The sequence below is a fragment of the Orcinus orca genome, chromosome 9, assembly GCF_937001465.1.
Source record: "Orcinus orca chromosome 9, mOrcOrc1.1, whole genome shotgun sequence".
Classification (NCBI taxonomy): Eukaryota; Metazoa; Chordata; class Mammalia; order Artiodactyla; family Delphinidae; genus Orcinus; species Orcinus orca.
Window position 1 is genome coordinate 27,067,876 of NC_064567.1, and position 288,358 is coordinate 27,356,233.

Genomic DNA, 288,358 nt, shown 5'->3' on the forward strand with positions numbered 1-288,358 from the left:
GCAGATTATAATACACAACTAACGTGACTATAAACTAATGACTCAGATATTCTTGGAATCACAGATTCTCAGCTTTTTAAGGGACTTTGAAACACATCAATCCCCCATCACTTCTATAAATGGTCATCTAGTGTTTGCTTGAACACTTTCAGTGAAAATTGTACATTACCAAAAATTCACTCCACTGTAGGATGGCTCAAATCATTAGAAAATTCTTTTTTCTATTGTGTCAAAACTGATCTCTTGAAAAATCACTACACATATATTTTAGTTTTCTCATTGGAACAACCCAGAATAAATATGGTCTCATGTGAGTTTCTTCTTCCAAATCTTGGGTGGCCCATGAATGACTCTGAAAATAGCTCTGGAAGAGGAGACATTAAAGTGTTCTTCTCTGTGCCAGCATCACTGAAAAGAATTATGGCCTCTCAAGACACTACCTTAAGAACAATGGTCATTCAGATATTCTATATATATGTTACAAATCACTCTGATTACGATAATAATCACAGCTCCTGGATGAGTTTAGTTCACTGGATCCCTCTTTACGTTTTCTCCAGAAACTTTAAATGCATTGGATAAAATTCTGCTGAGTAATTAAACATCACTGCCTAACCCTGGCCAGACCTAACTATGATGAATAATTCAGATTTCTTTGCAACCTTGTCTACACTGAGGGAAAAAATTCCCATTCATATGTGCTCCTAGCATCAGCATTTTCTGTTTTGGGATTTTTACCTGATCACACTGTGTTTTTGAGTAGAATTGCTTTTTACAGTCCACAATACTATAAGCCATCTGAAGATTTGCATTTTCTCTTTAAAAAAATCTCTATCTTGGAGAGAATTCTTTTCATGCTTCTTGATTGTCAATCTGATACACACGATTTCCCAGGACATCAGCAATTCCCTTTTTGGTGAAAACAGTTTTTTTTTTTTTTCTTTCAACCTTTTTTTCCCTTTAGTTTCCTCTCAAAAATGCTATTATTTGTTTCTTTACTCAACACCCATTTACCAAATACCTGCTGTGTGGCTAGGTACTGTGCTGGAAGCTAGGATTCTAAACAGATAAATAGAAATTGATCTAGTCCCTGCCCTCAGGAGCTCATACTCCCGGGAGAGAGGCAGACAGCTGACAGTAACACAGTGCAGTGACAGCTTCGCCAAGGTGCTAGCAAGACAAGAGCCGTGGAATAAATACAGATGGAGAAGCAAGGCCGCCCACGTGGGTGCAGTCAGAGAAGGCACAGGAGCCCTAAAGAGATTTCCTGGCAGAGAGAGCAGCCTCCGGAGCAAACACAAAGGAGTATGAAAACAAAAACGTAACAAAAACAGGGCATTCTTTGGTATAGAGGTGGGGAGGAGGTAGAGCTAGGCAGAAACTCACCTCCCCTGCAACTCTTTTTTTTTTTTTTGTAGCCACCACCGTCATGTCTGGCACCTGGTAGATGCATATCGATGTTGAATATTTTTTGTTTGAAGGGCCAGGTCAACGAGTTTGGGACTTTATTATCATCTAAAGTTAAGTGGAAAAATTCTCTAACATTATCCCATAGCCAGAATTTGCCTTCTTAAATACAGGCAACGGTTCATCAGCAAGTGTCTTCGTGTTAACGAAGACTCAACAACAGCAAAACTCATCAGCATCTCCAAAAATCAGCACGGCTAGACCTGCCAGCACACCTGGTATTTCAATAAATAATATTTTTAGGCAGCGATCAGAGACCTCCTAACTCCAATTGTAAGTAATAACTACTGCAGCCTAATGCTCGGCAGGGCGGGAGACCCTCTCCCTAAAGGTGAGTTTCTTGGCTTGTACTTTTGGCTCTTAATGTTCAGAAATGCTGAAAGTTCCTATCAATACGTTTTCTTTAATAATCCCCACATTTCAGGAAGAATTTGGTAATTTCAGGAACTGTTCGTATTTCAAAACGTTTTGGGCAAACTAGTATATATAGGATGGATAAACAACAAGGTCCTAGTTGCACAGGGAGCTATATTCAATGTCCTATAACAAAGCCTAATGGAAAAGAAAAAAAACTGTATAAGCGTTTCTTATCTATAACCACAAAGCAGAGTTAAATGAATGTACTGCAGGAGCACATTTATAAAACTTTCATTTCCCCTGGTCCTCGGCTTTGTTCTGCCGTAGGCACTTGTCACTCACAGATTTAATATATGTAGTTTCAATGATTTGAAAGTATCCCAAAGGGCCAAGATTTATAATGACATGTAATTTTACTGAGCTAAAATCTGTGTCCTCAAGTTCAAGAATGATTTATGAAACTACCAAGATAAATTTCATCTGGGGGTGTCACCGGCACCAAAAACTCAACTTGCTCCAAATATGATTTCTCTCTTTCCACCTTCGCCCCGCCCACCCCGAAGGCTTTCACATTTCTGAAAACGGTATCCTCATCCATCCAGTTGTGGAGCCTGTGTGTCACCTTCTCTCACCAACATTGTCATATTCGGTCCCAAGCTCTTGAATCCTACTTCGTGTGTGACCACTCCCCTGGTCCCAACTTGAGTCTAAGCTCCTGTCCTCATTTTCTCTGATGACTGAAAGTTTTCCCTTTGCCACAATATAGCCAGAGTAATTTTTTGAAAACACAAATCTCAACAGGTCATTCTCGGCCTAAGACCCTCGCATGGCTTCCATTGTCCTTCAGAGAGAATCTTTCACGGTGCCCTCTGGCCGCTCCAGGATCAGGCCCTGCTCACCTCTCCAGCCTCAACTTGGGTTGCTTTCTCCAACCCTCACCCTCAGCCAAGCTGGGCTTCTGAACTCCAGGCTGGCTCCTTCTCCAAGCCACTGCGCATGCCCTCCCCTCTCCTGCAAGGCCGACGCGTCTTCCTCCTTGCTCTTAAGTAACACTCCCGAGAGGAGGCCTCTCCTGATGCCCGAGGCCAGCTTAGTTCTCCCAACTGCCACAAAACTCTATTCCAGGGGCTTCCCTGGTGGCGCAGTGGTTGAGAATCTGCCTGCTAATGCAGGGGACACGGGTTCGAGCCCTGTTCTGGGAAGATCCCACATGCCGCGGAGCGTCTAGGCCCGTGAGCCACAACTACTGAGCCTGCGCGTCTGGAGCCTGTGCTCCGCAACATGAGAGGCCGCGACAGTGAGAGGCCCGCACACCGCGATGAAGAGTGGCCCCCGCTCACCGCAACTAGAGAAAGCCCTCGCACAGAAACGAAGACCCAACACAGCAAAAATTAATTAATTAATTAATAAACTCCTACCCCCAACATCTAAAAAAAACAAAAAACAAAAAAGTTAGCCATTCTTATAAAAACAAAACAAAAAAAAACTCCTTTCCATGCAGCATCCCACTTGGGATTGCTTCATATGAAATCGTCTTCACAGGAAAGGCGTTTTCTCCCAAGGAAGGAACCATGTCTGCGCATTCACCGTCCCCAAGGCCTAGCATAGTTCTCAGGTGTTCAGGAAGTACGTTTAAAAAAACACAAAGCCCAGAGGGTTTGCAGTGTAGGCAGGGGTAGATCCGGGTCTTATAGAGCCTGGAGATTTTACAGTGTGGGAGGCCTCTTTAAGAATAATAATAAAAACATTTAAATACAAGATTAATTATGAGGCTGTATATAACACACTGATAGAATCACGACAAACTACTAGATCTTAGGTGATTCGAGCTTTCTTCTTCTGAAGCAGCTCATGAAGTGCTTATGGAGAAATGCTACCTAATTATAACCTGGCTTCTTGGCTGTCCCACCCTGCTCCCAACACTCCACTACTCCTGGGACCACCAACAGCCACAAGGGCCCAGAAGCTCCTGCTTCATGATCAGTCTGCCTCTGAGTGTGGCCCCCAGACTGACAAATTAGCCCAACTGGTCACTATGTGTTCATATCTCAGGAAGCCATTTTTGTTCATTTCATGGATGCCTTTCTTATTTAAATTGTCCTCAACTGGCTGATGAGGAAGCACAAAAATCTATGCCACAGGCTCACTTGCAAGATGGGAAACTGGAAATTCTCTTATTTTCACAAATGTCAACTGTCTATCCACTGTTAACAGTCATTCCTAACTTTTTCTTTCTTTCTTTCTTTCTTTAAGGCTTAGCTCGTCTCTCTCATTGTACAGGTGCCAGGTTGCTTCCTGAACCAAATCTAACCTGTTTCTCACTTAGGCAGAAGCATTTGGGTTTTCAACATTTCCTGCAGATGGTTGGTCCTAAAGCTGCTGTACCCATGCAATGACCCCTAAGGAAGTTAAGCTTCCGACTTCACTCAGTCTGCTGGGAGCTTCTCAGATTAGCTGGAGACAGGCTCCCGGGGGAATGTCAGGCAAAGGTCAGCCTCAGCACAGACAACAACAAGGCAGGCCACGGGGATCAGATGAGAGCTGGCAACACCCTTATCAAGTCTTCTCTCTCTCGGGCTTGGCCGCCAAGCCAGTCTCCCAGCAATGCCAGCCTGTGGTCATGAGCGTGAGTCAAATTTAAAATTATTAGAGCTATTTATAACAATAATATCTTGCAACTGTATAGTTTACAAAATTCAATGTGCCAGGTAGTCTAACATAGCAATCTGATCTCCTTTTAAAAAATTGTGTGTAGCTGACACTGACTGCGTGCGAGGCAACACTCGATGAAAGAGACACTATACCTTTCATTTTACAAAGGGTGAAAATGGGTTCTGAAGTTCTGAGAGGTTAAAAATTCCCTTTAAGCATACCCAGCTAGGAAGTGATAATTAGTGTTATGTTCTGTAAGTCCAAGCTGCTTCTCATACTGAGATTTGCTAGTTTGTCATTTCCAAATGTACCATAATAGAAGACAGATGGGATGAAAGACAGAAATTTGTTAACAACACAGATAATGCTTTCCCTCGCGTGGAGTAGGTTCAAGTATCTTTTGCTGAACTAATTCAAACATGTGAAAATGAGCCCCATGCAAGTAAATGGAAAGGTAAACTGATAATGTTAAAATTGTAAAGACAAAAAAATGGTTTGCAGAAAAATACAATAGTGAGGAAAGAAAAGCTGAATTTCCTCAATCAGGTTTTCCAGCTTATAACACAGGTCATAAAAATGGAATTCCACTTATGGAACCGGGAGCAGATTTGATATATATTATATGATGTCCTAATAAAGGGAATTTTACTTGGGGCGTGCTGGAAGTTCTGAGGCTTTCATTCATTTCATCAACTAGTTTAGTTGTAACCCTGGGTGTTGATATGACAGTTTTAGAAGGTTTGCTCACTGTGTGTTAGGAAGAATGATGGGGAGGGTCGGCACCCAAGACCACCCAAGACTTGGATCTGTGCGCCGGGAGGGCTCCCTCCTCTAAGCATGACATTTTCCCATTTAAGCATGACAATATTCAGATTTCTGCCATAAAACCAAGGTTCTTGAGGCTTGCAACTCTGGCACTGGCATGGCCACAATGTAACAATAATAATGAGAGCTTGAGTTTCACATGCACTTACTCTGTGTTGGATTTGGTGTTTTTACACTTATCATGTCTCGTTCAAAATCAAGCAGCCAATAATTAGTGGAGCCTGGTTCAAACTGAGGCCAGAAAGGTCTGTTTGACTACAAAGTATATGTTCTTACCTCCTACATTATATACGACTGTAGTAATACGCCACACTATAATGCATGCATGTCTGTATGTACACTAGATGTGGATATGTCATATATATATATGTGCATACATGTGTGTCTGAAAGTATGGATATATGCATGTGGTGTTTGATTTTGTCTCGTAAATAACTACCACTCCAGTCCTGAAGGGCAGTGGTAACTGAAAGGGCAGAACGGCTGAGATCCCACTGTGAAAAGGGGCTAGGAAGGTAAATTCAGTGTCAAAGTCCAGGAATATGGGGACTCGGTGTGCCCAGTGTTGGGACAGTCAGTGCTTGAGAGCTGGTGTCTGGTTACTGAGCTTTTTCATTGGCAAATTTATCCAGAAAATCAAAGGCACTGTCTTTTCGCACAGACTCACAGTTCCTCACTGACCTTTCCTTCCACAGTTCCCCTGTGTTCTTGAGATCCACAGCCTTTTGAAAGTTTACCTTCTCTGATTTCCCCTGGAATGCCGTCCCTCCCCCCATTTCTGCTTGTTTTCCTTTCCACTGAACGCCCAGGGAATCAGAGCTAGTTTTCATGAGTGTTACAAAGGACCCATCCCACGATAACATGATTCTTGTCAAGGTATGCCCTCAATGGGACAGGAAAGCTTCATTTTTAGCTGTCCAACCTGTATGTTTTTGTGTGTTTTGTAAACAATAATAATAGTAATGGTAATAATAAAAGGTGGGGAAGTGATATTACAACCAGCACGAAAATGTCAGAGGTCGGCAGAGCAGCCTGCGTTTGTTTGTGTTTGAGAGCCAGTGAGATTGGTGCACGCGGCAAGCACGGTGCTGCCCTTGAATGCTGTGTCCTCATCTGCTTTTAATGGTCTTATCAGCAGAGCAAAACTAATAAATCATGTGCTGCCAGCACAAGAACCAAGTGCTTTCCTCTGAGCCAGATGATTCCACTGTTTAGCTGGGCGACCTCAGCGAGGTTGTAACCATGGTACCACCTGTCAGTGAGAGGCATGCTCTTCTTATTGTGTTTTTGTTTTTTTTAAGTGATGTATTCAGATGTAGTTCACATATCATGAAATTCACTCAACTTTAAGTGTAAAGTTCAATGATTATTTTCAGTACATTTACCAAGTTGTGCAACCATCGCCACCATAGAATTTTAGAACATTTCCAGTGCCCCCAAAGATCCCTGTGCCCACTTGCAGTCACCCTTTGTTCCTACCCCCCGAGCACCAGGCAACCGCTCATCTGTTTTCTGTCTCTATGTGCTTGCCTTGGCTGGACATTTTATATAAATGGAATCTCGAAATAGTGTTCTTTTGTGTCTGGCTTCTTTCATTCAACCTAATGCTTTTGAGATTTGCCCATGTTGTAGCATGTTGCTGAATAGTAATCCATTGTGTAGATTGGCCATACTGTGTTTAGCCATTCACAGTTGATGGGCGTTTGCGTTGTTTCCACTTTTTGACTATTCTGAACAATGCTCTCCTAATCTGTACTAAAAATGATGGGGTGGAAAAGACTTGGGATTTGGAGTCAGGAGTCCCAGACTGCATCCTAGCTCTGGCATTTACTACCTTGGTTAACTGTAAAGAATGACTTCCTTATCTGTAGAGTAGAGTTCATGAACTCCTTTCCTGTCCTCTCCTACAGCAATTGTAAGACTCAAGTGGGATGATGTATGTGAAATGCTTTGTGAGCTGTAAAACACAGGACATATGAAAGGCATTGTTATTGAAGTACTCTTGCTAGAACGTATTAAAATGAACTAGATTTCTCTCGAAATTCTTTCCACATTCATAGAACAAATGATCTGTAGGAAATAACTACCCTTTTCCTTCTATAGACTTGGGGTTCTCACCATCTTTCCCTTACCAAACCCTGTCATTTAGAAAGGTTTTAAAATTATTCTACCTCTCTTAAATTTACTTGTATTTTAAACTCTATTTTTGATTGTCAAATAAAAGTCTTTTTTTCCTGTTGAAGAGAGGATCTTCAGATTTCCTAGAATCACTATAGGAAGTTGGACTCTGTACAGTTGCAGTTCAAATTTAATCAGGTCAACCTCCAACCTGTAGATTCAATTTTGCCTCTTGGGTACCTCAAGTGATTGTGGTCAGGCCCCCAATAAGGGAGTTGGGGACCGAGTTGAGTCCAGTCGAGGGGCTTCCAATGAGTTAAAGTCTAAGCAAATGTTTCCAACCTCCAGTCAAAGGTGATTAAAATTGTCACTTCATTGAAACAATATTAAACCAATTGGTGTAACTAGATCGTGAGGGCTATTCAAACATTCAGGAACATAGACTGTTGACTACTAAATGTCACGTCTAGTTATTTGACTTCCACAAAGCATGAAAAAGAGTTTCTCTGAGAAGCCAGTTCAGACTTTGCTTCAAACAGAAAGAACCGGATACTGGTATCTCACACCCACTCAATCCCCAAGTAAGTATCACATCTATCACCCTCCACACTTTCTAGCTTATCCAACACTATGGGCTGCTTCCAAGAAGTTTTATCTTAAATCTCATTGGGACATCCTGGGATGAAAGACTTCCAAGGCAAGAGAAATGGCTGTCCGTCATTTACTAGAATCTGAAAGCACAGAACATGAGCACCCATCCAGTGCCTCTGGTGGAATTCCTTGGTCAATACGACATTAGAACTCAGGCGTTCCCAGTGCCCAGATTCAGATTACTAGACTGTCTCCTTCCAAAAACAGCAAATCCCCAGACATTTTTAGCATTCCCTGAGATTACACAACACAGGCCATTGAGGTCAAATAAGTCTGTTCCTTCTACACATCTTCTCCCCCGAGAAGCCCTTTCTTCCCTTTTAACGATTGATGATTGGGGCTTTACTAAGCAACAGCAGATGTGGGGTTTTATGCGCTAGGGGCAATTCTCTGCTGTTTTCATTCTGTGCATTTTCTCAAGGTATTTACAGATGATAGTGAGATGCCATCTATATCTCTAACGTTATTATTTTTTCATATTTTCCCATTTAAGCATGACAATCTTCAGACTTGTGCTATAAGACCAAGGTTCTTGAGGCTTGCAACTCTGGCACTGGCATGGCCACTATGTAACAATAATAAGGAGAGCTTGAGTTTCACATGCACTTACTCTGTGTTGGATTTGGTGTTTTTACACTTATCATGTCTCGTTCAAAATCAAGCAGCCAATAATTAGTGGAGCCTGGTTCAAACTAAGGCCAGAAAGGTCTGTTTGACTACAAAGTATATGTCCTTACCTACTACATTATATACGACTGTAGTAATATGCCACACTATAATGCATGCATGTATGTATGTATACTAGATGCGGATATGTCATATATATATGTGCATACATGTGTGTCTGAAAGTATGGATATATGCATGTGGTGTTTGATTTTGTCTCATAAATAACTTGAAGCAGATTAGAGGTTTTTTTGCATTCTAAATAATTTCTGATTGGAAGGTGCCTATATACATAAGAGTAATATGACTTGAACCTAAAATTTCGGTAGGAACATCTAATAAAAGGTCAAGGTTTAAGTGTGTTCTCTACGTCATAAAAGACTCCACCTTTCTTGGGTAGTTTCCATGCTGTCTCACCCCTGTGTACTGACTTTTCAAAAACCTGCATCAAAGGGAGTGTTACCTATGAATATTTGCTGTACCACATTTACACAACTGTTTTCACATCTTCTGCATTGCCATCTTGTGCATGGAAACATGTCCTGTGATTATCTAAAATGATTAAACCATATTCTTCAGGGGGCACTTGTTTTCAATGTGCTTATGAAATTATTGTGAGTCAGAAATGGAAATACTATTTAAAGATCGCCTACTGAAAAACTAAACAAAACACACGTAACTGAGAAGCCATATCTGCTTCTTTCCAACCAGAGACCCTGTATGATACAAACAAAATCCACAGTCACCAAAACAGCCATGATCATCTTGGCAGCCTGGGAAGATGTCATCAAAACTCTATCATGTTGATTAAACATGATAGTGGTTAAACAGGCACCACTGTAGAATGTTTGGCTTCTCCTGAGGCTCACTGGGGGGGAGCAGCTGTTGCCCTCTCCCAGATAAAGTGACATATTCTAGGAGAAACAGAGTCCTAATTAGCTGTAAATTACTTCTCTTACCATCCAGCCCACCCCAAAACAAAAACACTGCTAGAAAATTTCAAAATGTGACAAGAAAAAGACCCAATCCATTTTGGATATAGTGATTGCCTCAGTTTCATAGGATATGTTTTTCTCCTGCTTCACAAACACCAAAAGAGCCACTTTCAACCCATAGCCTGTGCAGTGAATTCATATCCTTACCTTCAAGTGTTTCTTGAATATATTTACATAAAACACATTAAAGCCAATGTCAAACTTTTGCATACTGGAGTTTATTTAATATCTGAAGTATCCTGAACGTATTTATACAATAATACGTTAAATATCAAAGTTTTAGTTTATTTAATATCTGAAGTATCATATAGCACACTTACATCCTTATTTTAAAAATTTATTTAGAGCAATATTTATAGGTAACAATGTATTTTAGCCACAAGTAGGAGAGCAACAGAGGAATCATGAAATCCCATACACAAAACATTATAGTTCTATTTAAATACATTAGAGCTTAATCTATAGGAAAATATATTCTTTAGGGAATAAAAGCTGTTAAAACTATAGCTCTAATTATTCAGTTTTTTTTCATACCTATAACTAGAGCTAAATACAATTTGAAAAGTTCATAAACCAGTGAGGTATTATTATTGAAAGAATACAATAACCCTTAAGATAAAAATAAGAAAAATCTAAGAAGAATGAGTCTAAGTAATTACATTATAAAGCTATATAACCAATTCAGAGACTCAAAACTATCATTTTACCATGAGGTCACTGATTACTTTTGTCTGGCTCTCATATGACATTCGCTCCTTCAGTATATTCAACAAGTAATTTTTGCACTTTCTCTATGCTCTTAGGGAATGTGTTTGGCCCTAAGAAAACACTGCAAAACAAATCTGCCCTCATAGAGCTTACAGTCTAGTAGGGCAGACAGATGGGGAACATAGGCTCCTGTAATAAAGCATGAGAAGGGCAGTTCTGGGGCCTCCCATCCTAGAGGAAAGAACATTTAAACTGAGACCTGTAGGATAAAGGATGGAGTGGGGAAGAAGGAGATGGAAAAAGGATTCCAGGCAGAAGAAGTAGAACATGCAAAAACCCTGAGGTACAAGAGAGTATGGTTTCTTCTATAACAGTGGTTCCCAAATAAAAGGCCTCAGAGACTTGTCGGGACAGAATGAAATTTTCACTCAATGGGAAAATGAAGACCAAACTGTAAGTCTTTTCAAAGCTAAAGTCCTTCAATTAGTTTTTTTTAGATTTTTTAAACATTTTATTTATGTATGTATTTATTTATTGGCTGTGCTGTACGGCATACAGAGTTCTTAGTTCCCCAACCAGGGAATGAACCCGTGACCCCTGCAGTGGAAGCTCAGAGTCCTAACCACTGGATTGCCAGGGAATTCCCCTAAAGTCATTCAATTTTAATAACTGAGTTTAAGGCAGCCCCATTTTCTGGCATTAAAATGGCCCCTCTCTTATGAAATGACAGGGATAAATAGATGACCCTATTTTTAAAATTACTAAAAACTACTAACATATGAAATCGAAAAATCTGGGAATCACTGTTCAAAGAATAAACTTCTAAAAGGTGTTTAACATGGTTAAAGAGGACGGTAAGGGAGATATCAGGAGATAAGGCTAAGGCAGGCAGTTAGATCATGAAGGGCCATGGAAGAATTTTGGACTTTACCTAAGAGCAATGGGAATGATTTTAAGCAGGGGAGTGAAACTTGCTTACATTTGTAAAAGATTACTCTGGGATGTTATGTGTAGAATGTGTGTTAGATGAGGCAAGATAGCAGGGAAAAGGACCAGCTGGGTAGCACTACAGTGTCCCAGGAAGAAAGGAGATAATAGCTGGTATTTGGGCTGAATTAGTGAGACTGAGTAGAAGATGACTTCATGAAATAAACTTACCAGGACTTGGTGATTTGTTCTATTGGGTAAAGAAAATGAGATGGTCAAGGTTGATGTCCAGGCTTTTGACTTGGGAAACTGAATTGATAATTGGGTTAACTATTGAGCTAGAGATGGTAAGAAAAGGAGCCTTTTTGTGGAGGAAGACAGTGAGTTCATTTGGGGACATGCTGCATTTGAGGTATCTTTGTATTCAGAGGTCCCTTAGGCCAATTGTCTACACAGGTCTCAAGCACGTGAGAGAAAGCTGAACTTCGGATATTAATTTTACATTCGACAGCATGTAGATAGTAAACGAAACCATGGACATGGATGAAATTTCCCAGAGAACTTAGCATAAAAAAAGGGGACTTAAGACGTATTACTAAAGAGTTGGCAGGAGATAAGCAATGCAGAAAGAAGCCAGAGACAAGGAGGCCAGAGAGGTGGGAAGAGAGCCAAGAGAGCAAAGTATCCGGAGAACTGTTTCCTGGAGGGAGCAGGCAATCAGTCAGTTGCTGCAGGAATCACTTGAAAGGACTGAAGGATGCTCATTGAAAGTAGCAACAAGCAAGTTGTTAAAGACCTTGGGAAGGGCCGTGGAAGGAGCAGAAGCCAGATTACAGTGAGTGAATCTGCGGACAGGAAAGAGCTCTTTTACGCCGTGTGGTGATAAAAGAAAGGAGAGAATGGGGCAGCAACTGGCTGGAGATGTGGGTTTGAGAAAGTGGTTCTTTGTTTTATAAACATAGGAGAGACTTGCTCATGGATATTGTAGGGGTCACTTGATAAGGAGAGTTTGAAGACTTACTGCAAGTGAAGGCAATCAATAGAAATTCAAATGCAAAATATTGACTAGCTTTAAAAAATCACAATGTAAAAGGTCCTTAGAGATGTAAAATATGGTGCTCCCAAAAGAACCCAGGATCCAGTTATAAAATTGTCAATGGATTTAAATACACATAAGGATATAAAATGGTTCCAAGAAATTCTCTGAAGGAATCTCATTTAAACACATTTTTTAAATCACATTTAAAAATATTATTTTAAATTATGGCAATTTTAGCTCTTGTCCATAGAGATCATACTCTTTAAATAATATATATCTTTGAATAGTTGGTGGCAGAGAGAGCTTCTCCATTAAGGCTGGCTGGCAGAGTCGCTGGAGTCCCATAAGTCTTCGAATTCTTAACCTACATAAATGCTTTAAGGAGCAGGGATTCTCTAAAGTGAATGGGAAAAACAAGCAAAAAATAAAAACAATATTAATGGATTAACCTGTAAGATACAGACTGTTTTAGAATAACATTAATAGTGTCATTCTAAAAAACAGGCATGCACACGTTAGCAACTGGTGACTTTAAGTAAAATTCAAATTGCAATTAAGTCTTCCAGACCATTCCTCTAGAATGTAAGCTCCATGAAGCAGACGTTTAGTCTGTCTCTGTGTCAGAAAGAGAGTCTGGCTCCTACAGGGTGTTCAACTACAATATGTTAAATGAATGAATGGACTTGATTAAACAAAGCAAAGGCTCACATCTCCTTCTATTTATTTTTTAGAATTGAGTATTTGAAAGATATATTTCTTTACTTCCGCTCTCTCCTACCAATCTTTCTGATGAATAGTTATCTGTGAAACATCTGACACAAATGTTTCCATATATCCATTATTCAATCTTAGGTTTGTTTCAGTGTCTGATACCTAAACATTTTATATTTTCCAAAAAATCTACTAATGTTATTCAAATAGCTGATGTTAACCTTTATTTTCAACTCTTACTTTATCTCTTAGTACCTTTATCTGTAGTATAATTACAGTACCGATATATTATCCCAGCAACATGAGCTAGTGAAAAGGCAGCATTGCACATGGACTTAGTTGTGGGCTCTGGACTCAGTCGGCTTGGATTAAAATCCTGGCTCTGCCACTTCGTATTTGTGTGATCTTGGACAAGTTATTTAACCTCTGTGGTCTCAGTATTCTCACCTGGGAAATGTGGATAACCCTACCTTACAGGGTTTTTTGAAGATCGAACAAATTAATTCATGTAAAGTATTAGAAAAGTGCTTGGTACGTTGTAATCATTCAATAATGTGAACGATCACTCAATTCAGTAATCAAAGAGATCACATTTCTGTTCTATTTGAGATTATAAACATTCAAATTATCTTTAAAAAATTAGAACAGTGTTTTTGAAAAACCACTGAGGCAAAGTTATTGTTACCAAAATAGGCAGAATAAACCCATCATTTTTAAAAAATTACCATTTTATTTTTTTCCCTTACAAAGCCTCTGCCCTACGTATACCTGGAGGAATCCTGACATCCAGTGGTTAACCATACTCATAGCAATCAACTGACTTAAGCTCTAGTTGCAATGATGTGTGACTGAAACAATAAAAAAACTTCCTGGTCTTATTCTTACTTGGATTGCTTTTCTGAAGTCATAAGAATTGGTCATTCTTTTGCAATACAAACACATGGACAATGAATTACCAATTAGAAGCAGAATCTGTTCTATGACAGGAAGCACAGTAGTATTGGAGAAAAAGCCTTTGTTTTGACGTGAGACAGATCTAAGAGTTCAAATCCTTGCTTTATTATTTTCTGTCTATAACTTTGGGAAATGAATTTATCTAAGCCTTAGGGTTTTTTCCTTTACAATCTCCAAAATATTTTAACTCGTCTATTGTAAAATAAAATATAGATAAAGCCACTGCACAAACATACAGTTTCTTAAGTTATTATAAATCATTATCGGGTGAACATCTGTAATCATTTCCCAGGTCATGAACAGAAGAACTTCCCCAGCCATAACAGAATTCTCTCCACAATCCATCCCAAACTTCATTCCTTCCTCCCCTATAAGGAACTACTGTTCTGATTTTCATAGTAATCACTTCCTTTAGAGCTTCATCATCTCAGTGTGCTATCCCTACCCTATAGTATTGACAATATTTTTTTGAATTTGATGTGTTCTTTAAGGCTTTTTTAATCTGCAGGGTCTTCTCTCTATCCCCTTCTTCCTTTCAATTAATCTTTGAATATCCAAAATGCCGTATTTCCCACAGCCTGAATTTTGAGACTGCATTTTCATGGTGCACTTCTGTGTCCTACTGCCTTCTCTATTTCTTGCAGATTATTAGCTGGATCCAGAGGCTTGATCAGACTCAGGTTTGATCTCTTTGGCAAAACTATAGCTGGTGCCGTGTTCTTGCACCAAGAACCACATTACGGGGTATTAGCAGCTTACTGAGGGCTGCAAGATGGTGATATCTAATTATATCATTTCTTTTTAATTTATTATTTGGAATACTTTTATAAAAGGATACGTTTGCTCATGTATTCTTTGGTTACTGGTGGCACAAATCATACAGATAAGGTGGAATAAATGCTTGCATCTTTTCCTTCATTAATTTTCAAGATGATGAATTGATTTTCTTATCCTTTGGAGCTGACCGATTTTTTAAATATTATATTTAAATATTTTAATTGGTTTCAATTCATTGAAATAATTATCCTTTTAAAGCTTAAATTGTCCCATATTTGGCCAGTGGGAGCCTCAAGCTGGCTCCTGAATTCTTTGGACATGAGTCTGTGAGAGTTTATCTGGCATGACCAGATATACCTGACTCATCTTGCATATTTCCTTCCCCAAACCTGAAATCATCCACTTCTCCAAGAAACTCTGGTTTCTTTTTCCAGGAAATGCTATTTCAAAGCCACAGTCTGGGTGTTAGGGATATGCACTGCTACTGGGCTTGTCGTTATTTCTAAGACTCTTCTGTAGACAGACACACACACACGCATTCAAGGTAAAATAGTTTATGGGTTCATACTAGTAGTACCAATTCAAATTCAGAGCTACAGAATTTTTCTTTAAGCTCTTCCGTATTACATCTGTATTCCCTTTCTTCCACACTGGCAATGCTGGTTCTCAAGGATACAAAGAATAATAGAATTAGAATATCCTAGATACTGACTACATCTCTCATTCTCAGCATAACAATATCATGCTACCAACCAATATAATTTCTGAGCTCTGTTAAAAATGTCTTTGTGTGTGCTCTTTCCATTTTTCTCCCATTAAAAACAGTTGTGTCATATCTACATTATCTGACAGTATAACCATTATATATCTTCTCCCTTTTAACTGGCGCTTAGTCTTGGTTTTCTGTTTAATGCTCATTACTGGTCCTATGTCATTATCTCTTTAGTTATTTTGGTTTGTCTGAAGCTTATTTTTTAGGAGATTTTTGAGAACGTCATCAGAAGAGTAATATTGTTTAAGATAATCTGAATTTTCCCTTATAAGTCATTTGTTCTTTTTACCTACATGACCAAAGAGTAGAGTAATTTGTAATGTTCAGCTTCAAATTTTTTTTATTACAGAAAGTTTTTCACAGTACACATTTTTGTATTTGTTCTGTTCCTTTGATTTGGTTTTCTTTTTCTTTAGCTGTCTTCAAAACTGTCCCTGTCTTTCAAAGGCTTTTATATATCCCTTTATTTCCACTTTATTTTTCAAATTTTCTTTAATTTCATCTTCTATTTGTCCTAAGTCATTATCTATTGCATTATTAGTTCTTGCTTTCATTCCAGTTCAGTCTTTATATTCGAAATTAATTTTTTGTTTTTCTTTCTAATTCCTTCCTCAGTACTGTTACCTCATTTCTGAATTTTTCTAATACTGACTTGTGTTGTTCCTTCATGTCTTGTGTCATTTTCCTTATGCTTTTTAGCTTGTTTTGAAACAGAGGGTTTCAATTTTAATCTGTTCTGAGGGCATGTTTTTCTGGTGCTTTTGTTGTCTGTGGGGATGTTATTCTGTTCCTCTTTCTATTTTTTCTTATAATAATTTTTTTTTTTTTTTTGCTGTATGCAGGCCTCTCACAGTTGTGGCCTCTCCCATTGTGGAGCACAGGCTCCGGACGTGCAGGCTCAGCGGCCATGGCTCACGGGCCCAGCCGCTCCGCGGCATGTGGCATCCTCCCGGATCGGGGCACGAACCCATGTCCCCTGCATCGGCAGGCAGACTCTCAACCACTGCGCCACCAGGGAAGCCCTAGCCTTAGTTTTTTATTTATAAAAATTAGCAATGATAATACTTAACTCTACAAGTTGTGGGGATTCATGACATACTTTACATATACATTTCAGATACTTCATGTAAACTTACCATAATAAAAATAACATAAAATGTTAATAATTTAGTTTTTAAAATAGCTAAATTTATAAGTGTTTTTAATGCTGTAGGCTTTATGCTAAACACCTCACGTGCATCATCTCTTTAAATCCCCACAACAACCTTATGAGGTGAATACTATGCTAGCCCCATTTTGCAGTGGGAAAACCTTCTCATAAAAAGGATAAGTAACTTGCTCAAAGTTACACAACTAGTATGACTATCTTGGTCTTTTTACAGGAAATAAAAAATTCCCCTCCCCTCAATGAAACAAAAATGATGCAATAAATTATTGCTGTTTCCATGAAAATATCAGCCCTGAATGACATATGCACTATATGACCCAGCCATCCTAACCTAGGCAAGGCCAGAGTTCCATCCCATTCTAGGTCTATCTGACCCCAGAGGTCGATTTCTAAGCTCACGATACTATATGATTCATCAGATTCTCTAAGGTTCCTGTTTCAGTTGCCACAAAGTCTCTTGTACCGTCCAACTCATTCCAGTGGAAGCGCCATGTGAGGAAAATCCAAGCTTCCCTCCAAATCTGCTTTCAGTTGAACTATCACTCTTTCTAGCCCATCAAAGTCTCCATCCTTCCTCCAATTTACGTCTCTTGCTACCATAGTCAAAATGGTCCAAATTCAGATTATATACTTTAATGTATGAGACTCTGATGGAAACAAAGTGCTTAGATGAAAACCACTATATTGCCCGTTTCTTTTTATAGAACTTTATACCTAACAAATATGGTATGTGAATCAGCTCAATGTTTCAGTTTCATCTTCTTGCCTATAAAATATAATCTACTAATTTGCATAAAATTTGGCTGATCCTAAAGGCTAGGCTGTCACGGTTTTTCACATTTAAACTTGATTTAGGTGTATTAAGAGTGCCAGAATATTTAAATGTAATGCCAAGTTCTATGATGCTTCTTCAAGCTCTATAAAATGATGTCCATGTAGGTTTTGAAAGTTCATTTTTCCAAACCCATATTTTGAAAGAGAAAACCTTTCCAGCTTATGATTTTTTTTCTAGTTTCTATTTGAATTTGGAGTAATTTTAGATGTACTTTAATTGAAACTTTTGCAATATGATTCACTTTTATGATTATAAGTAAACTTTAACCTAGAGAATACAAAATGGCCTGCTTGTCGTACATACTTTTGATGGTAGGAATTTGTCAATCAAGACCCAGAAGAGAGCATATCAAAAAGGATAATTCCAATTCATTCCATTCATTCATTTACTCAATATTTATTGAGTATTTACTGCTTATTAGGCATTATGCTAAGCCTTGAGAATACAAAAATAAACAAAACAGATCCCTGCCCACATGGAGATTACAGTCTACATACTTTATGATATATAGCAGTTAACTTTTAAAAAGTGAGTTCTAGTCAGAATATAATATAGTAATAGGATTACTCATTATACAATTAAAGAGTTGGAAATTATCAAGGAAAGCAAAAAATTAGTATCTTCTATCAGAGGAAGTATTAAGGATGATTTGAAAAAACAGATAATTCTGAAAACAAAGTAGCTATGAAAAAGTATCAAAAATGACATTAAGAAATATCCCCCATATGTATAACTGATTCACTTTGTTATAAAGCAGAAACTAACACACCATCGTAAAGCAATTATACCCCAATAAAGAGGTTAAAAAAAAAAAGAAATATCCCCTATATACATTCTCCATAAAAAATTTTGTAGGAAAAACTTTTGCTTTTACCTAGTATTTGACGGATTTCTGGCCATTCTCTCTGTACTTCTAGTGCAGATTTCAGTTTAGCACACAGAGGGATATAATCCATGTAATCCATTAACACACGAATAACTCTGCCTACCAAGTGTTTCATCCAAGGAACTGTAATAAACTCACAGAACTGAGAGAAGTGATGAAATTTAACTTAGTAGTACTTTTAATACACTATATACAAAAACACTTAATTTTGTTCTGAAAAATTATTATCTGTCATTTTACAGGAAGTGAAAGTTCCCTCCTTGTAATGAACAAAAAAAGAAAAATAAACGGTTTCCTTGTTTCTGTGAAACTAGGAGCCCTGAAGCACGCGTGGCTCTGATGTGATTGTATTCAGCACGATGTGGAAGAATCATGCTTCTTTCCATGCTTCTAGCCCCAACATTCCACCAAATAAGCATAAATTATTGATATATTTTCCCACATTCTTCAACATTCGGTTTCGAATTCAAGAAGAATACACTTTGTTTTTGGCCTAGTTTTATGCTTATTTCCCCATATCATTGCAAACAAAAACTCAAGAACAAGAAAAATATAAAAGTTGGAGTTGACTTTTCTTTTCTTCTAACATCCCTGATGAGCAAACGTTAGGATGATGACCCAATATGAAGAAGAGAAGGATGTAACTCACCGGGTTATCTTTTACGACACAAGACGTCCATCCCGGCAGTATCTCTTCCTCTATCTCTGACCATACAAACGAATTTCCAAAGATGTCCCCGTGCATGCAGTCAAAGCACATCTCCACTTGATAGCCGTTATTCAGCAACAGCCTGAGCATTACCTCGTCATTTAGGGCATACTGAATGGCACTGGGGAAATGAGTGTCATTCACATGCATGAAATAACAATTGACATTAGCTCCATGGGCGAGAAGCAGCCTGACAATTTCATGATTATTGGCCCTCACCGCCACAAGAAGACAGTTGAGGGGATCTAAGTTTGGGTCTGCACCTGCAGCCAGGAGGACTTCTGTGCAGTGGATATCATTATTGCAAACGGCAAAATAGAGAGCAGTCTTCCGTTCATCATCGTAGCTCTTGGAAATGTGGTCAGCAAGCAGGGTATTGACATCAAAGCCATTTTCAATAAGCAGTTCTAGGCACTGTGCATTTTGTCCATCTGCTGCTGAGTGAATTGGCGTTAGCCCGCTTTTCTGAATTGCATGTTTGGATGTTACTGGAATAAGATATTTCAGTGCACTAAAAGAAATCAAATATCCACACGGCATGAAGAAAATCAAGAAATTAAATAAACCAGCTTCCTCACTAGACAAGTGAATGCAATTCACTTAGTTTCCTGTATTTTCTCTAGATAACCTTACACAAAAACATTTAATATTTGTCCATTGACTTACTACTTTTCAGTTTAGTGTAATTTAGTTTAGTTTTGATTTAGCTTCCCAGGCTAAATATTCCTGGGGAAAATACTGGATCTTATATATTTGGTCCTAGAATTGTAATTATTCAGGAACCCTCCCCATCTTTCAGTTCTTCTCTGAACAGCATAATATCTATAATCAACCAATGCTATGTAACGAAAAAATATAATAGGAAAGTAAGTCCATTTGATGCCATAGAAGAATGCTTCACACTCTTGACCATTATAACATGGAGTCACAGGAAGTTAGAGATGGAAGTAACCCTGAGCATCACTGAGTTCAACCCCTTTAATACCAGCAGAGCCATATGAAGTCTTGAGAAGTGAAATGACTTGTCCAAGGTCACATAGATGTAGGGCAATGACTACAATTTAGGCCTCTTGAATTCTCGTTTGTTACTCCCCTTTCACTGCTTCCTGAGCAATGTATGCTTGAATATTGGCCATGTACATCCTGTCTGCTTACTTGAAATTGAATTATTGGCAACAAGAAGAGTCTTTGTTGTTCCATCAACCTTACATCTGTTCAACCGAGACAACTAACCACAGCTTATGTTTCAAAGAACCTGTGACAAATAGCTGTGAATTTCACACTTGACTGATGAACTAGAGAGGTATGAGAGCCACAGGCAAGGATAAGTTGATCTCTTGTGCCTAATTCAGAGCGACCATATGTGAATTTATGAACTTTGACAACGTGTCACTTAGTGTCAATTACGTGTCATTGGCTACTTAACCAATGTCACCACTGAAATTGTGATAAAGCCTAATGATTTCAAAATTTTTGAACTTATGAAATATACTTAATTACCTAAAACCATCCTTTCATGGTGGGTAGTTTAATATAATGATTATAGATTTCTATTGATATGTTGGTTGTGGCACATTTTTGTGATTTAAAAGTATATCTGGCCTTTTTATTTTGGGGAATAAAGAAACCTAAATTTATAATGAAACTTTTCTATTCAAGAATAAATTTGACATTATATTATAATATCTGTTGGTGTTGATAAAGATTAGAGTAACACAAATTTTAACCCTTGGCCAAGGGCAAAATTTTTAGAAACCTGTAGCCATCTGTTAAACGTATTAAAAAAACCAAAAAGGCACATTTGGGCGGCTTGTGCAGAATTCTCACTTATAACTTACCTTCTTCTAAAAGAAAATATCTTTTCATTTTTAAAAGTAGTATAAATTCAATGTGGAAATTTTTTAAAGTAAAAGAATACAAAAAGAATGGGAAAAATCAAACAAATATATAGATACACAAAACTTGTGAACATTTTGCCTTTTTCTTTTTGGATTTTGGGAGGTGTATAGATAGATTTGGGATTATACCATATATACAAGCTTGTGTTTTTCCACTTGAAATGATCATGCTATGATTTATTACTCACAGATAATGTCCCTCGTAGGCAGCTCGGTGTATAGGAAGATGCCCTGCTTTGTTAGGTATGTTTCCACTTCCTCCATATTCCAGCAGGAGGGAGATGCAGTCAGGATTGCCCCCTCCTGCTGCCTCAAACAACACTGATGCCCCATCATCCGCCAAAGCAAACACATCCCCTCCTGGCAGTATAAAACATGCGGCATAGTGATAGCTGGACAGACTGTCAAGATAATCTTAAAAATAGCCTGTGGTTTTCCTTTCTGGTTAGGACTTAAAAGTATAGAATTAAGAACACCTGTGTTCTCAGTCTTTTCAATAAACAATCGTGCAGCGTGTTTCATTCTATTAGAAAATCTTTCTGTCATAAGAACATCTGAGAACTCAAGTCAATTTCCACGATAAACAAAGTCTCCCCCAAAAAGGTACAGTTAGACTTTTAAAGGCAGCAGTTAACACTCGATTTAAAAAAATATTTATCAACTGTCTTCTGTGTGCAAACACCATGTGTGACCCAGCAGAAGATGGGTGAGAGAGAAGAAGGTGAGAACTGGTGAGAGAGAGGGTTGCTGTAGCACACGGCAACTGACCATATTTGAAACAGAAGGTGATGGGGGAATCAGAGATACATCTAAGCTCTCAGTCTTGGCTGAGAGAAATTATTAAAAGTGTGAAAGAAGAGGAATTCAATTTAGGAGAAGATGAGTGTGAGACCTTGGTGAGCCATCTATGTGAAAACTGGGAGCAGTCAGGGCCAGGCACTCAGATTTGTAAGTCCCTGTGCATAGGGTTCAAGTGAGTTGCGCAATAAGGGTCTATTGAGGGGGCTATCGACGGATGGGACAAAAGCTTGATGCCTAGATACATTCAGGAGAGGAAGAGGAGCCAGTGAGAAGTGGAGAAAAGGAGATCCAAGAGGCAGGAGAAAAGTCAGCAACATGCAATTCCTTTTCTACGTACCTTTGTGGATCAGGTGTTCCAACACATCACAGTGACCATACTCGGCCGCAACACCTAACGGGGTGACTCCAAATCCGTCTCTTAGGTGGACATTGCCTCTGTGGTTTAGTAGTAGAGCTATTATATCTTTGTGGCCTTGTTTGGCTGCTTCGTGCATTGCTGACCATTGCTTGACACAGGGCTGGTCAAGGCTGGTGTGGTGTTTAAGCAGGGCAGACACCATGTCATAGGAGCCCATTTTCACAGCTTGAAGATGATTTTAGAAAGAATAGTCAATGGTGGGCATATAACATGAATACCTTACATGGCATTAAACTAATGACCGGGTTTAATATCAAAAGAGATATTAGTGATTTCTTTTCTTGTATTTTTCACACCCCTTCTATTTCTCATACCAAATTCCTATTGTGAAGTGTTAGCGTGCAAGATGATACTGCCTTTTCTTTAAGACAGACCTGAGGATGGGTAAGAGTTTCATGGAAAACAGGATGCCTATCACTAAGGAAGCTGTGTGTACTCTTTCGAAACTTCTGTTGCTTCATCAACAAAACGAAAATAACATCAACTTTTGTATAAGTTAAATAATGTATGTATGTAAAATGCTTAGTATATACTAGGAGCTCAATAAATGATAACCATTATTATTACTATAATTTCATCACTTCTAGGATCATGGAGCCACATGTGTAAATAATGTTTATCAAATTTTTCTCCCTCTAGAATGAGTTTTTTCCCCCACCAAATCCAGCAGTAAATATTAAATAAACTTCTCTTTCTCATACTCTTATGAGAGGTTAGCAATAGGAATGTTTAGAATCCAGATAGGTCAGTTGTTCTTTTTTATAGGTGAAGTAAGTGACAGCTAATGTACTACGTTTTCCAACGTTCACTAAATCGGATGTCTCTCTCCCTCTCTGTTTTTTTCTAATAGCTGAAATTACACTGTTAAAAGTTTTTCCCCCCTTCGGATTGTTAATGGATTGTCCCAGTTTAGATATAAATACTTCTCAAAGAGGTAATGCATTTTCCTCTTATCAGTCAAGTAAAATCTTAGTAAGAAACAGAGCAGGACGAGTGCCACTCTCTAACACTCATTCATTCGTTCATTCATCCTTTCATGCAGTTAATACGCACTGGCTATATGAAAGGCACTGAGTTAGGCACTGTGGACAACAGGAAAAAGACAGACGTAGTTTTCCCTCGTGGAATTTACAGCCTGGGGAAGAAACCTACACTGTCTTCTGTTTGAAGAGAGACTCAGAGTCTGAGCCTTTGCTGGGAAAGGCAGGAGGACATGTAGGGCCACATAGAACATCCCGGGCAGCTAGGAGGCAGAATCCAGAAAGGCTCTGAGGCCAAGGCAAGGGAAAGGGCTCCAAAAGGCATAAAAGGAAGATGAAGACAAACTTGGCCTATTTCATGTGGAGGCAGGCAAGCCATCAGGCAGTGAGATTTCAGTTTTTCTTCTGCTTAATGTCTGAAGCAGAGTCTGCTGACAAATGCCTTTCTCTGAATCACCCACCTGCCACTGGCAGCTCTAATTACAGTGAATTACCTCATCCTGGCTGGTGCTCTTGCAAACATCAATAAGTTAAACAAACTAAGAGATAATGTGTCCTCATTTATCTTCTTGCTCCTATTCCATTTTTTCTACTTAGAAAAAATGTATTAAAATAATGAACCTCTTCCCTCATGATCTGTTTTCCTTTTGTCTGACTCAGGGAACATGTTGATTAGAGATATTAGTCTTTTGTCAAGAAAATAACAGCATATATAAGCCATATTCAACTTAAAATAATTAAAACTTTGCTTGCAGTTTGGAACTAAGTTTTGGAACTAAGAATACATTTTATTTCTCATAGAAATAATAATCAAAATCATGGGGAACCCCTCCCAAGCTAACCCATGAAGACATTCTTAACAAATAATTGGCTAAAATAATGAACACTAACAAGGTACAGAACTTGTGTAATGTAGCTAAGCAAAATACAAATTAAATAATATATGAAGTAAAAAATATATTTCACATATATGTATCTTTATATGCTTAGAGGAAACAAGCCTCAGTTGAAGAGTTAGGGAATTAGAGAATTTTGCATTGGTTACAGGCAGTATTGAACACTTTATACTCTGCTGGCACTTTTCTTTTTTAAAAAAAATTTCGGGGCTTCCCTGGTGGCGCAGTGGTTGAGAGTCCGCCTGCTGATGCAGGGGACACGGGTTCGTGCCCCGGTCCGGGAAGATCCCACATGCCGCGGAGTGGCTGGGCCTGTGAGCCATGGCCGCTGAGCCTGCGCATCCGGAGCCTGTGCTCCGCAGCGGGAGAGGCCACGACAGTGAGAGGCCCGCGTACCGCAAAAAAAAAAAAAAAAAAAAAAAAAAATTCTGTCATTTTCTTTCTGGATATATGTGTTTTGCTCATATAATTTACTTAATCTCGGCAGTGAGTTATCTTCTGACTCATATGACATACCAGTAGAGAAGAGATTTTTTTTTGCAGTATCTTGACAAGGATTTGAAGATTGAAAGAGGAGATGAAGTAGAGAGGATATGTATTGATCTGTGAGAAAGAAAATGTCTGAAGTAAAATTAACTGAATTGTAAATGGCATAATGTTCTCGGAAAATGGAGGGCAGTGGAACTGAGATGTTGTGCCAGACAGTTCCCTCGGCTTCCTCTGTACCCTGGGACCCACCGGCCAGGATAATCTTGCGGCTATCCCACTGGAGAAAGGCTACACCAGGTTCAGAGGGATGGGTAGAGAGGGGGTCCGGGGGCAAAAAACATTTAATAACTGTCAGATCATCACAAATGAGATATCTACACTCAGCAAGTAACTGTATAACATGACTGTAATACATCTAAGTACCATAAGTAAGGGCCAGGTGGCTGATGGGGGAAAAAGGGCCCTGAAGGGACCAAAAGTGATTTTTTTTTTCCATCTAAGGAGTATTCCATAAATAAAGACAAAGATAATGGTGACAGGTTAAGACAAATAAAAATGGCATTGCGCATCAAAATTTTTTTTTTAAAAGAGCACTTTTTTCTCTTATCTCTCCTTTATATGTTAATGGGCTGTGAGTAGCCAAAAGTAGCCCCAAAATTCAAAAAAAAACTGAGAAAATGCCATGGATGATCCATTTTCCTATGAACTTAAAAAGACTTGACATAGATCCCACAACGAATGTCCTGAAGAAGGTAACCCAAGGAGAGTCCCTATTCTCCAGAAATGTGGATGATAGGGACGTAAGTGAACACCTCCATAATATTTCCTTCATGAGACTTTGGTTTTACCTTTGATGTTACCAGTTGGTTTTTAAAAATATTATTTCCAAATGTTAATTCTATTTTGACTCTGATAACTCAACGATCAAGTCCCTTTCCCATACTTTAGTTATTGCTAGAGTAGAGAGATCAACAATGGAGACTTTGAAATGCATATAAATACTTAATGCTCTGTTGTGGGCATTAAGCAGTAAAGAAAAATTTAAATGAAGCCCAAAGAAAACAAATGAGTGATAATCATGACTTAGTTGTCCCTTAAGAACATGAGTGGATTGAGAATAGGAAGTAGAGAATAATTGTATATTTGCAAAGTGAGATAGTATACAAACTCTGGAAAAGGGTATCTTTTTTGCAGAAATCAAAGACTATAGAAACACCAACAAATACATGCAAATACTCCATGGTATATGCCTTTACAAAAATAATAGATCACACTGATAGTGGTGAAACAACCAGAGGTGATATTCCATTTAGTATCTGTCCTTGCTCAGGAAAACAGTTCCGTTCATTTATGAAAAGCACCATGTTACTGTGACATAAAGGCTGGTAACATGTATGCAGAGAAAAATCATCTCTTCCTCAGTACTTGTGTTTCCCCTTCTCCTCGAGCAAGAGAAGCTCCCAAGTTTTAGCTGTTCACAGTCTATCCAGGTAGAGACTAAATATCCCGGCTTCCCTGGCACCTAAGTGTGGCTATGTGACAAAATCTGAACAACATGGTATGAACAGAAGTGCTGTGTACAATGTCTAGGTCATCTTAGAGGCCAACATGCTTTCCCAAGGCTGCCTCTTTCCTCCCCCCTGCTGGCTGGAAAAGGTAACATCTGAAAGTCTTGTGTAAAGGAGGCATATCCACCCTGCCAGCCCTAGGCCACTCACTTCTGAAATGTTGTGTGAGAGAGGAACGAACTTCTTTGTTTTGAAGTCATTGCTGTTAGTTTGTGTTGTGTGTCTGTGTTTGTTTGTTTTGTTATGGAAGCTTTACCTCTACCCTAACTGTAATAATAAGTTTGTCCAACTTAAGCTGAATTGGGGAAGGCTGAAAGCTCTGACACAGGGCAAGAGTAAGTAAGGAATCAGATCAGAATGCGCCCACGCTGTGGTGACACTGTTCATGTAACAATTTTGTCCGGGGGCGAAGGCTTGCCTAGGAGATTTTCCCTCCCCTGTCTGCCGACGATCCCCTTTACATCCCCCCGAATCACAACTCAAGAGCAACTTTCTCTTTGGAAGCTTCACAGATTCACTGCTTTCTTATTTCCCCAATTTACGTTGAATATACACCTTTGTTATAGCATGTATTAATACTATTAATAATTAATTAATACACTAATACTCTATTTCAATCATATGTAGGCTCTCCTGCTAGACTGTTTGAGAGGAAGACGATCATAACATTCATCTTTCTATCCATGCTGTCCAGCACCTGCTGGCTTACTGGGACTTCTCAGTAAACGTTGGTTGCACTGATGTTGTTGAGTTAATGTTGTCAAATGTAAATACTTTACTGATGTTCAACTTGTCTAAGTTTTCTGTTACTGATATTCGGGTTGTTACTGATATTCAGGTTGTTTTAAAAATTTTAGTGATTTTCAGGGCTTCCCTGGTGGCAGTGGTTGAGAGTCTGCCTGCCGATGCAGGGGACACGGGTTCGTGCCCCGGTCCAGGAAGATCCCACATGCCGCGGAGTGGCTGGGCCCGTGAGCCATGGCCGCTGAGCCTGCGTGTCCAGAGCCTGTGCTCCGCAACGGGAGAGGCCACAACAGTGAGAGGCCCGCGTACCGCAAAAAAATAAATAAATAAAAATTTTAGTGATTTTTAGTGTGGACAGGAGCTGTGGTATTGTTTTCTCGCTGTGCCCACAGCTCGTGATGCTGTATTTGCTTCCTCTGTGACTGCTGGTGCACAATCTCAAGGCTTCTCCCTCTCTTCCTGCCACGCCTACACTATTTCATAACGTCTCTCTTCTCCTGAGCATCTACCATGTGGCAAGAGTTTTACATATTTATATTTTTCTCTAATTTTTTATAACAATTCTGCATGGTGGTGTTGTATTTCCATTTTATACTGGAGGAAACTGCGGTCCATGACTAAAATCTCACAGCTAGAATTAACATTCACATAACAATACTGTATTGTATATTGGAAAGTTGCTAAGAGAGTAGATCTTAAAAGTTCTTGGGGTTTCCCTGGTGGCACAGTGGTTAAGAATTCACCTGTCAACGCTGGGGACACGGGTTCGAGCCCTGCTCCTGGAAGATCCCACATGTCACGGAGCAACTAAGCCAGTGCACCACAACTACTGAGCCTGTGCTCTAGAGCTTGCAAGCCACAACTTCTGAGCCCGAGCACCACATCTACTGAAGCCCACGCGCCTAGAGCCTGTGCTCCACAGCAAGAGAAGCCACCGCAATGAGAAGCCGGCGTACCGCAACGAAGAGCAGCCCCCGCTCGCTGCAACTAGAGAAAGCCCGTGAGCAGCAACGAAGACCCAACGCAGCCAAAAATAAAATAAATAAAATAAATAAATTAAAAAAGAAAAAGTTCTCAACGCAAGAAAAAACAATGTGTAACTATGTGAAGTGAAGTATGTTAACTAAGCTTTTTGTAGTAATCATTTCGTGATATAGACATATATCAAATCATGTTGTATACCTTAAACTAATACCATGTTATATGTCAATTATATCTCAATAAAATGGGGGGCAAAATAAATCCAAGGATCTCAGGTGCCAAAGCCGAAACTCTTACTCCACATCTATGTCCCTAAGAGAAGGAAACTCTTACTCCACACCTATGTCCCTAAGAGAAGGAAAGGTTATCTTTAGTCATTTGTAGTTAATCTCATCTCTCTCTACTTCTACAAACAGACCTGCTAATTCTTATCTGTCAGCAAGCAGCAGGATACACAAGCCTGAGAAGAAGCTGATAGATAAATCGACACCTTCAGGCTTACAAGCATTCCTTTGTCGTGTCACAGTGGCAACCCCCTAGTGGTGCCCAGGGCTGCACCTGTGTGCTCAGAATCTGCTGGATCTCCTGCCTTTCAGTTCTTCTTCCTTGTCCTGCTGTGGACCTGACGCCTGTCTTTGGAATTCCCTTTCTGCTTCTTTATTCAGGCTACAGATCACACATGCAGCCTTCCTTATAGCTGGACCCCAGTTAGAGAATATTCCTTTAGAATTGGCACTCCTGGCCTCATAAAACTCCTCATTCGGATCCCTCCTGATTAATTGTTGCTGAAAGAGCTTTCACATTTGACCTCTTTGTGGGATAGAAAAACAAAATCATAGGACAGGTGAGATGGGGGTTAGGGGAAGACCTCAGGGAATGGAAGGAGATGAGGTCACACAACTTTAGCCAATCAATACACAGTGGTTTCCAATAAATACTTATTAAATATTATTGATCTCAAATTATAAAAGTTCTAGAAAGAAAGGTCATTTACCAAGCAGAAGGGGTGTCTCTCCTTTGTCATTTTTGGTGTTTGGCCACACTCCTTTCTCTAGTAAAGTTCTTACATTTTCCACCAGACCAGCTTTGGCTGCCAAAGTCAAGGGTGTTTCTCCATCAGAGGTCTTGAACTCCCAGAGCGTCTTACAGGATGCTGAGATATGAAAGCATTGTGTAAAGTTAAAAATCTTTACTTAAAGGATATCATATAGATCAGAATGATGCAATATTATCTACAGTAGATTGAACAAAGTCAACTGATGAAAAAGGGGAGACTAAAAGGAGATATGATTAAAGTCTAGCAAATGACAGTGAGTAGAAGTAGATGAGCGTGGTCTTGCTAATCAAGTTGACATCTAGCAAACCAACATCTATGTCTCAAGGTGCCTTTTTTAAAAAATGATAAAGGGTTGTGAATTCTCATTTCTGAATAAATTGTAAAACAAATCCCCAATCCTTTGTATTATTATTTAAACTGCATCTGAAATTGCTTTTTATCAAATGAAGTCTGTGAATGTGGGAATGAGAAGTATTTGAATAAATGTATCCAGTCAAAATATGTCAGAAAAGAAATACCATGCTTAACATCATCTATTTCTGTCTGTCTGACTATCTGTCTACCTGTCTAATTATCTGTTTTTAACATTTTTTTAGCTGGCTGGCTAGCTGGCTAGCTAATTATCCAGTAGCTATCATTATCTCCTACAGCAGAATCAGGGAGCAACATTGAAAGTTGAAAAGTAGAACACTTTCAAATTGTTTTATAAGATGCTGAGATGTGAAAAATGCTATGTTAGAACATCAGAATTATTATTAATATTTAACCCTAGGTAGGCTTACCGCAATAATTATTAATGTTTGCATTATGAAAAAATTAACGTAATATAAGGATAGATATTGTAAGTACTACTTGTTGTACTAAATAATACTCTTTTGGATACCACTAACTCAAGAGACAATTCAAGATGAAAATTTAAAACTGACTTCTAAAAGCAAAAAGCTTTATTTTAAATAAATTAATTCATGCTGCAGACAAACTTTTAAGTGATAATCACCAAACATCTTCCCACCAACCTGTGCCATACTTTTAGGAGGATGCAAAGGGTGAGCCCTGAACCCCACAAAATGTACTGATCTTTGTACTCAGTTTAAAGCATGAGTACTGCCTTTTCCAAACTGCAAATCATCTTTTATTCTAATTTTTCTTTTCACTTGTTATGTTCATTGGGATTACTCCATAACATCTACATTATGGCTTCAGTCTGGTCAAGGGGATTTTATGTTCTCTTACCATCCAGGACAACCTCAAGTATTTGTCGAATGGGTTGAACAACAGCTTCATGCAATGGAAACCATCCTTTTTCATCAGCCTCCTCCAATGCATATTTATATTTCACATACTCCTGGAGCTCAAGAATGTGACCTAAAATAAACACATGGGCTGATAACAAATCTCTTGGCCAAGTAGAATCTACTGTAGGTGATACACCCACTTACCTTGCTTTATGGCTTCCACCAGCTTTCTCTTTTGATCACTTAGTGGTACAAATCTACAGAGAAAGAAAAACAAGCCATATTTGTATTCATGGTATACTTCAAGGAACCAAAACATTTATTTAGTTTTTGCACATACTTTTAATAATCAAGATCTAAAAGAAATGCACACAACTGATTTTATCTACTTTAAAAACATAAATGTCTAAAAGTCAGATACAGAGTGTATTTATGATACATTGGACCTAAGAACACTAGTGACGATGGAGAAACAGAAGATTACAATATCGTCTCTGAAATTAGTTGTAGGCAATGAAAAAAGGGGTAAACAACTGGAGTCAGAGTCAGAAGAGCTGGGTTCAGGTTTTGTGGTTTTGTGATCCTGGGGAGGCCAGTAACCTCTCTGGATGGTGGTTCCTACATTGGTAGAATGAGGGGATTAAATAGGAACATCTCTAAGGCTTCTCCCAACTTTAAAAACACTATGCTCAATAAAGGTTTGTTGCTTTGAACTTAATAATTGCTAATGAATGATTGCTTACGTGGGAGTGTATGCTCTACGCTGCATGTTAGAGTCTTTAAGCAACTGATCCACAAGTGAAATATAGGCTGAGCATTTACCGAACAAACTCCCAATCACTGGCCCAGCAGGTCATTGTCAGCCCTCAAGGAAGTTCTCTGGTGTGTGTGTTTATTCAGAGGCAACAAGGTATTTCATAAGAACTTGATTTAATTCTATTAAAGCAGAAGCATCCACTGGTATTCTAGGACTGTGAATGCCTTCCTGGGAACTCTGAAGTTTTAAAATCTGTTGCAGATGAGGGAAAAATTAACGAGACCAGAAATTTAAATGTAATATGTCCATTTTTTAAAAGCTCAAAAGCAATAATTTTATAGCACTGAACCTTTTCAAAAGCACTTCAGAATTTCAGAATACAGGATTCTAAATACTATAATAGAATGTAAAGGTAAACTAAAGTTTGTTTTTGTCAGAAGTATAATGTATGCTATTCAAGACAAAAATTTACTTTGGCAGTTTTAGACTCTATAACTCTTGCCAACACAAAGCACCAATTTTATGTGAAATTTGTTAACTGCTGTCACTTGAATAGTAGATAATTAAATAGGCTCTGGTTTATATATGACTTTGTCATATATAATGAAATCGTTCAACTCTTTTCCCACTCGTTAAACTTACAGGCTAGGTGAGTTAGCATTATTCTTCGTATTTTAAAGGTGCAACATTTCTTATAAAGGGTGCCTGAGTCAGTAGCAGAACAGATTCTGTATACTTAGCTATACGTTAGTCGTATAAACAGTGCTTGCAAATTGGTTCGCGTTATTTATTGTCCTGTTTGATTCCGTAGGAATTTAGGAAATAGGCAATCATATACAACCAAATTCAACTGGGAATTTCCCATCTAGGTAATCTCCATATTCCACAGGAGATGGGGATGTGTAGAAGATCAAATAGCTAAACCTGTGCACAGGGGCTCCTGTACGGTATTTAATTCCTCGCCAGAAAAGAAAGGGAAGCATTTTCCTGGAGGAGGGCTCCGGAAATGTCGTTCATTTCATTTTACAACAAAATGAAGGCCATGAAAAAGTCTGGGTGAGGATAGTCAATTTGAATGTTACCTTTCAGGATATAACACAGTCTTGCTGGCTTCAATGGATTCTTGAATACTGAGCTGAACATCATAACTTGTAAGATGATCTTCATCGGGGTCATCATTAGCATCCATGACGGAATATAATTTTGAAAGAGGCAAATTCTTATTATCAGCAAATGCCACAGAACCGCATATAGAGTTTACCTGAAAGACGCAAAATGAAAATGCATTCACTTTTCCTCATTTAACAAACACAATGCAGTGAATACTTTAATCCATATTGTATATATAACACCCATTCTAACTTTTGAAACCTTAATTACCTGCCCTTTGGGTGTCTACATTTTCTAATTTTTGACTTTCTTTTGAGTAATGACTATAGTTGGGCTTACAAGAATTACTTTTTCCACACTTCTGACTTATCCTAATTTGGCCCATGTTTTTTCTCAAGACACTGTTCTACACAGCACATTAGAAGTTCAAAACTCTGAGAAGACAGACAGGGTTAGGAATAAAGAACAGTGAGCCTTTCACATTCTTTACTTTTTCTTTATTCTCTGTCTGTTGTGTGTGGTTTTTTTGTTTGCTTTTTTTGTGGTACGCGGGCCTCTCACCGCTGTGGCCTCTCCCGTTGCGGAGCACAGGCTCCAGACGCACAGGCTCAGCGGCCATGGCTCACGGGCCCAGCCGCTCTGCGGCATGTGGGATCCTCCCGGCCTGGGGCACGAACCCGTGTCCCCTGCATCGGCAGGTGGACTCCCAACCACTGCGCCACCAGGGAAGCCATGTGTGTGTGGGGTTTTTTTTTTTTTTGCTGATTTAGTCCTTTCTTCACACCCATGGTTTGAGTTGGCTGCCTTGAATTGCAGTTATTTCTGTATTTGGGTTCAACTCCTTCTACCAAAATCTACGTTCTTTAAGGTGAAGGGCTCTACCTCACTTATCTCTGCATCGCCTGCAACTCTAAAAGGTGCCTGGCATGGGGAAGCTTCCCAATGAACATATGTTGAATTACAGTTGGAGAGAACAGGATGTCACAAATGTAGTAACTTAGCCCTGCCGTCAGGAAATTTGATAGAGCAAGTGGAGAAGACAGGAAGGAAACTTCAAATAGAAGGAACTGAGAACTTTTAAGCACTGTTCTTCTTGAGAAAAGACTGTCTAGTCTCACAATGAAGTGAACAGCTTTCAGAAGTCCAGAACTTTAAAATAAAACAAGAGAGCGCTTCCCTGGTGGCGCAGTGGTTGAGAGTCCGCCTGCCGATGCAGGGGACATGGGTTCGTGCCCCGGTCTGGGAAGATCCCACATGCCGCGGAGCGGCTGGGCTCGTGAGCCATGGCCGCTGAGCCTGCGCGTCCGGAGCCTGTGCTCCGCGACGGGAGAGGCCACAACAGTAAGAGGCCCGCGTACCGCAAAAAATAATAATAATAAAAATAAAATAAAACAGGAGAGCGTTAACCTGCCAAAAACAGCCTTAGGCACTTGGAGGACTTCTTTACTGACCAGTTTAGATGGGTTTGATAGACCACATGGCTCTCTGGGTGCTCCAGGATATCCACCTTTATGGACTTGTGCTACATGCATTCCTGGCCATGGAAAGATCCTTTCTCACACCTTGACAGAAGGGCATCCTTAATGCAGTTAGGGAGGCTGGAACTGCTAATATAAGGACGGGTGTGGTAAGGACCAGCTTTATTAAGTGAGGCTTAATTGTGGGAACTGTTAAACAATAAGCAGGGTTAAAATGGACTCCTGCTTTTGAAGAAAAGAGTCGAAAACAGAGAGGCTTCTGGACTGACTTACGTCATTTATTGATGGCTAGTTCAGTTCTCCCTAATCCACTTGTTTCAACCAAACCAGAGCCACCATGAACGGTTGTGCAGGATGTGCGCTACCCAAGTGTTCCTGGTTGACGAAATCCAGCCAAATCTCCCCTACTCGAGTTGTGCACGCTGAGAGGGTGCTTCCCTGAGGAAGCAGCATCTTTTCTTCATCTGCACCAAAGTGCTTATAGCTTGTGGGATTCCTGAACTCAGCTGAAAATTTTTTAACACCAGAAAGTTAAACAAAAAGAGGCCGGATTATTTAGTGTTTTGGATAATAAATGAGGAGAGATAGACATGACACCTTTTACCATCCAGTCTTCCAATCTTTTCCCAAAGTGGAAGGGCCTCAGGATTTGGTTACTCTCCTTCAGAAAGAAAGCCATGGTATCTCAGCAATCTCAAAGGTCTGACACGTACCCGAGGGACCTTATTCACCAAACAGACTCAAGTGGTATTTAAAAAAATCTATTGTTTCTCTGTTCATTGTCTACCTTCTCCGAGAATGTGACCCAATAAGAGCAGAGAATTAGTCTGCTTTCAGAGCCAAGAGAAGTACCATCTTAAGGTATGTGGACTATAAATGGGTGTTGAATGAGCTAATAAGTGAACCTAACATAATCTAAGTTCTGCTTTATTCTTAGAGTTGACCATTTTCCTCAAGTATGGAATCTTCTAACTAAATGAATCTGATTGCCCACCCTCTGTCTGGCTTCATTTTTCTCCCATCTGTGCTTTTACATCTGATTCCCCTTCATTCACAAGGCCCTCCCAGCTGTTCCAACTCATGGTCCCCATGGCCTCAAGCCCGGCTCCAGCCATTCCTCCTTTGGAAGGAAGCCCTTGCTGAAATTCTTCAGCTCCTCTCTGGACCTCTTCATCCATGAATATCTCCTCTTATATAGTATTTTTCCAACATCTGGAGTTACACTCATTTTGTATTAGCTTTGCAAGTTCTTCACATTTTCATGTTTTGTATTCTCACTTGGACTATTAGGTTTCTGAGGGAAAAAAAACACAACACCTTACTTTCTTTGTCCTTTATGTCTCTTCTCTCTAATTCCACCTCCTAATCAACTATAGGAAAGTGCCATTCTCAGTGGCCACTGGGAAAAAGTTGTTGACTCATTACTGGCAGACAAGTCCTGAGTCCCTTCTGGCAGCATGATTAGACGATGAAGTTAGCAGTGTGGCATCACCCGTCGCCTGTCTCACTAATGTCACTGTGGAGATGAGGAGATTGCATGGCTCTGGGATTAGTAATGGGATCCAGAGACTTTCGCCTATTTAAATCACCAGCTTAACTCTAAACCTGTTTGAAATTTGGGCTTCCAGTACGTGAGACACCACAGACTCCTTAGAGAACTGAGTTGCTCTGTGGAAAGTTTTTTTTTTTTTTTAATGTCCTTTTAACTACCATCCAGAAGGATGTTATCTAAGACTCTTAACTATTTTGTATCCCTAACAACAGCAGGATCTAAATGGTGAGGAAAGTCTTGCTACTACATGGAACATCTCCCATCTAAAATAAACTGTCTCCAACATTTTCCTGAAAGCTTGGGATGAACTGAAGACCTGTGCGCAGGTACTCTAAGGTGTCAGACAGACAATCAAGGGAGCATCATTGGAACAGAACCAGAGACATCAAGATGCAATGAGAAGAGCAAAAGGAGATATATCTGTCTACTGCCAGCCTTTATTTAAAATTATTTAAATAAAGCACCAACCAGGAGTCTGAGGAAAGGCCAAATAATATTTTGACATCTTTTAAGACCTATTCACAAAAACCCCACTTCTCAGTCTAGATAATTAATTGATCTTTTCTAGATAATCATTTGTCAGTCTTTTTCTGGATAAGCCCATTAGTGAGATTTATTTATTCTCCATAAGTAGCTGATTTACAAAATAATTGGGACTATCATTGGAAAGTTAGCCTTTCAGTTCAGGCACTGGTTAACCTTGTTTAGAGTCAGGAACACGTTTGATGAAAGCAATGGATTCTCTCTCTGGAGGGATGCATGCCCACTCAAAATTCTGCATAAAATTTTAGGGAATTCATGGATCCTCTGAAGCCCTTTCATGTACCCCAGGAAAAGAACCACTAAATAAAGGATTTCCAAATGCTAAATGTATTATTCAAATATCAAGAATTTTTAGCTTACTGTCAGATGGGCTGAGTAAAATCCTAGAGTAAGATGGTGGGGAAAGGATTTGGTTATCCTGTAAGTTTTAGAATAACTTTGGTAATAATAAAAATGGTGATTATGATAATAGCCGTAAGTTATTGAGTGCTTGCTTTGTTTCAAGCACCACGCAAAGCACTTTGCGTACACTGCCTTGCTTTAAATCCTCCAATTCTACTTTGTAGGTATTAGAGATTTATTGTACATAAGTGGAAACTTAGGCTTCAAGAGGTTGAGAGACCCACCCAATGTCACAGAACTGCTAAGTAGGGTCTGGATAGAGTACGGTAACTTCATTTTTAATGTCTTTCCAAAGCTGCAGGAAAACAACCCACAGTCTGTTGTACTTAAAAGAAAACATTCTGATCTTGCTCTTAACAGTCAGCTCTTGATGACAATAACTTCCAAAAATAAAAAATGGCTTCCAGGGACACATCAATCTTTATCGTCAGCTCTGTGCAATGGAGATTTGTGTTGCTTACGGTGGTCTGAGGTATCGTAAACTTGCTTTTATTCTATACTTTTTGTCCTGGAATCTAAACATTACTGCCTAAAAAATTGGATCAACATTCCAGTTTGTGCCTGACTGAAGTGGCCAAGGGGTTGGGACGATGTTGCAGGTATGATGCAGGGGTGAACATGGGTATATGATGCCTCTCGGCGCTGAATTCTCTAAACTCCCCTCAATCCACAATCCGGCTGCCACAATACTGTTGATGAGTTTGTGAGGCCCCTCAGACCTTCCCTTGAAACCTGTGAGCTCCTAAAGCGTGGGACCAAGGTCCTTCTTCCCCCTGGACCGGGCCCAGCATAACTTTGTTCCCCGTGAATTGCTTGGTTGGCTTGCTTCCAATTACATCCAAGTCTGCTTACATCACTCACTCACATGCTCTGTCTTAGGCATAAAAAATTGAAACCGTCTCTGTGGGTTCTAAACAGGGCTGGTCTTAAGAGTTCCCGGAGTGGACAGATGCTTCCATGTTGCAAGGAAGGACTTTATGTTCATAAATATCACCCTACCTCAGCACCTGTCACATCGGTGTAATTCTGTTACATCAGTGAGAGAGTCTGTCCCTTGGGGCTTATTGTTCCATCTTCCAGTGTCCCTTTTAAAATGCCAGTAACACCATACTGGCCCCCCATGGAGGACCAGGATCTCTTGGAATATTTGCTGAGGGTGACATGGGGTGGGGAAGACGGTAAAGGGTCTAAGACTGAATCTAGTGGAAGGTGACAGGAGGGGATAAGAAAAGGGCAATACAGTAAAATTTGGTGTTCTTTATACAGGGCCAGCCCCAAAATAAACACTCTGAGGTTCTGAAAGAGGTGCAGGTTCTGCTGTGTGGAACTGGGGACGCTGATATTCTGAGGAAATTTTCTTTTACGTTGAAAGTGCAATGGTTCTGGAGCAAGGAACTTATCTATTAGAGGTCCCAGAGGGAATCATAAGGATTTGTCCCATGAGAGGAGTAGCTTTAGTTAAAAGGCATTTTTACATTTTGGTTTTATTAGAAAAAGACAGTTTTCATACACAAAACAATATTCATTCTCATTTTTCTTCATTTTGACCTTCATCTATGTAATACTGAAGACATATGGAAATCAAAATAAATAAAATGTTATTACAGCTTTGTTTTTTATTTGGTGGCTCCACACTTTTGCTTTTTCAGAATCCTGTAGCACAAAGTGACAAATCAGATAAATGGCTTTATTAGGCTGATTACAGCAACAGAGTCAACTAGTCCCCAAGATATTTCAGAGGGACGTGAAACTGTCAGAATTGGGTTCCAACGCACAGACAAAGGTAACTTCTATTTGCAAGTAATAAGTTACAGCAATTCCCTCTTCGTGGTATTTGCCTTTTCTATTAGAGAGAAATCCTATGAATGACAAGGAGAACTAGACCAGTTGAAATAGCATCTTCCTTAACGGCACAACTAGTTCTGATAAACCACACACACACACACACACACACACACACACACACACACAGTGTTAGTCCAGAAAATGAATGCTACTTTTATGTTGCCTCAAAAAGTTACAACTCAACATTTTAGAAAGGATATAAAAAGGCGAAGTGGACATATTGTTCTCTAGACACTAAGTATGATATCTGGTATGTAATAAGAATTCACTAAGTATTTGCTGAATAAATAAATAATTGAACGATCAAATATATTCTACTCTTAAAATTAGCAAAAGAATAGATTAACCTTGTATTTTTCCTCCACGTCATAGGTATGTTTTTGCCAAGTTCACATCCAATTTTGGGGCTGCACTAACTGAGGCTTAATTTCTAAGTAAAAACATTAGTGATAAAACCTGTCATACTAGTTTTGCTTATCTCTAGTTTCATATTACAAAATTAGACATTTTTACTCCCTCCTATTGATTTCCAAGGCAATTTCAACTGTGACAGAGTTGGCTGAAGATGTATGCTAGTTTTTGAAAATGACACTCACATAGAATAGGAAGGAGCTTTAGGTTCACAATTATGTGGATTTCTAGAGGAATATAAACAAGAGAATGGAAAAGAATAGAGCAGACATGGCCCGTGAAAAGGCAAATTATTCGCAGACATGCCCTTATCACAAGCTAGTATGATGACATGATTCTTTTAAAGACTTATCCTTTTGTCTGTAATTCTAAATGTAGGAATCTATCATATAGGAATTCAGAGATGTGGAAAAAGATTTGTATGTGAAAATGTTCACCTCTGCCATATGTAAACTGCCAAAACATTAGAAACACTATCAAATGTCCAACAAGAGGGAATTTGTAGAAGATATTATTGTGCACCCAAGCTATGGAAAACTATATAGTTATTAAAATTCATATCCTTGAAGAATAATGCCATAGATAAGTGTCATATACGAGAATGAGGTTCATTTAATCAGATATGACCAGACACTTTGAGGGAACTAAGGTTGATTTTATAGAGCCAAAGTTTACAAAGTCTTCCAGAAAACTGGCCTGGTATCTGGTTCACAGACTGAGCCTTACAGGTGGTGAGATAGGTCACTTCCTGGCAGACCAGACCTTGGTGACATTGAGAAGAGAGGAAAGTACCCACATTTATAGTAAAGCAGGTGAACCCTGGTGGAGAGAGTGTCTTGGCTTGGGGAGGAGCAGAAATATGAAAGACTGATCTGTTTACCTGATCCAAGCAAAGGCTTCCTTACCTAAGCTATTGTGTCTGTCTGCATGAGACCAAACTTATTTTCCACTAATTAGTGAGTGGCAGCTCCTGAGGAAGATGAAGCCCGTTATAGATTATAAAATAGCTGCCTTTTATTTACACAGTTGAATTGTAGGGTGAGTAAAAAAGTTCTGACTACATTAATTAGCTACAATAACAATAAAAATTAAATATCTCTAGACCTTAATAAAAAGTATTGTTCATATACATATGTTTATGTGTATTTGTACATATATACAAATACAAATACATATATAGATATACATATATTCTCCCTCTAAAAATATTTGTTCCTGAAATATTTGTTTCATCTGAACAGGGCAGAAGTTCCTGTTCGGCGCTTGTCAAATCTTTTTCCATTAAAAACTCAATAATGAGTCATTGCATTTCTTCATACATTATTCTGAAATTATATACAGGCCAGTGATTTTTTTTCTGCTGGAGACAGTAGTTGAATTTGCCCTCCCAGCTTAGCTGCCTTATTAGCTGTGTCTGACGTGTTGCAAGTAGTCAACAAACATTACCTGTTATTTTTCTGTGACTGAACCCCTCTGGAACGGGGAAGTAGAAGTCTAGGGGTTGTCTGGTGGTTTCAGCTGTCCTCGCTCTTGAACAGGTATGCTGACACACTCCTTATTACCTTCTCCTTCCTTTTCTCTAGAATCACCCGATTTCAGAGCTGAAGAGCATTAGGTAGCCCCACTTGTAAATTCCATTTCCAAGATGCCCAACAAGTAATTATCCAGCCTCAGCTTGAACAGCAAAGTGACAGGAAGTTTACTATATCCCGCACAGCCCTTCATCTTTGGCCAACTTTAACAATTAGGAAATACATTTAAGTTGAATCCATCTCCTCGAATAAGTATTCTATAATCCTAGTTATAGTTCTCAGGACCATGTTGAGAAAATGTGCTCCTCTGCCACATGAGAGCCCTTTAAACATCTTTCACGGGCTTCCCTGGTGGCGCAGTGGTTGAGAGTCCGCCTACCGATGCAGTGGACACGGGTTCGTGCCCCGGTCCGGGAAGATCCCACATGCCGCAGAGCGGCTGGGCCCGTGAGCCATGGCCGCTGGGCCTGCGTGTCCGGAGCCTGTGCTCCGCAACGGGAGAGGCCACAACAGTGAGAGGCCCGCGTACTGCAAAAAAAAAAAAAAAAAACATCTCTCAGGAAGGCTGTCAGGTCTCCACTGAGGCTTCTCCGCCCAGACCTGGACAACTGTTCTTCCTATGATGTGGGTTCACCTTCCTCCACCATGTTGATTGCTTTCTTGTAAACACACTTGTTTATCCATCTCTTTCTTTTTTTTTTTTTTTTTTTTTTTTTGTGGTATGCGGGCCTCTCACTGTCGTGGCCTCTCCCGTTGCAGAGCACAGGCTCCGGACGCGCAGGCTCAGCGGCCATGGCTCACGGGCCCAGCCGCTCCGCGGCATGCGGGATCCTCCCGGATCGGGGCACGAACCCGTGTCCCCTGCATCGGCAGGCGGACTCCCAACCACTGCGCCACCAGGGAAGCCCCTATCCATCTCTTTCTAAAAGTGGCTCTGGACCATGGGCTCTGATGGCAGTACGACAGCTGTAGTCAGACCAACACAACAGTAAGCAGGTGTGACCACCTCCCTTTTGCTAGAAACTGAAGATCTGTTAATTTAGCCCAAGTTCAGACAAATTTGGGGCTATTATATTTACAGACTTGATTTGGACCTCTGTTCCCCTAAATTCTACAAGTCATATTTCCCCCCCACATTATTGCTGTACAATTCTGTGTAGGACTCTTTATTTAATCCTATTGTGTTTCTTTCTTTCTTTTAGATTTGAATTTTATTTCAGTCTGCTAAGAGATAATGCATTTTCTATCCCTCCAAATATTGTTCTATTTGCATGTCTTCTATATGTCTACCTGCTCCATTAATAATGCAAATGTTGAAGAGAAATTGGCGCAGGAAAGAGGCCTTCAGGTTGACATTGATCTATTATTTAGCAACCTTCGAGAAAAGCTGTTTATCCAGTTACAAATCCTCCCAAAGACACCACGATCTACTATTAATGTCTCCTTTATGATAACAAGACCGTCATCAAGAGATACTGTCAAATATCTTGTTGAAATACAGATGCATAGTATCTACTACATTCCTCTTCTCTACTAAGTCAAAAAGACAAAGGAGGAGAGTTGACTCACCAGTTCTCAGTAATTATTATTATTTTTCCTGAGGATTTTCAGACCATCCTATTCGTTCATTCAAAAATATGTATTCAGTGTCTGCTATATTCCAGGCACATTGCGAGACACAAGGCAATAGGATCCATGCACCAAAGAGTTTACTGTCTTTAAATAATGCATTCTAGACTTTTCCCAAGAAACAACACCAATAACTCCCCTCCCTTCAAAGGTTTAGCAGAGAGTCAAGCACACAGCAGGTCCTCAATAAATATTTGTCTTATTGAATTTAATACTTATTATAAGCAATATCTATTAAGTGCCTACCTGTGACATGCATTAAGCTAAGTATGTTAAATATTTTATGTCATGCAATTTCTATGACACACTTCCCCCCCATTTTACAGATGAGGAAACTGAGGAACACAATGGTTAGGTTATTTGTCCAAGCCTGTACATCTAGTGAGTGGAAGAGATGTAGATACAAACCCAGTCATTTGACATTAGAGGTCACACAGCTTGACCCCTGTACTGTAACTCATGACTCAGCTACTCTGATGGAATTAATACAAAAGTGTCTCATTTTATAATCCAAATATTCATAAGCCTCAGAAAAAATTTTTTAAAAGAGTTTAAGCAAATAACTAGCAAACCTATCAAACAACTCTAGTGGAAATATAAATATTTTAGGTAGATTTTCATTTCAAAACAAGGTATTCCCATAAAAATAACAAAGTATAGAATTATGATATTTTATGACAATAATATAACATTCTCAGCACAAAGCAGTGTTAGGATTTCCTCGTCCACATTACTGCTATTTCATAGAAATCATTTCATTTTAGACGTAGAATGTTCCTTAGAAGTTATCTATTCATGTAAGAGCCAGATGGGTGATGGTCTCAAATAAATTCTAAGGACTTTCCAACCTCAAGACTATGATTTAATTTCCAGAAGCTAATTTCCAATTCTACTGAGATCGTTTTTTTTCCATCTGACTTCAAAGAATTTAAAGGAATTCTTTCAATCTGAATAATAAGCATCCATCTTCTGTTATAAGTGATTTAAAAACACCTTGATAAAAATTTAATTATTCACAAAAATCATTTAATTTTTTTCTCAGAAACCAGGGCTAGCTAAGACATTCCACAGTGTCTATGCTGACATTTTCTATGAGCATATTCATTCTTGATCTCTTTTTCTCATGATACTATTTTTTACTAAGCTTAATAACTATGCAATTGAGTTAATATTCTGTAAATGAATGAAACAACCCTGGCTTTATTCTGTAATTAAAAAGGCCCTAGACAGGAGATCAATGGTAAAGAAAGTAATGAGAAGCTATCACAATACGTGTTTCCATCTCTTCAAAATATTCCCAATACTAGACTACTGAAGCTACTTGGTGAGGAACAGGTAAAATATTTCATAATCTCTCACCTTTTGGAATTATCATCTTGTCATTCTTATCCAGGACCTTGCCTTCCTAAATCAGAGGAAGTGTCTTGGAGCCAATGTGTTCCTCTGTGTATCTAAAATTAAGTACCCAGTTGGTGGCTAAATTAAGATCTGACCTTGTACAACTGAAATATGAACGATTCCTGGCACATAGTAAAGTGAGATTTCTCTGGACCCTCATCACAAGAAACACATGGCCACAGAGGTATAATAAGATTATCTGGGTCCTGATTGGTTCAAAGAGCTCTCATGAAAACAAATGATCTGCCAACCCAGCTGCTATGAGGGTCCTTGCTGAAGGAACAAAGCAAAACCACTTAAGTAGAATTTAAAAATATTTTAAAATCAGTTGTTCAAGAGACAAATCTGTGAGTCTCTGCATCTGCAGATCCAAATCCACTTTTAGTCAGTTTTAACACACACTCTTTCTCATTCTTCGTCTTTTAGACTCATGTGAAATCTCATTAAATATGATCTTCTTGTTGTAGGAATTTACTGTTTTTCATTTGATTTGCATTTCATACCCGCCAGTCTGATACACAGATGGGGATATGACATTCAGTGATATCTAATCTGATCAAGACTTTTTAGCTCAAGTTATAAAACATAGAGTCTAAAGTGAGCAGCAGAGATAAAGCAAGCAGAAAATTAGTATTTTAATTGGGAAGGGTTGTTTGTTTTCTTTTAAAAAATAAAGTTTAGTGTCTTACTGATTTTCTAATGAAAATAATCTGCCTTAAGTTTGTTTTGACATGGGTATCCCTGGATTAACTCGGCCACTGTCAGCATTCACAAAGCCATCTGGCTTCCATCCCCACCGCTCCCTTAAAATAACTCTTCTCAAGGGTCTCACTGACCTCCTAGTGTCTAAGGTTGATGGACACTTTTCATTTCTTATTTTTCAGGCCCTCTGTTGGATTTGCTGCCATTGATCCTTCCCTTTTTTCCTGGAACTCTCTACTCCCTAGCCTTCGTGTGTGCTTTTATTTTTGTTTTTTTTATTTTTCTTCTTATCTCTCTGATTCATTCTCTGTACTTAGTGTTAATGAATAAACACATGGATTGTAGTGAATTTACCAGTTTTATTTCAAAATGTGGAAACCATAAATGTGAATTCAGAGGTTCTACCTCCTCTTTGTGATAAAAGAGGCTGTATTTCTGTCATCCTTGGAGCAAACCCCAAGAAATATTTTGTATTTATACCACCATTAACTGTGTCTTGAAATAGTTAAGGTTGAAGGCTAGAACATTGTGCACATTTTATAATTATTAATCTGATTTGGAAGTTTTCAATAAAGACTTCTTATAAAAAGCAAGCAACATTGTGAAACTAATTTTTATAGCTTTGTAACTTATAATGTTAAAAATTCGTATGAAGGTTTAGAGTATAATTCAATTTATGAAAAAAAACCTATACCTGACATTTAAAAATGTAGTTTGGTACATTTCAGGGACATTTCTGCTCTTATGTGAATAAAGTTATGCCTGTTTTATCCATTTATATAACAGTTATTATAGATCTACTTATATTGTACAATATTTAAAATAATAGAAAGAACAAAAAAGAGAAACGTGTGGTAAATAAATGAAAATATGCTACTGATGACATAGACCTATGAAAAAGTCTTGCCTCACCACTTACTCTCTCTGTCACCTTAGATTTGCTATTTAAAATTTCTGAGACTCAGTTTATTCATCTGTAATATGGGAGTAATAATATAATAACCACAATAAAAATAATAATACAATAACCATGGCACTCACCATTTTAATGAGATCTATTCCTCAAGTAGCTAATCATCTATACACACACAGTAAAGCAGGCTTTGAGTAATTCAAACATTTAAGAGAATGACCTATTCGTAATGCTAATAATCACTTCCACATTTGCCTGTTTTGGAAATTGGCTTTTTCTGCTGGTTTTCTCAAATGGAAACAAAGTGAATTGGATTTTTGAACAGTGTACCCATGGTTCATAGGTGAGGGTGAGTTTCAGTGAGGATGTGATCAAGCAGTGAACGACTACTGAATACTACCGCTGTTCTGAGGAAGGTACCTCTAACGTTACCGACACCCAAATAGGTGTCCCTTCTATATATATATATAGCAAGAAATGCATGTCCTGTGTCAAGTTGATAATTTTAGCAACTGATACGAGGAAACTTAGGTTGAAATGGTTGCAGCAAAGTGTTAAAGAGACTGTCCCTGGAACCACCCACTTTTATTTTGGGAACAGGAGACTTGGGCAGCGCTGTACGTGAACTTCCAGGGAGCCATGCGGCTTCCCAGTCTTCACATTTAAGGCACCCACTGCCACCACACTTCTCACCTGCCCACAGGTACTCTGTGTTCCTGAAAACAGGTATGGGGCTTGCAGGCCTTTGACTGAGAATTTAAAATACAGCTCTTGTTACCATGAGCCCTACTATCCCATCCACCCCACAAAGCCATTTGGCACCCCGTATTCCCTTCTGATACAGCCCATTCTCCATAAAAGCCTTATCAGACTGCAGCTTTATCTTGCCTCTTGGGCAAAACAGTGTCATTCACACATGTTGGAGAACCCTACTTTGTTCTGCCCTATTATTTTGTAGTTTAGAGAGCAGTACTGTGTATGTCTCACTTGGCTTCATTTTTATACTTTGGTATATTTCAGATTTTCTCCTCCTCCTTCCTTCCTTTCTGCACTTGTTCATTATTTTGGTCTTGGGGGCTGTTGTTTTTTTTTAAAATGCATATTTTATTTCAGCTGTGTATAAAACAGAGTAGAAAATGGTGAGAAAAGCAATCGTTTATTTTAGTATGCTTACCAGTACTTTGATAATTGGTCGTTTGTTCTTGTTGTGCTTTCTACTGTTTTGTTTTGTTTGTTTTTTTCAGACTGGAACACAACTGAAACTGTGAGTCAAATGTATTAGCACCGCCTTCTATCAGGAGCGCTGACGTCACAGGCCCCTGGGAGAAACTGCATTGCTGACATCACTCCGTCATTTTGCTTCCACACAGCAGCACAAAGGCAAGTGATGCGAGGGTAGTTTTTAGTAAGGTAGTGCTGTAGAAGCACACTAAACCAATAATGGGCAAAAAGTGGGGAGTATTCTGTACTGGCCCCCAGTTACATTTCCCACCTCATCACCAGTGTCTGGTAAAGACCTTGCCACATAGAAGGCACGCGTCAAATATGTGCTAAATGGTTTGCCGAACACTGGTGACTTGTTCATGTAGGTGAGCAGTTATATCCTGTCTAACTTAGCTAAAGGTTGATTCAATTAAAACTGACGCAAAGTGAATTTTAAGAAAGCAGGTCGACCTTTCTTTTTTTCTTTTTTTAGAACAAAGCTCTTAATTTTCAATACTGTGAGAGACATTTCAAGGGCATCAAGAGAAAGAACCCTGAATTAAAAGAAAGCAGGGAATCTGTATTTTAGTCTCAGATTTGTCCATGTCTTTGTGAATTAAGGCAAACCGTTGAAATGCCTGGGCCTTAGTTCCCCCCTGTGTAATAATACTGCTCTCATTACTTCATATCATTATGAGAATAAAATAAGAGCATAATACCAGAAGTTCTTTGAAAAAATAGTAATCACTCTACAGACACAGGGCTTACTAACAGTATCATACTCCTGGGACATAAAATGGACATTAAAGCAACTATCTCATTCAGTTGTCTATTCTATACATGCAGACATTTTAGTATATGCAGAATGTGGTGCTAGACCGCTCAAGGCATGCAGGCCAAGATGGGGTGGGACAGTGGGACACACTATTCTAGTCCTGAAGAAGTTTACCATTTGTGCAGAGAGAATAAGTAGAAAAGAAGCCCAAATTTGGTAAGAGAGATAAGACATAAGTAGGCCATGGAGGAGAGGGTCAGAGAATAAAAGACACACACGTACACACATTTGAGTTTTAAAGAGAGAGAGATCGGTTTTACATTAATGGATACTCAAAGTATTTTGAGTCTTTTTCTTCTAATCTTTCCTATTTCTAACCTCTTACATATCCTAAATTGATAGTGCTAAGGCAAGGGGACTCTCACTAATCTTAGTATCTTGTTTTATATAAACTAAACATCATTATAATCAACACTGTATAATAGAGCTTTATATTGACAACCAAAGTAAAATTTGAATTACTGAAAATCCAGTATTCTCTTCTGTTCTTTCTGAAAAGAATTGATCTTTTCATGAGCACCTGTCGTTACGTTTTGATTTTTTGAAGTTGCTCATGCATGACATTCCATCAATTAGTAGTTAATTATGAAAAAGAGCATTTTGACCTTACCTGTTTCAGAAAAATTTTATGAATTTGATGAGGAAAACTTACCATGCTAAAATTTTAAAATTTCAGTGTAAATTCATTACCATTAAGAGATCCTGGTATTGCCCCCCACTTGCATTCAGATCTTTATTTTTTACATTTCAAAATTGATTCACCATTTTGTTCAAACAATTCCAGTATAAAAGTTAAGCTTAGTGATTCTGTCAGGAAACCAGAAAAATGTAATTATTTCTGCTAGACTTAGATTTACCTCTAGTAAATAGTGTCAGTCCTGGGACAAAACACTCTGATTTTTCCAAAATGGAATTTCTACTATCATACATTATATGCAGCTTAGTTGTAGCTTGATTTGAGGATTTCATATGCAATTACCGTACAAATAAGACAATTTTTCACATTTCCTATGATTCAAAAATATTAAATAGTTCAAAGTATTAATTCAAAAATATTGAATTCGAATACTATAATTCAAAAATACTAAAATCAAGTTGAGTTTTGAGGTTTTGTTAAAGTGTTTTGATGCAGCTTAGAAAGTCTGGCTACAATCCTGAAGGTCTGGACCACCCAGTGTCAGTGTAAATGAGTACTTTCAAGGGGGCTTTCTTTTCTGGGCACTCGGGATACAGTAATGAGCACAACATTTCACCATCTAACATGCAGGTATTTTGCTCTGTTTGAAGGTAAAATTAACAGAATTTGTCTTAGATTTGATGTTGGGTTTGTGAGAGGGGAGACCAGGATCGAGTCTAAGCAACTGGAAGGATAGAGTTGCCATAAACTGAGATCGAAAAGGTCCCAGAAGGAGCAGGTTTAGAGGGGAGGAATGGGACCTCAGCTTGGATCACGTACAGCTTGAAATACTGTTAAAGTCCAAGAGGAAAGGTTAACGAGGCAGGTGAACGTGAGTCCACATTTGTGGGGGGAGTCTGAGCTGGAAAAACAAATTAGTGATACATGAAGCCATGAGGCTAGATGAGCTCACCAAATGAATACCCAAAGACATAAAAATAAAGGCATTCAAGGGATGAGCCCTGTGGCTAACCAAAGCCACAAGACAGAATGCAAGTTAAGGAAAGAAAAACATTTGCAGCAGGAGAGAGCAATCAACTGTATCAAATTCTGCTGCTAGGTTAAGTAAGATGAAGACTAAGAACTGACCACGGGACTTAGCAACCTTTCGGTTTGTCTTCTGCTCCAGAATCATCTCACTAACTGTCCAGGCTTCATTTCAGAGATTTCCCATCTTTCTCCCCCTCTGCCCTGCTTCTCAGTATGAAGAAGAAAGACACAGTGTTCTTACGTTTAGGGGCTCATAAGACGCACATACAATGCCTCTAAATTTAGGAACGTTACTTCCTTTTCCTACTCCTTTTCGCTCTGAAAAAAATCTCTCTCAGCTCATTTTTATCTCATTTTATGAAAAAGGGCCATTAATATAAAAATCAGTTCTTTTGGGCTTCCCTGGTGGCGCAGTGGTTAAGAGTCCGCCTGCCGATGCAGGGGACACGGGTTCGTGTCCCGGTCCAGGAAGATCCCACATGCCGCGGAGCGGCTGGGCCCCGTGAGCCATGGCCTCTGAGCCTGTGCGTCCGGAGCCTCTGCTCCACAACGGGAGATACCATGACAGTGAGAGGCCCGCGTACCGCAAAAAACAAAAACAAACAAACAAAAAAATATATTTTAAAAGTAATTTCTATGTGCAAGGTACTATGCTTGGCATATATATAACTGAATCATTTTGCTGTAATCAGAAATTGCTGACATGTATAACAAATCAGCATAAATTCAGATGAGATTTGATCATCACCTGTAGGAAAAAAAAAACAAACGGCTAAGGGATTAATTCAGCCAAACAATAAATGACGGGTAACTATGATGTATGGACATCATTAACAGTGATGGAGGTCAGGGCAGGATGCCCCAAAATATGCCACTTTGGCATATTAATTATTTTGAATTAAAGCTAGGTAAGAAACGGCTGGCCTGAGAAGGACACTCTGACCCTTGTTTGCTCCCCTGAAAGGAGGAAATAAATCTCTCATGTGAAAGGCACCTTCTCTGTACCAGAAGGCAAAGAGACATCCTTATCTCCAGAGATATGAAGTGCAGGGCCAAGAAGGGTGTATAAACAAAACTTGTACTTGTTTACCAATTTGCTACCTCAAGCCCAAACTTCTTTGTCTTGTCAATTCTTCACAAATGTATTGTTTCTTTGTCTAAAAGGTATAAAAGCTGCCTGCTCTGGTCACTTCTTTGAGTCTCATATTTCTATGAAGTCCTGTACATGCAAAATTAATTGTTTTCCCCTGTTAATCTGCCTTGTGTCAATTTAATTACTAGACCAGCCAAAATAATCAAGAGGGGTAGGGGAAAAATTTCCCATCCTCGACAGCAGAGAATATTGAAAAAATATATTTGCTGTAGAACTAATAATAAAAGAAATGTAAGAATTAAGGTTACAGAACAGAGTGTTGATGTTATATGCTGTGACAACACAGATATGAGATAATTAACATAAATTTGGGACAAAAAGGAAAGAAGGTAGTGGCATTGATTGCTTCATCTGGTGTAGCTGGGAGTGAAATGACTAAAAATAAATCCGGGGCTTCCCTGGTGACGTAGTGGTTGAGAGTCTGCCTGCCGATGCAGCGGGCATGGGTTCGTGCCCCGGTCCGGGAAGATCCTACATGCCGTGGAGCGGCTGGGCCCTGAGCCATGGCCGCTGAGCCTGCGCGTCCGGAGCCTGTGCTCCACAACGGGAGAGGCCACAACAGTGAGAGGCCCGCGTACCGCAAAAAAAAAAAAAAAAAAAAAAAAAATATATATATATATATATATGCTTGCCTCTCAGTTTCCTCAAGAGTCTCACCACCTGGGACTTCCCTGGTGGTCCAGCGGCTGACTCCGAGCTCCCAAGTAAAGATTCCGAATGAAGATTGGCATTGAAGACCCCGTGTGCCGCAACTAAGACCCGATGCAGCCAAATAAATAAATACATAAACATATAAATAAATATTTTAAAAAAAGAGTCTCACCACCATGTCCCCTACAACCATCACGGCTATACCGTGCTTCTAGGATATTATTTGAATTCCATTTAGCTTCCCTTTTCCACCTTGTTGATTGGCCTTAAGCTGGGTATGCAGGTTCCACTTCTTACGGCTGGATTTTTAATACCTGTGCTCACCTTTCTTCAGCCTGTTCCTTTTCCCTACTGCCTTCCTTCCTCCAGGCGCTGACAGTGCCATACTGACTCCCCACCTCCTTCCTTCTTTTACTGCCCCTGAAGTCAACCTCATACATCCTCCAACTATTAAAAATGCATGCAATAACATTTGAATGTCATAGAAGGCCACACAGTCAAGGCCGCCTTATCCTGCTATTTACTGTTGTTAGTAATGACTTTTGAAATGACAGGTTAATTCTTTTGGGTCCTAGCCATTCCTGGACTGGATTTTTTTTTCCTGCTGTCTACATGTATCTGAGACTTTTTAGACCAAAGTCCTTTATGCTGTACTGCTTATTAGGTTTCTTAGCAAATGAATTTGCCAGAGCATCTAAAAGAAATAAGTTCTTCATCCCATCAATGGTATAAGGTTACCAAGATTGCCATTAACATCTGTCTCTTTATCACCACCTCCTGGCGAACTTACTACATGGCTTATGAAGTCAACTTAACTGGCTTTCTATGGGGAACAAAGGTAATTTTGGATACTTTATATCTCTATATTACAGGATTCAGTTGTAATAGAGAAAGGCCAAGTTGCCTGAATGTATAATCTCCCTGAGACTATTTTTTACTACAGTATATATATGTTATATAATATTATATATGGGAAATAAAGGAGCTCTTGGGAATTAAAGCTATGTTGACCATGAAATTTAGATAAAAGTTTCCAAAAAGTTTTAAAGCATATGGATTCATATTCAGGACCCTAAAAGAATATTAAAAGGAGGTTTCAAATTTATAAACTAAAAGATATTTTTAAAACTCCACTGTGATACCTTTATAATAATTTCTATCGTTTTAATGAGAAGTTTTGGAGGCCGCTGACGATTTTCTTTCTCTTTTGTCATCACTCTGGGTTTCACGTCCATTTCTCCTTGTGCCAGTCCCTAGTGTGAGCAACTCTTTAAATTTATTCTTTCCTTACTCTCTGAGAGTCTTGCTCAATGCTTCCAGTAAAACATGACTTTTTTCCCAGTTTGCTTTCCTCTGTGGGACTCTTCAGAGTAAGTGGGCTTTGATGCATTTGAGGGTAGAAGGGAAAAGCAACTAGAACAACCTAACGGTATTTGGCTTTATAATTATTTTTTAAAAGGGTCCCCTCCAGTCAGTTTTTTCTTTTTGGTCCTGAAATGACCCAAGCACCTTAGGCTCCCATGCGTCTTAATATAGGGAGCCCTATCTTTGAGGAGGTAGGAAGTGGAATATCCATTGGGTGCTGGTAGCTGCTTTAGCCAAAGATCTTTGCTTCACTTTGTGTGAGGGTGTTAAATATTGGGTCTGATGAGTTCCAATATTCCTTTTTGAAACCCTCAACTTTTGGTTTTGCTATTTTATTTCTCTAGTCTATAATTTGGCTAATATTTATCTGTTTAAACTTTTGAAACTCATTCTTTTCCTTAAAAAAAAAATTCTTTGGTATGAATTTTTACCTGCCTTATTGCTAAAGCCAAAAACCTAGGAGCTCTTCTTTCATTTGTCCTTTCCTTCCCCTCTCATATCCAATCTAGCTGTAGCTTTTGTTGGTTTCATTTTCAAATTAAACAATGAATCTGCCCTCTTCCACTGCCAATCGTATTACAAGATTGTTCAAACCATTATCATTCTTGCCCAGATTACTGCATAGTCTCCTAACCATTTCTTTGTTCTATTCCTTCCCTGCTGCAATCCATTCTCCCAATATTAATTGGAGTTGTCTTTTAAAAGTGTAAATTAGACAGTAAAATACCATGTTTAAACCATTCCCATTGCACGATCTTTTCAACCTGGTCCTTGCCACTCTACTGTTCACCCTTCTACCCTAGTCACACTCCAGGCACGGCACTCTCCCTCCTCACACTTTTGCCCTTACTACTCCCTCTGCCTGGACACTCTTTTTTTTTGCAGGCCTCTCACTGTTGTGGCTTCTCCCCGTTGCGGACGTGCAGGCTCAGCGGCCATGGCTCACGGGCCTAGCCGCTCCGCGGCATGTGGGATCTTCACGGACCAGGGCACGAACCCGCGTCCCCTGCATCGGCAGGCGGACTCTCAACCACTGCACCACCAGGGAAGCCCTGCCTGGACACTCTTTAACTCACATTTTATGACTGGATCCTTTCCTTCATGCCTCAGAATAAATGTCACCTTCTCAGAAAGGTTTTCTTGCGCTAGGTATCCATGTGTCCTAACACAGTTAATTCATTCCCTTTTGAAAATAATCTCATTTGGTAATTTAATTTATTAATTGATTTATGTTTTTACTGCGTGTCCAGCCACTAGAACAAAGCTCCCTGATGACTGAGACCTGTCAGTCTGGTTCACTGACAGAACCCTAGGACCCATTGCAGCTTCTGATACAAAGTAAGCAATCAATATACATTTGTTTAATGAAAGATTATTTAGTTTTTCTGCTGCTTATCCAGTTTTTAAAAATAGTCATATGCTTCCTCTCATATTTCTGAAGTCCCTTCTCTACTTTAGCTGTTGTCTCCCCCTCCTCCCATTTTATCTTGGTTATTTTATTTCACTTAATTTGTCCTTTTACTTTGGAAGAGACTAGTTAAAAATACAATATTGACATTTATTATATCTTTTCATCATTTTCAACTTTTTTCTTATACCTAATTTTATCTTCCTATTTCTAAATTCTGTTAAAATATTTATTTTTTAAATAATTATTGTTTTATTACCATTTTATTAGTATTTTCTTATGTTAATAAATATTTATTTTAGTCTCACAAAATAGTTTTTATTTCCTCAAACAACTTCCTGCCTTTCATCACTTTTTTTCCTTCTTGCTTTTATTAATTAATTTATTCATTTATTTTTGGCTGCGTTGGGTCTTCGTTGCTGCGCGCCGGCTTTCTCTAGTTGTGGCGAGTGGGGGCTACTCTTTGTTGCGGTGCGCGGGCTTCTCCTTGCAGTGGCTTCTCTTGTTGTGGAGCACGAGCTCTAGGGACGCGGGCTTCAGTAGTTGTGGTGCTAGGGTCCAGTTGTGGCTCGCAGGCTCTAGAGTGCAGGCTCAGTAATTGTGGCGCACGGGCTTAGTTGCTCCGCGGCACGTGGAATCTTCCCGGATCAGGGCTCGAACCCGTGCCTCCTGCATTGGCAGGCGGCTTCTTAACCACTGTGCCATCAGGGAAGTCCCTCTTTCTTGCTTTTAAATAAGAAGTGGAAGCATTTCGTCATAGAAATGGGGCTAGATATGTCCCCACAGACATCTTTATTATTTCATCGTCCCATAGGTTCTCTCTATTTTTCAATAGCCTATGTTTAATCTCAATTGTTAAACTTAATTCAAATCTGGGTGGGAGTGTTGGTTAGCTCCATTTTTACACATTAGACAAGTCAAACACCTGGAAGCCAATAGCCACTCAGATAAAACTGGGTAATGGCTTTTATCTGACTTACAGCCCAATTTAGAATGAAGTTCTAAAAACTACCATATTGGAAACACCCAGTTATCTGGTACGAACACTTTTTAGAAGTATCCATAGTGTAGATAAAGAAGAATCCAGGAAAAAAATCCAAATCGTTTTGAACACGCCTGATATGAATGGAGGCGTAAGAGATGGATAATATCCAAACTATTAGCATTTTAATATGTCAGGTCTGTTCTAAGAACTAACTTCAGAAAAATGAATTTTTTTGGTTAACAAGTTGGGAGAGGAAAGAACACTCCCTGAGTCGAGATTATTTTCACTTCTGCCCCCTGACATGAAAACTAAGGGGAAAGTGACCAAGGCAGTACTCATCCCCTCTAGATTTTCAGGAATGAGCTCCTCCTGCCCTGAAAACTGAGATGTTTTCTTCCTTTTCGCATCCCTCTCTCAGGTAAAATCTTCCTGAGAAGATATTCTAGGCAAATACTCTAACTGTTTAACTTTGGGTAAGATCTGGCCCTTCACAAAAGAGTCTGTGTCATTAAGAAGCAGTGTAGGAGGTCCTAACCCTTCCAGTTAATTAATTTTGGAGAAACAAGAACTCCCTTGTTGGGTAGGCTGGAAGTCCTGCAGAGAAAATTGTGTTACAGATTTTAACTCTAAGTTACCTGGCCTGCTAACTTTATTTGCAGAAGAACTTTTGAACATCTGTCTCCTTCCTGACAAGGATTCCAACATTTATCTGGGAACTCTTACCTCAGAATATAGTGCATTTGGTGCCCTTGCTACTCACATTAAGACATTCCCAAATCCCCTTCTGATATCACAGATGCCAGGGTTGATTTCCCCTTGTAGCTAATTCTACTGCCACCAGCCATAGGACACCACTATCATGCCCCTTCCATACATAGTCCCGCACCTCTGCAAAGGGGTTAGCTCAGAAAACTTATCACAATTTCCCACCACATAGAACTGGCTATCTATGCAGTACCTTAGCCAGGATCAGCTAGGTCTGTTTAGCAGTGGTGTCTTCAGCAAATGTCGTACGGCAGAAGCCTGAACCCAAAGTTACAACCAATGAAAACACATGCATCTTTTATAATACCATGATTCTACATTCTAGAACACATCCCACAACGGCAAAAATTCTAAGAATCTGGAGAGACAGGGAACAAAGACTGTGACCTCATAAACTTCCATTCATCTAAGTTCCAGTGACTATTTCAGCATTGTCTGGTTTGAAAAAGAGGGGCATTTCTTCCTAGTCCTAATGTGGTTTTCTGAATCTAATCTAGTGTGTCCAAATATATATGTCACCTTTGTAGAAGTAAATGGGTACATCAGATGATTTGTTCCAAATCAATAGTTACTTTATGTATGTGTTTACATCCATGAACATGTGTATCTTTAAAATGCCATTGACACATGCATATTCATTACTATATATTTACTCTGTCCTGAATTGTAATAGTGGATGATTTAAATACTAGAAGTTGGAAATTATGATGCAAGTTACGGTAAAGCCTAATTCTTGGGTAATCTGAACTGGAAAGATTATATCCCCATAGCTCATGTTTCTAGGGGCAGCTATTCTAAGAGAAGAGAGGAGCATATGATCAAGCTAATCTATTACTCAGTGTCAGTTTGTGCCCAAGGGGACAAAATTCATATCCACCCATGGCTTTCAGTCATAGGTTTTGCACATCTTCAACTAACTACTGTAAAATTATTCCCAAAGTGATTATACCAATTCACTCCCATCAGCAGTGTATGAGTATTCCTGTTGCTTCACATCCTTGCTAACACTTGGTATTGTAAGTCCTTAATTTTTGTCCATAAGATGGCAGTAAAATTATAATTAATTTGCATTTCCTTGTTTAACAGGGAGGTTGAGTCCTTTTCATGTCTGTTGACTCATCCTGTTTCCATTACTGTCAATTGTCTAGTCATTTTTTTGTTTATTTTTCTACTGTATTCACTAAAAATATATTAGTTGGGTGCCTATTATGTACCAGGTACTATTTCAGGCACATGCGATATGGTAGAAAATAATTTCCATTCACATATGGCTTATATTCTAGAAAGGATGATACCCAAAAACAATATAAGTAAGATAATTAGATAGCATATTAGAAGTTCTAAGGGCTATGAAGAAAACTGAAGCAGAGAAGAGGGTAAGGAGTGTCTTCGTGGCAATCCGCAATTTTAAATCTCATGGCCAGGGCGGGCCACACTGGGAAGGTAAAACTGTGCAAAGATTTGAAAGGGGTGAGAGAGTGAGTCATGCACCCATCTGGTGGTGGTGGAAGGGCTTTCCAAAGAAAGGGTTAGAAGAGCAGCTACCTGAGTATAGAGAAGGGGGCTAGAAGGTTAGGTCTGAGAGGTGAGGGGCAGAGGGGACAGTCATGTGAGACATTGTAGGCGATGCAAGAACTGTGGTTTTTACACCTTGAGTGAAAAATCATGGAAGAATTTTGAACGAAGTATTTTCTAAAAGGATTATTCTAGCTACTGGGTTGAGAATGATAACAGCAAAATAAAAAATAACAAAATCACTTGTGTGATTCTGTGTTCCATGCAGAGTCAGGTACTTTACATATATTAACTCATTTAATATATTCCAGAGAGGTAGGCAAGAATGGAAGCAGGAAGACCTGTTCTGGTTATTAGTTCTTTTTTTTTTAAATTAATTTTTATTGGAGTATAGTTGCTTTACAATGTTGTGTTAGTTTCTGCTGTTCAGCAAAGTGAATCAGTATACATATACATATATCCCTTCATTTTTAGATTTCCTTCCCATTTAGGTCACCACAGAGCACTGAATGGAGCTCTCTGTGCTATACATTAGGTTCTCATTAGTTACCTATTTTATACACAGTAGTGTATATATGTCAAGCCCAATCTCCCAATTCATAGCTCTTTTCTTACTGATTTATGTTAAGTTCCTTACATGTTCTAGGCACCACTTATCTTTTGGTGATTGTATGTGGTTGCAAATATCTTCTCCCATTCTGTGGGTTGTTTTAACATTTAAGTTATATATATTCTCAATTTGTTGTGCTCTTCTCCCATTGACTTTTTAAGCAAATGCCCTTTTTAACTCCAGTCATCCCACAATTTTCAGTTATTTCTTCTTCCCTGCTACCATTGCACTTGGCACAAACCTCTTTTGGAACACTTAACAAATTATTAATGCATGTCTTCGTCATTGTTCTGTAAATCTCGCGATGTGAGATGCTGTTTTACAAACTATGTCCCAGCAACTAACACATAACGGGTGTTCAGTACATGTTTGTAGAGGTAAGTGAAAAAAAGGGGTATGGTCCGGTATCACTTCACCTGGGAAAATGAGAAAATGGATGTTGTACTTCAGTGAGTAAAATGAAAGAGAAAAGGCTTGCGATGGGAAGTGTCCTCTGGCTCTGCTTTGCCTCATAAGACTGAGGATACTGAACTAACCTTTGCACCTAAGAGATCACTTAGACGATAGCTCCACGACCACCCTCATTTTACTGCACACTACGCTGTAGAAGAGAGGAATTCACCAAAGGTTAAGACGAATGCAGGTTCCTAGAGCGACTATGACCTCAATCTCCTGGTGTGTTTTTGTAGCTTGGAGGGTTTCCCCCAACCTTTGGGTAGGCAGGCAGCGTGAGAGGGACAAGAACTGAGACATAAGACACCTAACATAACCTTTGCCCCACCCTCCTGGTTTAGAGGCTTTGTGCACTCATTGCGCATGCGTCACTTTTTCTTTTAGGAATGGGCGGTGCAGAGCCTTTGCGCCGGTAAAGAGCCTTAGGGGGCGGGGCCAAGCTGTTTCCAAGGTGACGGAATGGCGGCCTCTGTGGTGGATTGAGCGGGTCTGGGCGAGTTCCCAGAGGGCTGCGCGTCCTGGTTGCTCGGCGCTGTCATGGCGGGCTTGCTGAAGAAGGTGAGGCGGGTGGAGGTCACTGACGGAATTTAGACTGTGGGGATGGAGTCAGCCCGCGGGTGGTGGCCGGAACTGTCACGGGCTTGGCGGTGCTTCTGGGGGACTCATTTTGCTCTGCCCTTAGGGGTGACCAGTTTAGCGGCTCCGATCGGAGAGGGAGAAGAAAACTCCGAACCAGCGGCTTTGAGAGACCGGTAGCTGGTTTTAGGCCAGTTTTAGCCAGGACAGTAGTGGTTTTGCTTGTCTTAGCGTGGGTACGCGGGGAATTGTAGTAAACAGCACGAATCGTGTTTTGTTTTTTGAACAGACCACTGGCCTTGTGGGATTGGCTGTATGTGAGAGTCCACACGAGGTATGTACCTCTTTTCTTCCTTCCTGAGTTTCCAAGGAAGCTTAGAGCCCTGCGACCTTGTTTCTTCAATGGTTAACGGGATACGGATATTGCAAGCCCCAAATTACAACTCAGCGTGAGCTCTGGAGTCAACGGCGGTATTTAGTACTTGGTTTATCTGGTACCACGTTTTTGTTTGGTTGTTTTGCCATGATCTCTTTCTCAAACCATTTGCTTGTTGAGTTTTTCCGTGGCATTCTAGTGGCTCACTGGTACTTTTGCGAGTGTCTTCCCAGATCTGTATCGCCATTTCCCACCTTTTCCCCCGCCTCACCTTTTCTTAGGTGCCTTAGATTCTGTACAATTTCGATTACCAAAGATAGCGGCCTAGCAGTTGCCGCCTTTTGTCATCAGTTTTCCCTTCTAGTAGGTCTTTCCCGTCAGTATTCAGACATTCTTCCATCAAAAAAAAAAAAAAAAAAAAAAAGACCTCCCTGGATCGTTCTCCTCCCTCCTATAATCACGCCATTTCTCTCCTTCCTTCCCTTTTACAGGTAACTCAAAAGTTACCTGTACTTAACGGTCTCCTATTTCTCTTATCCATTTTGAAGGCAGTCCAGTCAGGCTTGGCCAGAGCTGTTCTTTTCAAGGTCACCATGCTGCTAAATCCGATGGTTTCTCATCTTTATTAACCCAATAGCAGCATTTGACTTATTTGGCACTGTCCATCAAACACTTTACTGTGCTTCAAGACACCTCAATCTCCTGGTGTGTTTTTTTTCCCCTACTTCTTTTGGCCTTCTCCTTTTCTGCTTATTCCTCATATCCCTACTTCTAAATGGTGGAGTTCTAAGACTTTGTTCTTGGGTCTTTTCTCTATTTGTATTTGCTCTCTGTTGGTGTCTGGACCCATTCCGATGGTTTTAAATACCACCTACACACTGATAACTCTTGGGTTTCCGTGGCAAGCACACTGACCTCTCCCTTTATGGAAGTCTTGTATATTTCATTACTTAGTGGACATCTCCACTTGGATGTCAGGCAGGCAACCTAAACTTAACATGCCCCAAATTGGGTTCCTGATCTTCTCCCTAAAACCTGCTCTTCTCTCAGGTTTGCTCATCTCAGTGAACAGCAGTTCCATTTTTCTATTCACTCAGTCAAAAACCTTAAAATCATCTTTCATTCTTTTCTTTCTCTCACATCCCACATTGGGTACTTCAGTAAATCCTCTGGGTTCTACCTTCAAATTATATCCTTTTTTTTTTTTTTTTTTTTTTTTTTTTTGCGGTACGCGGGCCTCTCACTGTTGTGGCCTCTCCCCTTGTGGAGCACAGGCTCCGGACGCGCAGGCTCAGCGGCCATGGCTCACGGGCCCAGCCGCTCCGTGGCACACGGGATCCTCCCGGACCGGGGCACGAACCTGTGTCCCCTGCATCGGCAGGCGGACCCCCAACCACTGCACCACCAGGGAAGCCCTATATCCAAATTTTGATTACTTCTCACCACCTCCTCTACTACCGTATTCTCAGCCGCCATCATCATGGCTGTGGATAATTGCATTTGCTTCCTAACTGCCTCTCCCTGCTTTTCACTGCCTCAGTTTGATCTTTTTTCAACAAAAGTCAGCCTGCTAAAATGTGAGTCAAGTCATGTGACTCCTTTCCTCAGAATTCACCACTGCTTTTCCATTTCACTCTAAATACAAAAGTGCTTACAGTGGTTCTCCAGATCACTATTCAACGGACTGTATTCTACTGATTTATCTTGTATGTTGTCTCTCTCTACTGGACTGTAGGTTATCATCAAGACAGGAATTTTTTATTCTTTTGTTCACTGCTAGAACTATGCTAGCACATGGTATGTGCTCAGTAACTAATGTTTGTTGAGTTAATATCTTGTACTCGTTATGAGTTCATAATGCCTTTAGACTCATTGTCTAAAACTGAACTCATGGTTTTCCCTTTCTAAATCTGTTTCTTCCACTGTGGAGTATTTTTCTTGATGGTATCAAAGTCTTTCTACTCTGCAGGCTGGGAATTGGACATCATAGTTGATACTTCTCTTACACTCTTTTATCTTCATGTTCACTCCAGCGATGAATTTTGTTGATCCTTTTCTATAACAACTCTCCATTATGACCTCTCTTTTTTTGTCCTACTATTATTACCACAGTTTAGTCCGTTGTTCTTGTGTAGAGAATTGCAACAACCTTGTTACTGGCCTTCTTCTCTGTTGCTCCTTTATCCTATTCTTTTAACTTACTACTGCCAGATTAATTTTTCTGAAGCACACATCTAATCACAATTTCCCTAAATCTTTTAATTGCCCACATAATAAAGCCCAAATGCTTTAACTTGCCATGCAGAACCATATACAGTCTGATTTGCTTTTTCTCCAACCTTATCTCCAAAGCATTTTCTCTGTGTCCTATATTCTAGCCATGTGCTGTCCAATAAAAATATAATGCAAGTCATAAATATAAACCATGCTTGTAGTACAAAATTTTCTAGGAGTCACTTTTTTTTAATAAGGAAAAAGTTAATATATTTTATTTTACCTAACATATCCAAAATATTACCATTTCAATATATAATCAATATAAAAAATTAATGATATTTTATAGTCTTTTTTTCATACTAAATGTTCAAAATCCAGTGTGTAGTTACACTTAACAGCACATCTTAGTTCAGATTTGTCACATTTCAAGTGCTCAATGGCCAAATTTGGCTAGTGGCTACTATATTAGACAACACAGTTCAAGGGAAATAGAACTATATAATAATTACTTTACATTACCTGTATTTTCTGCCATTCAGTCCTCTGTATGTATTCTATGTGTAAGATTGCCTTTTCTAACATCTTCAAATGTCTAAGTCCTACCATCCCTCTAGGTCTATCCCAGATGCTGCCTTTTCTATGAAACCTTCTCTGACATCTGCTGATGTGACTCTTCTTTCCCCAATAGAATAATAATGCTAACATTTATTGAAACTTATGTGCGCCAGGTACTGTTCTAAGTTATACAAAATCCTATGAAGCTGATATTATTAACATCCCCATTTTAGAATCCATGTCTCTTACCAGGCCTTTCTATTGTCATGCCCTTTGCTAAAATTGAGAAGAAATGAGGCTAAACCACCCTCACTCACACTCACACACACACACACACACACACACACAATTTAGATTATATGTTATCTAACGAGCTCTACATTAGTATAGTAAAATACCCTCTATTACAGAACATCATATTCAAATATAGAAGTAATGTCTAAATATGCAGAGTACTTTTTAAGAAAAATGATTCTTAGAGGCCCTTAAGGTTGGTTTTGTTTATTCATATATATGGTGAACATATATGAATGAAATTAGGTATTAGCATCTCCGGTTTCATACAATTAAACTAAAACAAATTTCAAAGAAATAATGAAAAATTCTCATCACATATGTATATTTATGATTATACTTAATATTTATGAACTGTGAATTAGGGTCTACTATAACAACTTTTTATCGTATGACTTTACTGCTGGCTGCTGTATTGACCTTTAAGTTCAGTGTGTTTTAATATGTGCTGCTTTAATATGTGCAGTGACTCAGTTTTCTTGCTGCTTTTTTCTGTTGAGCCTGTGGTGAAATCTTCACGTCGTACCAACTTGATCATAGTCACTAAGCATAAGCACTGAAGTATCATCACTACATTCCGTTAAATTTGATCATACTGATAATATACTGCTTATATATTTTTCTATTTCTATAGAAATCCAAATAAAAAATTTTTTAAAAATCAGAATTTGCGGTGCTTAGGACCTCAATTTGAGACATACTGATTTAGTAAGTGATTTAATTTACCAAAAAGATTGTTAGCAATAAGTTAGAATGCAGTTTTATTTTTGTTATCATACCTTTAACTTCTGTACAACTTTTGTCATACATACAAATATGAAAAGTTTCCATCTTTATATTCACATTTCTCCTAAGCTGTAAAGGGATCGATAGGCATAGACATGAAGAAGTTGCAGCAAGGAATAGTTAAATGCTTTTTTAAAAAATAGTTGTGAATTTTTTTTTTTTAATAATCGGTGAGACTTTTTAAATCTTTGGTGACATTTTAAACTGGAAATTTGTATTTTTTGTCTTTTCAGAGGCTAAAAATATTGTATACAAAGATTCTTGATGTTCTTGGACAAATCCCTAAAAATGCAGCATATAGAAAGTATACAGAACAGATTACAAATGAGAGGCTGAGTATGGTTAAAGCGGTAAGTAGCTAACTTGATTTTGTTTTCTTGGATGTATGGTATCCAATGCAACATTTAACAATAAAAAATTCAGTTGATTACTTTTTGCATATTCTGCAGACTCTCCTTTCTATTCTCCTTCCCTCCATGGGTTTCTTCCATCCTTTCTCCCTTTCATTCATCAAACTCCTGTTTATTGAGTACTTTTTATATGACAGTCACTATAAATACAGGAGTGAAAGAATAAGATCAAGTCCCTTCCTTAAGTTAACATTATAGCTTTCATTTATCTCTCTTACCTGTCTAATCCTTTATTGATCTTTTACTTCTTATCTATAGATATATCAATCTTTATTTCATTTTTCTAGTTTTAGAATAGAGAAGAATGAAAACAAAACCGAAAAAAATATGTATATTGTGTTTAACAACTGTTAGGAATAACTGTTTTAAAAAGTGCTTTGTTATAAAAAGAAGAGGACCAAGTTAGTCTCTTAACTACCAAAAATTATATTGAGCTTTTTTATGGACAGAAAGTTTGTGTCCTCCCAAATTCATATGTTGAAGCCCTAACCCTGCAGTGTGGAGTAATTAAGGTTAATGAGATCATAAGAGTGGTACACTGATCCAGTAGGATTAGTGTCCTTCTAAGAAGAGATACCAGAGAGTTCGCATTTTCTGCGATGTAAGGACACAGCAATAAGGTCGCTGTGTGCAAGCCAGGAAGAGAGCTCCCACCAGAAACGGACTCTGTCGTACCTTGACCTTGGACTTCCAGTATCCAGAATTGTGAGAAAATAAATTTTTCATCTTTGAGCCATCCAGTCTATGTATGGTATTTTGTTATGGCAGCCCAGGAAGACTAATACAAACATTTTACAGCTTCTGAATCAAAGGCCCTAGACAGGCACACAATAGACTGCTGCTCCTTCTTTTATACCAAACTATATTGCACTGTTGTTAAATTTCCACACTAGCAGTTATTTCATGGACTTTTGTAATTATCCAAAATAGTGTTCATAAACTCCAAAAGTTTAGGACCACTTATACATGTAATAAGTGGCCCTAATATAGTTTTCTTATTATTAGATCACCAAACTCTGTAGTCCAGAGAGAATTCTTACATTTTCTGCAGGTATATGGCAAAACAGTGCAATTCGATTTGGAGCTTTTATTCTTATCTTGGCAGTTCTGGAAGTAATTCACAGATTACAGGTCTCTAAAGGGGAAATTAACATTTCTTTTGAATTCATCTTTCTTTAAGGAAAATGGGCTTATGCATTTTTTCCCATCTCATAGTAAGAAATTTCTTTTTCTTTTCATGAGGTCAGTCTCTTCAACTGTCTTTTATTCTCTGCTTTCCTTCTCCATAACCGTGTTCCCCTTTAATCATTTCTTCTCTGTTTTTCTTTTAGCCTTCCATTTTATTATCATCTTTCAGTTAGCCTCAAAATGTATTTAGCTTTTTCCTACCTTAAAAGAAAAAGGAAACTTATCCTTATATTTTCCTTTACTTTTGCCAATGTCACCCAAAGAAGAGTTCACTGTCATTGCTTTCACTTAATAGTTCTAAAATTCTTTTCTCTGACCTAGGCTGTTCAGTTGCCTTATAACTAAATTGGTCTGTGTTTAGTTCTATCATATTTCATTATATGCCCCACACTGCCAATAGAGTTTTTTTTTCAATATGTAAATCTGATCATGAGATCTTCCTGCTTAAAACCTTACTGTGGTTTCCTGTTCAGTGTTTCTCAAAGGCTGAATTTAAGGATTTATGCTGGGCTGATTGTGTGAAACTCATCTAGCTACCTTTATCTGCATGATTTTGACGTATGGCCAGGTTTGGGAGCCACTGGCTTATAGGATGAAGTCTTTAGCATGGTATGGAAGCCCCCCCAAGATCTGGCTCTAAGTTATCTTCTCAGTCTTATCTTGTCATTTCTTGTTTTGTACACTATACTTCAGTAATACCAGACTTCTGACAGTTATGTGAGTTCCATGCAATTTTATTTTTGGTTTCTTTGTATTTTCTCTTCCCTCTTCCTGGAATACCCTTACCTTGTATGCCAGGCAGTTCTTACTCAGTCCTCAAGATCCATCACTTCCTCTGTGAAGCCTTTTATGTCTTCTGTACTAGTCCATAAACTACTTGTCAATTGCATTCATCTTTTTATCCCAAGAATCTAGCTTAGTGCCTGACACTTAATAAGGTCCTTAGAAATATTTGTTTATCCAAAAGGCTGTATACAAATAATTTTTAAAAACACCAAGCGCTATGTAATAGCTGTATTGCTGAATGCTGTTTGATAAAATTAACACAGATTTTTAATCCCGCCCATAGAGCCATGGAATCTTCAGGGAATATTGTAATGATTATAAAGGGTCTAAGTCTAAAATGGAAATAAAAGTAAATATTTTTTTCAGATTATACTAGGGAGATAGTAATAGCATAGTGGTGAAAAGCATTGGTTTGTGGTCTTTCCAAAATTTTCATCTCAGCTCTAATACTTACTTTGTGAGTTGGCATACTGCCCATTTTCTCTGTCTCAATTCCCTCATCTATAACTTGGATATAATAATACCTGCCTTGAACACTTGTTGTTAGGACTGAATGGGTTATATATGTACAGTGCTTAACACAGGTGCAAGCATATAGTGAGCATTCAGTACATGGTACCTTATTAAGCTTGGTGGCATTATGCCATTAGTAAATAAAACTCACATTATTGACCCAACTTAAGTAAGACAAATTTTGAGTTGTTTTCCCAACACAGGCTTTTCCTGAGTTGAAAATAATGTTGAATATTCCTTGCCTTCTCTGCATTCTCCCTCCTGGGTATCGTGACAGTGACCAGCTTCCCTGTTTTGTTATTAATTTTTGGCTTCATAGCTCAGTCATTTTGAGTTAAACAGTCTTTCTCAAACATGTTCATCTGCTTTGTTTCCCTCTCTTTTCTAACTACTTTGTATTTATTCAAGAAACACTTAATGCATGTCTATCATATGCTACGTATGGTTCTGGGCATGGAAGCTAGTGCCTACATGGCAATGAACAAAACATAAATATCCCTGCCTTGGAGATTATACATTAATGATGGGAGCCAAAGAAATAAATAGGAAAAATAAGTGAATAAAGAAGTACATTCCAGGGCTTCCCTGTGGCGCAGTGGTTGAGAGTCCGCCTGCTGATGCAGGGGACACAGGTTCATGCCCCAGTCCGGGAAGATCCCACATGCTGCGGAGCGGCTGGGCCCGTGAGCTGTGGCCGCTGAGCCTGCGCGTCCGGAGCCTGTGCTCCGCAACGGGAGAGGCCACAACTGTGAGAGGCCCACGTACCGCAAAAAAAAAAAAAAAAGTACATTCCATAGTGTGTTAGAACATAGTAAGTGCAGTGAAGGAAATTAAAGAAGGAAGAAGGAAGAATGGTGTGTATGAGGGTGATGAGGGGTGTTACAATAGGTATTAGTTTTCTATGATTGCTGTAACAAATTACAACAACCTTGGTGAGTTAAAATAATAGAAATTTATTGTCTTATATTTCTGGAAGCTAAAATTAGTATCAGGGGCCAAAATCAAGGTGTCGGCAGGCCTGTACTCCCTTTGGAGGCTTTAGGATAGAATTCATTCCTTGCCTTTTCCAGCTGTGGTGGCTTTTGTTATTCCTTGGCTTGTGGCTGAGTCACTCCAGTCTTAACTTTTTCTTCTTCCATGTGTAATTTCCCTCTGCCTCTCTCTTATAAGGACACCTATAATTGTATTTAGGGCTCACTCAGATAATCTAGGATAATCTTCCCATTCCAAGATCCTTAATCACATCTGCGAAATATTTGCCATATAAAGTAACATTCATAGATTCCAGGGATTAGTTCATGTACAGTTTGTGAGGCATTATTCCAGCCTACCACAGTATAAATTATCAGAATGGTTCTCACTAAGAAGATGTATGAGCAAAGACTTGGTTGGAAGTGGAGGAGCAAGCCATAGAGATATCTTGGGTCAGCCAGCAGATGCCCTGAGACAGATGCCAATTCCTGTAGAAAGTAACTTTTTTTTTCTCCCTCTTTTCACTCCATTTATAGGCCAAGAAGCTACCCTATTTACACCTTATTTACATATGCATGTGTATATATAGATCATGGTTTCTGGCTCTCAAAAAGCTTGGTCTACTAGAAAATAAATATATGTCTTTGAATGTTCTAGTTACTATATTAACATTTTTTTTTTTTTTGGAGTCAAAGTGGGGAAGCACAGTGGCTATTTTATTTTTAATTATTTTTTTTAACTTCTTATTTTATATTGGAGTATAACCAATTAACAATGTTGTGATAGTTTCAGGTAACCTTTTATTGAAGAATAATGTACATAAATGTGCAGACATTATAAGCATAGAACTTGATGTATTTTCACAAAGTAATCACACATGTCAACACTAAATCAAAAAAGAGGACATTTCCAGAATGCCAAAACCCTTTCTTGTTCTTCTCAAGGTTACTACCCTCCTGAAGATAACTATTCTTCTGACCTCTAACACCACAGATTCATTTTGCCTGGTTTTGAACTTTTTATAAGTGGAATCATCAATATGTATTTGTCTGGTTTCTTTTGCTTAATAATACGTTCGAGAGAATCATCTATGTTGTTGCATATAGTTGTAATTTGTTCATTCTCATTGCTCTATAATATTCTATTATATTCAAATACTACAGTTATTCATTTATTCTCTTATATATGGTCATTTGGATTGTTTCTGGTTTGGGGATGTAATTTATGCTGCTGTGAACATTGTTGAACATGTCATTTGGTTAATGTATTATGCATTTCTGTTTGGCATATACCTAGGAGTAGAGTTCTGGGTCATAGGGTAGCATTTATTTTTAATGCTAATGCTTAAGAGGAAATATAGGAAGTACTAAGAAAATAAAGTATTATTTTAAAATCCATATTTTAGAAAAACTGAATTAAACATCATATTCTTACCCTTGATAAGCACATCAATAAACGTTTAACACTTTTAATATTAAGACAGAAAAGCAATAAAATAGTAGAGAGATGAAATGGCTCTTAACCAGATATTTGGTAAAAATTAGCAAGGGTACAATGAAAGAAAAATGAATTATATTTGTCATATTAAGTGCTTTTTGTGCTTCTTTAACTATTTTTTTCTTTTTTTCCCTTAAATTATAGGAACCAAATGTTAAAAAATTAGAAGAGCAACTTCAGGGAGGCCAAATAGAAGAGGTGATTCTTCAGGTAAAGAAAAGTTGAATATTCAGATGTTTAGCTTCAAATGTTCAAAGGCACAATGTTATAGAGGTACAAAACTCACATTCCAGAAAGAAAGGAAAACTAAACTTTTTAATTTATATCAATTCATCCAATAGAAGACTAACCACATAAGAAAATGCATACTCTGACATGTATGTCAGTTAAATATTTATCATTGATTATAATTTGAATTTATGAGGCTTTTGTTGGAAGTTTAGAATTTAATTAGCATGTTCTTGTTAGCCTTCCCTTAGTTCAAATTAGTAACACAGTATTATTGCTATTTGAATAATTATCTTTTTAGATACATATATTTTTACATTTTAAAGGGTTACTATATTTTTAATATGGAAAAATACAGATCTTTTGAGTCATAAAATTAAAATGTAGTTTTGACTCTTGAAGGTTAAATTCTTAAAATATGTTTTTGTATTTCGTGTTTTGTAATTTATATTAAGGTTTTTACTCTGTCATTTGTTTTTAGTGTTTTTCTTATATATTTCTTTGAGGTTTTTTTCAAATAAAAGATATTAACCTTAAATTTTTGCTATATTTTTTTTTTTTCTTTTTTTAGTCTGTTCTTTGCCTTTTGACTTTAACTATTCTCTCCCATATGTAGAGGTTTTAAAATTTTTTACTTGGTCAAATCACTCTCCCTCTGCCCACTCCCCTTTTAATCTCCCCTCCTTCCCAATATTATATATAGGTTTAGAATGTCTTCCCCTTATAAGGGTCTGATAAATGTTTAATTCTGTTTCATGTAATTTTTACGTTTTTCATATTTAAAAAAAAGTAAACATTTTTTTCTTACATTTTCTTGCTTGATTTTATCAAAATCTCTTACCAATAGACATAATATATAAATTTGAAAGAATTGTTAGATGGCTCTGTTAAAAGAAGAATGGAGTATTCAGACAGCTTTCTATAAATGTAGACTGTTTCAGTCATTCAGAGGCCTATTTTCTTGGCCTTCCTATTCATTTGCCAGGTTGGATATGGTACTAGATAAAGTGTTATGGGAATTTAATGCAAACTTATTATTATTGTCTTCCTTCTGTTCCTCTTTCTTTACCTGATTTCACTTTGATCATAACTTTAGTTTAGCTATTACATTAATTTATCATGCAGTTATAGTCTTAGGGTACATTAAGTACTTTTACATTATCTGTGCAGTTCTCAAATTTTCATGTGCTATGCTAAGGTTAAATTTTAATAATGCTTTATTTAACCCAGTAGATCTAAAATAATATCATTGAAACATATCATCAATGTAAAAAATTAAGACATTTTACTTTTTTTTATACTAAGTCTTTAAAATCTGGTGTGTATTTTATACTCTCAGCACATCTGAATTTGAACTAGCTACATGTCAAGTGCTCACTCAGTAGTCACAGGCAGATAGTGGCTACCGTACTGGACAGCCCATTTCTAGAGGGACATATGAGAGGAATGAGGAAAGGGTAGTGTGTCGGAAGCCAGAGAAGAGGGAGGGAGTGGTTACAGGCACCACATGCCAGCTGAGTCCAGCTCCCTGAAGTAGGGCTGACTTAAGTGGTGTTCAGGGGTAGGAACCCTCCTCAGCATGCAGTGACTTTTTGGGGGCATAGAGAAGGCATGAATGTTCAAGAGACAAAAGTCAAAGGGCATTCAGAGAGAGAGTCATCCTTAGGGATTGTTTTAATCAGTATTTTCTCATTTCAGCATTAGGAAATACCTCTACCCCCAGATTTCTGTTTATCTACTCTTTTTAACTCATTGTTTATATACATTTAGACTGTTGCTGCTAAACATAGATTGGCTGTTTCGCACCACTGGCATAAATGAGGCATTGCCTTTTTTTTTTCCTTAGTTGTGGCTCGCGGGCTCCTTAGTTGTGGCTTGCCGGCTCCTTAGATGTGGCATGCAAACTCTTAGTTGCAGCATGCATGCGGGATCTAGTTCCTGGACCAGGGATCGAACCCAGGCCCCCTGCATTAGCAGCTCAGAGTCTTAACCACTACACTACCAGGGAAGTCCCGAGGCATTGCCTTTTAACTGGAGAATTATAGCCTCTGATAGAAACTAAGCATTCATTCTGTGTTTGAATTCTTTCTCTGATGTCCTGACAAGTGTTCAACAGTGTTCTTCTTCTAAGTTGGCCAGAGTTGTCATAGGTCTTTTTGCTGTGGAAAAAATGTGAAATAAGAAGATAGCTAAACAGGGAGATCAGCTCAGTGCTTTGTGTCCACCTAGAGGGGTGGGATAGGGAGGGTGGAAGGGAGATGCAAGAGGGAGGAGATATGGAGATGTATGTATATGTATAGCTGATTTACTTTGTCATACAGCAGAAACTAACACACCATTGTAAAGCAATTATACTCCAATAAAGATGTTTAAAAAAAAAGATAGCTAAAATATATTTGTTAAATGTGTTGTAAATTGTGTTTGAGAGGAAAAATTAAATGTAACATAATCTGATTAAGGAAATTGATTTGATTGATCAATAAAAATACAACTATTGTATTCTCTTACACTTCACAGATCACAATTTTACAGATTGTGTGTCTAAAGGATTATGGATCATGAAATCAGTTTAGGTGGATTGTGACTAGTATTTTTTTTTTTTACATTCAATAGAAAATAGAGTGTATGACAGCTAGTAAAGGTGATGATATTTTTAGTTTTGTTTTAGTTGTATGTGTATCTTGTGGATCCCTTAGTTAAAAAAAAAAATGTTTTTAAGCAGTGGGCCATGGTAAAATAAAGTTTGAAAGCCATTAACATAGATTAAGAGACATACTTCTTCAGAGAATTTGTAGTCTAAATGGTGAAACAGACAATTAAGATCAAAAACTCACCAACTAAACTTTTGAACACTATAAAAGCAAATTTTAATCAAATAGAAGAAATCAAAAGCCATCCTTTCTTACTCATGATGATTGTGTAGCTGTGAGAATTAAGGTAATTTAATTAATGATGTTCAACATGTGATGGTGGAACAGCTTATTATGTATTAATATGAAAGAAGTAGCTCTACTAGTTTGTATTTCAGTTATTAGCTGTGATAAATATCTATTAGACAATATAATCAAACGATCTTTTAAAAATTTCTTATTAACAGGCTGAAAATGAACTAAGTCTGGCAAGAAAAATGGTGCAATGGAGACCATGGGAGCCTTTAGTGGAAGAGCCTCTTGCCAACCAGTGGAAATGGCCAATATAAACATCATTAAATGACTTGTGTGTTTATGGGAAACTGATGTAATTAAATATTCTGTTCTATTAAAAATATTTCCATATTATTGACATCTTATAGTCAAGAAAACTGATACAGAACATATATAGGAAACTTGATAAAGTCATTGATTATGTAATAGGGACTTGTGAATCGGTTTTTGATTTGTAGAGCATTCATTCAAATTATTTCAAAAATATTTTTTAAAACAGAAATGTTGTGGGAAGATTTGAAAGTTAATTGGAAAAATTCCTATAGATCTCCAATGCAGGGGCCATATTCAAAAGGTGAAGTATTTTTAGTAGTATCTTCAACACATCATTTAACTTTTTTTATTCTGAAAAAACATAAAAGGTACCTAATTATTATTATTGTTTAAACAAATTTATAGGTCACTGTTTGAAGTGAAGTAGTAAGAAAAATACCTATCAAATTAGAATTCATTGTACACTTGAGAAAATTGATTTGGTATTTGAAAGAAAAATTTTTCTTTATAGTGGTAGTTGGAAAAACTTTTCCTTTTGTCTCATTTTTAAGGAAGTTAGCTTTCTGGCCCTTTGCCTTTAGTTTTCTTGATCAACTGAAGTACAGTAGGATAGAGATAGAATTTCTGTAAAAGAAGAGACACTAAGAGTTCTTAATCTGACTTACAGATAGGCTTATATTCAAAACATCTTAGTTGTATGGTTATAACTTCAAAGTGGAATCATTACGTAGTTTTTACTAATTTCCAATATGAGTGCAGCTGGGTATCAGACAAGATAAATGCTGTTCAAAGAAAGAAGTAGTTTGGTAAGTTTAAGGTTAAACAAAAATAAAATTACTTTTCATATGTCCTCACCTTTTCTACCTAGCCTCCTATCATTTCTAAGTATTTAAATTTGGTAGTTCTTACCTTCAAAGATAAGAACAAAGTACTTTTGTTTCTTGTGTGTGTATGTGTGCATGTATATATGTGTTTTGCTATCTCTTGTGGCCAAACAGAACCTTTTAGAATTTTTGGAATGAGGGAAAAAAATGTATTTTTCTTTTTTCACAATATTTCTCCCCTTATATAGATGCAAATTGAATGCTAAAGGAATATTTAAAGTGGATTGAGTTAATTTTTAGCAGTCAGACTGCAAGAGGACGCTTCTATGTGGGAAGTGGGAAAAGTGTTTGGGGGCGAGTCCAGGGGCTCTCATTCCCAAGCTCTAGCCACTACCGTGAACTCAATGACTAAGTCGAGGCACGTGGTCAGTTTCTCAAAAGAACCTATTTATTTCCTTCTCTGTAAAAGAAGTAGAATTTATGATTTATATCTTCCTTTTCAGTTCTAACCATTTGCTTTAATATATAATTTTACTGAGGTCAAAATATATGATCTTAAAGCATGTTTGCATAGGTGCTTTCAAGCTATTTTTCTGGCCAACAATTTTTTCAGGTCCTTTGGGTACATGAAAACAGAAAGGTGACTTGATACATACTTCCAGCTCCATTTCTCCCATGATCCTTGGCATCTTATATATTTCACCAGCAGAGCTCCTGTGGCTGTTAATAAAAGGGGACCTTATACGATGTTTACATCAGAAATTAGAATGCTAGTTGTATAATAGCAGTAGTAGTCATAGTAATAATAATAATGACTAATGTTTGTTAATAGAAAAGGCAATTTTCTAAGTACTTGACTAATGTTACTCATTAGATCTGCATTACAACTCTTAAGAGTCAGATGCTGCAAATTTTTCCAGAAAAAGAAACCAGAATTCAGTTGCAAGTAGTGCTCCCCTGCAATTAGGCAACATGGGAACCCTGGAGAAACTGAGGCAAAGAGACAGTGTAATAACATACCCAAGGTTACATAGTAAGATGTGGAGCTAACTTTTGAACCTAGACAGTCTTGCTCCAGAACTCATGCTCCTAAACATTATATTTTTTTATGAATATTCTTGGGATGCTGTCCCTCCTGCCTGTACTGGTTGGACTGCACCAAAAGAATGTAGATCTAAAAAAAAAAGAATGTAGATCTGCTTTCTTAACTTTTTCTGTCAAAGTACCTGTAAAAAACTAAAGTAATAAACTGGATTTCATTTTGTACAGAAATCTTCATATGGATCATAGGCAGATAATGTTAATGGGATAGGTATCTTAAAGACATCACTGTGTGGTCCACTCTTTTACACTTCCTAGCTGCCATTCCAACTGCCCCTATAATCTTACACCTGATTGTTTTTATGGCTGCAGATGTTTTCCAGGTGCTTTTTATAAACTTCCAGATTAACCTTTCCTGATCTGTTGCAGCTGATTCTTCTATTTAAAGATCTTCAGTTGTTGTTGAGTGGCTTCTAGACTAATTTGAGTAGTTTTCCGAGTGGCCCATTTCAGTCTCCCTGGGCTCCTCATAGGTCTCATTCAAGTAAATCACCCTAATCCAGGCACCTCAAGAAAAAGAAGCTAATCAGTTTGAGCTTTGCAGACAAAGAAGAAAGTAGCAGCAAAGTGATGCCCCCTTTTTCCAGTCTGTGGACTGAGTGCAGAATATTCAAATTTCTGGCATTCTTTCCTTTGGGATGAAAATGGCTTATATCTAGGATAAGCATATAATTTTTCATTCATTGTGTAATGATTGTGAGAGTGAAAGGAAGTGTGATAAGAGTAATAGGTATAAGCCATGGCTATCCTGGGCACACAGGATATGGCTCAGCCTTGAGGGTTGCCATCCTTTCTGATCAGGAGAAGCTGGGAAGTTGCCTTTCTGAATAGAAAGGATATCATGCCAGCAGTGGCAGCCATCATGTGCTGCCAGACCTCAGGTGTCATTTTGCCTCTTCCCCATTATTCCACTCCCTGACTCCTTTCCCTCAGAATTAAGGATGGAAGTAAGGAAGCTTATCTCTGTTTTAATTTCCTTTTCTAATCCTAAAGTATAGTTAGAGAAGTGAAGCTAATTGAGCTTTTTTGTGGTTACAAGGCAAAGCAGATTTATTTTTGAGCACAGCCATGAAGATTAGGATACTAGATAAAAAGGAAAGCAATCTTCTGTCAAATCTATCAAATGGAGAAGATCAGGCAGCTTACATTATTCTTGTGATGCTGGTGGGTGCAGGGGTGAGCAACCTGTCAGCCTCCATTTCTGAGCTGGACGGGCCCCAGAGGCCCTGAGGCCAGCTCTCTTAAGTGCAAGGGTCCCTGAGGGCTGCCTCGTCCACATTTGCAAAGTGGAGTGCAGGGCAACTTCTCCCCAGGTCAACCCAGCTGGTCAACCTAGCCGGTTTGCCTGCCTCTCACTTGGGTCCAGGTGAGAGCTTCCTCAAATCCACATGACTCTTGTCACCAGATTCTTAAGTAGCTGAATTTAGGACCTACTACAATGGGAAGACTTGCTGTGTTGCCTTCAGAAGTTAAGTCTCTTTACCTGATGCTTCATCAGGCTTTTCAAATGGGCCTTCCCACTGGGCCAGCTCTTCTAATTCCTTCTAACAGCCAAGACAGTATTCCAGAGTCTGTGTTCTACTGTTTACCCAGGAACTCTCCCATGAAATTGAAGATCACTTTCATTTTTCTCAAAAAGCCAAGATCTTCAGGTCTTGCAGGACCTTGCCTACCGTGTTCTCCAACTGAAGAGAGGACTGACTAGAGCTTGAACCCTTGCCACGTCCCCAGTTATCTATATCAGGCTTCTTAATCGCTGGAGGGCAGTTTGCTACCCTCACATTTTTTCTTCAAAGGGAGAAAATCAACAGTGCTCCATCGAAGAAAATTCCCACATATAGGTTAATATCAGCCTTTTCTTTTTACTCCCACTCTCAAGGGCTATATAGACAAATGGAAGTTAAAGAAACTGCCTATGCAAGTGTGTTCTGGGGTCTAGGGTAAAGCAACGAATCACCAAACATACCATGAGTAGTATTTTGCATCTTAGTTCAGAATTTCCTTTGAAACTCAGTACTTGGTGGGATGGCAGTCTATACTACAATTACAATGGAGAAAAAAGTAAATGAGAAGATAGGAGTTTGGTTTAGAGGAGAATGAAGAGGTTTATTTTCAATAGAATTCACAAGAAATTGTAGGGGAGCAAAACTTGCCACCCCAATATGTCTGTGGTATGCAGATTATTTTGAGCTGAAAACAATCAAGGCCTAAAAGACTCAGGAAGAAATTTTGAAGGAAGCTATCACCATACATAACTATAGTATGAACTAGGTGTATAGACAGGGAGGAACCTAGCAAAGTCTGTTAAAACTTCCGTGTTCCATTGTCTCTGCATGGCCCAGCAAACATTTATTTACCAAACATTCGCTCTTCTATATCCTTGTGAAATGCCTTCCTCCCCTCTGAAGTCCCAAACCACTACTCACAACATCCTCTTGTCTTTAGCTAAAGATGGTATTTAATGTAAGGGTTTCAGCCATTTTGGTGAGTTACTCAGTCTTCCTGGGTCTCTCCCATGTTATGTGTTATTAAAATTTGTGTGATTTTCTCTTGTTAATCTGTCTCATGTCAACCTAATTCTTTGACCAGGCAGAAGACTCTGGAAGGGTAGAGGAAAATTTCTTCTTCCCCAACAAAATCAAAGTGGGAATGTGATACAGAAATTGAATTATTTATGGGGACTGAAGAAATTTATTCGAATGTTTTCATTTAGAGGTAATTAGCCAAAACTCTCCTTAGTGAAGGAAAATATGAGAAAAATAGTGAATTAGAATAGGCTACCCCTAAATCCCAGTGTCTTAATACAACAAAAGTTTGTTTCTTATTCATATTACATGTCTAATGAGGGTCGACAGTGCTCAAAAGAGTCACACAATGGATCTGGGCTGAGAATGATGACATTTCAACACGTGGTTTCATAAACAGAGGCAGGGGAAAGGGAACATGGCAAATCATATATAGAAACAAGAAATAGAAAACCAAAGTTAAAAAAAATTTTTTTTGGAATGTACTATAGAACTCAAATTTAACTTGCCACACATTGCTAACATAGAGTTTTCAAAGTGGTCTTTCGTTTTATATTAGTTGCTTATTTTTTGTTGTGTGCGTACATGATATGAATGGTCAATTCGCTTCTTTCTATACATGACTAAATGAAAAGCATTGCAGAGATTCTTTTTTGAGATTTCTCATAATCTTCAAATATGTTGGTTTCTTTTTCAGGTGAACATTTTAGGCATTTCTAAAGGTAAACATTACTATTTTATGATAATATTTCACTTAACTCTCTTTTTCTGTGACTGGAGGGTTGGTTCTTTTTCTTAGGGTAAAATATTGTCCACAGTTCCATATCTAAATTATAAACTCCAAAAATGTTTGAAAACGGGAAGTGTTCTAATAATTCATTTGGAAGCAAACCCTGACCTGAATTGAGAAAAGACTGTTTATGGTCTTTATCCCACTTTAATGTGATTATGAATATATTTTGTTACAGAAGTATTAATGTATTTGCTTCTGGAGTACTTCCCCAGACCCACTGAAGGTGTTACAGAATATACAGTATTTGTCCATATTACCTTTCAAAAATCTGAAAAAAACCTGAATTTCAAACACATCTGTCCCTTAAGTTTTCAGAAAAGGGACTATGGATCTGTATTTCCAGTCTCTTAACAAGCTCATAAAGGTATTATGATCCAAATTCAGTTCTTACAGATAATTTCTAAAGAATAATTTTCAGGTCCTTGGTCTAAATTATTCTAATATTTTTTTCTGATTCATTCATTTGCATTTTAGCATGAAGTAACAATGGGAAATACTTTGAAATGCTTGATTTCATAAAGCCACTAGATGGCGTCTTTGTAAAAATAAAAATACTTTAAAAGAAATGTATAAATAAAAGCTGAGATAAATAAAGGTGGATTCTTATTTCATGAGAAATAAAGGTAAGTCATTTTGGGCAATAAATCCTGAGAAAAATGCAAAGGTTTATGGTGAAAAGTAAAATGGTATTTTAAATTACTTTTCCACCTTTAGAATTGAGGGTCTTTTTCTGATTGGTTATTTTCAGCTTGCATTTACGTTTATTTTATATAACCAAACAACCGTATATCTGTGTGTGTGTGTATATACATATATGTATGTATGTGATTTTGATGTGCTTTCCAACTTGTATAGACTACCTGGGAAGCCTACCAATTAAGTTAGGCTTATATTGTAAAACTGAGTTGTATAAAATCGCCTCCACAGCAAACTATAAATAAAATATGAACATATAGCGGGTATCAAGTCACATTTAAGATGGTGAAGTACTTAAGTTATCTACCACCAGGTTTTCATGCCTCCATCTCCTGCCTCTATGACTATATCTAGCTTTTCATACTGTCCCTAACAGGGAGGGCAGTGAATGATAGATTTTAAACAGGAAACCCAGAAAGGTGAGTGTTTAAAACCAATTAAATTCTCATTACTAGTAAAATTTAAGATACATTATGATTTTGAAGATGGGAGTAAGGGATCACTGGGAAGAATTTGTCTGCATATCTCCAGCAACATCTGGTTTATTCATGAGAGACTAACACTAGTGGTTATCAAAATGACCTTTGCTCTTCATGAATATGTGGATTCATGAAATGATTTAAATGCATATGCTTTGGGACTTTTCTGGTGGTCCAGTGGTTTAGACTCCAACCTCCCAATGAAGACGGCCCAGGTTCCCTCCCCGGTCGGGGAACTAAATCTGGCATGCCGCAACTAAAAAAAGATCCCGCGTGCTGCAACTAAAGATCCTGCTGAAACTAAGACCGGGTGCAGACAAAAACAAAAACAAAAACAAAAACATTTTAATCTAAAACCATTAGCAAAGCCAATTTCATCTGAGAATATAACACATATTTTATATTGTTCTAGTAAGAAATATCTATTTTAAAATGAGATAAAGACGGAAAAAAATTACATTGGCCATTAGGAAGTTATTGGGGAGAGGAGAATGCAATTTCAACAGAATGGCATAAAGGAATGAAGACATTGAACATTATGAAGGAAGAATGGACCTGTACTATATATAACACAAATTTTAATTTTATTAATTAATCTTACATCCTTTTTAACTATCAAACGGTTTTAGGTCAAAGGCAGCATAGAATAGTGGTTTAAAATGGAGGTTCTGGAGTCACACTGCTTGCGTTTATTTCTGGTTCCCCCACCAAACCTCTCTGAGCCTTAGTTTCCTCATTAGTAAGAGGAAGCTGATCACAGTTCTTCCTTTAAAAAGTCATTGTAAAATTTAAATTAGAAGTATATGTAAGTGCTTAGTAACAAATAATAATAAATGTTAGCTATTATGAAGCCACATGAAGTTTGTTACTACATATACAATAGGAACACAATTGATCCTTTCCCGCAATAATACGTGCTTCTTTAAAAACCTTCTCAATTTAAAGAATTTATAGTCATGGGGGAAAAAAAGCGTTTATAATTCAGTGATTAACAATAACTTTGCTTCTCCTGACTTAAAAGCGGAATTATTTAATAGCTCCTATCTCCCTTTTCTGTTTGGCTGCAAGGGAGCTAAGAGCCAAGTTCCAAATTTAAGAAAAACAAGTAGGCACCTGTTGTACACCTGTGTTCTCCTTTGCTTAAGTCCTCACTCTCACTTCATATTTACATTTTCTCTAACCCTGATTTTTTTATATCCATAGCGCGAATCGCTGTCAGTATTTGGTTCGGAGAACTGTGCCATTTCACAAGTGTGAAAGACAGCTTAGAGAGTGGTTACCATCAGAACCACTTTCGGACCTAGGTAGCGAGTAGGTAACAAATCCGCTCTCTCCTTCACCCCGCCCCAACCTCTGCTTCATTCCTTCTCTCTGCCCCTCCCCTGGCCCCGCCCCCTCCCCTGGCCCCGCCCCCTCCCCTGGCTCCGTCACTCGACCCTTTTTTTCTAAGCGCGGGCACCGCCTCTTCTCGCGGGAGTGGTGCCGGGGAGGTTGCTAGGATACAACCGGAAACAGAATTCGGCGTGTGGAGTTGGCTTTCTAGGAGCCCGGGAAACCGCTTCTACCCGACTAACTGCGTTTCTTAGGTAGGAGGACAGGTTCTGGCTGACCTAGACTGGCCCGACCCCTAGGCCGACCTTGAGCGGGTGACTAAGGCGCTGGACTCCGAGGGCTCTGTGCGGGGCGTTGATGCAACCTGGGCTCTGGGGACTGTATGGCCACTCGGGAATGTTTCACCTTTGCCTAAAAAACTGTGCAATGGGCTTCCCTGGTGGTGCAGTGGTTGAGAGTCCGCCTGCCGATGCAGGGGACACGGGTTCGTGCCCCGGTCCGGGAAGATCCCACATGCCGCGGAGCGGCTGGGCCCGTGAGCCATGGCCGCTGAGCCTGCGCGTCCGGAGCCTGTGCTCCGCAACGGGAGAGGCCACAACAGTGAGAGGTCCGCGTACCGCAAAAAAAACCAAAACCCAAAAACTGCGCAAAGCATCCCATCTTTCTTGGCTCCTTTTCTGGCTCTTATCTCTAATTTGGGATTCGGAAGTAGCGGCATCAAGCTAGGAGGTGTACCTCACCTCCCACCTCGAGTGTTTATCACGGTTAATAATATAGAAGCAAGACGTGTGTGCAACCCAGTCTGGCATTAGAAAATGTTTAGCCATACATGGTGACCATTTTTCATCTTTAGTAAGTAGAGCGCTTTCAGACATTCCTCTTTCACTCCTCTCCACCCACGGTCTTTGTTGTGCCCTCTTAAGAAACTTAAAAGCTCAACAAGTCTATTTGGTAGAAGGGAAAACTGTATCTCTGCCTTACTACTTACACTAATATTCTGGATATACCAACGAAATTATGCATTGTAGGTGAACGGGGGACGTTTTTGTATGCAATCATAGTAGAGTGTTTTTTTTTTCTTTTTAAACAACTTTTTAAAGATTATAACATTTACCCTTGAATACATAATACGTAATTAAAAGTTCAAACAGTAAAAAGAATGAACAGTGAAAATCTGTCTTGCACCCATGTTCCCCAACTCCCTGTCCTCCAGTTCACCTTCCAGAGGTATTCTACACATATACAAAAGTAGTCGTATCTGTAACATTGTACATACTGGTATGTGCTTTTGGTGGAGGAGAGGTCATTGAAAGGACATGACCTCCGGTTTACCCACTACCCAGGGGGGCAATCGGAGGCTCTTTCCCCCTCCCCTGTCCTTGGAATGTACCTTCTGCCCATCGTTCCTGGACTAGGAGATGTGCTATTGAGACCATCGGAACTGTATACCTGACTGAACCCAGTTAAGATCTCATAAACTCAGGATTTTGGCGGGTAGATGTTGAGACTTACTGTCTTTAGGCTGCCCAAGACAACCCTCCTTTGTAAGTGTCCTTGCTTATTAAACCTGCCACCTGCAATCTGGAGCGGTCTGCCTCTTTCTTCGATTGTCCTTGCCCTCTGTGTACCAGGTTCAATTTCTGTTTTACCCAGGGAATTCTGGAGGTTGTGAACCAAGAGCTTTGCTTTTTCACTTAATTGAGCAATACAGTATGTAGCCTTTAGAATTGGCTTCTTCATTTATCATAATTTATTTGAGATTCACACGTGTGTATCAATAGTTTATTCCTTTTTATTTATGCGTGGTATTCCATTTTATGAATGCATCATAGTATGTGTATCCATTCCTCAGCTAAGGAACGTTTGTGTTGTTTCCTGTTTTTGGTGATTAAAAATAAAGCCTTTATTAACTTTTGTGTGAAGATTTTGAGTGAATGTAGTTTTTCATTCCACATGGGTAAAGGATACAGATTGCTGGGTCATATGATAAATGTGTTTAATTTTACAAGAAACCTGACAAACAGTTATCTCAAATGCTATATCAGTTTTCATTTTTGCCTCAAGGTATAAGAAAGAGCTCCACTTGTATTCATACTCACTGGCTATTGTTGGGCTAAAATTTTTTAAAAACTATTCTAATAGATGTGTAGTGAAATCTCATTGTGATTTGAAGTTTCATTTCTCTAATGACTAATGATATTGTGCATTTTTCATGTGCTTGTACTCAGGGCCAGGGTTAGAGTGAGGCAACTAGGTCTAAAATTTTAGGAGGCATTTATTCTCAGGTGCAAGTGCGTGTATAAGGTAGCGCAGGTGCCACGCTTGCCTCAATCTTGTCCTGGCTCTGCTTATTTGCTTTCTTGTGTGTATTCTTTGGTGATGGATCTGTTTAAATCTTTTCCTCATTTTTTTCACTGTTTGTTTTCTTATTATTGAGTTTTGCAAGTTCTCTGTATATTCTGTGTACAAGTCCTTTATCAGATTAAGAGTTTTGCAAAAAACTACATCCCAGTGTATGGTTTGCCTTTTGATTCTTCTAGTTGTCTTTTTTGAAGAGCAGAAGTTTTTGATTTTGTTGCTGTTGCTGTTTTAGAAGATGCTGTCTTGGCCATTTTGGGGGGAGGCTGACCCACCAGATAGAAACAAAAGCATTATCTCAGATTCTCCAAAAAGGGTAGATAATTATGTTGCTAGGAGTTAAGGCTTCTTTATGGTGCTCTCTTTCTAATCAGGCCACTAAACTTTGTTATAGGAGAAAATAACCAAAAGGAAGATTTTTGTGTGTGGGTGAGAGCCTAAAGAAGTTTCTCGAACTTCTTAAAAGTTGAAGTTTTGTTCAGTTTTGTCTCATTTTTTTTCTCTTTATTGTTCTGGAATTTTAAAACTTTATTTCAGTTCTTTTATTGGTTGTTCTTGAAGTTTAACTATGCATATTTAATTTAACAATGTCTAGAGTTAAGAATATCATAGCTCTCAATTTTGTAAACAGTATAAGGAATTGATAATAGTTTATTGTCATCTTTCCCTTCCCAGTTACATATTCTTATTGTCTCATATTTTAATTTTCTGCTATTATTTTGTGTTGACAATATTTATTTGGGTTTACCCATATGTTTATGATTTATTTGTTAGCCTTTCCTTCTTGCACTTCAGACTTACATTGGGCCTATTTTATTCCTCTTCAATTGTATCCTTTAGAAGTTCCTTTAGAGCAGATATCTTGGTGATAACTTGTCTGTAAATGTTTCTGTTTTTCTTCTTGAAAGATAGTTTTGCTGGGTGTACAATTCTGGGTTGATAGCTTTAATTAGTCTATTATTTTAATTAGTCATGTGCTAATTTAATTAGTCATGTGCTAACCTTCCTTTAATTAGTCTATTATTGCCTTGGCTTCTATTTTTCTGATGAGAAATTGCAGTGATTTAACTTTTCTTTCCTTTGCATTAATGCCAGCAAATATGATTCAAAACAGTGGATGATATGTCCTTGATCACTGTTTGCTTTTCGGATTTTCTGTTATTCTGTAATTTAATTACAATATAAATGGCTATGAATTATTTCTATTTATCCTGTTAAGTATATTTTTATATTGTGCTTCCTGGACCTGTAGATTCATATTTTTAATCGGTTTTGAAAATTTTTCAGCCATTACCTTTTATGATATTTTCTCCCTTCCATCTTTGTTTTCTTCTAGGACTCCAATTTGGCACATGCCAGATCAGGGGCTGGCAGACTTTTTCTGAAAAGGGCTTCACAGGCTATGTGCAGTCTCTGTTGCACACTCTTTGTTGTTTTTTAATATATTTTTTAAAAATTTTCTTTTATTTATTTATGGCTGTGTTGGGTCTTTGTTGCTGCGCACATGTAGGATCTTCCCGGACCAGGGCTCAAACCCATGTCCCCTTGAGTTGGCAGGGAGATTCTTTTCTCCATGGCTCTTAATCTCTCATATTTTTCATATCCTTATCTCTTTGCAACAGTCTATATACAATCTTTTGATTTATCTTCCAGTTCACTAGTTTTCTCTTCAGCTTTAATGCTGTATTCATTGAATTCAACAAGTATACATTTTTATTCAGGATATTGTTATTATTAATTATTTTTAATTTGTCATCTGGTAGCCAGAGAACTTCACTAAGGTTAATTTTTTTCTCCATAAGGATCTATGCTTAAGTGAAAGTTCCAAACACAGCTTTTCCATCGCACTACTATTTCAAGTTTTAATCTTCCCTGTGCTTTTGCCTCGGAAATCAGCCTCAGGGTCACTTCCCCTATCCCCTTTCCCTGGCTGCCAACCTCTATAGGTAGGCTCCTGGCTATACTGGCTTCTCACTGCTGTGATCCAGCTCCTGCCTCTGATGCCTGGCTCTGGGCTGCTCTGGCCCACCCTGGCCCAAGTTCCTGTATGCTGTCGTACTGTTTCCCAACCTAAAACTCTTGGTTGCTGTAGCTTAGGCCCTAGTTAGCTCCAAGATCAACCCACATTTGTTTGTTGATATGTTTGTTTTGGGGGACAGAGGTCACTGGACACCTCTGCTACAGTTTGTGAGAGCAAAGCTACTACAGTGTGTACTTTCCAGCATATAGTTGCTGTGGAGATGTCAGGTTCCTTGGAGCTTCTATTCAGTTGCAATGTCAGAAGCATAAATAGACTTTTTTAGAAAAAAGGCTATTGAAAAAAATTTTTCTTTCACAAGGCATTGTTCATTGAATAAGAGATGACAATATATTTTAGAATTTTTAAAATATATTCTTCATAGAATATTTCTCTCAAATTTATTGTGTTTTGAGGTTCTTTTTTTGGTACACATTTTTACTTTCTGTGGTGTTTTTATTAAAAATTCACCAATGTTTTTTGCCTAATGCCATTACTAAGATAATATTAAAAAAATAATGAGCCACATTATAGTATACTATGAACATTGCTGTATGCCAGCAATGAATTTGATATTTGGTGTAGAAGTTTTAAGTGTAGTAAATATATATATATATGTATTATTTATTTATTTATTTTTAATTCAGGACAATGTCTGACCAGGAGGAAGGATCTGATGCTCAGAATGTTGATTCATCAAAAGAAAGAGAGGATGCTTTTGGGACTACCAATATTCCAGTTCCCTCAGAAGAGGTTCCAGAGTCAGATCAAACTGAAGACTGTGAATCTGAACTAGAACCATCTAGTGGGGGCCGTGAAAAACGTGTTGAGGAGCCGAGTGACCAGAGCGTTTTAAACCTGGAACTAAATGATGTCAAGCAACTCATGGAAGACGTTACGGCAGATGAACAAGTTTCATATTCTCCAGGAGACGGTGGAGAGTCTCTAGCTAAATCTGATAATGCAGTGCAGTCAGCTGAACAATATTCAAAAGATTCTCTGGCATTTCTGGAAAAAATAAAGGCTGTAGAGGAATCTCTGAAAACATCAATGAAAGATTCGTCAGCAACAGGTATTACCTAGGGATGATAGGGTATTTTTTCCGCCTCATTTTGAAGAATGGTTGTTTTTTCTTGTTTGCTTTTGCTTGAAGATTTATTTTATATTTGATATTACTTTCCCACTCTCTTATCCACCAAACCTCTGTGGCTATGCCACTTGAATCTCTTAATTATGTGTGAAGCCTCTCCTTTATTCTGCAGTATCTACTTCCCTAAATAAAGGAGCATCAATAAATTTTAAAGTGTTGTCTCTCTGTTTTTCCAAAATAAAATAGGTTCTTAAAATGTTTAGGGAGAAATTTTTGAGTATAATTGTAATTCTTTTGCATGCCATTTTGGAATTAATTGTACATAGCTAGCAAGTAGGGGGATGGGAACTTGACACCATATTTTTCTAGTTTCATATACAGTACTCATTCTATATATCTCGTTGCTTTTACATATTTCCATATTTCCGCTTAGTGTTAACTTTATATTAAGCTTCAGAAAAATCATTGTTGTCTTTCATTATGGGTTAATTTTAAAGACATAATGTTGATCCCATGGCATGTGGAAGTTATTACTACATTCTTGATAACAAAGCAGAAGGGGAGCAGCAAGAAGGTGGTTACATGGAGAATTCTACCTGGGTGGTTAACTGACTGCTCCTTCCTCCCTTGTCCATAACTTTTGAGAGAGTTTCCATCCATAGAGTGGAGAACATGGGTCATCATTTAACAGTAACAGCAGCTTAGTCTGGCTGGTACAATGTAGCTTTTGAATCTAGTGGAGTAGTTAGCTCTTGCAAGTAAGAATAAAAAGGAGGAGGAAAAGTAATCAAGCCCATTTATGCCTAATTGAAGTTGTTATCCCTCAATTACATTATTCATTGTGAATTTGGGCTCCATTTTTTGATAATTCTGTGATTATAGCTTTTACCAAATATATGATGATTTAAAAAAAAAGTGGTCTTGGTCCTGTACTTCCTGAGGCTCACAGATTCCTGAACAAACTTTCCCTTCCCAAAGCTTAGGAAGTCACTGCTATGGAAAATTTAAAATACATTAATCATAGAATGTTGAATCCAGTAAACAATTAAAATAGCCTTCTGATAATGTAGCATCTGTGAGAGTGTTCTCTTACTAAGAGAGAACTGTGCAAATAATATTTAACAAGCTTAAAGAACCTTAGCATCAATAATGCCTTGTTACATTTCATGCTGGGACTAGTGATGAATGTCTCATAGAGCTTTATGAAAACTGTCATGTCAGGCATCTAGAAATATATGAAACTTTTTGGTCTACATGTGTACTCTCCACTCCATCTTACTTATATTATATCTTCTCCATTAAAATTTAAAGTCTGTAGATATAAAAGTAAAAAGTTTACCCCATCATAATTAGTTTTTAAGTATTATATACCCTCCCTATAATTTCTGAACAGATAATCATTTTATAATAACAGTTTTTCTCTATTTTTAACATGTGTCTTGATTTTTATTTTATAGAGTTGGGAGTGAGCTACATAATGTCCATTTTTGTGAAAAGTAGATTTGTGCATAGTTATTCCAGATATTTGTAAAAAACAATGATTTTCTGTTTTGCATTTTGCCAGCTATAGATATAAATCAATTATGGGAAGAAGAAGACTTAGATAATCTTTTGTCATCGCAAGGTCAAGGAAAATTTTCTTTGAAAATTTCCCTATTGGTTTTTCTTAACTTCATGAGTACACACTGATTTCCTGATGCATGGTATAAATATCTAATCAAAGCATGTATGTTTCTAAGTTCAGGTCTCAGGGTCTCCCTTTGTAATACTACACAAAAACACTTGATGTTCTGAGATGTTTCCTATGTTTATATCTGAATTATATATACCAGATATTGGGAATCTTTAAAAATTTTAAATGATTTTAAAAGAATCTTTAAAAGCACTTTAGTTTCATTTCCTCCTTCTCACGGTATTCTGGGCAAGGAGGTAATCTCGAACGTGCACTGATCCTCATATAAGGCAATGCAAGAGAGATCTGAACTTTGAGCTGGAGTTGGGGGAGCAGGCATTGACCATTGATGCTAATTCTTGAGATTATGCATTGATTTTCAAAGCAAAATGCTGCAACTGAATGTTTGTCACTTCTCCTCTTAGAAAATGAACAGTAGCTCTTATTACGGAGGTGTGGTGGGAGAACATGGCAGAGACAACCTGCATTCTATGTGATTACAAATTGTCCCATATTTCTCTGCCTGTGGATTCTATGATGCTGACCCTTGCTTTTAACTGTGATTCTTTTTTTCTCTTATTTTTTCTACAGTAAAAGTTGTACTTCTTCCTGTGGGCCAGGAAATTATAATGCCCTTTAAAGTTGACACTGTTCTAAAATGCCTCAAGGATCATTTTTCATCTCTATTAGATGTCCCATCTTATGTCCTGCAGATAAGATGTGCAGGTAAGCTTGGAGGCTAATAAAACTTATCAAGACTTCTCTTTGATTTGTTAAACTAAATATCTTCATGTTTACTGTTTGAACATTATACTGTGGTTATATATTCATTCATTCAACACATTATTATTGAGGACATACTTTGTTCCAAATACTTTGCTAAGAGCCAAAGATATAAAGAAACATGAAACAAAATCCCTGTTTTCAAGTTGTTTACAGACTAGGAAGGAAGAAGATGTATGCTGTGGTTACCACACAGTGTGTAAATGTTTTGATGGAGATATGTTCAAAAAACTGTGAGAATAGCGAGGAAGGAAACTGGGAGATTCTAGAAAGCTTCATCTGATAAAAGTGATAATACTTTTGCTAAGTCCCAAAGAGGTGAGAAAACCTGGGACTTTTGGGAAGTAGTAAGGAATTTAGAGGGAATAGAAGTAAATTATATATGGGAAGTAGGAGGAAATGAGGTTAAAAAGATAGATGATGAATGAGCATGTATATATAGAAAAAGAAGAGGACTGAAAATGGTTTATCAGTCTTCTGTACATTAAGATCAGTTCACATTCTGATGATGTTCAACTTTATTTATAAATTGTGGGCAATATTGAGTAGCCCACCTTATATTAGCCTTGTGTCATGAGAGGCTGAGGTCTTAGTAACTGTGATAGAATTAAGCAGACTAGAATAGCTCAGGAAATGTTTCTGTAGAATATGCCTGCACAGATCATAATATTTTATTTTAAAAAGTTTGATATTAACTTATAAAGATGCCGCAAGTTTCTAGGGCAATAAGAACATTTTTTTGGTGGGAAAATCCGAAGTGCTAAAAAGGAATAAGCCATACCTATGAAGTTCTTCCTCCTTGCCAAATCAGAGAAAAACAATCAGTTCTGTTTCAAAATTATTTTTAGAAAACTATTGTAATGAATGTGCTCCAATAGTAAGATGTTCATGTATTCAAACAACAGGTTACTAAAGCTTGATTGAGGAAACAAAGCTAAAATTTAAATAGTTATTTTAACAATAATGATACTGATGATGATAATGATCATGTTGATGATGATGGCTAATTCAATGAGCACTTACTATGTGCTAGTCCTTCTACAGAATATTCTGCCTACATTATCACATTATCATTCAATCTACACAAAAATCCTTTGAGGTAGGTATTACTATTAATTTTTTTTGAGAGATGGAAACTAAAGCTTGAGGAACTTCTGCAAATTCCCAAAGCTTATGAGTGGCAGAGTCTGAACTTAAATATAGGTATGACTCCAAAAAGGGAATTTGGAACTGCTTGGCATTAACTATAAGGTGAAGTTCAAAACTGGAGAAGAGAGAGCACTTTGAGACTGAGCACCTGGCCAGTGGTACCTAAGAATCTATTTCTTTGCACTTCATGACTTTTCTTCTTTATGTGTAAATACCATGCATCACCACTGGCTTATGTCAGCAGCAATAAAAAAAAGAGCTTGATTCTGTGTCAACCACTCTCTAAGACAGGTACTTTCTTCTAGTACTAGAACTGGAGTCCAAGTTTGGTGGGACTAAGCCTACAATAGAAACAATTAGAGGGCTGAAGAGGGCTCTGTGTTAGTTGGAAGAGGAATCTCTGTTAGTTTCCTATGACTGTTGTAACAATTAACAAATTTAGTGGCTTATTTTGCTTATGGTTCTGGAGGCCAAAAATCCTAAATCAATTTCACTTGGATAACATCAAGGTGTCAGCAGGGCTGTTCTCGGGAGGCTCTGGGGAGAGTCTGCTTCCTTGCCTTTTCCAGCTTCTAGAGTTGCATTTCTTGCATTCTTGGGCTTCCTCATCTTCAAAGTCGGCAGCATAGCATCTTTAAATCTCTCTCTGCTTCTGCCATATCATTTTCTCTGTAGTCAAATCTCCCTCCTCCTTCCCCTTAAAAGGCACTTATGATTACATTTAAGGCTTATGTGAATAATCCAGGATAATCTACCCATCTCAAAATCCTTAACTTAATAAAATCTGCAGTCACTTTTTCCATATAAGGTAGCATCCATAGACTCTAGGAATGTACATGGATATATTTTAGGGCCATTATTCAACCTATTGCAAAATCCATATAACGTTAATTTTTTTTTTTTTTTTTGCGGTACGCGGGCCTCTCACTGCTGTGGCCTCTCCCGCTGCGGAGCACAGGCTCCGGACGCGCAGGCTCAGCGGCCACGGCCACGGCCCAACTTATACCCCTGGACCGGGGCACGAACCCGCGTCCGCCACATCGGCAGGTGGACTCCCAACCACTGCGCCACCAGGGAAGCCCAAAACTCAAAGATTTTTGAATGTGCTTTCTTGAACATAGCTAAAATAGACTAGTGGTATCTGACATATTTCTAAGAATGAGTAAAACAAACCTTTGCTATGTTAAATTCCTAATTGTAATTTAGAAAGAACATACATTGGAAAACTGTTATAGTTTCTATCATTATACAAAGCAGCAGCCAGTAACATTGTACGTATTTATGTATGCCTTAAAATACAGAAAGAAATTTATAGTCAGTTTATGAAATAAACCAGTGGGGTTGGGGGTATAAGTTGAAGCAATAAAACATAAAAGTAAGGTGATGATGTACACTTTTTTCAGCAAAAAACTGAGTCTTAGCTCTACCTTGGCATGAATTAATTTATATGAATTTCTGATTATAGAAACAGAAAGGAAGGGATTCTTTAGAACTCTGAGTGTATACATTAGGAGTGTGTATTAAAATAATCAGGCTTTCCCTGATATGGATATGTCCTATGCTTATGTATAAAACATTGTGATTTTTTTAGAGAATCGATGTTTAGAATATGATTTTGCTTATATTATAGAATGTGTTTTTTATTTTTAAATGTTTATAATTGCATGGTTATTGTATATTTGTATTTCTGATTAGTTGAGAGTTGTATTTTTACTTTACTTATAATGCTGAATTCTTGCTCAGGAGTACCACCTTAATTTTTTCCATTGTGGAGTTTTTGATACTAATAATACAGCAAGAGGTGGACATCATCAATACGCTATTTGGTAATTAAACAATATGTGTTCATATAAGCACCATTGATGTTTCCCATCCCTTAAAATGAGTACATATAATCATTTCTTTGCCATAACACTTTTTATAATTTTATCTCATTTTTAGGAATGATTATTAAAGACCATGAGACGCTACTACAACATGGAGTTAAGCCCCAGGATATTGTCCAAGTTGAAATCTTTTCTTTACATCCATTTCTATATCCAATCAAAAGACTAGATAGATCAAGTGATGCCTCTCAAATCATAACTGTCAGAGTACAAACTGGTTAGTTATTTGATATCTTTTAGATAAAGTATTTTTTTAGAGTCCCTTTGTAGTTGAACTTTCATTTAATCTTGGTTTTATCTCCTCAGGCATTGATCAGTACCAGGAAGTAGGTGTTGAGATTATAAAATCTGATTTTCACAAACCATTTCTTGGTGGATTCAGACATAAAGTAACAGGAATGGAATATCACAATGCTGGAACACAAACTGTACCTAAAAAGATTCCTGAAAAACTGAATGCATTTTGTAGGGATACACAGGTAATATTTTTATTTTTCCATGTAGGATTTTGAAGCTACAGAATCAAAAAATGTTTTATTGTGTAGCTCTCTAAAATTAAAATCTTCTAGGGAATTATATGGTAATTAAAATAATAAAAGATATTAACTTAAATGTGTAGGAAAATATGTTCTTTACTCACTTTATGTGTATATAGTGGATATTTATTTAAATTTTTTAAATGTTTTTATTTTAGACAGTTTTTCAGAGAAGAAAGCTCCAGCAAACTACAAATACAACATCCACACAGATGACTAAAATTGGTGTGTATGTATCAAATATGACTGATAAACTGGTAGCACCAGGAAAATATTTTTCAGCAGCAGAATACCATGCTAAAAGATTAAAGGCGGTAAGATAACTTTTATTATAGGCGAATACTAAATGACTTTTTACTGTGTAACCAGAGTTGTGCAACCATTACCACAGTCAATTTTAGAACATTCTCATCATCCCAGAAATAAATCCTACATCCAATAGCAGCCAGCCCCTATTTCCCTCCACTCCTTTCTGCTTTAGGCAACCACTAATCTACTTTTTGCCTCTATTGATTTGCTTATTCTGGGCATTTCATATACATGTAATCATACAATGTGGAGTCTTTTGTGACTGGTTTCTTTTACTTAGCATAATGTTTTCAAGGCTTATCCATGTTGCAACATGTATCAATATATTGCAATCTATATTGCAAAATAATATTCCATTGTATGTACCCAATTGTATATACCTACTGTAGGTAGGTCAATATATATACCACAATTTGTTTGCCCATTTATCAGTTGATAGACATTTGATTTGTTTCTACTTGTTGGCTATTAGGAATAAGGCTGCTATAAACATTCATGTACAAGTTTTTATGTGGATATGTATTTTCATTTCTCTTGGTATCTGCCTAGGAATGTAATTGCTAGATCATATGGTAATTTATTTATTTATTTACTTATTTATTTTTGGCTGAGTTGGGTCTTTGTTGCTGCGCGTGGGCTTTCTCTAGTTGTGGCGAGCAGGGACTACTCTTTGTTGCAGTGCATGGGCTTCTCATCGCGGTGGCTTCTCTTGTTGCGGAGCACGGACTCTAGGCACGCGGGCTTCAGTAGTTGTGGCTCGTGGGCTCCAGAGCGCAGGCTCAGCAGTTGTGGCGCACAGGCCCAATTGCTCCGTGGCATGTGGGATCTTCCCGGACCAGGGCTTGAACCCTTGCCCCTGCATTGGCAGGCGGATTCTTAACCACTGTGCCACCAGGGGAGCCCTCATATGGTAATTCTGTTTAACCTTTTTGAGGAACTGTCAGACTGTTTTCCAAAGCAGCTGCACCATTTTATGTCCCACCAGAAGTGTGTGAGGATTCCAATTTCTCCATATCCTTATCAGCACTTTTGGATTATTGCCATCCTAGTGAGTGTGAAGTGGTATCTCATTGTGGTTTTGATTTGCATACCCTGATGGCTAATTATACTGAATATTTTTCATGTGCTTATTAACAATTTATATATATTCTTAGGAGAAATGTACATTCAGATACTTTGTCCAATTTTAATGAGGTCGTCTTTTTTATTATTGCTTTATTGTTTAAAAAATTTTTTTAGTTGTTTGCTAAGTGGTTGCTCCAAGTGTAATTTAGGGATTAGAATATACATCTCAATTTATAGCAACATACTTTGTATTAATACTAACTGAAATTTAATAAAGTATTGAAACCTTGCTCCAATAGAACTCCAAGTTTATCCCTTCTTCTTTGTGCTATTATCATACAAACATGTACATTCTGTTTATGTTCTAAGCCCTGTAATTCCTTTTATAATTATTGTTTTTGTGCAATTGACTTTTAAATAAGAGTAGAAAAGAGGAAAATATATTTATATAGTCTTTTATATTTTACCTACATAATTACTTTTTCTGGTGCTATTTATTTCTTCATTTGAGTTAAAATTAACATCTAATATCATTTTCTTTCAGTTTGGAGAATTCCCTTTAGTACTTGTGTATGCTTGTATACTTGATGGTGTCCTAAAGATCTCTGAGTCTCTGTTCCTTTACCTTTTTTCCCCCTCTTCTTCAGAGTGGATAGTTTCTAATGATCTATCATCAAATTCCTTATTCTTTCTTTTGCCAGTTAAGATCTGCTGTTGAGCCTGTTTTTTGTGTTTTCATTTCAATTATTTTACTATTAAACTCCTAAATTTCCACTTGGTTCTTTTTTTAAAAATTTCTGTCTCTTTGTTGATATTCTGTCACCATACATTTTAAACAAAAATTTATTCAATATCTAACCCTAAACATAGTCAATATAGTATTTTCCTTCTTTTTTTCCAAATGACATTAATCATAAAAAAAATTTGCAAAAAATTCCTCACCCAGATTTTTCTTTTTCTTTCCATTGGGAGATAATTATACATGGAACTTTAAAGAAGTTTCTTGTACACCTAACATTATATCACAATCATTTCTCTACCTTTTAGTATTTATTATAAACAATTTAACGGCATTATTTTATTCCACAATGTTAACACTATAATTTAATTACTTTCTTTTTTAGGACATTTAGACATGTTTTCATCAAAATCTTAATGCTATATAAATTGTAGTGTGCATTTAAAAAATACTTAGAGAAGATGTTAGAAGTTGAATTACTAGGGGAAAAAATGATGACTTTTTAAAAGTTTTAGATATTACCAAGTGTTTTTCAGAAATCTTGTACCAAATGATGTATGCATAAACCATTTGTAAGAGCCCATTCCATGCTGACTTCACCAGTAGTACATATTATTTGAAAAAATTGTTGTCTCCTTATAGATGTTAAATATATTTTTATATTTTCTCTCCACCTATCACTCATACTTAGTTTATGATGTCTTTCATTATAGTCAAACTTATTAATATTCCCTTTTATGGTTTTTGCATTTTATGTATTGTTATAAAAGGCTGTTTCATCCCACAGTCATAAGTATAACTTTCTTTTATAGTTGGTGTGTGTGTACAACTTTATCTGGATTTTTAAAAATGATATGAAGAAGAGTTAAATTTTATTTTTTCCAAATGTAATGCCAACTGCTCAGTACCATGAATATTCAAGTTTATTCTCTCCACAGTAATGTATACTAAATTTTCATATATATATGCATCTGTTTCTGACTTCTGCATTCTTTCATTAATGTATACGTTTTTTTCTATGTCAGTAATGTATTGCTTTAATTACTACTGATTTGTAATATATTTTGAGGCCTGGTCCATTAGGTTCTACCTCATTGTTCTTCCTTTTCAAGACTGTCTTGACTATTAACGCAAGTTTTTCTTCCATATGAATTTTAGAGTAAGTTTGCAATTTTCATGAAAAATTGCAGGTCTTGCTCAGAAGTACATTGATCAGTTGGGGAAGAGTGGACACCTTTACCCTGTTAAACATTTGGGATATCAGTTAAACATGACATACAAAGCATATGCATTTTATCTCTGCTACTTCCTAGCATCATTTTGCTTGAATAAAAAGAATTGAAAGCAGTGATTTTGTTTTTTGCGTGACAAGAAACCTGGAGCTAGACTGCTGCTCTAGCCCAATCAGCTTAGGACGTTGAGAGAGGAGCCTGTAGTCTCGGTCTGTTGACTCATTGCACTGAAGGAGACTGCTCAGCAGGGGAACCACGAGGCTAACTTTGTAGTTGACTTTATCAGTGCCTGCAATTATTCCAGCCTGAAAATGTTTACGTTTTCAGTCCAAACTAATTTACACAAAAGGAAAAGGGGGAGTTGTTATAGACTTTTGGGGAGGAGTGAAGTTTTGGTGAAATTTAAGTGTTACAGTATTTTGATTGTCTCTGTCCAACAAGGTTGCGTGTAGATGGGTCAGCATCAAGTCTGGACTGAGACATGGACCAAAGAGTCCTGTTCCTTTGGTAACAAAGTTAGGAGAGAGATGTGGATGTGTTTCTTCTCTGAAGTTCAGCACGTTCGTTGTAAATCAAGGCTGCTTCTCTCTGTCAAAATAACACAGATCCTTCAGGCAAGAGTGGGATGTTTCATTCTTAGTGATCTAATTTCAGACAGCAAAGTTTATGATAGATTATGATTTTAGAGAACAAAGTTTCTCAGAGAGAAAGAAAATAGTAGTCACTCAAAGAAGGGGTTGTTATGACATTTTACTAATGTCATAACAACCTGCATAGTGTCCTTGGGAAAAATACTGCTTCCTATTAATTTTGTAGCTGACTTTATTCGTGCCTGGTATTCAAGCCTGATGGATTCTTATTTTCTCAGTCCAAATGAATTTTTAATTTCTTACTGTACGGGGCCTGGCTGGTGGCTCTGTGATGTCATCAGGAACCTGAATTCCTTTTACCCTTCCACTCTAATAATTAATCTTACTATCATGAACTTGTTACTATATGATGATAAAATGGTTAATGAACCTTCAGCATAATGTCTGCATTCTGCAAGAAGGGAGACATCAAGGGAGCATGTCCCATGGATGCCATTCAAGAATTTTCCCTGAAAGCCCCTGCCAGTGATTCAACTTGCATCTCATTGACCTGAACTGGGTCATGTGACTTCACTGTCCCTGCTGGGACTATGTGATAATTACATTTTTAAAGTTTCATATTGTTGCTCCTCAGTAAGACTGAGATTTTGTTAGTAAGGAAGTCGGAGAGAAAGGCTATTAGGTGGGGAAATGAACAACACTACACTACACTACAACACTTTCCAAACTCGGATAAAATGATATTAAGGGAATAAGAAAAGCATAAACATACAGGAACAAAGAATATATGGGAAGAGAGAAGAGTAAATGTCAGTCGATTTTTTAAAGTTGTAAAGCAGATGGGGAAGCATTGACTTACTTGAGCAGAGGAAGTGAAAATCTAAATGCCTGCCAAGGGGGCTGGCGTCAAGAACCAAATCAGTTTGCCCCACAGAATCTCGGAAAGTGAATTGGAGGTTCTGTGGAAGATGGAAGTGAGATGTGAACTGTAAACAGAGGGATTGGTTAAAAGACAGTAAAAGGAGTAAATTTCAATTTAATACGTTCTTCTATCTTGATAGATACCTTTTTATTTGTATCATGTTTATTTTATTCTAGAACTTCTTGAGTTCAGTGCTTGGTATTTATATCTTTCTTGTTGTAAGCAAGATTATATTATGTGTGACTACTGATATTTTTGTACTCATTACTGCCATCTCATTTTGTTTTTGATTTATTATTTATTCTTGTTTGTTATTTTTACTAACTTTTTTTTTTTTTGGTTTGACTAAAGTTTTCTTTTCCATTTTTTTTGTTCTTTCATAGGTCAGAAGTAGGTACTTTGTTTCTATTTTTCTAGTGGTTACTCATAAAAAAATTTTAATGGACTTAATTTTTTAATACCAAATGCATATTTAATCAGGCTCTATATATTGTCCATGAACAAGTCAAGGACCCTAGCAGGCTTTTCTTCATTTCTTCTTCCTCCTCACTCACTCCTCCTGTTCAGTGAGGACTTGATCTGGAATTACAATTGTATGTATATTACATCATTATAATTTACTATATAATTATAACTTCCTATTGTTTTTATATATTTACATCAATGTAATATATAAGTTTTTTCAAATGTGTTATATTTAGCTTAAAACCTTTTTTGGAAGTTTTTGTTTACTTCTTTAATTTTTCCTCTTTATTCTTTTGTTGTTGTTCTCTTTATTTTTTTATTTTATTTTATTTTGTTTTTTTGATTTTTTTCGAACATCTTTATTGGAGTATAATTGCTTTACAATGGTGTGTTAGTTTCTGCTGTATAACAAAGTGCATCAGCTATACGTATACATATATCCCCATATCTCCTCCCTCTTGCATCTCCCTCCCACCCTCCCTATCCCACCCCTCTAGGTGGTCACAAAGCACCGAGCTGATCTCCCTGTGCTATGCGGCTGCTTCCCACTAGCTATCTATTTTACATTTGGTAGTGTATATATGTACATGCCACTCTCTCACGTCGTCCCAGCTTACACTTTCCCCTCCCCGTGTCCTCAAGTCTATTCTCTACGTCTGCGTCTTTATTCTGGTCCTACCCCTAAGTTCTTCATAACCTTTTTTTTTTCTTTCAATTCCATATTTATGTGTTAGCATATGGTATTTATTTTTCTCTTTCTGACTTACTTCACTCTGTATGACAGACTCTTGGTCCATCCACCTCACTACAAATAACTCAATTTAGTTTCTTTTTATGGCTGAGTCATAGTCCATTGTATATATGTGCCACATCTTCCTTATCCATTCATCTGTTGATGGACACTGAGGTTGCTTCCATGTTCTGGCTATTGTAAATAGTGCTGCAATGAACATGGTGGTACATGACTCGTTTTGAATTATGGTTTACTCAGGGTATATGCCCAGTAGGGGGATTGTTGGGTCATTGCTACCATTGTTGGGTCATATGGTGGTTCTATTTTTAGTTTTTTAAGCAACCTCCATACTGTTCTCTATAGTGGCTGTATCAATTTACATTCCCACCAACAGTGCAAGAGGGTTCCCTTTTCTCCACATCCTCTACAGCATTTATTGTTTGTAGATTTTTTGATGATGGCCATTCTGACCGGTGTGAGGTGATACCTCATTGTGGTTTTGATTTGCATTTCTCTAATGATTAGTGATGTTGATCATCCTTTCATGTGTTTGTTGGAAATCTGTATATCTTCTTTGGAGAAATGTCTATTTAGGTCTTCTGCCCATTTTTGGATTGGGTTGTTTGTTTTTTTGATATTGAGCTGCATGAGCTGCTTATATATTTTGGAGATTAATCCTTTGTCAGTTGCTTTGTTTGCAAATATTTTCTCCCATTTTCAGGGTTGCCTTTTTGTCTTGTTTATGGTTTCCTCTGCTATGCAAAAGCTTTTAAGTTTCATTAGGTCCCACTTGTTTATTTTTGTTTTTATTTCCATTTCTCTAGGAGGTGAGTCAAAAAGGATCTTGCTGGGATTTATGTCATAGAGTGTTCAGCCTATGTTTTCCTCTAAGAGTTTGATAGTGTCTGGCCTTCCATTTAGGTCTTTAATCCACTTTGAGTTTATTTTTGTGTATGGTGTTAGGGAGTGTTCTAATTTCATTCTCTTACATGTAGCTCTCCAATTTTCCAAGCAACACTTATTGAAGAGGCTGTCTTTTCTCCATTGTATATTCTTGCCTCTTTAATCAAAAATAAGGTGACCATATGTGCATAGGTTTATCTCTGGGTTTTCTGTCCTGTTCCATTGATCTGTCTTTCTGTTTTTGTGCCAGTACCATACTGTCTTGATTACTGTAGCTTTGTAGTGTAGTCTGAAGTCAGTGAGCCTGATTCCTCCAGCTCCATTTTTCTTTCTCAGGATTGCTTTGGCTATTCGGGGTCTTTTGTGTTTTCATACAAATTGTGAAATTTTTTGTTCTAGTTCTGTGAAAAATGCCATTGGTAGTTTGATAGGGATTGCATTGAATCTGCAGATTGCTTTGGGTAGTATAGTCATTTTCACAATGTTGATTCTTCCGATCCAAGAACATGGTATATCTCTCCATCTGTTTGTATCATCTTTAATTTCTTTCATCAGTGTCTTATAGTTTTCTGCATACAGGTCTTTTGTCTCCTTAGGTAGGTTTATTCCTAGGTATTTTATTTTTCTGTTGCAGTGGTAAATGGGAGTGTTTCCTTAATTTCATTTTCAGATTTTTCATCATTAGTGTATAGGAATGCAAGAGATTTCTGTGCCTTAATTTTTTTATTCTGCTACTTTTGATTAGCTCTAGTAGTTTTCTGGTAGCATCTTTAGCATTCTCTGTGTATAGTATCATGTCATCTGCAAACAGTGACAGTTTTACTTCTTCTTTTCCAATTTGGATTCCTTTAATTTTTTTTCTTCTTTTATTGCTGTGGCTAGGACTTCCAAAACTATGTTGAATAATAGTGGTGAGAGTGGGCAACCTTGTCTTGTTCCTGATTTTAGAGGAAATGGCTTCAGTTTTTCACCATTGGGAACGATGTTGGCTATGGGTTTGTCATATATGGCCTTTATTATGTTGAGGTAAGTTCCCTCTCTGCCTACTTTCTGGAGAGTTTATTATAAATGAGTATTGAATTTTGTTGAAAGCTTTTTCTGCATCTTTTGAGATTATCATATGGTTTTTATCCTTCAGTTTGTTAATATGGTGTATCACATCGATTGATTTGCATATATTGAAGAATCCTTGCATTCCTGGGATAAACCCCACTTGATCATGGTGTATGATCCTTTTAATGTCCTGTTGGATTCTGTTTGCTAGTATTTTGTTGAGGATTTTTGCATCTATGTTCATCAGTGATATTGGCCCGTAGTTTTCTTTTTTTGCGACATCTTTGTCTGGTTTTGGTATTGGTGATGGTTGCCTCGTAGAATGAGTTTGGGGGTGGTCCTCGCTCTGCTATATTTTGGAAAGTTTGAGAAAGATAGGTGTTAGCTCTTTAAATGTTTGATAGAATTTGCCTGTGGAGCTCGCTGGTCCTGGGCTTTTGTTTGTTGGAAGATTTTTAATCACAGTTTCAATTTCAGTGCTTGTGATTGGTCTGTTTATATTTTCTATTTCTTCCTGGTTCAGTCTCGGAAGGTTGTGCTTTTCTAAGAATTTGTTCATTTCTTCCAGGTTGTCCATTTTATTGGCATATAGTTGCTTGTAGTAATCAATCTCTCACGATGCTCTGTATTTCTGCAGTGTCAGTTGTTACTTCTCCTTTTTCCTTTCTAATTCTGTTGATTTGAGTCTTCTCCGTTTTTTCTTGATGAGTCTGGCTAATGGTTTATCAATTTTGTTTATCTTCTCAAAGAACCAGCTTTTAGTTTTATTGATCTTTGCTATTGTTTCCTTCATTTCTTTTTCAGTCATTTCTGATCTGATCTTTATGATTTCTTTCCTTCTGCTAACTTTGGGTTTTTTTCCTTTTTCTTTCTCTAATTGCTTTAGGTGTAAGTTTAGGTTGTTTATTTTGAGATTTTTCTTGTTTCTTGAGGTAGGATTATATTGCTATAAACTCCCCTCTTAGAACTGCTTTTGCTGCATCCCATAGGTTTTGGGTTGTTGTGTTTTCATTGTCATTTGTTTCTAGGTAGTTTTTGATTTCCTCTTTGATTTCTTCAGTGATCTCTTGGTTATTTGGAAGCACACTGTTTAGCCTCCATGTGTTTGCAGTTTTTACAGTTTTCTTTCCTGTAACTGATATCTAGTCTCTTAGTGTTGTGGTCGGAAAAGATACTTGATACTATTTCAATTTTATTAAGTTTACTAAGACTTGTTTTGTGACCCAAGATATGGTATATCCTGGAGAATGTTCCATGAGCACGTGAGAAGAAAGTGTATTCTGTTGTTTTTGGATGGAATGTCCTATACGTATCAGTTAAGTCTGTCTTGTTTAATGTGTCATTTAAAGCTTTTGTTTCCTTTTTTATTTTCATTTTTGGTGATATGTCCATTGGTGAAAGTGGGGTGTTAAAGTCCCCTACTCTGATTGTGTTACTGTCGATTTCCCCTTTTATGGCTGTTAGCGTTCGCATTATGTATTGAGGTGTTCCTATGTTGGGTGCACAAATATTTACAATTGTTATATCTTCTTCTTGGATTGATCCCTTGATCATTATGTAGTGTCCTTCTTTGTCTCTTGTAATAGTCTTTGTTTTAAAGTCTATTTTGTTTGATATGAGAATTGCTACTTTCTGTTGATTTCCATTTGCATGGAATATCTTTTTCCATCCCCTCACTTTCAGTCTGTATGTGTTCCTAGGTCTGAAGTGGGTCTCTTGTAGACAGCATATATATGGGTCTTGTTTCTTTATCCATTCAGCCAGTCTAGGTGTTTGGGTGGAGCATTTAATCCACTTACATTTAAGGTAATTATCGATATGTATGTTCCTATTACCATTTTCTTAAGTGTTTTGGCTTTGTTATTGTCGGTCTTTCCCTTCTCTTGTGTTTCCTGCCTAGAGAACTTCCTTTAGCATTTGTTGTAAAGCTGGTTTGGTGGTGGTGAATTCTCTTAGCTTTTGCTTGTTTGTAAAGGTTTTACTTTTTCTGTCAAATGTGAATGAGATCCTTGCTGGGTAGAGCAATCTTGGTTGTAGGTTTTCCCCTTTCATTACTTTAAATATGTTCTGCCACTCCCTTCTGGCTTGCAGAGTTACGACTGAAAGATCAGCTGTTAACCTTATGGGGATTCTCTTGTATGTTGCTTGTTGCTTTTCCCTTGCTGCTCTCAATATTTTTTCTTTGTATTTAACTTTTGATAGTTTGATTAATACACGTCTTGGCATGTTTCTCCTTGGATTTATCCTGTTTGGGACTGTGTGTGCTTCCTGGACTTGACTGACTATTTCCTTTCCCATGTTAAGGAAGTTTTCAACTATAATCTCTTCAAATATTTTCTCAGACCCTTTCTTTTTCTCTTCTTCTTCTGGGACCCCTATAATTCTAATGTTAGTTCATTTAATATTGTCCCAGGGGTCTCTGAGACTATCCTCATTTCTTTTCATTCTTTTTTCTTTATTCTGCTCTTTGATAGTTATTTCTGCTATTTTATCTTCCAGGTCACTTATCCGTTCTTCTGCCTCAGTTATTCTGCTATTGATTCCTTCTAGAGAATTTTAAATTTCATTTATTGTGTTGTTTATTAATTTTTGTTTGCTCTTTAGTTTTTCTAGGTCCTTGTTAAACGTTTCTTGTATTTTCTCCATTCTATTTCCAAGATTTTGGATCATCTTTACTATCATTACTCTGAATTCTTTTTCAGGTAGACTGCCTATTTCTTCTTCATTTGTTTGGTCTGTTGGGTCTTTACCTTGCTCCTTCATCTGCTGCATATTTCTCTGTCTTCTAATTTTGCTTAACTTACTCTGTTTGGGGTCTCCTTTCCACAGGCTGCAGGTTCATAGTTCCCATTGTTTTTGGTGTCTGTCCCCAGTGGGTAAGGTTGGTTCAGTGGCTTGTGTAGGCTTCCTGGTTGGGGGGACTGGTGCTTGTGTTCTGGTGGGTGGGGCTGGATCTTGTCTTTCTGGTGGGTAGGACCACGTCCGTTGGTGTATTTTGTGGTGTCTATGAACTTAGTATGATTTTAGGTAGCGTCTCTGCTAATGGGTGAGGTTGTGTTTCTGTCTTTCTAGTTGTTTGGCATGGGGCGTCCAGCACTGGAGCTTGCTGGCCGTTGGGTGGAGCTGGGTCTTAGTGTTTACACGGAGATCTCTGGGAGAGCTCTAGCCAATTGATATTATGTGTGGCCAGGAGGTCTCTGGTGATCCAATATCCTGAACTCGGCTCTCCCACCTCAGAGGCTCAGGCCTGACACCAGATTGGCGCAACAAGAGCCTGTCAGCTACACAGCTCAGAATAAAAGGGAGAAGAAAAGAAAGATAGAAAAAAAAAATAAATAAAAAGTTAAAAAAGAAAATTATTAAAATAAAAAAGTAATAATAAAAGAAAAAAAAAGAAGAGAGCAACCAAACCAATAAACAAATCTACCATTGATAACAAGCACTAAAAACTGTACTAAGATAAACATAAAAATCAGAAACAAGTCAGTCACAGACAGCAAACCCCAAGTCCACAGTTGCTCCCAAAGTCCACCACCTCAATTTGGGATGATTTGTTATCTATTAAGGTATTCCACAGATGCAGGGTACATCAAGTTGATTGTGGAGATTTACTCTGCTGCTCCTAAGGCTGCTGGGAGAAATTTCCCTTTGTCCTCTTTGTTTGCACAGCTCCCAGGGGCTCAGCTTTGGATTTGGCCCTGCCTCTGCGTGTAAGTCGCCTGAGGGCATCTGTTCCCTCCCAGACAGGAGGGGGTTAAAGCAACGGCTGATTAGGGGGCTCTGGCTCACTCAGGCCTGGGGGAGGGATGGGTACGTTAGTTATAATTGGAATACTGGGCGAGCCTGCGGCTGCAGAGGCCAGCGTGTCATTGCAACAGCCTGAGGTGTGCCGTGTGTTCTCCCAGGGAAGCTGTCCCTGGACCACGGGACCCTGGCAGTGGCGGGCTGCACAGGCTCCCAGGAGGGCAGTGTGGATAGTGACCTGTGCTTGCACACAGGATTCTTGGTGGCTGCAGCAGCAGTGTTAGCATTTCATGCCCATCTCTGGTGTCCGACCTGATAGCTGCGGCTTCCGCCCATCTCTGGAGCTCATTTAGGTGGTGCTCTGAATCCCCTCTCCTCGCACACCCCGAAACAATGGTCTCTTGCCTGTTAGGCAAGTCCAGACATTTTCCCGGACTCCCTATCGTCTAGCTGTGGGGCATTAGCCCCCTTCAGGCTGTGTTCACGCAGCCAACACCAGTCCTCTCCCTGGGATCCAACCTTCAAAGCCCAAGCCTCAACTCCCAGCCCCCGCCCGCCCAGGCCGGGGAGCAGACAAGCCTCTCAGGCTGGTGAGTGCCGGTCGGCACCTATCCTCTGTGCAAGAATCTCTCCGCTTTGCCCTCCTCACCCCTGTTCCTGTGCTTTCTTCCATGGCTCTGAAGCTCCCCCCCGCCCACCCCCCATCTCCACCAGTGAAGGGGCTTCCTAGTGTGTGGAAACCTTTCCTCCTTCACAGCTCCCTCCCAGAGGTGCAGGTCCCATCCCTATTCTTTTGTCTCTGTTTTTTCTTTTTTCTTTTGCCCTACCCAGGTACATGGGGAGTTTCTTGCCTTTTGGGAAGTCTGAGGTCTGCCAGTGTTCAGTAGGTGTTCTGTAGGAGTTGTCCCACGTGTAGATGCATTTTTGATGTATTTGTGGGGAGGAAGGTGATCTCCATGTCTTACTCCCTCTGCCGTCTTGAAGGCCTCCCCCTCTTTATTGTTCTTGTTGGAACATATTCTCTAGTAATTATTTCAGATATTACACATGGGAGGTGAACCATCTAAGTCCTATTGAATGAACCTCATTTTGGGTTTTAGTCTGAGTGGGTGTAGAAGGTTAGATTCAAACTTATTTTCAAAATTATTTTATTTTATAACTTTGAAGCTGTTTTTGATTAAAAGTCTGATGTCAATGGGATTCTCAGTTCTTTGTTTCCTCTTTCTGGAAGATTTTAGAATTTTCACTTAATCCTTAGTCATCTTACTGTGATGTGCTTGAGACTTGGTGATGGATCCTTTCTATCTGAGAGCTCATGTCTTTAGTTTGGGGAAATGCTCTTCTATTATATTTTGAGCAATTTCTCTAATCCAACTTTCTTCATTCTGTCTGGAACTTGTATCAGACATATTTTGGAATGTCTACATTTATCTTCCATGGCTCTTAATATTCCTCCATTCTTTCTAATTTTTACGACCTTTCAACGTGCATTCTAAAAGATTTTCTTGTCTAAGTTTCTTGCTTACTAATTCCCTCTTAGACTCTGCATGTTCTGTAGATCAGCAGAATAGATTATAGGAACCTATTCTTCCCATTGTAGTAAAGCTTAACCTGGGCATGAGGCTGCAACACTGAAAACTGCATTTTATAACCTCTTTTCTATGTTGGTGAGGCCAAGGAACTAAGGCCTGGAAAAAAGAAATGTGAGGGGAAATGATGTGTGCCCCTTCTGGGTATTGCTCTTAAAGTGACTGGATTGCAGTTCTTTTGTCTTTTCCCCCATTCTACTGACTAGAAGATCAGCCACTAGGAAACACAAGTAGGAAGCCATTTGTAATACAGCACAGAGCTTCCTACTAGTCCTAAACTGCTTGCCAATCCCTGGGCCAATCCCTGGAGTATCATGCGAGAAGGGAAAAACTAAGTTGTTTAAACAACTGTGTTTTAGTATCCTTAATGAGTTTAACAAGTTTAATAGCCCCCAAGATAAACACATTGTACTGATTTTTTTTTTAATTTCAAAGATAAAAATGTTGTCACAGTCTTTTGTTCCTTCTTTTGTATTGATTCAACAGCCTTTCCTTTCTCTCTGAAAATGTTAACTCTATCTAGTCTGGTCTTGTTTTTTGTTTTGCTTTGTTTTGTTTTACTCTAAAAGAGTGATTCTAAAACTTTGGCATGCAGCAGAACATGTGGAAAATTTGTAAATATACAGAATCCATGCCCACCCCAGAATTTCTGATTCATTAACTGTGGGGTGGGCCTGAGAATACGCATTTCTAACAATTTTCCAGATGCTGCTGCTGCTGGTGGGCTGGCCACCATACTTTGAGAACCTCTGTTCTCGTAACTCTCTTTCACACAAATGTAAATTCTTCTACACTGAATGAGGAACCTTTTATTCTGCTGGCTGTCGTCAAATCTTTGGTTACTCTTGGGTGTGTACTCAAGAGTATTTGAAATTTCTGATGTCCAAAGTGCTACAACACATTTGTTTACTGTAGCCTTACCTCAGTGGCTTTCAGGGATGCACAAGGCTTGATTCTGGGAGGCAGCTAGTTTTCTGGAGAGGGGGCTTCTATTCATACTGGGCGTCACCAGCTTTCTGGGACACCAACCACTCTTGCCTAGAGGCAAATACCTCTGATGTTCTTTACCTAAATTGTTTTAGAGGAGCCTGTTCCTTTTGCATTTTTCAAGCAGTCACCTTGTTGGTTTCCCTGAGACCCCTTCTGCTCACAGGATCCACCAGTTTTGGGGTTGAAACATCTTAGAGACATTTCTGTGTTTTCTAGCTTGCCTCTCCAGTGCATGATTAGGCTGTAGATTCCTTCAAATTCCACCCCTGCTCCGTGGGGGGTTTTCCGGTGTGGACCAGAAAACCTGAGACAAATTTTAAAAGAGCTGTAACACTAATTCCTTCTTCAATTTATTCCACGTGCCTCCTTTCTTGAAGGGAATTCTTTAAAGTTTCTGTTCTGTTGGAGGACTCCTTCAGTATGATCCAATATCTTTATTGATTTCTGCTTCTATAATTTTTCTGTAGTCTTCAGGGGTTAGGATGAGGGGAAGGGACGTGTCAGCGTATTCTCTACCCTCAAACTTGATCTAGCCTCTCTATATTTTACTTTTTTTAAATGAGTTTACTAAATAAAAACAAAAAATCTCTCAGTTATATCGCAAGCTTTTTGTGACTCTAGTACTGTATTATATACCTTCAGACATATATTTTTTTTCTTACAATTTAATAAATACATGTTTGCTTCGGTGGTTTCCACATATAACCTACCCACTGTGTAGTTAGTAAATACTATTTTTTAAAAGATATGAGCCTATGCTAATGACAATTAAGAAAAAGTAGGTAACAGTACATAGTATTCATAACAGTAATAGTATTTATTGAGGACATGTGGTGTACCAGGCTTGAGGTAAGCACTTTATATGCATAGTATTATTATCACTGTTTTGCACCTGAGGGTACTAAAGTACAAAGATGGCAGGTAACTTACCCAAATTAACTAACTAGTGAGTAGCAGAGGGAAGATTTAAACTAAGCTGTACTCCAGACCTTGTGCTCTTAACTTCATACTAACTGCCTCCTGTGAAGGTATACTTGCTACGAGATTTCAAAGTCAGATAGCTGATGTGCATTATCTATGACCTTTCTGTTATAATGTATGTGAGAATACATGGCATAGAGCTGAAACTAGACTCTCAGTATTTTTTAGTACTTATTGAATTGGAATAGAAATAGTCATTGTTGCCTTTCATTGTGTAATAAGGTTGACCATATTTTATTTTCTTTAAGTATAGGTAATTGTGATACAGACTTACTACAGACGATGGCATGCTAAAGCTGTGGTAGACAATTTAAAAAGACAGAAAATGTTAAGGTTGCAGTGGGAAGCACAGGAAGAACTAAGGAAGATAAGAGAAAAAGAAGAGTGGATGAAATTGGATTATTACCGGAGGCATAATCCTCAAACAAAAGAAGATTTTGAACTTCTTTACAATGCACTGGAACGTAAGTTTGAAATAGGCTTTGCATAAAATATTAATTTTATAATTTTTCATTAGTAGGAAAAACAGGTTTACTAAAGACAAAAGGGGAACCTTATTATTTTAGGAAGATGTCTGGGGTATCTGGACTAGAGAATTTTAAAAGATGAATAATGTCTTACATTTGGGACAGGAATTAAGGCTGGTGTGAAATTGGAAACGCTTTTATATTAACAATGGATGAATAAAATGTGACTACAGCTCTGTGAATTATTCAGTTTTAGTATGTTATCTCATTTGCTACTCATCCCTATGAGATAAAAAGAGAAAGTATTGTCCAGTCTGTTTCTCTGATGGTCTTGGGAATTTGTGAACTCAGAGTTGAACTGTCTTGAACCCCTCAGTCCAGCATTCTGTCTCTGATTCTGCTCTTTACAGGAGATACCTTTTTATTCCCTTCTACTAATGATTATAAATATATATATATGTATATGTATATATATTCTCTACACATTTGATTTTATGGCTTATTTCTTCCATAGGATGTGTGCTAGTCATTGACACAGTTAAAAACTTCCGTTACTTGAACAAGCCAATCACTCCCTACTTTGGGCAGTATATACACTGTTCTTCTTGAAGCTTTTCCCCAATACCCACCTTCTAATCTCAGCTTAAATATCACCTACTCAAAGCCTTTTGTGACTGACAGTGCAACTGGGACATCCTATTACCATCTTATGGTTCTCACTGCATACCAACTTTTCATTTATAACACCACAATACGTTTTTTTTAACATTAATTTCACTACTGGACTGTAAGCTCCGTAAATGAATGACTCATTTATTTTTTGGATGATCTCTTTTTCTGTGTTTAGCTCACATGCCCAACAAATACTGGTAGAATGAATAAGTGAATGAATGAAGGGAAACCCAAGGATGTAGCCATGCAACTGTCTCTAGCTTCTGCTTTCCCAAGAGTACCTCTAAAGTAGAAGTAACCAGAACAGACGAGTTATTTGTTACCTTAGATACCAGAAAGTGAAGTTGGGCTCTTGTGATGACATAGAAGAATTAAAAAAATTAAAAGTAGCCTCAGTTATTTTTTTAGTTGAATACGGTCTTTTTATCCAAAGAAATAATAGTCTTTGACTTCTCTATGATTATTCATAATATTAACTTTAAGTAAATTTTCTTACTATAACGTTGTTTCTTTATATAGTGTTTATTTGTGGACGTTACTATGTGCTCTGTTACTCAGGTCATCCTTTCCTCTCTAATCGAATACAATTTTAGGTGTCAGATATCAGGTCTATTTAAATAGCTATATGATAATATGCTATTTACTGAAGATGATATAATTAAACACTAGGTCTAACAAGCAATAGTAATACATCTATCTCTTTGATAAATGGAAGAAAATGGAAATGAAATTTCTTACATAAAAGAGACATCTCTTAGTTTTCTTCCAGGCCTAAAATTCTAAATTAGAACTCTAAGAATAATTTAAAGTTCTGTTTTGTTGTAGTTAAAATTCTGGTTCACAAGCTCAGTAATTTACATAGCTCTTCTATTTACTATAGTTTTCATTCCATATTCTTTACTCCAGTGTTTGAAACTGTTGCCCCCTTGTGGCTCATAGTGACAATTGCATAGTTTGAATTACAACTCCTAATAAAGTTTAACTTTTCCTCCAGGTAACCTGTTGCTTAGTAATAAAAGCAAAATGATATCAATTTAGGAAAATGAATTTAACTATATAAGATAATATGCTGTATCAAAGACAAGACTATCTCTGGGCAACAGTGTTTGATTTTTTTTTTTTGCGGTACTCGGGCCTCTCACTGTTGGGGCCCCTCCCGTTGCGGAGCACAGGCTCCGGATGCGCAGGCTCAGCGGCCATGGCTCACGGGCCCAGCCGCTCCGTGGCATGTGGGATCTTCCCGGACCGGGGCACGAACCCCTGTCCCCTGCATCGGCAGGCGGACTTTCAACCACTGCACCACCAGGGAAGCCCCAACAGTGTTTGATTTTTATGTCTTTTTTTTTTTTTTTCTTATATCAGTATGTTGAGGGCAACTTCTTTCATTGATCTGACTGGTCACTCTTATCTCAGACTCGGTATAGGAGTCATTATCTTGAGGAAATGTCTCTTATCAACATGGATTAGGCTCAGAGCCTCTTTTCCTTGCCCCATTATTCTCTGTGCATACCATTCTCTTAACTGTCCATGTCTGTACCTAGGACACCAGATAGGACCTTGTTCATTATGTCTAATAAATGTTTGTTGAATTGAATCTTCTACCCTTTGTCTTGTTTTAACTAGTGGAAATGGTGTTTTCTGACTCGTCTCTAATTATTACCTCTTGATCTCAAGGTCCCTTGACTTCTAGCTTCTGGCGACTCGCTGGCCCCAGTCCTTTGACAGATCTGGCCCTGGGCTTTCAGTCTGAATCTTTCTTGGTTTTTTTCCATTCAGGCTTCCAGTCTGTGATAAGAATTTTAAAAAGCAGATGCGTATAAACTGCCAGTGACAGACAAAATATTGTATGTTCTGCTGTTTCTTGTTTGGAAATAGCAAGTTTATTAGATCTCAGAAATTTTAAAATGTGTATGGACTTTATATTTTAGTGCTATCCTTTCATTTTATAATTGAACTTCAGACCCTGGAAATTAGGTAATTTGTTCAAGAATGTAAGTTAAGGTTATAAGATAAATGTATTCTTTGAAAGGAACCGGTTGCTTTCATATCTTTTTCTTTAAAAATATTGGAGGTTACTGACATCTGTTATGGGCTGAATTATGTTCCGCCCAAATTCAGATGTTGAAGTTCTAACATCCAGTACCTCAGAATGTGACTGTATTTGGAGATAGGGCCTTTAAAGAACTAATGAAGAAAAAGTGAGCTCATATGGGACCCTAGTCCCGTATGACTGGTATCCTTATAAGAAGAGGAGATTAGGACACAGACATGCACAGAGAGAAGGTCATGTGAAGACAGTGGAGGAAGGTGGCTCTTTATAAGCCCAGGAGAGAGGCCCTCAGGAGAAACTAATCCTGCTATCACCTTGATCTTGAACTTCCATCCTTCAGAACTGTGAGGAAATAAATTTCTGTTATTTAAGCCTCCCAGTCTGGTACTTTGCAATGACAGCCCTAGCAAACTAATGTAGGATTCCAATTTTTTTTGTTTGCTTTTATTATCATTCCCAGGGAGCATATATTTTATGAAAGCAGGAAGAATCTCTCATTTTTCTCAATGTCTTCTCTGTATAGTTCTGGAAACTGTCAAATCAGTTATAAAATCAGTTTTATATAGCTGTTCCTGGTGTCTGTGTTTTTCTATTCCTTATTAGTAGTGGGTCATGGTATTTTTCTGATGCCATGTTCTATCCTTTACTGTAGATTTACAGGGAGTTTGTTCATCTAATGGAGAATTTTATTGGAATTAAGGTCCATTATTTTCATATTTCTAATCAGCTTCATTGGGTTGTTTCCTTTTTAAAAGTCATACTAATAATTTAAGCAAAATACAAAATCTGAATATATATGGATATAACTGTATTTGAATACACATATGTATAGCTCCAGATTCACCCAGGACTTAAGGATTAATCTAGCAGATCAGTATATTGCTTTTTGAGGTTGGCAGAATAGCTTAAATATCCTAGTGGCCTAAATTTATTACTGGTCCCAAAGGTTTCTAATGTAAAACTGGGAAGTAAAATACGCTTACTAATATCATTCAGATTTATTTGCTTTCTGGGGACATCCATATAATCCCATGAGGTAAATATTCTCAGTTATTATTTCCACAAGCAAGCAATCTTCCTCTTTATTCATATACTGCCTTTTAGTATATGGATATTGTCAAAGTTTTAAAGCTTTTTGGTTGGTAAAACTACTCTTAAATGATAAGCTCATCAATCATGGATTTTCTGGACTTTCATAACATAATTTAGCCCTTAAATTTACAATCCTTTTGCTGAACACAATTTAGCTTTTAAATTTACAAATCCTCTTTTCGAATAGACCAAACTGTACAGTATCTGAATAATGTATTCCTGGTAAGAGACAGAATGGGATTCTTATAAAGAACACAAGTGACAAGTCCTTGACCTGATCAGGATGATTTCAAATTGAAATTTGAGAGGAGGAAGAAATAATATGATAAAATTATAAAACTAGATATCATGAAAGGCAGTGGTTATAACAGAGGAGGGCCAGAAACAACATGACTTGAGATATTTACCTTTCGATGCAGGGACTAGTATTAAAGTAAACTTGAAATTTTAATAGAAGAAGGAAAATATTTCTAATTATATAAATTATATATAAATGTAATATATTCTGAAATATCCCTGCAACACGATGAGAGAGTAATCATGCCTGGAATATAACAACAGAAGAATACATTTTACTTGATTGAATCATATCTAATAGAAGATAAGAGGAAGTAATCTTATGTCAAGAGTTGATTTACCCAAAGGAAGTCTTTAAAACTAATGGTGAAAAATGTCAGGCTTTTGGGTAAAGATAAATGTAATGACAAACAAAAATTCTGTCCCAGAGGAAGGATTTTACAGTCTATCCAACTAGGGAGAGGCAGAGACACGTTCGCTCCTTCAAGAAGGCATTATGTCTTTCTCACTTTTGTATGTACCATCAAACTTTATAGAGTTCTTTCAGATAACAATTGCTCAAAAATTGTAGTTGAGTATTTTGAATTGGCGAAGAAGTGATAGGATTTTGACAAGTATTGATATAATAACCAGATCAGGAAACTAGGATTTTTGAAGTTCAGATAAAAAATAGGCTTGATTCTATGGCCAGAGTGTAGTTCATGAGACTCTGAAGCTTCATCATTCTGACAATAAAGTAATAAATCGTCTCTACATAAAAGGAAAGAATTACATGGCTAATGAAGTAAATATGGCTTTCCAGTAGTAAAGCACCTAATAAGTTCACATTGAAAAGAATTGTGATGAATGTCAAAGACTAGAGTGACTTTTTGGAATGTTTGTTCAGAATAAAGAACAGTAGGTCACTGTTTCTACTTTTGTTTTGCTTCCATGTTCTGTGAAGAGCAGAAAACAAATATGGCTCAAATGAGTTCAGGTTCACAGTCCAAATGTATGTCCCAGGGGATCAAAGGCATACTGTTACCTTTCAGTATTCATGGAGAATGGGAGGTGTGCCCAGAAGACATGACCTTCCAGAGGAGGCTTGTGATTAACTGTCACATACATTACATCTTTTTATTACTCTGCCCGGCTCCCTGCCCCAATACACACTTTTCAGGTGCCTGATTTAAATATGAGGCTTACTTATGTAAAATTCCCCCAAATTGACCTTACTGCAGTTTTTGTTTCATCCTATGCATTTTGATATGTAGTGCTTTTATTTTTCTTTCCTTAATTGTTGACACTCATACCTTTTACTTCTTATTTGATTAAAATGTTATTTTTGATAGTATTGCTTACATTTCCAAGCAGATGGGAATATATTTCTTTTTTAAACTTTTGTTATTAATTGTAGTTGGATTGTACTGTGTCAAAAAATGCAGTTTTCGACGTTTCTGATTTGGGGGATTTATGTTTTCTTCCATTCCTACTCCTAGAATTTATATAACTTTATATAAATGCTTCATAGAACTTTGAAAATAAGATATATTTTCAGACTTTGGTGTTCAGAGCTTGATGTATATATTAATTAATTTAAATTGGTTAATCATACTGTGTCAGATATTTTTTGTTTTTAATTCTTCTTTACTTGACTGTCATAGATTAACTCATTTGTATTTTATTTATGTTTATATAATATAAAATATACTCACCACAGTAGTGTTTATAACTGATACAAGTTTTGCTTTTTATAGCTTGATGGGATGTGATTTTCAGTGTAAATATTCATGAGAGTCATACCTTTCATCATAAAATTATCTTCTATCCCAAGGGATGAATTTTGAGTGTTTTCCCCCCTATTTTCAGTATATTAATATTGCTGTATCTGTTTTTTTTTTTGTTTTTTTTGTTTTTTTTTTGGCGGTAGGCAGGCCTCTCACTGTTGTGGCCTCTCCCGTTGCGGAGCACAGGCTCCAGATGCGCAGGCTCAGCGGCCATGGCTCACGGGCCCAGCCGCTCTGCAGCATGTGGGATCTTCCCGGACCGGGGCATGAACCCGTGTCCCCTGCATCGGCAGGCGGACTCTCAACCACTGCGCCACCCGGGAAGCCCTGTATCTGTCTTTTTTGTTGTTCATATTTACCATCCTTTTATGTTTAACCTTAGTCTTTGGCATCACTTTGTGCCTTCCAAAAACATCATGTCATTGAATTTTTAAAAAACCATAATATTTTATTTTCAGTCAAAAAAATCGAACCATTTCATATTTTTCAATATAACGATTATGCCTGATTTTGCTTCTCTCATCTTGCTTTATGCTTTTTATTTCTAATTTTTTTTGTCTTTTTCTGCACAAACATGATTGTTACTCTTTTCTGCAATGATTTGAAATGTAAGCATTCTTTTTTTATTCCTTCTTAAAGTTTTTCAAAGACGTTCTTAAAACAGGTAAACTATCAAATGGATTCATAGCCTACCATTTTCTCTAGTTCTGAGTCCTGAGTTAAGGTTTACTACCTTCTGCTAGAGGGTCCATTTTCTGAGATGAGACAACAGCAGTTTGGGCGACGACATTTGTGCCTCCTTGAGTGTCTTCCAGTCGAATCTGCACTGTGTCTTACGGAAATTGCCCTGAGATTTCTACCACATGGATCACACCTCTCTCTGATTTCCAGTACTGCTTCCGGTCTCTCCCTCTCCTCCCCCATTTCATGTTTCCTGTATCATTTCTAGAAGAACTTAGGAGAGAGGAGTTGGAGTTAACAGTCTGTATATAAACCTCCATCTTGTCAGAAATTTGGTATGCCATATATTAAAGAGGAACTAGGCCTGGATAGGACATGAAATTATGTCAAATAATATGCAATTTAAGAAAGGGAAGTGTTTTTGTCTGGAAAAGAGAAAGCCTAAGTGGACTGTGACAGCTGTCTTCGATGCCATGTGGTGCAAAGAATAGACTGACTGTTTAGCCTCACAGGCTAGGACCAGGACCAGGGTGAGCAAATTAAACCTGTCCAAGCTGCTGGGAGATGGGGAGGGGTGTTGAACTGTTTAAAATCTAAGGTTTTTTCCAACATTATTTTTCCTTTAATATAAATAAGTGTGACACTTTTGAAATATGGGATATAAAACAGTTTTCTTCCCCAAATTTAACATGTATAAGAATTGAATGGAACACTTGTTAAAATAAAAAGTTCTGAGCCCAGCCACTTTGATTTATTTAAGTTTGGGATAGGATCTTGCACTCTGTATTTTCTGAGGTTAATTTTGAGAATATGGTGTAATCTTTAGGTAAAGTGAGTTTATAAAAGTACTATTCTTCGGCATTTTATGGTTTGGTTTTAGGATGTATTTCATGCAACACATTCTATTTTTAATTTTTATTTTATATTGGAGTATAGTTGATTTACAATGTTGTGTTAGTTTCAGGTGTACAGCAAAGTGATTTAGTTATACATATATCTATTCTTTTTCAGATTCTTTTCCCATATAAGTTATTACAGAGTACTGAGTAGAGTTCCCTGTGCTATACTGTAGGTCCTTGTTGATTATCTGTTTTATATATAGTAATGTGCAACACAGTCTTTGTTGATAGTAACCAACACTTTAAAATATTGTAAATATTATTCTAACTTAATTCATTGGTTTAAGTGTAAATGTAATTACTTTATAACATTTGCTGATATAATTAGGGTTTTGTAAAGAAATGGAAAATCGTTCTAAAAGTGCTAATAATGAAGAAAACAATTGAAGTCAACATTTCTACATAAAACTGTCAATTTGGGTACTGGGGGAAGCAGACACCAAGATGGAGTTTGAAGTGAAAGATACAGGGAAGAGAGAGCAGGGAAAGGCAAAGAAAGTCTTCAGATTGAGATGTAGGTTGACACCTGTGAAAGCAGAGAGGGAAGGAATGAGGACGAGGGATGGATATCTTCAAACAGGTAGAGTTCTGAGGAAGTCTGTCCCGGCCTGACGGTCAGCTCTGATTGACCACAGAAGAGACCACTATTGGGCAGACATGGCCAGGCCCTGCTTCTCCCATGGTTCTTACTCATTGACTGGGAGTAAGTGTGGGAAAAGTGTGGCCTCTGCTCCAATATGGTGGCAGATCCGAAGTGCTATAGCTGGTACTGTCAGCCACCTGTACTCCTAGCTACAGGTACTCTCTTGGAGGGAGATCTGAGCAGGACACGTTCATGGCTGCCACAAATCCAAGCTATATTTGTTCCAGTACTGGGGGGTGTGCATGCTTACTTGGAGGCATAATTTGACATGATCTGTACTGATGTCTTACAGCTTCTGTTAGTTTGACTCTACTTTTATTGCTTTACATCTCTCAGCTTTCATTTCATCCTATTTTTTTCATATATCAGGTGTACAATATGAATGATTCTATTCATAATATAATTTTATTTAGATTGTTATAAAAATAAAATACACTTGTCTGGAGGTGATAGTAAAAAATGTTCTGTAAAGATGTGGGATTTTGAAAACTCAAGAGTCTTTTACGTTATTCCTCTAGTCTGGAGGCAAGAAGAACTTGCACGCATTAACCAGTCTTTCACTGGAGCTGAAAGGAAAGCTGCTTTGTGTGAACTCCTGGAAAAAGAGACCCAGATAATTGCTTCCATTGGGAGACATAGATACATCGCTTATACGGCTAACCAGGAAGCATCGATACAAGCTTTTTTGGATAAGGTTATTGAAGTAACAATTATTTAAATATGAATGTATCCTGAATTTAAAAACATAGAATAATGAACTAAAGAAGAGACTTACATTGTAAGAATTTGTGTGAATTTTGTTTAGTATTTTGGTGACATATTTATTTAAATTTTGTATATATTTTTCTTTCTTCTTATACAGCTTTAGATTTTCACTGCAGCCTAGAATAACGATTGACAAGTCACATAAAATTAACGTGTTCTTAAGAAAAGAGCTATGAAGGGAAAAATGGAGACACCACCTTTGTGACTCTGTTCATTTAGACTTAGGCTGACTATAGAAATTAGATGAATTGCACACCCTGATAAAATGTAGAGTATTGAAGTCACAAAATGTCTGGATCTGCAGTGCCCCATAGTAAGCAACCTGGGGGAAATAGCTATAGACTAGTGTTTCTGCTTTTGTTCACCAGCTCATTAAGTGACTAGAAATTTCTGACCCAAAGGATATATGATTATTGAAAACCATGAAAACATACAATTAAGGGAAAAACTAAAGTAATTACCCTTTTGTGGTGAAACTGCCTGCTTGATATTGAATAGCCTGTTTCCATAGTGACCAATTTCCTTTTATAAACTTGATCTTTCCAAACAATTAAAAGCCAATCCAGCCACCAGAAGAAAAGGGATGGAGTTCTTCAAGATATTCTCGTGTAGTGATTCTGGTTGTATGATTCTTGTTATTTGAGAACATTTGTTCTTAAAAACCATATTTTTTGATACTATAAATGCCCCCCACTCACCTTACTTATACGCTCTCCTGTTTGATCTCAATTTTTCTTGTGGTTTTAACTACTGCCTGCATCCTGGAACTCCCTACAGTTCCAGGCCAGACCTCTCCTAGGAGCTTCCAAATCACATCCTGAATTGCCTACTATCATTGCTCTTTGGATGTCCCCAGAGTAAACCTCAAGTTGACATGTCAACCCCTGAGTCATATCATCTTACCTTTCCTTGACCCCTCACCTCCAAACTGATCCTCTTCTGTAACACTCGCATAATTTATCTTCTGTGAATGTTTCATCATCTACTTAAGTTGCTTCAGACAGAAACCTGGGCATTGTTCTTGACGTCCCACTTAGCCACCAAACTGTCTGTTCTATTACTTTAATAATCTCCTCAGTTCTTTACTTCTTCCTTTCCAAACTCACTACCACTGCTTACAGGGAAGTGGCTCTGCCATGCACCTTGATGACCTTGCGTGTATCCAAATACGCCACGTAAACAAAGACTTGAACCACAGCTAATCTGAGTCTTGGTGGAATGCCTTGTGATCCTGCTGGCACTGGAGAGGATGGGAAGCTTCTGAGATGTTATGGAACAGCTCCCCTCTCCTGCTTCCCTATCTCCTCTGAGAGGCTGTCATGAGACAGGTCTTGCCTTGTGTGTGTAAGCTTGACACTGATTTAATTGGATCTGGATTTCCTTCCCATCTGGATTACTTTATGTCCCCAAATGAGGCTTTCGACCTCCAGTCTCACTTCTTAATTCCCTCCTCCATCATCCGTATTGTTGCCACAGGGACCTCATTCAACACAACTCTGCCCCTGGCCCTCCTTGTTGCCCTCAAGGAACAAGGACTTTTATAGTCGATTCTTGGCACACCTGACCCATCCCACAGTTGTTTATCATCTCTACTTGCACACTACAGCCATACTGTTTCAGCTACGCTCAGTTACTTGCACGTTCACAGAAAGACCACATGCTCTCAATGCCTTTGCATCTGCTGTGGCCTCTACATGGAACATCCTTTCCTTCCTTCTTCAGTAACCAAGTAGTCACCCTTCAAAACAAGCTCAGATGTCCCTTCTTCTGGGAAGGATCACCGATCCTCCTACTTTAGCCTGTACTATATACCTTCATAAGACTCTGTTTCATTTTTGTCTTAGTACATTGTGGTCAGTTTTTATTATATCTGTTTACATGTCTGAATCCTTCCTAGATTCTGAGTTTCTTAAGGCAAGAGCCATCTTTTATCTGCATAGCCTCATATCCTAGCTCAGTGCTCATCACAGAGTATCAATAAGTGCTTGTGGAGGAAGGTAGGGAGGAAAAATAAGGGAAATAAATAATGGTTTGTAATTTTTTAAAAAAAAATTATTTTATTTATTTATTTTTGGTTGCATTGGGTCTTTGTTGCTGTGCGCGGGTGGCGAGCTGGGGCTACTCTCCGTTGCGGTGTGCGGGCTTCTCATTGCAGTGGCTTCTCTTGTTGCGGAGCACAGGCTTTAGTAGTGTGATGTGCGGGCTCCACTAATTGTGGCTCGTGGGCTCTAGAGCACAGGCTCAGCAGTTGTGGCACACGGGCTTAGCTGCTCTGTGGCATGTGAGATCTTCCCGGACCAGGGCTTGAACCCATATCCCCTGCATTGGCAGGTGGATTCTTAACCACTGCCCCACCAAGGAAGCCCCAATGATTTGTAATTTTATATTTCAGGTACTATGAGAAAATATGCAGTGTAGATACTATCATTTCAAATTCTTGAATATCTTCATTCTAGAATAGCTGAGTTCTACTGTATGGAAGCCATAATATTCATACTTCTCCAGAGTCATATTTTGAACTAAACTTATTCCTTTAGCAAGTTGCTCTATGTTGAATCCAGCTTCATCACTGGGAACTGTGTTCCTTATGTGTCTGATTGTTAACCTTAAGAGGACAGCATGGACCCAGGGCACAAGAAAGAGCTGGAGGCCTCTCAGGTGCCAATGGACAGGGAAGATGGGTGGTACTTACCTTCCTTATTTAAGGCTGAACCTTGTACAGGACTTCCTGCTTGTGCTTCATCTGCTGCTTTGTTTCCTGTAAGCGATTTTAAATTCTTGTTGTAAATACTTATACAATGTCTATTCTTCATTATGCCTGCACACCCCTCACCCCACCCCCCAACCTCCAGCTTCATGTCTAGCATTGTCCCTAAACATGTTTTAAATTATAGAGAGTCCAAAGGTAGATCAAGTCCCAACATATAAAAGCGCCTCTGGAGCCAGTTGATGACGATTACTCTCTGTCATGAAGTATAACTTTGTAAGAAGTTCTTTAAATGTCGCCAAAAAAGATGAGATGGGGAGATTTTGTTCATGAGAATTCCTGTGAGGAAGGAAGATTTTTTTTTTTTTGGTAAATACTTTGATACGTTTTGGGGTAGAATCTGAGACCCTAAAGGATCCTGAGTATGGGAAGAATTGCTCTATCCCAGGAAAACGGAGGTTTTCGAGTGTTGCCAGGAGAGAGAGTAGAGGGAGGACAGTTAGAAGGCAGTGGGACACAATGTGGCTTCTTGTAACTTCATTAATTATATCACTAATAATTGAAATATTAAGTGCAAGATGATTTTTTTTTTTTCATAAGAGGAAAAGGAGCAAGAGAAATGACTGGGCCTTAATGACTGATTCAGGGCAGCACACAAAGATGCAGGATCAGAAGATGACAGGAAGGATGGAAAAGTTAGCCACAAAAACTTGTAGAAATCAAGGGAAAGGCTTTTTTGTGGGTCATAGGTTTTTGTGTGGGTCATAGGTTTTAGAATTGGGGTTCTGAACCTGTGGTCACCCCAGCTGATAAACCAGTTAATCTCACCAATCCCCAGGCTAAGACTTAGAGGAAATGGACATTTTAGCTGATACAAGAGAATTTTACCTCAGTTTTGACCAAAGTGTTATACAGGGCAAGACAAAACACAACCACGGAATGGAACAGCTGCACTTGAGGTCAATCCCCAGTCCATTAAGTACCCTAATTAGTCCATTCTTTAAAAATATTGACCAACGGTGACTTTTGACCTGCTTTTAACCTGTTATAGTAAATTGTGAAATCTTTGTTATTCTAATACAAAGTCATTTAAATCACCTTTTTGTATATGGTGCCATGATAAACATCATAGAAAACAGTTAAGGTAGATTTTATAGTCTTTTGTTGTAAATAGTTATACCAGTTCTATTCCGTTTTATGCCTATCCCACCCTACCCATGCCTAGCATTGTCTCCAATAAATATTCAGGAGGAGTCAGTGTTGATTTCATGAAACTTGAAGTAACTTATTCTACAGTTTTTTTGATTGCTAAGAAAAAACAGCTTATAAGTAATCCCTGAGGCTAGATAAGGTCAGAGTTTTTTCAAATGTTAACGCTAACAACCAGGGCCATGATGCGGATTTTAAGATCCACATTTAGCACCATAACATATAGATATGTAAAGAGAATATTTACTTTCCCATAATTTGGAAATAACTCTGGAAAATAAAATTTTATGGTTTGGTTTTAGTTTAACTTCAGTGTGTCTAAGTATTATGTAGTGTATTGAACTAATATTTTATTTTTTATCTTCTTATCCTGGACACAGAATTTCTCTGAGTAGTGAATGATTACTATTTTAAATTAGTCCAATAAAAGCACTGAACTATTCAGTTATTAGGGACTCTATACTAAGCCTTCATTCTCCATAAAAAGTTTAAAGATTTTTGAAGCATTAGTTAAAAAATTTGTAATTTTATCACATCAAACATTGACATCCACAGGTTGTCAAATGTTAAAAACTCACAAATTGACAGAGGTGAAGAAATTCAGGTCAAGAAATTTGAATGAAAAATCATCAGTCAGTTTCTAATATATCTTGGGTACTGCTTACCCAAACTGTGTAAAGAGACAATTTGAATTTCTGCAAGAGGTTTTCCCTAGAGTCAAGGCCATTTATTTCTTTGATTCTCTTTGATTTACACACCACTTCTCACAATCACAAGCTAAAAAACTGCAATCTACTTTAGCTGTGTCATTTAATTTTTTTTCTCCTTACTCAGGTGGCCAACAGGTAATGGGATAGAAAAATGCAACCAGCTCTTGCCTCTCTCTGAGTACCACAGTACACAGGGGTGTCCTCTATGGACGGACAAAACCACTTTGCTGTGTAAAAGAAAAGTTGATCACTACCCAGTAGCTCTGGGGGGTTAGTGTTATTCTTAATTTGTCCCCTGAGGGTCTAGAGTATTAATTTAGGAGAAAGAAAAGACCGTCTCTCACAGTGCAGCCATTTCTTCTCTTTTGTGGAAGCTTGCTGCTCTCAAGGTTTTTATCTCTCCACCTTCCCTTCCTCAAAATGTGTCTTCCTGCTGTTCTTCTGTTCCTCTCCTCCAGAGTCTATGCTGTTTCATTTGTTGGCAGCTAAGTGGAATTTATTATGCTCCTGTTTTCTGAAGCAATTTAAGAACATGATTGTTGTACATCTCTTATTGTAGTCAAAGCATTCAAAGAAAAAAAGACATAGAAAGAGAAATAAGCAAAGTTGACATTTTCCTGCATCAGAATAAAAGAAATACCTTAAGGCCTGCAATCAGAGAAGCTTAGACTTGAAGACCAGGTTATCAGTGTTGGCAGAAATAAATCCAAATATAAAAACAACTTTGCCAAACAGATTTTTTAAATGCCATTTCAGTGCTTACACTAGGGAACTCAAACTTCAAATCTAGGAATCTTTGATTATATCACTCAGTTTCCTTTAATCTGGCTAACTCCTAGTTATTCTTCAGGTTTTATCTTAGATATTATTTTCTTTTCACCAGTTAAGTGCTTCATATCAAACTGTAGTTACCTGTTTACCTGCATCATCAAGCATAATCAACTTTTAATTATTTATTAATCTTTCTATGCTCTTAGATTTAAGAGTTCATGAAATTAGAATTTATCTACTTGCTACCTAGTACACTGACCAGTTTATAGTAAACACAATAAATACTTATTGAATGAATGAATGAATACTGTAGGCCCTGTGAAATATATAAAACTACATAAGAAATTTATTTCTTATAACCTGTAAGGAAAATTGAGTTGTAATTATAGAACAAATTGCATTGCCCCATTGCATACTGTGTGTGTGTGTGTGTGTGTGTGTGTGTGTTTACATGTACAATAGGACAGATAATAGTGATTTCAGTGGTTTCAAACCATAGTAGTTAGGAATCTTTATAGAAAAGTTAGGATTTAAGTTAAAAATCAAAGGGTAGAAACAATTTGGATGTTAAATATATTTGGAAAAAATCCAAGGTATTACTATATCACAGTGTCTTAGATGGGGCTAAAAACTTGGAGGGAAGGTAGAGTTAAATCAATACAGCAGCTGAAAAAAACCACAATAAGGTAGATGGACTAAGCATTTCATTAAAAGGTTATTGTACTTGGATTATTACAAATGAAATAACTTATCAGCCTGAAGAGCTAAAGGTATTGATCACATTACTGGAAGAAGGGAAATTACATTTAATAGAGCCACCCTGAGGAAAACTGTGTGCAAATATTAAGGCGTTAGACTTTAGAATATTGCTATATGAAACTTAGCCTAAGATTGCTTATTCCTTAAAGGCTTTAAAAAGAGCTTTGCAGCAAACATTAGATTTCAGTAACACTCTGAGGCCTACCCCAAACAAGGCTGTAACCATTTAAAACAATATATTTTTAAAATTTCTAAGTGATAATAATTAAATCATAAAATATTTTCTTATTGAGCTATTTCCCTTTTGTAATCCTTAATAAATTTTATTAATTTTATCAATCTGCTAATTAACTGTATATTATTTAATATTAGATTTATGGCTTAAAAATAGAAATTAATCATAGGGCTGCAGCTTCTCATTTGCTAGATTAAAACTAGAACTGAGAATCTAAAGTTTCTGATGGAGATTCCTAGCTCTGCACAACATTCATTTTACCTTTGATCAGAAAATGATGCCATTACTTTGAAAACATATCAAATATAGTTGTTAAATGGTAGCTTTGTAGTTTTCAATGTAATTTAGCTAATATGAAATGTAAAAAAATTAAAGGTAAATTGAGGCTGTAACTAAAAATTCATACTACTGTCATACTAAATACAGCCTTAAATGGTTTCTCTATTTGGCTATTCTACATTCCTGATGATTTATTTTGATACATGGGCTTCTATTTAAACTTTAAATTATATCAAATCTAAGATTTAAATGCTTGCAAGTATGGCATAAATTGGACTACAGGTCTCCAAAGCAATTACCAATCAGTCTACAAAAATGCAGCATTTGGACAGTTAGAAATTGTGATCAACATAGCCTCCTTTTTGATAGATTATAATCAGGGAAAGAAACTGAGCAGCTTTATACCTTAAAGTAGAAGAGTCAGTGAATTTTCACTGTGCTCTTTCTAGGTCAATGCATCTTCTCTTAAAGTCTCAGTAGTTTGAGTAGGAGGGAACAAAAGCATTGGCAAACATAGTCTTTAAATATTTTGTTGTGGTCCTGAGTCAGTGGAGGACTCACTCCATTTCCTCTCTCTGAATTCTTAGCCTGGGACTCCTCACATGAGCTTCAGGGCAAATTAGCTCCATCTTTGACCCTCAGTTCAGGAGACGGGCTATGTTGGGAGGCACCAAGCTAGATTTGGAAGTAGGAAGTGAGAATCTTAGCCATTGTCAGGGAGGCAGGGGCCACAGCACTGCTAAAATAGCTAAATACAGCTGTTTCCCTATGGACATCTGCTTTGTGAAGAACTGTGAACTTGTTATAGATTTATTTTTATAGGAAACAGAACTGTAACTGAGTCCCATATTGCTATATCTGTAGGTCTAATGCCTTGAGGATTGTAATCATTGTTCCACAAGGGTTGTTCTCAATTGGCAAGGCATGATCAAGACACATTCATACAACTCAGTATAACTGAACCAAGTAGATAATTTTTTTAGCATTCTAAATAGCATGCTTTGTTCCCCAGGGATTATTTCATAAATCCATCAAGCTAACCATCATACTAGTTAGTACAAATTAGTAGCAAATTCTGAATCCTGAGGAAGTGTTTGTACTTCTGCAGACTAAAGCTCTCTCATATTTTTTTTCCTAAATTGTTTTACTTTCCCATGGTCTACAAATTCTTCAAATAATTTTCTTAAGTTTTAGTGATAGTTTTATTCCATAAAGCACATGATAATAAGGTTAACTTATAGTAGAAGGAACAAAATTATTTTTGAACTTTTAATTAACTGATAATTATAAACATTATTTTTAAGTGTTCAGCTCCAAAGCTATGGAGAAGATTTGATGGCAAAATAATTGAGATGGATACACAATTCACCATCAGAGCCAGAGAGCTGCAAAACATCTATAACTGCATTGTGCTGAAAAATCTCTCTCAAGATGAGAGACTGGATGTGCTGTTAACACTCAAACATACTGTAAAGGTACGTTAGTTTCTCTTAGTTTTTGGGTATCACTACCACTATCAATAAAAAAATTGAATACTAAAATAAACAAGATGGTTTGTATTAAGTAATTATAAAGATAATAAATGTCTATATATATGAATTTTATTTTGTGAACAACTATATTGTTTGGGTATAATTGGGGGAGGATATGGTTTATGCATTAACATTTATCTACAAGTTCTCAAACTATATATTATGACACATACAAAAGTAAATATAACACAATGAATATTCTAAATGTAGATGTATCCTTACCTTTGCAATGAATGTAGATATATACAGCATGAGATTAGTACTCAACTCAGTTCAATAAAACAGCAATTATTGGCTATATATTTTCACACTTTTTAATGAAAATTTTATTTTTAGCAATTTTAATGCAGCATTAGTATAAGTATTTTTACCTCCTTTTCCTCATCAGTTATTGATTTAAGGCACTTTAAGTAGTTGAGTAAATGGTTCTTGTTGGAAGGTAAGTCCCCATAGGTCTCTCATATTTCTGCCCATCTTGAAAGCAGAGGCATGGACTCAATAAGGCATTGACTGCCTTTTTTCTGGACAGCCTTTTCAGAGATGTTTGTCAAGTGACTATGCCTTTGAAGCTAGAGATAGGAAGAGAGGGAGGTGGGAAATAAGCATGGTATCTGTAGAGGGCAGTAGAAAGACCAAATTGGCAAAAGGAGAGTGCAGGCAGAGAGTACAGTAGAAATATTCTTACTTGACATAATTAGGACCATTAGCTGGTTAATTAAAAAAACCAAAGGATGGACTCATAAAAGATAAGTTGTGCATGTCTTAATATGTTTAACCTAATATATCCACATATACATTTATTTAACAGTATTTGATGGAGGATTAAGGCTTTTAAGCATGACTCGATGTCTGGCTGTGTTTATGGTGGCTGCACAACCGTAGATTAGTTATTTAATATTTCTGAAAATCAGTTTCATCATCTGTAAAATTAGTTGCTTTGAAGATACACATATATATATGTGTATATATTTATACATACGTATGTATATAGAATATAAATAAAATATATAATTTATGTGTCTCAATGCTTACAAATAGGGAGCCCTCAATAAATAATAAGTATTATTTTGATGACAGTTGCTAATATAGACCAGTGAATTTTGATCCTGGGTGTATGTTAGAATCATCTGGAGAGCTTGAAAGAGAGAAAGAGATACACAGAGAAAGGGAGAGAGTTTGAGAATAAATGAATAGGAATGATATCTAGGCCCCATTTCAGAGCAGTTTAAATCAGATTCTCAAGTGTGAGGGCACTGTTAAAATCTTTTAAAATCTTCCCTAGGTCATTCTAATGTGCCCTCAGGGTCAGAGACCACTGATGCAGACTCTTGTATTAGCCATACCAAGTACATATTAAAAAGAAGAGAAGAGCATTATTTTACAGTTACTGACGTTACCCTCTGACTCCTTCATTCAAACTATGGTTTTGTAGTCGGAGGGCAGTCGGAGGAACTTACTTCTATTTTATTACTTCTAAATCCTTCTACTTTAATCACTTCACTCTTACTTGGGCTTTCTTATTCAGTCACCATCATTTCTATTACTTTGTTAAAGATTATTGTGAATTATATAAACATGCAGAAAACATGTATAAAATATACGTGTATAGTTTAGCAAATATAAAACCACCAATCTTGTTACTGCCCTCTGGCCCCAAAACAGGACATTGCCAACGTCCCCCTTTCTCTTCATATCTGCAACTCACCCTCTCGTCCTCTAAAAGTAATTACCATACAGACTTTCATGGTAGTCATTTCCTTGATTTTTCTTCATAGTTACCACCTCTGTATACATCTCTAAATAATACGGTGTAGTGTTGTTTATTTTTGGATTTTATTTAAATGGAATGAGACTGTATGTATTATTTTGTGCCTTGCTTCATTTGCTCAACATTAATTTGTAAGATTTAAACTTGTTACTGTATATAGCTCTAGTTAATTCATGTCCATATATCACGTAATACTCTACTGTATGAATAAGCCGTCATTATTTATGTAATCAATTTATTTATGGATATTTAGTTGTTTCTCATTTTGAGCTGGTGTGAACGATGACTCCGTGCACATTTTTTAAAGCACTTAAGAGTAGAATTGCTGGGTTGTAGATTATGCATATCTTAAGTTCTACTAGATAACGTCAAAATTTTTTCTAAATTAGTGGCACCAACTTATATTTATGTCAGCAATGTTTTGTTACCTTTGGAATGTAGTTTTCAGTTTGTTTGGGTGATAATTTTAAAAACTAGTGATTTTTAGAATTCTATACTGAATATGGTTGTGTTTTACACAGGAACATGAATGTAAACTGACTCAAGAAATTCTAGAATTGATTGACAGGGAGGTTGACCTTATGATGAGAGGAGTCAAACATGAGAACCTTGAAGGACTCAGAAAAAGGATTGCAACACTCTTTTTTCAGTACATCAAAACACCTCTGTTTAATCCAGAAGTTGCAAGACACCTTAAGGTACTCTACCTTTTCTTCCCTGTATTCCTTTATCAAAATTCTAAGACGTGCTATAGTAAGTCGAAGTATATGCAGATTTTGCTTTAATACTTTACTAGGGGGTCCATGTGGAAGACCATCTTATTGGTGAAATCTCCTTTGAATGATATTTTTTATGTTGATAAATGAATCATTTAACTTTTTCTGTTTGTATTTCCAAGCTTGAATTCTCTCCTACTCTCTGGATTAAATATCCAGTTGAATATTACAGTGTGTGGAACACATCATGATCTCTCACACCATCATGCTTTTCCATGTACTGTTGCTTCCACTTGGAATGCTGTCCCCTACTTTACCCAGCCAACTCCTCTTCATTTTCTAAGACTCAATTCACATGTACCCTCCTTCATTAGGCCTCAGAGAAAGTTAAACTCTTCATATCTGAGATTCTACATGCACCTGTTTGTGTTCCTTTATAATACTTATCACGGAGTTATAATTATTACTGAACAGATCCACATAGATATCCTGCGAGAACTTCAAATGTAACACGTATTTGAATTAAACTACCTTTTCCAACTCTAACATGTTTAGCCTCCTTTGGGGATTTTTCTCTCTAAAGCCAAGATAAGTGCCTTACTGCCTTCTTACTTTGCAAAACTATTTAAAACACCTTTAGTAAAGTTTTGGGGGGGGTGGTTTACTAAAGAATTTGAAACAGCGTTTTGTTCCAGTGATTATGTTTAGACTAATAATCTATTTAAGAAGCTGACTAAACATGTATTTTGCTTTTTTAACATAAACAAAATCTCAATATTTAGTCAAAATTTTTAGAAAAATTAAAATTGTTTATTTTTTATATTCTTTCTTTTTAATGAAGTTTTGAAACTTAACTGTATTGCAAGATAATTTCAAAATATAACAAAAGTTCAAGAGAAATGTTGACCATTGAATTATTTCTTATTCACATCGTTGTTTCATTTTTCCAAGCTACCTTTTAGTCTTCTATAGACTCACTCAGTTTTTATATGCTTGCAGTAGTATAATAGAATTTAATATTCTACACATTCATATAACATTGTATCATTTTATTCACTTTTTAAATTTACCTTTGGTAAAATTCAATCCTTTTGGTGAGTTTTGACAAATTCAGAGTCATATAATCAACAGCCAACAGCACAATCAAGATAAAAAATAGTCTTATCACCTCCCCCAAATTCCCTCATGCTGCTACTTTGTAATCAGCCCTTCCCCTGGCTACCTAACCCTTGGCAAACACTGATCAGAATTTTATTTCTATAGTTATACCTAACCTAGAGTGTCACATAAATGGAATGATATGCTATGTGCAAGTATACCATGTCTTATTGCACTTCACTTTACTGAGCTTTGCAGATACTGTGTATGTGTTCTTTTTCTTTTCTCTTTTTCTTTTCTTTCTTTTTTTTTTTTTTTACAAATTGAAGGTTGTGACAACCCTGCATTGAGCAAGTCTGTTGGCACAATTTTTCCAAGAGTATTTGCTCCCTTTGTGTCTCTGTGTCACATTTTGGTAATTCTTGTAATGTTTCAGGCTTTTTCATTATTGTTATATTTGTTACAGTGATCTGTGGTCACTGATCTTTGATGTTACTATTGTAATTGTTTTGGGGCACCATGGACCTCACCCACATAAAACAGCGGACTTAATTGACGTGTGTGTGTCCTGACTGCTCCACCAACTGGTGGTACTTCCAACTCTCTCCCTCTCCTCAGGTTTCCCTATCCCCTGAGACACAACATTATTGAGATTAGGCCAATTAATAACCCTACAACAGCCTCTAAGAGTTCAAGTGAAAGGAAGAGTTGCACACCTCTCCCTTTAAATTGGAGAATTTAAAGCTAGAAATGATTAAACTTAGTGAGGAAGGCTTGTCGAAAGCTGAAATAGGCCAGAAGTTAAGCCTCTTGCACTAAATAGTTAGTCAACTTGTAAATGCAAAGGAAAAGTTCTTGAAGGAAATTAAAAGTGCTACTTCAGTGAACACATGAGTGCTAAGAAAATGAAACAGCCCTATTGCTGATATGGAGAGAATTTGAGTGGTCTAGATAGAAGATCAAACCAGCCGTAACATTTCCATAAGCCAAAGCCTCTTCCAGAGCAAAGCCCTAACTCTCTTTATTTTTATGAAGGTTAATACCAAGTCTCAATAAATTTAAGAATATTGAAATCATATCAAGCATCTTTTCCAACCACAATGCTATGAGACTAGAAATTAACTGCAAGAAAAAAAAACTACAAAAAGTAAAAACATTTGGAGGTTAAATAATATGCTGCTAAACATGGGTCACTGAATAAATCAAAGAGGAAATAAAAAAAAATACGTGGAGACAATAAAAATGGAAAGACAATGATCCAAAATCAATGGGATTCAGCAGAAGCAGTTCTAAGAGGGAAGCTGATAGTGATACAAGCCTACATCAGGAAATAAGAAAAATCTCAAACAACCTAACATTACACCTAAAGGAACTAGAAAAAGAAGAAGAAACAAAACCTAAAGTTAGTAGAAGGAAAGAAATAATACAGATCAGAGCAGAAATAAAGAGACTAATATCAATGAAACTAAGAGCTGGTTCTTTGAAAAGATAAACAAAATTGATGAAGTTTTTGCCAGACTCATCAAGAAAAAACGAGGGGCCAAATTAATAAAATCAGAAATGAAAGAGAGGTTACAACCAACACCACAGAAATTAAAGGATCATAAGAGATTCTTATGAACAGTTACACACCAATAAAGTGGACAACCTAGAAGAACTGGATAAATTCCTAGAAACATACAATCTCCCAAGACTGAACCTGGAAGAAATAGAAAATATGAACAGACCAATTACCAGTAATGAAATTGAATCAGTAATCAAAAACTCCCAACAAATAAAAGTTCAGGCCTAGACTGCTTCACAGGAAATTCTACCAAACATTTAAAAAAGAGTTAACATCTGTCCTTCTCAAACTACTCCAAAAAACTGAAGAGGAAGGAATACTTCCAAACTCATTCTATGAGGCCAGCATCACCCTGATACTGAAACCAGACAAAGACATCACAGAAAATTACACGCCAATATCACTGATGAACATAGATGCAAAAGTCCTCAGCAAAATGTTAGCAAACCGAATTCAGTAACACACTGGAAGGATCATACACCATGATCAAGTGGGATTTATCTCTGGGATGCAAGAATGGTTCAATGCTGCAAATCAGTGTGATACACCACATTAACAAACTGAAGAATGAAAATTATAAGATCAATTCAATAGATGGAGAAAAAGCTTTGACGAACTTCAACATTCATTTGTGATAAAAACTCTCAACAAAGTGTATAGAGGGAACATACCTCAACATAATAAAGGCCATATGACAAACCTACAACCAACATCATATTCAATAGTGGAAAGGTGAAAGCATTTCCTCTAAGATCAGGAACAAGACAAGGATGCCCACTCTTGCCACTTTTATTCAACATAGTATTGGCAATCCTAACCACAGTAATCATACAAGAGAAAGAAATGAAGGGAATTCAAATTGGAAAGAAGGAAGTAAAACTATCACTATTTGCAGATGACATGCTACTATGTAGAGAAAATCCTAAAGATAACACCAAAATCTGTTAGAATTCATCAATGAATTCAGTAAAGTTGCAGAATACAAAATTAATATACAGAAATCTATTGCATATCTATACACTAATAACAAACTCTCAGAAAGAGAAATTAAGAAAACAATCCCATTTATAATTACATCAAAGAGAATACAATACCTAGGAATAAATCTAACCAACGAGGTAAAACTTGTACTCAGAAAACTATGACATTGATGAGAGAAATTGAAGATGACATAAACAAATGGAAGAATTAATATTGTTAAAATCACATAATATCCAAGGCAATCTACAGATTTAATGCAGCCTCTTTCAAAATTCCAAGGGCATTTTCCACAGAACTAGAACAAATAGCTCTAAAATGTGTATGGAAACACAAAAGACTTTGAGTAGTCAAAACAATCTTGAGAAAGAAGAACAAAGCTGGAGGTATCATGCTCCTTGACTTCAGACTGTACTACAAAGCTACAGTAATCAAAACAGTATGGTACTGGCACAAAAACAGATCCATAGATCAGTGAAACAGAATAGAGAGCCCAGAAACAAACCTACATTTATATGGACAATTAATCTATGACAAAGAAGGCAAGAACACACACTGGGGGAAAAGACAGTCTCTTCAATAAATGGTGTTGGGAAAACTGGACAGCCACATGCAAAAGAATCAAACTGGACTACTTTATCACACCAAATACAAAAATCAACTTAATGGAATAAAGACTTAAATGTAAAACCTGAAACCTTAAAACTCTTAGAAGAAAACCTAGGCAATATGCTCTTTGACATCGGTCTTAAGTGTATTTTTTGGATACGTGTCCTCAGGCAAGGGAAACAAAGCTAAAAATAAGTGAGTGGGAGTACATCAAACTAAAAATCTTTTGCACAGTGAATGAAACTATCAATAAAGTGAAAAGGCAGCATACTGAATGGGAGAAGATATTTCCAAATGAAATGTCTAATTACAGGTTAATATCCAAAATATACAAAGAATGCATACAACCCAACATCAAAAACAAACAACAGGATTAAAAATGGGCATAGGACCTGAATAGACCTTTTTCCAAGGAAGACATACAGACGGCCAACAGACGCGTGAAAATCTGCTCAACATCACTAATCATCGGGGAAATGCAAATCAAAACCACCATGAGATATCACCTCACACCTGTGGAAGAGCCATCATCAAAAAGACAACAAATAACAAGGGTTGGTGAGGATACGGAGAACAGGGAACCCTTGTGCACTGTTGGTAGAATTTATATTGGTACAGCCGCTATGGAAAACAATGTGGAGTTTCCTCAAAAAATTAAAAATAGAACTGCCATGTAACCCAGCAATTTCACTTCTGTGTATTTACCCAAAGAAAACAAAAAGACTAATTTGAAAAGATATATGTATTCCAGTATTCATTGCAGCACTGTTTATAATAGCCAAGATATGGAAGCAAGCTAATTATCTATTGATAGACAAATGGATAAAGAAGATGTGGTATGTGTGTATATATATATATATATATACACACACCAACACACACACAATGGAGTATTAGCCATAAAGATGAGATCTTACCATTGGCTACAACATGGATGGATCTAGAGGGTATTATGTTAGGTGAAATAAGTCAGACAGAGAAAGAAAAATACTGCACAACCTCACTTATAAGTAGAATCTAAAAAGTAAAAAAAACAAAGCAAAACGAAAAGAGACTTGTAGATACAGAGAACAAACAGGTGATTGCCAGAAGTAAGAGCGTCGGGGCGGGGTGGGGGCAAAATAGTTGAAGGGGATTAGGAGGTACAAACCTCTAGTTATGTAGTAAATAAGTCACAGGGAGGTAATATACAGCATAAGGAATATGGTCAATAATATTGTAATAACTTTGTACTGGGACAGGTGGTTACTAGACTTATCCAGATGATCATTTCATATTGTATGCAAATGTTAAATCATTATGTAGAACATCTGAAACTAACATAATATTGTACATCAACTATATTTCAATAATTTTTTAAAATAAATAAATACATTTCATAAGGCTATAGCTGCCATAGATAATGACTCCTCTGATGGATGTGGGCAAAGTAAATTGAAAACCTTCTGGAAAGGATTCATCATTCTAGATGCCATTAAGAGCATTTGTGACCCATGGGAAGAGGTCAAAATATCAACATTAACAGGAGTTTGGAAGAAGTTTATTCCATCCCTCATGGATGACTTTGATGGATTCAAGACTTTAGTGGAGGAAGTAACTGCAGATGTGGTGAGAATAGCAAGAGAACTAGAATTAGAAGTGGAGCCTGAAGATGTAATTGAATTGCTCCAAATCATGATAAAACTTTAATAAATGAGGAGTTGCTTCTTATGGCTGAGCAGAGAAAGTGGTTTATTGGAATGGAATCTACTTTTGGTGAAGATGCCGTGAAGATTGTTGGAATCACAACAAATGATTTAGAATATTACATAAACTTAGTTGATGAAGCAGTGGCAAGGTTTGAGAGGAGTCATCCAATTTTGAAAGAAGTTCTACTGTGGGTAAAATGCTGTCAAACAGTATTGCATGCTACTGAGAAACCATTAGCATAATGAAAGGAAGAGTCAATCAGTGCAGCAAACTTGATTGTTGTCTTATTTTAAGAAGCTGCCACAGCTACCCCAAACTTCAGCAATCATCACCCTGACCGATCAGTAGCCCTTAAGGAGGGCAAGACCCTTCACCAGAAAAAAGAAGACTCAGATGATAGCATCTTTAAGTAATAAAGTATTTTTAATTATGTACATTGTTTTTTTAGACTTAATGCTATTGCACATTTAACAGACTACAGTATAGTGTAAACATAGCTTTATATGCACTGGGAAACAAAAAAATTCGTGTGACTTGCTTTATTGCTATTATCCGTTTTATTTCAGTGGTCTGAAACTGAACCTGCAATATCTCCAAGGTATGCCTGTAGTCTTTCAAGACTGGCTTCCTTCATTTAGCATATTGTATTTGATATTCACCCATATTTTTTTTAGTGTATCATTAGTTTTTTGTTGTAACCGAATAATATTTTTATGGTCTGGGTGTGCCAGAGTTTATCTGTTTACAATTGCAGGACATTAAATTGTTTAGAGTTTTGGGCTTTTGTGAATAAAGTCACTACGAACACTCAATTGTGAGTTTTTGTGTAAGTTGGTTGTTTGGGGTTAAATACCTAGGAAGTGGGATTGTTGAGTCATATGGTAAATGCATATTTACCTTTATAAAGACTGCCAAACATTTTTCCAAACTGATTATACCATGTTGCACTCCATCTGCAATGTATGAGAGTTCCAGTTGCTTTGCATCCGTGTCAGCACTTGGTATTGTCAGTTTTTATTTCATTTTTGGAATTCTAATAGGTGTGTAGTGTTTTAATCTGCATTTTCCCAATAAGTAATAATATTAAGCATCGTTTCATGCATGTTTTTGACATCCATATATCTTTTTGGTGAAGTGTCTCAACATCTTTTGTCACTGCCATTTTTTCAGTTGAGTTGCTTATTTTCTCGTTATTGAAATTTTTAATATATTTTGCATATAAGTCCTTTGTAAGACACATGATTTGCAAATATTTTCTCAGTCTGTGGCTTGTCTTTTTATTCTCTTAACCGTATCTCTAACAGAGCAGAAGTTTTTGTTTTGATGACGTTCAATTTGTTCAGTTTTAAAATGGATCATGCTTTTATTGTTTGTTTTGTATTTAAGAAATTTTTGGAAGAATTAATATTGTTAAAATGTTCTTACTACCCAAAGTGATCTACAGCTTCAGTGCAATCAATCCCTTTCAAAATTCCAATGGCATTTTTCACGGAGATAGGAAAAAAAAATCCTAAAATTTGTATGGAAACACAAAAGACCCAGAGTAACCAAAGCAATCTTGAGAAAGAAGAGCAAAGCTGGAGGCATCACGCTTCCTGATTTCAAACTATATTACAATGCTATAGTAATCAAAACAGTATATTATTGGCATAAAAACAGACACATAGGTCAATGAAACAGAATCGAGAGCCCAGAAATTAACCCATACTTATATGGTCAATTAATTTACAACAAAGGAGCCAAGAATACACAACGGGGAAAGGACAGTCTCTTCAATAAATGGTGTTGGGAAAACTAGACAGCCACATGCAAAAAAAAATGAAATTGGGCCCTTATCTCACACCACATACAAAAATCGACTCAAAATGGATTAATTATTTAAATGTAAAACCTGAAACTGTAAATCTACTAGAAGAAAACATAGGGGAAATGTTTCTTGACATTGGCTTTGGCAACAATTTTTTGCTCGTGACACCAAAGGCAAAGGCAACAACAGCAAAAATAGACAAATGGGATTTTATCAACCTAAGAAGTTTTTGCACAACAAAGGAAAGAATTCAACAAAATGAAAGCAACCTATTGAATGGGAGAAAATATTTGCAAACCATTTATCCGATGAGTTAGTATCAAAAACAACGTGTACGACTCAATAACAAAATAATTTTAATCCAATTTAAAAATGGACAAAGGACCTGAATAAACATTTTCCCAAAGAAGACATACAAATGGCCAACATGTACATGAAAAAGTGCTCATTATCACTAATCAAAGAAATGCAAATCAAAAGCTCAGTGAAATATCATCTCACCAAAGTTAAAATGTCTACTCAAAAAGACAGAGGGTAACAAGTGTTGGCAAGGATGTGGAAGAAAGGGAATCCTTGTGCACTGTTAGTGGAAATGTAGCATTATGGAGGGTCCTCAAAAAATTAAAAATAGAACTACCATATAATGCAGAATTTCAAATTTTGAATATTGATAATTGAGCCAATCTAAATTTAGTGTTAAGATAAATGAAATGAGAACACTTGGTTTAGTGGGCTTTAATTTCTGTGTGAATCTAGCTATTGCCTGTAAAAATAATTAACACAGCATAGCACCAAAAATCTAAATTCTTAAAAATAAGTGCCAAAGCACTTTCTTTTCTTTTCTTCTTGGGAAGTTTTCTTACTATTGCAACTCAAAGCCTCTACTGACTCATTTTTTTCAGTCAGTTAATTTTCTAGGTGATTTTACCATGTATATCTAAAAGTTTATGAATAATAGAGATTTTTAATATTTTGGTAGGGTAAATGAATACTACTTGAAATTTAAATTTTGTATAGAGTAGGAAGTTAAGGAAAAAATATGACTTTAAAATTAACCAACTTGTTATCTCATTCTAAGATAAATTAGCCCTTAGCATTTGGCCTGGCTGTTATAGTTTGTCTTTCTTCCTTTCTTTCTTTCTTTCTTTCTTTCTTTTTTTTTTCTTTCTTTCTTTCTTTCTTTTCTTTCTTTCGTTTCTTTTCTTTTTTCTTTCTTTCCTTTTCTTCTTTCTTTCTTTCTTTTCTTCTTTCTTTCATTTCCTTTTTTTCTTTCCTTTTCTTCTTTCTTTCTTTCTTTCTCTTTCTTTCTTTCTTTTCTTCTTTCTTTCGTTTCTTTTTTCTTTCTTTCCTTTTCTTCTTTCCTTCTTTCTTTCCTTTCTTTCTTTCTTTCTTTCTTTCCTCCTTTCTTTCTTTCCTTTTTTCTCATTCTTTCTTTCCTTCTTTCTTTCTTTCTTTCCTTCTCTTTCTTTTCTTTCCCGTTCTTTCTTTCCTTCTTTCTTTCTTTCTTTCTTCCTTCCTTTCTTCCTTCCTTCCTTCCTTCCTTCCTTCCTTCCTTCCTTCCTTTCCTTTCCTTCTTCTCTCCCTCCCTTTCCTTCCTCCCTCCCTCCTTTCTTTCTTTCTTTCTTTCTTTCTTTCTTTCTTTCTTTCAGGTCCCTCAAGATCCACTGAAGTTTTATAAGAAGATTTACTTTTGCCTCAGTTGCCAGCTCTATTTGCCTTCTACAGAGTTTGCTGTATCATCCACCTCACACCACATTTACCGCTGTCGCCACTGCATTAACCTTGACAATGAGACTCAAAAACGAGAATCATGTTTGAAGTACAAATGTTTACTTCAACGACTTTACTATTCAGAAGCTGATTATGAAGATGATTCTAAAATTGCTTTCCTGATGCAGGTATGATCAGTAAATGTTGCCAATCATGGATGAAATTTGTCCATTGATTTTACAGAAAAGATTTCTGCTTTCCCATCCAAACCTATTAAAATAATGTTTCTCTTTCCCATGTTTATTCTTTGTGAAGCTTGCCTCTCTGGCAATTCTGAGTTTATATATGCAGACCTTGTGACAGAAAGTCATTTCAAGAGCTTTAGCTAATATGGTTTAAAATTTTTTAAAAAAGTTTTAAAACAGTTATTTCATTTCTTCCCTTTTCCCTCTTTTTTCATTAAAACAATAAAGTTTTTAATAACGCTAAGCGAATTGCTTATTCTTTATTAAATCTTAATTTCCTCATTTGTAAAATGGGAATAAAATGATCTGCAGTAACCGTGAGGATAAGATGATAGTTACTAATGAATTTTGAAAAGTACTTAATACCATATAAATGTAAGGTAAAATTAGCATATTGGAAGAAATATACACAGCTTACTCTGGGTTAAAGATGCAGTCATGACTGTGAGATTGGTAATATATTATGGTTTGGGCAGAATGAGCAGAGATTTGATGAGAAATAAGCCATGTGCGCAGAAAACCTCATGAATAATGTTTTCCTTTAAAAAATATACTCAGTATAATTTGTTTTCTCAAGTAATAGAATAATTTAAAATTTTATGTTTAGAAGAAAACATTGTTTTTCACAAATGTTTTGACATGCAGCTACAAGATATTCAGTACCTGACTGAGAACATCTGGGCATCCCAGTCAGTGCTCAGTACCTGGAACGATCTCAATGATCTGGTCATGGTCAGGTGGGATAAGTCCTTGGAGTGGTCGCCCTGGAACTGCATTCTTCTTACCAAAGATGAAGGCACTGCTCATCTCAAGCTAAAGAGTGTTGAAGAGGTAAGGAGGTCAAACTTTATTTGGGACCTTAATTTGGTCATTGGAATTATTAGAGGTAACTTGACTGCCTTTTACTACATTCCATGCATAAGTTAAATACTTCCATTGGATTAAGAAACAGAGAACCCATGGATAACAGTAACAAAATACATGGATGGTATGTATGGCAGAGATTAAAATTGAAAGGAAGCTAAGACACTTAAAAGGTAAAGATAAGACATCTGAAAGTCTTCCAAGTACCTAACATGAAACCAGACCCTCCTAATAATAGCAAGTTCAAGCACATTAGTTCCACAGTAAATTCCATAAGAACAGGGATATTGTTTAGTTTATTTGTGTCTATATCTCTAATACCTACAACAGTGTCACAGACTAGGGAATTAATAAGTATTTGTTGAATGAATAAATGAATATTATCACCAGATAGGTATTTTGAAACCTAAAGTCTGTCCTTTGATTAATCATCACAAGTCTGCCTAAAAGCACGGTAGATTCTCAAATAAATTCTGTTCATAATTTTGTGCCCTAAATGACAATCATACTGATGGGGTATAGTTCTGAGGCTTCATTTTTCATTTGCTTCCAGTTAACTAGGAGTGGGGAAAGCACTGTAAAAATTAAATACCATTTAATTCCAGTAATTTATAAGATGCAATCTGTAAAACATTTTGATGAACAGAATTGAGGGGTCCCTGATGAGTTCCCCGAAAGCTCCGTTTATACTAAGCAAGCCTATGATCCCAACATCTGATATTGATTCTCTGCCTTCTGCTAATTAAATTGCTGTACTTTAATTCCATGCAAGATGTCAGCTAAGGGAAAATACAGAAATGACTTCAAATATAATAGTCGTTTTGAATCGTGCTATTTCCTGCCTGTGTTTTTATTAGGGAGGGGGAAGGAGTAAAGAGGAGAAACTAGTTAAAGTTTTAACTTTTTTGAATAATTTTCCATTAGGAGTCAGGCTAAGAAAAATTTTACTCTAGGGACTGAAGGAAAGGGTAACAAGAAACTGAAGCTATGTTAAATATTATATTTAGTAAACTAAGCTGCCTCATAAATATTTAATCACTGAAAGCCTAGCCAATACTAGCAATAGTGTTTCATATAGGACCCATAGTGGGATTGAAGTTCACTCCCAAAGCTGATATTCCACTGCTTCTTCAATTCATACACACAACTCCCTTTGTGTATTTAATCAAATTACTGCAGTATCAAATTAAATGTTCTATTCACATGCATTTCTAATTTCAGGATCTTACTGAATTTCTATAAATAGAGCTCCGTTTACGCCAAGCAACCCTAGTGTAAATAAAGAAATGACTTCAAATATAATTGTCATTTCAGACAAACTAAAAAATTTGCCTTTTTATGGTTTTGGGCTAGTGTAATCGTTTAAGTATTAATATTCAGCCTACTTAAAGAATAGTTTATGTCCTGTTGTAATTTCCAGAATTTCCTAAATGCACAGAGGTATTTGCTATCTCATTGAGTAAAAAACTACTCGAAACTTAAAATAATCTTGACTCCTGCAATCATGATACAAATTGTAGGAAAAGCATGGAAAAAGACTTCTGTTCTTTGAACTGTATATGAGGCAGATCAGTTTCTCCTGGTGTGTGCAATGGCCAGAGTAGGACAATAGTGGATTTAAAGTCAAGACACCTGACCCAGTATTTCCCCATTTCTGTCATTAACGATCTGCAGGACATTAAGACCTTCCTTCTTTGCTTTGCAAAATTTTATAAAGGTTAGCGAAAAACATGAAATTGGTATAAAGGATTAGAGTAGATTAGAGCTTTGAATTCTGGCTCTATCACTTATGGGAGAAGTTGGGCAAGTTTGTTAATGTCTCAATGCCCCGGTTTTCTCATCTATAAAATGGGAATAATGGATATTTTTCCATATTATATTACTCTTTAAGAGTTACTTATTGTTCCTTTTATTGTATGTACCATAATGTGCTATTCTCATCTTTGATGATTACTTTTTGCCTTTATGCACTTTGAAAACCTATAAAGTTCTCTACATGTTTTGTTTAATGTTGTATAACAGAAATGTGTTAGTACTTCTTGAATGAAATATGGGCTAAGAAGTGTTGGAATAAGGTTAAATGAGTATTTTGACCTGGTGAATTTGTCTGTAGAGAGGAAACTTTTTTTAAAAAATTGAAGTATAGCTGATTTATAATATTATATTAGTTTCAGGTGTACAGCACAGTGATTCAATATTTGTATAGATTATACTCTAAAGTTATTATAAAACAATGGCCATATTTGCCTGTGCTGTACAATATATTCTTGTTGCTTATTTATTTATGCATAGTAGCTTGTGCCTCTTAATCCATACTCCCATCTTGCCTTCCTTTTCCCCACTGGCAGCCACTAGTTTTTTTCTCTGTATCTGTGACTCTGTTTCTATTTTGGTGTATACATTTGTTTTATTTTTTAGATTGTACATGTAAGTGATAATATAGAGTATTTGTCTTTCTCTCTCTGACTTATTTCCCTAAGTATAATGCTCTCTAGGTCATCTGTATTGTTGCTAATGGTGGAATTTCATTCTTTTTTACGGCTAAATAATATTCCATTGTGTATATATACATACCATAGAGAGGAAACTTTAAAATAAGCCCAGGATATTTCTACATAATGCTTTCTTTAAGAATGCCACATCCTTTGGCTCCTTTTCTCCAGGGCTTTCTTTATCTTGACTTGACACTATGGAAGGATCTTTAGTAAGGAGATATCTTAGTAAAGAGATACCTAACCTTTCAGAAAACAAATTTTAGGAGGAGGTACAGGTAGTATTTGTGATTTGGTTGAAAAGAAGAGTCAATTAAGATTAATGAAGAGGGGCTTCCCTGGTGGCTCAGTGGTTAAGAATCCGCCTGCCAATGCAGGGGACACAGGTTCGAGCCCTGGTCTGGGAAGATCCCACATGCCGCAGAGCAACTAAGCCTGTGTGCCACAACTACTGAGCCTGCGCTCTAGAGCCCGCGAGCCACAACTACTGAGCCTACATGCCACAACTACTGAAGCCTGTGCCCCTAGCACTCATGCTCCACAACAAGAGAAGCCACCGCAGTGAGAAGCCCACTCACCGCAACGAAGAGCAGCTCCCGCTTGCCACAACTAGAGAAAACCCGCACACAGCAACAAAGACCCAATGCAGCCCAAAAAAAAACAGAAAGCAAAAAAGATTAATAAAGAGAATAGACAGTATTTATTAATTCAACCAGAATTTGCTTTTCAATCTGCCGGATATTGTGATAAGTGCTTGGGGAAAAGCAAGGAAATGTAATGGATACAATACTTCATTGTTTCAGTTGCATTTGAGTTTAGCTGCAAATAACGGACTAAGCAGTATAATGACTTAATCAAATATGGGGTCAGTTGTCTTATATAATAGGGATCCAGAGTTTGGCATCTGGAGACTTGTATGGTAGCTCCACAATGCTCTCAGAAACCCAGGCCTTCTAACTTCTTCCTCAGCTATATTTAACCTTTGGCTTTAACCCTAATGATTGTGTACTCTTAGAGACAGATAGCTACTTCATCTTCTGCATTATATCCCCCTCCTAGATATGGCAAAAGCCTAAAGGTACTTCCCACTCCTAAAAAGCTTCCCTGTAAGCTTTATCCAATGACTTCTTTTTTAAAAATGTACATATATACATGTGTGTATATATAAATATATATATATTTCTGCCATATATATGTGTGTATATATATATACACATACACACACATATATATGTCAGAAACTTGTCATATGGCCACCCCTAGCTATAATAAAGCCTAAGAAAGCTGAGCACATCACAAAATACAAAATAAGGCCCCTATATAGAGTTGGGCCTCTAAATATGAATGCAAGAGAGAATGAATATTGGGTTGGCAACTAGCATTGTGCCCCCTCATTAGAAAACAGATTGTCTTATAATGTGGCAAAGCTACATAACAGAGAAAGTTCAAAGTGCTGCTATAGCTGTGGAGAGACAAGAAGCCTAAAAATTAATTATGAACAAATAAAAATGGAAAGGCACAAAGATTTGATAAAGGCAGGAAAGTTATTTTCTATTTAGAAGACAGAAGAGAAACACAAGAGAAACAGTGCAGGGACTCATATCTAAGGTAGTAAAAAGGGTGACTAAAGAGAAGCTTACATTGTCACAGCACCATTGTGATCTTTATTTTGAACTCTGGAGATATAGAGGGAAGGACTAATTTTAGAAAAAAAAATTCAAGTGGGTAATTGTATCAGTATTGAAATAGATTTAAAGAGAACTAAGGTGACAAGAGCATTCACACAAAAATATTGATTGACTCTTTACCTTATGGTGCCAAGACACACATGTATGAAAAAGACCCAGTGTGAGGGACTTCCCTAGTGGTCCAGTGGGTCAGACTCCACACTCCCAATGGAGGGGACCCGGGTTCAATCCCTGGTCGGGGAACTAGTGCTGCAACTAAGAAGCCCACATGCCACAACTAAAAAAAGATCCCTCGTGCTGCAACTAAGACCCAGCGCAGCCAAAATAAATAAATAAATATTAAAAAAAAAAAAAGACTCAGTTTGAATCTTTAAGGAGCCTTTCTTATCATCATGGAAGAGACTTGCAAGTAAATAGTGAAATTCAAGGCAGAATGAACTAAATATTACAATTAAAATACATGAAAGTGCTTGCAAGTATATAAGAAGGAGGGGTTAGTTTAGACTTAGAGAGGTCAGAGGGAGAATCAAGAAAGGCTTCCAGGTTAAAGCGTCATAAAAGCTGAGCCCCGAAAGATGATGGACAAAGTGAGAATAAATGTTTTCTGGGCTGAAAGAACTGAGAAGTAAAGGCACTGAGGCATAAAAGTGTTTTTACTTGGCAAAATATATTTGTGACATTTAATAGAATTTGATTTTCTTTTCTTTTCAGGGATATGAACCCTTGTTTATTCACAAGATCAAACACAAACATTTCCTGGCTAAGAACTATTTTTCACAAATTCCAGTGCTGGCTTCATTTTTACTTGGTGATGGTGAAGTAGATGAGATCAGAAAGAAACATCAATCAGAACCAACATCTAAGATTATAGATATCCACAGGCCTAGTCCTTAAAAGATCCAGGACTATTTGTTTGATGATCAGCATTTTTGTCCACTGCTAATAGAGTAATACAGAGGTCACACAGTACGGTAGTAGAATTTTATCTTTTATTGATTTTAATTGTTCTTCATAGTGTCATAAGTTGTATGAAGAGAAAACATCCCTATACAAATGCTTTATCGTTAGTGTTAAATTTAAATATAATTGTGTTACTGAAATTAATATTTTAAAGAGAACATTTTATTTTTAGATTAAAATTTTTAAAAATTTCAACTACATTATATTATACTTAAAATCAACAGACAAACAAAAGCTAGGCTTAATTTTCAACTCAAAAAATTTATTTTAGAAAAAATTGTAGTTACAGGAGAATAGTCAGTATACGGATGAGAGGAAACATTATAGAATACTCTTTCATGAAAATCTTTACATATAGGATAAAAGATGCTATGTTTTAATATAGGGATTTGAATCTTCACATTTTATCTTCTACTTTCATCTTCCATTCTTCTCAAAATTTCAATGAAAAAACAAACTATAAACAAACAAAAAAGTTCATTCCATACTGGAAAACAGGGTGAACAGTGGAACTATATTTTATTCTATGGTAGAAAAACTCCCTGTGGGGCAATGATGAAACTCTGTAAGAACAATAAAAATGGTCAAGTAAACTATAACAATTCCTTTCCCTAATAAACCAAAGGAATAACCTTGACCACATGCATGTCAGGGACGTACAATGATGAACAACGGTATATGAGTCAATCTTAACAGGAAATACGTTCAAAATAGGATAATTCAAGGAGAGTTTATTTACAAAGGGACTTCTTATAAAGCGTGAGCAGTGTGTAGGGAAACTAAGGGAATAGTGTAGGAATGTAGGGTCACTATCAGATAAGCTGTGTCTACCCTAATCTCAAATGGATCTGGGGAGGGAACGGTCTGGGAACCCAGAAAGAGAGTGTAAAGGAGATAACTGAGATCAGTGAGCAACTCTCAGGGCCCTAGGTGATCTCATGAGCTAGAGAAATAAATATCAGACCTCATACTTCTCTCTTCCTCCAGTCTCTTGCTTGGGTTTCCCATTGGAAGAACCCGAAAGGAAAGCAGAAAAAATAGAAGTCTGTGGACATAATTCGTATAGCTTCAGGGCAAAGATCAGAGGAGACAAGTGGGAGAGTGCATTTGGCTGGCTAAAGAGAAGACATCCAGCTAGAGAGAAGAATTAAAAGTGAAAGTGAAGAGCTATAATTCAAGTAGCAATATTTCATACACACACAACATATATATTTGTATATATTATACTTATATGTAAGTATATATGTGCGTATGTGTATATTATATATATATAGAGAGAGAGAATTCTCTTAATTTCAATCAGTAATTAATGAGGCTGTTCTCTCAAGTTTAGTGATCAAGGAGTCAAGGAATTCAATCTAAATATTAATATTTATTCTACATAAATATTTACCAACATTTTAGCAACATATTTTCTAGGATATCCACAGTTTTTTTCCTTAGCAAAAGCATGGCACATGATTATTGTCTTTAAGGAACTAAACATTGAAAAGGGAAGCACTATAAAGCTGTTGTTATTTTCAAGTTTTCATAGACAATTCAGATGTTCTGGGAACTTTCTAAACAATAAATTGCAGATAGGATTAGATTGGGGACCATTCTGATCACTAATAAACAGGTAAAAATTTAACACAGACAAAAGTGGGTTTACACTGGAATGGAAATAACCAGGTTTTCACAAGACAGTTCAGGAGAAACCCCCAGGTCAGAGTAGGAAGAGCAGAGGAGGCAGCAGGAAGGGCTGGGGCAGCAGGCAGCGAGGGGGCAATAGATAGGGGCAAGTAGAGGACTTTGAGAGTTCCTCTATTGCCCTAGGAGTAAAGCACTTGCTTATAGTAATGGAAGACTTGTGGAGTACAACTGGTGGGGGGCAGAGCGAGGGCAGGCAACCAGAGCTATTGAATCATACATGAAAAGGGGCAGCACCTTAATTTAAGGCTGGGAAAATAACCACAAAGAGCAAAAAAAAAAAAAAAAAAAAAAGGCTCAACAACAGAGAGACTTTGCTTAATAAGGTCAACTCTTCTGGGAAACTCTTTTCCATCCCATTGGAACTACAGCTCTCATTTTACACAGGTCTCCAAAAATCCACAGCAGAAGGGGCTAGAGATGGTGTCAGGCTAGAGAGCAGCCAGCAGGGAAAAAGTCCAGTTGCTGCCTACTAGAATCCTGGCACTAGGGTACTGGACAGCAACCAGTTAAGAAGTTAAACTCCCCTGCCGTAGAAGGACCTGCTTTTCTCTAGTTTATGACCTGATGAGCACACCTCCCCTGGCCCACTAACAAATGAAACTGTAGAAGGTGTTTCCTTCTTTCTCCTTTAGGACTATATTATATGGATAGAGGCCTAAACAGTAGAACAGAACAAAGTTTTATATCCCAATATTGCAAAAACAAGCTGAAAAAAGATGGTCACTGTATACGTAAAGATTCAAAAATCAAAAAAGGGATCCTTTTGAAGAATGAGAACAAATATTCATTTAACAGATCTCAACTATATTAAGGACATTTGATAGCATTTTTCATCTTTTGGAAAAAAAATACTGGGAAAAATTGCTATTACATAAATCATTACAATAAATAAATAAATACAACAAAATAAACAATTGCTGAATTAGAATAAACAACACACTAATGGCAATGAAGAGCAGATTTGGTACTTGAAAGCTAAAGCTAATACAGGGATTGGGTGGATTAGCTCAAGATAGTCCCCTAGAGATTTCCCTGGCAGTCCAGTCAGTGGTTAAGACTCTGCATTCCCAATGCAGGGGGCATGAGTTTGATCCCTGGTCGAGGAACTAAGATCCTGCATGCCACACGGTGCGGTCAAAAAAAAAAGATAGTCCCCTTGAATTCAGAGGAAAAGTCAAAGAAATGAGGAAGATGAGCAAAAATGATAAGTCTAACAGCTTTGCTTTGTCTACACTAGAAATAACATAAGCCTAAAATGGAGTAGAGAAGGAGAAACAATTAGCAAAGGGAGATTTAAAGCTAATTTCCCTAAGCTAAAAAGGCATATATCCATAGCTGTATAAAGGATCTACCAAGTACTGGGAAAATTAATATAGAGATACACATAGACACAACCTCATGACATTTCTGGATTTCAGAAATATTGGACAAATTCTATAAGCATTCAAGTTGAAGAGGAAAAGCCACAAGGAAAAAAGTCAATAACAACAGCATAGATTTCTCTTCTGCAACACTAAGTGCCAGAAGGTGAAGGAGGAACACTTCTGTTGAAGACTTTTGAATTCTGAGGGTGAAAAAATGACCTAAGAATTTTACTTTCAGGCAAATTTTTTTTGGTGAAGACAACAGGAAGACATTGTTAGGCAGGAAGCATGTCATCAGTCTATGTGTACTCATTCTGTCCTCCAGCTGACCTCGAAACTATGGCGGTAGGGTCTGGGCATGATACTGTATATGAGAAATGGCAGTGAGCACTGCAACTTCAATCCTTTCTAAATGATCATCATTTGTATGGTTATGAAACAATGCAATGAACAAAAACAAATTTTCAAATAAAAATCTATACTGCAAAAAACAAAAATATGAATCAACAACAAAAAAATACCCTGAGTATTGTCACTAAATGTCTGCTGTAGGAGGGTTCAGAGGGATAAAAGTGTTCCAAATCTTTTCAAGGGGAGATGAGTAAATGGATATATAGGTAGGAAAGTTGGTATTCAAATATTTAGTTAAAAAATTTAAAGGCAACTGCTAGCAGAATGAAAATGGAATTATAAACTCCACATTTCTAGAGAGAAAAAGGGAACAGCGACAAACTTGAGAACTATTGTGAAATAAAGGGGTTTTGTTTGTTTTTTTAGGTTAATAGGAAGTATATATAAGAGAAAAACAAGATTAAAAATATCACAGTGCATAAATTTGAATGGGTTAAAATTCTAGTAAAGGATAGTTATTCTGTTTTGTTTTTTTTTGCGGTACGCGGGCCTCTTACTGTTGTGGCCTCTCCGTTGCGGAGCACAGGCTCCGGATGCGCAGGCTCAGCGGCCATGGCTCACGGGCCCAGCCGCTCCGCGGAACGTGGGATCCTCCCGGACCGGGACACGAACCCGCGTCCCCTGCATCGGCAGGCGGACTCTCAACCACTGCGCCACCAGGGAAGCCCAAGGATAGTTATTCTTATATGGTATCAAAGGAGTGAACTACAAGCTGTGTACCAGATATGTACCCCCAATAAAATGACATTTAAAGATATATAGTAAAACTATATCAGTCATATACAAATAGACAACAAAATAATTGGTGGCAATATTAATATCGAGGATGAAATCAAGAAGAAAAAGAGCAAAAGAAGTTACTTTATTTTGATAAATTATTATTCACAATATAAATGGAGAATTAATCTCTACATTGGGTATGCAAGTAGGCTTAAAACAAAAAGTCAGTTGGGAAACAATTCTCCATAGGTTTTTAACATTTCTGCACGTCTTTTGAGCAGAGGTACTTAGTTCTCCTTTTTTCAAGGATGTTTGTAAAGCAAGCAGTCTTAGAAGATATAGTGTTCACTGTTCCCTGTAAAAGATTCATAGTCTCTAAGCCCAGCATTCCCAGTCTATGAAGCAGCTCACAGTGTGCATGTGTCATCTGGACTTTGTGTCACCCTGAGGGATTTAGGGCAAAATGCTGATCTTCTGGCTGCTGCTGTTTCTGTGAAAAATAAATTGTGCTTTATCTCTGACCCAGGAGTCTCATGTCTTTTACTATCATTTATGAACTTGTGGCACCAAACTTGTTACCTTGCAATTAGGACAGCATTTCAGATACTTCACAGTTCTTGATACAGATAACCTTAGAAATGGAAAACAAAAAAAAGGGAAATGAGTCAAGAGGTACAAAATGCTGTTTCTCTTCTCTTTCCAGGAACACTGGGTGATTGATTGCAATTCTCCATCCTCTTGAAGTGAGGCAGGATTATGTAGCATGCTTTGTCCAATGTAACGCAATTAAAATGATCTTGTGTCACTTTTGAGCATTAAAGGAATGAAAGATTCTGATTCTACTAACTAGATATTCTTCTTCTAATAAATAGAAAAAGAATGAATGCTCCCCAATTCATGAGGCCAGCATATCCTTGATATCAAAATTTGACAAGGATAGTACAAGAAAGAAAATGATAGGCCAATTTCACTATGAATATAGATGCAAAAATCCTAAACAAAATATTAGCAAATAAGGGGGATAGCTCAGTGGTAGAGCATTTGACTGCAAACCAAATCCAAAAAGTGTAATAAAAGATAAAAGCATATGGTTTTTCCCGGATATTCTTCATGTGCTTCTTCAGTTCTGCCTTCCCCCCTTCTCTTCTCATCTTTGTGCCCTTGGAGGCTGATATTTATGCAGTGCATCAATGAGTGCACAATATTCCTCAGCTGGGTTTGGTCAATAGGAAGCATCAGCAGGAAATTTGAGGTCTGAGAGAAAGAGGTTGAGATATTTATTACCCTGGCTTCTCCCATCTGCCTTTTGGTCTGTTGTTGTCAAGTGACTGCTTTTATCTGCCTAAGACCACAGCTGTGGTTGGACGGTCATCCCTCCTACTCTTCAACCCTCTTTGAGTTCTGAGGCTCATTCCTTCTCTTTACTTCTTCAGCTTATGGGTGATAATGGCTTTCTTTTGTAGCTGGGTTAAGGTGCTTCACTTTTTCTTTTTGATTTCCTTAAACAATGTCATCTCCTTTGTAAACAGTCCTTTTACTAAATACTTCTCAAATTAGCCAGTTTGAATCTGCCAACAGGTTCTGCTGGACCATGAACAAAGCAGCAATTGGTACCAAGAGTGGTCCCAGTAAATGGACTTTAAGATGTAATCCTAGGCTCGGGCTGCTTACATGTTTGAAGAGCATGTGGGTACCCTCCATATAGGAAATGGGACACTGGTAATATGCAGTGTGTGGTAGCATCATGATTACTCAAAACTTCGCCAGTGGAGGCATGGAACGGGGTGCAGGATGGCCGATAAGCTTAGGGAGATGAAATGCAATTAGTCAGTTTGATGACAAAGATTGTGGCATAAGATGGGTATTCTTACACTAGAGGGAGTCCATAAAGAAATGGATATATTGAAAGCCTTAAATGTCCAATACAGACCCAGACAGAAATTCAGAAAGCCCTTAAGACAGCTCTAAAGAAATTATCTCCTGCATATACAGGGAATACGTGGCTAAGGATTAAGTCTGAAGCCTGATTGTAATGTGTGTAGAGTTGTCTTGTCAATTAGATGTGCACCCAGGTTAGATCTCATGCTTAGGTAAGGATACTGGTGAGGAAGAGCAATGTATGGTCTGGTATGAGTTAGCCTATATACTGAAAGAGTTTCAGGAGTGTGTCAATTTTTACTTAGATTCAGGGGAGTATATATAAGAATTTATTGTAAGGATGTTAGACTAAAAAGGGTAAAACAAAAGATTATATCAAGCCAAATTGATGTTCTTGCCTAGAATTCAAGATTTAATGTGTTGGCTTGAGGCCCTGAGAATTGCTATATGTGTTAACTGGAGCCTAAACTCAAAAGTGACCTATATCAGTGAGCTTGAAATGCCAGGACTCCCCCTGGAAAATATTAGGAAGATGGGTTGTTGGAGTGGATCTGTTATGTGCAACTTTCTCAGATGCCTCTTAAAGGTGTCTATACTCCACGAGAGGGTCTTCACCAAGACATTAAAAAATGCGATCGTAAGTGGATTATGATCCTTGAAAAACTCTGTGGTGACTATTCCCTGTAAGCTGGAGATGACAGTGGTGGCTGCAGTGGAATTTGACAGCCTGGTTTAATGGGAATAATGCAATCCCCAGTGCTAGAAGTGAGGCTGAAACTTAAGCATCAGAAAAAAAGTGGGCAGTTATAATAAGAACCCTAGGGGCAGAGTGGTTTGTTCCTGCAGGGATTTATAACAATGGTTAATTGATGATCAGATCCATGGGCATGAAATGGACTGCTGTATTAGTTTTTTAGAGGCTGTAACAAATTACCACAGATTGCGTGGTTTACAACAACAGGGATCTCTTCTCCCACAGTTCTGGAGGCCAGAAGTCTAAAATCAAGGTTCAGCGGAGCCTCATTCCCTCCGCATGTCCTATGGGAGAATTCCTCATTGCTCTTCTAGCTTCTGCTGGCTCCAGGCATTCTTCGGCTGCTTTGGCTGCATCACTCCAATTTCTGCCTCTGTGGTCACTGGGCCTCCTCCTCTATGTGTGTCTGTGTCTTTTCTTCTGTCTCTATGTCGACACTCGTCATTGGGTTAAGGGCCTACCTGGGTAATCCAGGATGATTTCATCTAGAGATCCTTCATGCAATCACATCTGGAAATATTCTTTGTTCCCATAAGGTCACATGTACCAGGTCCATGTACTGGGACATGGATATATCTTTTTAGGAGCTACCTTTCAATCCACTATAGCAGTATGGTTCTATATGAGCAGAAAAATTCCAGTTCCGAAGGTCAGAAAAATAATTAAAGTATGGTAGTGAGGAATCTTGGTCTTTTACCAGAGTTCTCAAACTTAAGCTATTTCATGGATGTTAAAATATAGAGGCATATTAAACATTTTAAGAGTTTATTTGAGTACAATCTCTTTGAATTGGGCCGTGTCAAACCTTAAGTGGTTAGGGGCGTTCTGCCAAAAGGAACCAGGGGAAAGATTTATATTGAGAAAGTGTGGAAACAAAGAACAGAAATTATTATTTTAACATCTTTATTGGAGTATAATTGCTTTACAATGGTGTGTTAGTTTCTGCTTTATAACAAAGTGAATCAGCTATACATATACATATATCCCCGTATCTCCTCCCTCATGCGTCTCCCTCCCACCCTCCCTGTCCCACCCCCCTAGGTGGTCACAAAGCACCGAGCTGATCTCCCTGTGCTATGTGGCTGCTTCCCACTAGCTATCTGTTTTACATTTGGTAGTGTATATGTGTCCATGCCACTCTCTCACTTTGTCCTAGCTTACCCTGGCCCCCTCTCCGTGTCCGCAAGTCCATTCTCTACGTCTGCGTCTTTATTCCGGTCCTGCCCCTAGGTTCTTCAGAACCAGTTTTTAAAATTTTTTTTTTAGGTTCCATATATATGTGTTAGCATACGGTATTTGTTTTTCTCCTTCTGACTTACTTCACTCTGTATGACAGTCTCTAGGTCCATCCACCTCACTACAAATAACTCAATTTCGTTTCTTTTTATGGCTGAGTAATATTCCATTGTATATATGTGCCACATCTTCTTTATCCATTCATCTGTCAGTGGACACTTAGATTGCTTCCATGTCCTGGCTATTGTAAATAGAGCTGCAGTGAACGTTGTGGTACGTGACTCTTTGAATTATGGTTTTCTCAGGGTATATGCCGAGTAGTGGGATTGCTGGGTCATATGGTAGTTCTATTTTTAGTTTTTTAAGGAAGCTCAATACTGTTCTCCATGGTGGCTGTATCAATTTTCATTCCCACCAACAGTGCAAGAGGGTTCCCTTTTCTCCACACCCTCTCCAGCATTTACTGTTTGTAGATTTTTTTTTTTAACATCTTTATTGGGGTATAATTGCTTTACAATGGTGTGTTAGTTTCTGCTTTATAACAAAGTGAATCAGTTATACATATACATATGTTCCCATATCTCTTCCCTCTTGCGTCTCCCTCCCTCCCACCCTCCCTATCCCACCCCTCCAGGCGGTCACAAAGCACCGAGCCAATATCCCTGTGCCATGCGGCTGCTTCCCATTAGCTATCTACCTTACATTTGTTAGTGTGTATATGTCCATGACTCTCTTTCGCCCTGTCACAGCTCACCCTTCCCCCTCCCTATATCCTCAAGTCCGTTCTCCAGTAGGTCTGTGTCTTTATTCCTGTCTTACCCCTGGGTTCTTCATGACATTTTTTTTTTCTTCTTAAATTCCATATATATGTGTTAGCATATGGTATTTGTCTTTCTCTTTCTGACTTACTTCACTCTGTATGACAGACTCTAGGTCTATCCACCTCATTACAAATAGCTCAATTTCGTTTCTTTTTATGGCTGAGTAATATTCCATTGTATATATGTGCCACATCTTCTTTATCCATTCATCCGATGATGGGCACTTAGGTTGTTTCCATCTCCGGGCTATTGTAAATAGAGCTGCAATGAACATTTTGGTACATGACTCTTTTTGGATTTTGGTTTTCTCAGGGTATATGCCCAGTAGTGGGATTGCTGGGTCATATGGTAGTTCTATTTGTAGTTTTTTAAGGAACCTCCATACTGTTCTCCATAGTGGCTGAACCAATTCACATTCCCACCAGCAGTGCAAGAGGGTTCCCTTTTCTCCACACCCTCTCCAGCATTTACTGTTTGTAGATTTTTTGACGATGGCCATTCTGACTGGTGAGAAGTGATACCTCATTGTAGTTTTGATTTGCATTTCTCTAATGATTAGTGATGTTGAGCATCTTTTCATGTGTTTGTTGACAATCTGTATATCTTCTTTGGAGAAATGTCTATTTAGGTCTTCTGCCCATTTTTGGATTGGGTTTTTTGTTTTTTTGATATTGAGCTGCATGAGCTGCTTGTATATTTTGGAGATTATTCCTTTGTCAGTTGCTTCGTTTGCAAATATTTTCTCCCATTCTGAGGGTTGTCTTTTTGTCTTGTTTATGGTTTCCTTTGCTGTGAAAAAGATTTTAAGTTTCATTAGGTCCCATTTCTTTATTTTTGTCTTTATTTACATTTCTGTAGGAGGTCAAAAAGGATCTTGCTGTGATTTATGTCATGGAGTGTTCTTCCTATGTTTTCCTCTGAGAGTTTTATAGTGTCTGGCCTTACATTTAGGTCTTTAATCCATTTTGAGTTTGTTTCTGTGTATGGTGTTAGGGAGTGTTCTAATTTCATTCTTTTACATGTAGCTGTCCAGTTTTCCCAGCACCACTTATTGAAGAGGCTGTTTTTTCTCCATTGTATATTCTTGCCTCCTTTATCAAAGATAAGGTGACCATATGTACATGGGTTTATCTCTGGGCTTTCTATCCTGTTCCATTGATCTATATTTCTGTTTTTGTGCCAGTACCATACTGTCTTGATTACTGTAGCTTTGTAGTATAGTCTGAAGTCAGTGAGCCTGATTCCTCCAACTCCATTTTTCTTTCTCAAGATGGCTTTGGCTATTCGGGGTCTTTTGTGTTTCCATAAAAATTATGCAATTTTTTGTTCTAATTCTGTGAAAAATGCCATCGGTAGTTTGATAGGGATTGCATTGAATCTGTAGATTGCTTTGGGTAGTATAGTCATTTTCACAATGTTGATTCCTCCAATCCGAGAACATGGTATATCTCTCCATCTGTTTGTATCATCTTTAATTTCTGTCATCAGTGTCTTGTAGTTTTCTGTATACAGGTCTTTTGTCTCCTTAGGTAGGTTTATTCCTAGGTATTTTATTCTTTTTGTTGCAATGGTAAATGGGAGTGTTTCCTTAATTTCTCTTTCAAATATTTCATCATTAGTGTATAGGAATGCCAGAGATTTCTGTGCATTAATTTTGTATCCTGCTACTTTACCAAATTCATTGATTAGCTCTAGAAGTTTTCTGGTAGCATCTTTAGGATTCTCTATGTATAGTATCATGTCATCTGCAGACAGTGAGAGTTTTACTTCTTTTCCAATTGGAGAGCAGAAATTATTTGATTGGCTATAACTTAAAGCCTAGTTGGGTCTTTGTGATTGGTTGTCCTTAGCATTTTGATTTCATAACCCTGAGACATTTACAGGCTTAGATTTTTGGTTTCCTTATGTACGCTGCTGCCATGGCATTAGAGCTCTCTCAGTCTAATGGCTTTCTTGTTTAATTAATTTAACACAGACCCACAGACTCTTTATGTGGGGAGAGACTGGCTCTCTTTAAAGAATGACTCTTCCACAAACGTGTGTTTACTGTGTATGTTCCTCCAAGCCTTCTCCAGTGGGACCTATCTCATTGACAGTGCCCAGGAGGAAACAAATACCCAGACCTTCTAAGGGCTCTTAGATACTGGCTCTGAGATGACTCTGATCTCCAGAGATTCAAAACATCAGTGTGGCTTACTGGGAGTCTGTGATGGCTAGGCAGTAAGCTGGTTCCTGACCCAAATCAATTCAGCAATGAGTGCCTGGCAACCACAGAACCATCCTGTGCTTATTTCCCCAAGGTTAGAATATAAAGTGGAAATGCATGTGCTTAGTAACTAGCAGGATTCTCCCACGTGTTTCCTCGTTTGTGCAGTGAGGATTATTATAATAGAAAGGGCCAAGTGAAAGTCCCTGAAACTGTCCTCCAGATCTCTCCTTTCCCCCCAGAAAAAGTAAACCAAAACCAATACTGCATCAATGGGGGAATTGATGCCACCAAATACTTGGAAGGTTAGGATTCCTACCACAGTCCCATTTAATTATGCTTTGGGCTGGTGCAAATCCTATCCAGATCTTAAAGAAAAGCTGTGGATTATCATAAAGATAATCAGATGATGGGGCTTCCCTGGTGACGCAGTGGTTGAGAATCCCCCTCAGTGCAGGGGACACGGGTTTGATCCCTAGTCTGGGAAGATCCCACATGCCAAGGAGCAACTAAGCCTGTGTGCCACAACTACTGAGCCTGTGCTCTAGAGCCCGTGAGCCACAACTACTGAGCCTGCATGCGGCAACTACTGAAGCCCGCGCGCCTAGAGCCTGTGCTCCGCGATGAGAAGCCACCGCAATGAGAAGCCCACACACTGCAACGAAGAGTAGCCCCCACTCACCGCAACTAGAGAAGGCCCATGTGCAGCAGCAAAGTCCCAACACAGCCAAAAATAAATAAATTAAAAAAAAAAAAAGATAATCAGATGATGATGCCAATTGCAGCTCTGGTTACAGATGTGACATCTGTGGTATCATGTATTATATCACCTTCAATCAAGGAACTTGCTTTACAGAGGCAGAAGTGAGACAATGGGTCATGCTCACAGAATTCACCAATCTTACCATGTCTCTATTACCCAGAAATACCTGACTTGATAAAACTCTGGCATGGCCTACTAAAGGGTCAGTTAGGGCACCATCTGGGTGACAACACCCTGAGAGGTTGGAGTGCTGTCCTACAGGATACAGCACACGCTTTAAATCCTTGGCCCATAAGTGGTGTCTCCCTCACAGCCAGAATGCATAGACTGGGAAACAATGGGTAGAGCTGGTTAATGGATGCTGCTGTCTTATCTTAAGAATGCACAGGACTAGGAACAAAGGATAAGGCTGAGTGTGTCCTGTTTCACTATTATACTACATAACCTATGCACATCCCTTCAACCTTGGACTCAATGAGTGTGTAGACTTTTATGCACAGGGAGGAATCTCTCCAGGGAACACAGTAATATTCATAGTAATATTCACAGTGAATTGGATTTTGAGACTCACAAAGCAATTCTTTAGAGAGCCCAAATGGTTAAGTTAGTGTGTCGTCCTAAGTGAACTGGTCATAATTTTTCTTTTCCACAGGTTGAGAGCTACCAATACCTGGTTGAGAAGAAACATTTTCCACATTTTTTTGGATATAAGATTATTTTATTCTTGTTAGGTCTCACAATAAGACTCCCTTGCCACTCCAACTTACACTCCAGGTAGTATGCTATGGTACCCTTATAGATGCAATACACCATGTTGCTTTATAGGAATAATGTGTCATTCCATAACGGGCATTATGAAATTTCATTTTGGACTTTAAAAACTATCACACAGTATATTTTATAGAATCATAATATATATTTAAAAGAAAGACTTTCTGAGGGAGAACCAAAAAAGTTTAGTCAAAAATAAAGTACTGGATGCTCTTGGCTTGAGAAAAATGTGTATCACGTTGGAGTATATAGTCTGTAGATATCCATTATATTCGGTTAATTGAAAGTGTTGTTGAATTCAACTATGTCCTTACTGATTTTCTGCCTACTGGATCTATTTCTAATAGAGGGATGTTGAAGTCTCCAGCTATAAAAGTGGATTCATCTATTTCTCCTTGCAGTTCTATCAGTTTTTGCCTCATGCAGTTTGAGGCTCTGTTGTTAGGTGCATAACACATTAAGGATTGTTATGTCCTCTTGGAGCATTGACCCCTTTATCATTATGTAATGCCACTCTTTATCCCTGGTAACTTTCCTTGTTCTGATATCTGCTTGATTTAAAATTAATATAGCTACTCATGTTTTCTTTTGATTAGTATTAGCATAGAATATCTCTTTCCAATCATTTACTTTTAATCTGTATAAAAATTGTCTTTATATTTAAAGTGAGTTTTATGTAGGCAACATATAGGTGCGTATTGTTTTATGATACACTTTGATAATCTCTGTTTTAATTGGTGCATTTAAACCAGTGACTTTCAAAGTGATTGTTGATATAGTTGTAGTAATATCTCTCATATTTGTTACCCATGTTCTTTGTTTCTACTCTTTTCTTCCATTCTTTTTCTGTCTTTTCTGATTTTAACTATTTTATGTGAATCTATTGTCTCTCCTCTCTTTATTATATTTACTCTAATTTTCTCATGGTCTCATCAGTTATGCCTTTTTTTTTTTAAGTGTTACTTAATGGTTACCCTAGATTTTGCAACATACCTTTACAACTAATCTGAGTCCACTTTCAAATACCACTATACCACTTCCCAGGTAGTACCAGTACCTTATAACAACAAAACAATCCTGATTCTTCCCTCCCATCCTGTGTATCATTGCTGTCATTTGTTTCACTTATATATAAGTATACATGAGTGTATATATAGTCGAATACATTTTTGCTATGATTTTGAATGAATTTATCTTTTAGATTAATTAAGAATAAGAAAAACAAAAGTTTTCATTTTATCTGCACTTATTACAGTGTTTTTGATCTCTAGCATTTCTTTTTGGTTCTCTCTTAGGATTTCCATCTCTCTGCTTACATTGCCCATCTGTTCATGCATCCTTGCCTACTTTATCCATTAGAACCCTTAGCATATTAATCATAGCTGTTTTAAGTTTCTGGTCTGATAATTCCAATATCTCTGCCATATCTGGATCTGGCTTTGATGCTTGCTCTGTCTCTTCAAACTGTGTTGTTTGTCTTTTAGTATATATTGTAATTTTTTTTTTTTAATAATGGGTCATTAACTGGGTAAAAGGAACTGCTGTAATATAGGACTTTAGTAGTGGTGGTAAGGTGTAGGGGGAGGGGAAGGGTTCTGTAGTCCTGTGAGTGTCGGTCTTTTAGTGAGTCTGGATTGTGAACTTCACACGTACTTCTTGGTTTTTGTTTTCATTTTTCTTTCCCACTTAGTGGGACAGGATGGGCTAGAGTGAGCTGGAGTTGGGGATTTCCCTTCTCCCGGGTCCGTTAGGCACTGATAAAGTCCCACTAGGTTTGTCTCTGGTTAAATAGTTTCTCCTGAGGGCAGAGCTTGTTCAAAAGAACTGAATAATCTGGCATATTTTGAAATGATTAATTTCCCCATTCCCCCTAAGCATGAGGGGATTTTTCTCTAATCTTCACTGTGACAATCTTAGAGAGCTCCAGGAAATAAAACTTACAAAATGTGGAGATCTCTGATGCCTGGATTCCCCTGGATTTTCTCTCTCTCAGACTTGTCCACACTGAGCCTCTAGCAATTCATCAATTACAGTTCAGGGTCCCTACCCTGGCACTGGTTCCCATGGAGGTTTCTGCTCCAATAGGTTGTGATTCTCTGTATTTGCCTGTCTTTCTCTCCAATATTGGGGGTAGAGGTTCGTCCTGTGACCTCACTTCTCTTACAGATCTAAGAAGAGTTGTTGCTTTTTCAGTTTGTTTAGCTTTTTACTTGTTAGGGCGAAGTGGTGACTTCTAAGCTTTTACTTGCTGGATTGGGAACTAGAAGTCTCCTGGATGCTCTTGACTTGGAGAGAATTCTGATAATCCTTTTACCAACTTAAATTTAATGCACTGCAGATTTTAAAGAACATTTCTTACAGTAAACAAAATCTAATACACATAAAAATAGATTAAAATGTTATCAATGAATGTTAAAAAACATATACCTATACTGAATTTTCAACCTTAATGATTCAGGAGGAAATATTTCCATTAAGTTCCCATAAATGTGCATATTTGTGTAATCAGGAAAGGAAAGTACATACTAAACTATGAATCTTTCAAATATGAACAGTTTGTGATAATGACCGAGAGTCAGAGTCTGCTTTTCTTAGGATCTTGTGGACAGCTGTTGCAAGATGTTTGTGAAATGTAAACTGAATTTGAATTTCTTCTCTCCCATATACAATGCAGAATTGAATTATAATCTTAACAAATACATGCGAAGAGTGATTGTTCTCAGATTCTAGAGAGTTGACATTTTTACATCATGTCGAAACTGAAATTAAGAGTGTATCAAAACAGAATTCAGCAATGTTTAATCATTGCTGATTCAAATGACTTGACGTGAAGACGAATATAGGGGATGCACACACAAATCGATTTGAACAGAGTATAAAGTTTTATACAAGTCAGAAGTCTGTGTTTTTTCTGACTCTCCAACAGAATGATACACTGAAGTTTGGTGTTTTACATCAGTATGGGATTTGTGAATTGACTTAGGTACAAGAACAAGTAATTGAAAGAAGGAAATTCTGTTATTCTTTCCTAATAGCTCTTGAAATTGTTATCATCTGTACTTATAAGCCTATCCCTCTTTGATAAAATGCATGTTCACATGCCGGATATTCCTCCTGGTTTTCTTTTCCACCTTCACTCCCCTGCTTCTGCTTATTCCAATCCTATGTATTTTGCAAGGTCAGCCCAACTGTACCTCATTCAGTCATTTACTCATTTATTCAACACATACTTCTTGAGTTTAATATGGACTAGTTATTATGCCTTGGGGCCCTATGTCAAGTAAAATACTATTCCTGCCCTCAAGGAACCCATGTAGACAGACAGACAAATAATTGCAGTCTTTCTGTGTCTCCTCATCTGTAAAGTGAAGTTGGCATTATTTCAGCTGCAGGATTGTTAAAAATTAAAGTGTGTACATAAAATATATGGGACACAGGAAGTGTTAAATGTTTAATGAAGGATTAGTGTTTCTTTGCTTTAAGTGTTTTATAAACCAGTATAATCTTTCTTTTATTATTTCATATGCAGTATGTTGATAGGAGACACACAGAATTAGGTTTACCCTTCAATGACCGGTCATCTTCTTGGTGCCCTACGTGGTTATTCACGTACTGTGGGGATTCATCCAAAGCCGTTGTATCCTAATTTGGTCCAAGTGTGATCCCTTATTCCCACTGTTTCCTTTTAATGTACATGAAAACGATTCAAAAGAGACAGAACTCTACTTTCTGGAGGTGAAGGTGTATAAAGTGTGAACAGCTACTGCTGATACCTGCTGCTATGAATTTTACAAGCGTTCAAGAAATTATTATGAACTTTCCGGGGCACTTCCTCAGAAAAAAACTTCCCCAACTTCACAGGGGCTTTATCTGCAGATGGATTGCTGTCTCTCTCCTCCCACTCAGCTTGGCTTCCTGCTAATGCTTGTGTTTGGCAGCTTCCAATGGTCTTCCTAACCTGCATTTATCTTTCCCAAATTAGAGGCAGCTGGGCAATTTTAGGAAGACAACTCACTAATTCTCTCTTTTCTAATTTGTAAAGCCAGTAATTCTCTCAAGCTTCAGGAGGCTTTGAAACAAAGAACTGTATGTGGTCTTAAACTTTTTAGGCTTTATTAGTTTACAAATATTCTCTAACAATGTGAAAGTTTTAAAAATATCAATTATTAGGATAAAAAATTATATATTGTGATAGCTCTATTCTCCTTACCTGTTTTTAAATCGATATGAATAAAACCAGCTGGAGTTGGTCTCCCAGTGTGAGTAAGAAACTAATTTCTACTATGCACAGCAAGTAGCCAGGAAAAGACCCTTGAGTTGAAAAAAATTTTTAAGTTGCTTTCTAATAAAGAATAAAAAAATTCTTATTTGCTAAACAAAATCTCCAGCTGTTTTATATTAACAATATATTTTTGTAATTGTTTTCTTTGGACAAAATTCCAGGGATATTAACTATTTTTAGCACAAATTTAGTCTGCTATTTTTTTTCCAGCTTTTAATTATGGTATTATTTGACCTAGCTCATCTTGATCTGCCTTTTAAACCATCTTTTCCCTGTGAATAGCTCTTAAGGATAAACTTTATTGTGTAAGCCAAAATGCCACGTACTGTTCAGTCTCCCTCCATGAGTTATGGAAATGTGGAGAAGGAAAGTGGCCTTAGGTATTTGACACATCATAACAATGCTTTGTTTTAAAAACATCAATACAGAATGCTATGAATAAAATGCTATGAATAAGAACTAGCAAAAATAGTCGAGTTATTCTTTTAATAAAAACTATATTTTATAAGACATAAATCTGGCAATGTCTGACTCATAAAAAGGATGCCAAATCCCCCAATATACCTATAATTATTTACAGTTTTTATTTGCAGTGACTGAAGTGTACATAAGGAATTAATTTTTTATTGCATCATTTTATTGTTGAGGTAAAATTTGTAAATAGTGAAATGTGTAGATCCTAAATGTATAATTCAATGGATTTCAAAAAATGTATACACCTGTATAACCAACATGACAATCAAGTTATAAGTCATTTACATTACCTTAGAAAGTACTTTTGTGACCCATTATAGTCAGTTCCTACCCACCATAGATAATCACAAGTCTGATTTCAATGATCAAACATTAGCATTGCCAGTTCTTGAGTTTTATAAAGGACTCTTGTGCTTAGCTTCTTTTGCTCAATATAACATTTTCAAGATTCACTGATGTTGTTGGATGTCTCAGCAGTTTGTTGATATTTACTGTTGAGTGATATTTTATTTGGATTGTTTCCAGTTTTTTGGACTATTATAAATAAGCTCCTATAAACTTTCTTTTATCAAGCCTTTTAACAGACATGCTTTTATTGCTATTGAGTAAATATCTAGAACTGAAATTGTTGGGTTGTAGGCTAGGTATATCTCTGACTTTAGCAGAAAATGCTAAACGGTTTTCCAGAATTGGTTGTATTATTTTATACCCACACACCCCCCACCCCGCCCACCCCCCCACAACAGCGTACAAGAATTTTCTTTGCTCTGCATCCTCACCAGCAGTTGGTGGTGTAGGCCTTTTTGTCATTTTGGTGGATATAAGTGGCATCTCATTGTAATTTTAATTTGTACTTTCCTGATGACTAATGATGTTGAGCAGTTATCATGTTCATATTGATCATTCTTATGCATTCTGTTGGAATGTTTTTTCAAGTGTTTTGCCCATTCTTTAATTGGATTGTTTTTCTTATTATTTAGGTGTAAATGTTTTTTATAAATTCTGGATACAGGTCCTTTGTTAGATACATGTATTGTAGATATTTTCTCCTAGTCCCTGGCTCTCCGTTTAATTTTATTAATGGTGTCTTTTCATGAGTAACAGTTTTTAACTTGTTAAAGTCCAGTTAATCAATTGTTTTTCTGGTGGTCTATGCTTTTTGTTTCCTCTCTAAGAAGAGTTTACCTTCACCAAAGTTGAGCAGATATTATTTCCTTCTACTTTGTAGTTTAAGCTTTACATTTAAGTCCTTGATCCATCTTGAATTAATTTCTGTACATTATGTGAGATAAGGATTGATTAAAGTTTCTTTTTTTAATTAAAAAAAATTTCTTTTACATCTTTATTGGAGTATAATTGCTCTACAACCTTGTGTTTCTGCTGTATAACAAAGTGAATCAGCTTTTTAATTTTTTTGGTTTTCAATTTTTTTTTGAAATTACAAAGAAAATTTATTTTATATAAAATTAACTCATGCCTGTGATGAAAAATATTCAAATAGTAATACAACTTAAATATTCATAACAATTTCTATTGAATACTAAATCTACATATGCAATACTTTTCTCTCTTCCTTCACTTTCTCTATCCCCCCTCAGGCCCCCTCCCCAGAACATTAACACTCCTGAATAACACATGGTAAAACTCTTAATGAACTGGTGTTTTTCTCCATAATTTCTTTTTAAACTCTATTTAAAACACTTGCAAACTGTATATAAAGATCAATGATCCTGTGCATAATGTCAAAAGTTGGAACGATGTAACTCAAACGCAATAGGCCAGTAGCTGGAAATTACTCTGGTTCTAAAGTTTCTTTTTTTTTAATATGGAGGATATCTAGTTGTTCTTGTACCATTTGTTGAAAATAATATCTTTTCTGCCTTCTTTTATTGGTACTTTAATTTTCTCTACTGATTGCTATATATTTCATTAATACCTGCTCTTTTATTAAGTCATAGTTTCTATTTTTGGGGGGGGTTAATACTTATCTTTTCCTAATCTTCAAGTGAAACTTAGTGAATTGATTTGAAACCTCTTTTCTTTCCTCATAGAAACATTTCATCCTATAAATTTCCCTCTAGGCAGTGCTTTAGCTATATTCGACAAATGTAATATGTTATAATTGCAGTATAATTTTATTTTATAGAAATGCAGAATAGTCAAGTGCTATTCTTTGAATAAAACCTATATTTTTGAAGGTAAATATTCATTCACATGTCTTTTATATATTTGTGCATATAATATTACTCAGATTCATATAACCTAAAGGCACATTGCTGAGAAGAAAAATTTGAGGCAGGTTTTTATTCATATGCAATTATATGTGTAGTCCATAATTTGACTTTGGGCATAAAAATTACTTCCTCTAAAATAATATATGAGTATATCAGAGCGACTGAATTTATTAGGTTTTTAAAACTACTCAATCTAAGAAATGAGTGTTCATTCAAACTAAATTTATTTTAGTAGTTTACTCATGTATGAAATCCAGATGTTGAATGTTTTCAACTGTTAATATCAAATCAATCTTGAGTTTTCTCTTTTCTCTCTCGCTTTCTTTTTCTGTTCTCTGAATTGTTCTGATGATGCATTATAAGTGAGTTCATATTTAATGAAAGAGATTGATCATATCCCTGGGAAGGGGTGCCAATCAGGAAACTAAATAATACACTCTGTGCAACGGTCTGTATTTTCATTTGCCAACGTTACTCAGGTAGAGAAATGCAGCCCCGCTTCACCTGTCCAAAGCAGAAATGCCAATTAGCATTTCTGACTTTAATATTATCCACAGTATGTTTGTCTCATTTACACACACCTTAGCTAGAGTAATGTGGCTAATTCTGAAGGTTGAACAGGAAATCTAATTTAAGATTTTATAGTGTTCCCATATGTGTCGTTTAGGCTGGAATGTATATGCATACCACAGCTAAAGAATAAGAAACAGTTATTGAAAGGTACTATGGACATTTGAGGAGACTTGGGCTTTAGTTCTGATGCTGCATTGTGCTATGTATTTAACTTTGGATAGGTAACTTAATTTCTTCAACTTTACAGTGAACTATTTGGCCCAGATAATCTCTGTGGTGCTTGCATTTCCAGAATTTTAGGTCTACAATAAACACAAACCAGACCAGAATTTGGATAGGCTCAGGAGATGGGTAACATCTGAACTGTATAGTCAGAGTTCTTCAGAGGTGGTTGTTGATTCCTCTCCAAAACTGTACCACAAGGGAACTTTCTCTAGATTCTTCCCAATCATTTTAGTGAGTGCCTTGTGAGGTTTTCGGAGGAAAAGCGTGCAAGAAATATGAACACCTTTTATCTCTGGATATCTGGTCTTCAGGAGCTTCACACTGTCATACTGGCCTACACTCATCCCTTTGTAATTTATTAACTTTATTCAGCTGACTCTTTACTGGTATCTGTGGTATCTGACAGCATCCACCAGAGATAAGCAACTGCTTCTCCCTGCAAGCCCCCGTCCGCAGATTTCTGGTCATTTGTTTGCCTTGTGCCCTCGGTTGTCTGATTGGTTAAAGGAAACTTGTTAATTTGACATTTTTCTAGCTTTTTCTTTGTTGCAAGAGTGGGAATGATGCTCTTTCCAGTTTCCAAGGTGAAACTGATACAGTAGCAATTTCTCTTTTTGTAGGTGTCAGAACTGCATTGTAGTCTAAAGGCTATCCTGCCAACCCCAGCTCCTTTCTCCTTTTTCTCCATAGGATTTTTTCCTAGTAAGTCTCTTGCCTATCTAATTCTGTCTTGGCACGTGCTTCTTGGAGGACCTGAAGTAACATAAATTTCTGTATAATATCTGCCATTTAATGTAATTAACAAAGCCAATCCTCACAATCAACAGAATCAGTCAAATTAGACTTCAGTCAAAAGGGAGTCTGGCTCCCTTTTTCAGTTTACATAAACAATTAAAAAATAATGAATTTTCAGGATATAATAAAAATGTCTAAGATAAATTATGGTATAAATCTCATAAAATATAAAAAGCAGTCAATTCAAGATTAAAATTATATAAGAACTAATGTAATGAATACTACTGTAGCTAATATAACTACTGTAAGTTTTTGGAAGATTTTAAAGACAAAAACTTATATAATTATTCATTACTAATTTTACTAATGCATTATATGAATAACTAATATAATTTATTTAAGAAGAAAAGAGGATGCTAAGAGGGATAGTATTCCTTGAATAAATGGGTATACATTCATATATTAGACTCTGATGTTCAGCTTTGGGGAATAATTAAAAAAGAATTATGTATGAAAAGTCAGAGATAACTCCATTAATTTCTTTAGGTGTTAAGATTAAGCTTTTCCTATGTATTAACAAAAGAAAGAAGTATATACTACTAAAAACTAGTTTATCCAGTAGCTACTCTGTATTTTTATGTATTCTTAATATGTAGAATACAGTAAATATGAAATTTTTTATAAGGTAAATTAAAAGGATGGAATGAAGATTTTATTATTTATACTACATATAATATATATATACATGAGACATATGTGTGTATATCTATATACATTTTATTATAAAATTTGACAAAATAGGTTCTTTTTTAAACTTCAAACATTTTTTTTAATTTTATTTTTTTATACAGCAGGTTCTTATTACTTATCTATTTTATACATATTAGTGTATATATGTCAATCCCAATCTCCCAATTAATCCCACCACCACCATCTCCTGCCACTTTCCCCCCTTGGTTTCCACACGTTTGTTCTCTACATCTGCGTCTCTATTTCCGCCTTGCAAACTGGTTCATCTGTGCCATTACTCTAGATTCCACATATATGTGTTAATATACAATATTTGTTTTTCTCTTTATGACTTACTTCACTCTGTATAACAGTCTCTAGGTCCATCCACGTCTTTACAAATGACCCAATTTCATTCCTTTTTATGGCTGAGTAATATTCCATTGTATATATGTACCACATCTTCTTTATCCATTTGTCTGTTGATGGGCATTTAGGTTGTTCCCATGACCTGGCTACTGTAAATAGTGCTGCAATGAACATTGGGGGGCATGTGTCTTTTTGAATTATGGTTTTCTCAGGGTATATGCCCAGTAGTGGGATTGCTGGGTCATATGGTAATTCTATTTTTAGTTTTTTGAGGAACTGCCCTACTGTTCTCCATAGTAGTTGTATCAATTTACATTCCCACCAACAGTGCAAGAGGGTTCCCTTTCTCCACACCCTCTCCAGCATTTGTTGTTTGTAGATTTTCTGATGATGCCCCTTCTAACCAGTGTGAGGTGATACCTCATTGCAGTTTTGATTTGCATTTCTCTCATAATTAGTGATGTTGAGCAGCTTTTCATGTGCTCCTTGGCCATCTGTATGTCTTCTTTGGAGATATGTCTATTTAGGTCTTCTGCCCATTTTTTGATTAGGTTTTTTGTTTTTTTAATATTGAGCTGCATGAGCTGTTTATATGTTTTGGATATTAATCCTTTGTCTGTTGATTCGTTTGCAGATATTTTCTCCCATTCTGAGAGTTGTCTTTTTGTCTTGTTTATAGTTTCCTTTGCTGTGCAAAAGCTTTTAAGTTTCATTAGGTCCCACTTGTTTATTTTTGTTTTTATTTCCATTACTCTAGGAGGTGGGTCAAAAAGATCTTGCTGTGACTTTTGTAAAAGAGTGTTCTTCCTATGTTTTCCTCTAAGAGTTTTATGGTGTCCGGGCTTACATTTAGGTCTCTAATCCATTTTGAGTTTATTTTTGTATATGGTGTTAGGGAGTGTTCTAATTTCATTCTTTTACATGTAGCTGTCCAGTTTTCCCAGCACCACTTATTGAAGAGACTGTCTTTTCTCCATTGTATATCCTTGCCTCCCTTGTCATAGATTAGTTGACCATAGGTGCGTGGCTTTATCTCTGGGCTTTCTATCCTGTTCCATTGATCTATATTTCTGTTTTTGTGCCAGTGCCATATTGTCTTGATTACTGTAGCTTTTTAGTATAGTCTGAAGTCAGGGAGTCTGATTCCTCCAGCTCTGCTTTTTTCCCTCAAGATTGTTCTGGCTATTTGGGGTCTTCTGTGTGTCCATACAAATTTTAAGATTTTTTGTTCTAGTTCTGTAAAAAATGCCATTGGTAATTTGATAGGGATTGCATTGAATCCGTAGATTGCTTTGGGTAGTATAGTCATTTTCACAATGTTGATTCTTCCAATCCAAGAACATGGTATATCACTCCATCTATCTGTGTCATCCTTGATTTCTTTCATCAGTGTCTTATAGTTTTCTGAGTAAAAGTCTTTTACCTCCTTAGGTAGGTTTATTCCTAGGTATTTTATTCTTTTCGTTGCAGTGGAGAATGGGATTGTTTCCTTATTTTCTCTTTCTGATCTTTTGTTATTAGTGTGTAGGAATGAAAGAGACTTCTGAGCATTAATTTTGCATCCTGCAACTTTACCAAATTCATTGATTAGCACTAGTAGTTTTCTGCTGGCATCTTTAGAATTATCTATGTATAGTTTCATGTCACCTGCAAACAGTGACGGTTTTACTTCTTCTTTTCCAATTTGTATTCCTTTTATTTCTTTTTCTTCTCTGATTGCTGTGGCTCGGACTTACAAAGCTATGTTGAATAATAGTGGTAAGAGTGGACATCCTTGTCTTGTTCCTGATCTTAGAGGAAATGTTTTCAGTTTTTCACCATTGAGAATGATGTTTGCTGTGGGTTTGTCATATATTGCCTTTATTATGTTGAGGTAAGTTCTTTCTATGCCCACTTTCTGGAGAGTTTTTACCCAGAGTTATAAAGAGTTTTTATAAATGGGTGTTGAATTTTTTCAAAAGCTTTTTCTGCATCTATTGAGATGATCATATGGTTTTTATTCTTCAATTTATTAATATGGTGTATCACATTGATTGATTTGCATATATTGAAGAATCTTTGCATCCCTGAGATAAATCCCACTTGATCATGGTGTACGATCCTTTTAATGTGTTGTTGGATTCTGTTTGCTAGTATTTTGTTGAGGATTTTTACAACTATATTCATCAGTGCTATTGGTCTCTAATTTTCTTTTTTTGTGGTATCTTTGTCTGGTTTTGGTATCAGGGTGAGGGTGGCCTCATAGAATGAGTTTGGGAGTATTCCTTCCTCTGCAATTTTTTGGAAGAGTTTGAGAAGGATGGGTGTTAGCTCTTCTCTAAATGTTTGATAGAATTCACCTGTGAAGCCACCTGGTCCTGAACTTTTGTTTGTTGTAAGATTTTTAATCACAGTTTCAATTTCATTACTTGTGATTGGTCTTTTCGTGTTTTTTATTTCTTCCTGGTTCAGTCTTGGAAGGTTAACCTCTCTAAGAATTTGTCCATTTCTTCCAGGTTGTCCATTTTATTGGCATGGAGTTGCTTGTAGTAGTTTTTTATGATGCTTTGTATTTCTGTGGTGTCCATTGTCACTTCTTTTTCATTTCTAATTTTATTGATTTGATCCTCTCTCTCCTTTTCTTGATGAGTCTGGTTAAAGGTTTGTCAAATTTATTTATCTACTCAAAGAAGCAGCTTTTAGTTTTATTGATCTTTGCTATTGTTTTCTTTGTTTCTATTTCATTTATTTCTGCTCTGATCTTTATGGTTTCTTTCCTTCTACTAACTTTGAGTTTTGTTTGTTCTTCTTTCTCTGGTTCCTTTAGGTGTAAGTTTAGATTGTTTATTTGTGATTTTTCTTATTTCTTGAGGTAGGATTGTATTGCTATAAACTTCCTTCTTAGAACTGCTTTTGCTGCATCCCATAGGTTTTGCATCGTCGTGTTTCCATTGTCATTTGTCCCTAGGTATTTTTTGATTTCCTCATTGATTTCTTCAGTGATCTCTTGGGTATTTAGTAGTGTACTGTTTAGCTTCCATGTGTTTGTGGTTTTTACGTTTCTTTTTCCTATAATTTATTTCTAATCTCATAGCATTGTGGTTGGAAAATATGCTTGATATGATTTCAATTTTCTTAAATTTACTGAGGCTTTATTTGTGACCCAAGATATGGTCTATCCTGGAGAATGTTCTGTGTGCATTTGAGAAGAAAGTGTAATCTGATGTGTTCAGATGTAATGTCATATAAATATCAATTAAATCTGTCTGATCTATTGTGTCATTTAAAGCTTGTGCTTCCTTATTAATTTTCTGTCTGGATAATCTGGTGTAAGTGAGGTGTTAAAGTCCCCCAGTATTATTGTGTTACTCTCGATCTCCTCTTTCATAGCTGTTAGCATTTGCCTTATGTACTGAGGTGCTCCTATGTTGGGTACATATATATTTATAATTGTTATGTCTTCTTCTTGGATTGAACCCTTGATCATTATGTAGTGTCCCTCCTTGTCTCTTGTAACATTCTTTATTTTAAAGTCTATTTTATCTGTTATGAGTATTGCTACTCCAGCTTTCTTTTGATTTCCATTTGCATGGAATATCTTTTTCCAACCCCTCATTTTCAGTCTGTATGTGTCCCTAGTTCTGAAGTGGGTCTCTTGCAGACAGCATGTATATGGGTCTTGTTTTAGTATCCATTCAGTGAGCCTGTGTCTTTTGGTTGGAGCATTTAATCCATTCACATTTAAGGTAATTATCAATATGTATGTTCCTATTACCATTTTCTTAATTGTTTTGGGTTTATTTTGTAGGTCCTTTTCTTCTCTTTTGTTTCCCACTTAGAGAAGTTTGGTGGTGCTGAATTCTCTTAGCTTTTGCTTGTCTGTAAAGCTTTTGATTTCTCTGTCATATCTGAATGAGATCCTTGCTGGGTAGAGTAATCTTGGTTGTAGGTTCTTCCCTTTCATCACTTTAAGTATCACTCCCTTCTGGCTTGTAGAGTTTCTGCTGAGAAATCATCTGTTAACCTTATGGGAGTTCCCCTGTATGTTATTTGTTGTTCTTCCATTGTTGCTTTTAACAAGTTTTCTTTGTCTTTAATTCTTGTCAGTTTGATTACTATGTGTCTTGGCATGTTTCTCCTTGGGTTTATCCTGTCTGGGACTCTCTGCACTTCCTGGACTTGGGTGGCTATTTCCTTTCCCATGTTCCAGAAGTTTTCGACAAAATCTCTTCAAATATTTTCTCAGGTCCTTTCTGTCACTCTTCTCCTTCTGGTACTCCTATAATGCAAATGTTGGTGCATTTAATGTTTTTCCAGAGGTCTCTTAGGCTGTCTTCATTTCTTTTCATTCTTTTCTTTTTATTCTGTTCCATGGCAGTGAATTCCACCATTCTGTCTTCCAGGTCACTTATCTGTTCTCTGCCTCAGTTATTCTGCTATTGATTCCTTTTAGTATACTTTTCACTTCAGTTATTGTATTGTTCATCTCTGTTTGTTTGTTCTTTAATTCTTCTAGGTCTTTGTTAAACGTTTCTTGCATCTTCTTGATCTTTGCCTCCATTCTTTTTCTGAGGTCCTAGATCATCTTCACTATCATTATTCTGAATTATTTTTCTGGTAGGTTGCCTATCTCCACTTCCTTTAGTTGTTTTTCTGGGGTTTTGTCTTGTTCCTTCATCTGGTACATAGCCCTCTGCCTTTTCATTTCATCTTTCTTTCTGTGAATGTGGTTTGCTTTCCACAGGCTGCAGGACTGTAGTTCTTCTTGCTTCTGCTGTCTGCCCTCTGGTGGATGAGGCTATCTAAGAGGCTTGTGCAAGCTTCCTGATGGGAGGAACTGGTGGTGGGTAGAACTGGTTGTTGCTCTGGTGGGCAGAGCTCAGTAAAACTTTAATCCTCTTGTCAGCTGATGAGTGGGGCTGAGTTCCCTCCCTGTTGGCTGTTTGGCCTGAGGCGACCCAGCACTGGAGATTACAGGCTCTTTGGTGGGGCTAATGGTGGACTATGGGAGGGCTCATGCCAAGGAGTACTTCCCAGAACTTCCGCTGCCAGGGTCCCCATCCCCACCGTGAGCCACATCTACCTCACGCCTCTGCTGGAGACCCTCCCAACAGCAATAGGTAGGTCTGGTTCAGTCTCCTTTGGGGTCACTGCTCCTTCCCCCTGTGTCCTGATGTGCACACTACTTTGTGTGTGCCCTCCAAGAGTGGAGTCTCTGTTTCCCCCAGTCCTGTCGAAATCCTGCAGTCAAATCCCGGTGGCCTTCAAAGTCTGATTCTCTGGGAATTCTTCCTCCTGTTGCTGGACCCCCAGGTTGGGAAGCCTGATGTGGGGCTCAGAACTTTCATTCCAGTGGGTGGACTTCTGTGGTATAAGTGTTCTCCAGTCTGTGTCACCCACCCAGCAGTTACGGGACTTGATTTTACTGTGATTGCGCCCCTCCTACCATCTCATTGTGGCTTCTCCTTTGTCTTTGGATGTGGGGTATCTTTTTTGGTGAGTTCTAGTGTCTTCCTGTCAATGTTTGGTCAGCAGTTTGTTGTGATTCCGGTGCTCTCGCACGAGGGAGTGAGCGCACGTCCTTCTACTCTACCATCTTGAACCAATCTCTGAAAATAGGTTCTTAATTGTATTACTTTATTGTATGCTTTAATTTCCCCAAGTTTAAGTGATATCACATTAAATTTGCATCTGCAGGTCTTATTTGTTGTAATTAGAATGATGTGGTACTTCTCGTTCTTCTTTGGTTGTTGTTTATGGGTACTTTTTATTCCACTTAATCACTCATTCTGTGGATGACTACTGAGAAAAATGGAAACACAATGCTCACACTTAAGTAAAAAAAAAATCCATTTTCAGCCTTTATATTTTCTTTCATATTGTTGATTTGCTTTGCTTGCACCTTCTTTAGTAACTAATTCTTTGATAATGGTTTAAGGATGGAGAGGTTAAAGTTGTAAAAGGAAAATCATCACTCTCAGTGACCACGTTCTACAACATATTTGATTTTAAATCATCTTAATACCCAGTTTCTTCTTACTTTCGTCAAATTGATATAAGACACAGGAAGACAGGAAGCTTTTATTAAGGTAGGTTTGATCTACTTTGATTACTCATTAAATGAGGTTCCCCAAGATAGTATTTGCAATGGCTCCTTAGTTTGTCACCTTGGAAGTTGTTACCCCTTGGAACAATGTACCATAGGGCGATTCCTAATGGCCAAGGGTATGACTTATGGTAGCCGATGGGATATTGTGAAAAAGGAGATGGAAAATAGAGTTTACCTGATGTTAAGAAAGAGTGCAAATGAATGTTGAGAAATTAATTCCTTTAAAACTATGGGTGCCTTTACATCCCTTAAAAGTCTTCCTGTGCCCTCCTTGCCCCAGGGCCACTCATTTTTTAGGTTGAAAATTGCTAACTTTGCCTTCCTTTCTCACACTATTGCTGGGTTTTAGCTCCCCTGTTGCAAAAGTTCTGGGGGCATCCCTGGCCTAACTTCGAGCGTGTAAATCTATAGTACGGTCAGAGGAAGTAGGAGAAAAAGGGATTAAAGAAGACGAAACTAGAAAGAGGAAAGATGCAAATATCAGTCTATCTATCTGTAGAGAGAAGGAGATTATACACACACATAGGCACACACACACACTCACAAGGATGAAGAAGATGCAGCAGCTAACAGAAAACAGATATAATGCTTAGTACTTTGAAGAGTACTTGGTCAAGATAACTGTTTTGCATTTTGATGTGAATGTTAGGGTGAGTTCTACCTTCTCTTTGACATATCTATTAATCCAGTTGTTCCTAAGTAGAGAGGCCATTGAAATCACCAAGGGAGCTTTAAAAAAATCTGGAGCCCAGTTCTTTTTTAGACTTAGTGAGTCAGAATTTCTGGGGTAGAATCCTGGAGTATCTGGAGGCACTTGAACAACCTACTGTTTACATGTATTATTGCATCCTCACAAGACACCTTCAAGATCTAGGAAACTTGAAACACAATGCGGGGACGTTGAGGGAGGATGACAGAAGGGGAAGAAATAAAATCCTCAGGAGTTAGAAAATGAGAAAATAATGATAGAGCTTGCTTTTGTGGGCATATTTAAGGAAAAGAAAAAGAAGAGATCCATATGAATGCAGACCTCCCTCAATTTCTGAGTTTTAGAGGATAGAGAAGAGAAAGGATTAAATGGGCATGCTAGGGTGCTAGAGGGACTGGCTGACCAGGGACAGGGCACAAGGGTCTGGAAATGTTCGAATGAGAGAGGGACTGGGAGGTGAACTGTGCTAGCAAAACTTTATCCGTTTCATAAACATGTCTGGACCTAGATGGCCCTAAAGATTCTTCCTCTCATCTTTCTAAGTCTCATCCTGGAGAGGAGTAGAGTGGTCATCTGGCTCCACCCCTCCCTCTGCCCTGCCCAAGTCCCTGCTTCTAGTGTCTCTCTCTCTTCTGCCCACTGCTCACTCCCAGACACTACTTCTCATCTCACAAGTTTCCCCTTTCATTTCAGATTTCTTTCCAATAACATTCACCATCTATGTCTGCTTAGCTTTCTATTTCCATGGTGAGTCTTGTTCTTTCCATAATCAATGGGGGTGAAATCTTGTTACCTGTCCCTTAACTGGGGAATGAGTTAGTTACTGGGAAGAACACTGGAAATAGGCTAGTGATCAAGTGCATTTTCCTGTCACCCTCCCCAAAAAGGAAGTAACAAATGTAAGAGCGAATATGGATTCCAAAATGCTTTCGCTAATGAAACCCAGCACTTTCACTTGTTAACCATTCCACAGTCTGAAAGTCCTCCCTGCTGGGAAATTCCTATTACCTAACCAATCTTTTAAATGTCACAGACCAGGCCTATGTCCTCTGTTCCACTGCAAACAAAGATGGAGAACCATTTTTACCATTTTAAAAATAACAATCTCTCATTTGATACCTAGAAATATCACAGTTAACTTCTTTACCCAATATTCCTTCATGTCCCCAGATATCATAAATTTTGAAATTCTTTATTTAGGTACACACTACAAAAATCTTTTTTCACCCCATTTCCTTTAACTCCAGCTTTACTGTCTGGGAGGTGCCACAAGCCAGTTTTCCTCAAGGCCATTCCTGATTTCAGGGGACAGAACACAAACTACCCTCTGTAGGTGTATTGACTCACGCCTCCTATTTCTTCTTGAGTCCAAGTCTGTAATCGGTTCCTCTGTAAGTCTCCTTCTTTGAAACTAAATGTTCAGAAAGGATATCTAAACTGATGTGCGGCTGAGTTTTTTCAGCACAAGTAATCTCTCAGACCTCTATTTTACTATTCTTCATTCCAGCTCTTAAAATTCATAGCAGCAAACTCTGTGAAGACTGGATCTATGTGGGCTGGAGATAAATTTAGGCCTTCATGGAGCATGTCGCTCACAAGGCAAGAAAATTTCAGGATGGTCTCTTTGCATTTGAATTTTAAAGCACTACAGCAGGAAGAAAGGACTGTTGCCAGTGTAAATTTATGTATGGATATGGCTTTTGAAAAGTATCTTTAGAATCAGCATATGGATCACGAGATCCTATAATAAGCTTGGATAATGAAAGATCGCTTATTTTTATTTCACTTTATTTTTAAAGATGAATTTATACATTTTAATATCCACAAGAGCCAAAACTATATTTCTACAAGAGAAAGAAACGGATGGTAATACAAAAGCTTGAAGCCAATTATCTCCTACTAAACAAAGTTATATGATGATCTCGTTTGATCCTTGGGAAGACAATATGAAGTAGATGAAGTCTAAACAGTGGCCATGATCTGTAAAACTAGGCTTTTTATTCTAGTGGCATACTCTTTCCCAGATAGGATGGAAGTAATACTATAATGTTAATTTTGACACAGATAGGCATAGAAAAAAGATTAATAAACAGCAAAGTGTTAAGATCATTTATCATGGTATTATATGACTATGTAAAAGCTCACAGAAGTGTCCACCACGAAGAGAGAATTCTACTGTATGTAAATAAAAAGAAAAGATTGACTATGATGTGGAAGGAACTAAAGATGAAAGATAGAGTGTGACAAATGATTTTAACCGTAGTTCAAAGGAATGGCATAACTGCACTGAAGCGGGTGGTAATGAAAGGAACTGACTTAAGTAACTTTGAAAAGCAGAGTTTTGACTGGATAATGTAAGACTAAAGACAAAATTACTAAACATAGTCACTGAACACTGGTTGGTAAATGTGTTTCCTGCAGCAATATGGGCTAACAATACTGAAACTATATATAAGCTAGAATGGAACAAACAAGTTAATGTGTTGTACATAATGTCAGAAAGGGTTTCTCACTGTTGGAAAAAGACATTACAAATAAGGGAAGGGAGAAGGCTAGAACTGAACCATGTGGCACTAAATTAGATTCAGAAGTATCAATGTAAACTCATGTTTTAAAATATGCAAAGAGATAGATACAGAAATAAATATGTATTTGTGCATATATGTAGATAAGTGTACATACACACATTTCTTAGCTCTGTCCACTGAGAGGTCCTACAAGCTTTGATACCCCAGTAGCAGTGAGCACACTCAGTGCCTAGATCTTTGTTTCTAAATATCTTTCTCCATAAAAAGAACAACGTTCCTTGGAGAAGTGGTTGGTTCCAGGGCTGGGACTGGTAAAATACAAGATGAGCCTGAAATATGTCATAGTTCCAGAAAGTATAAAAGTACAAAAGGGTAGAAGCTTGTCAAGAGAACATAAGAGGAACTCCTAATGGGTAAAGTTGGAAAAATTTGAGAAAGAAAATAAATAATGGTCATTTGGATTATAACCTGAGATGGTTAATTTTATGTGTCAACTTGACTCCACCATGGTGCCCAGATATTTGGTCAAACATTATTCTGGACGTTTCTGTTAAGGTGTTCTTTAGATGAGATTAAGCAGATTACTTTCCATAATGTGGATGGGCTTCATCCAATCAGTTGAAATCCTGAATATAGAACAAAAACTGACTTCCCCTGAGCAAGAAGGAATTATGCAAGCTGACTGCCTTAGGATTCGGACTACAACTCTTCCCTGGGTCTCCAGCCTGTCGGCCTCCCCTGTATATTTTAGAGTTGCACTTCCACATTAGTGTGAGTTCATTCTTAAAACCCCTCTCTCACTTTCTCTTCATGTACACACACACACACACACACACACACACAACCTGTATATATGTATATACATGTCCTGTTCATTCTGTCTCTCTGGAGAACTCTTGACTAATAACCTAAAGAATAAGATAAATATCCATGAGTCCATGCTAATATAAATAACTAAATAAATAAATGGGGGAGGAGGGGTAAGTATTCATTACAAATGAATTCCAGTTAATAAACGAAGAAGGGATAAGGGAAATAGAAAATCAATTTAGAACACTAGAGTAATTGTGGGCAAGACCTGTCCATGGATACTCAACAAGTGAAATAGGCTATTTAAGTAGTCTCAAAGTGTCTACCTCAAAGTATATATTTATTAATTACAGTTGAAGTCTAGGAACTTTAAGCTGACAGCCGACAAATACCACCGTAACCAAATGATGAAGGGTACCATCACCAATAATAAAGACATATTGATATCATGTAGTCCCTCATGTGATGCAATGAGAAGGGCACATCATCTCTGTGGAATTCTCCCACAAATCCGTGACCTCTGTCTTACCATGAGAAAACATCAGACCAACCCAAATTGAGGGACATTTTATTTTATTATTATTTTTTTAAAGATTTAATTTTATCTGTTTTTGGCTGTGTTGGGTGTTTGTTGCTGTGCGCGGGCTTTCTCTAGTTGCGGCGAGCAGGGGCTACTCTTCTTCGTGGTGTGCGGGCTTTTCATTGCGGTGGCTTCTCTTGTTGCAGAGCACGGGCCCTAGGCGCACGGGCTTCAGTAGTTGTGGCTCGTGGGCTCACTAGTTGTGGCTCGCAGGCTCTAGAGAGCAGGCTCAGTAGTTGTGGCAGACGAGCTTAGTTGCTCCGCGGCATGTGGGATCTTCCTGGACCAGGGCTCAAACCTGTGTCCCCTGCATTGGCAGGTGGATTCTTAACTACTGTGCCACCAGGGAAGTCCCATGAGGAACATTTTATAAAATACCTGACCAGTACTCCCCAAAAGTGTCAAGATGCTGAAAGATAAGGAAAGACCAAGGGACTGTCACAGATTGGAGGAGCTAAGGGGACATGACAATTAAATACAATGTGGTACCCTGGATAGAACCCTAGAATAGAAAAGGGATATTAGTGGGAAAACTGGGGCAATCCAAATAAGTCTGTCATTATTAGTATTGGTTAATAGTTTTTTTAGCAATGTTAATTTTTAGTTTTGATAATTATATCACACTTATGTAAGATATGAACATTAGGAGAAGTTGGGGGAAGGGCACAGAGAGCTCTCGGTACTATCTTTGAGTCTTTTCTTAAAGTCTAAAATTTCAGTATAAAATGCTGAATATATACAATCATACTTAGAGTCCATCAGGTGCCTTTAAAGGAATGATACGAGTTTTATTTAAAACTTAGTACTTACATTATGCTAGAAATTATATCATTTCAACTGTTAAACCATATGACAGAATTTTTTAGATTTCAACGTAAAAATGTACAAGAGGTACAAAGGTTTCAAAGTTCCTTTAGGAGGTATTTGAGCAAAGACATTCGAAGTCTGTGGGTCTAGGTGATTTGTCTTAAGTCATTTTAGCTCACCAAGCTCACCAGTTATTTACTTAGATGTTTTGTTTACTTGGGTAGCTTGGGGTTGCTGTTAGAGATTATTTTGGAGGTTTAGTGCAGCCACACCTGGACCCCCCTACTGTGCCAGGCAGGTGACATGAATGAGTGAAGCTGACCAGGTCTAAGAATGAAAACAGTGCAAGTACATTGAATCATGGTGACTGACACTAAGCCTCAAAGTCTGGTAGATGGTAGGGGCTGAACTGGAATGCCTATGCCCCATCTAATAAGGGCAACTGCTACTCAAGGCTTGGAGGGCCTGAAGTTCGAATTTGTGCAGAGGAGCCAGAACTGTGTATATTTATGTGAACTCTCCCAGTCTTTAAGTGTTGGAAAATAACTTAAAACATTTTAAGGTAACATGCCGTCCAAACCAAGCATATTGGCCTGTCTTTGTCTTTCTTTCTTCCATCTTCCCCTATTCCTTTTCCTTTCCCATACCTCCCAATATAGAACTGAAATGTAGTTCTATATATTTTTAAAATATTTATGTAATAATTTTATATACCCTTTGTTCTTACTTTCAAGAGCAATTCCTAAAGTTAAAAACACAATAAAACAAAATCAAAATATGGAAACTTGCTTGAATTTTTCTTGTAAATAATCCTCTATAAATTAATTGCATTAATTGATTAAAAATTCACCATCCCTTAATAATGATAATAATAATAAAAGTTAATTGAGTATCTTCTATGTGTGAAACACCATTCTGTGTGGTATTACATGTACTGAATTATTTAATTCTCAAAACAATTCTATGAGGTACGTTCTATTATTAACTCATTCTGCATTTGAAGAAGCAAAGACCTAATGAGGTTAAACTGTTTACTAAGATAACAGAGCTGTAGGTCTCCAAGCCATGCTTTTAATCGTGACACAGAATAAGACAAGAGCCTTACAGGGCAGAGTTGCCAGGTAAAACACAGAATGTTGAGTTCAATTTGAATGTTTATTTGCTATATTTTTGTTGTGTTAAATCTGGCAAGTCTGCTATAGCAGTAATTCTCTGGCTTTCTGTGCCCCTGTTCATCTGGCAAAAGGCAGAGAATTGAAGAGAACTTTCACTAAACCAGAAAAATTGTTAATTACGCATCTATTCTAGTAAACTTTCTTCATCCTCATCAACATGCTTTTTCCTTCTCAAAAGCTTTAAAGTGCAGCAAAACAAAACAGAACAGAACATGGTGAAGTTCATTAATGGTGTTTTAATTTCACTTTTATCTGTGCTCATCTATATAAATAATTTACGTCATTATAATGCTGTTTGTATTGTGTTTTAACCGACTTACAAAGCCCTACTGGGGCAGCAGGAGGTATCCTTCTTCCCAATCTAGATTCCCTGATGTCCTCTGTTCAGTGGTTCAGTGTCTTACAGTTTGAATAAATTTAGAAAATCTCTGTGCTTGTGCTCCAGTTAACTAAGCAGTGAGGAAAACCAACTTTTTAGGTCAAGGAGGGGCTTCAGGGCCTTGCTTGACATTTATGTGGAATTTACATCTTTTTCTTGGCAAGGCACCAAGGAAAACAAGCCCGGATCCGAGGTCAGGGAGACAGTAGAAGAGAATGAGAGAGCGTCGGGGCGGACTTGGGAGGAGCGATACATAGGGTGTCAACTGGGAGAGGTTCCTTGGGAAAGAGAAAGGCAGAGCGCTCTCCAACCCTCTCAGTATAGCTGGGGAGCAGCTGTTTGAGTGGTGCTGTTTGTCAGGCTGACTTGGATTTCAAGCTCTTTTCCCTTTCTGGTGTTAATTTTACTTGCCATGTCATCATTCTAATTTTAATCTCCCGCCACCACCCACCCCTCACTCCCCACTCCATTTTTTTCTTTGGAACTGATCACTTTTCACTACATGTATCTCCAAGAGATTTCCCTGCAATTATTGTGGGAGACAGGGATTGGGAAGGGAGGCTGGGCAGGGGATTTATTACAAGTTAGTCATTCAACCAGAGTTCTGTGATATTTTTATCTTTCCATAATTTATTCTGGCTACCGTGCTTAGAAGCAAATAACTCCCCCGTTTTGTTTTGGGTTTTTTTAGGCTAAAGTTTGAAGTGAGACTATGCAGAGTTTCCCCCTTGAAAGTCTCCTAAGTATAGCAAAAGCATTTCCTATTGAATAGAAAAGCCACAATGATTTGCCAAAGGGCCAGTGCTAGGCAAAATTCGGAACCTGAAGAAACTGATGGGGCTCCCTTTCCCATGTATTCACCCACCTTGGTGGCACTTCTTTGACCTCAATCAACTACAAGGCCTGAGTCCCTCATACTACGTTCTGTTTTCCCACCAGGGTGATCTGTCCAGGTCTTCACCCTTTTTCCTACTCGTCGATTCATTTGTTCATTCAGTTGTGTATTAGTTCATTTTGCAAGTGATTATTGATTATCTACCATGTATGTACTTGGCTGTTCTAGGTGCTGACGTACAGCACAGCAGTGAATAAAGCAACGTCCTTGTCCCCATGTGTGTGGGGGGGAGGAGACAAATAATGTATAAGTGATATATAATGCCAATCTATATGTACGTAATGTACAAGTATATAAGTATGTATAAGTACAGTCGTCCTTTAGCATCCATCAGGGAATTGTTCTAGGACCCCCATGGATACCAAAATCTGCAGATGCTTAAGTCTCTTACATAAAATAACTAGTATAGTTGGCCCTGACTGTATTTAATATACAAGTATAAATATATCATGTCAGCTAGAGATAAATGCCATTAAGAAAAGTTAATCAAGGTTAGAAGAGAGAAGCTCTATTAGTAACAGAGGTCAGGAAAGGCTCTTTCATGAGGTGTATTCGAGCAGCAAGACAATTGAGGCAAAGGCAGAGCCAGGCAGAGACCTGGAGGTGGAGAATTCTGGGCAGAGGGAACAGCAAGAAAGCCAGTGTGGGAGGAGCTGAAGCCCAAGTGGTAGCCAGGGGGCGAATCACACAGGGCCTTGTAAAGACTTTGGGATTCTTTTTGGTGTGAAGGAGGCCACTGGAGGGTTTGAGATATCGAAAAGTAACAAGGTGAAATTGATACTGTGAAACGGTTCAATAGCACTTCCCAAATGCATCAGAATTTCTCCGTGCATCTGTAGCTTTGCATATACTACTTCTTCTGCCCTCTAATGTTCTCTCTCACTCCATCACTATGCCTCCATTGTATTTTGTACATACATCTGTTACAGTATGCTGTAATTATTTATTGGCAGACTATCTCAATTGTGCAGGTGCAGATAAAGCCACGGGTGTTCTCGTGCACTACCCACAGAAGTTAGAACAATGCATGTCGTCCATCTCAGACTCCTGAGTGGATGAATGAATGATGTTGTGTGTCAGCTTCTTGTTTCACTGCGAAGTAAAGTTTCACATTAGAAAATCTCTTTAACTTTGAAGATTGGCTTAATGGTATTCCACATGAACTTGGCTTTTCTTTATTTTTCTAGTAAGCAGAGTTTAAAAGCTAGCTAGAGTTAATAGCCTGTTTTATTATGTATTATTCTCTAAGAAAAAATTTTTTTCTTGAAACTATGTACAGTTCTTTTAATGGGCATTTTTTAAAACTGGTATTAACCCAGAACTGTAAAGATACAAGCCTGTTTTAATGGTATCATTTCTACCTCGTTATTTTCTTCTTAAAACCTCTAAGTGTACCAGGTAGTATCTGCCAGCACTCAATCACAGCCCCTCTTTTCCATGCGTTCTTCTGTTTCCAGAAAGACTGGAGCCATTTTCTTAGACTCCTTTGGGGGTTGGGTTTCAGATAGGTGTTGCCAATAGGAGGAATGGAAGCAAAATGAGAAGGCAGTAGGAAGGCAGGCACTCTTCTCCTCCGGTCTCTGGGAGTGGCAGGCAACTTCACATTCCTCAGTGGTGGCCTTGGGTCCAGCAGCCTCAGTGACAGCTGCCCCACAGAGTTAGCATGGGGGACCCAGGTAAAGGTAGCAGGGACATGTCCTTCTCCACTGCAGTGGCCAAATCTCCAGCAGGGTCCGTGATGAGTCTAGGGTCCTGGTTCTGGCCCCTCAGCAGTAGCTGTTTCCTGGTCTTTGGGTAACACCCTATCTGTTTTGCTCAGCCAGACCTCCTAAAACACCAGTTCCCTGAATTAAAGCACTTTTTGTTGGAAATACCTAGAGCAGTTTCTGTTTTCTTCACTGGATACTGACTGATAAGAAAAGGAGTAAAACACATTTCTGCATTCTCAGATAGGTACCAAAACGTAGCCTGGAAGTCACATTTTTCTCCTTAGTCTAGTTTCTAGGTATATACTTCTATCCAGTATTATTCAAAATGATGCATTTTCAAGGTAAACAACATTCCTGCTTTCTTCAGGTTTTTTTTTTTTTTTTTTTTGCGGTACGCGGGCCTCTCACTGTTGTGGCCTCTCCCGTTGCGGAGCACAGGCTCCGGACGCACAGGCTCAGCGGCCATGGCTCACGGGCCTAGCCGCTCCAGGCATGTGGGATCTTCCCAGACCGGGGCACGAACCCGTGTCCCCTGCATCGGCAGGCGGACTCTCAACCACTGCGCCACCAGGGAAGCCCTTTTTTTTTTTTTAACTTATAAAGGGACACAATCTTCCATTACCCCACAGAACCCAGCATGGTTCTGAGTTAGAATCACGTGTCCAAAAATACTTGTTGAATTGAAGCTAAATTAAAATACAACAAAAGCTATGAGCCACAACGCTAATAAAATATGGATAAATACTCTGAAGTGTGTCTTCATGATCAATATAGAAAGTCGGGGCCTAAGAAAGAGTCATGGTAACTTTGACTTTTCCTGCTTTACTGTTATCTGTTGCCTATTAGAAGGGCACAAAATGTCATGCAGACTTTCCCTATATAAATGTTCTACTTCTGGGTGAGTGACTACTCAGCCAGCTCCATGTCCACAGAGTCTGAAGTGACCCACCACCTCTTTTTTTTTTTTAAATTAATTAATTAATTTATCTGGCTGCGTTGGGTCTTCGTTGCTGCGTGTGGGCTTTCTCTAGTTGCGGCAAGCGGGGGCTACTCTTCGTTGCAGTGTGTGGGCTTCTCTCATTGTGGTGGCTTCTCTTGTTGTGGAGCACGGGCTGTAGGCGCGTGGGCTTCAGTAGTTGTGGCGTGCGGGCTTCAGTAGTTGTGGCACATGGGCTCAGTAGTTGTGGCACGCGGGCTTCAGTAGTTGTGGCACACGGGCTCTGTAGTCGTGGCTCGTGGGCTCTAGAGTGCAGGCTCAGTAGTTGTGGTGCATGGGCTTAGCTGCTCCTCGGCATGTGGGAATCTTCCTGGACCAGGGCTCGAACCCGTGTCCCTTGCATTGGCAGGTGGATTCTTAACCACTGCATCACCAGGGAAGTCCCACCACCTCTTTAATGAGTGCAATTCTGATGATAAAACCACTGGCTGGGAGTGAGTGGGTTGGTATAGAACTCAAGGAGTTTTTGGGTTCTTTGGGAAATACTCAATTACTTTGGCCACGTGCAAAAGCTAATTCTCTTATTGCTGTGGAAATAATAAAGCAGGACTTAGTGAAGTAGGCATACTTCCAGGCCAAGTGATTTTATATGTAATGGGATACAGGATTAAGAGAGAGAGAAGCGGTAAAAGCCTTGAGTGTAATGAAAAGGACTTTGGACTTGAACATAATGAAAGCAGTATTTAATGTGCGGCCTGAGTTGAGGGGGCTTTAAATGTGACCCGCTGACTCTGGGTTCTACCCGCTTGGGTTTTTTCTTTTCACTTTTTTATTCTTTTCTTTTTCTCTCTTCCTTTCTTTTAAAAGTAAATAATCCAAATAGGTAACATATACCCACTGGGAGGACATAACCAGTAAGTAATTTGAGGAATTTGGTGTAAATATAAAAAGGTTGAATTTAGTGCCAAAAACAGGGACACTTTCCAAAAAGCTGGGGAGCCAGGATTGCCAACGTCAACCAAGATTTTAAGATTGAAAGAAAAAGTTGGTGTGCCCAGTTTCCTTTACGTCATTCTCTGGAGGGTGTGTACTGTGAACTTTGCAGATGAGTCAACATCTCATTTGATGGAAAAGGTGATCATCATTGCAACTTTTCTTCTTATCTTCAACCAGCTATAATTTATGGGATATTTGGGAGAAGAGGGAGAGTATCGGCTCAGAATGGGATTAGAGCAGTGCTAAACAGAAATGGAGGGATGGGTTTAGGAGACAGCGTGAGCCAGTAAGACCAGTTGATCTACCTGTTGTGGAGAGAGCAACGGGAGGAATCAAAGATGAGCTTAAAGATTCAAACCTAAGAACCTGGATTTATTATTTTTTTTGTGTGTGTGTGCAAATTCATCACCTTTATTCACAAACATACTCCTTTTCCCGGATCCTTTCATCGCGGAGAAGGTCGCTATTCATTTAATCTGTCACTGAATCTTGAAAAAACTTGATGACATACTTGCTTCCTTCCTTTTTCCTTTTTTTTTTAAATTAGTTTTATTTATTTTCTTATACAGCAGGTTCTTATTAGTTAGAACCTGAATTTATTAATGGAGTGGAATTTATAGACTTGTAAGGGCGCAGGAAGGAGGACTGGGACTAAGTGCCTGAAATGCCTTTTGCTATTTTCAAGTTTCTGTGAATTCTAACAATTCTCTCTCTTGTAAGAGAGCAACCTGCTATTGGATTGGTTAGTCATGATCTTCCATGCTTATTCAAGCTCACTTCAGTTACTGTCAGGAGTCTACTGCACACAGTTGCAGGGAGGTTTCCCACCTGCCGAAGCTCAAAGCAAGGATGATAGATTTTATGAAATTCAAAAAGAGGTAATAAGGAGGATTTACTTCAAAAGGGTAGAAAAGTCTGCTGAAATGCTGAGAGATTTTCTCCTAGTGTCTGAATCGTCTATATCCTCTAAATTCAAGGTTAAGCAATTATGTTAACAAATTACAGTTCTAAGTAGGAAGACAACAGCAGGTTTGTATTAGGCTGGAAAATTTATAAGTTCAAGGAGTTCAGCATGATGGCTTGATTTACATACATTGTGAAATGATTACCACAGTAGATTCAGCTAACATCCATCTTCTCTTATAGAAACAATAAATAGAAAAGAAAGGAGAAAAAAATAAAGGAAAAATATTCTCCTTGTGATGAGGACTCAGGATTTCTCTTAACAACTTTCCTGTGTATCATACAGCAGTGTTAACTATAGTCATCATGTTGTACATTACATTCCTAGTATTTATCTTATAACTGGAAGTTTGTACCTTTTGAACACTGTCACCCATTTCTCCCACGTTTTACCCCATGCCTCTGGTAACCAGCATTCTGTTCTATGATTTCAAGGTTCGGGTTGTTGTTGTTGGTTTTAGATTCCACATATAAGTGAAATCATATGGTATTTGTTTTCTCCAACTTATTTCCCATAGCATAGTGCCCTCAGGGTCTATCCATGTCACAAATGGCGAAATTTTCTTCTTTTTTATGGATGAATAACATTCCATTCTATAGATATATACCACATCTTTATCCATTCATCTATCGATGGACATTGAGGTTGCTTCCATGTCTTGGCTGTTATAAAATAATGCGGCAATGAACATGGGGGTGCATATATCTTTTTGAAATAGCGTTTTTGTTTCTTTCAGATAAATATCCAAAAGTGGAATTTCCGGGTCATATGGTAGTTCTATTTTTAGTTTTTTGAGGAACCTGAATAATGTTTTCTATAGTGATTACACCAATTTACAGTCCCACCAACAGTGCATGAGGATTCCTTTTTCTCCACATTCTCGCCAACACTAGTTTTTCTTGTCTTTTTGATAATAGCTATTCTAACAGGTGTGAGGTGATATCTCATTGTGGTTTTAATTTGCATTTCTCTGATGATGAGTGATGTTGAGCATCTTTTCATGTACCTGTTGGCCATCTGTATGTCTTCTTTGGAAAAATGTCTATTCATATTCTCTATTTCTTTAATCAAATTGTTTGGGATTTTTTTGCTACTGAGTTGTATGAGTTGTTTATATATTTTTGATATTAACCCCTTATCAGATATATGATTTGCAAATATATTCTCCCATTCAGTAAGTTGTCTATTTAATTGGGTTTTTAAAATGGAGTTTGAATTTTGTCAAATTTTCATTAAAAATCACGATTTTTCTCCTTACTTCTTTTAATGTGATGAATATATTACCAGATTCCCAACACTGAATCACCTTAGATTTCTGTAATAAACTCTAGTTAGTCATGATGTATTGTTTTTTAATGTGTTTTGCAAGTGTCCTCGCTAATCATTTAAGATTTTTATGCCAATTTTCTAAAAGGAGATGTCTACAATTTTTGTGCAGTTTTTAATATATTTTGACATAAATGTTAATCTACTTCATAAAAACAATTTTTAAGTTCTTCTTTTATTCTAGGGTTTAGAATAGTTTAAATAGCTTTAGGATTACTTGATCTTGAAAAATCCAGTAAATTCTCTTGTGAAACCAGTTGGACCTGGTACATTTTAGCCCGAAAGTTATTTTACAATTTTCTTAATACTTTTATGGTAAATGGCCTATTTGGACTTTTTAATCTCAATTGGGCCAATTCTGCCAAATTAATTTTCCTAGAAGATCAATAATTTCTACTAGAATTTCAAATTTTGTTCTGTAGAATTATATGAAGTTACCCAGTCAATCTGATGGCCTTTTGTTTCTTAATCATACTTTCAATATATCTTTACTTTAAAAATTCATTTTAAGCTAACATTTTATAGTCAGTATTCAAGTCTTGTGTGGTGTCTAAATGTTTTATTATTTTTTTCTGATTCTCTCTCACACTGGCTTATTTGCTTACATGTTTGATACTTTATTATTTTGAACTTATACTTTGATGAACTTAATCTAAGAGGCATGAATCAGGAAAAATTCTTCCCAGAAAGTATTTTCTACTGCTAGGACCCAGAGGACACCATCAATTTGAAACTATATGGCAGACACGGAAATGCAGCGTCTAGATCCCTCTTCAAGAAAGAATTGCTGGGCTTCCCTGGTGGCACAGTGGTTAAGAATCTGCCTGCCAATGCAGGGGACATGGGTTCGAGCCCTGGTCTGGGAAGATCCCACATGCCGTGGAGCAACTAAGCCTGTGCACCACAACTACTGAGCCTGCGCTCTAGAGCCTGCATGCTGCAACTACTGAGCCCGCGTGCTGCAACTACTGAAGCCCGTGCGCCTAGAGCCCATGCTCCACAACAAGGGAAGCCACTGCAGTAAGAAGCCCGCGCACCACAATGAAGAGTAGCCCCCGCTCGTCGCAACTAGAGAAAGCCCGCATGCAGCAACGAAGACCCAACGCAGCCAAAAAGACATAAATAAAGTAAATAAATTTATTTTTTTAAAAAAAGAAAGAACTTGCTGACCCACTGCAGAGAGTGTGCTAAACAGACAATCTCTAATTTTTAGCCACTTGGGTTCTGCTCAGCTGTAGGAAGCCACAGCACCTGAGCTCATGAAGCAGGTTTAACAGCCTGGCTATACCTGCCCCATTCGGGATACCCTGAATGACAATACTCACTCCATATAACCTCGCTGGGTTGGCTGAGGCTGTGTCATGCATCACTATTCATTTTCTCCCTCTGCCCCATCCTATTCCCACTTCCTTCCCTTCCCAGGCGTTCATCCCTCATAAACAACTCCCTCAATCTCTTACCTCAGCCCTGATTCTGGAGAACCCAACCTGCAGTAGACCAGTTGAATTCAATTTATTGACATAGGTTTCTCATGACCTTGCAAATAACTTACACATGAATCTCGGGTCCAAAAGTCAGCAGGTCTATAGTTAGAAACTCCAAGAAGAGACTTTCAGATGACAGATTTATACCTCAGAGAGGCTAGATGGTTGGCGTAAGATCACAAAGGATTGTGGTGCTGTCATGTGGCTGCTTTGCTATAATAAGCAAACCTAGGAACAATACAGGTTAAATCAAAGCAGATTGCTTTTTTTTTCCCAGTGCCCAGCTGATTTCAGATAGAAATTATTAACATGTAAGATTTAACGGTAACCAAAGACATACAGATCATGCATGGTGCTTGGAGTGGAGCTGCCAGTGTGTGCAAACACTGAGCACCTTATTTTGTATATGTTGTACTGATTTATATGATCTTCAAACACAGGTGTGACAGCTTTTGGACAGAGTTTATTTCAAGAGGTTTATGTTATAAAAACAACTAACATATCTTCTGTTTTGCAAACATTCTTGCTTCTAGGATTCCATTCTGGGTAAACTCTGGGTTAACAATGAGAACCAATCCTGGCTCTGCTCTTTTCTCACTTTTTCCAGTGCTAGCCTGCTCCTCACTCTTCTTCCCATATGTCTCAGCAAATGCTGTAATGGGGTCGATGGCGATGTGCGTGTGATATCTTGTCTAAAATGAAAGCCTAAAATATATTCTGAAAAAAGCTACAGTAACAACACTTTGGGCACAGCAAAGGTGACAGATGTTGCTAGGAGGAGGGCCATACTTTTCATGGCTATGGAGCACCTATCTCTGGGGCTAACATTATGTTCCTTCCCAGCACACCATGTGTCAATGACTCCAAATGCTCCTTCTGTGACAGAGTAACAGAAGCACTGATCCTTGAGGCTGTAATCTCTCTCGCTGTAATTGCTCTTGTTATGGTACACTCAGTACCATCTACAGTGTTTTCCTTCCTGATGGGAAAGAGCTTTCAGGGGCATGTAGAGGTTTTGCTCTGTGCTGCTTCCAGAGTCTCATGTTTACATAGCAAGTCCCTAATCTCCCACTCCAAGATGCTAGGCTGAACAGTGAAGGAGTGGGTGATGCAGGTCCTGACTTGGCCCTGACACAAAACCTTGGAATTGATCAATGTCCATTGTTACTGCCTTTCTCTAAGGAGGAGAGAGCATTTCTGATTAATTCAGAATCATTTTTCCAATCTCACTGATTTTCTTGGAAGGATTTAAGTTCCCTTCTATTTTTCTCTGCTTATTTCCCATATATTTTTATTTTTTAAAGGAAACTTGATCTGTGAATTCAGACTTTGTCCATTTGGCCACACTCAACAGGGGTCCCTTTAAAATACACTCTGGAGAGATCCACCCTACAGGACAAGGCTTGCTGCCCTCAGGGTCTGTTCCTTGAGGCTGAGACCAGTAGCTAGTCCACCAAGTAAGGAGAGTCCTCTGAGAATTCCAAAAAACACAGTCCACTAGGAGTTTGAGGACTTATATAATAGGCCCATTCTAGCAAGCCCACTCCTCTGAGCCTTTGATCCTTTTTCATACTCTGCCAGGACAGTTCTGGTATTGCTACCCATTTAATGGGAGCTAACACTTTCCCAAGTGTCTAAGAGCCTTCCTCGCAGTGCTTTAGGACTGGGGCTCTTACCAGGACATTAAAATCTGTCTAATGTGGAGAGGCCCCCATACTGATAAACTCTGCTTTATCCAGGTTTACATTTTGCCAGCCTTGGTCCAGCACCCTTAACATCCTTCCCAGGCATACTTTCCTGGTTCCAGCTGATAAAGCTCAGGGTTTGTAGCTGCTTCAGGGTAAAATCTGAGGGGTGGAAACAATGTAGAGGGGAAGAAGCTGTGGAAGAAACCAATCCCTGGTAGTTGTAGGAAGAGTCATCATCATGATACAGTGGGGAATGCTGGAATGTAAATTGCACCACAAGCACTGTCCCACCTTGAGACAGGAAGAGAGGCTTTTAGACTCCTGTTTAGTCAATAATGGGCCATTGGCAATGGGGCAAATGGCGTCAAGATAGCTTCAGTTGAGACTGTGATTAAGAATCTTCCAACAAACAAAAACCCAGGACCAGATGGCTTCAGAGGCAAATTCTGTCAAACATTTAGAGAAGAGCTAACACCTATCCTTTTCAAAATCTTCCAAAATATAGCAGAGGGAGGAACACTCCCAAACTCATTTTCTGAGGCCACCATCACCCTGATACCAAAACAAGACAAAGATGTCACAGAAATGAAAACTACAGGCCAATATCACTGATGAACATAGATGCAAAAATCCTCAACAAAATACTAGCAAACAGAATCCAGCAGCATGTTAAAAGGATCATACACCATGATCAAGTGGGATTTATCCCAGGGATGCAAGGATTCTTCAGTATATGCAAATCAATAATGTGATAAACCATATTAACAAATTGAAGGAGAAAAAACATATGATCATCTCAAGACACAGAGAAAGCTTTTGACAAAATTCAACACCCATTTATGATAAAAACCCTCCAGAAAGTAGCCATAGAGAGAACTTACCTCAACATAATAAAGGCCATATATGATAAACCCACAGCCAACATCATTCTCAGTGATGAAAAACTGAAACCATTTCCTCTAAGATCCGGAACAAGACAAGATTGTCCACTCTCACCACTATTATTCCACATAGTTTTGGAAGTTTTAGCTACAGCAATCAGAGAAGAAAAAGAAATAAAAGGAATCCAAATCAGATACGAAGAAGTAAAACTGTCACTGTTTGCAGATGACATGATACTATACATAGAGAATCCTAAAGATGCTACCAGAAAACTTCTAGAGCTAATCAATGAATTTGGTAAAGTAGCAGGATACAAAAGTAATACACAGAAATCTCTTGCATTCCTATACACTAATGATGAAGAATCTGAAAGAGAAGGAAACACTCTCATTTACCATTGCAACAAAAAGAATAAAATACCTAGGAATAAACCTACCTAAGGAGACAAAAGACCTGTATGCAGGAAACTATAAGACACTGATGAAAGAAATTAAAGATGTTACAAACAGATGGAGAGATACACCATGTTCTTGAATCAGAAGAATCAACATTGTGAAAATGACTATACCACCCAAGCAATCTACAGGTTCAGTGCAATCCCTATCAAAGTAACAATGGCATTTTTAACAGAACTAGAACAAAAAATTTCACAATTTGTATGGAAACACAAAAGACCCCGAATAGCCAAAACAATCTTGAGAAAGGAAAATGGAGCTGGAGGAATCAGGCTCCTGGACTGCAGACTATACTAAAAAACTACAGTAATCAAGACAGTATGGTACTGTCACAAAAACAGAAATATAGATGAATGGAACAGGATAGACAGCCCAGAGATAAACCCACACACATATGGTCACCTTATCTTTGATAAAGGAAGCAAGAATATACAATGGAGAAAAGACAGCCTCTTCAATAAGTGGTGCTGGGAAAACTGGACAGCTACATGTAAAAGAATGAAATTAGAATACTCCCTAACACCATACACAAAAATAAACTCCAAATGGATTAAAGACCTAAATGTAAGGTCAGACACTCTAAAACTCTTAGAAGAAAACATAGGCAGAACACTCTTTGACATAAATCACAGTAAGATCCTTTTTGGCCCACCTCCTAGAGTAGTAAACAAATGGGACCTAATGAAGCTTAAAAGCTTTTGCACAGCAATGGAAACCATAAACAAGACGAAAAGACAACCTTCAGAGTGGGAGAAAATATTTGCAAACAAAGAAACTGATAAAGGATTAATCTCCAAAATATACAAGCAGCTCATGCAGCTCAATATCAAAAGAACAAACAACCCAATCCAAAAATGGTCAGAAGACCTAAGTAGACATTTCTCCAAAGAAGATATACAGATTGCCAACAAACACATGAAAAGATGTTCAACATCACTAGTCATTAGAGAAATGCAAATCAAAACCACAATGAGGTATCACCTTACACCAGTCAGAATGGCCATTGTCAAAAAATCTACAAACAGTAAATGCTGGAGAGGGTGTGGAGAAAAGGGAACCCTCTTGCACTGTTGGTGGGAGTGTAAATTGATACAGCCACTATGGAGAACAGTATGGAGGTTCCTTAACAAACTACAAATAGAACTACCATACGACCCAGAAATCCCACTATTAGGCATATGCCCTGAGAAAACCATAATTCAAAAAAAGTCATGTACCGCAATGTTCATTGCAGCTCTGTTTACAATACATGGAAGCAACCTAAGTGTCCATCGACAGATGAATGGATAAAGCAGATGCGGCACATATATACAATGGAATATTACTCAGCCATAAAAAGAAACAAAATTGAGTTACTTGTAGTGAGGTGGATGGACCTAGAGACTGTCATACAGAGTGAAGTAAGTCAGAAAGAGAAAAATAAATACCGTATGCTAACACATATATATAGAATCAAAAAAAAAAAAGTGGTTCTGAAGAACCTAGGGGCAGGACAGGAATAATGATGCAGATGTAGAGAATGGACTTGAGGACACGGGGAGGGGGAAGGGTAAGCTGGGACGAAGTGAGAGAGTGGCATGGACATCTTTACACTATGAAATGTAAAATAGATTGCTAGTGGGAAGCAACCACATAGTACAGGGAGATCAGCTTGGTGTTTTGTGACCACCTAGAGGGGTGGGATAGGGAGGGTGGGAGGGAGTCGCAAGAGGGAGGAGATATGGGGATATGTGTATATGTATATGTATATTCACTTTGTTATAAAGCAGAAACTAACACACCATTGTCAAGCAATTATACTCCAATAAAGATGTTAAAATAAAATAAAACAAACAAGAAAAGGTAGCTTCAGTCATCCACAGGCACGCCTCCACGGAGGATTGGCGGTGTGAACTGTTAGCTGAAGCACCCTACAGCGACTAGGGTTTGGGTACATCAACCAAACCAGTAAAAGGGATGGTAGGAGATATGAGCAGGCCACCAAGACAGTCTGTTGCACCAGTTTATCAGAATGTTTCTGATATGTTAATGCTTATGATATGATAATTACTAAATCTTCAGTAATATTTCAATCAGAATGTATTATTCTCTTTTTTCCACATTTACAATATGTTGGTTGAACCCCTATTTCTAATTGATTTAAAGTTTTTGAGATACAGTTAGTTTTTTACATAGCTCTACCCCGCTCTAATTGTAAATTCCTTGGGGGCAGTCAGTCATTCTCCACTGCACCTGACAGAGTGGACTTACAGGTAGCATTTAATAATGTTTTTAGAATGTGTTTGATGATATGCATCAGCATAGGCAGAACAAAGCCTATAGCAATTCCTTTTGTAAAGAAAAATATTCTCCATATTATATTTATCTTTTGGGTCAATCTGAATTTCCATACGTTGTGTTTGCTTAGTGGTGTGTATGCCAGCAAAGGTCTCAGTGATCCTTGGAATGAAATGGTTATATAAGTGTGCAGCCTGAGCAAACTCGAAAGGGTTTGCTTTGTAACTGACAGACAGTCAGTGATGGTATCCTTGGGAAAAGCTGTGGTTGTGTTCTCAGAGAAAATCCTTGAATAGGGATTAATTAAAATAAATGTGGAGATAAAGTTTACTTTAGTAACTTTTAGAGATACCTAGAGAAAAACTAAATGAATCTAGTGAATTTTTCTCTCTAGTTTGGTAGGAAAGAAATGTCTGCCATCCAGATAATAGCAGTAGGGTTGGAAAAAAAACATGCTTTGGCAAGAAAACATCAAAAGTAGGAAGAAGCCTTTTGAAGTGTTAAAAGGCAGATGCGGATGATGTGAATTAAATCAATTATCTTCATAGTGTAAGTCTTCTTTAAGGCATGAGACGAACACATTCACTAGTTAATTTTTTCATAATTGGTTGCTTTTGCAATCTAGTTAAAATTATTTTTTGTACAAATTTTCTCTGATGCTTATTCTATCCATCTTTCAGACCAAGACTGAGGTACAGAGTCAGTACGTAACTTACAAAAAAACCTAAAAAGTGGAACTGTTAGGGTCTAAGTCTCTGAAGGAGAGTCTATCCTTTGTTTGTTACACCAGACTGTCTCCTTGATGGGACTCCAAAACCTGCCACAATTCTCCAATCACCCTTTGATTGATTCACCATTTTTTTAAATTTTTAAATTTTTTTTGCGGTACGCGGGCCTCTCACTGTTGTGGCATCTCCCGTTGCGGAGCACAGGCTCTGGACGCGCAGGCTCAGCGGCCATGGCTCACGGGCCCAGCTGCTCCGCGGCATGTGGGATCTTCCCGGACCGGGGCACAAACCCGTGTCCCCTGCATCGGCAGGCGGACTCTCAACCACTGCGCCACCAGGGAAGCCCTGATTCACCATTTTTGAATTACAGTTGAACAAATTGGTTTGCAGCTGAATCTTTGTAGCATCAAGGAGAAACCAAAAGAAGGGCATGCATGCTGTATCTTTGGTGCCAAGATCAGTACACTTATTCGGCATGCAGTCAATATTTAGTGAACGAATAAATATTTTTGTTTTTATGACAAAATTCATTTTATACACGGTTACCATATTGATTAACATTTAATCTCAGTATGTTAGTGAAATTTCTAATTTAAATTATTTAAAATAGAGAAATATTAGTATATGGGGATTACCAAAGATTGGAATAGATTTGCTTAAACATATTTTGATTTAGCTGAGTACATTTCAAAAGACGTTTATAGGCTCATGAATATTTTTTCAGTGGAGTCTAAGGGGTATCTGTTAATAAGGATTCAGAAAACAAAAATGAAATGTTTAGACAGAGTTCGTATTTTGTCATATTTAGATTTTAAACTGATGCTAGGTATATTCTCAGATCTGCTATAACCCGAGGACTCAGGTTAACTCCTTGAGACATCTGTTGAGGTCCACAGTCACCAGCTTCCTCTCTTTCAGGAGGCCCACTTTCCCCACATTGCCCATGTGAGGCTGGCTCGTGTCTCTAGGATAGAACTAAACCTCCTTATGTTATGAATAATTGGGGAAAGCAAACTATATCCAACTGAGGCAAGTTTCCTGTACTTCCTTTTCTTGGCATAGGTTTAAATCATGGCACAGTCATTTTCAGTCCATCTCTATCACTTTTCTCATTTTATAATGAGACATCTTCTAGATTCCATTTATTATGTGATTACCTTGTAAACGTAAGATGCTGTCATACATTTACACACACATTTCTAATCTTCATAATATCCTGGCAAGTTTGGTGTTAGTGCCCCATTTTATAGATGAGAAAATAAGGTTTAAAGAAGCTTACAAGCAAATGGCAAAAGTAGAACTGGGATCTTTGTTTTACTCCAAAACCATGTTCTTTTTAGTATTCCCTGCAAGCATACTAGATCCTAAGTGATGAGTTTATGATTATTTTGATAGCACACCCTCTTCCACTCTTGGCTTCAAAACAGTCCTGTTTATCCCTTTAGATTAGCCTCTATGAGAAGAAGGCTCTTTCCTATTTGGGTTCTAGGTTCACACTTGACTCTTAGACTTGTTCTTCTTAATCCAAAAAAAAAAAAAATTTTTTTTTTTTTTTTTTTTTTTTTTTTGCGGTACGCGGGCCTCTCACTGTTGTGGCCTCTCCCGTTGTGGAGCACAGGCTCTGGACACGCAGGCTCCGCAGCCATGGCTCACGGGCCCAGCCACTCCGTGGCATGTGGGATCCTCCCGGACCGGGACAGGAACCCGTGTCCCCTGCATCGGCAGGCAGACTCCCAACCACTGCGCCACCAGGGAAGCGCCCAATTTTTTTTTTTAAGCTGAAGATTCTACCACCTCGAAGAGGCATATATCCTAGAATAGGGTCAGCTTGGGGTTTCAAATTCTCAGCAGCAATTCCCTTTCCCATCTTCCATGGGAATTTTAGGTTCGTAAGCCAAGTGAACTTCCAATTTTGAACCCAAGAATTAGGAAGCATGTTGTCCCTAGCAGCACTGGGCAGGAGCGGGCCTTTCTTCTTCCCCTCCCTCCCATGACAGAGGTAGCCCTGCATCCTTACAGTATGAGGGCACGGGAGAGCTGGTACTCTCTGGAAGGAGGTACTTCCAAAAGGAAAAAGGGTGGAGCTGAGTGAAGCATGGGTTGTTCCTCCAAATTTACATTCATATAAACCATTAACCTGCTGAGGGGTAGAGTGAGTTAGGGCACAGAGAGGGGCAGTAGTTACTCTGAGCTTCCTTTTCTCACCAGGAGAGAAGCAGCTCTCCTACAATAGGGAGCTAACATAAGAACTACAGTGAAACTGTCTATACTCTCAATTTCAAGCACTGCTTTTGAGGCCACCACCTCCTCTCCAGCTCATTCCCTTTGATAATCTGACTTCACAGGAGAACTTGCTCTCCCCATCTCCCCACTCTCCCATCTCCATCTGTCTCTTGGTGATGTCAGCTGGGCTGTGATTTTAAATACAAATCCTGTGGTGCGTTCTAGGTGGTTTGCCAAGGGTTCCCAATGAGGTTAAATCCCAGTTGCTCACAGCAATAACCAGCTGTACAATACCTACTTTACCAGGTTTTTTCCCTGCTCTGTCTTACTCTCCTTACTGCTTACTCTGCCTCCCTGGCATCACCTCCCAAACAAAAATTACCCAAGTCTTTGTCTCAAACTCTACTTTTGGGGGCACTCAAGTAATTAGCAATGATGCTGAGGACACTGATAACATGGTGATGTAGCAAACTCTTTCATAGTTGATCCCGTCACATAGATCTAATGGAGCACATATTCAGAGGACTATTTGTTGAGGAAAACTGATACTTGGCTCAACAGCTCCATTCCAAGCTTGTTGACACACCAGCTGGCATTTAAGGGAGGTACCCAGAATCAGCCTGCTTTTGTGTTGGTTCATGGGTAAAGAGATACATTTAATGTAGCTGCAATTCAGTGCACATCTTTAGGCTTAGTGGTTGAGGGACCAGCAGACTGCCTGAGACTTTTGGTTCTTTGGTCAAAAATCACCACAGTCTTGGCAGACAGGACACTCAAATGGTTACTAACTCCCCAAATGTTTATCTATTGGTGAGCATACATGAAGCCTCCAGCTTACATGTGTCTTTAACTCACTCTCTCCTCACTCGTGTTGGTCACTTCTCCAGGCCACTGATAGAACATCAATGCAGAGGCTTGAATGCCTCTTAAGGCTTGTTGGAAATTGGAAGCTGAATCTCTATCAGCATAAGTAGCTTAGGCAACAGCTGTCTTCTATCAAGGGCATATATCACTTTCATAACTGGAGCTTTAGCTGTGTTTTTTGGGGGTTTTTTTGTTGTTGTTTTAGCTGTTTAATTAAGTGTTGTGAGGACAAAATAGATGAGAATGTCAGGAAGTGGGGTGGAAACAAATATATGAACATACTTGTAGAGGAGAGACCCAGAAGGGAGGTTTAACCTTTTCTCACTTTCCATCTCCTAAGCTTATATATATTAACAATACATAAGTGATTTGTTGAGTTCCTTCTTATAATGCCAGGTATTTGCATTATTTTATGCCCTTTGACAATCCTATGAAATAGGGAATATTATTATCTTGTTCAATAGATGAGGAATTTGAGGCTTAGGAGGTTAACTATTAAAACTTGCCAAGGTACATGGTTAATAAGTAATGAAGCCACACCGGCTCCCACCTATTCCCTGGAGAGCTTAGCTCTGAACCGTTCTGCTGATACACTGCAAACTAGATTATGTGATAGGAAGGGCACCCCTGGGGCTGTACAAATGGCAGCCCTTCCACTCTGCTCTATCGCCCTGGGCAAAGGGAAGGGTGGACTTAAACTTAAGGCTCATTCTATTCTCTGTTGCATGACCTTGGACTGTTAAGTGGTCTCTGTTATTGATGCGCTAAGGCCCTTGAAGGAAAGGCAGCACCGGGAAAGGGAAGATCAGTTCACACTTTTGTTGCTTCTGTTTAGTATAAGTCTGAGTTTTATAGGGCAGTGCCAGATTGATTTATATCCTTTCCTGCAATAAGAAAAAGGAAGAAAATTTTTATTTAAAAAGGAAAGATTCTTAAAGTCTGTGGGAAATGAATGGGATTTAAAAAAGGTTAGATTTTTTTCTCTTTTGACATTTTCTGTTATGCTGACATTTTCTGTGGTGTTTGGTTGGGGCACTACCTTTTCTGTTTTGCTTTATGTTTGTCTTAAACAAATCAAGTTCTTTGTTTTAAAACTATTTCTATTTTTCCTTTTCTGCTTCGTAGGAGCATGTCTCTCCAAGAAGATACCAAATCACTTTTATTTGGTTCAAGTTTAAATTATAGTTGTTGAAAAGATTTATGCTATTTTTCTTTGTTTAAAAAATTTACACTGGAAATATATGTATCCCAGAAGAGAAATGAAGGTTTCCCTGGTTTAAAGGATTTTAAGTATTTAAACTCTGAAAAAACACAATTATATGAACACTAAAGTCATGTTTATGCAACACGTGTGGTTTTGTTGATTTTGATAGGCAGGATGGATAACTTAGGCCAAAACTCACCTTTGGTATAAAGAAACATCAATATAATATTTCACCAAGGAGCACAAGTAAAGCCATCCCAACTCAGACTGCGAGGCTAGCATGCCCCATTTCAGTGGGTTCCTGTGTTAGTAAGTTGATCTCGTGAGGACTAATTGAGTGGATAATTGCTCGACTACACAATTTTTCTGGTTTAAGAGTCAGAGAATTTCAAGAACTGAAGGGATTCTTAGCTAGTTTGGGTCTTCCCAATATAAATCAATCTTTCCTTTTTGTTGATTTTTTGTTCTCTCTTTTGAAAATGATATTCTGCACAGTACAATCGAGAAAACATCCTATGTGGTCATCCCCTTGTATAAAGCCATTGGCACCTATTTTGGTTTCCTGGTCCTGCCATAATAAAGTACTACAAGCAGGGTGGCTTCAAACAAAATGTATTCTATCATAGTTGAGGAAGCCAGAAGTCCAAAGTCAAAGTGTCACCTTGGTTGGTTTCTTCTGGAGGCTCTTAGAGAGTGTATGTTCCACACTCCTCTCTGCTTCTGGTGGTTGCCAGCAATCCTTGGTGTTCCTTGCCTTGTGGGTACATAACTCCCATCTCTGCCTCCATTTTGACATGACTTTCTTCTCTGTGTGTGTTTTTGTCCAATTTTTCCTTTTCTAATAATACTCGTCGTTGGATTAGGACCCATGTTAGTCCATTATTTCCACATTTTAACTTCATCACATCTGCAAAGACACCATTTCCAAATAAAGTCACATTCACAGATACTGGGATTGGGACATCAACATACCAGTTTTGGGGAAGGGGCACAATTCGCCCAACACTAGCACCACGATGACACATTGGAAGTGCAAGTCCACCTTGACTTGTACTCCTTGGTGAAATGTTATGCTGATGTTTCTTTATACCAGAGGAGAGTTTTGGCCTAAATTATCCATCTTGCTCAGCTTTCCATTTATTTCCTCTAAAACACTTATCAAAATATGTACATAATTTATTCTTAATCTATCTCCCAAAGGACAAGGATCTTGTCTATCTTATTTACTTTCAAATTCCAAGCGCCAACCACAGTGCCCAGACATATAGGTGTTCAGAAAATATTTTTTGAACACAAAATCCATGGAGAACACACTCTATGTTTGATTTTTTTTAATTGAAGTATAGTTGATTTACAATATTAGTTTCAGGTGTACAGCATAGTGATTCAGTATTTTTGACTAGTTTGCATCTGCTAATCTCCAACTCCTAATCCTTCCCTCCCCCACCCCTCTCCCCCTTGGCAACCACAAGTCTGTTCTCTATGTCTGTGAGTCTGTTTCTGTTTTGTAGATATGTTCATTTGTGTCATATTTTAGATTCCACATATAAGTGATATCATATGGTATTTGTCTTTCTCTTTCTGACTTCGCTTAGTATGATCATCTCTAGGTCCATCCATATTGCTACAAATGGCATTATTTCGTTCTTTTTTATGGCTGAGTAATATTCCAGGTTAAGAGTCCACCTGTCAATGCAGGGGACATGGGTTTGAGCCCTGGTCTGGGAGGATCCCACATGGTGTGGAGCAACTAAGCCCATGCGCCACAACTACTGAGCCTGCGCTCTGGACCCTGTGAGCCAGAACTGCTGTGCCTGCACGCTGCAACTGTTGAGGCCCTCACGTCTAGAGCCCGTGCTCCGCAACAGGAGAAGCCACCACGATGAGGAGCCTGCTCACCGCAATGAAGAGTAACCCCCGCTGCCGCAACTAGAGAAAGCCCGCGCACAGCAGCAACGAAGACCCAACGCAGCCCCCCGCCCCCAAAAAGAAAAATTCCTTAGCAGTCCCTTTCAGGAGAGTGTTAACAGTGGAGGATTTCACTATTCATTCAGGGCAATTCTTAAACTCAGGACAGTTGTCACTGATGTAATGGCATTTCTATTTACGCAACAGAAAACTTGTTTTATACAGATTAGTGTTCCTTCATATAGAAATATATTGCAGCGCACATCAGAAAAGACTAAGTTAAACCTTGTTTATCCAGGGTATATTTCACAAAAACATTTTTCTCCAGTCTGTTGCTTTAAGAAATGTCCTAATTTTTCAGCCAAAGAGGCCTCAACAAATTTCAGAATTTGCTTAGGTTATAGCTAAGCAAAGTTATAAATATAAATATATAAATATAGTTATTTGCTTAGGTTATAGTAGACTTCTAGGTTCAAAAATTACTATTTTTTTTAAAAGCAAGTTTTATGTTTATTTATTCATGACCTAATTTTTTATAGACAGTATAAGGAACTATATTTAAAGACTTAAAAATAATGTCTTTTTCTAACAGAAAGCACCATACAATCATTGTAGAAAATTTTAAATATATGTATAATCAAAAAAATAAGACCTGCTCTAATAAAACTGTGATGAACAGGTGAGATACTTTTATCCATTTTGAGTTAAATTCAGAATAAATTCTCAGTATGTACAAATTTTTAAGTATATTATACATGTTTAAAACTATTTATTGATACTTGGCTATTATGAATAAATCAAATGTAATTTTTTTAAATAAGCAGCCTAAATTGTTAAGATAAGGAATAAAGCCAAAGCATGAAAAAAATAACCAGGGTAACTTATTCCTAAAAATATCAGCCAGGAAAAAAAGAAAATAAGCCAACTCAATCCTCTGGGTCATGTTTACTTAATTACACTACGATTATCTATAAGCTCCATAAAGGCTAAGATTTTTGTTAGGTTTATTCACTGTTTAATTCCTGTGCCCAACAATACCTGCCATATATTAATACTAAAAAACAATTTGTTGAATGAGCTAATTAGGAAAATATAATAAAACTATGGTCTGTATGCAATTTGTAGCCCCCTTTGGCAGTATAAGTCTAAATAATCAAAAAGTATTTATGCAGTAGCTTTTGTGTTTGGATCCCACAGATATCTGCCTCTAGTTTACATGTGAGGAAACCAGGGCTCATAAGTATTGGTCTCTGGTTTTTCTTGCTCTGATAGTCCAGCAAAATTAAGAACAGAACTGACCCACGCAAATGAGAAATGAGTCGCAAATGTGCTAGGATATTGATTAGCTACAGATATCTAAACTTGAGATCTATAATTTGAATATGACTTACTAGGAGGTGAATCTTGAAACAAGTTTAAAGAAACTCACTGAAGCTCTTCACATGTAATATTACACTTGGACCTGATTGTTGTGCACTCTGGGTTATTTTGCCAATTTAGCTGCATTCTCATTTAGTTTCTCCATCTAGTAGCGTCTGTGTTTATTTACATTTTCTAATGAGGTTGGATGAAGATAATTTTTAATAATATCTCCCCTGTGCTCAACTTCAGATGAATGTTAACCACTTGGAAAATGCCTTTTCAGAATTTGCTGAACCAAAGTTAGCCCCAAACTTAGCAGACGATCTCTGCTAAGTTTCCCGAAGTCTGATCTTGTGCATAGTCAGCCTAGCCCAATGACCCACCTTCAATCTCTATGCAGACTTCCGCCTGTCCTCCACCAGTAGAGTTCTGGAAGCTCCTCTCTAAGTGCCAACCCCTTCAGCAACTTGCAACTTCAATCTCTGCCTCCTCAATGCCCGTCACTCCTCTTAGAGTCCACCTCCTTGAGCCAAGGTAGAAAAGTGACCTCTAAGCAGAATCCAGGGCTATCATGAGGCTCACCATGTGTGTTTTCCTCCTCGGAGAATCACAGTCCTGTGCTGCCTATTGTTCAGTCCCTGACAACGGTTACCTCATATATTTTGTCCAGTTTAATAGTTGTTTACAGTGTGAGAGGGAACGATACTTGTACCACTCGTTCTGTCAAGTCCAGAAGCAGAAGTCCTATTTAATTCCTACTATGCTGTCTTCATTATATTCTTCTTCTTTTTTTTTGCCCTGACTTTTGCTTGATTGAATAAAATTATTTTATTACTCTTTTTTTGTGATTTGAAATCTTACATTCTATTTCTATTACACTAATGGTCATTTTCAAAAAAAATTTATTTTATTTATTTATTTTTGGTTATGTTGGGTCTTTGTTGCTGTGTGCAGGCTTTCTCTAGTTGTGGTGAGCTGTGGGGGGGCGCTTCTCATTGTGGTGGCTTCTTTTGTTGCGGAACATGGGCTGTGGCCCACAGGCTTCAGTAGTTGTGGCTCACGAGCTCTAGAGTGCAGGCTCAGTAGTTGTGGCGCACGGGTTTAGTTGCTCCGCGGCATGTGGGATCTTCCCAGACCAGGGATGGAACCCGTGTCCCCCTTCATTGGCAGGCGGATTCTTAACCACTGTGCCACCAGGGAAGCCCCCCAAAAATATTTTTGACCAATATTTGAACCTTTATTTTTTAACAACATTAGTAATTAAAGTGTACATATAAAATTTCTCCCTCTAAGAATGTGTCATGAATAAATATTAGATAAGAAGCATCTGCATTATCATAATGTACAGTGCTATTATTTATACCTAGAAAAATCTAAAAAGAACTGAAATTTATTACATCTAATAACAATAAGATAATTCTAATTTGGCTAGAAAATCAAGACTCTTCCTTTATACTAAGACTTCTATTGGCTCCTGGAAGAGGATCATGGGCAGCCCTAGGCATATTCCTTGGTTCCCCTCAACTCTGGTTAAGGCACTAGGGATAACTGAAGTTCTCTAAACGGAGTTAAAACCCTACCAGGATGAAAAGCCTGAGGTTAGGACTTTAATCCAGATATCTCAAATAGATGAACAAAAGTAAACTCATGCCACTGTGCATAGTAATATCAGGCTATTATCCTTTTTTTTTTTTTTTTTGGCGGTACGCGGGCCTCTCACTGTTGTGGCCTCTCCTGTTGCGGAGCACAGGCTCCGGACGTGCAGGCTCAGCAGCCATGGCTCACGGGCCCAGCCGCTCCGCGACATGTGGGATCTTCCCGGACCGGGGCACGAACCCGTGTCCCCTGCATCAGCAGGTGGACTCTCAACCACTGCGCCACCAGGGAAGCCCAGGCTATTTTCTTTGTAGCTTAGGGACTTTGTACTTTTTTTTTTTTTAGGGAAATAGTTTCTTCGGTATTATATTGACTCTGAATTTCACTCCTCTCCTTTGGAGAGGTGTGTGTGTGTGTGTTTAAAGAATAGTTTCCTGTTGATTCTCTTGGAAGAATGAGAAAGATTATCCTCTCTTTTCTTAACACTGGTAGAGAAATCTTGGAAGATTCTAAGCCTTGGAGAGTTACCTCATTTAATCTTCAAAACCGACCTAAGAGGAAGACACTACTATTTTCTCCTTTTTACAGATGGGGAAATAGAGTTTGAAGAGATTAAGTAACTTGGTCATGTTCATATATCTAGTAAGTGAAGTATCTAGTGTTCAGATCCAGGTACCTGCTTTTAGATCCTGTGTTCTTATATGCTCTGAAGAAGCCAAATATATATTGAGTATCAATATGTAGAATAAATAATACAGCCTATAGCACAGCCCCAGGGAAAAGACATCTCTAATTTCAGAAGTTACGTAGAGCACTGGAATTTTATATCCCCATGAAGTAAGTACAGAGAGTGTTTTCTAGAGGCAAGGGGAGCTGGACATTCTACTTCCTGTCTTCTAAAACAACAGGAAATTCCTTCTTTCCAGTTAAAAGTATTAAGCAAGTCAAGGCCATCTATGAGCATTACATCCTGGACATGTGAAGTCTAGAAAATAAATACCTGTTGTACCAGAACAAAGGCCATCTAATGGTTTTTGTCCTAGGCAACTCAAGGGAGGCTATCTCTTAAAAAACGTTTCCAAAGTACATAGTATTTTATGGAAAAAAAAGTGAAGATAAGAAATGTTGCATATTAAAATGTTTGTGACAGGTGCATTTAAAGCCTTCTCTAACCTCCTGCCTCTCAGTGTGTTTACATGACAACTCACTTGAATAAATACTTAGTCTGGAGGCTATTCTGGAAAGCAGGGGCCCCTGATACGCTTGGTAACTATAGTTACAGTTGTCTCTCCTTTTCCTGGAATGTAAAATAATTTATCATCATCTCAGAAGTCATTCTGAAAGCCTTAATGAGATAAAGACTCATTTTTTCCAGGTGATATTCCTACTGTTGAGTGCTAGTCATAATTTCCTTCTCTTAACGATAACAGAGATGTCTAGCTGTAAAGCAGAGGCAAGATGTGAATGCTAACGTCTTACAACGTGGAGAACACATCAATTAATTTAAAAACATTCTTCCTTAGGAAAATGTTTTTTCTCTCTTCATTAAAATAAAATAACTATTTAATTGATGATTATCCCAAAAGCAGCTTCCAGATAATGATTATATTGAGTATTAATTGGGTAATCCATACAAACTTGGCAAAACATGAACTGATTTTTTAAAAATGTTTACCAAAAATCGAAACGTTCCTCCCAGTTGGGAGATGCAAACTGTAACCGAAGAGATGGGAAATTAATCTCACAGTGAATTATACCCTTAAGACCCTGATGTCTCTTGTGGGAAGAGACAAGAGAGTAATCTCCTCTACTGGTGCAGAAGAAGTTAACAAAACTTTTCTTATCTCTCGAGTTATTTTTGAGAAGGCGTTTAGGAGGAGATTAAAAATTTTACTCCTTTTATTATACTAAAAGGCATAGCTTTAATACAATAGGAACACTTCAGTAAACATCCTTTAAAATAGGTTTGTCAATCTCTCCTACTATGGCCAAAGTGTGCTATTTTCTCCCAAAGAAAGAGAGGACTTGATATGCCAGGAAGAGCTCTTCTCCAACTTCACATCCACGCCCATTGCTGGGGGCTGCGACTCGAGCCCACCTTGGGCTGGGAAGCTGATTTGTGTGGGTTTTGGATGCCATCCTCTCTTTTCATTCTGGTGTGAACACAGTGAATTCTAAGAAAACACACTGACAAGGACACAGGAAATACTTTGAGTGCACATTTGACTTCTTAAGCAAAAGTTTCTTACTCTGTTCTTGTTCATCACCTTCAGAATTGACTTCTTAAGGAATTCTGAGCCTTGCCGTCCCTTTAGTGGTGCCCCCAACTCCAGGCACTAGAGGGACTGCTTGAGTTTAGCAACACCTTTGAAAAAAATAAATTTTTTGATGATTTGGTCAATCATTTATTTCAATTTCTTTCCCTGCTTAGAAAATATTCTTTGTCATCTTTGGCTTGACTATATTTAAATAAATTTGTTTGGTTTTATTTCCTTGGTAGAGGAATTGGTAGAGGAGATATAAGAAAGTGGGACTAACTTCGGAAATTTAAAATAGTATCAAATCAGTGGTTCTCAATTAAGCCAGGCCTAATACTCCTCCTTGAAAGAATATTTGGTTCCCCTGGCAACCAGCCCCCATCCTTATGTGCTATCCCAAAATCATCTCCCTAACATAAATCCAGTAGTGATAGAGGGCTTGTTATATATAACAAGACACCCATTTCACCTTTATGACTCTAAAGTGCTTCCAGAAACTGAGGACAAGAGACCAAATATTATAACAAAAGATGCTGCCATTGTTCTTGTCACTCACTCAGGAAATTCCAAAGGTTTGGGGAGCTGTGAGCCAGGAACCATGGAGGAAGACAAAATACATATGAGAAATATATTTTGGTCATCTGAATGGCCAGATATATATGTGAAAAACCAAACTCTGCACACCAAGTAAAACAAAGCCAAAGATGAGTTTATGGCAAGGGTTTTGACCGACAAGCTGGGAAACTCAAGGCTATGGGAGCAGTGAGTTCCCAGCTGTTTATAGCCTAAAGGGTTTTTATGGGGTAAATGCGGAAATTATTTGTCTTTTTCAGCTGACCGGTTGCATGATGGTCTTCTTTCTTTTTGAATCAGGGTAGCTGACTTAGGGGAACAAAAAAGTCCAGAGGCGGTGTGAACTGACTTTTGACCTTGGCAGATTGCTGGTGTCCTCTGCTGATTTCTGAGAAGAGCTGTAAAATCTCCCAACTGATATTAGGTAAGGTTAACCTTTGCTTTTCTTTAATGCACCTGTGTCGCCAGCTCCTTTTTGTCCCCAACATAAGTGACTCCACTTCAGTTTTGGTTCTACATATATTTCTTATAAATCACAGTATCATTCTCAGCAAAGTGATATGTCATAATAATACCACCCCGCCCTCTGCAAGTCCTCAAATCTGATCATATTCATGGTTGTGGGATTCTATATGTCTTGGGAATGGGAAAGTGGAAATTTGGTGGGTAGTGGTGGAGGTGTGGTGGTAGTTATGTGGGATTCTGCCAAAATGGTGTCTTATCATCAAGTCTTTCGAGAAGCATTGATCCTGTTGGTTGTAAGTTCTGTATTCTTCAAATATGGGCCACGTGTGCCCAGCATAAGCTTTAGTAGCCAACTCCTGGAAAACACGATCTTGGGTAGCATCTGACACCATCTTGTTCATATTTGTATGTCAAAGTAACACTTTGAGGGTGTAATGATTATTAGTGAGCTTTAAGTAACATTTCTTCAAGTTATTTAAATTGCATCAGTAGCTTTGTTTGTTTAAATCTCATTAGTAGCTAATTCATTTAATTAACTGCAATTTTCCAGGATGGTCTTTTGGTAGCTTATGTGTAAGGAAATATGAAATTTCCCTAAAGTATTATAAATAAATTCATCTCTTTCATCATTAACGTATGACGTTTAATGTTAACTGGGTAGCTAATAAAAGTCTTAGAGTAGACTCATAAAAATAAGTAGAGGGCTTCCCCGGTGGCACAGTGGTTGAGTCCGCCTGCCGATGCAGGGGACACGGGTTCGTGCCCTGGTCCGGGAAGATCCCACATGCCGCGGAGCAGCTGGGCCTGTGAGCCATGGCCGCTGAGCCTGCGCGTCCGGAGCCTGTGCTCCACAATGAGAGAGGCCACAACAGTGAGAGGCCCGTGTACCACAAAAAAAAAAAAAAAAAAAAAGTTGAGATTAGAAAATGAGCCTTGTAGGAAAAGATTAAAGGATCATTCAGGGAAACCGAGAACCGTTTTGCTGGTAATCTTCATTTAGCTGATAATAGAAAGTAAGGAGAATATTGGTGAGTTATCGTTCTTCATAAAGAATGGAAGGGAGAGTGAATAAAGTTATTTGTAACACTTGAATGGGTTAGAAATTCCAGCCAGTTGGAAAATATTAAGGATTGCTTTGGAAATTAAAGTAATAGTTTGGAATAGTTCTCTGGATTAAGACAGGATAATTTCCTCATTTGTTTGCTGTGCTCTGAGACGGATTCACTGAAGCACGTGGACAAATTTGATAGCTTTAACAAAGTTCCGTCAAGGTTTAAATGTTAGAAACCTTCCGTCATTCTTAGAACGGCCTCTGGAGGTCAGGGTTGAGGCATGGTGCATAGCTAAAATTCCTCAGTCACTGTCTGCAGTCAAAATATGGCAAACACTGATACTTTTGGTTCTCCATCTGGCTTCATTCATAAGCTCTAAATTTGTTTACTCACAAAATGTAATTTAACTAACAAGCTAATATGAAACATTCTCTGTTATTGGATATTTGAATATATATTAAGTTTATACATTTAAGTAAGAGTCTATGTTATTTCTGTTAAAATAAAGAAGTTAAGGCTCTAAGAACATTTTTAAAAATCTATTTAGACCTTGAAATATGCAAGGACTTGTAAAATAACATGTATTAAGAATGAAAGGTGCCTCAACTTTAAATTAATAGGATATTATAAGTTTTGTCATGTTCCTGAAATTTAGGATTGCAATTATTTTCTTAATTCAAAAGCATTTGAAAGCTCTCCAAAACAGTTTAAAATCATTTGGAACAAGACAGAATAATTTACCATTATTATTGTACTTTAGTGTTTTTATCATGCGCAGTTCAGAGGATGGCATGCAGCCAAAAGACATCTCCACAGTTCCTCCCGAGCATCCTCGGCCAGAGCTAAATGACTAGTGAAGGCCAGCGACCAGGAAAGGGGAGATTAGAGGAAGGCCCTTCTAAGAAGCTCTTTACCAATTTCTGGAGCTTCAGTCTTTCCTCTTCTCCAGTTATTTACTGCTTTCTTACCTTATTTATTTATTTTTAAACAATGATCCCAGATGTCCTTGAATATTTGGGGAAACTGTGAAAGGTAGTCTTTTTTTTTTTTTTTGCGGTACGCGGGCCTCTCACTGTTGTGGCCTCTCCCGTTGCAGAGCACAGGCTCCGGACGCGCAGGCTCAGCAGCCATGGCTCACGGGCCCAGCCGCTCCGCGGCATGTGGAATCTTCCCAGACCGGGGCACGAACCTGCGTCCCCTGCATCGGCAGGTGGACTCTCAGCCACTGCACCACCAGGGAAGCCCAAGGTAGTCTTTTTAACAACTAAATGAAATCGCTATATTTAATTATGTGTCATGTGGTATTAGTACTTGAGCTGCTTCCAAATATCATTCAGTAAAAAAGAGTATGCTCTGGTAGTTCCAGTAATGCCCAGACTTTTCTGACCCCTTCAGTCCCTTCCCCTATTCCTCCCCTCACTCCCAAACTTCATTATTTACAGCTCTAATATCATCTTCTCTGTGAAGACTTCTCAAATGCCATCATGTGACTTTCACCACTCCTTGCTGGATTCTCGCACTGGGCCTTGTATGCACCTCTGTTAAATCTCACTCAGTGGCATGTTTTTGAGTTCTTCCATGCTCCTAAAATTTACAGTTACAGACAGCAAGGTGGTAGAGAATATTCAAAATATGTAAACACCGGTAGAACATAGGTGTCGGTCAATCAGAATGGAAACCAGCTTTAAATAACACTGGTGTGTTGGGCTAAATAAGAACCCTGGAACCAGCCTATGAGCTCTTCAAGGGCAGGACTCCTGTTGCATTTGACTTGGTATTCTTAACACCTAGCACAACACTTGGCTTACAGTTGATCGATAAATGTTTTGTGAGTGAATGAATATGAAGAAAAGTTATGCATTAATTCCAGGAAGAGCCCTGAAATCTTAGTAGTGACTTCAAGGTTGCCTAGCATCATTTAACCTGAGACATTAGTTTAACTTGAGGTAAAGGCATTGTCCTTCATACTAGTTGATCCTAATGACACACTCCACAGGTCCTAGGCATTGAGTTGTCCCCACAGGCAAATTGCCCTGAGCCATCTGATCTCTCTCATACTTCTGTGATGTATTTTTGAGGAAGAGAACGGGTTAATTAAATTGGATCTGCGGAAGGAGAAATAGTAGACAAACCTATCTCCCAAATAAAACTAAATTTCCATGATGCCATTTAAAATATAACCTATAGCTAATTATTTAAAAGATATTAAAAGAAACATTTGGAAAACTATTACACCTCATAAGTTATTTTCACATATGGTGGGATACTATATACTTATATACTAGATAAGAGTTATTCTTCATTTAATGTTTATCTATTGTGGAAAAAGATTCTTTACATACCATTTGGGACTCTTTAAAATGAAGAAATACATGTTCCACTTACCACAGTATAGCAATTCTTCAGAGACTTTTTTCTTTAACCTAAAAGTAAAGACAGAGTACATGTCAACCTGATTTCCAACTATCTTTGCTGTGGGTGTTTCCTTTATCCTGCAAGCTGGGATGGCTTAGTTCCGGTCCACTTTCTTTTAGCAGCCGAAACGTTCTGCTCAGCAGAGTGGTAGTTCCTTCTCTCCTACCCTGAGCAGGTGCATATACCCCCCAAATACACATCGAACTGAGTAGATTCAACTGCTCATATTAGACTGACTCCAAGGAATGCAGAAAGTCTGGGGCCAACGCTAGTCAGTTTGAACTTAGTTAGACCTACATAAAATAATTATTTACCTCTGCTCAATATATTGCTTCTAAGTGATGAAACCACAGAGGATTAAAGGGCATGAGTTGTGTACATCAGTGCAAGTTAAAATGGAAAGAAGGATGGGGCCATAGAAAGCTCTAAATCGACAGGGATGCTCCCAGTTTACTCCTGGGAGACAGTGTGATGGCAGGCACATCCCGAAACTTCTCGCAAACCTTTTTATCTTCAGAAATATTAAGCATTTGTCTTAATCACCACTAAAGTATCATCTGCCTCCAATTTTCTACAGTTTTTAAAAAGGCAACTGGCCATAGGTTTTGGTAGTTGTGAGTAAGTGGGTTATGAAATAAGCATGTTCTGCCTGCCCAAGAGCCTCAGCCTGAGCTTTTTCGCCCCAAATGCCTTAATGTTAGTAGTGCAACAGTTATCTCTTTATCCCACGGACAGTCCTTATCGGTCCAGAAATGGAAGCCCCATAATGTTTTGGGAGTTAGTCTCTTTCATTTACTGATTGGTTTCAGGGCACTATCCCCTTCTACAGTGATGCCTGGCACAGATTATTAAAATTTACTGGACTACAAATTTGCTTTCTTAAGACATCAGTGTAAATATTGTGAGCGATTTATTTTTCCAGAAGTGAGAACAAGGTAATAGAAATTAGTCCTAAACATGCATGCAAAAATGGTGAAAGTAATGATGCTTAAACTTAAAAAATAACATTTGCTGTGGTTATGAGGCAAGTGCCAAGTGAAAGAGAGAGACGCTTTCCAGAGCCTGAGTCTCAAAGAGTGTCTGCTTAGAGATGGGGTGATCACATATCCTGCAATTTGCAGATACTGAAACCCAATTTTCACATTTTAGTCATGGGTAAGTAAGATCTGGAAGATTGAGTCATGCTGAAGGATTTTATTTATATACAATAATTTCAGTTTATTAATTTATAACAAAAATAATGAGAAGTAGACTAGAATTCCATGGATCTGGTCAGTAAATTGTGTTTCCTATAGGTAAATTTATTTACAAAATAAAATCAATACTAGAAGGCCTCTCAGTAACTATACTGCTATAGAGTTGGGAGTCACACAATCTCCTGGGGCAATTAAAATAATCATTAAAACTGAGAAGTACTATCACGTATCTCCATTATAAGACTTCAGTTTTAAAGGAAAATTATCCAGTCCCTTAGACAGTGATGGAAACACACTGGTAAATTTTTACTATTAAATTTTTATATTTAGAATCAAGTTTTAGCCCTTATAGTATTGTACTTTCTCTTAAAAGATGTAGTATTTTCCAAGACCATAGTTCTCTCAAGTTAATTATATTTCAAAATGCTTTACTTTCATAAGGCACCAGAAATAGCTTGTTAAGGTTTAGGAAATACAGTTGTCTGAGCAGTCTATTTACAAGTCTTTACCTTGGAGGGTTATTCCTTAAGGAAATATCAAATCCAATCATGTTCATGCTGGTTATAGTTAGCTTTTGTTTCTTACCAATATTCTTATTGATACCTTATTTTGGATATGAAACCCTTACACAGGTTTATAGAAGTGAACTGAGATTGGTTATACCAGGCAAATAGCTTAATGACTACATAGCAACTGAAGAATTTGTTGAAATTTTGATGTACGCAATTTAAGTGGCAACCTTAGTTTAGTCTTCCATTTTTTTCACATTTTCTTCAAGATAGGATGTTTCTACAAGACTCTTTGTCTGTTTTATATGTGTGCAGGTATACTGCGACCTCAAAGACATTGAGGTCTCCGTTTTCAATATTTATTAAGGGTCAGTAATTGTAAAATGCAGTGAAAATTTGAAGATACAGCCAAAGTAAATTTCTTTTTAATTAAGCAGATTGGGTCATACACAAAATATTGAAACATTTGAAGTGTCTAAAATGAATTGTTTTTAACTAATTTAAGCAAGGTAGCTCAGGTCTTTTTTTTTTTTTTTTGACTTAAAAAAAGAACTTGAACAAAGGTCAAGGTAGGTGCCTCATTAAGAATATTAATTGTTTTCATTTTTTTAAGTGAAATAAAATTGATAAAGAAACTTCCTAAGATAGTTTGGTTTAGGAACCATTGTCCTTAGATATGGTCTGAGCAAGAATATAAAATAAACACTCCTTTGGAAGTGACTTTTGTGATCTTTTTAAAAATATCTACATAGCCTAACTTGATGGCTAATACTGCCAGCAAAAGCAACTCCCTGTATGTAACTGTAAACACATAATATTTGTCTGGGGGAGCCCACAGGTAAGTTTGAATTTTCCCAGGAGAGAGCAGAGTACTGAGAATGGGGAAATAGGACTGGTGAGTTTTGAAAGAAAGGAATGAAAGTAAAAGATAAGCATAACTTATCTACACATAAACATCTTACAAGTTTAACTTATCTTAAACTTGAGCATAAACTTATCCTACACAGTCGAGGTAGGGCTTAGGCAGTTGGACACACCAGGTGAGCAATAGGACATGGGGTGTGAAAGTACTGAAAACAAGAAAGGAGACACAGAAAAGGAATTATGTTTTCATACCTACATAGATCCACATGTCCTCATGCATTTGGGAGTTTGCCTCCTACCCATGTGGTTTAATATTGTAGGACCTCTGAAAGTCCTGGACCAAAAATATCTCTTTTGACTTTCCTCCCTAGTTGCTTGAAATTCTCATTATGTTTATTCTGGGGGGATAAAAGCAAGGTTGATCCTGCCTTGTCTTCTAATCAGCCTGGAAGCAGCTTGTTAACAAGAATGGTACCCTATTTCTCTGAACCCTCGTACAGTGCCTAACAGTGATGCTTACAGGTGACCTTGACATGTGAGGGAAGATGGGGCACTTTCATTTCTAGCTGTTGAGACCTCCATTCACGTTGGTGTATCCAAGGGGCACCGAGGAAAAAGGAAAAAGCACAGCCTCCTCAGTAGAGGGGCACCGAAAAGAATAGGGGGTGGGGAACCTTGAGCCACCTGGCCTGCTGTCAGTCTTCCAGCTGGAGGAAGGCTAATCATAGAAGTGTTTTGTTGATCAACCACTTTACGAGAATCTTGTGTTATCTCTCTGAAGATGGTGGAATAGGAAAAGTGGGGGCTTTAGGGGCAAAAATCCCTTAGAACTGATTCCCAGCTGTGGGATTTTGCACAAGTAACCTCTCAGCTTCAGTTTCTGATCTGTAAAATGGGATAAGACAGTAATTTCCCTGGCCTCGTGGAACCCAGTCTCCTCTCTACCTACTAGTGATTATGTCTGGTCAAGTTGACATGTGTGTCCACCTCTTTTACTGCTTCTCACCTGCCTGCCATCCCCACCCCACCTGTTCATGTGGGGCAGGGATTAGCACAGTAGAATTTATTGTTTAGAGCTGGAAAGCTGGAAAAGCATCTGTTTTTTCAAAAATCACGTCTACAGTCTTCGGCGCTACTAGCTGAGCTATCGATGGGTGCTGTTATTTTTTTTTTTTAAATAAAAGAAAAGTTCTGTCTACATTCTGATTTTTCTTTCAAATAATGTGAAGGTAAATGGCAACTCATGGACAAATTCCAAGTTAATGCAGCCTGATTTAAAATATTATTCTAGGTCCTTAGACTACATTTGCAAATCTCGTTCCTTATGCTGTTTTGCAATTGAGATCCGTTGGTACACATCTGAGTACAATTTTCAAGGTTCCAATTTGCAGCATTACAGTAGGGCAGAAATATTTCATTGCTGTTACTCCTTAGATTTTCTGATTATACAGGAGCTGGATTCTTGGTTGTAGAATGAGGAGTGAAGTAAAGTGGTAGGTTTTTGTTTTTTCATAATCCAGTCTCTGCATTTTGCATATTATTGCTTTTTGTAGGGTTCTTCTTGCTTCTGGTACTTTAAACTATCTTTTAACATTTCAATTGATGTTATATATTGAGCAGATGTCTTAAATTATTTGAGCATGTTGTTCAGAGAAACCTAAAGAGAATTAGTTTTAAAAATCATTGTTTTTAGCTTTTCCAAAACTTGGTAAAGCACTTTCTCCACTTTTTTTTCTTTCCACAGTAACACTCTTGATTTCCTCTTTTCAGGTCGTATGTTGCCTCATATTTATCTTAAATTCACTAGGGTAAGGCCCGGAGTACATTTGTTAAATGTCCAATTTGGCGATAACCAAGTTAACGAGTAACATTTATTATTAATTAGATCAATAAAAACATCATAATCTTACAGCGCTGGTTTGAGCCTAATAGAGTAGGAGGGTTGAGGGATGAATATTCACAAGCAATGAATGGATCGCTCTTTGGAAAAAATGCTAAAAATCATTTTAATAGCCTCTTTGCATCCTAACCAGACTTCAGTCAAATCAAACCATCTCTGGCTAGAAAAAATGTAATCGGTTTCTCAAAATTAGGTTCAATGAACTTGTCTCTGCAGAAGGTCAAGTACTATATTCTCATGAAAGAAAACTGTTCCCCATTTAATGCATCAGTTATTAAAAGGTGTTCTAGGGCTTCCCTGGTGGCACAGTGGTTGAGAGTCCGCCTGCTGATGCAGGGGACGCGGGTTCGTGCCCCGGGCCAGGAGGATCCCGCGTGCCGCGGAGCGGCTGGGCCCGTGAGCCATGGCTGCTGAGCCTGTGCGTCCGGAGCCTGTGCTCCGCAACGGGAGAGGCCACAACAGTGAGAGGCCCGCGTACCGCAAAAAAAAAAAAAAAAAAGGTGTTCTATTTTTCTGTCTGGGTTTTTTTTTTTAATGACTGCATATTAAAGTAATCATCTTGCCAACATGCAAATGATATCCTAACTGAACATGGCTTGGATGAAAGTAATGATGAAAGGGCCAGAGAGACTTATCAGCTACATTATAATGCATGAGAAATGGAAAAACACTGAGCCACCAGAATCTTCCTCTTTTTAGGTTTATATGACTCACAGAAACAAGTAAACATTAAAATATGGTATTTTCTCCTTTTTTAAAAAAGACCTTCAAAGAATCTCATAGAATCTTAGATTTTAATATCTCCTTTTTGGTGCAAGAGTGAGACAATCCAGATTTTTAAAGGAATGTAAAAGAGAGGGAAAGGGAGGGAGAAAAGATGGGCTGGGGGAGGGAGAGAGAGAGAGAGAGAAGGTGAGAGAGAGAGGAAAAAAAACCAGAGAACTATACCCTCTTTGTCGTAACAGGGAATGGAATAATGTTCATTGAAAACATCTTGCCAAGTGCCACTAGACACTTTGCACGTTTTACGGCATTTAAACTTTTGAGGTAGGTATTATCTTCAATTTAGAGTTAAAGAAACAGAGGCTTATGGTGTTCCAAACAACTTGTCCAAGACCACAAGCTACCAGTGGTGAGCCTCATATCTTATTGACTTTGAAGCCCATGATCTTTCACTGTGTCATGCTAGCCCAAGGCATGTGGTATTTAGTTTTTGGAGAGGAAACCCATTCCAATCTTACTAAAATGAAATTTTAATATACCATTATTACTTTCTAACCTAATTGAGAAGTTGATTAGGTTTTAAACAATGAAGATTGCAGTTCCGTGATAGATATATGTTTGGTGTGTGTTTGTGTGTGCATTTATTTCTTTGACAAACTAAGTTTCGGTGTCCTACAGAAAATGGCCTCTTGTCAGCTAGAATCTGCAGACACTTTTTTATTTTTGCGGTACGCGGGCCTCTCACTGCTGTGGCCTCTCCCGTTGCGGAGCACAGGCTCCGGACGCGCAAGCTCAGCAGCCATGGCTCACGGGCCCAGCCGCCCCGCGGCATGTGGGATCTTCCCGGACCGGGGCACGAAACCGTGTCCCCTGCATCGGCAGGCGGACTCCCAACCACTGCGCCACCAGGGAAGCCCTGCAGACACTTTTTATCTGGGCTGGTTGGAATGATTGTCTTCTGTCCCTGTTCCCCCTATTTTTGTCCATGGATAATAGGCTACCCCTCCAGGGATAAGAGAAGCTGTAGATGACCACTGTCTTTTAAAAAAATAACTAATTAATTAATTGATTGATTAATTTTAAATTGAAGTATAGTTGATTTACAAAGTTGTGTTAGTTTCTGGTGTACAGAAAAGTGATTCAGTTATAGATCTATATATCTGTATCTATATCAATATATTTTTTCAGATTCTTTTCCATTATCGTTTATTATAAGACATTGAATATAGTTCCCTGTGCTATACAGTAGGATCTTGTTGTTTATCTATTTTATATATTTTTATATATATTTATTTATATATTTATATAAATATTTATATATTTATATATTATCTATTTTATATAAATTTACATATATTTATATATATAATAGATATATAAAATATATCTATTTTATATATATATATATTTTATATATAGTAGTTTGTATCTGCTAGTTTCAAACTCCTAATTTATCCCTCCTCCCTTCCCTCTTTAGTAGCCATAAGTTTGTTTTCTATGTCTGTGAGTTAGCTTGTTTCTCTTTTGTAAATTAGTTCATTCATATCATACTTTAGATTCCACATATAAGTGATATCATATGATATTTGTCTTTCTCTGTCTGACACACACATATAGGTTGCTTCCCCATCTTGGCTATTGTAAATAGTGCTGCTATGAACATTAGGGTGCATGTGTCTTTTTGAATTAGAGAGTTTTCTCCGGATATATGATTAAGGCCACTATCTTACCCAGAGTTTCTACTGGTGAAGACAGAAGGTCTCCAGTGAGATGAGCTGAGCCCAGCTCAGAGGATAGTGCACTGGTCCTAAGGTTCTAGGAGAAAGAGATGCCCGACATGGTCTAGTTGGTGGCATCTGGGCCCTGAGACTTAAATTAAGCTATAACTGATGCACCATAAAATTAACTTTTTTAAAGTTTACAATTTAGTGGCATTTAATATATTCACAAGGTTGTGGAACCATCATCACTATTGAATTCCAGAACATTTTCATCACCCACAAAAGAAACCCTATTATTCATTAGCAATCACTCCTCATTTCCCTCTCCCCCTCCCTCCCAGTCCCTTGCAACCAGGATTCTACTTTCAGTCTCTACAGATTTGCCTATTCAGCTGCATTTTATATGCGACTACAAGACAACACACTTGATGGCATTTGCTCTTACTCTCATGTGGGACACTGAGCAGTACAGTAGGTGGTTTCCCAGGATGTTCAGTGAGGGATCCAGTGGTTTCCTCACACCCCTTCCGAAATCTCCAGCCTCACTTCTGCTTTCTCCCCCACACCGACAACCCATTACCAGATTCTATAGATTTTAACCACCCACTGCAACATCCTCCCTCCTCTCTGCTTCATCGCTGGATCCCCTGCCACTCTTAGAGCCTCATCAGCGTGGATAGTGGTTATGATGACTGCACTGCAGTCGCTTCTCTCCTGGTCTCCCTGCCTCCCGTCTTGCCCCACTTCATTATCCTCTATGGTGCTGCCAAGCGGTCTTCTAATAATCTAAATCTGTTTATATCCCACCCCTCATCCTAAAATTCTTGAATATCTCTCCACAGTTTTCAGAATGAAGTTCAAACCACACTAGTTCCTCCAGTTTGCTCTTAGGCTCACCTTGCACAGTTTCCCACTTGTACACTTGCCTGCACCCATACCGAATGGGTACCCCAGAATGTGTCACCCAGCTTCAGGTTTGCTGTCCCTGCACTTGCCTTTACACTGTCTGGAGCATTGTCTCCTGCTGTATGCTTCTGTTGATCCTATATTCTACCCTCCCTTGTCTAGAATGTGGGCCCTTTGTGGACGGAGACTGTGTTCATCTCTACACCAAGCACTCTCTCTGTTCCTCTGCTGCACACTTCACACACTTTCCTCACTTTTCCATAATGTCAGTGCTATCCTCAGTGTCTTCAACGGTATTGTAAATATACTGAAAGCACAGATTTATAATCCATAGCTGCTAGTATAGTACCTAAGTCCATAGTTAATAGCTGTCAAATGGAAGAAAGGGAAGAAAAAGAAATAAAGGAAGGAAATAAAGAGCAACAGAGCTCAAATGCTGCTTGTCTCCATGTGTGGCATTAACTCATAATGGGATTCAGCCCTTTTCCCTTAAAGCCTATCCAAGCCAGAAATCATAAGTGAAAAAAAGCAAGTTTTATATTGTTGTTTGGAAGATTTTTGGAGGACACGAAAGAGAGGTTTTATAACACAAAACACTTGGTAAACTTCATAAAAGTCCCTATTTGATCTTTTTGTTTTTCCCCTCTGCCCCCAGAAGACATGACTACCTATAATGTACATGGATAGGACAACACAACCTCAAAATACATGACGTAAAAACTGATAGAACTGCAAGGAGAAGTAGATTAACCCACTGTTCTACTTGGAGACTTCAAGACTCCATCAGAAATGGACAGATCCAGCAGGCAGAACATCAGTTGGGACATAGCTACACTCAACAATACCATCAATAAACTGGATATAATGGACATCCTATAGAGCACTTTATCTAACAGCAGCAGAATACTCATTCTTCTCGAGCTCACATGGAACATTCACCAAGACAGACCACATTCTGTGCCATAAAACATACCTTAACAAATTTAAAAGAATAGAAATCATACAGCTCATAATGGAATTAAACTAGACATCGAAAACAGAAAATAGCTGGAAACTCTCAAAATGCTTGGCGGTCAAACAACACGCTTCTGAACAACACATGGATCAAAGAAGAACTCTCAAGAGAAGTTTAAAAATATTTTGAACTAAATGAAAATGAACATACAACTCATCAGAATTTGGGGATGCAGAGAAAGCAGTGCTTAGAGGGAAATTTATAGCATTGAATACATATACCAATAAGAGGCAGATTAGTTCATACCATGGAACTTGGGAAAAATTCAGAACTTAAAGGCACCTATTGCTGCAACAAGACTGGGATGAGACAAGGGGCTGAAAAAACAAGAATTGGTCAAAAATCTCTGAAAGGCAGTCAGACCTAATGATCCTTTCTTTCCATCCCTTGTATCCCAACCCCACCAAGAAATTGGAAATTTCCTTTTTTTAAAAAATAAATTCATTTATTCATTTATGGCTGCATTTGGTCTTCATTGCTGCATGCAGGCTTTCTCTAGTTGTGGCGAACGAGGGCTACTCTTCATTGCAGTGCGCGGGCTTCTCATTGCAGTAGCTTCTCTTGTTGCAGAGCACGGGCTCTAGGCATGCAGTCTTCTGTAGTTGTGGCACATGGGCTCAGCAGTTGTGGTTTGCGGGCTCTAGAGTGCAGGCTTAGTAGTTGTGGCGCACGGGCTTAGATGCTCCGTGGCATGTGGGATCTTCCCGGACCAGGGCTCGAACCCACGTCCCCTGCATTGGCAGGTGGATTCTTAACCACTGTGCTGCCAGGTAAGTCCCAGAAACTTCCTTTGAAGGGGGTAAATCTCAAAAACACCAGGGATAATAGCAGACAAGGAAGAGCTACTGTAATAAAATGATAAAGAGGCAATAAAGACAATATGGAAAATTGAATGCCTACCCCAGTGCTCCTTACTGTATGAGCATTCAGAGTCAGGTATATGCTTCCCCTATCCCCTGGATAAATATTACAGATTCCTTCTCTGGAGAAACCGAAGTGTTACAAAGAAAACACCTATGGATACTGTCCTGGCAGGAAAGCAGATTCACTCTAGATGATTCAGATGAAGAGACATTAATGGAGGAACTACTTACAGTCTGTAAATGAACAAATGAGGGATGATGAGTCACCTAGCAACCAGCATCGGTAGGAAGCCATTGTATCCCCAGGACTGAAAGGACAATGGAGGGAAATACAGGCCAGTGGAACAAAGCCCTCACAGCAGAAACTGAAGTGTGGCGAGTTACATACACTGCTAGAGACTCTTGCTGAGTAGGGAGAGAATTTGGTGCGGGTACGATACCCTAACCTTTGCCTTCCGCTCACCCACATCCTCCTAGTGCCTGCCCACCAGACTGCAGTTGTTTTAGGGAGCCCAGGTATGTAGTTCCTGGGACCCAGAGTAAGACAGAGAAGAATGGAGAAAAGATACGATGGGGGAGGGGGGTCAGTGCATAAACAGGATATCTAGCAAAGATATTGACATTTGGAGGTCCTCTAATGAAACTTCTGTGCTCCAGTGTTAATACCCTAGAAGTCTGCTGGAGTGAACTGCCAAGTAGCCCTTTCAGTGCCACATCCTCCCAGCAGCAGGGACGGGGACAGAGCAAGACGAGACCAAACCAGGGTGCTTTGAACAACTGGGAGGCGGAGGGAGGGAACAGAGAGGCTGAGATTGGGTCACTCCGATGAGGAAGATCAGAGGCATCAGAAATGTGCGACAGGACGCGCCTGAAGACAAACAAACCACTCATTCCTGTCATTATGTCTGGTGGGCCTTGCCATCTATCGTTCCAAATAGTAGGGGAATAGCCATGCAAGACAGTATTCTTCAAAGGAAGGACCACTGGAACGGGGAGGGTCTTTTTTTTTAAACCTGGTGTGTAGAACATGAATTTGATTTATCCTTAGGGGAAAGGGAAAGTGGAGATCTGTAGATGTGTTTTTAAAACAGGAGTGCCTGTGCTTGAGCAGCCTTGGGAGTGGATGCTTCTCTGAGAACATCCCAGACCTGGAAACTGAGCTCGCTCTATGGCAGCTCTGCCCAAGACCTGATGCTGACTTCACTTTTTGATGTCTTTGTTCAAACCATATGTTGTAGGAACAATACAGATTTGTAAATAAATAGACTATGATTCGAGAGTCCTTCTGTGTAGGTAACTTGTTTTCATCTCAGATTTATCAGTTTCTTAGAGGAAAAGATGGACTTGAATTTCGAAAACTTTGGACCCTTAGAGAGCCCAGAAGATAGTTATTCACTGCGTCTGCATATTTCATACAGTGCTGAACCTCAGCATGGCGGAATGTTGTACAATTCAGAGCTATTTTTGATTTTGCAATGTTTTATTTTTAATAGTTGAAGGGATTTCTAAAATGAGTGTAACCGTTCATATCCTTTTTCAATTCCTCCTTTGAAAAGATTTTCACTAATTTTGAATTTAATTGTACATTTTTGTTTGCTTATGGCTCTGGGTAGCTTTTGAAGATGTTGAAACAGGGGACTTCATGAAGGGCAAAGGGAGTAGTGGACAGTACAGGGGGAGGGCTGGGTTAGGCCTTCCGCCTTCTCAGACACTGCAAACTCTTGGCCAATTCTTTCTTTCTTTCCTCCTTCCTCCCTTCCTTTCCTTCTTTTTTGTTGTTTTGTTTTTTTGAGTGCTGAGTGATTAAAGCTGACTTTGGCCCTGATGACTCGCAGTAGATTCTCCAGCATGTTAGAGCTGGAAGGAGTCATAGGAATCATTTAATCCTATTTTACAGATGAGGAAACCGAGACACAAAGAAATGTAGCCACTTGCTCAATGTTACACCATTTGTAGAAAAGTCAGGTCTTCCTACACCTAGTTAAGTATTTTATCCCTTATGTGTATTACCCAAAACACCTTTATAACCCACACTTACGAATACGAATAATGGCCAGGTGTCTCTTCAGGCTCCCCATCATCAGAGGCCTGCTTAGCCCTGAGGCTGCCTCCCACCATTGGGCTCTTTGGGACCTGAAGGCCATTATTTGTGTGCCATTTACATTTTGTCCTTCACTCGCCCACTAACACTTCCCCACTCCGTATGTCATTCCACAGGTGCCAGCTAACTAATCTGGTAAACTAGTAATCAATTTGCTCACGGAAGACGCTGAAAGGCCCCAACAGGAAGAGATTCCGCCTATATGTTACCACTTGGCAGACATTTCTGAGCCAGCTGTTACTGTTCTTATCTCCAAACAAACTGCTTGGAGTGTTGCCAGGTTAAGCCTGACTCTGAGACAACTGTGCTTTCCTTCCGTGTGCTTCAGGTTTTCCCCAAAGAGCTCAGGGTTCCTTGGTTTGGTCTAGGTCCTGGTTTGGGTACTGCCCCACTTTTCCTTTCTTAGGGGATCTTAGTCATGAAATATCTGAGTGAATGAGAATCCAGAACTCAAGCATAATCACTGTGCTACCTCTGAGGTTTCCCACTACAGTTATCTTTTCCTCTGAGGTGAGGATTTTGTTTTGATATATTTATTCAACTCTAAACAGACCAGTATGTTCAAGGGTCTGCAAGACCAGATTCAAAGGTGAGTAGCCCTCGGACCCTTCCTAGAAGAGTTCAAGAGTTCACAGCATAGTAAGAAATATAACAACTGCATGCATGACCAAGTACACAGGGCCTGAGGAAAACATTCTCTTATGAGACTTTATCAGGGGCAAGTATTGCCAAATGTTTAGGAATGTGGACTCTGGGGCAAGAGAACCCTGGGGTCAAATCCCAGGTGAACCCATTACTAGCTATGTGACTTTGGGAAAGTTCATGAAACTCTCCTTGCCTCAGTCTTCCCATCTATAAAATGGGGGATAAAATAGTACATATTTTATGGTTGTAAAAATTAACTAAATGCATATGTTATAATAAGAATTATGTATTAAATATTATAATACCATATATAAAATTTCTCATTAGAGATGCATTTACTCTAATTATCTCACTTGATTTTCACTTTGTTTCAGTTCAATCAACACAAATTGAGCAACTACTTAGGTTCTGTGCTGGACTCTGGCAATGCTAAGGTTAATAAGACAAGGTCTGTGGTGTTAAGGGGTTTGGGGTTCTACTGAGGAAAACAACACTTTCATGCCTCTCTTGATTGACTTTAACTCTCTCAATCATCACCAACTCTCTGTGCCTTGTAGACAATGAGTATGAAGAATCAAAACACCCTTTCCTTCAAGCGATCTATACATCATGTGAGCACAAGGGCCCTGTTTCTGTTAATACAACTTCACCTCCGAATAATTTCTATATACTCTTCCCCCTCTGCAATAATTCTTAGAGGTAGGCATTTAGAAAATTGATTCCTCCAAGTCCTAATGTTTAACTAGTATGTCCAGAGCACATTTTTATAGAAAGAAGAGATAATTAACTTGATTTCATTGTTACATGACTACCCCATGACAAGCTGAATTCCCGGAGTGAAAATGTGTGCCATTTTCCTTCCAAAGAGCAAGCTGTCTGGCACTCAGCTGTGCTTTTCCCTCAACAGCATTCTCCTCACCATCAGAATTGCCACTCTGATGACTAAGGAAAAATCTCTCTATTTCCCTGCCCCTTGGATTAAACAGAACATGAGTTAGCAAAAACTTTGTGGCAGAACCTGGTACTAAGGTGATAAGTTTGGCTTTCCCTGAAATGTGTAAGCTTTGCGCAGAGAGAGAGTTTTAAGCAGCACAAAGGGAAAGAAGTGTAGATTCCAGTCTTATGGTTTAAGATCTCAGATCCAGAGCCATTTACTAGTAAGAATTATAGGAAAGAAATTAAAATATAGTAAAAGTCTGTTATAAAGCATTTGCCTATATAATAGATTTTATTCTATCATAATAAAATCATGTCTCTCAAATTAGTCTGATATATCATTAAGTCATGGGGAGCAAATAAAATGGAATAGATGTTGAGGCTGTGAGAGGCTGAGTAGAACTTGACAAATGTTGTAACTTCTCAGAGACTGAGTATGCTCATTGCTGGAACAGAGATAGAACAATGGAGAGCAACGTCACAGGGTTGTGTGTGTGTTAAATAGCAAATGCAAAGTTTCTGACACGTAATATAAGCCCTCGAAAAGTAACAGCTATTATTACCTTTTTTCCTTATGTCATAATGGGATTTTACCCTACTTGACTGAGTTGCTGTTGTTGTTTTTTAATATAAAAGGGACTCATAGTGTATTTCATTGGCCAGGAATCTCTTTTCTCAACCAATGGTGAAACATTTATTAGAAGCCATAAAATAGCAAAGGCAGCCCTTCAACCCAAAACTTTTACGTTATGTTAGTCAAACCTTTTTCAATTTCTTTGGTTAAAAATCTCGATATACATTCAGGCAAAAAGGGTAGAAATCTAAGCCTATTTGTAAAAAGAATATCAGTCATTGTTCTCATTCTAAACGAACAATACCATTTGATACATGCTGTGACAACAGTCTGGAAAGATGGAGGACATGTCTGTGATTACGGTCATTGTCATCTACAGGGGCTTCTAAGGAAGCAGCAGTAATACCAGTGAAAGAGGGGAAATGAGGAGGGGAGAAAACTGAGGGCGTGAGGATAGCTGAGCAGACCTTCCGGTGTCAGAATAAGGAAGGTATTGTTGGAGAAGTAGCAAGGGAGAGAGGACGAGAAGAGAAGGTACAAAAGGACTAATGTAAGCACCAAGAAAAGAGGAAGAATACTAATTGTCTGTGATTCAAGGGTATTATTTTATAGAATGCAGCGAACTCAGTAACACTAGTTGTCCTACAGATGCTTCATGTGGGTAGAAAGTAAAATATTATTTTGCGTGAACTCTGTAGTACTAGTCAGATTTCTTTGATGATTTATTCCTAACTTTGCTAACATAGCTTGGCATGTGAGAAACTGCTCTCTCAGCAGCCATACATCTTCTAAAAGTTTCATTTCATTTTAGGGAGAAAATTAAGTGTCCATTCCATAGCAATCAGAAAGAATAAATCCCATTTTAAGCACATATTCCTTGCTGTGAGCTAATAAATACAATTTTCACTAGCCTATTTCTCTTTTTCTTGTGAATTAATCTTGAGTTGCTGCTTTAAGATATTCAGAGTAGGCACAGATCCACAGAAAGAAAAGCAAAAAGGATTATGTATCAGAGACAGCTTCTTTTCTTAAAATAATCCATATTTTTATGTCACGGTCATTGATGCTTAGAAAATTGTATTGACAATTCCATTTTTAAACTAATGGTTTATAGGGACTGTTAGCTTTGTCCTTAGGCTCCTGGCAGCCCAGGGCAAACTTTTATTTCCAAGCATCTGCTCACCACTTAATTCATAATTAGCATTCTGGATACAGCCGGAGCTGGTAGCAGTAGTTCTAAATTACCGCTTTGGACAAGCATATCAATGATGAAAACTCATGACTCACGTCTCTGCTGAAAGGATGATTTCTGGTGTTGTTTACATCTTTCAAAGTTACCAGTATAATTTTGCTGTAATAACTAAGATAATGAATTTTCCTATTGTTTTTCTTTTTCTTTCTTTCCTCTTCAATTTTGGGAACACTTCAGTCTATTTTTCTCTTTTCTTGTTATCAATGGCATGGGTAGTTGTACACATTACATTTTGTATTAATGGATTATTTCTTGTTTTATTAGGAATTAAAATATTGCATAAAATGGGGTATTTTGCAGATGTAAATGTTGAAATCCTGAGAATCGTGTTATATGGCAATAAAGTTTCCATCACATTTCAAAATATAAAACTTCAATCCTAACAGTGACAGCTTTTAAAAATCTCCTTGGATGGCACTTGAGGGTCAGTGCTCAGAAGTGTCCTGGTTGAATCTGTGGATTAGACAGCTCTTCTTATTTGAAGAGTTTGGAGGGTTTGCACAATGAACACCAAACATAATGATGCTGGCTGATGGCTTAAAGCGAGACGTAGTGACCAACTCCAGCACAGACACTGAGGGGAGGGAACTCTTACGAAGTGGTCCTCGTGGTGATGACTGCTCGTAAAGTCGTGAGGTCTGACGATACTACCACAGCCAAGGCATCTGCTGGAGACAGAATCCAGTCCCAAGCCAGCCTCTCCCATCAGCAGGCATCACTGTGGGACACGGAAAGATAGAGGCAGAGACTGGAGTGCTGTGTCCACAAACCAAGGAAATATCATGATATATAGGTGTGTCTGTGCAGGAGTAAACACATGTGACATGAAATTCAGAGTGATGTCAAGTCTATGAATTAACAGGGTGACAAGGAAAATAGACTAACTTTTCCTTTGAGACACAAAGAGAAACATCTAGTTGTGGTAGAGGTTTGGCTTCCTCTTTTATGTAACACTTCTCTCTGCTTACGATTTTGGTTCTGAAAATTATTTTCCTCTCCATTCTGTATAGGAAGTACACACAGGTATTGTTGGAATGCTTGTAACTTGCACTCAGGACTGTCAGATCCCAGTAGGACTGTTCTGTTGCTGGAGCTTGGGGGCAGGGAATGTATAGGTATAGATATTCAACTCCAGAATAGATATTTTGCCCTCCAGGTGTTTGGGGAACAGAATGTATACTTCTCTACTTCCACTAATACCAAAGTGTAAACTCTCTTTATCCAATAACTTGTAGTTTTCCTTCTACTTAGTAGAAGGGAGTTTTAGATACATTTTTCTTACTTAAAATTCCTTCCTCCTGTTTTCCCACTGGGTTTTTAGTTAAAAAGCCAACCACTCATTTCTATTTTGGTAGGTTTGTATCCAGAGCAAGTACACAGTACTTTTATTTCAACTCTATTTTGAGGTATTTTTTCTAAAAGAAGCATTTTTTAAAGAAAAATTTTGCCTACTGGAGTAAATGATTTACCAGCTAGGCAAAAGAGCAAGAAAACTGCTCACATTAAATCTCAGAACATTTAAAGTTCTATTGTGCCTGGGAAGTTTAGCTCTTAGAACTTTAGATAGTAGCCTTTTCTACTCAAATACCCAGAGCCTAAGAAGAAGCAGTACTATGTGACCACGTGCATTTTTATTTTTAGGATTTAAACAGTAATGGGCTTTGAAAAACCATGTTAGAAATTTGTGTTTAGCTGCTATCTATAGATAAGTATTCAAATTTCTGAGGTATGCTCATTAAAATTTCTTATTTTACAGTATTTACATGAATAGGTTTCTCCCCATACATATATCAGTTTACACACACACACACACACACACACACACACAGACTGTTTTTCCAGAATTTTAATTCCATCACTATACATGATACACATGAAATATTTTAAATAAAATGTATCTAGTCAGATCAATGCTCAGATTAGCTTCTGTATAACCAGCTCACAAATTAATAACCCTCACTTAAAAGAAGACTATAACTACAGCAGAAACTCATCTGTATCTCAACTGAGATACTTATTATGGATTTCATTTCAAAATACAATTATGAAGGCCATTATGACTTAAAAATCTATCTTTGAGCATTTAGACTGGTTCATCAGAAAATGTTTTCCCATTTCTTCACCAAAAGTTATAAAAGCTTTGACTCAGGGTTTATCAAATATTTAGAACCAGAGGATCTTAATATGAGAAGAGCAATTATTGGAATCATCAGAGAACTGTTCAACAGAATATTGTACTACAAAAGTGGCAGTAGTTACAAGGTATAATCATATTGGTTTGTCCGTAATGATCCATGTTAGGAATGAATGAGGAAAGAATACATACTTAGCTTGAAAACAGAAGACAATAAGCTACTTTTTTGCTCTTGATATTGTTTCTTATTCCATTGATAGTGAAACATAAGTAGCAAATACTTTGCTTATAAGTGGCAACATTTTAACTTTTACTTCTTCCTGTGGTCCTTGTTTGTGCTTGGGAATAAGTAAGTCTTCAGTGCTAAGAAGAGAAAGGAACTGGAAGCATGTTAACATTCTCAAATATAAGAGGTATAAGAGGATAGAAAAGGTTCAAGGACCCCACAGTGTAGGTCAGAGAAAGTTATCACTGGAGAGAACAGTAGAAAAGAGGAGGTCAGCTAACAGCGTTGGCATCAGGGAGAACTGTGAAATCCATGAAGTATGTCTTTATGTGCTTCTCATCTCCTGGCAATGTTTACTCACACTTTCTCCATCAAATGCCCACCACCCTCCCCACCAGTCTTTTCATAGTCCTTCCTTCCTAACTGAACAGTACCCACTTGGCTCTATTATCTCCTCAGTGCTCTCCAATAGATAATTTGCCAAATTGCTCGGTGTTAACAACAACAAAAAATGTCTAAGTATCAAATACTAAGCAGGATACTAAGTGCATAAAAATTACCCTAATGCCTGGGCTTCCTTCCAAGTATCATGCTTAATGATGACAGCATTCCCATTAGTTCCTCCAATAGAGGGGACTTCTGGACAGATTAAAAGGCAAAACTTTGGGAGCTCATTCGGGGAAGGACATCTAAAATCAGGTATGGCTTTGAGATATTCCTTGAATCACACTATACATATATACCTGCTAATTTTATGTGGGTTCTTTTGTGACTTATAGACTTTGAGAACCCAAGAAAATCAGATGGTTTTCTAGTCCTCCAATCATCAAATTTTATTTTTAAATTAGACTGGGTGTGAAAAATCAGGATTCTTAGGCCGGTTAAAGGAGTCACAGATTAATAAGAGATTTTCCCATTCTTCACATTGCTCTTTAATTTCTTATTTGATGTTCTCATATAGAAATATTTTTTCTCCATTCTCTCTAAGAATGTAATGACCTCAAACACATAGCCTGTACAACTTGACTTCTAAGAATACCTGTGTGCGTGTGCGCCCGCACACACACACACCCACACACACACACACGCACACACACAGCTGAAGGTAATTTAAGGACTAAGAGGATATATTCTTTAGAATTTCAAGATGGCAATAAAAACTTACTTTCAATTTGGCTGAAACTGAGAAAGTTGGAATTGTGTATAAATATATCATTATAAAAATGGTCTTTATTGATCCTTTAAATTATGTCTTAAAAAATTTGGAATTTGACGGTTTTAGAGATCATGTACTATATTCATGTTCTTAAACTAATTCAATAAGGCTATTAACGTGATAGTTCTTCTACTGAAGAACATTAATTCCTTTCATTAAGTATATTAATGGATACTTGCAGTCATTGCTAAAGTCAAATACCTTCATTCCTTTTTGACTATACAGTGACTGTTCTGATAAAATGAACATTTACTCAGCTCTTAAAATAGTGATATGCAGGACTGGAGGATGATCTGCTTTTTAGTTCCTTTGACTTCAATACAATTATTTTACAAAGCCTCTCAGTAAGACTCGCACAAGGAACATGAAAGCAGTGAAGGTACTCTTTAGAAAGCAATTACCTGAACTCTGATATCCTTCATTCAGACAGATGAATGTGGAGTTTACATGCCTCCTCAATGGCTTGTCTTTGATAACAAGTGTAAAATATTTATGAATAAAATCACTAGGTTATTTCACTTTCAGACTATTGCTGTCTGCTATTTATTTCAAAGACAACAGAGAGACAAATACAGATGCATTTTCGTTTGTTTGGATTTCATCTTTAATGACATCCTTTTAACTTTTACTTGTTCTAGATTTTGGTTTAATTAAGAACCCATAGTAGATGCTGTATTGTGTTTCCCAGGTTCCCCTTCCAGGAATGGGGCTTGAGAGATTTATCATTTAATGGCTCTCAGTTGAATCCCTCTCTGGGAAATGTCCTTCACCAAAGAGAACCACCCTGCTCAAGGCCACACCCTTGCCCTGAGGTCAGCCTGCATCATTTGACTGGTTGATGTATCCAGGTAGAAACATGAAGATGTCCCCCTTGCCTAAGTTAGGATGACTGTGAGGGCACCATCCCTGCTCCAGAGTACCCGCACGATTGAGTGAGCCTTTGCTGTAGCTTCATCTAGTTTAAACCTTCCCTCTGCCCAATCCTTCTTCTTACACTTCCCTACAAGCTTACCTAATAAACTTCCTGCATGAAAATGGAGAACTGAACTTACACAGCAACCTGTAAGTTTGAAAATCACAGTCATCCTTGAACAGCCTAGACCAGAATCTTAAAGAGAAAGTTTAGGGTATGGGATGAGATTGATAGGCAACAATCACAAAAGATTTTTTCTCTGGAGAGGACATTAAGATGTAGAATCTAAGAGTTATCAGTCAACATAGATCTTCCCATGAAGTAACTGCTTTACTGCGAGCAATGGAGTATTTTTGAAAGAGCACTGGACAGGAAGAAGACAATACTGTTCCTTCCTCCAAACAGTGTGGGACCTCGGGCAAGTTGGCTTCTTTGTGAGAGACTAGACTGTGTTCTCTAAATTCCCTTCTGATTCCATGGGTCTGTGATTTTTTCCAAGCATGTGGAAGAACTACCACTTATCCTTTGTTATTAAAAATTATTGGGATGATACTTATTTCTCTGTAGTTTTCTTCAAAGAATGCCAGAGGCCACACAACAGGGATGAATGAAAGATTTTTAAAAATGGACCATAATTCACTATAGCCGAGAAGGTATCCAGGCAGCCATAATGTTTCTGAAGGATTGGTGCTTTGAGGGAAGACAGTGTGTGAGACTATGAAGAGGACTCTTTTCATACCTTATGTCCAACATTCACTTACAAACTTACCAAGCTATAGAACACAAGAAAAAAAATGACTAATAAGAAAAAAAATACTAAAGGTCTTCAGAAGTTTCAGATATTGGAGATATCAAATACCCCCCCTCGTGTTAACCTGTTAGTACCTTAGTTACTTTCATCTCCCTAGGACCTGTGATGTGTTCAAGGTGATATGGGCTAATTTTACATGATAATTCATGCTAATGTATAAAGAGAACTTCTCTGCCACCTCCTTGAACCATTTGATAAACTTCAGTAGTGCTTCTAAGAAAATAAATAACTAGTTGTATAGCCCAGAAGAGCTGGTTGGAATTTCAGGCTATGTCGGAGAGAAGAATGTTGGTAAGATAGCAATACATAAGGGCAATAATTTGGGGACAGGAAGAGCACTTTGGGGACCCTCTAATGGCTTTATGTTAGCTAACCAGCCTGATCACGTGGACACTAAATTGTTAGCAAGCACAATTAATCATTGACCCATATGATTTTGTTTCTGTCTGATCTGCATACTATAGCTGCTTTATACTTTGAGACTTTGAGAAATACACAATATACTTTGTGTATTTCATGCAGTTCTGTTGTTTTAAAAAGCTGAGGAGGTATTAAAGTGAAGCAACTGTAAATCTATCAGATCTGCCGCAGCCAGTATCAGGTCCACCAGGGCATGATTGCTGCTGTGAGGAATGCAGATTTCTGTTGGCTGTGCTCCGATGCAGATAGACCTTGTCTTAGGAATCTGAAAAGATGAAGAGCACAGGAATCTTGGTTTGTTTTATTTATTTATTTTTATTTTTTTGCGGTACGCGGGCCTCTCACTGTTGTGGCCTCTCCCGTTGCGGAGCACAGGCTCCGGACGCGCAGGCTCAGCGGCCATGGCTCACAGGTCCAGCCGCTACGCGGCATGTGGGATCTTCCCGGACCGGGGCACGAACCCGTGTCCCCTGCATCAGCAGGCGGACTCTCAACCACTGCGCCACCAGGGAAGCCCTCTTGGTTTGTTTTTTAGAGAAAGGAGACATGACACAACATTTCTAGGTCCTGTAAAGGAAGCCTTTATTTTTCACTTTATTTTTTTGTAAGTTGTAGTGTTGAAGGTATAGAAAAACAAGGGGAAAAACAAGAAATTCTGTTGGAAGATTGAATTGAGCCCAATAGAGCTATTGTTCTGTCAGTATTGACATTACAAATTTCCATCTATGGGTGTTTATAAAATCCGGTTAGACCTGAAACAAAATACACTAGACTCTAGCAGCAAGCAATTTCAAAAAAAACTGAATAACATGCCTTCAATTATTTTTAACTCTAGGCCTTGCAAATTGTTCTATCACCAAACTACTCTGAATGTACCCAACCTCGTTTGACCTGACATTGTAGTCGATTTCTTTCAGACACATTTTTGGTATATATAAGTGTGATAAAATGCTCTTCAAAGGTACTTTAATTTAGATAAATATAGACATTAAGCGTCATCACTACTTTTAGAGAATATTACCTTTAAAGTAGATTCCCTACTGTATATTGCTTGAATTAAGCAGTTTTAGTAAATACTTGATAAGTACTGAACTTTATTTGAGTAATGTTCAGCATATTAAAGATCTGAAATTATAGTCCTAAATTAAGATCTCATTGGGCAATATTAACTAAGTATAATGGTCCCAATGCTAGCACAAAGGCCTGTACAATGAAGTACTATTTACTGGCTCAATCAACCCTGCCTTTATGCAGCATTGCTACATCAATGTTGCAGTGTTTTATTGATTTTTGTCTGAGACATGGAGAATAGAAAAAGATGGGAGGGGGCTTCCCTGGTGGCACAGTGGTTGAGAGTCCGCCTGCCGATGCAGGGGACACGGGTTCGTGCCCCGGTCCGGGAAGATCCCACATGCCGCGGAGCGGCTGGGCCTGTGAGCCATGGCCGCTGAGCCTGCGCGTCCGGAGCCTGTGCTCCGCAACGGGAGAGGCCACAACAGTGAAAGGTCCGCGTACCGCAAAAAAAAAAAAAAAAAAAAAAAAGATGGGAGGAGTCAAGAGAATGCATATTGAAGAGATAGTAAAAGAAAAAACCGGAAAGATGAAGTGGGGGAACAGAAAAGATTAGAAGATACAGTTGACCAAGAAGCAGACTCATACCAAGATTTACAACTAATTCAATGGACATAATGCTGCTATAAGTATACTCAAGACCTCACATTTAACTGTTCATTATTCATTTATTTAATAAATAATCACTGAGCACCTAATATACACCAGAAAATTTTCTAAGTGCTAGGGACATGAAAGTGAACAAAACAGATGAAAATTCCAGTCCTTTAGACAACTGGTAGATGAATGGATAAGCTAATTGTGGTATATACATACAAGGAAATATCATTCAGCCATAAATAAGAGGGAAATTGTGACATGTTACAACATGGATGAACCTTGAGAACCTTATGCTGTGTGAAATAAACTAGTCACAACAAGACAAATACTGTATGCCACCTGTATGAGGCACCTGGAGTAGTCAAGTTCATAGAGACAGACAGTAGGGTGATGATTGTCAGGGCTAGGGGAGGGGAGAATGGGGGAGTTATTGCTTAATGGGTCCAGAGTGTCAGTTTTGCAAGATGGAAAGAGCCCTCTTGATGGATGGTGGTTGCACAACAACATGAATGTATTTAATACCACTGAACCGTACACTTCAAATGGTTTAAGAGGGTAAATTTTATATTATGTGTATTTTACCACAATAAAAAAAAAGGGGGGAAAAACCTTCCTGCCCACATAGAGTTTACTATTTGATAAACTCGGTTAACAGCTTCCTAGGTTATATAAAATCTGTAGGTCTCAAAAAGATTTTGGTAATAGTTTTCTTTTTTTCCCATTCTTCAGGGAGAAATATAACCAAAAGAGTGTTGATTCTTAAAAGATTCTAAAGAAATGTAATACAAATTTTAGTATACACACATCAATGTAATCCTTCAGTACTTACAGTTAGTAAGTTCCCTTAGGTTCTCTTAGGTCTGTCCTGATGAAAAAGGAGCAGTGGGCAGGGGAATCCCAACAGAAAGAATCTGTGTGGGGAGGACTGTCGGAAAAACCAAAGTTTAGGGGGATTCAAACTGCCAAGACTCACTACCAGCCTAAGGGGCACAGCATCCTTCCTCCTGCTGCCTCTTACTGAGGCCTCTTGAGAACACTAAGAACCAAGAATTGGAAGAGAGGACCTTCTGGCTCCTCATTTGCTCATCTTGTAGGATGCTTCTGTAAGGGCCTTTTCAGTGCATGGGTCCCGGCTGCTCCTCCCTCAAACTGAATTATTTCTTACTTTTGACCTGTTCTCATAGGTTTTCCTCTTTGAAGATGGGTGGTGTTTCTGTGGACCACTCATATCAGATTCATCTGGGCATTAAAAGTGGTGGTTCTGGGACCTACTCAGGCAGAACCTTTAGGAATCTGCATTTCTCCTACACTCCTCAGTTGACTGGGAAACATGTGAATGATTGAGAATCACCCCTAATGGGGTGTTTTTGAGTGTATTTGGGGAACAAAAGAAAACCTTTATTTTCTCTGTCAAATGAAACTGAGATTAGGGCTCATGGTCCTAAACTTTACCTGAAGCTTGGATATGACTTTGCACCAGGTAGATGCACAAGGATCAATTCAACTCATGGGAATGATTGCAACAAGTCAAGATGTTACCTGGCAAAGTATCAGTGACAGCTCTTGCCTTAAAAAAAAGGCTGTATATTGTTCACAGCAAAGAATTTAGGTGGTTTCAAACTCCCTCTGATATTTCCTCCCATGTAAGCAAGTAAAAAGGTTTTGTTATTGTATGTTTACACCTTCAGTATTTTATATATATAGATATAATGACTCCAATATTGTGGAAGGCCATGTTTCTGGGACGCTTGTTGAAAAAAATGACAAAATTAATATACTTCAGGTCGAAATAACCCTTCAATTTAATGGATGAATGACCTCAAAATATTCTATTAGTCTTCTAAATGTTCAACCACCTGCTTTCTCCTGATTTTCTTTAGCCTTTAATATCTGTGCAACTATTTGATATTTAAACGGTTATGTCCTTGCTATGTCTTGCGACCTTGTCAGATTATACATTTCTAGGGAGGAGATACCAGTATTATTGAGCTAGAATGAGAGCCCTAAAATGATATTGCCCACTTCCTAAGCTAATAAGGCTTGAAGGTTAGAAGTTAGGTGCATTTTATACTATATCCTTAGTGTTTGGTACTCTGCCTGATATATAAGTAGGCATTCAGGAAATGCTTATTGAATTAATATGAAATATGAACATGGAAGGCTGGCCTGGAGGGCATGGACGTGATGGTTACCAGCGACATAGCATCAGAGTCCTAAAAGATGGGCGGTTGCTCTCCAACTGCCTAATGAGAATATATTAGAAGACAGTCTGGTTTACAAGCTGATAAACCAGCTCCTTATGGATGAGAAACTCTCCCTGATGGTCTAAAAGCTCTTTCCAGAAAATTCTATTATTCAGACAGCCCTTCATAACTAAAGAGTTAACTGGCATCAAGAAAAGGTGGCCAAGAGAACAAATGCAAGAAGTTACAATGTTAGGTTGAAGTGGAATTAACTCTCAAATTCAGCAAGGCATCTTATGGCTTGATACTGGAGATTTCAGTTTTTCTATAAAACAGCATCTTCATACAGTATCCACCTCAATCTAAATTTATAGACTGTTTCCACTTGCTCAGAACCAATTACTCAGTTTGCTAAATGTTGGGTCTTCTAGAACAAGAGTAAAGGCCAATTGTGAAGAAGAACACAGGTGAAACAGACTTGGAAGCCACTTCCTACTTTTCTCAGTGTAAATACCAACCAAATTCCCTGCATTAGAGAGAGCAAACAAATTTTTTTTCTTTACATTTAACAAAAGGTAATTTTGGAATTTTTGTTTGGAAACTAATTTTTAATGTGATATCATTATTTCCCTATGTGAAGAATGGATTGTAGGAACTTCCCCTTCTATTTTCATTCCTGGTTTTCTTTCATACCTTTGTCCAATAGCAACACCTGTTATTTGTAGAGCATTTACTTGGTGGCAGGTACTGCCTTAAGTGAATTAAAAGTGTATCTCATTTAATACTCATGGCTACCCTACATACCTCGAGATACAAAGATTACTACATGCAGATAATAAAATTAAGAGAGATGATTCACCTACCTGAAAGGAGAACTCATATGTTCAAACTCAGAGTTTACCTGAACATTATGCAGTTCTACTAGGACTTATATAAGGGCGTGGGCAAAAAATTGAGGGATTGGGCTTAAATAACTTTAGCCCTGATACCATCTGGGCAGGGGTAGTATAGGAAGACACTATAGAAATGGACCTCTACTTGGATGATACAGGGAGGGAGGATTCTTTTATATATAATTATCTCAATCCTCTGCCTTCATGAATTCTCACTTACTACCTACTCAACCACATTATACAGGCTAGATTGGAAAGTTCCCGTAGGCAAGCTTATGTATGATAATTTTGGTTACTCCTTTAGCATTTAGCAGAGGAAGATTCATATCACAGGGACTCTACCAGTATTGACTAAGTAACAGGTGTCACAGGGAAAGGGTCCTGGTCCCATTCTTATTGCTAGTGAAGCGTTTCCTTTGGTGCTCTTCCAACAGAAAACATGCCTAAGAGACAGGATAAGCTTCAACCTGAGGTGAGTCATCTACCTAAAGTCCTTATGGCTAAAATATTAGAAAGAGAAGGAACATTAGCAGCCTTGAACACAGGAAAGAGAAAAGGAACCTATCCTATATCTCAGAGGCAGGTCCATCCTTCAGCCACAAGATCCAGATGGTAAAAGAGATCCTCTGGATTAGGCTGAGTGCCCCCTCTGTGGTAGGGCTGAAACTGAATCAAGAGGAGGAAACAGTCCCAAATAACCAAATTTCCATCTTCTGACTGAGCTACAGAACTTGCTCAGAACCGGATTTCATCACAGCCCTGATGAGTCTGCCCAAGCACCAATCCACATGTGAGACTCAGCAATTGTGTATCTAAAAGAGAACATGAACTCAGCCTTTACTCTAACCAGCTCCCCAAGGTTTAACCAACTGCAAGGAAAAACAGTCCAAAAGGGGGAAAATGTTAATAATGTCACCCAGTGAGAATATTCAATTAATATATCTGGAGCAAAGGTCAAAACTCAGATGCCGAGTGTCCACATATGTTATGGGTAATTTACCACAGTAAAAAATTTATCATAAGTGAATAAAATAAGTGGTTGAATTCATTCATATCATAAATAAGCATTATTCCCAGAAGAATAGACACCCAAGTGTTGTCAGGTTTTCTGAGACTTTGAGGGGAGCCGGAAATCCAGATTTTTAAGTTAATGGTTGGCAACTAATTTAATTTTTTAAAGCACCATGTAGGCCAAACAACTAAGGTGCTGGTGTGACTGGTGATCTACTACTTTGTGACCTTCATAAAGAAATAAAATATATTTTAAAAATTATGAAAATGATTTTGGAGAGGACAACTGTAGTATTTTACTAGGACTGCCATAACAAAATACCACCAACTTAAACAAGAGAAATTTATTTCCTCACAGTTCTGGAGGATAGAAGTGCAAGATCAAAGTGTTAGCAGGGTTGGTTTCCTTGTGACTCCTCTCTCCTTGTTTGTAGATGTCTGTCTTCTCCCTTTGTCTTCACAAGGTCTTACCACTGTGCTTGTCTGTGTTCTAATCTCCTTTTCTTCTAAGGACACTAGTCATATTAGATGAGCCCCCCCCCCCCCGGGGGGAGTCATTCTACCTTCATTACCTCTTTAAAGGCTTGTCTCCTAATACAGTCATATTGTGAGATATTGAGGACTTTATGTGTTGTGGAAGGACACATTCAGCCCACAACATTAACCTTATCCATGAAATAGTTTCTCTCTGTTAGAAGATACACTGAGGCACATTAAAAATTTTAAGAGTTGGGCTTCCCTGGTGGCGCAGTGGTTGAGAGTCCGCCTGCCGATGCAGGGGACGCGGGTTCGTGCCCCGGTCCGGGAGGATCCCGCGTGCCGCGGAGCGGCTGGGCCCGTGAGCCATGGCCGCTGAGCCTGCGTGTCCGGAGCCTGTGCTCCGCAACGGGAGAGGCCACAACAGTGAGAGGCCCACGTACCACAAAAAAAAAAAAAAAAAAAATTTTAAGAGTTTATTTGATCAAAACTTGATTTGAATATGACAGTGTCAAACTGGAAATGGTCAGGGGCAGTCTGCTGACTGGGGGTAGAGTGTAGGCTTGTATACGGAAGACAGAGGCAAAGCAAGGAAGTTATCTGATTGGCTATAGCTTAAGCCTTTGCATTATTTGGGAAAGCCTAATTGGTTGTTTGAGATTGGTTGTTCTTACTCTTGAGGCATTGACAGTATTGACTCTGGCTTCAGTGTTGGTCTGCAGAAGTAGGCTACCAAGGCATTAGAGCGTCCTCAGTCTTGGCCTCCTTGTTGGATTACTTTAACGCTTGGTAGGCAATATGACTACATATTCTGGTTTGCGAACACAGTCCTTTTCTTTGCGTGATATCTTGGCACAAATATCAGTAGACCTGATACTTACTCTCAAAAGGGTCCTTGTTTGGGTGACAAATTTATAGTCACTTTATTTATAAGAAACCCATGAATATTTTATAAAAGACCAATTAGCCATTTTTTCAGCAGATATGAACAGATTATATTCTACTATTAAAGAATTCTAATAATTACTGGAGACAGTAAGAATGCATGCTGCAAAATATTAGACTAGTAAAATTCAGTCCCATTCAGTACTTTAATAAATGCTAACAATAAATAACTGAGATAAGTATTTTCCTATTGATTGATTATCAGACATGCCCAGCTGCTGTGCAAGACGCTGGGGATGAAGTAATGAACAAAATAATTCTACTCCTTACCTTCATATGGAGTTTCTAGTATAGCTCACAAAAGACAGATTTGAGGAACACAATCAAAATATTTTAAAGAGAATGTGAGGGAAGATGACATACAAGAAGACATGTTAATAGAAATAATATAAGTTCCTGAAGATAGAGTAAATGAAACAATCAATCATCAAGGGTATAATTGGGCGGGGGGGGGGGGGTGCAGAATGAGACCAAAAATTGAAGGTACTCATTGTGATATCAAAAAAGTAATAAGCAGAAACAAATGATTAAATTTTAAGGAGGAAAGAAGAGTTTCTGGGTCTTTAATAAGGGTTACATTTTAGACAAAATTTTATGTGTATATGTGTAGATGCATTTTTCTGATGAAAGGACACAATGTTTTATCATTTTTCTCAAAGAGATCTCTGACTCCAAAATGTTAAAAACCTTTATTGTAGTAAAGGATGTTTTCCACAATTTTTAGAGTTGCTTTTTAAAGGACATTTCTCAAATTGGAAATCTGTTAAGGACTTTGGTATGACCTAGAGGAAAAACTACCTATCTTAAATGTATCCATAGTTTTCCAATTTTTTCTATTCTCCATGGTCACAATGTCTGTTAACATCCAGCCCCCATAATGGGAGACTGTAGGAAGTCCAGTCCCATGTCCTATAGTGTTTGTGAGGGCGTTGGTGTACACATGTGGAGCACATCCCTTCTGCCCTCTTGTTCCAGACGCTGCTTAGGGCTTCTCTGACATATCTGGCCACCTCTGTACCACACTGTACAACTGCTGGTCAGGTCAGCTTCATGCCAAGATAGCCCTGCCATCCCCCAGGTCTCAGTAAATACTAGGCTAGCATAGGGAATCGCCAGGACTGAATCTTCTAAGGAATTTTAGCAGAGTAAATATAACGTTAATTGGATATCAGGAATCACTGCTCCTAAGGGCTATCATCCCTAACCTTTGCTTTCACAAAGATTTCTCAAACTCACCCCCAAGCTTTGGAAGCTCATGCACTTTCCTTTCTTTAATGAGCATCTCCTCTTTCTTGTCACCTCTCTCTCATTTCCCTCCCCAATCCCAGAGCCCTCAGTCCTATTTTCCCCAGCTCAAAATTATATCTTTGTGAAGTTGCCACCCAGCCCACAAATAAAATCACATTCCTTTTATTTAGTAGAGCAATTCAATTAGTTTAAATACCACTCTCCTTCCAGAAGAGGCCTTGCTTTGGCATAAGTGTTTACCTAAACAAAACAGCAGCCTCTATCTTTCCCTGTAATGCAAAAACAGCCTCCTTTTCTTTAAGTACCATCTTTTTTTTCTGCAGAAATTTAAGCAAACAAAAAGAAAAATAGTGAGCTGAGAGAACAAGAAGAAATTATAAGACTAAGAAAAGAGAAGAATGTGGTTGATTATTTTAATTAATTGTTGGACCAAAAGTTGGGCTCAATTCAATTCCCCCGCCACCCCCACTAAATTGGATTAGATTGAGAAAGCAGAGGTCAGACAGAAGGAAAGCCAAAAATTGTTAAATACTTCCTCTGTTGTAAAAGGGATCAAAGTTGTTGAGTTTGTTTGTGAGACAAAATCAATGATTAACTTGGAAATAGTTTTGGTGAGTGATTTCATTTGTTTTCTAAACATGTTTTCAAAAATAGCATAATAAAAGTTCTAATGTTACAAACTAAAACAAGTCTACATAACAAATGTAATCATAGATAATAGACCCACCCCTAAAAACATTTGACTTTAGAATAAGGCCAATGAAGAATGACATATGAAAAAAAAACAGAAACTAAAAAAAAAGGAATGGCATATGATAGGACTAGCATAGCGACTACTTCTGTGAATGAGGATGTCTAAATCACTTAACCAAAAATAGTGTATTGTATATAAATAAAGAATAAAATACAATAATTTGTATTACTATGACATAACACTGAAACAAAAACATTAAAAATAAAAGGTTGAATAAGGAAAACAAAAAAAAATGAATGTAAGTTTCAAATGGAATTTAAAGTGAATATAGTAGTAATAGCTAACATTTCTATAGTACTGATTTTATGTACATGTTTTAACTGTATCTCTTAAGCATTTAATCCTCATATAAACTCTATGAGGTGTATACTGTTATTGTATACAAATTTGTTATTATATACAAATATCAAAATTGCCTGTATAACAGAAAAAAAGAAAGTTTATATAAATTCAAAATGCAGAAATTTGAAGTATATGTTTTCAGATCACTGTTCAATAAAACTAGAAAAAAGTAAATTTAAATACGGAAAACTGACATATTCATACTTTTTAAAAAGTATTCTATAAAGTAACAACTGGGCCAAGAAATCAATAAAGATTAAAACAATATTAAATCAAGAAAACAGCAATAGAATGTTTCTGAAGTGATAAAATATTAACCTTTGTATAAATTGAAACTCTATGGAATGAGGCCAAAGCATTAATCAAAATGAATTTAGTAGTTTTAAAATTTTTTTTTTTTTTTTTGCGGTATGCGGGCCTCTCACTGTCGTGGCCTCTCCCGTTACGGAGCACAGGCTCCGGACGCACAGGCTCAGCAGCCGTGGCTCACGGGCCCAGCCGCTCCACGGCATGTGGGATCTTCCCGGACCGGGGCACGATCCCGTGTCCCCTGCATCGGCAGGTGGACTCTCAACCATTGCACCACCAGAGAAGCCCAAAAAATATTTTCAATGTGATTAAAAATATAGAAGATAAATTAAACAAGTACTCAACTCTTTATCCTAGGAAAATAATTATAATTACCTAAAAGGAAAATTTAGGACAAGATTTATCGTAATAAAAACAAAGTAAAATTACATATTGAATAAAATTTTACAGGCAAGAGATATCCCTTTATCTATGTTCCTAACTTTAAAATTCTGCACAGTTTTTATATAGGTTGAGATCATTGATGAGCATTTTATCTTCTGAAAGCTCCTGTTTGAATAGTCTCCCATTCTTTCAAAATTCCTTATTAAAATCTTACTAATAACTTTGATATTTTAAGGAAACTAGATATGAATTTCCCAAATTTCAATTCCAATTCTTAAATATATTTCTTTTTCTGCTTTGCAGTTATTTTCCAAATAGGTCAAGCTTTCATGCTGCCATTTGAGAAAAAAAATTTTTTTAATTGAAACTTTACAAGTTCTCTTTGAAGTGCTAAGAAATAAGAATAGTTTACTAAATCATAAAAGGTAAGAATTTACTGACAAACCAGTACTTATTTGCTAAGGGAAAATGATAAATTTACAGTGGAGAAACATGGCAAACACCACCTTAATCAAGTAATCAAAGTTAACATAACCAGTATGAGACAGAGCAAAGCCATATGTCTGCTGATAGGATGCAGGGAGAATACAATGTCAATTCTGTATCATTGCTGCCAAAGGTGATAACCTGAATCTAACTATGAGAAACCACTGGACAAACCCAAATTGAGAGTCATTCTTTAGGCTAACTGGCCTATTTTGTTCAAAAATGGCAAGCTTGTGAAAAACAATAAAAGACTCAAGAATAGTTCTAACTTAAAGGAGAACAAGAGCACATAATGGACATTATTGGGATTAATGGCAAAGTTGAGTAAGATCTACAGATTAGACAGTGGTCTCATATCTGTGTTACTTTTTTGATTTTGATAAATGTACAAGAAAAAATTGTGTAAGAAAATTATAACTGAGTAAAAGAATGTCCTCAAATAGTCCTTACTAAAGGAATTTTAAAAGTTATACTTCAGAAAAAGAGTAATCTCAGAAGAATGATCTGACATGAACAAAGACATAAGGAACAAAGAATTTGCTTAACAAACATTGACTAGAAAATAACACCACCACCACTGTATTGTGGAATAAAAGGAAAACCACAAAGAACTAAAATACTCAACAACAATATCAGATAGTTCAGATGTGTTTGGAGTTCTAAGATCTTTGCATTGTTTGGGAAGATGATAAGGATATTTGCCGATTTCAGACTTTAAGAAGCTAAGTGCTCATGATAGAAAGTTCAAGGTAACTACTCTAAGAATAGGAATGTGGTATATATTTCCAAACTTATAGTGAAAAAGAGATGGAATAAAAAACATAATAAGGTTTTTTTAAAAAGCAAGAGAGGAGAAGAGAGCACCATTTAAAGCAAAAACAAAACTGCAGAAGTGAATTTAAATATATCAATATCCATTATTGACATAAATGGAATAAATGCTCCAGTTGAAAAACTGGCCTGTTGGGTCAGTTATTTTCTTTTTCTCAGAATGGTTTTAACAACACACACACACACAAATACACAAGTCAGTTATATCTTGTGGATAAGACACACATCTAAAACACAATGATCCAGAAATTCTGAAAACCAAAGAATAGAAAAAGATATTCCTAACCCCCCCCAAAAAAGCTGGTATACTTATATTAGTATCATATAAAGAAAATTTAAAAGTCAAAGAATGGAAAAAGATATTTCTAACTAAATGAAAATTGGTACACTTAGATTAGCATCATGCAAAGAAAACTTTAAGGAAAAAGTATTATTAAAAATAAACAAGGAGGAGCTTCAAGATGGCAGAAGAGTAAGACGCGGAGATCACCTTCCTCCCCACAAATACATCAGAAATACATCTACACGTGGAACAACTCCTACAGAACACCTACTGAACACTGGCAGAAGACCTCAGACCTCCCAAAAGGCAAGAAACTCCCCATGTACCTGGGTAGGGCAAAAGAAAAAAGAAAAAACAGAGACAAAAGAATAGGGACCGGACCTGCACCTCTGGGAGGGAGCTGTGAAGGAGGAAAGGTTTATATCACCATTCGTGGAGGCTGAATATAACGGACGCAAGGCACGCTATGACCAGAAGGTTTTTTCACACTTTACAAATAGTTTTCTATTTTAGCTGTGGACATCAAAGAGTCTCATTTGCAGATAGAAGTAGAAACTGTTATCAGGTTCTTCGTATCACGTATCCAAATAGAATGCCCAGTCTTTAGATGCTGTCCAATTTCTTTTGGATAAAGCAAGTGACTCCCAGCAGGACCATGTAGATGAGGACGTTCTGTAGGGAGGAGATCACATCCTCGAGCATCTTCCATTTCCTCTCCTTGTCCAGTGTCGTCTCCAGGCTCTCAATACAGAACATTGCAGCTCTGCCTCGCTGGGCCTCAAGCCTGCGTTCTTCTCTCTCTCTGCCTGAAGCTGGGACGGTTTTAACTTCTTCAAACCTCGGTTACTTCCTATGTAGAATAGAAACCATAGTATCTAACTGATTGCATTGTTGTGAATCTTAAATGAGGTACATTCAGAAAGTTTTACCCAGAGATATTAATATGTTCCTCACCACCCGCCCCTTGCTCCTTAACCTCCTAATACCCTTAGGACTAAACTGTCACTTATTACCCTTCCAACAGGAGATTAAAGGACTAAGACCAATCTATCATCTCTATCCGATGTCATGCTGTGTCAGATCCTTGCCCTATCTCAGGCATCTGCTCTATTCCCTAAGTGTCCCTGCTCTGGGTCATTCTCTATCCGATGTCATGCTGTGTCAGATGCTTGCCCTATCTCAGGCATCTGCTCTATTCCCTAAGTGTCCCTGCTCTGGGTCATAGTCTGGGTAATTTAGATGCCAAGTGTAGCAGCCAGGGAAGCTGTATCATGTTTTTCTTTCTGTAGTCAGTGCCGTTGCTATTGCAGTGTTTTGTGTTCACTGAACAACAGATCACTACTATTATCATCATCATTGCAACTGATGACAATAATAAAACAATCTCTTGGGCTTTTGCGGATAATGTCAACTCTCCTCACGCTATTTGGTTGTTTCTGTCCTATTCCCTCCGCCTGACCTAAAACAGATCCCTGAGCTATCTCTTAGCTGATAATCTCTTTCCTAACTCATTTGATTTTACTCATATTTCCCCTCCAGATTTTAAATGATGAACAAGTTCTGTACAGACTCTTCTCAAAACTGATTTAGTTTAGATTCAGTAGCAGTCTTGCGGGATCATGGCGAGACTGCTAAGTTTAATGCCACAATCATCTCAGCTCCTACAGAGTATTCATTTCATTGTCAGCTGGTGGGAACAGGCGATTGCTGTGGTATAAGGCCGATTCCCTTCAGTAATGAAGCAAGGAAGGCACTGGGACATTTTCATTTCTGAATTCCAAGTGAGTACATATTGTCATTTCAGATGCTATTCCAAGAGCTATCATTTGCTGGAGTGCATCTGGTACCACATTTATTTACAGCATTCTAATTTTTCTTTAAAACTTAGGGAATGTGGGAAGAAACTGAGGTTATTGATATTGGATATGTAGAGCTCAGCTAGTAAGATAAGGCCAAGTAATATTCTCCAAGGGAAAAATGTTCAATTTCTCATCATTTCTCATACTGAAGATAGCACTGACAAGAATAATTGAAAATAGGTAATGGACAATCAGCCAGAGGGTTGATTTGATAACAAAGAGAGAGTCCCAGGGAGAGAAAATCAAGTTGTAAGGGAGGTGAAGTCCTACCATGTAGTAATAATGGAAAATTGTGCAACTTTTTACTTTGATACTGAATCATCTCTTATCCTGCTCTAAATGAGATGAGGAACACAATTTTCTTGTATAAAAAAAAAAAGAAGGGAAAGGAAAATGGAAGAGTTGTGTAAGATAATGATAATTGCCTTGCCTTGAGAAAAAGCCATAATACAAAGGAAAATTGTAACACAATACTGAAAAATGAACCCAATATAATTAAACAAGTAACTGAGGATGGAAAAGACAACCAGAAATCAGAAACTCAAAACTCAGACTGAAAATTGTCAACAATAGCATACAATGTTAGAGAAAAGTAGGGTAATATTTTCAAGACATTCAGGGGGGAACGTGTGAGCCAGGGGTTTTATACGCAGTCCTTCAGTGTTTACAGCTATAGACAAACCCATTTTAACCATGTAAGAACTCGGAATATTGCACTCACAGGCTTTTCCTCAGGAATCTGCCAGAGAACAGTCTTCATTCAATCGAGAGATAATAACAAAGGCCTTCTAGTGAGCATCGTTGCATATATTTAATTATGTCTAAGAGTAAAATAAAGATGAGAGTAAAGGTGGAAGATTAGAATGTAAATGTTAAATGTTCTGAGTAAATAGAGATAACATAACTAAAAAATGGGAGAGGAAAGTATAAAGTTAACAAATGTGAAAAAGTTATAGAGAAAGCCTTAAAATATTTATGAAACATACATTATATTTGAACACATGGAAAGCTATTCCATATTCTTAAAAAGAAAGAATAAACATCATCAAGATGCTAATTCTATCCAAGATAATATACAACCCCAATAAAAATACCAATTTTTAAAAAGACAGAATTAGATAAACTGAATCTAAAGTTTATATGAAAAATATTAATGAAGCTCAAATTACTATGGAGGGAAAAAAACACAGGAGAAAAAGGGCAATGGAAAGTAAGGAGACTAGAAGTAATAGATATTAAAACATACTGTATCGCCTGTAATTAAAACAATGTGGACTGTGTATGAATGGACTGCCTGACATTCCAAGGGAACACATAGAAAACTAAAAATTAGACCCAAGTATGTAGGACAATGTATGTATATTAAATCATTGGGGGAAAGAGACATTTTTCAACAACTGGAGAAATATTGAAAAAAGATAAAATTTAGATTCTAGCCTCAAACTATACATCAGAATAAATTCCACTGATTGATCAGATATCTGAATATTTTAAAAATGAAAATTAAAACCCTATATATGTACCAGAGAAAGTGAATTCCTCTATCAACTAGAAATGGAAAAAACTTTCTTAATTATGACTGAAACATTTAAAGCTATTAAAGAAAATACAAAATATTTGACCTCAAAAATCTGTAAGGCAAAGAAAGAATTTAAAAGAAGAATAAGAGATTTAGAGAGGGAAGGAAAAGAAGACTTGCTTTGCCACTATAGTCAGTCTTTCCCCTTCCCAATTTGATCTTAAATAGTTGTGAATAAAGAGGCTGGATAAAATGATTTCTAAAGTCCTTTTAATATTAATATTTTAGAATTCTAATATGCTTGAACTACCTAAATACAAGAAAAAGACAGTTATATGCTTGGTTGAATCTTGGTTTTTTTTTCCCTTCTCAATAATCTGAGCATATCCTTTTAATCTCTTTGCCTAATCATAAAATACAGGCCCTATTCCACTGTTTCTTCTCCTGATAGCCTTCACTCCTTATTCCTCCTCTCAATATGGTGATCCTGCCATTACCCCATGAGCAGTTATTCAAATCTCATGGATGAGAATTTCTGTTTCCTCAAACCCTCCCGCATCCAGGAACTTTGGAACTTCAGAATGAACAGACAACAGTTGATTAAGGCCCCTGGGTTTGTGGGGTGAGGGTGATGCAGTTAACTCAGAGCTTTCACCTTGGGAAAGGTGGTAGGGAAGGAAAGTACCCAGTAGTAGGAAGTAAGTTCCATGACCTTTGACTATGATGTTTATCAGTGGTAGTTTGTGAAAAGAAAGTGTAAGAGGGTGAAGAGGCAGATGTGGAAGAGAAGCAATATTGCTCTCAGAAATAAGAAGCTAACTATAAATTTTATTCTAGATAAATATACAACTTTTAGCTATTTAGAATATATTTATTCCAAAAATTGTTTAAGGTTGCTTAAAATAGAAGATGCATTTCTTTTTCCTTTTTCTATTGAAGCATAGTTGATTTACAATATTGTGTTAGTTTCAGGTATATAGCAAAGTGATTTAGTTTTATATATACATGTATATATATGTGTTTTTTAGATTATTTTCCATTATAGGGTATTAGAAGATATTGAATATAATTCCCTGTGCTATACAGTAAATCTTTGCTGCTTTTCTATTTTATGTATAGTAGTTTGTATCTGTTAATCCCATACTCCTAATTTAATCTCTCCCCCTTCCCTTTCCCCTTTGGTAACCATAAATTTGTTTTCTATGTCTGTGAATCTGTTTCTGTTTTGAATATAGTTTCATTTGTATTATTTTTAGATTCCACATATAAGTGATATCATACAGTATTTGTCTTTCTCTGCCTGACTTACTTAACTCAGTGTAATATTCTCTAGGTCTATCCATGTTGCTGAAAATGGCAATATTTCATTCCTTTTTATGGATGAGTAATATTCCATTATATATATATATATCTCACATCTTAAGCCAGTCATCTGTTGATGGCTCATCAGCTATTGTAAATACTGCTGCTGTGAACATTGGGGTGCATGTATCTTCTTGAATTAGAGTTTTGGTTTTCCAGATATATACCCAGGAATGAGATTGCTGTATCATATGGTAGTTCTATTTTTAGCTTCTTAAGGAAACTCCATACTGTTTTCCATAGTGGATGCACTAATTTACATTCCTACCAAAAGTGTAGGAGGTAGAAGATTCACTTCTATAGGAAAAAAATCATGTGATATATGAGATTGAAGGTAATTATATATAAAAGCTTGGATATAAATAGTTTCAAGATTATGTACTTATTTAAGGCATGATACTGTAGCAGCTAAAGCCAAAAAAGGAGAGCTATATTGAGTTATATAATTCCTATTGTCAATTAAAAGTAAGCACATCTTTTTTGAATTAATAGTTCTATTTTATTTATCGATATTTGTTTATTTATTTGAACTCTTTTTAAGAGAGAGAGCTATTTTTTCTATTGCTAAATTCTTTCAATAGTTTACCTGAAGGATCCTTATATAGGCATAGGGAAGAAAAGATTTAACAGTGGGTCTGTAACTAGTTTCCTGTCCTCAGGGATGCTGGAGGGAAGATTGACCTGAACTTGTGCAAACATTGACTTATGGAACAGGAATCCTTTTAGAAGGGTGTACCTGGTTTATCTAGTTTGAGTCTTATAAGTAAATCTGAAATTTATGGAATTACGTGCTCCTGCTGCTGTGTTGAAGAATAGGATTTAATTATGTAGCCAGAACAGGTCTATATGATTAATGAGGCATATAAATTCAAGAGACCCCAACTCAGTGATTTCCCTGTGCTTGACTGATACCCAATTAGATAGCATAACTCTGAAACCAAATGAACTCAGGTGCAGAAATGAGTATTCTAAGAGCTGCATCTGACGTATGGGGCCTCATAGATATTGGTGCTGCTTGCATTATTGTTTTGAATTCTCTGCTAATCATTAATAAAGCTTAAGGCTGAGGAAGACTCTTATTTCATTGATTGATAATTCAGACCTTTGTGATAGTACAGGGATAGTGAACAGTATAAGATACAGCATCTTCCAGTTTATTTTAGAAAGGATGCTGACACATTCTTCACATAACTATTCCTTATAAACAAACTTCACAGCAGCTGAGGGCCCTCTGTTTCTGTAGGGACTCAAATTTCTCTGGGACAAATATGTGGCTTCTTGGAGGTTCGGCTCAGTTCAAGGCTTGAGTATCAGTAACTTAGAGTGATGAATCACTAGCATGTTTATAGACTTCCTTTCACATACTAGTGGTCTTTACAGGGCTTATATCAAGAGCTCTGCAGGGATCCATTTCTAGAGAATGCCTGAAGTGTAAGTATTTATTGGATGAAAAAAAGTTTTTAAGATTTAGAAACAAGATGTGAAGTGTTAAAGTTGGCATTGTTATAAATTTTAAAAGATTCTTCTTTTTTTCTATGGTCTGGAGGCAAGACAATTACATATATGATCTATTAACCATTTATAATGATCACTGAACAGCAAATACCAATTCTGGATGCATTGAAATGGAAGTCTGAATCATTCTTTTATGAGTATTACTTGCTTATAAGAGTACTCGGTATATATGCTTTGTATTTATAAATTGTTAGGTTTATAGTACGTCTGTTTTCTAAAACTTAAAAAAAGTTTTTCCTATTAAATTTTCCTGCTGGATAAAGAAGGTATGATCCAGTGCAAATAAATTTTGTTTTTGCTCCTGGAATACTCCTCATTGTAAACTAACAAATGGTCTTTTAGCTGATTGAGCTGAATCAGTCCCCTAGAGCTTATCACAGTAAATTTATATCTTTTATCTATAAATATGAGTATCAGACCCTGGCCTCATGGGGACTCTACCAGGGCGGAGATAGCTGGGGAGGCCCTACCTATAGCTATGAAACTTTCCATCTGTTCTAGGTACACCTAACAGTGAAAACACCTCCTTGTTAGGAAAGCAAAGTAAGGAGGGAGGGGACAAAATAGAATAACTTTAAAAATGGGGTTTGAAAAGAGGAGATTATGGAATCTCTTGAGTCATGGTTCCCTGAATCCCTGAATTATACTGGTACAGTGAATGTATTTTTACATTCTGAATGTAGTGATATTTTACTGGACAATATTGTCTACATCACACCCAAGGTGATATGTTTAATCAAATCCATTTAATTGGCCAGTATTTTTAAATGCCTGTTTTTGCTTAGCACTGGAGCTCTGTGCTAGGGATACAAGATAGTAACAAGATAGTTAGAGCTCCTTCCCTTGGGGAAACCACTATCTCAAGGGAGAAACAGACATTTAATTAAGCACCCAGTTGATTATTTAATTATAATTGTGAGAAATACCTCAAAGGACTGGAGCTCTGTGCAATGGAAAGGTGTAAGCAGATGATCTGATGTGAAGTGAGGTTCAGAGAAGTGCCTTTAATTGCCCAAGATCATGCAGCTTAGAAGTAGCAAAGCAGAAATTTGCATCCAGGTGGAATCTTACTCTGATGCACTACATTTGCTGCCTCCAGCTATGCAGCTAAAAAGTGCCATGTGAGCAAAAAGAATGGTGCGTTGGTCTTCCACGACTGCTGCAACAAATCACTACCAATTTAGTAGCTTATCTTAATTTCTCTAGGTTAGAAGTCCAACACTTCTCATGGGCTAAAATCAAGGTGTCGGCAAGTCTGTGTCCCCTTCTGAAGGGTGCAGGGGGAAATCTGTTTTCTTGCAGAATTTTCCATCTTCAAGAAGTTGCCTGCATTCTTTGGCTCATGGTCTCCTTTCTCCCTCTTCAAAACCAGCAATGATGAGCTGGATCCTTCCCACATCACATCACTCTGACATACCCTTCTGCTTCCTTCTTCTACTTTTAAGGACTTGTGATTACATTGAACCCATGCAGATAATCCAATATAATCTCTCTATTTTAAAATCAGCTGATCAGCAAACTTAATTCCATCTGTAACCTTAATTCCACCTTGCCATGTAAAGCAACCCATTCACTGGTTCCAGGGATTAGGATGTAGGTATCTTTGGGGGCCATCCTTCTACCCACCACAGAAGGCGTATTAATTGTGGCTCAAGAGTGGAGGAGTCAAGAGATGGTGTTTGGTAGAAGAGTCCATAAATAGGAAACTGGAACATCATGAACAGACATGGAAAAGAGTTTCAAGTATGATCAGAGAAGAGTAGTAAATTTGATTGTCTTTCTTCTAGACCATAGGCACTCTAGTAGGGAGGCTGTGAAAGAAATATAGTGGATGCTAGTTAGAATAGTTAGGGTAGACCAGGTAATAGTGGCCTTGATTAGCAAGTTATACAGATGGGGTTTATCCCAAGAGCAGTAGCGAGGCACTGAAGAAGCTCAGCAAGCCGCAGCATGGTCAGCCTCTACTTTAGTTTCATCCCCTCTCAGATATAGATGGAAAAATGTTCTCCTCTCTGACCCACTAGAACCATATGCAGCCATGAGCCTGGCTGCATGGCAAACAAGAGGGTTCTGAGTAGCACGCTCTTTTCAAGACACCTCCAGCGTATCAGGAAGGAAGAAGGGGCCCCTGGAATCAGCACTGGCCACCCAGAGACTTCCTTACTTTGACGATGGAATCTCTTCACTTTTTATGTTCAAGGTAAACATGTAAGGGAAGAGGGGCCAAGATGGTAGAGTAAGAAGACCCTGAGCTCATCTCCTCCCATGGGCACACCAAAATTACAACTATTTACACAGTAATTATTGATGAGAGAGACCAGAAGACTAGCAAAGAAGATCTTCTACAACTAATGATATAAAGAAAGAACCACAGCGAGATGGGTGGGAGGATGGAGAGATGGTACACTTAATACCCCTGGGTAGGTGACCCACAATGGGGAGGAAAGTTACAGGTGCAGAAGTCCTTCTCAAGGAGCAAGGGATCCAAGCCCCACATGAGGCTCCCAAGCCTGGGGATCCTGCACTGGGAAGATAAGCCCCCAGAACATTTGGCTTTGAAAGCCAGCAGGGCATACTTTCCAGAGAGTCCAAGCGCTGTGGGAAGTAGAGACTCCACTCTTAAAGGGTACATACAGATGCTTACATACTCCGGGACCCAGGGCAGAAGCAATAATTTGAAAGGAGCCTGGGTTAGACCCACCTCCTGATTTTGGAGAGCTACATGCAAAAGAATTAAGGTGTACTACTCCGTCACAGCATGCATAAACATAAATTCAAAATGGATTAAAGACTTAACTGTAAGACCTGAAACCAGAAAACTTCTGGAAGAAAACATAGGCAGTAAGCTCTTTGACATAGGTCTTAGTAATATTTTGGGGGATATATCTCCTCAGGCAAGGGAAACTGAAGCAAAAATAAACCAATGGGACTACATCAAACTAAAAAGCTTCTGCACAGCAAAGGAAACTATCAACAAAACGAAAAGGCAACCTATTGAATAGAAGATAGTTGCAAATGATACATCCGATAAGGGGTCAATACCAAAATATTCAAAGAACTCATACAATTCAACATTAAAAAACAAAAACACAAATAACCCAATTAAAAAATGTTCACAGCATCTGTATAGACATTTTTTCAAAGAAGACGTACAGATGGCCAAAAGGCGCACGAAAAGATGCTCAAGAGCGTTAATCATCAGGGAAATGTAAATAAAATCCACAATGAGATGTCACCTCTTGCCTGTCAGAATGGCTGTTAGCAAAAAGACAACAAGTAACAAATGTTGGTGAGGATGTGGAGAGAAGGGGACCTTTGTGCACTGTTGCTGGGGATGTTAAATTGATGCAGCTACTTTGGAAAACGGTATGGAGAGTCTTCAAAATCTTAAAAATAGAACTACCATATGATCCAGCAATTCCACTCCTGGGTATTTCTCCAAAGAAAACAAAACCACTAATTAGAAAAGATATGCACCCCTATGTTCACTGCAGCGTTATTTACAATAGTCAAGATATGAAGCAACCCAAGTGCCTATCAATAGACGAATGAAGACATGGTATATATACAATGAATGATTACTCAGCCATTAAAAAAGAATGAAATCTTGCTATTTACAACAACTTGGATGGACCTAGAGGGTATTATGCTCAGTGAAATGTCAGACAGAGAAAGACAAATACTGTATGATATCACTTATTTGTGGAATATAAAAAACAAAACAAATGAACAAACCTAACAAAACAGAAACAGAGTTATAGATAACAAACAGGTGGTTGCCAGAGGGGAAGAGGTGGGTGGAGGAAAGAAATATGACAGCAAGATTAAGAGGTACCAACTTCCAGTTGCAGAATGATGAGACATGGGTATGAAATGCACAGTGTGGGGAATATAGTGTAGTGACAGATCATAACTAGATTATCATGGTGATCATTTTGAATTGTATAGAAATACTGAGTCAATTTGTTATGTAACAGGAGCTAACGTAGTGTGGTAGGTCGATTATACTTCAAAAACAAGCAAGCAAACAAACGCACTCATAGAGAAGGAGATCAGATTTGTGGTTACTAGAGACAGAGGGGAGGAGGAGTTGAAGGAAGGCAGTCAAAAGGTACAAACTCCCAGTTATAAGATAAATAAGTACTAGGGATGCAATGTACAATGTGATAAATATAATGAACACCTCTGTATGTTATTTATGAGAGTTAAGAGAGTAAATCCTAAGAGTTCTCATCACAAGGAAAATAATTCTTTTCTATTTTTAAAATTTTGTATCTATATGAGAAGATGGATGTTCACTAAACTTACTGTGATAATCATTTGATGACGTGTGTAAGTCAAATCATTGTGCTGTACACCTTAGACTTATACAGTGATGTATGTCAACTATATCTCAATAAAACTGGAAGAAAAAAAAATAAACAGGTAGAAAAAAATCATAATTCCTGTCATGGGTAGATGAGTAGTCTCCTGCCTTTTCAACATTTAAGCCTCCAGAAAGATGCCTTTAGTTTTATTGCAGGTTCAGCCCCTTAGACTTTACCAATCCTTTAGTAGTGAAAAGTTCTACCTGTCACACCTGGCGCATCTCTATATTTTCTCTTTGGTTGTCTTTTATTAATTTGAAACGCATTTACTTAGGAGGACTAAAGTGTACAGTGTACAAAGTGACAACTTCATACATTGGCTTTCTAAAAAAAAGTCCCAACTTTTTACCATACAGGTGCTCACCAGTATAAAATCCTTTAAAATAAATTTTAATACTTAAAAAACAAAGACCCTTAACTTGTGATAATTAAGGTAAGCTGGTAAATAAACTAATCAGTAAAGGAAGAAATAAATTCTTTATCCTGTCTTTCTTATCAAATTTGTAGCATTGTTTAGCCAAGTATTAACAGAGGAGATACTCTTTTTCTAAAGGAATTCCAGCTAAAAAAATGAAGAAATGGTAGAAGTAAAAAATCATTATGCAAATTCTAATAGGTTATTTGAGCATAATATCATTATGCAAATTCTAATAGGTAATAATCATCAATGACTGTAATATCACAAAAATAGATGATATTGGACATTTTGTGCCCTGATGGAAGAATATTACCACATCTATGAAGTAGTCTAGAAAAAAAATTGACCCTGATTCTGCTCAAGCTTTTAGATCCAACTACCAATTTTAGTAGTATGAAATTTAGAGGAACATGTTAAATGCCACCAGTGGATACAATGACAACATCCAGACATCAGGACAAATGCCATATTTCTTCAACAATTAAGTTTCAAAGAGGAAGAAGAAAGATAGAGGGGGAACTGGTAAACTAACAGAGACTTGAGAGATAGAGCAATCAATTGCAAGGTGGGTCTTATTGGATTCCTATTCAAAGAAACAACTGTAGAACATTTTTTTATATTTGTAAGGAATTGGAAATGTGAAACTTCCAAGATATTTAATGATATTGAAAGATTGTTACCTCATATTTTAGATACTATAATGGTATTACGGTAATGTATATAAAACAGTCCTTACTTTTTAGGGATACATATGATATATTAGTGGATGAAATCATATGACACCTGAGGTTTGCTTCCAGTACAGGAGAAGGGGAGAGATGAAACAGAGTTGGCTATGAATTGATGATTTTTGAATCGGAGTCCCAGAAGCATGGGGATTCATCATGCTCTGTGGTTTGAAGTTTTTCATAATAAGAAGTTAAAGTTAAAAATAGAGATACGTCTTTTTTAAGGCTGAATGATATTCCATTGTATGTATGTAGCACACTTTCTTTATCTGTTTATCTGTCAGTGGACTTCTAGGTTGCTTCCATTTCTTGACTATTCTGAAAAATGCTGCAATAAATACAGGAGTGCAAATATCTCAAACCTTGGGGACATTATGCTAAGTGAAGGAAGCCAGTCACAGAAGGACAAATGCTGCATTTCCTCTTATACAAGGCATCTAAATAGTCAAACTCATAGATGCAGAAAGTCCAATGGTGGTTGCCGGGGCCAGGAGGTGGGGGTATTGGGGAGCTGCTGTTCAACAGATACGTTTACAGCTATGCAAGATATAAAATCTCTAGGAATCCATACAACATTGTGCTTATAGTTAACAATATGGTATTGTGCACTTAAAAACTTGAGGCTAGATCTTATGTGTTTTTAAAATAAAAAACAAAGATATGTCACCATTTTACATATTTTGATGACAAATGAATAATTGAAGGATGATTCACAAATATTGCATTCCTTTTCTTTCCCATTTGTTATAATCTCGTCAGACATTTTACTTAATCTGGAGAGCTAGTGTATTATCCAAACAATTCCAACAAAAACATTTACATTTTTACTTTGTAGGTAACGATCTTATTCCACCATGACACTACATGACATAAATTGAGTTTATTGGCAGAGAACTACAGTATCGACACACCAGTCATTCACCTCTAATTCCCTCTGGTAAAATCACGCTACGGTTGACATATCTAAGGGAAGATATATGACCTTTAATCTTAGAACCTATAAAAATACTGACTAGATAAGACTTAGAACCATGGTCTATGAATCCTTAATCTTAAAACCTATAAAAATACTGACTAGCTAAGACTTAGAACCATGGTCTATGAATCATTACATCTGCATTGTAGCCTTAGCTCTACCTATCAAACTACATTCTTTTATGGCCATTCAGATGATTTGGTTTTGGAACAGGGCTAATAATACTCACTTGAAGGAGAATGATGGGGATTAGTGTATTTGAGAATGTTTTAGCCCTTAACATGAATTTTTGACTGATGATTTCAAAGTGTAATTAATTAATGAAAATAATTTCAACCCTAAGCATATTTGATAAAATATTTGTGATATCTCTACTGACACGCTTGGCAGTTAAAATACAGACTTTGGGAGTTTACTGTGTTGTAGGCAATGAGAAAATTTAATTAGTGCCTCTATAAAGACAATGTTAATTTTTTAATACGGCTCCTTGCAAAAGTTTCACCCAACTTAAATTAGTTTCTCCTATGTTTTCTCTTGTAATAACTCATGGAAATAAGTGAGAACCATAAAGTCTGACGTAGATAACAAGCAGGAACGAGCACAAAGACAGTGAGGGGCTGCCACTTCAGTTACTTATTGAGGATCTTAGTCTGGTCTTTTACCCAACTTTTCAAATTTTACGTACCATCTTAATATTCTAGGACTTTTAAGATGGGATGGACATCAAAGCATCAAGCTCACAGAGTGATTTTGCCCCTTTGATATCGGATGATATAGGTTGCTGGGTCACATGAGCTTCCCCATAGCTCTGAACCAGGAGGTTTACTTAAAAGACATCTTAAAATGATGTATCTATAACTCTAGTCCCACTTTAGAAATCCTAGTATTTCTCTTTAAAGCTGTTATTGACCTGTTGTCACAGGAGCAAACTTAAGCTACTTTGGAAAGGGTAGTTATAGATTTGTGTTGCTTTAGCCACATGCTCATTCCCAGGTTCCCCTGTTTGTGAACCTTGCCTTTGCAAGGTTCAACCTGGTTCAACCTGGCTGACTATACTGGCACAGTCTGTGGCTGCAAAACAGTTGCTCCTTATGTAAAGTTATTTGGTATAAGGAGTGTTCTTGAGACCATGACCTCATTACTATGGTACCCTAATCAAGCAAGGAAACCTTTGAAATACAACCGTCATACTCAGTTGCCTACCAGAGTAAACTCTGAGGACCTGAGGGCTGAGAACTTGTTTGAACTGAGACCTTGGCAGTGGCTGATGAACTATTTTGATTCTTTTTAATACTGCAATTCTCTCTTTTTAGTTCACCTCCTGTGGCCTTAAGAATATAGGGCTACTGAGGTATGACCAGGAACAATCTTTACTTACAGTCTCCACCATAGTGGCTGGGTTTTTTTGGCCTTAAATATTATCTATAAGCCAAAGATTTTAACAATTATGGAGTGAAGGTCCCAGATAAAGTGGGGAAAACAACCTGTATAGTGATCTGTAAATCTACAGATCTGTAAATCTACATGAGAGTGACCATTTGACATTTGACCTAAGTTTTGTAATGTTCAGTAATGTCTTCACTGGGCTTCCCTGGTGGCGCAGTGGTTGAGAGTCCACCTGCTGATGCAGTGGACACGGGTTCGTGCCCTGGTCTGGGAAGATTCCACATGCTGCGGAGCGGCTGGGCCCGTGAGCCATGGCCGCTGGGCCTGCACGTCCAGAGCCTGTGCTCCACAACAGGAGAGGCCACAACAGTGAGAGGCCCGCGTAATGCAAAAAAAAATAAATTAAAAAACTAATGTCTTCACAAAAAAATTCTCTAAGGATGTAGGAATATTTGTTTTGCAAAATAGAAGTAACTTAATTTTCCTCCATTATAAAAGGAATATATGTATATTCATTGCAAATAATTCAGAAAATACAAAAATATATAAAGAAGAAAATTAAAATCACCATAATTTCATCACTGAAAGATGAATTCTGCTTACAATTGACTATATATTTTTCCAGACCTTTAAAATATATCTATTTATTCTTATGAAGATATGATCATACTTTATATACTGTTTTATGACCTGATCCCCCATCCCCAAAACACACAAACACGTACACACACAGACAAACACACATGCACGCACACCCCACTGGAATTTTTCCATTTAAAAAATGTGCTTATATACAACCAAAACATAAAGATGTGGAATAACGTCTAATCAGAGGGTTTTCTATTTAGGGGCAGGAAAGGTAAAGGATTATTACTTAAATATTAGAAATACCAGAAGTTTCTATGTTTCATAAGGATCACATACCCAGGTTAACATGGCAGAGGCACCAAGGCAGAATTTTGAGAAATATGTCTTTCAGGTATGATACAGAAATATAGTGGTGCTCTCCCATATGGCGGGAACAACAATCCAATTTTCATCTTACAATTTCAAGTCTACATTTGTATTTTTCTTTAAGACACTTTATTGCTGGGCTGGTTACCAATAGTTATGCATAAATTTATTGGTTACCAGCTATATGGTGAGCTCTCCATATCCTTGTTGCTATATGAAAGCTGAATAAGAGGAAGGTAAAAAGCAGTTGCTGTTTCTTTAGGTCAGCAATCAGTAAAAATGAGAGAGCACTTCTGAAGGAGGTCCTGGACCTGGCAGTGCTTACAAATTCCAGCAGCCAAGTTCAGTGTGGTTAGAAGCCTTGAGGCATAAGCAGGCATTCCGGCTTTTAAGTTGCAGTTTTTTAGACTGCATGTGGCAGTAACAACTTGTCTGCTTTAGAGATTGCCTAAAAAAACAGGTGTACTCAAACCTAATTTTCCTATATCAGACTGAATTTACCAAATTCTTGTCCTGAATAAGAGTTATCTTGTTGAATATAATAAGGCATCTCCTTTTGTCATGTGATCATAACTCAAAGAATGCTAAATATGTACCTAATATATTTAAGATTTATCTAGTCAAATAATGTTTAATTCACTAGTGGAAGAATTAAAGGCTAGAGAAGTGACCTGTTACACAGATAACTGCTGACAGAACTGTGATAGGAGCACACAACTTGACACCTAGGGGGTCTATTAGACTATTAGTCTATTGTAATGGATTAACAATGTCTTTTATTTTGTGTATTCTGATGCTTTGAAATCTGGGGCCTTTCTGACCTGGAGGGGCTACCCCTCCAGAATTAGCCAGCTCTCAGAGATAATAAACAACTTGCTCGTCAGAACACTTTCTGATGGCAAATCAATCAATCCAGAGCCCACATCCCTTGGGCTCTCACACTCCCAGTCACTATCCATCTGCCCTAATCATCTCAGGACCAGGTACCAGACAACGAGGGACAGTCCCTATGCCCTGGAACCCACTGAAATTATTCAGACTGGCTAATTCTAAGCCTGCTTACCCTGTCTTGCCTGTTCCTTCCTGTGGAAATCACAGTAAAGGTGTGTCCCCATATTTCCCCCTCTCCCTCTGCCTCCTGTCTGACCCTAGTGCTTCCCTATGTGGCCCCCCCGTAACATGGCAATGTCTTCATTTCTTGTGACCTGTGAGTATAACAAGCTAGTTTTTCAATGGCAGTGATCTCTGGATCTGTTGGCCTTGCCATGCCTGAATAAAAATAAATCTAATATTAAAACACATAGACCCTTCTTAACATGATAAACTTCAGCTATGTTACTACCACCAAATGAGCATTATATGTACAGAGATTACAATCATTGCTTCTGTTTCTGCTTTATACCAATGCTGTGTCATCTCTAATCATTCAAGTCGATCTGAGAGAGGTCAGTACTACACCCCTGTAATAACAGTGTGTATATTTTAATATGTACATAATATTACAAATACTGTACATATTTCAAACTTTCTTCCCTTTCAATTTTTCCTTTTCCTCCTCCAGATTCAGAGTCTCTGGCAAACTGCTCCATTCAGTTCAAAGCACACAAGGCATATGGCCTTTTGGTTTTGTTTTGGTAGTCCTGGGCTACTTATGACAGACAATGTTCTTGCAACATGTTAGAAAAGAAAGATGTGCCTGAAATCCACACCATTCACAAATGATATCCCAATGACCACTAAGAGGGCCCACCACCAGATGGGAAAGTAGGAAGAAGACTTCGGGGATTTCAGGTTTTGGAAAAAGTATTTGGGAGTTCTCGGAGAGAGGGAAAGTTTTCATATCAGAATTTAGAAAAGTCTGTCCTTTTTTTTTTTTTTTTGCGGTACGCGGGCCTCTCACTGATGTGGCCTCTCCCGTTGCGGAGCACAGGCTCTGGACGCGCAGGCCCGGCGGCCATGGCTCACAGGCCCAGCCGCTCTGCGGCATGTGGGATCCTCCCGGACCAGGGCACGAACCCGTGTCCCCTGCATCAGCAGGCGGACTCTCAACCACTGCGCCACCAGGGAAGCCCCCTAGAAAAGTCTGTCTTTTTAAACTAAAGATATGTAGGAAAAATTGCTTTCACCTATTGGGCTGAACTCTAGGAAATTTCTAATTTTGTAGGTGAAAAATGGTTGAATGTTGACAGTTTCCTATGGCTCAGCTTATTAGTAAGAGTAGGGTTTTTCTCTGCTGAGCACTGCTTTTTATCAACGTGAGAATTAGTGAAAGGAGGCCTTACTGATAACAAAGATAAACTCTTACTCATATTTTAATTATCCTCCAAATCTGTAGATAGAAGATTATAGCATAATTCTCACTGACAAAATCTTTCAGGCACAGTGACTCTTGCCTGTAAATCAAAGAAAGGAAGACAGAGCAACCTTTCAGGATTGAGAAGACAGAAGCTCCCCTTCTGGTTTTCAGAGGAGAGCTTGTTTTCTGCTCTGGTATTATTACTTTCTTGTCATTTCTAATATGACAATTACCAAGCTTCCTAGTAGCACTGACTGATGGTTTGATAACTTTATTTTTATACCTTTCTCTAGCATTTACAGATGGTGAATTTCATACTGGCTCCAAGAAAACACTGACTATTAACTGATTACAGAAGTTTCCTCAGTATTTTTCTCCCTGGTATTATCTCTCAATAGGCTTGAATTTGCAAAATGGATGGAGCAGCTGGTAAATAAAGATTATATTAGTAAAGATCTGTGCCTCCTCAGAGGAAAAGGAAGTGACTGAAGTGAAAAAGACTTTCTGTAGTGTTTATTTTTAAAAGTTACATTAGCAGAGCAAACCTCCCAGGAATCTTTCTGTGCCTCCACGACCTCTTCTGTTTGTATATTCCAGGCTATGGTGTCAAAAACACCTTGCACTCATATGCATTGACTCTCTTTCCTCCCTCCTGATGTCTGAATATCTGGAGAACATTAATAAATTCACTTTAGAGCCTGAAGTATATGAGCCACGTAATCTTATATCTCACAGCTAACAGTAGAATAGATGACCCAGGAGACCGACCTTGGACAGTTCCTCAGAAAATATAATCTTGTCTGATTGACCTTTGTGCATAGTTTCTTAGTATTGTGTTGAGAATGAATGTATGCCTTCTTTGTTTGATGTGGACACAGCTGGGCATGTTCTGGAGGTCTGATGTTGAGGTGCCCCAGAGAAGGAGGTAGAATCAAAGGTTCAGACATGAGCAACTAGAAAAAAGAATAAAAGAAGCAGAAGCAAACAGCAGAAGCAGAAACTAGGATGGTACTTCAGGTTCTTCTGAAATATGGAGAAGACTTTCATAGCCCAAACTGAGTTGACCTTGGATATCTGGGACATCCAGGACTCAAAGAGCTGCTCATTTCCGCTTCAGGTAGAAGTAGGCTGATGCTCTGGAATTTAGTTAGTGGTTCAGAGTCCCAGTTCTGGTGGTCAGAGGGTAAAACTAGTATGTGGAGGGGCTTCAGATTTATTTATCCTTCTCAAACTTGGACACCACATGAAGTTTGGCTTATAAATCTCTCTCCTTTGCTGATGAAAGGATGAACTTAGGTATCAGCCTGAGTATGAAGAATATTTCATTGAATGTTGTTTATGATTAACTTACTTTTAGAAGATATAAAAACTACAGTGTTGGGCTTCCCAGGTGGCGCAGTGGTTGAGAGTCCGCCTGCCGATGCAGGGGACACGGGTTCGTGCCCCGGTCCGGGAAGATCCCACATGCCGTGGAGCGGCTGGGCCCGTGAGCCATGGCTGCTGAGCCTGCGCGTCCGGAGCCTGTGCTCTGCAATGGGAGAGGCCACAACAGTGAGAGGCCCGCGTACCGCAAAAAGAAAAACCTACAGTGTTTAGGTATACAACATATTGTTTTGAGTGAGTGAATCAAATTTTAATTTAATTTAATTTTAAACTGGCCATTATGGCATAACCATAAAGATGTTTAAACCTCAAGTATCAGTTTAACTTGTTCTCCCTAAATAATATATGGACGTTTAAGCTAATATAAATTTGCAATAAAGAAGTATAGTATAGAGAAGAGGAGTAGATGACAGAGCAAAGAGAGAAGAAAAAAATGTTTGCTTAGCATCTTCTAGCCCTAAACTGTAATTATTGGAACAGGCATATTATGCTTTTTGCCAGCTGCTTAATAAAGAAGATAGATTGTTTGAGCTCCCTCCACTTCCTTGGCCAAAGACATCAAGTTACACCCAACCAACACCTTTGTTAGAAAGTTCTCCAGGGCTAAAAACCTGTGGCCATACAACAGTGAATTGGAGTGACCCACGGAGGAATTAGCATTGAGGTGCTCTCAAATAAATAGCTACTTACCAGCCCAAAACTATTCCAGATACTCTTAGACGCCACGGTTAAAAGACAGCTTAATCCATGCTTTGTTTCAGGTATCTTCCTGACTTTGAATCAAAACTCTATTTAAGTTGATCCTAGTACGTTCGTGTCTTAAAAAGCAGTTTAATAAGCAAGAGTGAAGTAGGTTTGGTTTGTTCTGGCCTTAATTTGATTGACTCAGTGGCAGTCCCATTTAGTCAATGATTAATAAAGCTATGGTTCCTGAATTAACCATGTTGTGATACATGGTTTATCATTATTTTAGCTGGAAGGCATAATGCCATGGCTAGCTTCCTTTCTTCCTCATATAATTCTGTCTTTTTCAACTTTTCCTTTCCACTATGCTGACTCTCTGTTTTTACTTAAGTGGTATCGGTATTTAAGTGAGGAGTTGGGTTTTCTTTTTTTCCCTGTTCTTAATTCAGTAAAGACCTTTAATGCTTTTTCGGATGCCTTCCAGGTGGTTATTATCTTTTTAATGGAATGTTCTTTTCTAGCTGTGATTTCACTAGAATAAACCTTTTCATGCTCTGTTTGTGGAGGCCCCTTTATCTCCTTCATCCTACTGAACACTCTAAGCCTTTGTGTTGTAACATTGAGTTGCAGCTAATGTGGGATCCACTAGCCCATATGCTAGGGCTAGGTTTCTGCCCACTGGATACTTCATGCTTTCGAGTGATTTGTTTTCAGATGTCTATATGTCTTCTCTGCTCTCCCTACCCACACCCCCACCCCCACCCCCCCACCCCGAGCCCTTTTCAAATTGAGTCTCATTTTGTTCATTTCTGTTCCCACTTCCCGTCTTTTGGGAAATTTACATCATCTTGTTTTCCACACTAACTTGTTGAGCAATTTCCAATTTGAAATCATCAGCCAACATTGTTTTTGAGAAGTTCATTTCCTATCTCAGATTATTAATAAACACAGAGTCTGTTCCTCTCTTCTCCTAACTCCTAGAAACACTGCTTACACTTCTCTTATCACTTCCCAGACAGCTTTGCATATGATTAGTTGTGTTCATTTCCCCTACTGGATTATAAGTGTCTTTAGGGCAGAGGAGAGGCGGCTTTGCATTTTCCACAGGGACTAGCATAATGCTTTCCACACGGTAGGAATTTAGTAAATATGTGGGAATTCTATTATTATGGATATTTGTAGTAGACTGTGCAAATGCCTCCTTAGAACTGGAAAATATTGCCATTCAATCTAACACATCGTTTGTGTTTTTTCCTTCTCAGTGTCTTTCAGCTGATGTTTCCCACATGTACTTATGCAAATTAATTTGAATTAATACTGTTTTTATAATTCGGGATGCTGCATTATGTCTTCTAAAGTCCAGGCACACAATAAATGTGACATTTGTTCTAATCACAACATTAAATTCAATGGGGAAGTGTTTTTTTTAAGTTAATTGAGCATTTCCATCCTGGCGTTTAAGATCCTAATTGCTTTTGTTTCGAGATATTTAAATGTTTTCTCTTGGAATTTTCTAATTATTACACAAAATCACAGGAGCAGTGTTTCAGCCTTTTCTCTTGTTTTGCCAGGGAGCCTAAAGTTATTATGTTAGCCTTGAAGACTCTTCATAATTTCCTAGTTTTCTGTGATAACAGATTCTCCTGATTTCAAATAATTACACTGTAAAAAAAATTAGAAACCATAAAATAACATAAATAAGGAAACATAAATTAACTATAACCTGTAATTCAGATATAAAACATCATTAATGGTTAGCAGTATATTCTTCCATTTTTAAGTAAATTTTTTTGTTTTATGATTTTTTTTTCACTTCAATGCGTATATGAAACTCTTTCGAGTCCTTAAATATTCTGCAATATTTTCAATATTTTCTTATTGTGCTATTTTGATACATCATGATTTATTTTGACAGCCTTCTAAGAAGTTTTGAGTATAAAAGACTTGTTATTATAAAAACCAGTATATTACCCTCAAACATACTTTATTTACTTATGTTTTTAAATATTAATTTAATTTATTTATTTGGTTGCACCACGTCTTAGTTGTGGCAGGAGGGCTCCTTAGTTGCGGCTCGCCGGCTCCTTAGTTGTGGCATGTACACTCTTAGTTGCAGCATGCATGTGGGATCTAGTTCCCTGACCAGGGATCGAACCCAGGCCCTCTGCATTGGGAGCGCAGAGTCCACTGCACCACCAGGGAAGTCCCCAAACATACTTTATGACAAATTCATTTTCAATGAGTGGGCAGTCTTAAGTGTAGGGAGAGAGACCATGGCTGGCACATGGACTGTGACAAAGTTTAAATTCTTAAAGTTCTGTTTGCTTTTTTTACTTTGGGCACCACTCATTCCCACTGGTGAGCCTACAATCTGACTAAATCATTTTTAGGCACTGAAGCTAGGGTTCTTTTACAGAACACCATAATTAGAGCTGGTCAAAGGGCAATTCTGTGCTGAAGCATTAGTGTGGCCAGAAAGGAAGTGAACAAACCCCCCAATCTGTGGTGTGCCATGGAAAATGAAGTGTATTTTCTTTCAATATTTCTATACTAATGATAATGTAAATGCTGAGATGTAAGTAAACTGGGAAGATGAGGAAAGGAGAGGTAAGGTATCATGGTGTTACAGTACCATATCAGTGAGTCTGTTAGGATTAGGTTTGGCTGTGTATAAAATAAAAATACAAAAGAAGACAGGCTTAAATAAATGATAGGCTTATTTTCTCTCAGGTAAATACATTTGGGAGACAGACTGCCCAGACTGATCTGGAAGAAGTTCCACCAACTAGTTGGGGACGCGTATACCTTTAAAATCACTGCTTTGTCATGCTCCTGTGTTACCTTCATACTCAAGGTCCAAATGACATCTGCCTCCAGAGATAAGCATAACATGAATAAGCAGTATACACAAGGCCAAAGAAAAGTGTTTACTTTTATTTTTTTATTTCAAGGGAAAAAAGAACTCAAGAACCAACCAAAGTCTATTCAAAGAAATAGAAGATCTCTTTCAACCTGTAACTTGTGTCTCACAGTTTCTCTTATACAGTCACCATGAATCTTCCTTACAGCCGGGAGCCTCAAGCCTCTCAAACGATTTTCTAGGGTCCCAAAACACAGATTGGCCCTCCTGTAGAATTTCAGTCTACTTCTGAAACATATACACACCCTTCTTGGTAGGAGCCATGTGTTAACATCACTGTATTCCCCTGTGTATGTAATATAGTGGTCTATATGCTTCAAGTAAAATAAAGCTGTTGATTGAATGGATGAAAAAACAATTAGCATAACTGTCGACAACACATTAATTCCTTTATGTTTTATCCTGTCATATTCCAAATAGCCTGTTGACTTTCTAAGCCTTTTCTCTCATCTTGTTCTGAATAGGTCTGGCTACTATTCTGCTCACCTCCATTTCCCCAGGAGAATGTAGGAAATGATGCCTTGGTTATACCTGACTCTGATACTTAATGGCAATTTGAGCACATTTTGTCACCTTTGAGGTCCTCAGTTTATTCACCTGTAAAAGTAAGATAACAGCTCCTGCTGTATTGGCCTCACAGATTTCCAAAAGGATCTAATGAAAACTGATTATGAAAAACTGAAAATCTGCAAGCCAATGTACAAGTAGAATGTGGTAGTATTCACCAAGCACTGAGCATGCGTTGGTAAGCTCAGAAAGCCTTTCAGGAGAAGAGGTTGCCCAGTAGGGGTCCTGCATCAGCTCTGCTCCTCCTAAGATCTCCTCCTCTCCTTAAATAGCCTGTGGTCTCCCTGCAAATATAGGAACTATATTCTTTCCCCTTGATCTCTCACATTTCTTTTTTTTTTTTTTTTTTGTGCCATTTTGCAAAGTCTTGTATTTAGTTATTTATTTATTTTTTAAATATTTATTATTTTTTACAGGATTTTATTTGTTTTTTTAAATTTTTTTAACATCTTTATTGGAGTATAATTGCTTTACAATGGCGTGTTAGTCTCTGCTTTATAACAAAGTGAATCAGCTGCTCTTCTATCTTAAGTGTTCCTTCTCTGACATTTTTGTTGCAGGCTTGAATCTCCACCCACCTCTCCCATCCACTAAATGGGCCTAGGACAACCTTATCTCTTTTAGATTCTCTCCTTAAAACTAAGTTAATATCTGATCTCATTTTTTACTCTGTCTGGTATTAGCCATAAGCAGCTTTTCCCAGAATCTTTTCAACATACCAAGTGTTCGTGAAGGAGAAATTACTGGAGCAGAGATGGGAAGTACAGAAAGGAAGGAGTAGACACAGAAAGAGAAATGAAAGTCTGCAACAACCAAATATTCTCCTCTTCAAAAGTCTCCTAAGAAGTGGTGTTTCTCTATTGATTTTCCAAGCAAGCAGGCTAGATGAAGCCTGCCGAAAATGTCATCTCAGGAACCTACCTGCATTGCTTGGAACTTCACTTTCAAACATGTAGAATCATTTCTTTCTCTAGGACCTAGAGCTGTAGAAATGCATACACGGCACATAGTGGGAAAATTGTATAAATCAGTTTTTCATATGTGTCAGAAGCATGTATTAATTGTGACATAGTGCTCAAAAAATATTTATTGGGTGTTTATGACAAGCCATATGCTTGTATTAGATGCTGTCGATAAAGCAATGAATTAAAACAAATACAGCTTAGAGTACAGTTTAATTGTTTATACTTTTATTACAGATCTTTTTGGTTTTTAACTATGCATTTCTAGTTTCCTTAAAGTACTTAGTGGTAAACAAAGAAAAGATACTACAAATGTATTTGAATTTAATGCATCGCCTTCATAGCAGCTCTCATTTCTTCAGTTACCTCCATGTGATACATAAACAACACTTGAAACAGTGTCTGAACATGGAACCAGTCAATAGAGTTTAGTTCTGAGGAGGAGGAAGAATGTTACTGAGCCCAAGCTCTTACTGCTCACCACACCACAGGCCAGTAAATCAAGAGGTGTTGGGGCAAGGAATAGCGACTTCACTTGGAAAGCCAGCAGACCAAGAAGATGGTGAACTGGTGTCCCGAAGAACCATCTTCCCTGAGTTAGAGTTCAGGGGATGGGGTGTGGCTTATTGTTGCAAACTTCTTGGTGCCAGAATCCGTTGTTCTTGCAGCTGTCTGGGTAGGTCTGGTCACAATATTCCTTTATTTATGTATTTATTTATGGCTGCGTTGGGTCTTCGTTGCTGTGTGCAGACTTTTTCTAGTTGTGGTGAACGGGGGCTACTCTTCGTTGAGGTGCGCAGGCTTCTCATTGCAGTGGCTTTTCTTGTTGCGGAGCATGGGCTCTAGGCACGCGGGCTCAGTAGTTGTGGCTCGCAGGCTCAGTAGTTGTGGCGCATGGGCTTAGTTGCTCCACGGCATGTGGGATTTTCCCAGACCAGGGCTCGAGCCCATGTCCACTGCATTGACAGGCGGATTCTTAACCACTATGCCACCAGGGAAGTCCCACAATATTCCTTTAAACCTCCAACAAGACAAATGTTATTTTCTGTTCAGCAACTTTTTATCTTTATATGAATGGTAAAGTGTTATACCTTTAAAGGTCAAGCCTGGGAAGGCAGAACCTTGAGAATGGGTTATTGTGTATATTTCAGGCTATAGGAAACAGAAGTGCAGAGCAAGCATGAGGAAGCACAGACAACAGAGCACAAAGGTTAGATCTAAGAGAATAGATCCAATATGGAGTCAGGTTTGTTCGTCTCTGTTACAAGAGGAAGATGAAGGATTCAGAAAACTTCATTACCAGATTTGAAAATAACACTCTAATGAGATATGGGGAGGTACAATAAGTTGAAGGGGAACTATCAAGAGATCTGGGTGCAGGTTCCTATATTTGCCATTTTCTCTTGGGCAAATTAGTCTCTTTGGGCTCCATGTGCTCGTTTATAAGATATGGAAATAAAACCATGTCTTCTTATGTCATTGGAGACTGCATAAATCAAATAATATAGCACATGTGATAATAATTGTGTGAGTTGTAAAAATACTATTAAATATAATGGTTAGTAAGATTGATGTTGAAAATAAATCAAAATATTTATCAATCAATCCATCTTCTCCAAATGTAACTAATATTTTAAGAAATTCACCATCCCTAATGGTGAATTCACCATCCTTCATTGTTAAATGGAAAATGTGACATCTATTTTTTTATCTCTCAGAATGAAAACATAAGAAATGTCTAAGACAGGAGTATTTCTTTTATGGTAGGGAAAGATACTTAGTTGTTTGGAAAATGGTCCATGCTGGTGAATCTGTGCCATCTCTATCATCTCCATAGCAACAAGCTCTGATGTAACAAACAGAGGAACTTGAAGGAGAAATCAAAAATAGCTCAGAGATACGGTAATGGGAATTTATAAAGTTACTAGCAAAATAAGAAAATTGTTTCCATGTAAACATTCTCTTTCACCTCTGTTCTTAACGTGAAGTTCTTCTTTGAAAGTTATTTGTTACCTGGCTCTTAAATTTTAAATACCATTTATTCTTTTTTTTCTCTATATTAAAAAGTTGGCTTTTGCAGAGTGAAGCATTTTTTGGAAAACAAAATATAGCAGAGTTTATCATTTCTGACTTACCTAAGGGGACATGTGGCCTCTGGTGCAAGATAATATTCTTAGGGCCCTGCTACGGTTCTAAGAGTACAGTAGTCAGGGACTGATCTCACTACTCTTGACTCTTTGGCTCCTAAGGTTAGAGTATTGAAGAATTAGATGGACCAATAACCAGATTGTGGTGTATGTACTTGTGTTTTAGTATATTCAGTATTTATTGATTTAACAATAATAATAAACATGTAGCACTCACAACTAGCAGGCAGTATTCTAGGAGATGTGTGTGTGTGTTTTCATTCAGTTTATCATAACAACACTTCGTGAAATAGGTACTATTATTACCCCCAATTTACAAGGAACAGAGAGTTTAAGTAACTTGCCTCAAATCACATAGCTGGTAATGTAAACTGTGCTGTTTGTTAATTACTCTGTTTGTAATTAGTTTGTTAAAAACTCTGGCCGATGGTAATTTATTTGGTTTTGTAGCTAGAGGATCACCATCTAAGAATTATGATTATTGTGGTAATACGATATCCCATTTCTATCAGAGATGATGAAACCTTTAATACTTAAGTAGGCACGGAGAGAAAGAACTGAGAATTATCTTTCCTGAATAGGCACAAGGAGGAATGGAGATGCAGGATCTTTTGGTTCAGGAAAAATCCTTCTACTATACTTTGCAATAATTGATAGCTACAATTTATAAAGCACCTTCTATGTGATAGGCAATATAACACAATACATATATTTCTCACTTAATTCTCACAGTAGCCCTTTCTTAGTTTCATTTTATAGGTGAGGAAGTAGGGACAAAAGGATTTTGAGTGAATGATGGAATGATGAAATTGACCAATAATTCTGTATGCTTTCAGTTGGGGCACAGAAATTTTAAATAAGTTCATAATGATGGGTGGTCCAGGGTTTAAATCATAGACTATTTAGTTCCAAAGCCTAGGAAGTGATCAAACAGAATTGATGAAATTGACCCACACAAATGCATGGGTGCTTCTGCAAAATATTTTATCAAAGTAAATAAGGTGAGTGTGTATAGTTGAAAATTTATCATGTATGATGTTTCTCTTGCCTCTAGTAGATGCCCTGGAATGATAATTATTTCATTCCTTGTGTACTTGGCTGTATTAAAGTCTCAGAGCTACAAAAAATATATGGCAAATATGCCCATGTGTTATTTTACTTTTATTTGTTCATTCAAAAAAAAATTTATTTAACACCAACTCTGACCACATGCCATGCCAAGTAATAGAGATACAGAGATAAGTAAAATATCTTCTTTGGCTTCAAGCTGCTCATAGTTGAATGGGTGAGATGATAAACAAATAATGACAAATGAATATGTAGGGTAAGATTCTCGTTGGGGGGCTTTCGGAGTTGTCAGGGAAGTAATGTCAGGCAGGAAGTATTGTCTGAGCAGAGATTTGAAGGATGAATTGAATTGTTCCAGGGAGGATGGGTGCCGAAGCCGATTTCAACCATGGGAGAAAAGGATGAGATTTTATGATATCACTATGTAAAGAGAAAATAGAAAAACAAAGTTGCCTTGTCTGAAAACTGATCACTCCTCTAAAACAAGTGACTTTTTATTTTTGTATTAGCATTATTAATTTAAAAGCGTGTTTCTGATTTCTCAAGAGGATATACACTTGTAAGACCTCTTGTGGTAACATAGATCCATGGAGAGAATTGTGCATGATTTCTCATTGTTGTCTACTTGTCACTCTTAAAGACATTTATCTAATAACACTGTTTTTCCCTAAGCATATTTCAGGATTGTTTGTCAGTAGGTCTTTTCATTGAGAAGGTCTTTTCATTGAGAAGAAGGTCTTTTCATTTCATTAAAGTGTAATGGTTGAGCTGCAAATTGACCATTTATGATTATAAACTTCCCACCTAGACTTCCTACAAATTTCAATTTATCCTTTTAAGACTCTGCTTAGACACTACTTCCTTCTGATCTTCCTTTCCTAATAACTGAACGGTCTTTAGAAATCTCATCTTTCCTTCCCCAATTAGTGAAAGTATGTGAAATACAGTTATTTCTTTCAGCTTGAGAAACATCATCTTCTAAGTGAGGGACGTAAAAACACACTCAACTTTTTCTATTGATGTCTTTGACACCGCCACGTGCAATCCTAATTTGTCTTTTTTCCTGTGCATTCCAATCTCTCCCTTTGTCCCCAAAACTCTTCCACTTATCCCTTCCGGCTTACTATGTAGGTTTCATTCTAAATCACCTGTTTCATTGACAATCCTTTGTTTACTCGTAAATATGGAGATTTTTTTTCCTCTCCTACCCAGTGCTTATGAAGAGTGGGTTGGTGGGTAAACTCTTTTCAGGGAGCTTTCCCAAATTGCTATTTTAACTGCTGATAAATTTCCTAATCCAATCACTAATTCAGTGCTCCTGGGTGTTTTCATTTGTTTGAAATCGCAAACAACCCCAGTCAATGACACCATGTAAAAGCCGATTCCTTTCGGGCTTGTGCTTGTGGGTGTGAGTGGGCTGGAAGCAAACAAATTTTAAGCGTCATAGAATCTTTACATTTTTGAGCCAAAAAAAGAACCTAGAGATCCTTTAGTTCAGTCCCTTCATTTTAATAAAGAGCAAACTGAAGCACAGAATCCCATAGCAAGTAAGGGAGACCAGATAAGAAGGTAGGACCACAGGCTCCAACCTGTGCCACCATGCCCAGGGCTCTCAGTGCCGACCTGTTGAAATCAAGTGGGCTCGGCCTTTTGGAAAATGTAGATTTTTTTGGAGTCTTTTAAAGAAATGGCCTGGAAAACACCATCCAGTCTGGTGTTTGACAGCATCTTTCATTTTGGTCTAATTCTTTTCACTGGAGTGCAAAGTAGTAGTGGAGATTACATTTCAAATTGTGTTTACTGATGCCCTCAGCTCTGAAGCACTTTGCAGGTCAGAGAAAAAAAGACAGACATAGAAATTAGGTTCTTAAAAGTAATTAACAAGCTATTTAAAATGCATGACTTAATACTCTGTAGGGAAAGGGTGAGACTCAAAAGAAATTGATTTTTACTCCTTCTGGAAGGAAAGTCCATTTTGGCCTCTTAGGTACCAGGGCTTAGAGAGTGATATTCTGGATGATAGGATTTAGCCAGCCATGTCTTCAAAGTGAATCCCTGTCGTTTCCTTAAATATCTATTTCTTTTCCCCCTCTCAAGTCCTGTCATTTCTACCAAAAATTTGAAGGTTTTTTTTTTTTGTTCTTTCTGTAATAAGTAGACAATTTTTTTCCTATCCTATAAAGAACAAGTTAACCCCTCTGAGTGCCACATACTCATATGAGAACATTATGCAGGATTCCCAAATGTTCTTCCTTGAGACTCACAGTAAAGTCGAGCCTCGTGCTGGGTCACTTTGGCTGCTCACTCATGCCCAGGGTACTCTCCTTCCCCTTGCCGTCTCTGAGATGTGAAAGTTGCATTTTTTTCCTTCCTCTGTCATCCCTTCTGAAACTTCAGGTCTCCTTCTGAGTGTCTACGGAACATAGAAATAGACTTGCTCTCCTTGATAATTTCCGTTACGTATAGAATTTCATTCCTGGTATTTGAGCAGTGATGAGGGATTTGGATTACTCCTTGAGAATCCATAGTACAGTATTTCACAGGAGGGTGCAGAGAAAACGAATCTCATACCAAATTCTATGTAACAGTTGCAGGGAGAGCAGAAATGTAGACGTTAGAATCTAGGGGAGAAACTCAATTTTACGTTTGGTAGGTTGCCTGCTGCTAGGGTAAACAGGGCATGAGTCTGAATGTAACCTTGCTTTTTGGATGTGCCCCCAGAAATATATCTGAGGATATGAAAGCACCCCCTGGAACTCATGAAATCGACTGCAATGCGTTCATTTAGCCACCTCGAAGGAGGTGGGGCTAAGCAAGTCGTGTCTGTTAAATGTGTTTTCTTATTTTTCCAGTGTTCACTAGGTGTATAATATATATGTATGAACATAAATGCATACATACATCTGCCCCCAAGTGATCCTTATGATCAGTTTGTAATTTGCTGCCTTTATGCAGAAAGAAGCTTTTAGAGTGAAAGTGTTAGCTATTTTACATCTTAAGACAAGTCACTAGGTGAGGGCTGATCCTGCATTCTTTAATAGCAAACTACTCAGCAGGAGCTTGGAGGCAGAGATATATACAGAAGTAATATACCTTCAGTATACGCTTGAAGCTCATTTGGAGTTGTTCTTTTATGGTGATTATGAAATCTAGACCTTAAAGGCAAGATTTTCAAAGTAACTTGTCCTCAAAAACAGTGATAAAAAAAGGCCTCATTAACTGTTGAATAAGTAACTTGTCATTTTTGTTCTTTATGTTCTGTACTTTATGTCAGTGAAAGACTAAAACTGTGGGGAAAAGGACCTAAAGAACAGAGTGCACTTGAGGTGGTGATGGAGAAGACTGCCACAGATACGGCAGGGCTTACCCAAAGATAGTTCATCTCTGGTTTGCTCACAGGACTGAAACACCAGCATCACTAATTGCTTCAGGATCCAAAGACGGTAGGTGCAAGTCTTCTTTGGGGTTGATGAAAATCCACTGAATCATTATCAAAGTGACCTCCCTGGTACAAGATATATATTTTTTAACATCTTTATTGGAGTATACTTGCTTTACAATGGTGTGTTTACAACTGTATAACAAAGTGAATCAGCTATACATATATATATATCCTCATATCTCCTCCCTCTTGCCTCTCCCTCCCACCCTCCCTATCCTGCCCCTCTAGGTGGTCACAAAGCACCGAGCTGATCTCCCTGTGCTATGTGGCTGCTTCCCACTAGCTATCTATTTTACGTTTGGTAGTGTATATATGTACATGCTACTCTCTCACTTTGTCCCAGCTTACCTTTCCCCATCCCTGTTTCCTCAAGTTCATTCTCTAAGTCTGTGTCTTTATTCCTGTCCTGCCCCTAGGTTCTTCATGACCTTTTTTTTTTTTTAGATTCCATATATATGTGTTAGCATGCGGTATTTGTTTTTCTCGTTCTGACTTACTTCACTCTGTATGACAGACTCTAGGTCCATCTACCTCACTACAGATAACTCAGTTTCGATTCTTTTTATGGCTGAATAATGTTTGCAGATGACATGATACTATACATAGAGAATCCTAAAGATGCTACCAGAAAACTACTAGAGCTAATCAATGAATTCGGTAAAGTAGCAGGATACAAAATTAATGCACAGAAGTCTCTTGCATTCCTATATACTAATCATTAAAAATTTGAAAGAGAAATTAAGAAAACACTCCCATTTACCATTGCAACAAAAAGAATAAAATATCTAGGAATAAATCTACCTAAGGAGACAAAAGACCTGTATGCAGAAAACTATAAGACACTGATGAAAGAAATTAAAGATGACACAAACAGTTAGAGAGATATACCATGTTCTTGGATTGGAAGAATCAACATTGTGAAAATGACTCTACTACCCACAGCAATCTACAGATTCAGTGCAATCCCTATCAAACTACCACTGGCATTTTTCACAGAACTAGAACAAAAAATTTCACAATTTGTATGGAAACACAAAAGACCCTGAATAGCCAAAGCCATCTTGAGAAAGAAAAACGGAGCTGGAGGAATCAGGCTCCCAGACTTCAGAGTATACTGCTAAGATATTTTTTTAATGTTTCCTAGTAGAACGCTTGACATAAGAGAATACAGTACATATAATAGGACTGAAAAAAAAAGAGGAGGAACAGGGTAAGAGCAAAGTTTCCATCGGAAACTGCTGGAGTGCTACAGAGGGCCCTGGGCAGTCACTAAGCTTGCTGACGTGGGGGTGAGGGGGACCAGCCACACAATATCTGACCTTGCAATATTATCCAGCTTTTTTTCTTCTGCATCACAGTCCAGACAGAAACTGATCATATATGGAGAGCACACTGAGATTGAAAACATCGATATTTCAGTACCTTTGTAGTGCATGCTCTGCTGCATACTGGCTGGGAACCTGGGCTCTCAGGGTGAACTACAGTCTTACTTTGGACAGCAGACACTTGGCTTCTAACGTGTAGGCTTTGCATATTATGTTGGACACCCTGCTGCTGAGCCAGCTGGGCACTAGGAGGGCATCGGGTGTGAGCTCACTCATCTGGGATGCCTTCTTCAGGGAAATCCCTGGGTGATCCCACCTTGCTATTAGCATCTACCTCCTCCTCCCAAGGGAGTGGGACTGGTAGGGGCACAGTCTGAACAGGTGCTAAAAACAACAATTATACAGCTGCAAAACCTTTTACCATGGAATCCTACTATAGGTGTAGGCATTTTGGCAAGTCTAAAATATTGGCCAGTATGAATTCCAGAGCTCTCTGGAGGTAAGGACTGGAGGCCCTGAGATGGTTGCAAGTTGTTGTTGCTTTTTTTGTTTGTTTTTTGTTTTTGTTTTTTGGCTGCACAGCGAGGCTTGCAGGATCTTAGTTCCCCAGCCCGGGATTGAACCTGCGCCCTCAGCAGTGACAGTGCAGCGTCCTAACCACTGGACTGCTAGGGAATTCCCGGTTGCAAGTTTGAGACACTGAAAAACCTTCGAGGTGAAAGAGGAGATTACAGGTCAGACTGGAGAGGAAGGCAAGGCTGTGATAAATAGTTTGGGTTTTATTCTAAGAAGAGAGAGTTAAGGAAAGAAGCAACACGATCAGAGCAAAGATCACTTGACTGCAGTGTGGAGAATAGATTAGGGCTGGGGCTGGGAAGGCTGAAGGAGTGCATGAAGAAGACCATCCATAAGGAAGCTATGTCAGGAGTCCAGGCAACAGAGTGGTGGCTTTGACTAAGGTGGTAGCAGTGGAACAGGATAGAAGGGGCTGGAGTCAGGATATACTTCAGAGGCAGAGCAAATCATTCAGATCTTAAAGGAAGGGTTATGACATTATGTTGGGGCAAATATTCAGATTATTTGATGTAATAGGGGACCTACAATCTGATATTAATCACATTAACACAAGACAAGAGGCCCTAACGGTCATAGCAGAGGTATACACAGTATGGAGATCTTAGCAACATTTAAATCAAGATTGATTACCTTTCCTCAGTGTTAGAAGCTTAGAATTGGACCCCCCAACAAAGCGGGGGGAAACCCATCCCCTTTGCACCATCCCTCAGAATGTCCCTTCTCCTGTTGTTCCCAGTACTGGAGCTCTGATTCTTGAATGACCACTCAAGCAGGCCAGACAGATTCCTGCCTGCTCTAGGCTCCATAGTGGATACCTATAACCCATGAACACTTCTAGAAGAACTTGGAAACCCAATAGGAATGTTTACCTATGAATCTCGACTTGTAGAAAATACAGTTTTTGATTGAAATTATCCTGCGCTCACATATCTAAATGATGCCATCTCAAGCCTAAGAAAATCTGGAAAACCAGTATATCATTCAGTTAAGAAAAATATACTTCATATGTTGAATTTCAGCCTATTTGAATTTCTGTTTGAATCAAGAAAGGATCCAGATATTGAGGTAATGAAACAGGATTCTTTGAAGTAGGCTGTAAACACCAGAGGCCAGGGTTTCCCCCCAAAATTGGCATTTTTCTAGCAAATAATAACATTTATTTTTCAAATATATTTTTCATTTTATTCTTTATAGAAATACTTCAGAGGAAGCCTGTTGTTGTTGTGTTTTAGCATTTAAAAAAATTTTTTTTAATTGAAGTATAGTTGATTTACATGTCCACTGTTTTATTTTTTGCCCATACTGTGCGGCATGCAGGATCTTAGTTCCCCAACCAGGGGGAGCACAGAGTCCTAACCACTGGACCACCAGGAAAGTCCCAAGCCTGGTTTTCTAAAAAGCCATAAACTTTTTACACCTAGGCAAAAATTCCTTGAGTTCTATACAAGGTCCTGACTCCCTGTTTATCTTTTTATTCCCTTGAACATCAGGGTTTGAGGCCCCCTCACTGTATTAGAAGTAAGAAGAATACTAACTAACCCATTGGTAAAATTTGTCATTTTCCTACAGTAAAAATATTCTATCTACATTATAGCCAGAAAATAACTGCTGTTTTTTTTTTTTTACCTCTGAAAATGATAAAAACAAAATGATCACAAGAAAGAAAACTTGAACGTCCTTTCTAAATCTCTTTCAAATAAGCTTAGGCTGATTTTTTTTAACCTAAGCAAAAATCAAATCTTGTCCCCTACAACAGTACTCTTCAACAAACTGACATTCACAGAGAGTGCTTTGCTGTGTTCTGAGAATTTTAAGTAAGTAATTAAGTCAGTGAAGTAGCCTGTATACATGTGGAAAATAACAACCAATGGCCAAAGATGATCCAAACAGTGAGCTCTTGTTGACTGAATGAACTTTCAGGGTCTTGACTGGAGGAGCTCAGCCTTGACTGCACATGAGAATCACCTGGGAAGCTTTGAAACATGCTGAATCTCGGGCCATGCTCCAGACCAACTGAGCAGAACCTCTGGAGGAGGGCCCCAGGTATGATGGTTTTTGAGGGTCCCCAAGTGATCCCCATATGCAGCTATGATGAAACCACTGATGCATGACAGTGGTGCTTTACCATCAGGGTTACTTAGGTGTTTTCTCCAAACTTACATGAATCTTAGGGAACTGCAATCTAGAACTCTCAGGATGAGAAGTTCATTCGGTAAAGGGCACAGAATTTGACACAACTTGCTGCCTCCTGTCAGTAAGCAAGTGTGCACTGTGTGATTGCTTTGAAGAACTGGGTAAAAACAATTCACCACACCTAAACAAAGCCGTTTTCTTGATAGGTCAAACTCGCTCAGTTATTATGTTGTGTTTCCAAACTAAAAAGAAGGTAGGACCTTGGGATGAAAATGAAAGAGGAAGCTTAGTAATTACTAACCTGTTCCGCCAGGTGCCAAGACACCTATGAAAAACTTGGCTTCCGTACAAAACCCAGGGCTTCTGTAAAGCAGTAATCATGGGACGATAGGAGGAAGCAGAAATTATTTCTACTTGGAGAGAAAAATCCACTCCCAACAGAAAGACACTCCCATCCCAACACACACGCGCGCACACACGCTCAAGACTGTTTACATTTGAAGAAATTGACATGCATGCACAGGCGGTGAAAGTATCCTTTATAAAAGAATAATTAAAAACTATTTGAAGATGAAGGTCACAACTGAATTCGATTTTCTTAGTCTTTCTGAAGTAATCCAAATTATGATGGGTTAATTGAGTAAATACAGATTGATTTTAATAAATGGATAAAGGAATATTATTCTCCCTACCGCCAGCAATGATTATGTGTTTATTTTTGTTTGTCTGTTTGCTTTTTTTTTTTTTGCTGTACGCGGGTCTCTCACTGTTGTGGCCTCTCCCGTTGCGGAGCACAGGCTCCGGACGCGCAGGCTCAGCGGCCATGGCTCACAGGCCCAGCCGCTCCGTGGCATGTGGGATCTTCCCGAACCGGGGCACGAACCCGTGTCCCCTGCATCGGCAGGCGGACTCTCAACCACTGCACCACCAGGGAAGCCCTGATTATGTGTTTTGATCTCTGCTCTATAACTACCCAACACCTTTCAAATGTATTATTCAAAGAGTACAGGTTAGCAGAGGATTTGTACTGATGAAACTGGTAAACATCTGGGAATCCAGGTGCTTGACATTTAAAATCTCTGTGGCAGAAGTGTTCCTTCATCATATGAAACTGTCACATTATTATTTTGCCTAATGATACCATCATCATCATATTCACTTGAATGATAAAATGCAAGATTCATGCTCATCAATTTTCTGCTCTGTCTTTCCAAATCAAAGAGCTTTTTCTTTTTAAATCTATCAAATTAGCATGGTGGGCTCAGGCAACAGAAAGTGGAGTTTCAGTAGTTATATTGAAAAATTATACGCCATCTTAGTCCATCACCGTAATTCATGCATTGAATTTAGTACTGCCAAGATTTAGCCATTTAAGCTTGAATTGCTCTGAATTTAATTATGTGTATCAAGACAAATATTTAAGTGTGAAAATTTCAATCACAAGAAATAAGAAAAGAGTAAACAATTTAGAGAGGAAGGATAAGAAGAAATATTCTTCTTATACCAATCTGCTAGCCTACCTATATAATTCTAATTTTTTGACTGAATTAAAAGAATAAATTTGCTTTTCAGGTATTTTTAAATGGTGCTTTGTCTACACACACATGAAAGCAAGCATGGTTAATAGAAGTTACATGAAGACAGTTGTAGGAGTTAAAAGGTCTCTAGTAGTAGAACAAATGATTTGGGGAGATCAAGTACAAAAAGAAAAGCAAGATACCTTAGTTGTTAAGGGCTTTGGCTCTGGAATCAAATAACGTGAATTAAACCTTGGCTTAGGCATTTATATGTGAACGGGACAAGTTGTCGAACTCTTCAAAGCCTTATTTCAGTGCTACCTAACTCATATGTTTGTTGTTTGGATAGAAGTCGACAACATGTCTGGCACATAGTAAGTGCTCAACACTGATTAGTTATTAATAACGAAGTTTATTATATTGTATTGTATTACACTACATTAGACTAAATGATATTATATTATATTGTTACACTATAAAGTGATTTTATTCCCAGTTATAGACTGGTACCTAAGAGGGATGAGTAGACAGAAGGTATCTAGATTTCAGCTAACGTTTGAAAGATACTTTCAGAATATTCATGTGAATTAAACCAAAGCTTGCAGGATAGTAGTTCAGGGTGGTGAACTTATAATTAGATGATTAACTCTTAGAAAACTAGTTGACATCAATGAATTTGAACTCACTGGACAAGATCTGCCTCAGGTCAACTGATGGTACCATCCACACACCCACCAAGAGTACAATCCTCTTGGCCCCTGAGAGACCTTGCAGTCCTTCACTGCTCCTGACCCACCAGCCATTGTCACAGATTTCACCAGTTACAACTCTGGGAAACATCTCCAAACTCTTCCTTCTTCCCCATTCCTCTCTCCTGCCAAAGTGCCACATTTGCCTCTCTTGCCCTGGGTCTCTGCCCTCTTGTTCTCCCGCCCACATAATCCCTCAGATTTCTGGTTTAAGAGCTCTCTTACTTTCCTGACGTAGTTGCTTTCACTGTCTTCTCCTCAGTCCACAGAAAGCCCTTATCGTTCCTTCCATTACAGGATGGCTGGCAAATACAATCCTAGTATGAGAATTAACTAGTAAAAACCGTACTTTGAGCACAGGTTTACTAAACTTCCAAATCATTAATTTTTTCTTCCCTGCTTAAATGTGGTATACACAGTTAAAACCTCTGGCTTCACACAGATCTAGGAGAACAAGCCACATATATGCAGACACCCTAATTGCTAATGATTCTTGAACTCTGTATAAGTCAACACAGTGACACGTATTACACCAGCATAAAACAAATGCAGTGGACTCTTGCTGTGTACCCAAGAAGAGATCTCAAGCATGACGAAGACTAAAGTAGGTGGCATGGCAGTTAAAAACGTGGGTTGTGGGTTCGGACTGCCTCGTTCAAATCTGTTCTAAGTGGAAGTTGGGGAAGTTCTTGGGGAAGTTATTTACTCTTTACTAGAGATGCTATGGGAGCATCCATGTAAATCATTTAGCACAGTACCTACTGTATTTTCAGCATCCTGTGACTGGTAGATCAAGGTGATAATCCTATTCTGTATCTCTGGGAGTGTTTCTATGTGTGAATGTGTATGTGTGCTTTAATCTTCCCTTCAAGGGTGATCTCCAGCACAATTTCAAAGAAAGGATGAAACAAAAGTGGGGAACAGGCCCTTTTAAAGGGCAGGATGTCTACATATAAGGATTTATAAAAATCTAATTGCTAATATATTGGCTTCCTGAAATTTTTCATTCATAAATAATATTTATTCCTTTACTTAAAATATTTTCACATATGTTTATTGAGTATCTACTATGTCTACTGTTCCAGGCACAGGGGATAGAGCAGTGAACAAAACACAAAGTTCCTTTCTGGCTTACATCCTAGGGGAGGCAGGTAGAGTAAATAAACTAGTAAATATACAGTGTATCAGGGGCTTCCCTGGTGGTGCGGTGGTTGAGAGTCCGCCTGCTGATGCAGGGGACATGCGTTTGTGCCCCGGTCCGGGAAGATCCCACATGCCGCAGAGTGGCTGGGCCCGTGAGCCATGGCCACTGAGTCTGCGCGTCCAGAGCCTGTGCTCCGCAACGGGAGAGGCCACAACAGTGAGAGGCCCACGCACCGCAAAAAAAAAGAAAAAATATATATATACAGTGTATCAGATTGTGATGAGTGGAATAGAGAAAAATAAGGCAGGATGAGGTATATGGAATTTCTTCCTCTCCTTCTTCTCTTCTTAATTAATTAACCAATTAATTAATTAATTCGAAAGACTGCTCTTCTGCCTGACTGACCTCTACTAGTTCCATAAGAGGAGCAGATCAGCCTGCAGATAACGCGATATCTCAGTGCAATCAGCTGGGACGGGTCTAGGATAGCCCAGGGCTGTCAGGTGGGACACACAGCAGAAACAACTGTCCTTTGCATGAGGAAATTCTGAGAATATAGCAGTGTACTCATGTAATATGGAAGAGACACTAAAGGGTAGTATCAAAAGAACAGAGCTAGAAAGGAATTTAGAGAGGTGAATTGTGGACTCCAGCACTTCCTAACACAGAGTTGCTTTTCCAGATATGAAGATCTGAAGAGACAGAAGGAAAGGAAAACAACTTTAAGTTAGTGGTTATAATGGACACTTAAGAATTGATTGCATTGAATAATTCTGTAAAAGAAATCCTGGATTTTATATAGAGTAGTCTATCTGATGAAGCCTCACTGTAAGGTGTCCAGTGAAGAAAGGACAGAGGGAGACAGCAATGAAGGCACCTGTGGGAAGAGAATTCAGGAAGAGGGAACAGCAACGTCAAAGTCCCACAGGCAGGAACATGTCAGGATTGTTTTATGAGCAGTAAGAAGACCCGTGAAGGAGATGAGGTCAGACAAGTGGGGAGGGTGGGAGGTGGGCAAAACACATAGGGTCGTAAGACCAATGTAAAGACTTTGACTTTTATTCTGAGTGAAGATGGGAAGCCAGTGCAGGGTTTTTGAGTGGAGGAGCAGCGTGATCTGACCGATGTATTGAAGGTCCCTCCAGCTACTCTGTGGAGAGCCGACTGAAGGGAGTGGGCAGTGGAGGTGAGAGTGAAGCAGGGAGCCTTATTAGGAAGTAATCACAACAATCCAGCCAGAGCTGAAGGTGAAGCCTACAAAAGTGATAAAACATGATCAGAATCTGGATGTGGTTTGAAGGTAGAGCTGACAGGATTTACTGCTGGATCACCTTGTCACAAATTACAAAAGGTCGTTCTGTGCATTAGTACGTTGTCTCATTTAACTCCCTGGACAAAGATGAGTAGTTGTTGAACTCACATCATCAGAGGGAGAATTGATGATCTGAGGCCTTAACGTGGGTAGAGGTCTGACGGCCTCAGCAGGGCTGGGGCATGGTTTTGAACGTGGTGTTACTGTTCCCGGCTGCCTCCTCCTGTATAGAAGCCTCTCTCCCCAAGAGTTCTCTGACGGCGCTTTTATGCCGCACAACATCTATTTAAGGTCAGAACAAACATCTTATTTGAATTCATAGTACCTTCCTATTACATATCCTTTGCTTTATGCCAGGAGGAATTTCCCAGCTTTCTTACACAGCAGCTTCACAGTGTCCTGGGGAGAAGACTTTAACTCCTGCGCAAAGCTCACCAACTTCTTCCTGATCTGGTGATAGGTAATTTCTGTAGCTTCCTGGCTCCATCTCTGGCTGGACTCCTCACCTCTAGTCCACACCCCACACCTGTACCACACACACACACACGCACCCCACACCTGTACCACACACACACACACACGCATTAATCAATTACATTAATAAAACTACCTTAACCTCATTAGGTGTAGTTTCCAGGTTAACATAACAACTCAGGTGTGTCTTTTCTGATCCGGAAGGATAAAGAGAGAAAAATATGGCAATAGACCGAAACAGAAAGTATCAGTTAGTCCACTCAGAAAATAGTTATTAAACCCTCAGATATCAAAAGGACGTCCTTTCTTTTGTTTGTTTTGTACCTTTGTCTTCTCAGTATAAAAGAACTTTTGTTTTGTATTTTGAAGACATTTCTGGAACAGGGCTGGTGGGGAAAGGGTGTGTGATAGCGTTATAGAGCCAGGGAGATTTTTAAGTAGGCAAGTTATTTCCTTGCACGTAATTAGAATTTAAACAGCATGATGCTGATTTTTCTCCGCACTCTCATGGTTCAGGAATAAGTGAAAATTAACAGCATCTTTACTGAGATCAAATATAAAGTGATTCCAGCTTAGTACCTTATAAAATCAAGTTAATTTCCATCCCTGGGATAAACAGTCCCTCAAAGGCCTGTGAATGAAAACTCAAATACGATCTTCGGCAATTTTGTTCACTTTAGGTCCTCTTTGCTTTTTTATAAAAGCAAGTGCAGTATGGGAGGCGTAATTGTTTAGTCTCTGAACAACCTTTCAGCTCCCTCTGTGATTCTGAGGCTCTGGTGTGTCTGTGAAGAGACCCACAGAAAGCTGCTCTCACACTGGATTTTGGCGTGCAGGATGCCTTTCTCCCTGAGCCATCGTGGCACCAATATAAGGAGGTTTGGCTGGATTGACTTCGTCAAGGAATTGGGCTATAATGTATTTTAGTATCTTCACTCACCCGCCATGGAGAGCAGGCAAATGTCCCAGTTCCTCACGGTTATTGCTTATGTGTTCCACTCTCCATTTTTTCATTTCCTCCTCTGTAAAATGAGTCTGAGTGGCTGGCTTGAAGTTACAGAGAGGAAAGATTATGCACAGCCTTCCTAATCAATCAGCTCTCTACTTGCTTTCTAAAGACAATTAAATTGATTCTGTTACTCCAGTACTTTGTTTCTATTGGCCTATGCATAATAAGTCACTTCTGAAAAACAGCAAGCCCTACATTAGGATCAATCAGTGAAATGATTTTCAACCTCAGTGGTTCTATAATAACGATTTTTAGAAGAAAATACATTTCTCATAGAAATGCAATATAGTACTAATTTCCAAATATACAAAACAAATAGATTAGGGGTGTGGTGGGTCAGTTATTGAATAAGAAGAAACTTTTCCTTACTCTGAAGCAAGTATTTGCTGTAGATTCCATTCACTCGTTTCTCTGTGTTCATAATAGTCTTATGAAAACAGTGGCATTCCTGAGTAAGGTAACATATTAGGTTATTATCCGCCACAGTAATTGTGGTGGATTAGATTATTATTTAAAATATTTACATACTGGGCTTAGGACTCAAAGCCCAGTAATTGCCTGCTTTTTAATTTTGGGCTCAGATTATGCCTTGGTTTGTCCGAAGGGTTATCAGCAGACTTGAAATGTGATTGCGTTATTGGCTTTGATCTCTTACCTTTCTGCCATTACCGTACTACCCCCAGGAAGCTGCTGTCCCTTTAGCCTCGGCCCCAGAATGACATGTGTGGAGACAAGAGCTCACCAACAGTGAAGTCTAGCCTTAGGCCAGCCAACCTTCAGCTGACTTGTATACACATGTCTCCTGTAAGTTTGTATGTTCCTGGGTTGTTTGCTATGCAATAATAGCTGACTAATACAATAATAACAACTATTAATTGGACATTTACTGGTTAAATGTGCTATAGACACACATTGTCTCATTTAATTCTTACCTCAAGCCTCTGGGCGAGACATCTTTCAAATTTTGAAACAAGATATAATTAGTGTCAGAGCCAATATTTGAACCCAACCTTTTATGACTCCAAAGCCAAATGCTCTTAAGTGCTTTCAGAATTAAGTTATTCAGTAAAATTAATAGATCAGAATGAGACCCTAAATCTGACCTCCTGACCAAGACCCAGAGGCCGTGTATGATCTGCCCCCCTCCCTTCTCTCATTCCATTTTTTTTCCCAGCGTGGCTCTGGACCCTCTGACATTCCTCCGAACTCTCAAACTTGCTTGGATTTACCCATCTCAAGCCTGTGTATGTGTTTTATTTTCTCTGTTCTTTTATGGCTGGCCATTTCCCATCCTTGGGATTTCAGAAAGATCTAACAGACCACCTTAAGGTAGCCTTCTCTTCATTATTTTCTCTCTCACCACTGTTTGTTTCCTTCATAGCATCACCACAGTTTGTAATTATTTTATATACTTGCTTTCATTATGTCTCTTTCCCCAAATGCAAGTCCACTAGGCAAAGGTATGCTTGTCTTGCATACTGCGGTATCCAGAGCATCTAGGGCAGTGTGTAGGTGCTCAGTAAATATTTGGAGATCTGAACACTTCTTAGATGCCTGAGCTATAATAGCCCTGGTTCCACAAGTAATTACAAAGAAGGGAAGTAGGCCGTATGTTGAAGCACATAATGGAGGGCCTAATCTTTTGGTTGGGCTTAGGGAAGACTTCCCAGAAGAGGCAACATTTTATCTCAGGCAGGCAAGATGAACTGGAATTGGTCAGGAGTCGGATGAGAATGTGGATGGAATCTTGTTTAGGGGATGTCCTGGGGGTGTGAGGACATCTAGACCTTACTGTATACCGTAATCTATGTGAAGAGTTGATTGTACAAGGATGCAGAATAAGGGTTTCCACTCTCATCAAGAAATCATGCACAAGATAGGGACTTTACAGTGCTCAAAACAGAGAGTTAGGGGATATAGGTGACTACCTGTATTGTTTTTGTTCCTCCTGGATTTGTCAGTTGTCCTCAGTTTCACCTGCCTGGATGTTCTATTCTTTACAAATTATTACAGCACTGAGGCATTCGAGTGCTGAAGTTCAACCATGATACAGTGAGTTATGAGCTGTATCTCTGATGGCAAGAGGCCTTTGTTCAGAGTGGCCTCAAAATCAGCCATTACCCTCGGCTGATCTGCATTGGGCCACAAGAGAGCCCTGAAGAGAGGCTGTTGGTGAAGGACCGTAATTTCAACTCAAAGTAAAAACAACTCCAGGAGTAAGGCTTTCCGTCAGTTGGATTAGTAGTCTGATCAACAGACAGGGAAAAAATATTTTGTTATTAATTTAAAAAAATCTGAAAACCTACATTTTAATTTTTGATGACAGTCCTAAATACTGGTAGCAGAAGCTACATCTGTTAACGCAAGAAGCTAGTAAGAAAGCACAAGTCATCCATCTCTGATTTCCCTGTAATGAGCCTGCAACTCCCTCTCTTGGCCCAAAGAAAGCTTTAATAGGCCCTAGGGCAGCACTGGTTATGGGGAGGAAAACTTCATTTTCCGCCATATGTTAGCAGTAAAAGTAAGGACAAGAATTGGGGATTGAGACAAAGGCTGCCACTCACCGGCTCTCTTTTTTTGTTGTTTTGATGATGGTAAGGTTGGAGTTGGGACAGAACGGAGATGTGGGGAGAGAAAGGCATTTTTCAAAATTCACAGATTACTAGGGAAAATGAAATGGCCTCTTGGCACTCTCTGCAGTGGGCCATTGTACGAGAAAAAAATCATTCGTTTTCCTTTCACTTTTGGCATTGTACATGAATACCCCTTTAGGTAAATTGTACATGGAGACTCACAGAATTCGTTGCTCTATTCATTCAGTGTGACAGGAATGAAAATGATTCTATAGAAAACAAGGCAGTATGAGTTGGATTGTATTTTTTATTGCTCACAACCTAATTTTTTTATGATGACAGGATGACGGTGTCTGTTAACAAATTAGTCCTCATTGTGTTTCGTGTTTAAAGTAACTGGATGGGGATGGAAAGGAAGGGTACTGGAATAAAGAGGTAGAACTAGTAAGACTATATGATATCAACCCATCAATGTTTTTACTCTAACTGGAGAGCACTTGTCAATGTCTTTTTTCAACATCTGGCCTCTACCATCCAGGAGACTTTCAAACTAAAAAGAAAGTCCAGAAAGACCAAAAAAAAAAAACCCAAAGTACAGGAGGAATGTAAAAATAAGATGTATATACATGGATGTTTCCAGACAATGCATAGAAACCATTATCATGAAAAATGGCAGAAATCTGGACCTCCTAATACTGGTAGGGAATTCACCTTTTGATTCTTCAGATACTTTGGGCAAGGCTTTCAGTTATAAATAAACATGCATGAACAGCTAACCATGACAAGAACACCAAGGAGTAAATAACAATTAACAATTACTGATTTTAGAGTTAATAATTTGGCATTCTAATTTATATTGGATAATAGAATTAAAGGCAATGTTAAGTCCCGGCCAGCTGTTAAGTGGTTAAAACCAATGTGGAAAAGGAGGGCACAGAGTTATTAAGTAGACTATGGAAAACCATTTCCTAAAGATATTACTTCCCATGACCATACATTTTGGTTTGCAGGGAACAGATTCAGTTTATAACTGCTGTCCCAACATAAATATTAATGGATCCCCTTTAACTTCCAAAAGTATACCAATTTGGATAAAAAATTATATCTAAAAATGGGTCATCATGACTATTGTGAAGTGGCCTCAATTTGAGGAAGATGAATAATTTTGCATTCAAGCCGAGCTGTATTTATTGAGCAATGACTATAGACTCAGCAATGATGATGATAATAGTAATGATGATAATAATAACAGCAGTAATTTTAGCAGGTAATATTTATTTTGTGATTACTATGTTCTGAGTAATATAATATACTGGGCACTTTACATACATTAGCTCATTTAATTTTCACAACAACCTTACAAATACTCTTATTGCCATTATATAGATTAAAAAAAAAAAAAGAAATGGAAGCACAGAGTGCTAAGTAACTTGCCCAAGGTCACACAGATAGTATGTGTTGAACCAGAATGTTCAACAGAAGCATTTTGATTCCAGAGCCTGTTTTCCTAACCATTTTTGTTATTAAGATGCTTACTAATACAATAATTAGTTTAAGAAGTATTATGCAAGAATATGAAACAGAAAACATGGGATAATTAATGAGACAAAATGAATAGTATTGTCTATTTTCCAGTGGTTTTTCCATCTGTGGAACTCAGAGTTATTGTAAGAAGTTTAAAAAAGTTATATAAAATACGTTGTCTCTAAGCTAAATAATGTGCTTATATATATGCCTGCTGTATTTTTGTGATTAATGAGTTGTATCTTAAAAGCAGTACAGAATTCAAAGTAGTTTGTTTCCTCAATTCAAAGATATTTTTCTTAAAAACTCTAATTTCACGTTTATGTGTGGCCAGGAGCAAGGAGGATACCAGTAAATCAATTAAAGCTGGATAAGTGAATTTTCCAAACAGCCTCAGATCCCCAGTTGAGGTTGGTGAGAGCTGAGCAAATGTTTATATTATTCTATTTTGGGGTTTAATCCTGTCCAGCTGATATATGATTTTACAATAGCACCAGGCGTGGAATGCCGGAATATCAAGTGTGGTGTGCATGTGATATAGCGGTGAGAACAGCATTGGAAGATTCAGCCGTGGAGTAATATGTTATCCAAATTAAGCCAGTGGAATTGATAAAGAGGAAAAGAATGAAGGATAAGAGGGTTGAAAGGCAAACTCAGAGAGTACAAGTATTAAGAAAAGCTAGGTTAAGGAGTTAACTTGAGGCAACTCAAGTTGGGGAAGCATCAAATTCAGGATGCTGGGTGCTATGAACTGAATGTTTGTGTCCCCCCAAAATTCATATGTTGAAGCCCTAGCTTATAATGTGATGGTATTTGGAGGTGGGGCATTTGGGAGGTAATTAAGTCATGAGGGTGGAGCCCTCATGAATGGAATTAGTACCCTTATAAGAAGAGACATGACAGAGCTGATCCCTCTCTCCACCATGTGAGAATGCAACAAGAAGGTGGCCATCTGCCTGCTAGGAAAGGAGCTCTCACCAGAACTCACCACACTGGCACCCCAATCTCAGACTTCCCAAGCTTCAGAACTATGAGAAATAAATGACTTTTTTAAGTCACCCAGTCTATGGTATTTTGTTATAGCAGGCCAAGCTGACTTAGATGCAATGTGTAGCTGGGGTGTCAAACGGCTGATGTGGCATGGAGGTGAAGAACTTCATCCGCATAGAAGAAGTAAGAATGATTACTTCATAAATATAGTGAGGATTAAGTGAGGTTATGTATGTAAGTGTTCAAAATGGTATCAGCACATAGTAAATGTTTACTGAGTGGTTGTGCAACAAATGCTACTGAGGAATGTAACTCGTATTGATATTAGGGTGTTAAATCATCATGGAATTTGGGGATGCGAGGATACATTTGGAAAGGTAAAGAAGAAAAACATAAATGAGTAGCTGAACACATCTAGAAAAGAAAAGTGAGTCTAGCAGAACAAGCACGAGACAGTAGATGGTGGTGGTAGTAGTGATTGGGAAAGGAGAATTTAAAGGTTGCTTGAAAAGGAGAGTAAAGTCCTCCAAAGCACTCACAAAATCCTTGGGAAGTTTGCTTCCTTCTTTTCTACTATTGCTGCAATTCACTTTTCCAGAACTGCTTTAGGTAATACATTCATCCTTTTAAAGCCAAGTTTTATGCATGTTGAATTATATATACTAAAAGGTAAACAGTGGGAGCATTTATAATAAGTTCAAAGAATAAATAAATGAAGGTATTTCTGTGCATTTATATTCCTCATTGTTTTGTGAATGTTTTGGGATCATTCTCTACTCTGCCATAGGATGTGGTGAACATTCTTAATTTTCATCGTCAGAATGATGAAAGAGTTTCATATCACAGGTGTTGACGGCAAACAAATCTGTGGCTTCAGAAACGGAAGTTCCCGTCTGAAGACAAATGAATGTTTACAGAAGCAGAATAGATATTTCAAGGATATTACTCTCAAATTTATAGGGAGAACAGTACATGTCATGTTCTGCAGCCCAGGTTTAGGACATTTGAGATGAGAAACGTTTTCCATTTTGATTTCAACAAGAGCATTAATTGTTCTCCTCTTGCATTGTGTCTGGTGCAACAGTACAATCCTTGTTCCCTTAATTAGATTTCGGAGGATTCAGAAAGAGCTCACTCCCGATCTGAATTGTTTCCCTTGGTGACATTATTGGGTTTTAGTTCAGCATGGAGGCGAAAACCATCAAACAAGCGGCAAGTTTATAGAGCATCCCTACTATGCAGTCGGCTTTGTGTTAGGTGCTAAGAGCCTACAATTGAACTGAGGAGGCAAAACCTACACATATGAAATAATAAGGGAACAACAAAGGCCAAACTGGGTGGAGCTCACTCTCAGTGCAATAGAAACTCAGAGAAAGGAGAGATTAGTGTGGGCTAAATAGCCAAAGGTTTTCAAATTATTATTATCAATGACTATCATTATAGCAACAATGGTCAGCATTTATTGGTCATTAAGTGCTCACCATATGTCAGGTACTACGCAAAGTACTCTGTGTGCCTTGTCTGATTTAATCCTCACAACCCTTTTTATTATTGCCACTTAAAAGAAAAAACAACATAACTCTTATTATTGACATTCTATACATGCGGATACTGAATCTTAAGATGGTTATATAAATTCAACCATAGTCACAGAGTTAGCGATGCCAGAATTCATACTAGAATGCAAATTTGTCTCACCCCAAACTAGTATGTGCACATTGCCATTCTTTGTAGCAGGATGAAGTCCATGAGGTCAGTCTTAAAAAATATATGAAGATTCCAAAAGTCAGAAGAGAATAAGGGAGGGCATTTCAATAGGAGGAATAGCATACACACACACCTGGAGACAAGAAGGAGCATGAGGTCTGTAAGGAACAGTGGAAAAGAGCATGTCCAGAGTAGAAAGTTAGTGGCATAAAGGATTGTAAAAGCTGAGTGGCTCTGCTTTGCACAGCATTGTGCTGCGAATCTACACAAACCAAGGTGTGGAACTTGAAGTGGGTCAGACAGGAGACAGGTGGTATTATCCAAGAAATTAGAATAATATTAGGTAGCAAAGGCTTTACATCAAGTTAGATGACCAAGAGGCTCAGGTCCACAAGAATCAGAATAACAAAACAAGAATAGATCGGGTAGGTCACGCATTCATTCATACTTTCCTTTCATCCATTCACAGGGTTGTACCTGAGCATCCACTGCATTCAAAACATGACACGAGGCACTGTGGAAATTAAGGAGATGATAAAGACAGGCTTTCTTCCCTTAAGCAGTTTGCAGTCTAGACAGGGGTGTCTTGAGCTGGAGTTGTTAAAGTATATAAGAATCAGGAGAAAATGGAGTGGGAGCAGATCTTTGAAGGAAGACTGACACATTCTCATTGGACTGAAGACTCAGTCAGAGGAATAATTTATTCATTTATTGATTTAGTAACTATTTTTTGAGCACATACCTCATGCTAGGTGTTGGGGAAAATAGAGAGTCCTCGTTAAATTTAGATGTGGATAAAAGATAGACTCTAATAAGATGACCTCCCAGACAAGTGTAAAGTCAGGGGACGCCTCCCTGAGGAAATGAATTGAGATTGAGGTTCTCCTGGCAACTAGCCCCCCTCCTCAGAGGCTTTCCAGAAGTCACCTCATTAGCATAACAAAAGACATTTGTCACTGTCCTCACTTAGGAAATCCCAAGGGTTTTAGGAGCTCAGTGCCAGAAACCAGGAGGGAGACCAAGTATATATTTCTTATCATAAATCACAACATCATAGGACTTTTTGCTCACCACTACAACACACCATAGTAACTCTGTGCCCCCGTGGCACCCTTTACCTCTGCACCACGGGTTATACAGCTGTGAATACCTACTGTGTGCAAGAGCCAAACTTGGAAACAATGATATTGGAAAACAGGGAAGGAATTCCATGGGGCAAAGGCAGTGAGACTTGGCTCCAGAGTCTGGGAAGCAGCAGGCACTGAGGTAGAGGAGGCCTCCTTCTCCTCATGGCAAGTGAGGAGCCATGTGAAGGCGAGTAAGTAGTGAGAACAAAGACCAGATTGGGGGTGAGGGGGGAATAAATAAATAGAAATGCAGAAAAAAGAGACGGCAAAAATTACTCTCTTGAGAACTTT

General features: G+C 38.0%; 4 protein-coding genes, 1 long non-coding RNA gene and 1 other non-coding gene across 7 annotated transcripts; 2 read left to right on the forward strand and 4 right to left on the reverse strand.

The window, feature by feature from the left end:
* Positions 1–9,927: 9,927 nt before the first annotated feature.
* On the reverse strand, positions 9,928–43,036 carry ASB15 (ankyrin repeat and SOCS box containing 15). The gene is made up of 10 exons (XM_004265494.2): positions 42,903–43,036; positions 32,124–32,302; positions 30,489–30,541; positions 30,283–30,414; positions 28,987–29,145; positions 22,254–22,499; positions 21,304–21,475; positions 19,158–19,728; positions 18,497–18,650; positions 9,928–12,800 (listed from the first exon to the last, which is right to left on the reverse strand). The coding sequence occupies exons 2-10, from the start codon at positions 32,228–32,230 to the stop codon at positions 12,628–12,630; spliced, it is 1,767 nt and encodes a 588-aa protein (XP_004265542.2). The 5' UTR covers positions 32,231–32,302; positions 42,903–43,036; the 3' UTR covers positions 9,928–12,627.
* A 14,554-nt stretch (positions 43,037–57,590) lies between these two features.
* On the forward strand, positions 57,591–71,614 carry NDUFA5 (NADH:ubiquinone oxidoreductase subunit A5). The gene is made up of 5 exons (XM_004265495.3): positions 57,591–57,723; positions 58,031–58,075; positions 62,203–62,319; positions 67,480–67,545; positions 70,661–71,614. The coding sequence occupies exons 1-5, from the start codon at positions 57,703–57,705 to the stop codon at positions 70,760–70,762; spliced, it is 351 nt and encodes a 116-aa protein (XP_004265543.2). The 5' UTR covers positions 57,591–57,702; the 3' UTR covers positions 70,763–71,614.
* Positions 71,615–78,664: 7,050 nt separating this feature from the next.
* On the forward strand, positions 78,665–203,975 carry IQUB (IQ motif and ubiquitin domain containing). 2 transcript variants are annotated; one of them, XM_033420375.2, is made up of 13 exons: positions 78,665–78,764; positions 83,533–83,957; positions 86,239–86,373; positions 89,521–89,682; positions 89,772–89,944; positions 90,160–90,315; positions 105,570–105,780; positions 114,402–114,577; positions 122,623–122,793; positions 125,140–125,316; positions 134,729–134,977; positions 135,680–135,865; positions 202,981–203,975. In XM_033420375.2, exons 2-13 carry the CDS (start codon positions 83,537–83,539, stop codon positions 202,987–202,989), a joined length of 2,226 nt encoding a protein of 741 aa, XP_033276266.1. In that variant the 5' UTR covers positions 78,665–78,764; positions 83,533–83,536; the 3' UTR covers positions 202,990–203,975. The 2 variants fall into 2 exon arrangements, with proteins under 2 accessions (XP_033276266.1, XP_004265544.1); XM_004265496.4 differs by lacking the exon at positions 202,981–203,975 and adding an exon at positions 140,790–145,819.
* On the reverse strand, positions 104,612–104,671 carry LOC117199792 (U7 small nuclear RNA). The gene has a single exon (XR_004481130.1). It is a non-coding gene; the product is annotated as a U7 small nuclear RNA (small nuclear RNA).
* Positions 145,523–206,605, reverse strand: LOC125965328 (uncharacterized). The gene is made up of 3 exons (XR_007479080.1): positions 206,583–206,605; positions 145,805–145,856; positions 145,523–145,715 (listed from the first exon to the last, which is right to left on the reverse strand). It is a non-coding gene; the product is annotated as an uncharacterized LOC125965328 (long non-coding RNA).
* A 30,968-nt stretch (positions 206,606–237,573) lies between these two features.
* On the reverse strand, positions 237,574–240,145 carry LOC117199772 (mitochondrial import receptor subunit TOM5 homolog). The gene has a single exon (XM_049714540.1). The coding sequence runs from the start codon at positions 240,108–240,110 to the stop codon at positions 239,958–239,960; it is 153 nt and encodes a 50-aa protein (XP_049570497.1). The 5' UTR covers positions 240,111–240,145; the 3' UTR covers positions 237,574–239,957.
* Between the last annotated feature and the right edge of the window lie 48,213 nt (positions 240,146–288,358).

What these genes read in the sequence shown, in the direction of transcription:
- ASB15 (XM_004265494.2), bottom strand. Translation starts at nt 32,230, where the DNA reads ATGGATGCTAATGATGACCCCGATGAAGATCATCTTACAAGTTATGAT. An exon ending in ACTGTGTTATATCCTGAAAG is followed by an intron (nt 30,542 to 32,123) that starts GTAACATTCAAA and finishes CTTTCTCTGTAG; the next exon opens with ATTTGTACCACTAAGTGATC. An exon ending in GGAACACCTGATCCACAAAG is followed by an intron (nt 21,476 to 22,253) that starts GTACGTAGAAAA and finishes TTATACTGCCAG; the next exon opens with GAGGGGATGTGTTTGCTTTG.
- NDUFA5 (XM_004265495.3), top strand. Translation starts at nt 57,703, where the DNA reads ATGGCGGGCTTGCTGAAGAAG. An exon ending in TGGCGGGCTTGCTGAAGAAG is followed by an intron (nt 57,724 to 58,030) that starts GTGAGGCGGGTG and finishes TTTTTTGAACAG; the next exon opens with ACCACTGGCCTTGTGGGATT. An exon ending in GGCTGAGTATGGTTAAAGCG is followed by an intron (nt 62,320 to 67,479) that starts GTAAGTAGCTAA and finishes CTTAAATTATAG; the next exon opens with GAACCAAATGTTAAAAAATT.
- IQUB (XM_004265496.4), top strand. Translation starts at nt 83,537, where the DNA reads ATGTCTGACCAGGAGGAAGGATCTGATGCTCAGAATGTTGATTCATCA. An exon ending in ATGCTAAAAGATTAAAGGCG is followed by an intron (nt 90,316 to 105,569) that starts GTAAGATAACTT and finishes CTTTAAGTATAG; the next exon opens with GTAATTGTGATACAGACTTA. An exon ending in CACTCAAACATACTGTAAAG is followed by an intron (nt 122,794 to 125,139) that starts GTACGTTAGTTT and finishes TGTTTTACACAG; the next exon opens with GAACATGAATGTAAACTGAC.
- LOC117199772 (XM_049714540.1), bottom strand. Translation starts at nt 240,110, where the DNA reads ATGTTCTGTATTGAGAGCCTGGAGACGACACTGGACAAGGAGAGGAAA.